Here is a 288,358-nt window from a genome sequence, read left to right on the forward strand (position 1 = left end):
TATTAGGAATAGCGGCATTATATCATCGGGTAGATTTTGCTTTCATCACCAAGGTTTAGTAATAATTAATATAAAAGGGCATCTCTCTTGCAATTCAATCATGCTCATTTTGCTGAGCTGTATTGTCACTTGGGAACACTTGGCAGGTACATTTTTTGTTCTCAAACTCATCAGTCTGGTGCAAGTAAAACTGTGTGGCCAGCTGTCTTGTCATGATCTTCAGAAACAAGAATTTCCACAGACACCTATCACTTTGACACCCACCACCAAAAAACACAGCCTTCTGGCTCCTTCCCTTGTAGCCAATAGTGCAGGGACATGGTATGGTGTATCTATGTGTTCTTTAGCCCTACCACTGAACCTAAGCCGTTTATCTGGGGAAAAGTCTGCCTGTCCTGCTCGACACACACAGGTAACACCTGCCCACTGCAGTCGGCTAAAACCAAAGCTTCATTCCCCTGCTGTAATTATTACAGATGGGGTGCCTAAAGCCCCGTACACACGCAAAGATTATCGGCCGACCGATCGTCCGTCTTTTGTCCAGAGTGGTGTTTTGTTGGTTGGCCTAGACTGCACACGAATTTTCTTGCCCAACAAAATTCTACTTCAGAAGTGATGTCATGTATTGGTTTGCTTTCTTTCTGTTATTTCTTCTCTGAGCATGCCCAGACTTGCTCATAAGATTTTTCCCTGTCGAAATCTGTACTGACTGCATGAAAATCAGACGTGTTTTGATGGCAGACAGAAATTTTATAGCCTGCACACCAGATTTTTTTCGGCCGAAAAGTCGGAGTCGGTTGTCGGAAGCATCATACTAACAAGCCGAAAATCGACAGACCCGTCGTCGGACAAAAATTCCCTCCCGATTTTCGACGCGTGTGTACGAGGCTTTAGAACGCCCTTGGATCAAGGCCTAGTTTCAACTGCAGCTACTGCAACCTTCATCCCTTCTCCATTGCTGTCATTCCTTTCAATATTCCTAGTTCCTAGGCTAGTTCATGTTTTTCCTGCAAGGACAACCAAGAAATATGCAAATCTGAAATGATTCTGTGTACGTATTCTTTTATATATCATAGAAAAATGCAGTTCCTGGTCTACCTTACCCTGCCTTTCACATTTCTAATTGTGCATGATTCCAAACACTGCAATAAAAATGTGGACTATAGGAATGATAAGGGCTGCTGGCGTTGTATCATTGTGTAGTTTTTGTTTTCATCACCAAGGTTCAATAATAATTAATACAAAAGGGCATCTCTCTCTTGCACTTCAATCATGCTCATTTTGCTGTGCTGTATTGTCACTTGGGAACACTTGGCAGGTACATTTTTGTTCTTGAACTCATCAGTCTGGTGCAAGTAAAACTTGTGGCTGGCTGTCTTGTCATGATCTTCGGAACAAAGATTTTCCACGGGCTCATATCACTTTGACACCCACCACCAAAAAACAGCCTTCTACCTCCTTCCCTTATAATCAATAGTGCAGTGAGGCGGCTTAATGTATCTATGTTTTCTTCATTCTACCTCTGAACCTAAGCCATTTATCTGGGAAAAGTCTGCCTGTCCTGCTCCACACACCCAGGTAACACCTTCCCCCTTGCAGTTGGCAAAACCAAAGCTTCATTTCCCTTCTATAATTAATACAGAAGGCGTGCCTAAGAACCCCCTTGGATCAAGGCCTAGTTTCAGCTGGAGCTACTGCAACCTCCATCACTTCTCTATTACTGGCATGGGGCAGTAGGCAGGATTTCTTAACCTTATCTTAAAATATTAAATAAGACACCTTCAGACTTCAACTTTGGAATTAAAGAGGCCGCGGCCGTTTATTATTTCACACATAAAGATCGATAAATCTTTTTAAACTTGAATAAAACAGCAGTATAGAAAAACAACCCGGTCCCAACGACCCAGGTTGCCATTAACAAATAAATATATCAAAACATCCAAACACAAATACAAAATAACGTCCCCCTTCGCTGTGACCGAAGGTGACCCTAAAATAACAAACTGACCGCGACAAACAAAAACAGGGGGGGGTGGGGGGGGGAACCGCTGGGCTGACTTCTTCCTTCTCCTGTTGACTGGCGACGTGACGATTCATCTGTGAGGAGGCCCGTTAAATAGGACCACTTGAACTCTTCTGACCAATCAGATTCAACTCATCTAGGCGGGAAAAAACCCGGCTCAAACTGGTAAGGGACTTATTCTCCCTGGATACTGGGTAAACTAACTAACCCCTATAGCCAATCAGCTTTCTTCTCATCTGACAGGCTCTAAGCTGCCTAAACACTAACTCAGCCTATTCCTTACTCTAAGCTATCCTCACCTGCCACTTCCCCATAAATAAAAGAGGCCATTCGTCCCCTTTTCTTTTTATGGGGCAGTAGGCAGGATTTCTTAACCTTATCTTAAAATATTAAATAAGACACCTTCAGACTTCAACTTTGGAATTAAAGAGGCCGCGGCCGTTTATTATTTCACACATAAAGATCGATAAATCTTTTTAAACTTGAATAAAACAGCAGTATAGAAAAACAACCCGGTCCCAACGACCCAGGTTGCCATTAACAAATAAATATATCAAAACATCCAACAGGCAGGCGGCTCACACCCGCCTGGCACACCCCCAACACGCGGCCTCTTCAATACTAGTACTCAGGTTGGCATTAAAAGTATCAAGGCCAATATCTGATAAGTGGGTGTCATCAAACCTGTACAGCCCACTAGTACCACCCTCCAACTCCCTATGCCTAAAAGATAAAATCCCGACGACCCGCAGCAGCTTTTCCAGAGCCCTGTTGACGCGCTTACGAATTTTTTCAAATGGTCTCAAGTAACAGTGCTTGAACCAGGCAAGTCTCGGGATGACCTCCGAAAAAACCACTGTCATAAAAGGAAACGACAACTTTAACAATTGTAGGTCATCCCGGATTGCAAAAATCAGATCCAAAGTCCTAGCTCTACCTACATCATTCCCCCCAAGGTGTACTACCAGTATATCCGGGGGGGGAAGAAACTGCAGAAGTCTAAAAATTTCGGGACGAAATTCCGACCACAGCATTCCTCTCTTGCTAAACCACTGAATCCTATAAAAATTGGGATCTAAGCCAAGGTTTTCACCGTAGGAACGTCTTCTGGCTCGTGCACGAGCCCAGTGCACGAAAGAGTGTCCGATGATCCATATGGTTAGGCATCGTCCTGAAAATTTTAACAAACAGTGTCAGGGCGGATATAAGATTGAAAAACATCCGACTTCCATCTACCCAACTTTTTAACAAATTGATCATCAAGACCCAATCTCGCAGCTTCAGTAGCGGCACCGATACGAAAGGAATGGGAAGTCAACCTTTCCTTATCCAGCCCCAACTGAACGAGACACTTCTTAAAAACAGCATTAAATTGATAGCCAGTTAATGGCCTACCATCCTGATGATTGAACAAGAATACTGAACCGTCCGCTCTAATAGCCAAAAATTTTTTCAGTAAACGCACCGGACATACTGACGAGTTGCGGAACCTGTGCAATTCGACACGCTTCCCAACACCCAACTGATCCGTCTTAGAGAAACGTATCAAAATGCTACAGGCCATGTCAGATAAAATTGCGTCCGAGACAAAAAGACCGGAGCTAAACGTCCTATTAGTCGGCACTAGCTCAGAAATTCTTAGTGCCGCAAAAAACATCAACGAAAAAGCCGCCTGAAAAAGGACCGACTCATAATAAGAAAAGCAAACGGACGACGTAATTGAACACAAATTCACCAAAAGTGAGACAGTGACAGGCTTCCTGGAATCGGGCAAAAAAGTCGCCTTTCGATATCCCTTCATGGCTTGACGCACCGTAAAAAATGAAACACATGAAGGGAAATTCCGTAACTTAACAAAAAACGATACTCCGGCCAAAATTTTGTTCACGTGAGACCACGCATACCCTCTATGGAACAATAAATTTAGAAATGACAGCACCAAATGTTCCGAAAAACTATCCGGGGATACACCCGATGACTGAAGATGCGACACCCATAGAGACCATGCAGATTGGTATCCTGCCATGGTCGACGGAGCCAAAGAGCGCAATACATTCCTTGCCACCAAATCTAAACTATGTACCACAGGTGGCTCGGGTAATGACAGCTCAGCTCGTCCGCTTCCGGAAACAGCGTAAAAAAGCGTTCCATCTGTAAGCGAGACAAAGCATCCGCCAAACCATTATCTCTGCCCGGGACGAAAGTCGCCTTAATCCAAATATTAAAGGACAAACATTTAGACACAAGATAACGCAATAACGCAATAACAGGAGGGGATTTTGAAGATAAACAATTGATAGCAAACATCACCCCCCTGTTATCCGTCCTAACCATCAATCTCCTGTTCCGAAAGTGATGGCCCCAGACTTCCAGGGCCACCACAATTGGAAAGAGCTCCAGAAGAACACTGTTACGTGTGAAACCCAACTGAACCCATCGCGGACACCAGCGGTCGGCGCACCAGTGTGTGCGCCAAATGGCGGCGAAGCCAACCGAACCCGCTGAATCCGTAAAAAGGCAAAAATCCTTGTCCAGGATGAATTCCTCCTGCCAAACACTTTTGCCATTGAAATCCGACAAAAACTGGAACCACACTAACATATCTTCCCTGACCTCCTGAGTTAACCTCACATGAGAATTGGGCGACTTGAGACCCGCAATCGTCGCATACAGCTTCCTGGAAAATAGCTTACCCAGGGGAATGACCCTGGAAGCAAATGCCAGCAAACCAAGCAAGGACTGCATCTCCTTAAGACGAACCTTACGTCTCCGGATCAGAGACAATAGACAATGTTTGAGTTTGGACACTTTCTCTCTCGGGAGCCTAAACTCCATTACCTCTGAGTCGATGGTGATACCTAAAAATTGAATGCAGGTAGCCGGCAACGCCGTTTTCTCATGAGCCAACGGGATCCCAAAAAGCTCGCACAACTGTACAAAACCATCCAGTAAGCGCAAGCAGTCTGTAGATCCCGCCCGCCCCAAGAACAAAAAATCGTCCAAATAGTGAACGATGTCGGTCGAATCACAAAATGTTGAAACGACCCATTCCAAAAAGGTTGCGAAACATTCGAAATAAAAACATGACAATGAACATCCCATAGGGAGACATCTGTCAAAATAAAAATTGCCCGAAAAGAAAAACCCCAGGGAATTAAATGCGTCCGGGTGTACCGGCAGCAGACGAAAGGCCGATTTAATGTCAGCCTTGGCCATCAAAACCCCCCTCCCTAGGCCCCTTAATTTCACTAGGGCATCGTCAAATGAGGAATACTGGACCGTAGCTAAATCCTCGCTTATCTCATCATTTAAAGAATCCCCGAAAGGAAACGACAAATGATGAATAAGCCTGTAAGTATTAGGCTCCTTCTTTTGGACAATGCCCAAAGGGGAGATCCTAAAATTCCTAAAGGGGGGGACCGAGAAAGGGCCAGCGAATCTACCCAATTCAATTTCCTTACTCACCTTTTCCTCCACGACTGATTCCAAACCCTCAACAGACCTAAGATTGTCCACCAACCTACAACCCTGACCGAAAAACTTGGGCAGGGGAAAACCATCTGTAAAACCCTCAGTGAGGAGGTTGGCTTTCGCCCTGTCGGGGTAACGCTGAAGCCACGGGAGCATGGCGGTGAGGCTCACTGGGGTTACCGCCTTTGTGCAGAACACCCGTGGCCTGACCCCCTTGCCTCTTAAAGCACTTTGCGATGGGGTGGGCCCCAGAGCAAAAAGCGCATTCGTGCCTGTACTTGCATGAACCCGGCCACTTGCAGACGGATTCATTGAAGTTAAAGCACACTCCTTTTCTAAACTGCAAACCTGAGGAGGAGGCTTGGGGCTGCTGGCTCGGAAAGGGCTGCCTGGGAAAAATTGACCTTTGTGGGAGAAAAAGGTCCAGCCAAAGGCTGACATCCTTTACTCCCCACTTCATAGCGGGCTGCACCGCCAGCTTTTGGCGAAACGCCACGTCGTACTGAAACCAGGAGGTTCCGCCGAAATTTTTGTACGCTTCCAGTATAATATCGGCATGCTGAAACAACCCGACGCTTTTAGCAGGGAAACGTTCGCACATAACCGACGAAAAAATAAAAAAAGCCCTGCAACCAGTTGTTGAAAGACTTGGAAATAGGGCGCCTCCTCTCATCATCGTCCTTCTTATCTGCCCTAGCAACAAAATCTTTAGCGGAAGGTAATAGTGACAACATATCCATAAAATGTCCCTGCCAGATCCTCTCCTTAACGGACTCAGATAAGTGGAAACCTAACGGGGACACCTCACAGGTGAGAGTTTCCCTAAGGGAAGTCTCCGGCAGATTCTGCGCTTTAGCTAGGAGGTAAGAAGCTGACATATCGGAATGTAAACTCTGGGGCCTATGAGGTTCAACCTCCAAATTGCCCATTGGGGGAATCCATACATCCCTAGGTGAAGGAGCAGGCTGGGGAGCCACCATGTCGCCCGATATAGTAGTAGTGGGGGCAGACATGGCAGCTGGGGATGGCAGCACAGTAGCAGGGGTACTCGACCCAGCACCTGTGCTGGTTTCTAATAAGGACTTAAAGTCCTTCAGGAAAGCCTGTAATAATCCTGACATGGCAGGCAGGGGGGCGCTGTCCTGAGCAACAGCGCCCCTGGTGGTGTGTTCCGGTTCCGTGTGTAATGTTCGGGGGGGCCTAGTGACCAGGGAGGGGGCTACCACATTCTCCACGAAGATCTCCTCACCTGATCTTGCCGGCGCGATCCCCTCCGAGCTCCTCGTCCCGCCGACCGATCTTGCCACCGCCGACTGGGCCCTCGCTCCGTCACCCGGAGCAGGTCTTCCCGCTTGGCCGCTCCTCGGCGATGCTCCGCTGCCCCTCCCGGCTCTTCGGACCTCCACCGGAGGGGAGAAACGATGGCGCGGATTGCGCCGCCTCTTCACCGGCCCGATCCCCTGGCCGGCTCTTCCGGGTGTGACGCGCCTGCTCACACCGCTTCCCGTGACGTCTTCTCCGCCCGTCGTCGCCGAGGATGACGCTCTTCCGTCCGGGACCGTTACGTCAGCCGATCCCCGTCCGACTTCACTTCCGGCGGCCGCTCTCGATGCCGGTCCCGCTCCATCTTCTCCCGCCGCTCTACCGGAGTCCGCGACGAGCGGCAGCTCGAGACACCGCCGGACCCAATCTTCGCCTCCAGCCTCACCCGCCCGCTCGATCAGTCTTCTCATGAGGCTCATTGCTCCTGAGGTAAGTTGAAACGCCTGTCTTCTCCTCTTCTGTCTTCAGCCAGGACCGCTCCGGAAGCTTCCGTTCTTCCACCCGATGACGCTGGGCTGGTACCGCAACGAAAGGGAAAGCCGCTGACACCCGACGATGACCCTCCTAGACCGCCGCTGCACCGACCGCTCCTTCCGTCTGGGAACCGCTGGGCTGACTTCTTCCTTCTCCTGTTGACTGGCGACGTGACGATTCATCTGTGAGGAGGCCCGTTAAATAGGACCACTTGAACTCTTCTGACCAATCAGATTCAACTCATCTAGGCGGGAAAAAACCCGGCTCAAACTGGTAAGGGACTTATTCTCCCTGGATACTGGGTAAACTAACTAACCCCTATAGCCAATCAGCTTTCTTCTCATCTGACAGGCTCTAAGCTGCCTAAACACTAACTCAGCCTATTCCTTACTCTAAGCTATCCTCACCTGCCACTTCCCCATAAATAAAAGAGGCCATTCGTCCCCTTTTCTTTTTATTCCTTTCAATGTTCCTAGTTCCTAGGCTAGTTCATGTTTTTCCTGAAAGGACAACCAAGAAATATGCATATCTACAAAATGATTCTGTGTACATATTCCTTTATACATCATAGAAAAATGCAGTTCTTGGTCCACCTTACCCTGCCTTTCACATTTCTAGTTGTACATGATTCCAAACACTGCAATAAATATGTGGACTATAGAAATGATGAGGCCTGCTGGCATTGTATCATTGGGTAGTTTTTGTTTTCATCACCAGGGTTCAATAATAATTAATATAAAAGGGCATCTCTCTCTTGCAATTCAATCATGCTTCTTTTGCTGCGCTGTATTGTCACTTGGGAACACTTGGCAGGTACATTTTTGTTCTCAAACTCATCAGTCTGGTGCAAGTAAAACTGTGTGGCCAGCTGTCTTGTCATGATCCTCAGAAGAAAGAATGAGACAAGTAGCTCCATGTTAAGCAAAATCACATAGATTACATGCACTGCAAGTTCCAGCGGCAGTATCAGGATTTTTTCATCCGTCAAAAGGAATAAGAAAAGAGGCATCTGAATGAGGAAGGTAAGAAGCAGAAATCCAGCCAGTTCCGGCACCTGGTTTAAAGAGAAAATACAGTCTTACGTTGTATGCAAAATATGAAAATTGGTCATTAAAGCAAAAATCCAGGCAGAAATAACAAGATAAAAATGAATAGCTAGTTAAAAGATAAAATACCAAAACCAGCTTTTGCTGCAATCTCCAACCTAGAGATTTCCCCCATAATACTTTTTTTCTGCCACTAGATGTCCTCAGTTTAATAATCTGCATCATTCAACCCGCCCCAACCTGTGACTGGACAGCGAAAGAAAAAGTAGCACACTGATAAGCTAAATTCTCTGGCTCTCTGCTTTCTCTTCCTATCAGCATGCTTCTTGTAAGCACATTAACTGATTGACTCCTTGTACTGCTTCTTTCTTTCATGTTCCATCTCTGCTGTACAGGAAATATATGAGACTGATCCCTAGTAATTGTATGCATTGTGTATTATGTATCCCTGCTTTGCTGGGAGAAGAAACAGCCAGATCACTGTTCACAGTACACAGAGTTTTGTGTTTTTGTAAAGGCACTGGTAGGTGGCACTTATGGGTGAAACTGATAAGGAGACACTGATGGGGAATGATGAGGTTGCACTGATCAAGAGGCACTGATGATGAGGCACTAATGGGCACTGATAGGTGACACTGGTTGGCACTGATAAGCAGCACTGGAAGGCACTGATTAGCTTCATTGGTGGGCACTTAGGGGACCGATGTCCTTCTAACAGAAGTTGGTAAACGGCTTTCTTCTTTTTTTCACGCGGACAGCATGAAGAAAAAAAAGCTGGTAACCGGCTTCTGTTTACTCCTGTGATCAGCTGTCATTGGCTGACAGATGATCACATGGTAAATGCCCCACTGTAATTGGCCCTTTACCCTGCACTGTGATCAGTCGAGTCCCAAGGACTCTGCGATCATGGAGCACGCTACTCGCACGTCCCCACCATGTACGCCCTTTCGGCATATGAAGCCCACGATGTAGCCATCTCTTTCGTCTATAACGCAGGTGTCAAGTGTCAATACAATTGATTTCAGCTTACCTTCTCATGCAAATTTCCGATGTAGCCCAAGTAAAGTCTCAGGATTTCGATTACTGTGATAATTGTGACAGCTGTGACTAAGAGAAATTGGTAGTAACCTGGAAGCAAGAAGTACTGCAGAAACAGAAAAAAAAGAGAAGAAGACAGAAGGAAGATACCTGTTTATACCTACCGTAATTTTTGTGTACAAGCATCATAATTCTTCTTTATTTTTTAAATTGCTGCAAAAACAAGCGGTGTACCTGAACAACAAAAAACACTTTATGAAAAAAACATAGACTTTGTCCAATCTCAGGTGGAAGACTTGCATATATAGACCCTGTTCACATGGGGCGATTGTCTGTAAGTCATGTGCAAGGCCATCTTTCACTGGCACAGGGATGCCCAGGTGTTGTGTGCGTTCCTGTACCAGCATCCCATTGTTGTCTATTTGGACATGCGGCTGCACAGACACAGTTGCTCTGTCCCAATATGATGTGTGGGTCCTCGAACGCACCCTGTGTACATTCAGGGACCCATACCTGCATGTCATATTGGGACGAAGTGGCTGTGTCTATGCAGCCACGTGTCCAAACATACAACAAGCAAAACCTGTGCATCCCTGTGATGGTAAAAGACGCCCCTGCATGTGGTACACAGCTAATTCCCCTATGTGAACAGGGCCGTATAGTTTAACGCCACAGTTACTCAAGGATTTAAGATGGTGCTGAATTCACCAAGTGATGGACTATCAAAGGGCAGGATTAGAGTTTACAACACCCTATTATTTTTAAAGAGGAGGCTCTTTTAACTGATAGCCAGCAGAGTTATCACCATGTTCATAGTCTATAGCAACTGCATTTGCTTGGTCAAGTACAGGATTTTATCTGGGATGGATTGGCAATTCATATAATAAAATATACACTGATCATTCCTAGGTACATAGGAACCTAAAATGAAAAGGTCGGTCCACCCAAAACTGTTATCACTTTGGGATTCCAGTGATGAGACTACCACAACTGATTTCCAGGGTCTACCTAACTTTTATAACCATAATGTTTTACTTTATCTGTGTTATATTTTTCACTGTAAATCATTCAGCAGAGATTATTACGCCTGTTCTTAGGCCCTGACAATAGTTCTTCATTCAAAATAGTACAGAAATACCTAACTGCTTAGCTTAAACATGAAATGTAGTCAAAAATATGTTTTCTCCTATAGCTTCATTTAGATCGCTTACCTGTAATGAAGTATATCCCATGTCTGTCAGGCAGCTGAATCTCGTGGATTTTTTTAGTGTACTGCTTAGGCACAATTACTATTGCTAGACATTCTCTATAACATAGTAAATCTTAACTTTTTGAGTTCAGGTCCACTTTAAGAAGGAACATAAAAGTATAAGAAACTAATGGTCAATTCATTGGCATCTAACCAAAAGAAGAAAATGGGAACAAAGATGAAGTTGCGGCCCACAGTGACTGATCAGGTTTCAAATGTTACTATGGTAAAATGAAATAGGCAATCTGAATAGCATTTCTTCTATTTTTATAAGTAGGCCCATATGTACAACGAGTGATATGTAAATATATATATGTTACAGTATTTATTGTGTGTATATTTTCTTGACTGGATGGATGTTTTCAGACCTCGTCCATTGGACCCCTTACTTCAGGAGTATCACCCCATGCCACTAAAGTCCAGTCAGCAGTGTGAGTGAAATTTCCTCCCCTGCAGCATAATGTCATAATGTGCTAGTATCGTTAAAATTAATCCCTCCAGCGGCAAGCTGTCACCACAGACAGGGCTTTAATCTTCACCAGGTATTCCTTCCGGGGGTTCGCAGGCTTCGGCTATTTAAATTGCCAAGCCACAATGACGACGCTCCCACCAGTGTGCACAGGAGTCACGGCTGCAGAAGCGACTGTTATGCAAGTATTAATATGTTCAAATAGTTTAACTGCAGCTGATTGATGTATATCTGTCCTTGTGACAGACAGAATATCTCTGTCCTATTGTTATCATTTCACATGCATAGTGTGAGATAGCTAGGTCTGTACTACTGTATGTGTGTAGTGGTCAATTGCTGTACTGTATTTTAGTAGGTGAACCTGTTTATTGCTATGGTGTATATAAATTGCTTTTGATATTTTAGTTACCGTAATCCTGTCCCTCCTAGTCTCGGATTCTATCAGTGGCAGCTGGTCATATGTCCGACCCCCTAATCTACATGCGGGGCGCCGGACGCATGGAGTTCAATGGGGCTTTTTTTTTAACTATGTGATTAGAGCCAGAGGCTCTCACAGGCTAAAAAAAAAAGGGTGGGCTCTGCGCCCCGAGCCCACCCAGTTGTGTGACAATAGTGAATGAAAATTCGCTATTGTCACATGGATCCTCCACCTTGCCAATCAGGAAGCGTGTTTTGAGACCCGTTTCCCGATTGGCCGAAAGGAGAAGCCATGCCATTGGGCATGGAGGAGGAGGGAGGAGACACAGAAGACAGGGGGAAAAAGCCACAGCTGCCTGCTGCTGCAACCAGGCAGGGTGAGTGAGCGGGGGGGGGGGGGGGTCCTGTCTGTCTGTCTGTCCTTGGGGGGGGGTCCTGTCTGTCCGTCTGTCCTCTCTGTCTGTCCGTCCTCTCTGTCTGTCCTGTCCTCTCCTGTCTCACTGTGGTCGGGGGGGATGGTGTGGTCGGGGGGGGGGGGGTATGGTGCAGTCAGTACCCCCCCCCCCCCCTGGCCCATGGAGCACCAGCCGCCACTGGATTCTATAGCTAGTTTTAGCTCAGTGCTCAGTAACCAGCTCAGGCTAGAGCCAGATTAGACATCCAATGGCCACTTCTGGTAGTTAGAAGTTCTGTTGCATGTCCGATTAGAAACTATGAGGAAGGGACTAAAGCACATGGTAGATAGGATGACTCTGAGTTCCAGTGCCACACTACAGTTACTGCCAAGAAGCTTAATTTCAACCTCATTGAACAACAGCTGAAGGATCTCCCCATCACCGGTGATCTTGTTTTCAGGTCTCCGACACAAAAACGGACGCCACTTTACGATTATTCTCAGGGGCCCCTGCAACTAAACTTTGCTGCAACATTCATCTAGAGGTAACTATATATAACTGTGTACCAGGACTCTTTTTGGGCTCTTTCTGATAGTACCTGTTTGTGTATTGAATGTATGTACTATTATTAAACTTTACATATATAACTCTTGTATTATCTCCTTACTGGTGTGCATCTATATACTTCTGTTTCTAAGTGGTATTAAAGGTTCGGCTTTTTTTTTTTTTTTCAAAATAACAAACATGTCATACTTACCTGCTCTGTGCAATGGTTCTGCACAATAGCAGGCCGCTTGCTGTAGGAGCAATGGTGCGCACTCACTCCTGTTCTATGCATCCATAAGACAGATAGAGCCGTGGCTAGGCCCTGCCCTCAGCTCTCTCCTTATTGGCTCACTGGCTGTGATTGACAACAGTGGGAGTCAATGGCTCCCACTGCTGTCTTAGCCAATGGGGAGAGGGAGTCCTAGAACAGTGTAGGCTTTCGTGCACATCACTGGATCGAGAGGGAGCTCGGGTGAATATTGGGGGGGGGGGCTGCGGGGGAAGCAGCACAAAGAAGATTTTTTTACCTTCATGCATAAAAAACCTTCAGCCTTTACAACCACTTTAATGCTAAATGCTGGTCACAGTAGTTCCTCTGCCACAATTACTTTGATTAAATTACTGATTTATTTCCCAGGAAGGGAAATCCCTCTGTTCACAATATCTCTGTCCTGTCCTGGGTGGAGTCACTGTCAACTTTATTATTAAACCCACTCTTCCACATACCAAAGTTCTCTGCTCTTTTATTTACCTACAGGTTTACTGTAATATCCTGTTTTGGTTGGACTATTCCTTATATCCCCCCACCCCCACCTTAAAAGAATAGAGGGCTACATTTATTAGAATGTAGAAGGAAAAAAAGAAAATGTCAACTTTATACTCACCTTAAGTTCCAACATGATAATCTCAGATATGAACCAGAAGGGAAAGAAGAACACATTAAAATATAAAGCCATCTGGAGGGGAACGCTTGAGATTGTTTCATGGCCTATAGAAACAGACAAAATATAAGAAATGTAATAAATAGGGTTTGTTGTTAGATATTTTATTTCCCTATGGGCTCTTTCACACGGGCGGTCCGATCAGATCCGCCTGTCAGTTTTTTAGGCGGATCTGATCGGATCCTCCGTGCAGCTCTATGGGGCAGCGGATGTCAGCGGAGACACCTCCGCTGCCACCCGCTGCCACCCGTATCCGATCCTGTCTGTGAAATCTGGACGGATGGAAACCCTATTTTTCCATCCGTTCAGGTATCGGATTGGATCGGATCGGATGAGAGTGGACAGGCGGATCTGATCGGACCGCCCGTGTGAAAGAGCCCATATTTTTCACTGTAAATCATTAAGCAGAGATTATTACGCCTGTTCTTGAGTAAGCTGAGTGGATCTGGTGTGCCGAGAGCCTGCGGAGAGCGAGAGGGGTCCAGTCCCAGGAAAGCCTACACAGGTCGTGAGTACTGAGGATTGCCCCTGGGGGTTTGCCTGAAGTTAGAGGGGACCACTCCGGAAGAGGTTCTGGGATCCAGTGCCAGCTAGTTGGAAAAGGGGTACCTAGATTGAGGACCCTGAAGCTACGGAGGGGGTACATAGTTAGTGGACCCTGAAGAGTTCCAGTTAAAGGGGGCACCTGCAGTTGGGCCCTGAATGGTACAGTGTGTCAGTTGCAAGTACAGCTATATAGAGTTCTTCTTCATACTACCTCAAGCTAGTCAAGCGGGGGACAGTATTCAGTGACTTCTACAGCACAACTGTCTCAGCAGTTCTAAAGTTCTCAGTCCTTGATCTTCTGGACTAATAGTCGAGGATTCAGCACTTCTGTGTTCTACAGGATATTTACAGCATTAGTGAGCATTGGCTGGCGCCGGCTGGTGTCAAGGAAGCGCCAACGGGCATTTTTCAGAAGTAAAGTCCCACATGTAATTAGTTCAAGCCTCAAGGAGTATCCCACTCATTCCCTTCTCCCATCCCCTTTAAATCAAATAAAAACCACAAACAAAGATGCCGGAGTTGTCGTTGCCTCAGTTGTCACACCCAGGGTCACAGCTCACATGGGCTCGAGAGATTACCGGTACTAATGGCAGACCCACATCAGGCCACAGGCCTGGAAACCTTGCTACATCTATATATATATAGATGTAGCAACCTCCTAGTGGGTGCTAGGAAAAGTATATGGGTGACCCTGCCTGCTTATCAGTGGGGCCTTGATTGCCATGGGTTACTGGGTTGGTTGCCCCTGGCAACGGCCAAAGAAAATGTCAAAAATCTCAATTTTTGTGCCCGGAACTTTTGTTCAAGACTCAAGCCAAGTGTGAAGTCAACGCTGTGGGAGGCAGGGAAAGTGGGAAGAAGATTGAAGTGTACATGGAAGGTTGCCCATGGCAACGCAAGTGTTCCAGTCAGTTATCAGTCCAGCTATCATTGGAAAGCAGGGAAGAGGTTTATGTCAGTAAACAGGAGCTGCAGCTGCTTAACAGAGAAAGGTCCAGTGAGGGACGAGGAAAATGGCAGCCAGGGGCACGAGGAGCAAGGTGCCAGGGGCCAGGTGTGTGTACAAGCTATATGGACTGGTGTTGACCATGCTTATAACAGCGGGACATTTGTTCTATACAGTGAGTGCACGGATACTGTGAAGATGTCAGTCGGCCATGCCAGGAGGGGCAGTGGGACTATCTTTGGAGACAGTATGGAGGGCCTTACTTGCACATGTGTTGGGGAGAGGACTATTGACCGTGCTTATGACAGCGGGATAATTCTCTTGCCTCGCAAGGAGGGACAGCTGGCTCTGGGAGAGGGAGGCGCATTTGTGGCCCGGGTGCAAGTAAGAAGAGTGGATGCACGTCTAGCGAGGGTCGTGGTCCGCTTTGCAGTAACTTCCCTTTGGGCTGGAGAGAGAGAGCATGGCAGGGAAAGAGTTACTGTACTGCGCGGGAAAGCACGATCCACACAGCACTGCCTAGCAGGAGGAGCCACCGCAAAACAAGGAGAGAGGGTGGAGGCATCGGTCACACCCAGCCAATTAGGGGTGACTAGGGGAGTCCATTTAACACCCCCCCCCCTTCAGGTGTGGCTGAGAGGGAGACACATCAGGAGAGAGCATCATCGAGTATGCTAGCGAGAAAAAGTGTGTGACCAGAGGGACTTCACCAAGTAGCGGAGGACCTGCTAGGCAGACACCGGAGCAGACCTGACAGCCCAGCCAGACACTCGTGTGGGATACAGGCATTCGGATGGTGCCTGAAAGAGGGCTTGCGCTGTCCACAGGTGGCGGCCTGGAGTACTTGGGAAAGGTATGTCCATAATGTACCAGTATCACAATGAAGGTGCAGGCATGGGTCCAGTGTTGGCAATGTGGCTATCTGCTGCTGCGGGCGGAGCAGAGTGAAGGCCGGCCTAAGAAGATTGAGTGAGAGGACTGGGAAACAAGGATTTCGGGCACAAATGTTTTTTTAAAAACAAATTATTTTATTCAAAACATGTTTAAAACCAAAGAAAAGTACAGGCATATAATTATGTGTTAAGGACCAAGCCAGACCCATAGATGGTCTATACTGTGGTGTATCTTAATACATACAGTTTAGAACAATGGTTTACATACATCTTAAAGTACAGAACAATTAGTAGTCATATCATTCTCAGGACTATTCACTCACGATCAGACAAAAACCACCGGCGGACACCAAAATAGACAAGGTGTCGGTCCGTGGGATCAACTGAGAGTGTGAATTAGCTTCCACCATATAATATTTGACCTTTGCTCGACATGTTTCGCTTTCTTAGGAGAAAAGCTTCATCTGGAGCATATCATTTCGTTTGTCTGTGTAAAGAACAATACTGTTTAGACATGTTGCATGAAGATAACATTATTTATGATGTTTCATAATACCATGTCCATTATTCCACTTAGTTAAAAATATACACATATATTGCATTTAAATAGGTCCTTATATTTTTTGTATAGATATATCAACACAATATATCATTGAGTCTTAAGTTGCGTCTAGCATCCAAGGAGGTATTCGGTTGGGGGAGATCAAACGCCGGGGATTACCAAAAGCGAGGCATATGTGGGGACCCACCCCGTAATTACATTGTCACCAAGATATAAAAAGTGGTACATATGGTAAACAGAGGGGGGGACATACATACCTGTACAGTAATAGTCAGGCATAAATCTCAATTCCGTAGGGGAGTTTTTTAACGAAGAGGACTGTTGTGCGTTTGTGGAAAGCACCGTATTTTGGCACCTATATGAGCATGTAGTAGTGAGGGTAATCACTCCATATTTACTAGATGGATAAGAAAAAGGAATAGATGTTTTTTAAAAGAGGGGACTAGTTAGTATATTGGTTCTATAATTATTATTAAAAGATCAAAAAAAAAAAAAAAAAAAAAAAGGAGTATGTGCCAGCCAAGAAGGCTGGAACATTCCAGGGTGACAAAGGAAAAAGGAAAAAGAAAAAAGAAAAAGAAGAAAAAATAATAATATATATATATGTATACTGCATGCATGTGAGTAGATTGCATAGATATCCACAGAGACCCAGTAGTTGTCCCAGAAAGGGGTGATTAAAGAATTCATATTGACTTAGTAAACAGAGATAGGTGATTAGACATATAATTGGAACCAGGTAACGAGTCCATATATGGGAACTCTCCGTGCAGCAATGGGCCACTCATGGAGTGTCCAACATCTTAATTTGTATTTTTAATATATATAAATATCCATGTGTATATAGATCCTTATACATAGGATGGAGTTAAATCTTAAGCATGGTATCAAGTTTGTACCCGAATAAACGTTTCTATAATCCAATGGGTGTAACCCAAATTGCATATGCACGGATGATTCCATCATGGAGTCAGAATGCATGCTGTATTAAACTAATAATAGCAAAAAGGAATGATGATAGGATATCATAGGATACAATAAATCCATCTGGGGTAAGAAAGCCCGAGATATGGACATTCAGAACAGCTCACCAGACCTGGAGAGGACGGGAGCCTAGTGCATGTAGCGTGTCCCTTATGGTTGTCTAAACGCTGTATAACAGGATGAAATTGAAGTAAGTATGTGAGTCCCAACAAAAGTAAAATAAACGTTAGTGCCACATGCTAAGGGTAAAGCTGTATCACTTACTCCGTGCCGCGCTATTCCAAACTTGCACACAGTCCTCGCCGGATGGGGTAATACCGCCATACAGGGGTGTGTAGCCATCGCCCTTAAATGGCGTGGATCCCGGGCGGTTCGTCAGCAGACGTCACCGCCCCGGCCACTCCCCCCGGAACATCGCCAGAGAGCAGGCACGGGGACACCCCGCCAACGCTCTCCACCATGTCCGAGGTGTAACTGGACCACATGAAGGCAGGAACTGCCTCCGTAGTCCATACAGGTGCCACAGGAAGTTCCGCCCGAAAGGGCGGAGCCGCACTGTGGCCCGTCTGGCCGCACATATCTCGCTGGTTTTGGAGAGTCCTCAGCGCTTACCCACAACGCCCCCTCAGGATCTGTCAGCAATTACATGAAAAAGAACTAATGCCTGTAAGGAAAACACAAATAGATAATGTCATATTAAAAACATCCATATACAAATGCATATATTTCACCACATATTGTTACAGTACATGATATGTTCCTGAAAAAACAGGATAAATACATCAATCATTTTTCAAAGGTATTTCATCAATATTAGTTGGTTATATAATATAGAAGAACAATAGGGGCATTCTACAGTGGTTGCCCTAGTGAAAGGATAGGGACAGAACTGCCCCCTAATTAAGACACTCTCATATTTTTTCTCTCAACAACAAATGTATATATATGCTACCACAAGTGCAAACATATATTTCCTTAAGGATATAATTTTCTTACGTCATTTAGATTTTTTTAAAAACTGGTCATGAACATCATGATGGAATGGGAAGGATACCAGAAGATCAATGGTTGAGCATATCGAGGAGTCGTATGACAAGAGCTGGCATAGGCAAAATAATAGCTCATATTGAGATTAAGATCAGTGAGGTATCGGGAGGAGGAAGAAGGTCACGCCATAGAAACCAGGCAGACATCACGACCAAAACACCCCATATATATGTCCATTCCACATCCAGAGCGTGCATCTCCGGACACTGGGCCTACCCCCAATGGGCGAGTAAACAGTCTTCATAAAAAAGGTTTGTACGATTGGGTCTCATTCAAACCAGGTCTAGATGTGGCACTGAGACGCTCTATCCAGAGAGTTTCTCTCTGGAGAATTTTCTTGTCCCAGTTGCCACCTCGAGGATCCTGAGGGATAACCTCGAGTACATAGAATCTTGCCTTTTTTGGATTGAACCTATGGTATAGGTCGAGATGCCTGCTCACGGGCGTAACCATTCTTCCCCCTGCCGACACGTACACATGATCCTTCATCCTCTGGCGAAGTTCTCTTATAGTTTTACCTATGTAGAACATACCACAGGTACAGTGCATTATGTATACAACTCCTCGAGTGCTACAATCAGCCCGGAATTTGGGACTAAAAGTTTCACCGTTAGGCAAGACATATTGAGTTTTCTCCTCTATCCAGGGACAAAGAGCACCTGTATGGACTATGGAGGCAGTTCCTGCCTTCATGTGGTCCAGTTACACCTCGGACATGGTGGAGAGCGTTGGCGGGGTGTCCCCGTGCCTGCTCTCTGGCGATGTTCCGGGGGGAGTGGCCGGGGCGGTGACGTCTGCTGACGAACCGCCCGGGATCCACGCCATTTAAGGGCGATGGCTACACACCCCTGTATGGCGGTATTACCCCATCCGGCGAGGACTGTGTGCAAGTTTGGAATAGCGCGGCACGGAGTAAGTGATACAGCTTTACCCTTAGCATGTGGCACTAACGTTTATTTTACTTTTGTTGGGACTCACATACTTACTTCAATTTCATCCTGTTATACAGCGTTTAGACAACCATAAGGGACACGCTACATGCACTAGGCTCCCGTCCTCTCCAGGTCTGGTGAGCTGTTCTGAATGTCCATATCTCGGGCTTTCTTACCCCAGATGGATTTATTGTATCCTATGATATCCTATCATCATTCCTTTTTGCTATTATTAGTTTAATACAGCATGCATTCTGACTCCATGATGGAATCATCCGTGCATATGCAATTTGGGTTACACCCATTGGATTATAGAAACGTTTATTCGGGTACAAACTTGATACCATGCTTAAGATTTAACTCCATCCTATGTATAAGGATCTATATACACATGGATATTTATATATATTAAAAATACAAATTAAGATGTTGGACACTCCATGAGTGGCCCATTGCTGCACGGAGAGTTCCCATATATGGACTCGTTACCTGGTTCCAATTATATGTCTAATCACCTATCTCTGTTTACTAAGTCAATATGAATTCTTTAATCACCCCTTTCTGGGACAACTACTGGGTCTCTGTGGATATCTATGCAATCTACTCACATGCATGCAGTATACATATATATATATTATTATTTTTTCTTCTTTTTCTTTTTTCTTTTTCCTTTTTCCTTTGTCACCCTGGAATGTTCCAGCCTTCTTGGCTGGCACATACTCCTTTTTTTTTTTTTTTTTTGATCTTTTAATAATAATTATAGAACCAATATACTAACTAGTCCCCTCTTTTAAAAAACATCTATTCCTTTTTCTTATCCATCTAGTAAATATGGAGTGATTACCCTCACTACTACATGCTCATATAGGTGCCAAAATACGGTGCTTTCCACAAACGCACAACAGTCCTCTTCGTTTAAAAAACTCCCCTACGGAATTGAGATTTATGCCTGACTATTACTGTACAGGTATGTATGTCCCCCCCTCTGTTTACCATATGTACCACTTTTTATATCTTGGTGACAATGTAATTACGGGGTGGGTCCCCACATATGCCTCGCTTTTGGTAATCCCCGGCGTTTGATCTCCCCCAACCGAATACCTCCTTGGATGCTAGACGCAACTTAAGACTCAATGATATATTGTGTTGATATATCTATACAAAAAATATAAGGACCTATTTAAATGCAATATATGTGTATATTTTTAACTAAGTGGAATAATGGACATGGTATTATGAAACATCATAAATAATGTTATCTTCATGCAACATGTCTAAACAGTATTGTTCTTTACACAGACAAACGAAATGATATGCTCCAGATGAAGCTTTTCTCCTAAGAAAGCGAAACATGTCGAGCAAAGGTCAAATATTATATGGTGGAAGCTAATTCACACTCTCAGTTGATCCCACGGACCGACACCTTGTCTATTTTGGTGTCCGCCGGTGGTTTTTGTCTGATCGTGAGTGAATAGTCCTGAGAATGATATGACTACTAATTGTTCTGTACTTTAAGATGTATGTAAACCATTGTTCTAAACTGTATGTATTAAGATACACCACAGTATAGACCATCTATGGGTCTGGCTTGGTCCTTAACACATAATTATATGCCTGTACTTTTCTTTGGTTTTAAACATGTTTTGAATAAAATAATTTGTTTTTAAAAAAACATTTGTGCCCGAAATCCTTGTTTCCCAGTCCTCTCACTCAATTAGCAATTAAGGATAGGGACACACCCTAAATTGGATACTTCATGACCCAGATAGCTGCTGTCTGTGGACACATGGCCTAGAATAAAAATTCTGATATAAAGGTGGAAACACCAGCCATTTTGGGAAGTGGCAAGCAGCGATATATATAGATTGAAATAATCAATTGTTATCCCTAATATATGTTTCATTTAATGCTTATTGTGTGAAAGGACTGTGAAACATTCTCATTTTGACAATCTCTCAACATAAATATCCATCTGCCCCTAGTGGCAATTCGATTGCACCTGGTTAATGGAAATAATACTGGAGTGAGTTTTTGAATATTTCGAAACTGTTTGTAGTATCAAACCAGTGGAATATTTCTCATACACTGTATGAAGGCCTATATGAAGGAGTCTAGAGATTTTTTTCAAAAAAACTTTAATAAATAAAATAAAAGAATACTCTACATAGATCATAGGACAACCATGGATTTCGTTGGAAATGCATGGACAGGTCTTATGACCGAAATCGAATCTACTTGTAACATTCCGGCCAAAGATGACATAAGTTTAAACCAATATATAAATACAGTAAAAAAACTAATTAAGAAAAAGTCAAACCTATACTGGCACATAGAATTTTTTCTAAAATATATCCAAGCCAATATATGCCCTATTGGCTTGAGAATCCACTTATTCCCCTCCTTCGATAACGCATCAAGCGAATTTAGAACCTTATGGGAACGCATTTTAACAAAATGCAGTACTGACCTATGCCAACTGTTGGTATCCCAATACAAATTAGACCTGGCTACATTAGATGCTGAATTATCATCCTTATATACAAAAAATGAGAATTTAAAGAAACATGTACAATACGAACCAAGATGGAAGGAGGTGAAGGAGTATGGGATCAAGCTGAATAGGGATATAATTTGCAAAAAGCAGACCAAATTCTTAAAAGATAGGATGGCCTTCACGGAAGGCTATGCCTATCGATGGCCGGGACCCAATAATTCAAGGCGGCCCCGCTATCCGCGAGGCCCCCGTGAACATATACCCAATACAGGATCAAGAGAAACCGACTGGGAATCGGACTCTTCCTCAATTTCTGCACAATCTAATAGATCTAGAGTGTCAATTAAATCGAATCAAGATACCAGACCAAAAACTGATTTGGGACCACGTAAACGAGGACAACAGGAAGGAGCCAACTATACACCGCGCTCCAAAAAGCGACCTGATGAAACATCTAAGTTCCAATCATCAGGAACTGGAGGTCTTCAGGGTGGACAGATTTATAAATCTGCTGACATACTAACACAAGATAGTTTGGAGGCACAGGACCCCTATTTGGGGGCCTTGCTCTCCAAGCAATACAGATGCTGCAACCTTTACCCACCAACACTAACCCAACGAATTCACTAATACAGGGATCCATTTCTAATCCCCAAACACAAACACTAGGTGCTACTGCACTCACTCCTTTGAATACTTTATCCCTTAATACACCCAGCACCACCTCCTTTAGACAAACCACCATTGATGGCCATTTTGCGGCCTCACAGGCACAGACTTCAAATTTTCCCTTGAGCACACGACTAAACCCTCCCACTTGAAATTATCGATTATAAATTTAACTCCCTATCACCTCTCTCCTCAGGAACAAGAAGTCCTCGAATTGGGCCTCACATTCTGTCCATCAGTTCCCATGGACAGGTATGAGACCATAAAGGACATCTATATGTTCATAAGAAACCTGACATATAAATATATATACGACCCGGAAAGACAACGCAATGTACAAGACAAAGAGATTTCGGAAAAAATAAAACATTATACTATGCAAGAATTCCGCGTTTTGCGAGATTTAATTTTATTATTGGAGGAGAATGACACTACGGTTTCTCAATCCCCTAGTCAAGGCACTCAAACAAATACCTCAAAAAAGACTTCCTTTAAACCAAAATCTAATAGTTTCCCTGACTTGACTACAAACTCTAATTTATTAGCGTTTCTAACCACAGTGGTAGGCGAGATAAAAAATTGTGAACTAAATCCAACACGGAATAATCTTTCGAAACAACAACTTCAAACGCTGAACAGATTAAGAAATCATACAGACTTAGTTATAAAACCCTCAGATAAGGGTGGTAACCTAGTACTTATGACTCGGGAAGGATATGAGAGAATGTGTCTCGACATTCTCTCAAATCGTACATGGTACAAAAAGATCTCCCTATCAGTCACAACAGAATTTAAATCAAGGTATTTGGACATAATTGGAAATGCCTATCAAAGGGCTCTTATAGATGAGGACTGTTACAATTATCTTAATAACAAATTTCCCAGACAGGCGACGTTCTACTCACTTCCAAAAACGCACAAAAATTTAACATCTCCCCCAGGTAGGCCTATTGTATCGGGCATTGGAAACCTGACCGAAAATGCTAGTCGTTTGGTTGATTATTATTTACTACCACATGTAGTGCGGCTACCATCATATGTCAAGGATACACTCGAGTTCTTAAGGATGATCGAAGATATGGTGGTTCCTCCCGACGCCCTGCTCGTGACTCTGGATGTGGAGGCGCTATACTCCAGTATCCCTCACGAGCAGGGCGTCGGGACGATACGCACCTTCTTATATGAACAAGATCATCACACCTGGCCATTCTGCGATTTCATACTTGAACTTTTACTTTTTATTTTGAAACATAATTGGTTTACATTCAATGGGTCCCACTACCTCCAGGTGCAGGGCGTGGCCATGGGCACTTGTTGTGCCCCGGCCTACGCTAACCTGTACCTGGGGGGGTGGGAGCGACAAATAACATCTGATGAAAATTTATCTCATTTCTTTTTACATGTAGCTATATGGTTTCGTTATATAGACGACATCTTTGTGGTCTGGACAGGTTCAAGATCACTACTAGAGAAATTCATTACTCAATTGAATATTAACAGCTTTAATTTAAAACTAACTTCTACAATTGATAACTCGAGTGTAAATTTCCTTGACTTGACGGTGTCGAAACATACAGATGGACATCTCACAACCAATCTGTACAGAAAAGAGACGTCAGGAAATGTAATACTACATGCGTCCAGTGCACATCCAGGAGCACTCATACGTAGTATTCCATACGCCCAATATATACGCCTACGGTGCAATTGCACATCTGACAGGGACTTCAAAATCCAGGCCAACTTGTTGAGAGAACGCCTAACAGCTCGGGGATACAGTAAACGAATATTGAGAGCAGCTTTTAACAAAGCTTTTGCTCAAAATAGGAATAGTCTCATCTTTAGAGCCAAACCTCCGAATACACAGCCGACAGTTAAATTCATAACTAAATACTCTGCCCATGAAAATGTTTTGAGAGGGATTCTTGAGCGTAATTGGCACCTCCTTCGTGATGATCCAGTTATCAACAAGTATGTGGCGGAATATCCCCAAATCGTATTTAGGAGAACAAGGTCCCTGCGGGACCAGTTAACAACCAGCCACTACCAACCTATTAGGAATAATACAACAACACGTAGGGGTACTTATAAATGCCACCAATGCGCTCTTTGTCCCTGGATAGAGGAGAAAACTCAATATGTCTTGCCTAACGGTGAAACTTTTAGTCCCAAATTCCGGGCTGATTGTAGCACTCGAGGAGTTGTATACATAATGCACTGTACCTGTGGTATGTTCTACATAGGTAAAACTATAAGAGAACTTCGCCAGAGGATGAAGGATCATGTGTACGTGTCGGCAGGGGGAAGAATGGTTACGCCCGTGAGCAGGCATCTCGACCTATACCATAGGTTCAATCCAAAAAAGGCAAGATTCTATGTACTCGAGGTTATCCCTCAGGATCCTCGAGGTGGCAACTGGGACAAGAAAATTCTCCAGAGAGAAACTCTCTGGATAGAGCGTCTCAGTGCCACATCTAGACCTGGTTTGAATGAGACCCAATCGTACAAACCTTTTTTATGAAGACTGTTTACTCGCCCATTGGGGGTAGGCCCAGTGTCCGGAGATGCACGCTCTGGATGTGGAATGGACATATATATGGGGTGTTTTGGTCGTGATGTCTGCCTGGTTTCTATGGCGTGACCTTCTTCCTCCTCCCGATACCTCACTGATCTTAATCTCAATATGAGCTATTATTTTGCCTATGCCAGCTCTTGTCATACGACTCCTCGATATGCTCAACCATTGATCTTCTGGTATCCTTCCCATTCCATCATGATGTTCATGACCAGTTTTTAAAAAAATCTAAATGACGTAAGAAAATTATATCCTTAAGGAAATATATGTTTGCACTTGTGGTAGCATATATATACATTTGTTGTTGAGAGAAAAAATATGAGAGTGTCTTAATTAGGGGGCAGTTCTGTCCCTATCCTTTCACTAGGGCAACCACTGTAGAATGCCCCTATTGTTCTTCTATATTATATAACCAACTAATATTGATGAAATACCTTTGAAAAATGATTGATGTATTTATCCTGTTTTTTCAGGAACATATCATGTACTGTAACAATATGTGGTGAAATATATGCATTTGTATATGGATGTTTTTAATATGACATTATCTATTTGTGTTTTCCTTACAGGCATTAGTTCTTTTTCATGTAATTGCTGACAGATCCTGAGGGGGCGTTGTGGGTAAGCGCTGAGGACTCTCCAAAACCAGCGAGATATGTGCGGCCAGACGGGCCACAGTGCGGCTCCGCCCTTTCGGGCGGAACTTCCTGTGGCACCTGTATGGACTACGGAGGCAGTTCCTGCCTTCATGTGGTCCAGTTACACCTCGGACATGGTGGAGAGCGTTGGCGGGGTGTCCCCGTGCCTGCTCTCTGGCGATGTTCCGGGGGGAGTGGCCGGGGCGGTGACGTCTGCTGACGAACCGCCCGGGATCCACGCCATTTAAGGGCGATGGCTACACACCCCTGTATGGCGGTATTACCCCATCCGGCGAGGACTGTGTGCAAGTTTGGAATAGCGCGGCACGGAGTAAGTGATACAGCTTTACCCTTAGCATGTGGCACTAACGTTTATTTTACTTTTGTTGGGACTCACATACTTACTTCAATTTCATCCTGTTATACAGCGTTTAGACAACCATAAGGGACACGCTACATGCACTAGGCTCCCGTCCTCTCCAGGTCTGGTGAGCTGTTCTGAATGTCCATATCTCGGGCTTTCTTACCCCAGATGGATTTATTGTATCCTATGATATCCTATCATCATTCCTTTTTGCTATTATTAGTTTAATACAGCATGCATTCTGACTCCATGATGGAATCATCCGTGCATATGCAATTTGGGTTACACCCATTGGATTATAGAAACGTTTATTCGGGTACAAACTTGATACCATGCTTAAGATTTAACTCCATCCTATGTATAAGGATCTATATACACATGGATATTTATATATATTAAAAATACAAATTAAGATGTTGGACACTCCATGAGTGGCCCATTGCTGCACGGAGAGTTCCCATATATGGACTCGTTACCTGGTTCCAATTATATGTCTAATCACCTATCTCTGTTTACTAAGTCAATATGAATTCTTTAATCACCCCTTTCTGGGACAACTACTGGGTCTCTGTGGATATCTATGCAATCTACTCACATGCATGCAGTATACATATATATATATTATTATTTTTTCTTCTTTTTCTTTTTTCTTTTTCCTTTTTCCTTTGTCACCCTGGAATGTTCCAGCCTTCTTGGCTGGCACATACTCCTTTTTTTTTTTTTTTTTTTTTTGATCTTTTAATAATAATTATAGAACCAATATACTAACTAGTCCCCTCTTTTAAAAAACATCTATTCCTTTTTCTTATCCATCTAGTAAATATGGAGTGATTACCCTCACTACTACATGCTCATATAGGTGCCAAAATACGGTGCTTTCCACAAACGCACAACAGTCCTCTTCGTTAAAAAACTCCCCTACGGAATTGAGATTTATGCCTGACTATTACTGTACAGGTATGTATGTCCCCCCCTCTGTTTACCATATGTACCACTTTTTATATCTTGGTGACAATGTAATTACGGGGTGGGTCCCCACATATGCCTCGCTTTTGGTAATCCCCGGCGTTTGATCTCCCCCAACCGAATACCTCCTTGGATGCTAGACGCAACTTAAGACTCAATGATATATTGTGTTGATATATCTATACAAAAAATATAAGGACCTATTTAAATGCAATATATGTGTATATTTTTAACTAAGTGGAATAATGGACATGGTATTATGAAACATCATAAATAATGTTATCTTCATGCAACATGTCTAAACAGTATTGTTCTTTACACAGACAAACGAAATGATATGCTCCAGATGAAGCTTTTCTCCTAAGAAAGCGAAACATGTCGAGCAAAGGTCAAATATTATATGGTGGAAGCTAATTCACACTCTCAGTTGATCCCACGGACCGACACCTTGTCTATTTTGGTGTCCGCCGGTGGTTTTTGTCTGATCGTGAGTGAATAGTCCTGAGAATGATATGACTACTAATTGTTCTGTACTTTAAGATGTATGTAAACCATTGTTCTAAACTGTATGTATTAAGATACACCACAGTATAGACCATCTATGGGTCTGGCTTGGTCCTTAACACATAATTATATGCCTGTACTTTTCTTTGGTTTTAAACATGTTTTGAATAAAATAATTTGTTTTTAAAAAAACATTTGTGCCCGAAATCCTTGTTTACCAGTCCTCTCACTCAATTAGCAATTAAGGATAGGGACACACCCTAAATTGGATACTTCATGACCCAGATAGCTGCTGTCTGTGGACACATGGCCTAGAATAAAAATTCGGCCTAAGAAGATGTGTGTTTCTCGGGAGTCAGGGTTCACTCAAGAGGTGACCGGATCGGAGTTCAGGTTCCTCTGCAGAGGTGGGAGGGGCATGATGCGTGTCATGATGAAGCTGGAGGCCATGCACGCTGACAGTGGGCCAGCCTTATCAGTGAGAGGGACTGGGTCACTGGGAGCTCTGGGAAGAGGATGCATGCCGGTATAAGCGGCTGGGAGGTGGCCAGAGGGTGCATCAGTCACAGCAGCAGCAACAGGGTCTGCCCCTATTACAATTCCGCAGCAAACATGACCAGGAGTGGCCTGCAGGATTGCAGGCCACTCAGGCTCCAGTGGTTTGCCCTGTTTCCTAACAATAAGTGTTCTAAGAGACAGCAGGGAGGTGCTGTGCCAAATTTCTCCAATGACTCTGCCTAGATAGATAGTGGTAGGGTACAGATTCCCAGAAGAGCGGAGAAGCACACCCGATGTATCAAGATACTGACCAGCAGAGGAATCAGGGAAGGGAGTGAGAAGGTCGCCCTTGCGAGGAGGGTCTTCTGTGTATGCAGTTGACTAACTCTTTTTCTTTCTCTACAAATGGGCTCACAGTAGAGGCAGTTAGTGAGGAACTGTAAATTTGTTTGGAATCCCCACCAAGTGAGTTTGTTTGGTGGGGGGTGCATCCCTTCATGCACTTTAAAATGTTTGTATATTTGTACAGCAGAGATACATATATATTTTCATGTAATTTATTTGTACATTTGTTCCCCTTTCCAGGTTAGTGGGATACTCCTAAATATTTGGCAGAGTTTTTGTAGGAGGCGGCTGCCTCAGAGTCAATGGGGACATGACTCATTTTTGGTGGGGGTGGATGTAGCACCCTCCTAGTGGGTGCAAGGAAAATTATATGGGTGACCCTGCCTGTTTATCAGGGGGGCCTTGATTGTCCAGTTAGGCTGTCATGTGCTGTCAGGTGTGCCTGTTGAGCTTGGGGAGTCTCCCCACTGTACTCAATGAGGGCTCTCATTGGGCGGTAGAGGAAACCTAACCAATAGCACACCAGGGCTTGTATCTATCCCAGAGAGGGCAGAATATGCTGCAATGCATCCTGGGATGGGATATAAGTCTGATGGGAGCACATGACATGGTGTCTTTGGCGGGAAGCAGAGTCCCAGGAAGGGGGTGACGGGTGTCTCTCCTCTTGTCAGTGTGAGGGAAGGTGTCCTGGGCGGGCAGCCTAGAGCAGTGGTCCTCAACTCCGGTCCTCAGGGCCCACTAACAGTCCAGATTTTAAGTATTACCTTGGGGAGATGCAGACTAGAGTACTGCAATCACTGAGCAGCAAATGATATCACCTGGGATGTATTTCAGTTATCTTGCAAATCTGGCCTGTTAGTGGGCCCTGTAGGCCAGGGTTGAGGACCACTGGCCTAGAGGACAGAAGGTTGAGCTGAGCCGCAGAGAGGGATCCAGTGTGCTGAGGACCGTGCGGAGCTGTCGGGGCTTGGAGTTTCCAGGAAAGCAGAGTCATGAGTACTGTAAACTGCCCCGGGGTCTGCCTAGGATAGGAGACCACTCCAAGAAGGTCAGAGGGATCCAAGAGCCAGCTAACCAGGAGGAAGCTTAGAAAAGGGGTTGCCTGAGTCTAAGCCCTGAAGAGAAGTATAAGAGTAAAGAGGGTGCGGGCCCAGAAGTGTTAAGAGCTGCAGCAGTATTTCAAGTAGCTCCCTTAGCCAGGAGGGCTAAAGGGAGCAGTGCAAAGGACTTTGTGTAACCAGGGAAGTGTCAAAGTCAGAACATAGTTAACAGGACAGCAAGTCAGCGTTAACAAGCGCCAACTGGCGTTGACCGGCATTCAGCCAGCGTCAAGTCAGCGTCAAGAGGCATTTTTCTCAGTTGTCCCATTACAGTGTATAGTCGAGCCAGCGGCGTATCCCACTCATTCCTATCAGGGCACCAATAGCAGGAGGGCTCTAGGACCCAGTATCCGTCAGAACGGGAGAAGGGCTCTAGGACCCAGCACCTCCGTCAGCCCCTCATCTGGGCCTTTATAAGGGAGCCAGCCCTTCTCTAAGTGCTGTTTGATCTTCAGCTTCTACCAACGTCCTGTGTTTCCTGGTTACTGACTCAGCTTGTTACACCTCCATCTCCGGCTTGCTTCCTGACTTTGACCTCGGCTTGTTTAACAGATCCAGACTTTGGCTACCACTTGACCTTGTCTCCTCCGCTACCCACCTGGTACCAAACCTTGGCTTGAATCAACTACCCTCTGTCTCAGCTATCCTAACTACCTGCTTCACCTCACAGGTGTCATCTGCCTGCAATAACCCCCAGCACAACAGCGGTATCCCTGAACTCTTTCTGCAAGCAAGTCTGCAGGTGACCTGTGCGACTTTGGGCCTAACTCTTCCTGTCTCATGTCCAGGGGAGTTTGGAACTTAGCTGCAAGGGAAGCCCTCTCTCCACTGGCCTCCAGCACTTGATACCTGATAATTCCTTTCTCCCATCCAAATTCCTAAAATCAATACAAAACCCAAAGATGCTGGACTGTTTCTTGTCTCAGTGCTCACACTTGGAGAACATGCTTTAATGTGCTGTTACTAGCAGTAACCCTGGCAGGCCCACATCTGGCACAATGCCTGGAAATTCTGATATATATATATATATATATATATATATATATATATATATGTATATTTATTTATTTATTATTTATTTATTTTACACATTGTTTTCTAATATACAGCTTCATCTGCTGCAAGGAGCAGAAGATACAACCTATCTGCCTCTCCGTTCAGAAAAGGAAATAAACACGGACGGGCTTACAGTGCCAATCAAAGGCTATCACAGCGATCAGGTGACCCAGAACCGAGAGTCCCAGGTCTCCATTGTTAGTAGGGTCTCTGTCCTGGGAATGCACCTGTGTGCCACGCTCCCAGCACAAAGAAAGATACACATATATGCGGCCCCGCGGTAAAAGACCCACCTCCGTGAGGCCGCATATATGAGTATGGCCAGCAGGAAGGGGTTAATTAAACAAGCTGAAGTTAGAAGCTGATTGATTATTATTCACAGCTTCACCAGATTCTTTGTGCACCAGTTTTAGTATATTTCTCCCTTAGTGTTCCTGTCCTGTACCTTTCATTTCATTTTAGTTCTTTCAGTCATTATGGCATTTTGACAATTTTGCAACTCCTTCTATATTCATGTTCATATAATTACAGGTATGATCCCAATACAGGTAAAAGAATACAATATGTTTCCCTCTAGTGGTCCTTTAAAGTAAACCTATCATTAAACAAATACAGGAGCTGCTATTGCTGACTTTCTTGTGAAAAGGCTAAACGCCTAGTTGGTGTGCTGGCTTGCCAGCTTCATTGTTTTGGGTCACTTAGTATGCAAATCAGAAAAGCCAGAAAAATGTCAGGTTTCCTTATCTGTATGCTAGTTTTCTCTCCATGGTTCAGAATTTGGAAACAAGAGGATCAATATGACAACAAGGTAACTAGATTTTCTTAGTTCACTCTTGTATGCAAGGCTCACACCTTAAACATTATAACCTGACCATGCAATCTCTGTAAAATCAACCTTAGATCTAACAAACCTATGTGCTATAGGGACTTACATAAACTATTCAGTCAGGCAGGCCCTTGCACTACATACTTGTTGGTAGATCTAAAGGAGATTGTACAATCTCAGATTGAGAGCTTTTAGAGCAGTAAACTATAACAGCCCTATATGAAGTTAATAAAACATATATAAAATAAACTTGTTACCTGTGTGATATGATCTCTGTTCCCCACAATCTGTGGTTTTGTTTTGAATAAAAAAAGATCCACTGATACTGGCAAGGCCATGGCGAACATTGCTCGGCAGAGGGGTAAGTAGAGGCATAGTCAATGCTCACACCACGCTTGTCATTCTGTTCTGATCAGACAGCAGGTTTAATACAAGGCTCTCCTAATTGTAAAGTCTTAATGGGATTTCCAAGAGCATGCTGCACTAGAGGGATTAGCCAACTGCTACTTCCATGCCGAAATAAGCCTGGTAAAAGTCTAAAAAAAAAAAAAAAAAAAAAAGGCTGTATATAAAAATATATGAAAGGTGATTCACTAAAAAAATATTATTTTCATATTCTTATGGAATATGTTCTCTACAAGCACTCTTGGAAGCCTGAATAGAAACTTCCCTGTACAAGTTTGAATGCTTGATTAAACACAAATTCAATGAGCTAATTAAAAAATAAAAATCCTTTTAGGGCTCATTTAGATCTATTCATGTGAGTAGAGGTGCATTTTTTTTTGTAGCATGAGGCAGGTGTTGTTAGGAACATACTAGTCATAGTTCAGCAATGTCCCAGAGGCGCACTGGAGTGCACAGGTATGGACTTGCTTGTGCACGTTCAGCCACGAACAAACGTCCGCCAGTGCGCATGCGTATGTGTGAAAGCACGCACACGCGACCACACACAGATGTGCGCATGCGCACGCGATAACCATTATGTTTGGCGCCTAGTGGCCTATATAAGGGCAGCAGGTGCACTTGTCCTTTGCTGTTTGGTCTGCAGCTGCTCCTGTATTCCTGTACCTGAACCTGTTGTATCCTAAATGTTGACTTGGCTTGTCTCCTACCTGCTACCTGCCCTGACCTCGGCTCATTACTCTGACTACGTTTCTGCCTTAGCCCTATCTGTTCATCTGCTACGGAATCTGGATTTTTTCACCTCCTGGTAGGGCAACCCTAAGGGCCGCGACCTGTCGCTAACACGCAGCGAAGTCAATCTCCACCATCAGGAGCTCTGGTGAACACCGGTTAGCGCTTTGATTCTGCACATCAGGTTAGCCTGCGTCTTCTGCCAGGGTGACCTGTCTGTGTTCGTATTCTGCTGGATCCTGTGTGGGCTTTCTTGGCTCGTCTGTGGCGCTCAAGTCGGGGCTTACAAGAGGCTTCCCTCTGCACGTCAGGCTCAGCTACGAAGGGCATGACGGGTGTGTTGTAATACATCAATGTGCGTTTCCTTTGTGTGTTGACATGTGTTATTGATACATGCTGACGTGCATTTCCAATGCATTTTTAAAGTTAGGACTAGTAGTGGATAGAGTTACCAGACATTTAACAGGGCTTATTAACAATAAGGGCAAATAACACTAATGGGAAAGTTGCCATAGACCAACTGGATGATTAAGGGATTCTCAAGTGGGCTCCTGCAGTCTAAGCACTGCTTCCTAAGGCCAGTAAAGCTGAACCTAAATGAGTAGAAAAAAGACAGATGTCTCTAGAGCATCATACTCAAAAGACGTTCAGAACATTTAGACTTGCATGTGTAATGGAATGAAGGAAAACTTCAAACAAGCTCAATAGCTCTGGGGAGGCAACTCCCAAACAGCGAGAATGAGCATCCCTCATTGGGTACCTGACAGTAGCTCAAACCATAGAAACACAGAAAGAAAGAGTCCAAGATCATCTTAATTGCTGATACAAAAGTCAATTAAAAAAACCATTGCGTTTCAGGGGCAACACCACTTCCCCTTCATCAGGACTTAAAGAGGAAGTAAACCCTCCTCAGGAAGTTGTACCTATAGGTAAGCCTATATTAAGGCTTACCTATAGGTACTGTAAATATCTCCTAAACATGTACCGTTTAGGAGATATTTACCTTTAATGCAGCCAGTGACGTCACTGGCGCATGCGCTCTGAAGGAACGGCAGATCGTGCCGTTCCTTCAGAGCCCCGTGCCGTGACCGTCGGCTCCCGCGCGCGTGCGCGGGAGTGACGTCACCGCGGCTCCGGCCAATCAGATGGCCGGATGCCGCGATCCCGGAAGACGGGCGACTATACATGTCGCCCGTCCTACAGGTAAGCGGACGGCACGGCGGGGGCTCGTTCTAAGGTAAGTATTTCATAATGAGCTAGTATGCGATGCATACTAGCTCATTATGGGCTTCTCTTTCAGGTTGTAAAGAAGAGGAAAAAAAAAATTCTTGGTGTACAACCTCTTTAATACAGGATAAAACATGGATGGACTTAGAGAAAACAGTGACCTCATAGACCTATATTGGAATAAGTAGTGAACCCTTTACATGGAATAACAACTTGACAGCAGTTGCTGAGCACAACAAGATTGTTTCATAGATCAGGGACAAATCTGGGAGTAAAGGAAAATCTTCCCTTGATCCTGTCATGTAATTGCCCCTCTGGTACAATCACCATCCTGTCCCAGTGAACTCATTGGAAGGCAAGGGAATCTCCCCAACAGGAAAACAGACTGCTATGGAAACCTCAGAAGAGATACTGTAGGTAGAAGGTGGTAAATGTGTTTTAGTTGTTAGTGTTTTTAGTTCTAGTCAGGGCTGGGCTCCTGCTGTTTTTACGAGCAGCTCTTTTCTTTCAGTGAACAAAAGCTGCTTAGCTGTCAGCTAAAGTGATTCTAAAGTCCATTTTTTTTTTCTTGTATAGAAATAACAAACATGTTATACTTACCTGCTCTGTGCAGTGGTTTTGCACAGAGCAGCCCAGATCCTCCTCTTCCTGGGTCCCTCTTTGGCGCTCCTGGCCCCTCCCTCCTTCTGAGTGCCCCCACAGAAAGCAGCTTGCTATGAGGGCACCTGAGCCAAGCCGCAGCTCTGTGTGTCTATTCAGACACGAAGCTGTGACTTGGCCCCGCCCGTGTCTATCCTCTTTGCCTCACTGACTTTAATTGACAGCAGTGGGATGGCGTCAATGGCACCCACTGCTGTGTCTCAGCCAATCAGGAGGGAGAGTCCCAGACAGCCAAGTCTCTTGTACAATATCGCTGGATCAAGATGGGCTTAGGTAAGCATTAGGGGGGCTGAGGGGGGGGGGGCTGCTGCACACAGAAAGTTTTTTTTATCTTAATGCATAGAATGCATTAAGATAAATACAAACTTCTGCCTTTACAACCAATTTATTTACCAGCCACTCCACAGTAACTTACCTGGTTACCATTACCTGCCTCATTGGTCTGGTCTACAGCCAGACCCTTTTGGCTATTTACATAGTTAGTGAGGTTGAAAAAAGACACCAGTCCATCCAGTTCAACCTATGATGTATTGTTTATGTGTATATGTAGCCATCCTGTCCTAAATAAGGATGACTTTTTAAATGTAGCCTTTCTGGGTGGTAGTCAGCCCACACTGATTTATAGTTTCTTTGTTCACTTGGCTTTCCCCTAGTTCAGTGTTGCTGCTGTTTTTCTCTACTGTCAGTAGAGTGTCACTGGTAATAGTGTGAGATATCAAAGTGATCCAGAGTTTTGAATATTTATGTTTTAACAAATGTAGCACCTCCTTGAACCTCAAAGAAAGTACCCCAGAGACAGGGTGGGCTAGCATCTTCCAGGGCTGTGTCCATGGCTTAAAGGTGGGGGATTAAGAAAACACTGGGTGCCAGTCACTTTGTGTCTTTTCAAATATTTTATCCTTACAGAAAGAGAGAGGGAGATGGTTGCAGATACCCCTAGCAACACTTAAAGACTTCCAGATTCACATCCAGCTTTTACTGTGTGAAGAGCCTTTAAGCCAACACCAGCAACACTGTTAGAGAGCACCTGGTTAGCAGACTTTCCTGTACTTGTTCCCATGGTTCTATGCATCCTTCCAGATATCCATGCATCCTCCTAAGAGAGTCACCAGCCTTTTTCCTGGCTTCTTCCACCAACAGCCAGCACAAAGCACATACTAGGCCCTACACAGGATGTGGACCTGACAAATCAGAACATTCAGCAGCACTTCTGCATGCCAAAGGCAAGGGTGAGAGAGAGCTCACAAGGTTCACCTCAAATATTTATACTCTCCCCCAACATGCATCAGAGGCAATAAACTTCCTACTGGTTGAAAGAGAAAACATAAATATATCCAAAACTCGGGATCACTTTGATATCTTACACTATTACCAGTGATACCCTACTACAGTAGAGAAAAACAGCAGCAAAATTGAACTAGGGGAAAGCCAAGTAAACAAATAAACTATAAATCAGTGTGGGCTGACTACCACCAAGAAAGGCTAAATTTAAATAGTCATCCCTGTTTAGGACAGCCAGCACAAAGCACATGCTAGGCCCCACACAGGCTGTGGGCCTGACAAATCAGAACATTCAGCAGCACCTCTGCATGCCACAGGCTGGGGCGAGAGGGAGCTTACAAGGGCCACCCCAAATATTATTTATACTCTACCCCAACATGCATCAGAGGCAATAAACTTCCTACTGGTTGAAAGAGAAAACGTAAATATTCAAAACTCTGGATCACTTTGATATCTCACACTATTACCAGTGACACTCTACTGACAGTAGAGAAAAACAGTAGCAACACTGAACTAGGGGAAAGCGAAGTGAACAAAGAAACTATAAATCAGTGTAGGCTGACTATCACCAAGAAAGGCTAAATGTAAATAGTCATCCCTGTTTAGGGCAGGATGGCTACACATACACATTAGCAATACATTGTTTCATAAAAAGACTCCATGGCTGTATTTCGACATTGTGCTGCTCTAGGCACATCTAAATGATAATACCGTTTTTTAAAAGTTTTTAGGCCATGCAATTATTTCGGTGACAATGAATGCTAGGATGCACTTTTAAAAGCATGATGCACCTTTTTGAGCTTCAAGCTTTGTTTTTTTAAGCGTGTTTTGCAACATTTTCTTGGTGTTTAAAAATGCACGTCTTATATGTTGCGTTTTGGGAGGCTTTGTGTGCGTTCATTAGGTACGCCAGTGTAAATTCAATCAGCTAAGATGCCCAGAAGTGGCCAGAAGAGGGAAACAAAATAAGAGAAAAAAGCACTGTTCACAAGTAGCCCTATCTGCATTTTTTTCCATGCTAAAGCAAATAGTACCTTGGGTTGCAGGATTGTTTTGATTCCCCTGCATCAACTAACTTTTTGAGGTGAAACATAATAGAAAATTATCTTTTCCTTAATAACTCTATGGCAGCATACTAATGGGTAGACTCCACCCCAGACCCTATCCCATAGGACCCATCTCCCATAGGTTTTGATTTGATCCATGTGTTCCTATTTTATTCCTCACCTTGTGGGACCTAGCAAGATGATAGCAGCTTCCCTTACTTGGCCGCAAAATATTTGTTCCCAACCACCTGTTGCTCCCCAGGTGAAGACCCTGTTTTGTAGTCCTTAGGTAAGGTTCTTTGCATAGGTGTTGTGGCAGGCGTTTGGGACTGTTGCCTTGCTTAAAGCAGGTCTGTGCATGCAGGAGTAATGGAAGGAAAATTTTGATTTTGACAAATCCTTTGGGTGATATATATACACATTCCATGATGATTCCAAGTTGATCATAACCCAAGCAGAGAGGAATATCTTCAAAAATTAAGCAGTCTATATGTCAGGAATTCAGATCTGTTCATGTCCCAGTTTGACAACAAGTGGTTTCTACATTTAGATCATGTGGATTATGTCTCTGCAAAGGAATTCTGCATTAAATCTGTTGGCACTGCCTTCAATTGAGAGCTGGAGAGTTTTTCACAAGGTGTCTATGTGTAAGATTCTGGTACCTCTGGTACCCTTAATTTCCATTTCCTTTCAATATGCGTCCCACCTTTCTAATTAGGTGGTACGCATACACCTTTAAGACGGATGACGTCATCGCCGAGCGCCGCTCTGAGCGGCTATTTCAACCGCCGGCGTTCTCTCTCACGTTGTTCGTTCAATGTGCCTGTGCCTGTGCTTATGTGCCTGTGTGTCTACATGCTTACAAGCTTGTCTCGCTGCCGGAACCTCCAGCTATTTGCTTTTACCTGGAACAGACCGGAACCTCGCTACTGATCCCTGTATCTCGCTACCGGATCACTCCCTCACTACTGGACCCCTCTACTACTAACCTTACTAGTGATAAGTACCCCACAGGGGAATCCTCCATAACCTAACTTACACTACCTACCTCTGCACATTAAGGACTGTTACTATCTATGCATACTAATTCTATCATCTGCACTGTTACATAGATTGCTAGCTCTTGAGTCTACTACCATCTATCCTTGCACTGGGTTAGCCTATCCTGTATTTGTCATCTGCTGTCCTTACCACCTGTTACCATACTCGATTACCAACCTATCTGCATTCTACCTAAATACCATCTAATACTCTCCTGAACATTTCTATCAAGTGCTTACCATCTCTGTCACTGTTCACACCTGTCCCTTCAGCACATCACCTTCATACAATCATATACATCCTATCACTCCAGGAACATCTTATTGAGTGTGTGTATATCTGTATGCTGAAGCTGACGGGCCCACAGTGATGAGTCTGGAGAGTTGGATCTGGTTATTCAACACATCTCTACATGACTACTGAGTGGAGATTCTGCAGCTGCAAATCCAGCCTACTACAAAAACGCAGGAGCGTTACACTATGCCAGCAATTCCAGGAAGCTGATGTTCTGACAGATTAGGAGATGTTTCCTAAGCTGTATGCTTTCCCTCCAGTCCCTACCATATTCAGATTATTATGACTACTGTTAAAAACAATGGTAACAGTTGCAGTGATTCCCTATTGACCAAACAGGCCTAAGTTCGGACTTCTGCTTTAAACTCCATTATCAGGACCCAGTCCCTCCTATCTCTCAGATGAGATCTTCTGTTGCAGGATGCAATATTCCCCCCTTACTCCTCTCTTCCAAGTATTGGTCTTGGGAGGAGAAGACTAACCAGCCTTGGCTGTTTCTCTAAGCTCAAATGTATACTCCAGAACAATGATGAACTAATGTAGCTCACTTCAGGATTTAAGCACATCCAGTTATGGCTGCTTCTGACTCTTGTCTCAGTCATCAAGTCCGCTATATTCTGGACTTCTTACAGATAAGCCTGGATATTGGGCTGATCTTCAGCTCTCTTATGCTGGAAAACTTTTGTCAATCAGCAACTGCAGCCCCTGATCAGTGTATTCTGACAGCTGTGGGTGGTGCTGTCAAAATACAATTTCCTGGCGGGGTGTATTCCTCCATCCACCTTGTTTGTGCAAAAATTACCCATTTGTAACCGGCTTTAGAGTTCAGATCCTGTAACTCCTGACCTTCTGGAGTTACCCCTTTCTTATTCCTTAATGCCATGCTCCATCTTAGATTCCAGAGAGAGCCATGACTCCAAAAGTCGGATTTACCACTTGCTCCAGATGGGATCACTTTCAGTCAAGTTTGAGCAAGACTGATCCATGATGACAACCTCTCTAATGGCTATCATCTCAGCCTGGAAGCTAGCAGGGATCAGTACCTTAGGTACAAAGGACCCTTTCCCTGGTCTGCCCGGTTCAGACAGTGCTTACACCCATGCTGGGATGCGATCCAAAGTGGCTTCAGCATCTCATTGAAATAAAAAAATTGCAGGACTAATAAGAATGACCAGTTCCATTCACTGGATGTCAGAACTACTTCAAGCTTACTTGCAAAGCTTTGGCTTCATTAGCTCTCTAACAGAATCAGAGGGAAGGAAACATCACTTGGATTCATCCTTGGATGCATTGTGCCAACTAGCCAACTAGCGAGCCTAAAACGAGCCTAAACGAGCCTAAAAGTTTGGCTCTTACAGAAACAGTGACAACAAACTCAACCAGGAGAGTGCAGATTTTGTGTAATTGTACAGTGACGGCATGTTCCTCCACTTCTACCTTTTTGGCTCACTGTGGAGTGAAGCTACCATCCTTATCCTGCTAATTTCTGGCCTTAAAATTTCTGTGATTAAAACCATAGGCTGGGTTCACATATGTGCAAATTTGATGTGGTTTTCACTGCATCCAATTTTCATGACACGTGAGTGTGACCAGCTCTCAATAGCTTGCACATGTCCGGGGTGGCCGCAGTGTGAATTTCAAAAGGGTCCTGTGCATTATTGGGTCTGATTCAGGTGCAAATTCAGGTAAAAATTTGGACTTGAATCGCACCTCAACCGGGGAATAGGAACACACCAGACCCCAGGCTGGAAACCGAGGCCACACATATGTGAACCCGGCCTCACTTTTTCTGCATTCCATCCTTGCTTGTGGCAAGTTATTTCTAATTCATATTCTGCAATGGAGTTAGTCAGAAAGCGTAAAATTGTTTTGATTATCTACCATAATTTCCCTTTTCTGATTACCTTCATGGCAGTATAGGATCCATCCCAAAGGGAGAGAGGGATCCATTGGGGTAGGTGTCAAGGCTGAGTCAACCCATTTAACCCATCAAAAAGTATTTGATAACAATTTCCTGTATTTCAGCTGAATGATGTAACTAAAACTGTCCATGTATGTGTTTAATTTTTCTAACATTGGGCCCATGCTGGATCTTAAGCCATATGACTGAAGAATGGTGTATCTGAATAAAGTGCAAAGGCATCTTGTCAGTTTGATGTGTCATGATTAGCCCTGTTAGAAGTCCTATACTGGGGCCAAAAGTGATGCAAAGTTTTCAGTGGTAATGTAGTATAGCAGGGTGCTTGGGCAGCAGCATTAACGCTTTGCGGATCAGACAGACCTAACACCTTAAGGGACCCTGGGGGGTAACCCAGCCTGGCATGGCCGGAGTACAGTTCCATCTCATGCCAGAGTCTGCCTCTTCCAGGGCTTGCCCTGCTAATTCACTACAAACATCCAAGCCCAGGAGAAGTTCCCCAATGAAGCAGCAAATAAAGGTTTTTCCTCTTTACTGACATACAAAAAGAATACAAATAACTATAGCATTTATGGTGACACAGGCTTAAACAAGGTCATAATAGTCACTACATGCAGCAGTGAGTTGACCTGCACCCAAAGAGGGATGAAACCTAGTCCCTGCATTATATTCTAGCCTCTACAAAAAATGGATATTTCACTTACTAATGTATTATTTTTATATTTATAAAATTATATTAATACAATTACATACATAACAGGGAGCCAATCCCTTCCCCTTGTTGTTAACCCCTACCTTTTTGGTACAAGTGCCCATAGTTACTGTTTGTGTGTTGTGTGTATATGTTTTACAAAGAATTCTATATTGGAACAAACATCAATACTGTATATGGACTGTGTACACCTAAAAGTGCAATAAAATATATTATTAACCAAAATAATTGTATGCAAAATCAGTGTGATTATTTCAAATAATTTATTACAAAATGTTTGGATAAATCCCCTTTGACATGTATAGCAATGTTACATTTATCATCACAGAGCAGATAACAGCTGATTCCTAGATACTATGGTCAGTACATCACAGCTCGTCCCTTGGTTCTTTCAGGGGATAATGCTGGAACTCTTTTGGGACCTCTTCACCTTTTTGGGATTTTTTGTAAAATCCTGCTTCGTCCAATATTGCACTTATTTCATCAGATGTCTTATTTTTTATTTTGGTCACCTAAAAAATATAAGAAAGTCTTTTTCAGTCAACACATACATTGAAAAAAAGCTTTGTTTATGATTTTTGTTTTGTATGATAGTCTTTTTTTTCTTGAAGCATAAAGAACATACCCAAAAACGAAAGAGAAAAAAAAAACCTTAAAGCCCCCTCATATATTACTATAATACAATCAGGTTGTATATACAAAAAAAAAAGACCCAGACTCTCGAAAAATTTGTCTTACAATGAAACGCGTCAGTGTTGCTTAGCAATGTGCCTGTGTGTGCAGTTATATAATATACAAACTCTACGAGTCAGAGTGGCCAACAATACTCTGGCATTTAGTGGGAGACAGGATTCTTCGTCTGACTCTGCACAGCGGTGGAACTTTTTTTGGTCTGTGTAAGAAGTTTTTTTGTAATTGCAATTACATTTAATAAAGATGTGGGGGGGGGGGGGGGGGTTATACGTGGGTTTGACAATACAACAGAGATTGTACATTCTTGAGGGTGGTGGTTTTGTTACATTTATACAGTTTATACACTCACCAGCCACTTTATTAGGTACACCTGTTCAATTGTTTGGTAACACAAATTGCTAATCAGCCAATCACATGGCAGCAACTCAATGCATTTAGGCATGTAGACGTGGTGAAGGCAACTTTCTTAAGTTCAAATCGAGCATCAGAATGGGGAAGAAAGGGAATTTAAGTGACTTTGAACGTGGCATGATTGTTAGTGCCAGACAGGCTAGTCTGAGTGTTTCAAAAACTGCTGATCTACTGGGATTTTCACACACAACCGTCTCTAGGGTTTGCATCCGAAAAATAAATGATAATGGATAGGAAAATATCCAGTGAGCAGCAGTTGTGGGGAGGAACATGCCTTGTTAATGTCGGAGGTCAGAGGAGAATGGGCAGACTGGTTCAAGATGATAGGAAGGCAACAGTAACTCAAATAATGACTCGTTACAACCAAGGTATGCAGAATACCATGTCTGAACCCACAACACATCAAACCTTGATGCAGATGGGATACAGCAACAGAAAACCACACTGGGTGCCTCTCCTGTCAGCTAAGAACAGGAAAGTGAGGCTACAATTTGCACAGGCTAACCAAAATTGGACAATAGAAGATTGGAAAAACGTTGCCTGGTCTGATGAGTCTCGGTTTCAGCTGTGACATTTAAATGGTGAAGTCATAATTTGGCGTAAACAGCTTGAAAGCATGGATCTATCCTACCTTGTATCAACGATTCAGGTTGGTGGTGGGGGTGTAATGGTGTGGGAGATATTTTCTTGCCACACTTTGGACCCCTTAGTACTAACTGAGCATCGTTTAAACGCCACAGCCTACCTGAGTATTGTTGTTAACCATGTCCATCTCTTTATGACTACAATGAACCCATCTTGTGATGGCTCCTTCCAGCAGGATAATGCACCATGTCACAAAGCTCAAATCATCTCACCACTGGTTTCTTGAACATGACAATGAGGTCACTGTACTCCAATGGCCTCCACAGTCACCAGATCTCAATCCAATAGAGCACCTTTGGGATGTGGTTGTATCATGGATGTGCAGCCAACAAATCTGCAGTAAATGCGTTATGCTACCATGTCAATATGGACCAAAATCTCTGAGGAATGATTCCAACACCTTGTTGAATCTATGCCACGATGAATTAGGGCAAAAGGTGGTCAAACCGGGTACTACCAAGGTGTACTTATTAAAGTGAGGGTATTTTTTTTATTGGGAATAAGCATAAGCGCAGAGTGGGATGGCATAATTTAGGTTATATATACAGTAGTAAATATCCTGTCAACAAACTAGAGACTTCTTCTCTCACATATTGGAGTGTGAGATCACTGGAGTCCTGTTTCTCCAGCAATCCAAGCCTGTCCCCCGCACAGTGCTCCAATCAACAGTTCCCCGAGCAGCACTCTTGTTTAGTGGATTGTGCAGAGGGGGTAGTGCTCCCACAATAATTTCATTATTATTATTTTTTTTATTTTATTTTTTTAACAAACAAAATGTTTCTTTTTATCAATCGTTTTAATCATGTGAGCGGTGCAGATTTGATGTAGAAGATGGTAAATAACGTATAAGGAATAATGCTAACCTTGAGAACTTCATTTTTGTAGTTGTAGAAAATGATTTGAGGTTCAATGTCATCATTGGGATCATATTCTAGGTTGTGGCTGGGGAACAAAGGTTAAGTAAAAACACATTTCCACGGGTAAACTTGTATAAATTTGGTGCTTGTTACATAATGAATTATAGCAGCCAAGATAACAATACTGTAGATCAGTATCTCCCAACATTTTCTTTCAGTCAAGGCACTGAAAAGAAAATGTTGGGAGATACTGCACAGTCTGCACAGTCTCAAGACTCCCCATTCTAAAATGTAGAAATCTGTACTATTAGTACAGAAATTCTGCACAGTCTCAAGACTCCCCATTCTAAAATGTAGAAATCTGTACTATTAGTTTTACATTGCAGCAACATCCACACATGTAAGTCACCGAATATTAGAGCTGATATATTCTTTCAAAGCAAATACACTTTTGAACACTGCTAATAACTAGTATTCCAGCATTTCTTCTCCCTCAATTTCTCTCCCCAATGCAGCTAACGTGACTCCATTGCTGACAGATGGGGGCAGGGAGGTCAAACAAGAATGCTGTGGAGGTGTCCAATGTCCTCCTTATCAACCAATGACAACAGCAGCTGTTGGGACGCTAGCGGCTGGCCTGCACAGTGCCCAAGGTTGTAATGTTGCACAATGAAAACCTTTGGCTTTGTGTAACAAATTGTTGTCTACCCACTGGTTTGTGCACAATTTGGGGCATTTTGCCAAGGCACCCCTGAAGAACTCAGAGGGCACCCTGGCTGAAAAAAGTTGCCGTAGAGGACAATACAAGCTATTATGCTTTTTTGCTTCCCAAAGAAACATTGTTTATTTACAAGAAAATACAAATGTGACAGCAGCTCACATGAATCAAAAGTAAAGCGGCTGGCTAACTGCATTGAACATTGCTGGCTTCGTTTTTTTTTGTTTTTGTTTTTTTTTTTTACAAGTCACATCCTTTAAAAATTATTTTATGACATAGAATATACACAATAATACAGATTCCCTTTACCAGTAAATACACAGAAGAGTAACAACTGTCATTGTCAGGGCTTTTTTTCAGCTGGAACTTGGTGGAACTCAGTTCTACCACCTCTGGCTCAGGCCCTCTGCTCTCTGCTCACCGCTATCACTTGTAAACCCAGAAGTCCAGCTTCTGTCTTTACAAGTGACAGCTTGTCTCCCAATGACTCCCAGAGCCTCCTGAGAGGCTCTTACTGAGTGCAGGATGGGGGCAAGGGGGATGCAGTTGCCGTGCAGACCCCCACTGGATAATCTCCTTGCAAGTGAGAGAGTTGGAGCCACCTACAGTGTGGTCATAGTTGAATTCCTGCACCTATTTTCTGAGAAAAAAAGCCCTGGTCATTGTTAGAAGAATGTTTTCCTACTTGCCGATATTTCCTTTTTTTATCTTTATTAAAGCTAAATTGCAGGCAAATAGCTACCTACTGTCTTGCCTACCACAATATATGTAATTTTGTTGAACCAGTCTTTTGACCCAGACATTCCTGCCAGGCAAATTTGATTAATGATGAGCAACGCAAACTACCCTAAACCCTATGACTGGGCAATAAAAGAGAAGCAGAACACTGAAGAGGTCATCACTGTGTGCATCTCCCCTTGTCTGTAATTTTAAAGCCTCATTCACATGGTCGTACCAATGCATATACCCAGGCAAAGAGCCATCTTTCCCGAACAGGATGCACAGGATGCACAGGTGTTTCAAACATTCACTTGCAGACTGTTCCATTTATGTCTATTGGTACAGTAAAGAAAACCCAACCATACAATCCCATATACACAATCCTATACCCGCAGTTGATCCAGAGGAAGGCGAAAACCCCAGCCGCTGGTCTCAGTTTTAAAGTTATGCAGGTGCGGGTGCATGTCCCCGAACGCAAACAGTGTAAATTCGGCGACACTCATCTGCACCTGCACGAATGTCAGATTAGATGAGACCCGGATGTACAGTATGTAGAGGTTCATCTTTGTAAATGAGGCCTTAAGTAGAACGAAAGGCAAAATGTTTTTTGGTTTTTTTTTTCCTTTTAGATAGAGTAAGGGAGAGTTATAACCCCTGATAGGTTTTTTTTTCTGCCTTGGGTCACATTGTGTCCTTCCAAAAAGTGAGGGAATCCATGGTTGTCACCAGAACTAGTGTCTCCTTTGTTTCTGTTCTGGTTACAACTTGAAATCTAGGCCTTTCTTAACTTTTGGTGATAACAGTCAACAGGACAAATAGAGAGGTTGAATCTCCCTAACCTAACGGAACCCAGACAACAATAAAAACCTGACAGAGGCTCTAATGTCTCTCCGCGCTATCCAAAACTTAGTTATCATTAAATTTCACTTTGTTACTCAGCCTGACTTTCCTTAACTTTATGGCTAAGCTTCACCAATTGCCATTACCTTACCTAAAAATGATGCCTATACATGCCAGGGAATAGGAAAAAGAGTTATGGTCTGTGCTCTCATGTCCTATAAACTAAAAAGGATTTAGACAAAAAGCAATACAGATTTGCATGATAAGGTTATATAATATTGTAGTGAAATTATTTTGCACCTTCCTAGATTCTTATTTTTGTAGATGACTCCTTACAAAGCCTGACAACCTGCTTATTTATTTCTGCAGGACATGTTTTTTTTTTTCCTATTGCGCTGCACATCCTTCAATTCCTATTGCACAGCGCCACCTACTGGCCGAGTACAGATTCAAGTCTCTATAGAAATAAGAGATATTAGGCTACATTCACATCTAGGCATTGCTATTTTTTACAGGCGTTTTTCTGGCGTTTTACATGCGTTTTACGGGCGTTTTTGTGCAGGCGTTTTTAGGTTGACAAGTGACCAATGAAAAAAATAAAATTGCCTGTAATGTGCTAAAAAAGAAGCTCATGTACTTTTTTGAGCGAGGGGCATTTTGCTTAAGGAGACAGAACGCTCATATGTGAACAGGGGCCATTAATAAAATTAATGGAAATTGTTTTGTTGGGCATTATTAGGCTACGTTCACATGTAGGCGTTTTGGGGCATTTTTCAGCTCTAAGGATCAGCTCAAAAAATGCCCAACAAGACAAATCCTATTCATTTCAATGGCCCCTGTTCACATCTAAGCGTTCCGACGCCTTGAGCAAAATGCCAGATGCTCCAAAAAGTACATGAGCTTCTTTTTGGGTAGATTACAGGCGTTTTTGCCCCATAGACTTAATGCAAATGCTGGAAGGACGATATAGAGCGTTTTACAGGCATTTTAACTGTAAATCGCTTGTAAAAACGCATATAAAAACGCTTGGAAAACGCCTGAAAAACACCTATAAAATAGCAAAGTCTAGATGTGAACGTAGCCTTAGAGTTGAGGCTTAGAGCAGAAAAACGCTTAGATGTGAACGGAGCCTTAGGGATTCTTCTATTATATATATAGCTGACTGCAGTGAGGTGGAGGGGAAATTACATAGACTTTCTGCTTGTTAGAACACTTCTGTATCATAGGGAGTCCAAAAAAATATATATATTTTTTCAGACAGTTAGGGTGAATTAATCCTCAAATGTGGTGGTACCATTAGCCTTCTGTTTTCAGGCCTTTTATACCTTTTTATGGTAATGCTGCCAGTAAGACGCTTCCCCCTAGGCTGACATCGCTTACATACTCAGGGCCGTAGATAAGGGGGGGTTTGGGGTGTTCAAACCCCCCCCCCAGAGCATCCTGCCAAAACTGAAAAGCGTCTATGCCCTGCTGCCTCTCACCGCGCCAGCGCCACTACAACAGGCAGCACAGCAGTCAGTATGGCGAGCGGAGTGGATGCAGCAGGTCAGGACCGATGTAAGGCACACTGGCAAAGGCACTCGCGTCACTCTGTTACAGCCAGGCTGTGCTGGGTTCCCGGCTGACAGATCATAGGCACAGTAAGAGCGGGCGGCACCTGTATTCCCGCCCACCGTGACCGACTGCCTCTACACTTTGTAATTCCCGCCTTGGACTTGTCTTCGGAGGAGCATGGAGTGGAGACCATGCAAGGTAGCAGTGCTGCTGCTGAGAAGCTGAGCCTCCCTCTTTCCCTTTCAGCTTGCTGCCTGAGAGACTGACATCACATACCACTTACCACTGCTGTGCTGCCATAGGGGAAAGTGAGACATTGGCAGTTGGTAAAGTTTTTCACTAAACACTGGGATAGTGGGTTACCATTTTCCACTGCTAGTTTGGTACTCCTGTACTATGTCTGTAGTCTCTGACCATCTCCTGTACTGTGTCTGCAGTCCCTGACCAACTCCTGTAGTATGTCTACAGTCTCTGACCATCTCCTGTAATGTTTCTGCAGTCTCGGACCATCTCCTGTAGTATGTCTGCAGTCTCTGACCATCTCCTGTACTATGTCTGCAGTCTCTGACCATCACCTGTACTATGTCTGCAGTCTCTGACCATCTCCTGTACTATGTCTGCAGTCTCTGACCATCTCCTGTAGTATGTCTGCAGTCTCTGACCATCTCCTGTAGTATGTCTGCAGTCTCTGACCATCTCCTGTACTATGTCTGCGGTCTCTGACCATCTCCTGTAGTATGTCTGCAGTCTCTGACCATCTCCTGTAGTATGTCTGCAGTCTCTGACCATGTTCTGTAGTATGTCTGCAGTCTTTGACTATCTCCTGTAGTATGTCTGGCACTAAATCAGTGTTTTTCAACCTTTTTTCAGTCAAGGCACCCTTTAAAAATAATGGACAGTCTTGAGGCACCCCATTCTAAAATGTAAAAACGATTCTAATTGTTTTACATAATGCAGCAACATCCACATGTAGGACACCTAACATTAGAGGTATTTTATTCTTCCAAAGCAAATAAACTTTTGCAAACTGGTACTGACTAGTACTCCAGTGTTTCTCTTCTCCCTCAGTTTTTCTCCATCACTCAGCTAATGTGACCCCAATGCTGATGGAGAGGGGCAGGGGAGGGCCAAACAAGAATGCTGTGCAGACAACTGACATCCTCCTTATCAACTGATGATGCCATTGGTCGTTAGGATGCCAGCAGCTAGAAGGTTGTAAGGTTGCACAGTGAAAACCTGTGGCTTTGTGTAAATAAAAGGAAGGCTTTATCCATATGCCGACTCCCTCCCCCCCGTTTCACCACTTGGTAACTGATGCTGAACCCCCCCCAGGACAAAAAATGATCTACGGCTCTGTACATACTATACTGTATCTATAGAGATGTAGCATGAGGCTAGGTTTTCAACACACAAAAAAAAATCAGGCTGCTCTTTAGCGGGCATTTATTCTTAACCACTTCAGCTCCGCTCCAGAAGGTTTTACCCCCTTAATGACCAGGCCATTTTTTGTGATTCGGCACTGCATTGTTTTAACTGACAATTGCACGTTTTTTTTTTTTACTTTCTGCTATAAAACATTCACAATTTAAAAAATGTTGAAAATCTAATTTTTTTATCAGTTTTGGCCAATTTGTATTCTGCTACATATTTTTGGTAAAAAAAAACAACAACCAAAAAGCATATAATAGTTGGTTTTTTGCAAAAGTTATAGCGTTTACAAACTATGGGATAGATTTTTGGACTTTTTTTTTTTTTAGTAATGGTGGTGATCAGCGATTTTTATCGGGACCGCGACATTGTGGCGGACAAATCTGACACCCCGTGACACTTTTTGGGAACCAGTGACATTAATACAGTGATCAGTGCTAAATAATATACACTGTTCCTGTATAAATGACACTGGCAGGGAATGGGTTAACACTAGGAGTGATCAAGGGATTAAATGTGTTCCCTACATGTGCTTTCTAACTGTGGGGGGGATGAATTGAACAGAGGCACAGAGAGATTGGTGATTCAGCTTAGCTGAATCACACGATCTTTCCCTGCCTATCTGACAGGAAAGCCGTCTTACATTGTTTATATGCCAGACAGCTCTCCTGTTAGTCTAGCCGAAGATTGCAGGAGGCCGGCGGCGATCGAGCCCGCTCCTCCCACGGTCTGCCTCCCGCTGTGTCTAATCACAGCGGGAGCACGGATCCAGCGGCCGAGAACGCGTGCACATAATCACATAGATCTACGTGATTATGCTCAGCCGAGCAACCCTGCCACAGTAAATCTGCGTGGGGCGGTCGGCAAGTGGTTAACCACTTAAGCCCCGGAAGAAAATCGCAAAAAGCGTATTTTGATTGGTTTGCGCAAAAGTTATTGGGTTTACTAACTAAGGGAAAGATTTTTGTCATTTTTGTTGTTTTTTTTTTAACGAGTAATGGCGGCGATTTGCGATTTTTTTTGCGGGACTGCGACATTGTGGCAGACAGATCAGACCCTTGACTGACATTTTTGACACTTTGCTATAGGACTGTTACTGTAAAAATGACACTGGCAGGGAAGGGGTTAACTTTATTGAAGAAGGAGGGGTTAAGTGTGTCCCTAGGGGCATGCTTCTAACTGTGAAGGGATGTGGCTTGTTGTGTAACAACAGAGATATACGATCCTACATAGCGGGACCGTATGATCTCTGTTCTTACACAGGGGAGAATGACAGGCGGCTTTGTTTACATCAGCCGCCTGCCTTTCTCCCGCTGCAGCGGACGATCGCGAGTGGCCGGCGGACATCGGGTTCGCCGGTCACACGCGCGGGGGGGTCCGTGAACGAGCGGGGGCGGGAGCGCGCCTCCGGCGGCGCGCGCTCACCTCCTAGAGCCTCACAGGCTAACGACGTAGTACTACGTCACTTTGCCTGTGAGGGGCTGACTGCCGCAGTAAATACTGTGGGCGGTTGGCAAGTGGTTAAAGTAACCCCCACGCATAGGCAAAATGTCCACTTTTCTGTGCGCACCAAACCACATGGTGCCGTGGTGATTTTAAAAGAGTAGGGGAACTTCTTTCCCCATGTTTCTGCAGGCAGGACAGCCCATTGAAATAAAAAATTGCAGAATGCATGTTGCATTGATGTGAACCAAGCCTTCCATAGAGGAGTATAGTTTTGTTGTCCTCAAAGATGGTTGGAAATAATGCTAACTCCCGGGCAGAAAGTACAGGAAGTAATCAGCTCACAAGTAGGGTTGAGCGGACACCTAGATGTCCGTGTTCGACGGGTTCGGCCGAACTTTAAAAAAAAGTCCGGGTCCGTGTCCCGGACTTTTACCGAACTTTTCCCGGACACCGAACCCCATTGAAGTCAATGGGGACCCGAAATTTAAGGCACTAAAATGGCTCTAAAACACCAATGGAAAGGGCTAGAGTGCTGCAAATGGCAGCAAAACGTAGTTAAGAGCATGGCAAGTGCTCTGCAAACAAATGTGGATAGGGAAATAACTTAAAACAACAAAAAAAAAACTGAAAAATAAAACAATGTTCTTCATCTCTGAAGGACGAGGCCCATATGGAGTAGGAGGGAGGTTGAGGTGGTGGTGGATGTGGCGGTGTCATAGGCGTGCGCACAGGGTGTGCCGGGTGTACCTGGGCACACCCTAATCACCTAGGGCACATAGCATTATCGCTCTGTTTGCCAGTGAGGAGATGGGAAAGATCTCCCTCGGACCTGCTCTGCTCTATTTCTCTTTGCCAGCAGGGAGAGTAATGTATCAGGGCCATGTACATGTAGGCAAACACATGCATGTGTATTTCAACTTTGGGGTGCACACCCTAATGCAATAGGCTGCGCACACCTATGGGCGGTGTAGGTGGAAGCGGCGGTGGAGGAGGACCAGGGCCGGATTAAGAGCATCATGGTCTTGGTGCTGAGGATTTTGAAGGGCCTTAAGGGCCGTGCCTTGGCATGCACCCAGAGGAGGAAGGGTGCAGCCATGCATGCCTAATTCAACATGGGATGCTGTCTCTGAAGCCCATAAACACATCCATGCATCGGCAACTGTCCCTCCTTGTCAGGCCTTCGCGCTGTGTGGGGAGGTTCTGAGGGTGCTGCCTGGGGAAGCGAGCATAGAAGCCAGACTTCTGTGTTTACAAGTGACAGAAGAGCGGTCACAGTGAATATGGCCAACCCGGGGCCTATATAAAAGGTAGGGGCCTGGAGCTGCAGCTCCAATAGCCCCTACGTTAATCTGGCCCTGAGGAGGAGGACGAGGTAGCCAACACTGCTTCTTTTCACAAATTTTAAATGAGGGTACACCCCAAAAGAGTGAGAAAGAGCAAAAATGGAACAATGGGTGGGTAAGGTCGGTATCCATTGCTATTCTGCACAAGGTACGGAAAAGTCCCGTGGGATCCATGCCTGGTTCATTTTAATGAACGTGAGCTTGTCCACATTGTCTCTGGACAGGCGGCTGCGCTTGTCTGTTATAACGCCCCCAGCCGTGCTAAATACCCGTTCAGATAATACACTGGCTGCAGGGCACGCCAGCACCTCCAAGGCGTAAAGGGCAAGCTCAGGCCATGTGCCCAATTTGGAGACCCAGAAGTTGAAGGGGGCAGAACCCTCATTCACTACATGTAGGCGTGTGCACACATACTGCTCCACCATGTTGGTAAAATGCTGCCTCCTGCTAAGACGTTCCATCTGAGCTGCTGGTGCTGCTGTTTGTTGTGGCATGCTGACAAAGCTTTTCCACATTTCGGCCATGCTAACCCTGCCTTCTTAGGTGCTGGCGGTGCCCTGGTTGCGTTGGCGACCTCCTCCTCCTCCTCCTCCTCCTCTGCCTTGTGCTTCCACTGTGGCCCCGCTGCCAGATGGGAATGCCAGCAGCATCGCATCTACCAGCGTGCGCTTGTACTCGCGCATCTTGCGATCGCGCTCCAGTGAGTGAATTAAGGACGGTACGTTGTCCTTGTAACGGGGATCCAGCAGCGTGGCCACCCAGTAATCAGCACAAGTTAGAATGTGGGCAACTCGGCGGTCGTTGTGGAGACACTGCAGCATGTAATCGCTCATGTGTGCCAGGCTGCCCAGAGGCGACGAAAGGCTGTCCTCTGTGGGAGATGTATCGTCCGTGTCCTCTGTATCCCCCCAGCCACGCACCAGTGATGGCCATGAGCTGGCCTGGGTGCCACCCTGCTGTGAACATGGTTCCATCTCCTCCTCCAGCTCCTCCTCCAGCTCCTCCTCCTCCTCATCCTCCAGAACTGTGCCCCTGCTGGACAATTGTGTCCCTGGCATTTGTGTGTGCAGGAACCCACCCTCGGAGCCCCTTGCGAATGACTGCCCTGAAAGCCTTTGAAATGTTACCTCTTCATCCTCCTCCTCCTCCTCCTCATCCTGTGCCACATCCTCTCCCATCATCGCCCGAATTGTTTTTTCAAGGAGGCATAGAAGTGGGATAGTTAAGCTGAGAACGGCGTCATTGCCACTGGCCATGTTGGTGGAGTACTCAAAACAGCGTAACAAGGCACACAGGTCTCGCATGGAGGCCCAGTTATTGGTGGTGAAGTGGTGCTGTTCCGCAGAGCGACTCACGCGTGCGTGCTGCAGCTGAAACTCCACTATGGCCTGCTGCTGCTCGCACAGTCTTTGCAGCATGTGCAAGGTGGAGTTCCACCTTGTGGGCACGTCACATATGAGGCGGTGAGCGGGAAGGCCGAAGTTACGCTGCAGCGCTGCCAGGCGAGCAGCAGCAGGGTGGGAACGCCGAAAGTGCGCACAGACGGCCTGCACTTTCTGCAGCAGCTCTGACATATCGGGGTAGTTTTTAAGGAACCTCTGCACCACCAAATTCAGCACATGCGCCAGGCAAGGGATGTGCGTCAAACCAGCTAGGCCCAGAGCTGCTATGAGATTTCGCCCATTATCGCACACCACCAGGCCGGGCTTGAGGCTCGCTGGCAGCAACCACTCATTTGTCTGCTGTTCCATGCTCCTCCACAACTCCTGCGCGGTGTGTGGCTTGTCCCCCAAACAGGCAAGTTGTAAAACTGCCTGCTGTCGTTTAGCCCTGGCCGTGCTGAAGTTGGTGGTGAAGGTATTACGCTGTCCGGATGAGGAGGCAGTAGAGGATGAGGTAGCGGAGTAGGATGAGTTAGGAACAGGAGGCAAACTGAAGCGCCCTGCAATCCTCGGTGGTGGAAGGACATGCGCCAAATTGCTATCCGCCTCAGGCCCATCCGCCACTGCATTTACCCAGTGTGCCGTTAGGGAGATATAACGCCCCTGACCGTGCTTACTGGTCCACGTATCGGTAGTTAGGTGGACCTTGGCACAGATGGCGTTGCGCAGTGCACACCTGATTTTTTCCCCCACTTGGTTGTGCAGGGAAGGGATGGCTTGCCTGGAAAAGTAGTGGCGGCTGGGCACGACGTACTGTGGGACAGCCACCGACATAAGCTTTTTAAAACTGGGCGTCTCCACCAGACGGAATGACAGCATTTCAAAGGCCAATAATTGTGAAATGCTGGCATTCAGGGCCAGGGATCGCGGGTGGGTAATGGGGTACTTCCTCTTCCTCTCAAGTGTTTGGGAGATGGAAAGCTAAACACTTCCACGGGACATTGTGGAGATGGTTGTTGGTGACCCAGGTGGTGGTGTTGCTGACAGATCGTCTGTTTGCGGGGTGGCAGGTGCCGGTATGACTACAGAGGTGGCTGGAGCGGCCGAGACTGCAGCAGAAGAGGAAGCAGGATGAGCCAGAGACGTTTCTTGGTTTTGAAGGTGTGTACTCCACTGCAGCTCGTGCTTTGCACTTAGATGCCTGATCATGCAGGTTGTGCTCAGGTTGAGAAGGTTTATGCCTCGCTTCAGGCTCTGATTGCACAGGGTGCAAACCACTCGTGTCCTGTCATCAGCACATTTTCTAAAGAACTTCCACGCTAGAGAACTCTTTTGAGCTGACTTTGGTGCGCTCGTTCCCTTGCTGCGTTGGGCAGTAGCAGGCGTAGTGTCTAGGGCACGGCCGCTCCGCTTCTGCACCCTGCTCCCTCTTCTGCTGTGCTGGTGGCTCTGTGCGACCACCGCCTCTTCCTCCAAAATACTCAGGTCACCTGCATGACCTTCATTCCATGTGGGGTCGAGGACCTCATCGTCCTCCACATCATCTTCCACCCAGTCTTCACCCCTGCCCTCCCTGTCGGTCTCCACAATGCTGAACGCCGCAGCAGTTGGCACCTGCGTTTCGTCATCATCGGAGACGTGCTGTGATGGTCCTTCCATGTACTCATCTTGAGAAATAAGTGGTTGGGCATCGCTGCACTCAATCTCTTCCACTTCTGGGGCAGGGCTAGGTGGATGGCCCTGGGAAACCCTGCTGACAGAGTCCTCAAAAAGAATAAGAGACTGCTGTATGGCTTGGGGCTCAGACTGCTTGCCTGATTTGCAAGGGGGTGAGGTGAAAGACGGTTGGACATTGGCTGCAGGTGCCAACTCTGACCTTTCTGCAGTAGACTGGGTGGGAGACAATGTGAAGGAACTGGAGGCACTGTCAGCAGCAAACCAATCTACTATCGCCTCTCTGTGTTCTGGCCTCATCACTTCTAGAGGCGTATGATGCCCTACCAAATACTGCTGCAGGTTCTGTCGCCTACTCACACTTGAGGAAGGTGTTTCACTTGTGCGTGTAGCTGGCACAGATCGACCACGTCCTCTCCTTGCAACAGGAGCTCTAGCAGCAGCACCACGACCCCGGCCACGGCCCCTATTTGACGCTCTCCTCATATTTCTGAAATTTAAGATCTTGCCCTAGAAAGGTCTTTATTGAATAGCAGAACAAAAGAACAACAGTATCGCACGGGTGTATCTCACAGTCAAATATGCAAACTATGCCGCAATTTAATGTTTTTTACACCAAAAGGGTGTGTATTGAATAGCGGAATAGGATAAAAAACTGTGTATCTCACACGTACAAACACAGACTAGGCCCGATTAAATTTTTTCCTACCCTAAAGGGAGGATGAGGAAGAGGAGTATGGAACAGGCAGCACCCTCAAATCTTCAGAAGTATGAGATGAACCTCAAAAACTTGGAAAGGTGGATCTCACACGTACCGACACAGACTATTCCGCAATTTAATTGATCCCCAAAGGTTTTTATTGAATAGCGGAATGGGAAATATGATCAAAAAAAGTGTATGTATCTCACACGTACAGAAGCACACTAGGCCCCAATTACTATTGTTTGTACACCTAAAAGGATGGATGAGGAGGAGGAGGAGTATGGAACAGGCAGCACCCTCAAATCTTCAGAAGTATGAGATGAACCTCAAAAACTTGGAAAGGTGGATCTCACACGTACCGACACAGACTATTCCGCAATTTAATTGATCCCCAAAGGTTTTTATTGAATAGCGGAATAGGACATATGATCAAAAAAAGTGTATGTATCTCACACGTACAGAAGCACACTAGGCCCCAATTACTATTGTTTGTACACCTAAAAGGATGGAGGAGGAGGAGGAGTATGGAACAGGCAGCACCCTCAAAGCTTCAGAAGTATGAGATGAACCCCAAAAACTTGGAAAGGTGGATCTCACACGTACCGACACAGACTATTCCGCAATTTAATTGATCCCCAAAGGTTTTTATTGAATAGCGGAATAGGAAATATGATCAAAAAAAGTGTATGTATCTCACACGTACAGAAGCACACTAGGCCCCAATTACTATTGTTTGTACACCTAAAAGGATGGAGGAGGAGGAGGAGGAGTATGGAACAGGCAGCACCCTCAAAGCTTCAGAAGTATGAGATGAACCCCAAAAACTTGGAAAGGTGGATCTCACACGTACCGACACAGACTATTCCGCAATTTAATTGATCCCCAAAGGTTTTTATTGAATAGCGGGATAGGAAATATGATCAAAAAAAGTGTATGTATCTCACACGTACAGAAGCACACTAGGCCCCAATTACTATTGTTTGTACACCTAAAAGGATGGAGGAGGAGGAGGAGGAGTATGGAACAGGCAGCACCCTCAAAGCTTCAGAAGTATGAGATGAACCCCAAAAACTTGGAAAGGTGGATCTGACACGTACCGACACAGACTATTCCGCAATTTAATTGATCCCCAAAGGTTTTTATTGAATAGCGGAAAAGGAAATATGATCAAAAAAAGTGTATGTATCTCACACGTACAGAAGCACACTAGGCCCCAATTACTATTGTTTGTACACCTAAAAGGATGGAGGAGGAGGAGGAGGAGTATGGAACAGGCAGCACCCTCAAAGCTTCAGAAGTATGAGATGAACCCCAAAAACTTGGAAAGGTGGATCTCACACGTACCGACACAGACTATTCCGCAATTTAATTGATCCCCAAAGGTTTTTATTGAATAGCGGAATAGGAAATATGATCAAAAAAAGTGTATGTATCTCACACGTACAGAAGCACACTAGGCCCCAATTACTATTGTTTGTACACCTAAAAGGATGGATGAGGAGGAGGAGGAGTATGGAACAGGCAGCACCCTCAAAGCTTCAGAAGTATGAGATGAACCCCAAAAACTTGGAAAGGTGGATCTCACACGTACCGACACAGACTATTCCGCAATTTAATTGATCCCCAAAGGTTTTTATTGAATAGCGGAATAGGAAATATGATCAAAAAAAGTGTATGTATCTCACACGTACAGAAGCACACTAGGCCCCAATTACTATTGTTTGTACACCTAAAAGGATGGAGGAGGAGGAGGAGGAGGAGGAGTATGGAACAGGCAGCACCCTCAAAGCTTCAGAAGTATGAGATGAACCCCAAAAACTTGGAAAGGTGGATCTCACACGTACCGACACAGACTATCCCGCAATTTAATTGATCCCCAAAGGTTTTTATTGAATAGCGGAATAGGAAATATGATCAAAAAAAAGTGTATGTTTTTCAAACGTACAGAAGCACACTAGGCCCCAATTACTATTGTTTGTACCCCTAAAAGGATGGATGAGGAGGAGGAGGAGGAGGATGAAACAGGCAGCACCCTCAAATCTTCAGAAGTATGAGATTGTGTTCACTGTACCCCACAAAGATTGTGTTCACTGCACCCCAAAAGGATTGTCTTCACTGCACCCCACAAAGATTGTGTTCACTGTAATCCACAAAGATTGTGTTCACTGTACCCCCCAAAGATTTTGTTCACTGCACCCCACAAAGATTGTGTTCACTGTACCCCACAAAGATTTTGTTCACTGCACCCCACAAGGATTGTCTTCACTGCACCCCACAAGGATTGTCTTCACTGCACCCCACAAAGATTGTGTTCACTGTACCCCACAAAGATTGTGTTCACTGCACCCCAAAAGGATTGTCTTCACTGCACCCCACAAAGATTGTGTTCACTGTACCCCACAAAGATTGTGCTCACTGTACCCCCCAAAGATTTTGTTCACTGCACCCCACAAGGATTGTCTTCACTGCACCCCACAAGGATTGTCTTCACTGCACCCCACAAAGATTGTGTTCACTGTACCCCACAAAGATTGTGTTCACTGCACCCCAAAAGGATTGTCTTCACTGCACCCCACAAAGATTGTGTTCACTGTACCCCACAAGGATTGTCTTCACTGCACCCCACAAGGATTGTCTTCACTGCACCCCACAAAGATTGTGTTCACTGTACCCCACAAAGATTGTGTTCACTGCACCACAAAAGGATTGTCTTCACTGCACCCCACAAAGATTGTGTTCACTGTACCCCACAAAGATTGTGTTCACTGTACCCCACAAAGATTTTGTTCACTGCACCCCACAAAGATTGTGTTCACTGTACCCCACAAAGATTGTGTTCACTGCACCCCAAAAGGATTGTCTTCACTGCACCCCACAAAGATTGTGTTCACTGTATCCCACAAAGATTGTGTTCACTGTACCCCACAAAGATTTTGTTCACTGCACCCCACAAAGATTGTGTTCACTGTACCCCACAAAGATTGTGTTCACTGTACCCCACAAAGATTTTGATCACTGCACCCCACAAGGATTGTCTTCACTGCACCCCACAAGGATTGTCTTCACTGCACCCCACAAAGATTGTGTTCACTGTACCCCACAAAGATTGTGTTCACTGCACCCCAAAAGGATTGTCTTCACTGCACCCCACAAGGATTGTCTTCACTGCACCCCACAAAGATTGTGTTCACTGTACCCCACAAAGATTGTGTTCACTGCACCCCAAAAGGATTGTCTTCACTGCACCCCACAAAGATTGTGTTCACTGTACCCCACAAAGATTGTGCTCACTGTACCCCCCAAAGATTTTGTTCACTGCACCCCACAAGGATTGTCTTCACTGCACCCCACAAAGATTGTGTTCACTGTACCCCACAAAGATTGTGTTCACTGCACCCCAAAAGGATTGTCTTCACTGCACCCCACAAAGATTGTGTTCACTGTACCCCACAAGGATTGTCTTCACTGCACCCCACAAGGATTGTCTTCACTGCACCCCACAAAGATTGTGTTCACTGTACCCCACAAAGATTGTGTTCACTGCACCACAAAAGGATTGTCTTCACTGCACCCCACAAAGATTGTGTTCACTGTACCCCACAAAGATTGTGTTCACTGTACCCCACAAAGATTTTGTTCACTGCACCCCACAAAGATTGTGTTCACTGTACCCCACAAAGATTGTGTTCACTGCACCCCAAAAGGATTGTCTTCACTGCACCCCACAAAGATTGTGTTCACTGTATCCCACAAAGATTGTGTTCACTGTACCCCACAAAGATTTTGTTCACTGCACCCCACAAAGATTGTGTTCACTGTACCCCACAAAGATTGTGTTCACTGTACCCCACAAAGATTTTGATCACTGCACCCCACAAGGATTGTCTTCACTGCACCCCACAAGGATTGTCTTCACTGCACCCCACAAAGATTGTGTTCACTGTACCCCACAAAGATTGTGTTCACTGCACCCCAAAAGGATTGTCTTCACTGCACCCCACAAAGATTGTGTTCACTGTAATCCACAAAGATTGTGTTCACTGTACCCCACAAAGATTTTGTTCACTGCACCCCACAAGGATTGTCTTCACTGCACCCCACAAGGATTGTCTTCACTGCACCCCACAAAGATTGTGTTCACTGTACCCCACAAAGATTGTGTTCACTGCACCCCAAAAGGATTTTCTTCACTGCACCCCACAAAGATTGTGTTCACTGTACCCCAAAAAGATTGTGTTAACTGTACCCCACAAAGATTGTGTTCACTGTACCCCACAAAGATTGTGTTCACTGCACCCCAAAAGGATTGTCTTCACTGCACCCCACAAAGATTGTGTTCACTGTATCCCACAAAGATTGTGTTCACTGTACCCCACAAAGATTTTGTTCACTGCACCCCACAAAGATTGTGTTCACTGTACCCCACAAAGATTGTGATCACTGCACCCCACAAGGATTGTCTTCACTGCACCCCACAAGGATTGTCTTCACTGCACCCCACAAAGATTGTGTTCACTGTACCCCACAAAGATTGTGTTCACTGCACCCCAAAAGGATTGTCTTCACTGCACCCCACAAAGATTGTGTTCACTGTAATCCACAAAGATTGTGTTCACTGTACCCCACAAAGATTTTGTTCACTGCACCCCACAAGGATTGTCTTCACTGCACCCCACAAGGATTGTCTTCACTGCACCCCACAAAGATTGTGTTCACTGTACCCCACAAAGATTGTGTTCACTGCACCCCAAAAGGATTTTCTTCACTGCACCCCACAAAGATTGTGTTCACTGTACCCCAAAAAGATTGTGTTAACTGTACCCCACAAAGATTGTGTTCACTGTACTCCCCAAAGATTTTGTTCACTGCACCCCACAAGGATTGTCTTCACTGCACCCCACAAGGATTGTCTTCACTGCACCCCACAAAGATTGTGTTCACTGTACCCCACAAAGATTTTGTTCACTGCACCCCACAAAGATTGTGTTCACTGCACCCCAAAAGGATTGTCTTCACTGCACCCCACAAAGATTGTGTTCACTGTACCCCACAAGGATTGTCTTCACTGCACCCCACAAAGATTGTGTTCACTGTACCCCACAAAGATTGTGTTCACTGTACCCCCCAAAGATTTTGTTCACTGCACCCCACAAGGATTGTCTTCACTGCACCCCACAAAGATTGTGTTCACTGTACCCCACAAAGATTTTGTTCACTGCACCCCACAAAGATTGTGTTCACTGCACCCCAAAAGGATTGTCTTCACTGCACCCCACAAAGATTGTGTTCACTGTACCCCACAAGGATTGTCTTCACTGCACCCCACAAGGATTGTGTTCACTGTACCCCACAAAGATTGTGTTCACTGTACCCCCCAAAGATTTTGTTCACTGCACCCCACAAGGATTGTCTTCACTGCACCCCACAAGGATTGTCTTCACTGCACCCCACAAAGATTGTGTTCACTGTACCCCACAAAGATTGTGTTCACTGTACCCCACAAAGATTTTGTTCACTGCACCCCAAAAGGATTGTCTTCACTGCACCCCACAAAGATTGTGTTCACTGTACCCCACAAGGATTGTCTTCACTGCACCCCACAAGGATTGTCTTCACTGCACCCCACAAAGATTGTGTTCACTGTACCCCACAAAGATTGTGTTCACTGCACCCCAAAAGGATTGTCTTCACTGCACCCCACAAAGATTGTGTTCACTGTACCCCACAAAGATTGTGTTCACTGTACCCCCCAAAGATTTTGTTCACTGCACCCCACAAGGATTGTCTTCACTGCACCCCACAAGGATTGTCTTCACTGCACCCCACAAAGATTGTGTTCACTGTACCCCACAAAGATTGTGTTCACTGTACCCCCCAAAGATTTTGTTCACTGCACCCCACAAGGATTGTCTTCACTGCACCCCACAAGGATTGTCTTCACTGCACCCCACAAAGATTGTGTTCACTGTACCCCACAAAGATTTTGTTCACTGCACCCCACAAAGATTGTGTTCACTGCACCCCAAAAGGATTGTCTTCACTGCACCCCACAAAGATTGTGTTCACTGTACCCCACAAGGATTGTCTTCACTGCACCCCACAAGGATTGTCTTCACTGCACCCCACAAAGATTGTGTTCACTGTACCCCACAAAGATTTTGTTCACTGCACCCCAAAAGGATTGTGTTCACTGCACCCCAAAAAGATTGTGTTCACTGCAGCCCACACACAGAAAAATGGATGTGGATCACTGACACCTGCCTATCTCCTATCCCACACCCCACAGCAATATCGATTGTAGTTTGTAGAACACACTGACCCTATAATTCAGCAGACTCTATCCCTAAAATGCCTACAACTCGCCCTGCCTAAACACTCCGACCTGACCCTAAATTCTATCCGGACACCAATTCGTTTTCCCTGCCTGTCTTTCCCTAATCAGCAGCCAGCACGTATGTGTGCTCTGTCCCTGAGCTAAGCAGCAGAATGATGCCGCTGCGGCTGCCTCGAACTTATAAAGACTTGGTCACATGCTTCAGACGGCCAATCACAGCTACTCATACATTTGCAGGCATGGCTGGGATAGCTTAAGGCACACCAGTTAAACGATTGTTGATTGGCTGTTGAAAGCCCGCCATGAAAAGAGCGCCAAAACATGCAAAACCCGGAAATAAAACGACCGAACACGGATTTTTTACCCGAATATACAGTAAATTATCCGTGTCCGTGTTCGGGGTAACAAAAATCCAATTATTCGGTACGAACACGAATAATACAGTCCGTGTTCGCTCAACACTACTCACAAGATTTCTGGTAGATCAAAAGTTACTTTTGCACTTATCAAACAGATACCAAAAGTCTTCCAATATCATGTTTAACAAACTAAAAAAGAGCAAATAAGAGAGGTTCATTGTTAGGCTTTACATACGCTTTAAGGATATTTTTTCTGTTAAAGAGAAGTATGGGTTTGTTTTTATTTGGATTCATACTTACCTAGGTGGATGTAGCATCGCTCAGCTGTTGCCTCTGTCCTCCGGTGCCTCTAACACTGAGAACCGAGCGATCAAACACTGCCGATCACTTATTTCCCACAGCTCCCTGAGCAGAAAACTGTCAGTCAGCAGCTCTCTGCTCTGTCCCCCGTGCTCACTAGATTGCTGGGCTGCGGAGGGGGTGGGAGCAGGGGCCTAGATTCTCAGGGACTCGCTGAGAGGCTGAGCCAGGTGCCAGCCCAAGCATGGGGGCAAATCCTGGCTCCATTGTCCCGAGTGTGCCTAAGCCTGGACCGGCTCTGTGATGTCAGCTGACAGCGGGCTTCAGCCCCCTGTCTGCTGAAAATGGGTCGCAGTACAAGCTTTGGCTGTTCATCTCCTTTAATGTGTCATTAAACCCAAAATTATCATAAACTGTCAATATATGCTATATTGCATTGTGTTCATTGTCTGTAGATTGCAAACATCCTGGTTGATTCTGCTGTTCACTGTCCCTCCCTCTGTCTGTGTCCCCACTGCAGTTTTGTGTAGACCAGCTGTTGTCATCTGCTGAGCATGCTCCAGTTTCAGTTTCCTTCTAAGCTGTTCATTTGCTCCTTTTTGTTATATGTGCAGCCCATGTGACTATAAAGTCACACATGTGGGTGTTTACAGTGTGAACAAAGTGAAAATTTTGGCAGTCAACCTAAACTCCACTTACACATGTCTTGCACAAAAAAAAAAAAAACATTTGCTATGAAATATAGATTTCTGTGAAATTTTAAAACACTTTTTTTGCTATAAATTATTTTAAGTCTCTACTCTGAAACCTTTTTTGTGTCCTGTGAGCCACACAGCACCAGTCAGCACCGTGCAGACACAGATTCATATATCATTAAAGTACTAGAAACTCCTCCCTCAAAATCTTCCACGAGGACCGAAAAGAAATGGGAGATGTCATGTGACATCTGAACAGCAATGATTAAATAAGGTGCTCAAATAATTATTTTTTCTTCATATTAAATTCAATTAAATACAGTGGCATGGCCTTTATACATAAATAGAACAGATAATGGCAATTATACATTGTATGTTCAGTATCACTTTAAATATTCCATCACCTGTGCCATGCCTGTGCCATCTGTGCCATGCCTATTTCATCACCTGTGCCATGCCTATACCATCTGTGCCATGCCTATTCCATCACCTGTGCCATGCTTGTACCATCTGTGCCATGCCTATTCCATCACCTGTGCCATGCCTGTACCATCTGTGCCATGCCTATTCCATCACCTGTGCCATGCCTATACCATCTGTGCCATGCCTATTCCATCACCTGTGCCATGCCTGTACCATCTGTGCCCTGCATATACCATCACCTGTGCCATGCCTATACCATCTGTGCCATGCCTATTCCATCACCTGTGCCATGCCTGTACCATCTGTGCCCTGCATATACCATCACCTGTGCCATGCCTGTACCATCACCTGTACCATGCCTGTACCATCTGTGCCATGCCTATTCCATCACCTGTGCCATGCCTAAACCATCTGTGCCATGCCTATTCCATCACCTGTGCCATGCCTGTACCATCACCTGTGCCATGCCTGTACCATCACCTGTGCCATGCCTGTACCATCACCTGTGCAATGCCTATTCCATCACTTGTGCCATGCCTATTCCATCACCTGTGCCATGCCTATACCATCACCTGTGCCATGCCTATTCCATCACCTGTGCCATGCCTATTCCATCACCTGTGCCATGCCTATTCCATCACCTGTGCCATGCCTATACCATCTGTGCCATGCCTATACCATCACCTGTGCCATGCCTATACCATCACCTGTGCCATGCCTGTACCATCACCTGTGCAATGCCTATTCCATCACTTGTGCCATGCCTATTCCATCACCTGTGCCATGCCTATACCATCACCTGTGCCATGCCTATTCCATCACCTGTGCCATGCCTATTCCATCACCTGTGCCATGCCTATTCCATCACCCGTTGCCATGCCTATACCATCATCTGTGCCATGCCTATTCCATTACCTGTGCCATGCCTATACCATCTGTGCCATGCCTATTCCATCACCTGTGCCATGCATATACCATCATCTGTGCCATGCCTATTCTATCACCTGTGCCATGCCTGTACCATCTGTGCCATGCCTATTCCATCACCTGTGCCATGCCTATACCATCTGTGTCATGCCTATTCCATCACTTGTGCCATGCCTGTACCATCAGCTGTGCCATGCCTGTACCATCACCTGTGCCATGCCTGTACCATCACCTGTGCAATGCCTATTCCATCACTTGTGCCATGCCTATTCCATCACCTGTGCCATGCCTATACCATCACCTGTGCCATGCCTATTCCATCACCTGTGCCATGCCTATACCATCATCTGTGCCATGCCTATTCCATCACCTGTGCCATGCCTATACCATCTGTGCCATGCCTATACCATCACCTGTGCCATGCCTATACCATCACCTGTGCCATGCCTGTACCATCACCTGTGCAGTGCCTATTCCATCACTTGTGCCATGCCTATTCCATCACCTGTGCCATGCCTATTCCATCACCTGTGCCATGCCTATACCATCACCTGTGCCATGCCTATTCCATCACCTGTGCCATGCCTATACCATCATCTGTGCCATGCCTGTGCCATGCCTGTACCATCACCTGTGCCATGCCTATACCATCTGTGCCATGCCTGTACCATGACCTCAAAGTCATGCAATTTTTTACCGCGTTTTTTGCCGTGAAGCAATACCTATTACATTCTTCTTTTTGCGCCCCCCCCCCCCCCCCCAAAAAAAATTTTGAGTACCAGCTGCCACTGCTGGGCACACCCTAATCCTGGGGTTGGCAATCCATCAATAAAGATCTATCCATCGATCGTGGGCAGATGACAGGTAAACCGCGATCCTTCCTTGCCGACCCTCAGAACCTGGACAGGAGGGGCGGCGGGGGTAGAGCTTAGTGGAACCAATCTTTATTTTCCTCCTGCAGCAGCTGAAAGAAGGCTTCTCCTCCTCTCCCTCTCACCCACATTCAGCTGCCACAGGAGGAAATTACAGGGGATCAGTATCAATGTATGACACCCCCGCCACCCCTCCTTTCCCTGTTCCTCTTCTTTCTGCTGCCTGGGTCCCCCTAGCTCCCCCTCCCCTCATTGTTTCAGGATGGAGAGCGGGGAGAAGTCCAGTAAATATGTCACAAAAGCATGTGTTGGAGTTTCGAGGTGCACACCCTAATGCAATAGCCTGTGCACACATATGCACTTACCTAATATGTTGGTGCTGTATCATCCCAAAAATATACTGAACATCAGCATTAATACTATACATCTGTTCATGGGCATACATGCTAAGTAGTGTTTACACTTACACTTAAGTATTTATTGCCTCTCAGAGAGATCACCACACTTCCCCTGAAAATGCCTTCATCTACTTTTCTCTCCTAAAATATGTACAATGATCTTTGTACCAGCCCTATCCAGGGTCCCATCTACTTTCTGGACTAAGATGCTGACTCGCCAAACATTTAATCATGTAAATCCTAGTATTTGTGTACTGTGCAGTTCTTGGCTTCACAAATGTCTGACACAGATCAGCCCCGTTGCAAGTACTCATCTTGTGAATTACTACTAAGTTACAATGTTACAGTCAGATCACTAAGCGGAGGTCTGATGACATCATTTCAGCTTAAAGTGGAGTTCCGGCCTCAAAATTGACTTTGGCCCATCCGCTTGCTCTAGGTCACCTGAAAAAGAAATGGATAATGACGATTTTCTTTTTTGGTTTACTTACCTTGTTTTTAAAGAAAATATACTTACCTTCCTTCTACTTCCTCCCTCTGCGGACGCGCCGTCTCTTCCTGCTTGCATTGACTCCTGGGAGCTGAACGTCATCGCTCCCAGGAATCAATGCGCCTGCGCCGGCCGTGCTCGTCACTTCCGGTTCAGGCGCGTCATTCCCTGCTAAACAGCTTCTGGGCATGCTCAAAAGCTGTGTAGGGATGACGCGCCTGCCCCGGAACTGACGAGCGGGGCCGGTGCAGGGCATTCTGGGACTGAAGAGGACACTGAAGAGGACGCTCTGGCTTCAGCTGCCCACACCTGAGATGGCAGTGCTGGACAAGACATTTTCAAGGTAAGTATTTGTTCTAAAAGGTAAGTGAACCTGGGGACAGATCAGAGGCTATCCATTATGAAATGCACTAGCCCTGACTGTCCCGGGGGTATTTTTATCTAAAAAACGATTCTGAGGCTGGAACTCTGCTTTAAGCAAAATCATTGGAATGAAGGTTTTTTTAATGATGCACAGATATTTTATTTAAAAATTATATTGTATGTTGTGACATGTCAGGAGTTCATTCATGCCAACTTGAGATATTCACCACTAATAGAAATACCCGCAAAAACATTGTAGGTGCAATTGGATGACACAGACATACATTGCCCTCTATGGAACTGCGGGTGTCAATGCACATGTGTCCATTGACACTTGATGACATCTGATCTGATCCTGTCCACTAAATACTGAATGATGGGGGACATCCGACCGCCCATAGAAGAGAGCGGGCTGTGTCTGTGTCCACTCTGCATAAAAGGAGCAGACACGGACAAGCCATCCGCCTGCTCAGCGGGGATCAGCGGACAGATTCCCTGCTGAGCAGGTGGACTCCTGGCGGGATCCGCCTGCTCAGAAGAGAATCTATCCGCTGATCCCCATTGTGAAGGCGGATGTGAACGGAGCCTAAAAAAAAAAAAAAAAAATCAAACAAAGTTTAATATTATATTATTAAAGTGGTTGTAAAGGCAAGGTTTTTTTTTTTTTTTTTTTAATCTTATAGCATTCTATGCAATAGGATAAAAAGCCTTCTTGGTGCAGCAGCCCCCCTAAGCCCCTCTAATACTTACCTCACCCCATTTAGATCCATGTCTCGGCTGCCCGGGACTCCCCTCCTCATTGGTGCCATTGGCTCCAGCTGCTGTTAATCAAAGTCAGTCAGCCAATGAGAAGAGACAGGGTCGGTACGCGGCTCCATGTCTGAATGGACACAGAGAGCTGTGGCTCAGCTCAGGTGCCCCCCAAGCTGCTTGCTGTGGGGGCTTTCACCTACATCACAGTTTACCAGCCTGATTCCTTGCAGCTAATTATCCAGATGATGCCGATTAAGCCAGCCATAGATGGAGCAAACCTCTCGATTCCCCCATCAACAAAGTTGGTGTTGGTGAGGAAATTAAATCCCTCCTGTGAAGCTTTTGTGTTCTCCTGATGGGTGGACGGGGGGGGGGGGGGTGTACGGGGGAGCTTTCCCATCGGGAGAACACAGTGATTACTGCTAGTGGCTATTATAGCCGCTATCAATAATCACATGTAAAATCCGACAGGCTGATTGTACCCAAGTTGATTGATTGATCAACTTGGATATATTTAGCCAGCCCATACGTGGTTCGAATCTTGGCTAAGTCCCTGTCGAACCGGCTAAGATTTAAACCGTCTATGGCCGGCTTTCCTGTGTGATAATTTTATGATCCAGTTGTAATTGATTTTTATAAGTGAGTTTTTCATACAGGGTTTCTCTGCTCACCTATATCTTCATTCTTTTGTATTAATAAAATGCTTCAAGTAAAGATATTAAAAAAAATAAATAAATAAAAGGATACTATAGTCCCCAAATGTTCATCATGAAGTTGTTAAGTTCTGGCTTGCTCTTTATGGCACATCCTGAAACACTTGGTGCCTGCAAAAAATAAAGAATACATATCATTATAGAAAAATATACATTATGCCAGTGTGAGTACTTCATGTCTGTCACCTCCTATAGGCTTTTTACATACAGGCTTCAGCTTTTATAAAAGCAGCGTGCACAGCAGACTTTTAACAAAGTATTTGCAAAAATTGCAGCAGTCTTCCAGCAGCTTTGATAAAGCCTTTATAGCACCACTCCGCTCAAATATTGGGTTTTTAAACATATACCTTAATAAGGGTGTCGACTGTCACTTTAAAGTGGAACTACCCTGAACCTGAGCACCACAAATCAAAAACACAATTTAATTAATTTTTAATATTCAAAGCAAACTCACTGATCCAACCATATCTCCAGGCTTTATTTTACTGAGAAATCACTTTGTAAAACACCCCGTAGCATTCTGGCCGTGGCCATCTTGAGTAAAGGCATATGATTCATGTAGCATTTACTTCCTGAAATCCATCTGCCCTTAACCCAGGCACCCATGCAAGTGGGTGTGCTTAGCTGAGAAAACCCCTCCTGAAGACTCCTGGGATGTATGACCTCATTTGCCTAGGCCTGGAAACCAGAAACTATAAAAATGGGAAAAAAAAAAGAAAAAAAGTTTAAAACAAGTAATTATGATATACTTTCCTGTCTTTTCATTATTGCTAGCAGGATAAGATGGTCAGTGTTGATTGAGAGAGTGATGTTTCACTTTAAACACGTTGCCATCAGGTTTGTGTAGTGGTTTGGTATTTTTAAAGGACAACTGCAGCATTTGGCATTTACTTGAGTAAAACGTTGAGATTATTCAGTTTATTTGACAGGTGCATTTGACCTTCCTCTGATCTAAATTGCTTCTAAGCTGCACCACTTGCATCAAGATACGTTTGCATTCGCATAGACTTATAAAGGGGGAGAGAAACAGTTCTGACATGAACATAAGCTCATCAACACAGACCTTTGTAAATAAACCCTAATATTGAACTGTTAAATACTGTATAAGAAGGTTCTTCAAAATGTTTCCACACTTAAAGCGGAGTTCCGGGCACAAAAACGATATTTTTTTTTTTGTGCCCGTCCGCTAGTTCAGCCTAACCTGAAAAGGAATTGGATAGTTAGATTTTTTTTTTTTTTCAAAACTCACCTTGTAATTGACGATCGTAAATACTCACCTCAGGGTACTTCCTCCCTCGGAGCCGCGGCTCACCCCGTCACTTCCTGCGCTGCGATGATTCCTGGGAGCTAAACGTCATCACTCCCAGGAATCAATGCGCCGGCACCGGCCCCGCTCGTCACTTCCGGGCGACGCCACATTCCCCTGCTAAACAGCTTCTGGGCATGCCCAGAAGCTGTTTAGGAATGCGGCGCCGCGCCGGAAGTGACGAGAGGGGCCGGTGCGGCGCATTCTGGGAGAAGAAGACGCGGAAGAAGACGCAGAAGAGGACCGCGCCGGCTTCAGCTGCCCACAAGAGAGATGGAAACGCTGTGGAAGAAATTTTATAAGCAAGTATTTCTTCTAAAAGGTAAGTGCGAACCGGGACAGATCAGAGGCTAGCCATTGTGGAATCTGCTAGCCCTGACTGTCCCGGGGGTATGTTCATTAAAAAATGACATCTGTGCCCGGAACTCCGCTTTAATAAAACTTTTTTTAGTAACAATTTAAAAAACAAATTACATCACTTTTCTACATAGTCCCCTTCCTTTGTGATGCATTTTTCGCAGTGTCGTACCAACTTGTTAATGCCATTAGCAAAACTCCTCCTTCCCCCAACAAAAATTTAAAAGTGCAGAAACTTTTTGAAGACCCTTTGCACAATATAAAGCCACAAATTCTGTGCTGTCCTGTGTCCTGTACTGCAATATAATCTCAAACAATGTTATCTCATCTCTTTGGGAAGCCTATCCTGGCTTTAGCTAATAACCCAATCTTCTTTTCCTCCCATCAGTTCATCGCTCACAGTTACTACCTTTTGTTCCACCAGCCCATCCATATTACATTGTAAGCTCCCAGGAGCAAAGCCTTCCTAAGGCCCCTTTCACATGGGCTTTCCGATCCAGTCCGCCTGTCAGTTTTTTCAGGTGGCCCGGATCAGATGCTCCATGCAGCCCAATGGAGCAGCGGAAGTCAGCGGAGACATCTCCACTGACACCTGCTGCTATCCGATCCTAACCTGTCCGTAACCTGTCTGGACGGATGGAAACCCTATTTTCCATCCATCTGGAGGATCTGATCAGATAAGATCGGATGAAAATGGACAGGCGGTCTCATTCCGATCTCCCATAGAGGAGAGCAGGGATCTGACAGCTCGGTCTCTGCAAAGTAAGCGGAGATGGACCTGTCATCCGCCTGCTCAGCGGGGATCGGCGGATCGATCCCTGCTGAGCAAAACAGAGTCCGCCAGGCACACCGCCCGTGTGAAAGGACCCTAAACCTCTCGTATTGAATTGTATTGTTGCTGTATTGTCTCCCTTTATATTGCAAAGCATTGCGCAAACTGGCGCTATATAAATCCTGTAGCGTGTTAGTACTACAGAACGTCTTACCATTATGGTATTGAGACAATAAGAGGTGAATGACCATTGTTACCCTAGGATGGGAAGTGTGTTGCAGGAAGGTTCACCAGGTGAAAATAAAGAACAAAGTAAAAAATATAGAAAACCAATGCAGCCATTAAATGTAGGGATCAGTAAGTTGCAATATATATATATATATATATATATATATATATTTTTTTTTTTTTTTTTTTTTAAATTTAGATACACTTTAAAGTGACAGTCCTATTAAGAGCTGAGTTTGCCTTCTCCCATCTGGAGCTAAGGGTGCTGTATAAGCTTAAACAAAGTAGGTTGAAGCTGGCAGAAACCTTTGCAAATGTGTTGTGGAAGCTAGCTGTATAGTCCCAAGTTAATTCTGTTTGTATCTAATGATTGAATTCAAAATTTGTTCCCCCCCCTCTAATGTCATCTTTTTAGCATTAACCTATTAGTCTTTCAGCTAAACTGAATAAAAGCTGCAGTAACTTCATCATCACTGTACAGTGCCTTGCGAAAGTATTCGGCCCCCTTGAACTTTGCGACCTTTTGCCACATTTCAGGCTTCAAACATAAAGATATAAAACTGTAATTTTTTTGTGAAGAATCAACAACAAGTGGGGCACAATCATGAAGTGGAAAGAAATTTAATGGATATTTCAAACTTTGTTAACAAATAAAAAACTGAAAAATTGGGCGTGCAAAATTACTCAGCCACTTCACTTTCAGTGCCGCAAACTCTCTCCCTAGAAGTTCAGTGAGGATCTCTGAATGATCCAATGTTGACCTAAATGACTAATGATGATAAATAGAATCCACCTGTATGTAATCAAGTCTCCGTATAAATGCACCTGCACTGTGATAGTCTCAGAGGTCCGTTTAAAGCGCAGAGAGCATCATGAAGGACAAAGAACACACCAGGCAGGTCTGAGATACTGTTGTGGAGAAGTTTAAAGCCGGATTTGGATACAAAAAGATTTCCCAAGCTTTAAACATCCCAAGGAGCACTGTGTAAGCGATAATATTGAAATGGAATGAGTATCAGACCACTGCAAATCTAAGAAGACCTGGCCGTCCCACTAAACTTTCAGCTCATACAAGGAGAAGACTGATCAGAGATGCAGCCAAGAGGCCCATGATCACTCTGGATGAACTACAGAGATCTACAGCTGAGGTGGGAGACTCTGTCCATAGGACAACAATTAGTCGTATACTGCACAAATCTGGCCTTTATGGAAGAGTGGCAAGAAGAAAGAAATTTCTTAAAGATATCCATAAAAAGTGTAATTTAAAGTTTGCCACAAGCCACCTGGGAGACACACCAAACATGTGGAAGAAAGTGCTCTGGTCAGATGAAACCAAAATCAAACTTTTTGGCAACAATGCAAGACGTTATGTTTGGCGTAAAAGCAACACAGCTCATCACCCTGAACACATCCCCACTGTTAAACATGGTGGTGGCAGCATCATGGTTTGGGCCTGATTTTCTTCAGCAGGGACAGGGAAGATGGTTAAAATTGATGGGAAGATGGATGGAGCCAAATACAGGACCATTCTGGAAGAAAACCTGATGGAGTCTGCAAAAGACCTGAGACTGGGACGGAGATTTGTCTACCAACAAGACAATGATCCAAAACATAAAGCAAAATCTACAATGGAATGGTTCACAAATAAACATATCCAGGTGTTAGAATGGCCAAGTCAAAGTCCAGACCTAAATCAAATTGAGAATCTGTGGAAAGAACTGAAAATTGCTGTTCACAAATGCTCTCCATCCAACCTCACTGAGCTCGAGCTGTTTTGCAAGGAGGAATGGGCAAAAATTTCAGTCTCTCGATGTGCAAAACTGATAGAGATATACCCCAAGCAACTTACAGCTGTAATCGCAGCAAAAGGTGGCGCTACAAAGTATTAACTTAAGGGGTCTCAATAATTTTGCATGCCCAATTTTTCAGTTTTTTATTCGTTAAAAAAGTTTGAAATATCCAATAAATTTCGTTCCACTTCATGATTGTGTCCCACTTGTTGATTCTTCACAAAAAATTACAGTTTTATATCTTTATGTTTGAAGCCTGAAATGAGGCAAAAGGTAGCAAAGTTCAAGGGGGCCGAATACTTTCGCAAGGCACTGTACATTGGTAAAGAATACACAGTACCAATAAAAAGTTTGTGGACTACAGGTCTCCGGGTTACAAACAAACAAAATATACTCCTGTAAGAGCTCTCATGGGAAAAAGGTGTCTCCACTGAAGCTTTATCACCAACCCTTGTTTCTACAACAACCAAAAATGTTCAAAATCCAGTTGTCATAGGGACAGAAAGTGGGGTGACATCTTCTGAACAGGGGTACAGACAGCAAAACAAATGTCACAATGGTGTTAAACCTTCCCTATGCTATCCAAAAAACGTAAAATGTAATTTTTTGGCTGGAGCTACACTTAAAAATTTACCTGTTCTGACTTAAAAACAAATTCAACTTAGAACAAACCTACAGACCCTGTCTTGCTTGTAACCCAGGGACCGCCTGTTCTGATAGTCCCTTAAAATCTTATAACTATTACATACTTACAATGACTTTGCCCCTGGCAATCTCAGTGTCTTCAATAAGTGTTGTATTGATGGTATCAGTGGCATTCTCTGCATCCACACAAATAAAATAAAATGCCAAATAAAATGCCAAAAAACACAGAACTGTTTCTCGAACCATCTTGCTTGAAGTCACAGAATGGAATGCCTACTTGGTTGTCCACATCAGCTTAAACTCTCATGGGATTTAGTCACCTTTCCGAAAGGGGTGTTTCTAAAGTGATGATGATGATGCAAGTTACATAAGTGGAACATATTGGGCAGTTTCTACTGAAGACAGGTGTTTTATGATCAAATTTTCCCAGACGAAACACATTGACAGAGGAGTCAGTAATTTATTAAATACTGTATTTGCCTTAGTAATATATTAACTAATTCACTTTAGGAAGAACTGTTGTAAAATATAAAAAAAAAAAGGTATTTAAGACTATAAAAAAAAAAAGGCATTCTTATGGTAAACCAAATTAAACATTTTTCTTTTGAGTACTTTCTTCCTTGTGAATTTCTGTCACTATTTTTTTCATCCTGAATTAAACTGCTATTATTTAAAGGCTAGCTCATTCCATTCTGGAATATTGAACCACATGTTGGTTTCTCATGTAATTCAATGGCAAGAAATACCCATTGGATTTTCCATCTCCTCCCAACTGGTGTTACAGTATCTTCGTGGCTTACCGATAATGCAAAATAAATAATTTGAAAAGTAATGGAAATCCATTCCACTGGGCATTTAACATATGGTCTATCACTCTCACTACTGGATGAATATTCAATTTGTGTGGTGGATTATTAAACCAGTTTAAAATCGTCCAAAGGACCACATAACCGTTCACTAATTGCAGAGTGGCACCTTACAGGAAGCCTGCATTCCAGGACAAACATTAATGCAGAAGAAAACATCCAAAAGGCACTGGGACTTCGGCATGAGTTCCCACAAAGCAGTGGGAGGACAAAATCATTTGGAGAGCCCACTGGCCCAGACCAAGCTGTCCATAATAAAAAAGGCAACCCTCCATTGGGTACCCCAGCAAGCTACAAGAAAAAAGCATGCAGCAATAGAAGGAGCACCAGACCAGAGAATAAAATGATCCAAATAAATGTATTAGTTTACATTAAAAAAACATCCAACATGTTTTAGGGGTCAGAAGAAACTTTCTTTTTATCAGGGATCAGAAGAAATGCCCTGATTGTAGTCGGGAAGAAGGGGGGCTATTGCATTGGCTGTTTCTTAGTATAATCTAATACATTTATTTTGACTCTTTTACTCCTTCCATTAGTACAGGCTTTTTTTCCAAGATATCTTGGCCTCTGTCTTCCTGCCTGTCCCATTATAACCCAGCAGGATCTACTTAGGGCTGTAATATAGTACTTTCTTCTTGGGCCAGGGAATCCCGCTTTGGGCAAAGAGAGGGGGGCTCCTGTGGTTTTACTGCTTAGAAATGTAACATGGAAAGTGGTCAAACCTACAGGAAGCACAGATTGGTCACGTCACGTTTATTAAAAGTTTTCTCTCAAACAACAAAATTCACTTATCTCTAGAGAGTTACAGCCTTGTGGGAGGGAGTGGAGAAAGATTTGTTTCTAGGACATATAAAAAGCTGGAAAGTAAATCTGTCTAATAGTGTGCATGCACGTGATTAATTAATATATATTTAATTATTACAAATGCAATATGCTTCCAGGTGAATACCCTTAACTTGTATCAGGGTAAAAAGTAGTTCTTGTGCAAATATTAGTTTGTGTATAAAAGACAATGCTTATTTCAGTTACTAATTTTTCTTACTAAAATTTACACACAGTCTGTCTTGTTTTGTTGACAATGATATACTTTATTAACATTTCAAAAATACATTTAAAGATAATGCCTCCATTTATTTCAATATAAACATAAAATCAAAGCTATAGGCACATTCAAAGGGAAGCTTCACATAGAAAATGACATGTATGTTAACATGCATGTTGCTGTTGTTCCAAACCTGTTTTGAAGGTATTAATTAAAAAAATGTTATTGTCCTAACTAAAGGTAATTCCCTGTCTTGAAAGAAATATTTACTGTGACTCTTAAGACTATGGACATAAAGATATTTATATATTCTTCTAACAAGCAGTAAAAACTCTTTAAAACAAACCTTTACTGACCTCCGTATTGGAAGGTACTGTGAAGCAATTCATTCTCAGAGATCACAACAGAGGCACTAAAATCAACAGCTTACCTCCCTTTATTTTCTATGGCAGCAGGGCTTTAGTGGCCTATCAGACTTCTTGAACAAGCACCACATGCTCTAAACCAGGGATCCTCAAACTACAACCCTCCAGCTGTTGCAGAACTACACATCCCATGAGACATTATAAAACTCTGACATTCACAGACAAAACTAGGCATGATGGGATTTGTAGTTCCTGAACAACTGGAGGGCCATAGTTTGAAGACCCCTGCTCTAAACTTTTCAGAAACCCTATTTTGGAATGGTAAAGGATGAATTGCTCTACAACACTTTTAGTTACAGGGGTCCATGAAGGATTGTTTTAAGGCTCCTTTACTGTGTTTTATGTATATGCAAATACTTTCATGTCCATAGTCTAGACACAGGTGCACTTTAAGTTGAGATTGTAACCCTCTTCTAAGAATGCTAGGTGCCTGTGTCTTTTGCTGATGCCCTGACTGTGATTTTTCTTCACAGACCTAGTACAAGCAAGTGAAATCAGAGTGAGCACACAACTGATCTGCACTGTCAAGTCAATAACTCATCAAAGAATGGTGCATGATAGACAAGCAACTAACATTTTAGGAGATTGGCAATGGCAGTCTATATATGTGTCTCATAAAAGCTTTATTTTCCCTAACAGTGATGCTGCAAAAGTAATAAAATACCTTTTCTTCTCAATAGCACATTTGTACAAATTGAGCATTCTGTGTCTACCTCGTAAAATAGGATATTTGATTTTTTTTTATCTCTTCCCATTTTTCCTTCCCCTTTTTTAATTAAATTTTTTTCATTCTGCAACAAAGCTTTTTTATCTAGTAGGTAGCTACTGTATCTTTTATAATCTGTGAAAATAACTGTATGAATTGAACTCTTTAATTAAAACCCAACTCCAGCCAAAACTTTCATCCAGGTTTTCATTACTATCTGTGACCTTGCTGGGGAAATTTTCCTTTACTTCCTATCATAGTGACCACAGAATAAGAAGCGATATTAAACTCATATTTAAAAAAATGCTGTTGTTTTATAACAGAGAGACAAGGGCAGGGTTTTTATAACAGAGAGACAACAGTGGTCTCTTCTGTCATAAATGCCACTACCAGCTTGTCAGCAGTAATGTAATCTGAGCCATGCATGTGCAGCTCTGACCACATGCACAGCACCCATATTGTATACTATGGTGATGTGACGTGGCGCATGTGCATGAGTGACATCATCGTTGCCTGGCCATACAAGTGACTGGAGAGTGCAAACCCAGAAAGAAGATTGGGTAAAGATGGAAGCACTGTGAGCGGTGACAGCTCAGCATTGGAGGACTCTGTTTGAGAGGTAAATCTGTCATAATGTGCTAGCATGCAGGGCATACTAGCTCAATATGGCATTGAACTACAGAGAGACCATTAAAAAAAAAAAAAAACATTTGCGCAAAGTTCAATGTCTCTTTAAAGTGGAACTCATTTTCTTTTTTTTTTTAATTGACCCCCCTCTCTTGTATTATGCCTCTTTCACACAAAGGGTCAGATCAGGTCTGCTTGCCAGTTTTTCAGATAGACCTGATTGGACCCTCAATTTACCCCTATGAACCAGCATGTGTAAATTGACTTGTGTCCACTAAAAACAAATGGAAGGGGATCAGTCTCCCTCTGTCTAAGCAAATCAGAGGGCAGTAGCGTGTAAACTAACAGCGGAATGCATTTGCACCCGACCACCTATAGAGCAGAGCAGGCTTGGTTGGTGTCCCCTTTGCATAAACTGAGCAGACACAGACCTGTCATCAGCCCGATCTGCTCTGATCAGCAGTGGATCAGTGGACAGAACCTCCTGCTGATCTAATCAGAGCCCACCCCATGTGAAAGAGGCATTAAAGGAAAAAAGCACCTGCACATACACTATATTACCAAAAGTACTGGGACACTTGCCTTTACAAGCACATGAAATTTAATGGCATCCCAGTTTTAGACCGTGGGGGTCAATATTGAGTTGGCCCACCCTTTGCAGCTAGCTATAACAGCTTCAAGCTCCTCCACCTCAAACTCACTCATCAATGTCTTTTTGGACTTTGCTTTGTGCATTGGTGCGCAGCCATGTTGGAACAGGAAGGGGCTTTCCCCAAACTGTTCCCACAAAGTTGGGAGCATGAAATTGTCCAAAATGTCTTGGTACGCTGACGCCTTAAGAGTTCCCTTCACTGGAACTAAGGGGCCAAGCCCAACCCCTGAAAAACAATCCCACACCATAATCCCCCCTCCATCAAATGATTCGGACCAGTGTGCACAGCAAGAACAAATAAAGACAAGAATGGGCGAGTTTGGGGTGGTGGAACTTGACTGGGCTGCACAAAGTCCTGCCCTCAATACGATAGAACACCTGTGGGATGAATTAGAGTGGAGACCGTGAGCCAGGCCTTCTTGTCCACATCAGTGCCTGACCTCACAAATGCGCTTCTGAAAGAATGGTCAAACATTCCCATAGACACACTCCTAAACCTTGTGGACAGCCTTCCCAGAAGAGTTGAAGCTGTTATAGCAATAAAGGGTGGGTCAACTAAATATTGAACCCTATGGACTAAGACTGGGAAGCCATCAAAGTTTATGAGCGTGTAAAGGCAAGCATCCCCAATACTTTTGGTAATATAGTGTACTTACCTCACACTTCCTACCTTACTTATTCTCCATGCTCCACTGCTGCTGGTCCCCAGCTTATATCTCAGTCCAAAACCTCGACTCCCCCCCCCCCCCCCCACTTCCATTTGTTTAAAACAAGCAATGCCCTCTGATTGCAGTCATTCACACTACAATTCCCATAGTCCATTTGGGGAATGAGCAAGAGAGGGTGGCTACTTTCCTACATACAGTGGGACCATGAAATATGAATTTAGTCACCCTCTAACAGGAAGTCAGATCACAGCAGGGGAAGAAAAGGAATTTAGAGATTTGGAGAAGGCTGAGATCAACTGAAGGTTTATTTTTTTGTTTATTGTTTTTTTAGTTAAGAATGCATACTTTAGTAGATTTTTTTTAAACCAGAATTTACTGTCACTTTAAATTGTTAAAGGAAATGATGAATATTAGATATTGGTGTTATAAACAACTAATTTGTATCACACAATTTATTTTCTCAGCACCAATTATTTGCAGAGCATTACAAGGTATGTGCTCACCATGCACATCCATGCCCATGGGAAGCCCATAATGTCCCTAGCACAGTCACACAGACATACACACATTCTGGGGCGATTTAAAGCCTAATTCTATGTTTTAGTAAGCTTTAAATAGTTTGTATGGGCCAAGCTGGTCCAAACAAGCTTTTTCCTTCACAAACACATGCATCAGCTGTATAAACTTTATGTAGTATTAGCTACAAACAGTATACAGCGCTGTGTTCTGGCAGCAGTATAGGGAGGGACTTCCCACCCTTCTCCAGGAACAAAATGGAGCCAGGCTGAGCACTGCTCAGCCATTCACAGGTAGCTTTGCATTTTCTAAATTAGAACAAGCTTACTCTGATTGGCTGTGGTGGATTTTATGATGTCAACTGTGATGTCATTGACCCGACCTTCCCACCACAGTCATTCAGAGAAACACAGTGCTGTATAAAGTACGTAGCTAAGGCTACATACATTTTACGCAGTGCATACAGCCTCTGCATGCGTAAGTTAAGGAACTGGTTCATTTGGACCAGCATGGTTTAAACCAACTGTTTAAATTGCACTATAAAGTTAGGCTTTAAACATAAAATCAGATCTGGAGTACATAGATAATACCTAACACAAATATTAGTCTAACACTTTAATTTCATGCAGATGGGGTCATTATAAGATTTGGAAATGCAATGTTAAACATTGCGCCTATCCAGACTGAGGATTAGCAGCAAGTGTTTCTGGTTCATCAATTTGCCATGAGTCATGTGAAAATAACCACGTTTACATGAGCACCAGCTCCGAGCTATAATTACTTTCTTAAGTGAGGACAAGGTTATGCAAAAATTTTTAACGCTTTATTCACTGAGTTTATAATAGGTGTATTCTTTCAGTATAAAAGGTAATGAGAAACTCTCTGATCTTGTCAGATAGGCATTAGATATTTTTTGGAGAAGACTGTTGACAGGACTGCAGACATTACATGTTAACATCTTTTGCATCATTAACTATTTTATGATCTTAAATTTTGTGCCTAAATTTTAGATAGTTTATGATAGTTTTTTTTTTTTAAAAGTTGTATGGCATTCCGTTAACATGTTTTTGAAAGCTAGAGAAGGACAGGATTACAGCCTCTTTGTAATCCTGTTGGATTTGGTCCCAATTAAGACAAAAGGTGAAAGGAAATGTCTACAACAGGATCACAGATTGGGATGGGAATACTAGAATCATTGAAATATGAATGGAGGACGGCAGAAAAAGACCAAGTGGTCCATCGAGTATGGTCTTTTTTAATAGACTGGTGAAAGTTTTTTTACAGCTGTATGTCTGCATATTGGAAGTATTCCCCTTACTTCCTGTCCTGGTGAAGTGAAGGAATATCTCCCCAGTGGTCATACAGATTAGTTATCCTATTTATTTTCCTTTACTTTCACCTTGTAATCCTGAGAATAACCCACTTCTAGTTCTTGCATGAATACACTTATCTACACTTATCCATTTTATCTAAGGGGGGAACCTTTGTTCATCTCCATTACATGGTGGTTTATTTTAGTTTACAAAAGAAAGATAAGGTGACAGTGACAAGGACATCAACAGGTATTTTTCTGTACTCAGACTGAAAAATAAAAATGAATGCTACCACCACATCTAAGGACTAGGCTGCAATATGTTCTTTTTTGTTTTTGGGTTTAGATACGCTTTAGGTTTCTATTAACATTTAGCCCAGGTTCACACTGCTCCAACATGAAAGTCGTGTGACTTCTGATCCAATTTTGCCCTGCAACTTCAGTCCGACTTTGATCCGACTTAAAGTGACTTTTTACACTTGGCATTGAAGTCGTATCAAAGTCAGACCAAAGTAGTGCAGAAACCTTTTCTAAAGTTGAGGAACTTGTGTCGAATCAGTTAAAACGGCTCTCATAGGAAAAACATTAATTTGTACACGTCATGCAACTGATGCTCTCACAAATCGGATCCCATGTCGCACCACTGTGAACCAGGCCTAATTCACAAATGTGCATGTTATCTTAAGTTAATAATAGCAAAGTATTTTTCCAATTTTTTACACATGATTTTCTGCTTCTTTCTTAAAGCCATAGAATATACACCAGTGCATAATCATAATGTATTATTTAAGGACCAGTGACAAACCAGTCAAAATGGATTAAATTGTCTAGCTGGTAATACACTTCCTTTTTGGAATGAACAATATACATTGCACAGCAGATAAGTACTATCCTGGCTAACATTTTCTTTTCAAAACAAACTCCAAGTACGTACAAAAAAAAGCACAAATTTCTACAGGTATGTGTTCATAAAAGAAACAGAGAAATACAATTCAAAGCGATTTTAGGCCCCTTACACACAGGGCAGGCTCAATTGGAGTCCGCCTTCTCAGTTGGTAATCTGTCTGCTAATACCCACTGAGCAGGTGGATGGCTGGTCGATGTCCACTCTCCTTTTTGGGCACAGACACAGCCCGCTCTCCTTTATGGGTTGTTGAATGTAAATGAACCTATCTGTATACACCTGACTGCCATCCGATCTGCCAGACAGATGGGAAACAGATTTCCATCTGTCTGTTTTCAGTGGATGGGATCAGATGTTGCCGGATGTCAACGGACACATATGTTTCATAGAGGAGACAGGAGGGTCTGATTGGGTCCACCTGTAAAACTGACAGGTGAACCCAAACAGTTTGCCTGTGTAAAAGGACACTTACTTGGCATTTCAATTCTTGCACAGCTCAAACTTGAAGAAGGAGAAGCAGCACACATAACCAATCAGGTATGCTGAAAAGCTCATGTGATAACAAGGGACATGCTGACAAGAGAGCACAAAGAAATTGATAGAAAAGCGCAATCGCTGCTGCTTTTCCTTCACTGTCAAGTCTCAGGTTGGGAGGAGGGACAAAACCTAGTGGTGCTTCATAATTGCAGCAGAGAAAGTCTGAGGAATGATTGAACAGAAATGCAAATACTTTGTTAGGTAAAGCATATACATTTCATCTGTGGATTTAGAGGTTTGTTCGGAGTTCAGCCTTCAGGATCAATCACACAGCAACATAGTACTTCTTTAGAGGCCACTTTTTTATTCTTAAAACCTGTCATCTTAGTACAAACTCAATAATGAATATTTTATAGCTTTTTACAAAAACTGACTAAAATCTGCTTTCTTTCACAGTTTGTTGTCCCATTTCTGTCATAAATATATACATTTTATTGGTTACCAAACGTAATTCCTTATAAAACATAATCATCAGTTACAATCTCTATAATTAAAACAAAGATTAAAAAAAAAAAAAAAACTTTGGCAACCTTATATTTTGTATTTTACTGCAATCTATATACAACATAGGGTTCTTTTTTTTTTTTAAAGAAAATACTATTAACAGTTTTTAATATATAATGCAAAAATATATCTGGACGTTATAAATGACTATGTGATATACTCTATCTAGTAGAAATAATGCATTCATTGTATTAATATCATTTGGTTATGTTGTTTCTTATTCTCTTTTGTATCTATGAATATATATCCACTTTAAGGTGCATGCACAAAAGTAGTTGTACAGAGCTGCATTCTGCACATCTACTTACAAGCAAGCAGGCCAGCATCAAGGACTTACAAAAACAGGACCATTGGTCTTAGGCCTCATTCACAAGGACGCTGAGACTCATTGTCTATAAATAGCAAAATGTCCCCAGCACTAAACTATGTGGAAAGCAACACTGTTCACTGTCCCAAATTAATCCGGTGCAGCCGTAAAAGTTAGTACATGAAATGACTATCCAGCAAGCAACCAGTGTACACAGTACTATCCGGATATAGGTGATACCACAAAACCTCCACAATTGTATTGAACAAGAAATGATTGAGATAAAGGTTAAAATAAGGATACCAAGCCGGAAAAATGGAGCTGGGCCAATGTCTGCTGAGTCCGGTGGATGGAATGAAAAGGGCCACTGGAGTGTGGTAACCAGCCACTGTGTTGGGCCACGGGCATTCGGAGCCAAGCCGGCACCCGTCAGTACTTCTATGTGATGTCACAATGACTCAGAAACTCAGGAACAGAAGTGCCATAACTGGAGCAGAAAGCTGATCCAACCAGCCTGGAACGCAAGGGGAGAGCGTTGCCGTAACGATGCGTTTCGTGCACATGCGCTTTCTCAAGTCACAGAATTGATGGCAACAGTGATATTTAAAGGCCATGGATGAGATGGGTGGGAGTGGGCAGAGCCAATTTACTTCCCAGACTAACATTAACACATCAGGGCTGTTGGTTATTGGCTGTGTGCAGCACTACTAACATGTATCATGCAAAACATCGTATACATAACAAAAATTATATTATAAAACGTGTGCATATGTATGTATATATATATATATATATATATATATATATATATATATATATATATATATACACAAAACTGTGCCCAATACACACGGGACAAAAATTCATCACTAAACTACATCCCCACCTATAGGTAAAGAAATAATTATAGGCAGCACCAGCTGTTAGGATAACAATCAAGGTGAAAGGGGGGGGGGAAGAGGGGAAATGGTTGAAAAAAAACTATAACCAATTCCCGTATGCGCAAGAGTAGGCTATATTTAAATGATGGTATGCACTCCATGGCTCTCATTGAGGCCACAATGGGAAAAAGAACCGAATTTGAATATCCAGAACGTCTCTCTTGCACTGGAGGGGGAACCTTTCATTTGCGGTCAATGTGCCATTGGGGATTGCCTCGATTTGCATAACATCCAGCAATTGATGTCCTTCTTGTGTGCCTGTAGGAAGTGGTGAGGAACACTGTGTTTTTCACAACCTTTTAGAATAAGTCTTGCCTATTCGTTTGCGCATAGTGCGTGTTATGTTTCCTACATATAGTAGGTTTCACGAACACTCGAGAACATAAATAAAATATTCAGTCGAACATGTAATACATTTTTTGATGTAAAAAGTGTTGCCTTTGCTATTACTGATGGTAGAGCATCCATGCGTTACGAATTGGCATGTAAGGCAGCCCCTTTTCCTGCATTGGAAAACACCTGTTCTATTGTCAAAGTAGGATCTAATATCTGACATGGGTCTGTTATTGGTGATTTTGAGTTCACTCCAAGCCAGAATATTCATTATCTTTCGTGCTCTCCGAAAGGTGACCTGTGGTACAGATGGTAAGGTGGGGCCTGGTCTTTGTTCTAACTTTAAAAAATGTAAGTGTTTATGAATGATTTTGGAGAATAATTTGTATTGATCATTATAAGTTGTGATAAATCTAACTGTGTTAAATATTCTCCTTTGATGATGTAGTTTTCATATTTTGGCATGAGGGTGTTCTTTGTGAATCAAAGGCCTCTTGTATTTGTAAATTGCCCCCTGTGGGTTTGACATGGTTCCTGATGATGATGGTGTGATCGTCATGAGCTAGAACTAAGTCCAAGAAGAATAACTCATTTGAATCTAAAACGTGAGTAAAAGACAAGCCCATAAAGTTGGCATTACAATAAGCAACAAAGGGGGAGAACATATCTGGGCCACCATGTCAAATCAGCAGGACATCATCGATGTACCTGCCATAAAAAATAAGATGTCTAGCAAAGGGTTTGTTGGCCCAGATGTACTCATCCTTCCAGTAGCCCATTGTTAAATTTGCATAATCGGGGCAAAATTAGCCCCCATAGCTGTACCCCTAAGCTGTAGGTAAAACTGGTCTAAAAATGTAAAATAATTATAAGTTAGACAAAATTCAAAACTATCCACAAAGAAATTGGCCTGTCTTGAGTTAGTTTACCCACTCTTCGTCAAAAAGTATTGCACCGCCCTAAGGCCTATATCATGCGGGATAGACGTGTATAAGGAAGAAAAGTCTAAAGATGCCCACATGTAATGATTCGCCCAGGAATATTGTCTGAGCAACTATATGACTTGACTAGAGTCCCTATTATAAGATATTTGTCTGAGCATCTCTATGACAACAAGATGGTTAACAACAGACTATGGGTTGGAGGAAGGAATCAATATACATTAAAAGGCTGCTAATAAAACTATTAGTGCTGGCCACTATGGGCCTGCCTGGAGGATTTACTAGAGATTTGTGAACCTTGGGGAGGTGGTAGAAGTATGGCATGCTACACACAGAAGGAAGTAAAAAGGATCTTTCCCTAATGTTAAGCACACCATTCTTCCAAGCCTAATCCACCAAGGTTTAAAGTTTTATTTGAAATGTAGGAAGGGGATCGGATGCCAGTGGTGTATATGTATTTGTGTCCATTAAAAGTCGGTAGCCCTCTTGAATGAAGTCCTTTCTATTTTGGACTACCAGGCTACCCCCTTGTCTGCCTGTTTGAACATATTTTTGTGTGCCATCAGGACTGTGAATGGGCTGTACCTAGTAATTGCGGACTATGTGTCTCGGCGCCTGTGTGAATGAGGCCAAAATAGAGCTGTTTATGATAGACAAGTGGTTAATTTAAAGCAGATGTTCTCAAACTTTTGTAACATAGAGGGACCCTTGAAATAACTTTTCGGGCTCAGGAAAACCCTACTGATAATTATTCTACCTACAGCTCAAATTAGTGTGATGGTCACTAGAAAGAATGATCCTCACATTTGTGGTCATTGGGAAGAATTCCCTCCTTACAGATAGCTAAAAGAACACTGGGGTCAATAAGAATCTTAGAGGCAGAAGTTGCTCAATAAACCCCTAACAAGCTCTGGAGGAACTCTAGGGTTCCATGGAACCCTGATTGAGAAAGGCTGATTTAAAGAGCGTTTAGCAATTTCTGGTCGGGTTTCTTAAAAAAAGCCATTCAATACATTGTACAGAGACTGGATTACTAGGGCAGCAAATGATCCCTTATTATAGCTCCTACTAAGATACCTCCTGCCACATCAGCTATTAGTTAAAGAGAGCACAGCAGAGGCAGACAAACTGCCCATGAACATGCACCAACAGATGCAAGGTATAACTATAAATTATATTCTAAACCGCAAAAGTTTTATATGCAGACTACATCATTTCTAGGTACCATGCTAAGATTTAGCAGGAAAATCGTCACATGTTTTGTGTAGTTTTGGATGAAGTAGGGAAAAAGTAAATTTTTTTTATTGCTGTCTGTCCCCCCACTTGTAAGATTCATAGGGGTTGATTTGCTAAAAAAAAATATAGACTGTACACTAAACACAGTGAATTTTGCAAGAAAACGTTCACTTAACTTAGTGAATAAGTTAAAGCTGTGCTGACTTTAACCATCCAATACTGTGCAAACAAATTCAGGTTTTTTTTTACTTGGATGACTGGATAATTAGACATATTCTCTAAGCTAAGTTAAATTTTACATTGCTAAGTGACTTACCTAAACTCCTTTAGTAAATCAACCCCACTGTCTCTATTTGTTTTGGTGACTGCTTTCACTAGGACAGAAAGTAATGGAAAATCTAAAATGTTAGGGCTGGCACCAGAACAATCAGTGCTCGTAAAAATTCCAATGGGGACACCTGTTTTGGTAACAACTAACAGGAATTTCTCCGCACTTTGAAGAAATTACCCCTGACTTTCTGTTGGGTTTCCGAAACAGAAAGGGACATTCTGTAAAACATTTTAACAATTCCCTACTCAATCCAAAACTAAATGAAACATTTTGGCTAAGGATACACTTTAAATACAAGTAGGGGATCCAAGCTGTATTTTCTTATTAATTTCAGGTGAAAGAAACCATCCTGGTATAATTTACCTTTTTACAATGGCTTAAATTGCAGACCTGAAGTTTCTAACAAAGAGCAGCATCATTCTTTAACAATTAACAATACAGATAAAAAACAAAGTGCAATTTATACACCTTACAGTAAATCAGGTTGTAAACTCTGATCCTAATGATTGACACAAATTAGTAAAAAAAAGAAAAAGTCCGGATGTTTGGCTCATTTTTTTTTAAGATAAAAAAAATTGGTCCATGAGATGTAGAGAATAAAAGTGGAAATATGCTTCAGTTCAAGGTCACGTTATTCATTTCACAGAGTAAAATGAATTGGTGTTCTCAAAAATGTGATGCTTCAGCATTCAAGCAAGTTCGATGAATCAAAAAGAAAATGAAATTTGCAGCATCATTTTTAATCCTTTGTAGCTTGAAGAACTCCAGCCTCTACTTCTCATTATTGTCTTTCAGAAAGAAGCACCCTTTTTGATTTGGAGTTCATTGAGGAATATGTAAAAGCCAAACAGGAATTTCATTGTCAGCAGGACCTTTAATATTAAGAATTTCACCGTTCTGCATGCATTATTGTCATTATCTTCTTAATATAGTGTAAATCTCAATTGGCTATGAGCCCTTCCCTGTGAGCCAGGAAATGTCACCAGTTCTATAAGAGAAAAAAATGTGGAGGAATTATTATACTGTATATTAATCTAAACTCCCCTTTTATCAAATGACCCTCAGATTACTATGCTATATAAGTATTTGTGTGTGTGTGTGATTGGTTACAATAATGTGCAAAATATCCAGTCTAATAGCTAAAATTTAATTTGTGACACGTGAAAATACACACTATGCATAATGTTCTATGTCTATGCATTCTTGAAACATAGCATGGTTCTGTCCGGTGGGAACATTCAGGACCTAAAGCTAACCACACACTTTCATGTTCCATCCAAGAGCAGAACAAAAAAAAATCAATGCTAAACAGCCTGGATGGAGGAATCTCTACTGTAAGCTATTGTATTCAAAGATGCAGCATCCGTGGCTGCCGTAATAACTGATCAGTGACTGCATCTGGTAGGATGTAGTCACTGTTCGGTTGAGAATTTTACACCTGGATCAGTTGAATATTGCCAACAGGGCTACCCACTGCTTAAATTTCAGCCAATTTAACAGGAATCAGCTGAAATTGCATCCCTGTATTAGTAACTTAAAGGCTGATATTGAGGCCATTAGGAAACCATTGTTAACCTATTACAAATATATTCTCAAATTTATGCTACCACTGTCTCTTCTCAGATTTACAACCATGTTCAGACCATGTACCCAAGAGCTTATAAACACTTTTGACATTTACAAATCTGTTAAGGGCCTTCAGTTAGTAATCTTATGATTAATAGAATTGCTGTTCTATTGAGGTCACAGTAATTGATTGTAGTAATGATGATCACAGTAAATCCTTCTTAAAACAGAACATTGCTTCCCTTACAATACTAAAAGCAAGGATGCATTCAGTAATACTGGTTTACAACATAGATACAGCCTAATATAATTCCAAACCACATGCACTTGTTTCAGGCTTGGCAATCATCAATGCAGCGCATGGAAACCATGAAAAAGGGCTTGGTGACAAATACATTGAGTCAGATAGATTATGGTTAGGTGGGCTTCAATTAACTGTTTCTGGATGCACAGTCCAGGGGCATACGGAAATAATTTTCATAGCTCTACCACTATATTAAAGGAAGAAATAAACATGCTTTTTTTGGATTGTGAGTAAAGCATTGTCATTTATATACAGTATACCCTTCTGTTATAAGCCTCCATTGTATTTTTCTCTAGTTTATTGGAATTTTTTTTTTTGTTACTTTTAACTAGTTGCCGATCAGTCGCCATCGATATATGGCAGCAGGACCGCACGTTCCCACGAATCGGCTTACCTGTACGGCGGTTTGCCGGAGCAACCCTGGAGGCGTGTGTGTGCCCCCATTCACCAGCGCTGAAGCTGATTCACAGGCCCGGCGGCTGCGATTGCTGCCGGGCACCTGCGATCGCTCCCTGTGGAGAGAGAGCGGCGGTCTGCTGTTGTAAACACAGCAGACCGTTGTTCTCTCAGGAATCAATACAGAGCTCCTGTGTTCCTCCTATTTAGGAACACAGGTCTCTGAGTTGATTCCATAAGCCCATCCCCCTCACAGTTATAAAACACCCCCTAGGTTCACATTTAACCTTTTGATCGCCCCTGGGTTAACCCCTTCCCTGCCAGTGTCATTATTACAGTAACAGTGCATATTTTTAGCACTGATTACTGTAGTAAATGTCACTGGTCCCCCCAAAAGTGTCAAAAATGTCAGTTAGGGATCCGATCTGTCCGCCGCAATGTCCCAGTCCCTCTAAAAATCACTGATCATGGCCATTACTAGTCAAAAATAAAAATAAAATAAAAATGACATAAATATTTCCCCTAGTTTGTAGACACGATAACTTTTGCGCAGACCCATCAAAATATGCTTATTGAGTCTTTTTACCAAAAATATGTAGCAGAATACAAATTGGCCTAAAGTGATGAAAACATTTGATTTTTACTTTTTTTTTTTTATTGGGAATGTTATATAACAGAAAGTGAAAAATATTGTTTTTTTTTCCAGAATTGTCACTTTTTTTTGTTTATAGCGCAAAAAAAAATTGCAAAGGTGATCAAATACCACTAAAAGAAAGTTCTATTTGTGGGGGAAAAAGGACATCAATTTTATTTGGGTACAGCATCGCACGACCGCAAAATTGGCAGGTAAAATGACACAGTGCCGAATTGCAAAAAATGGCCTGGTCATTAAGGGGGAAAATCTTCCAGTCCACAAGTGTTTAAAGAGTATGTATAACCAAAAGCTTTTTATGGATAGAGTAGGAAAGGGTTAAAACTCCTTTTTGTTGTCTGTGTAGAAAGTTAGAGGAAATCTACCTGAAGGGAACTCTCTTCTTAGACAGTTGTACCCGAAACAGGTGTCCCCTTTCGAAAATGTCTCCTTACCTCTTGTTTTGGAGACAACTTTAACATGTTGGATTTCCTCTCACTTTCTTGATAACAATGGTCACTAATACATATAGAGTGGTGAATGTCCCCAATGGGAACACAAGATAGCAATCAAAATTGACCCTTCCCACTCTATCCCAAACTAAAAAAAAAAGGTTTGCTTAGAGACACACTTTGAGCCCACATCACCAACCTATCTGGTTTTGCTTTATGTTATGCTGAGTAACCAGCCTTCAGCGAAAAACCAAATGGAAATGCAGTTTTTGTTTGGAAAGAGCTTTGCTTAAAGAAATGAAGTCCGTGGTACAACTTTTACAGGATTTATTTATCATTTCAATTCCTAATTGTAAATTATCCCATTCAAATGGACTTGTTCTGTTGAAGATGTTTCACTACTCATTCAAGTAGTTTCTTTAGTTCTAATGAAAATAAGCATGTAAATGCTGGAATAAGTTTCTGACATGCATTCAAACTTAGGAAGCTACTTGAATGAGTGGCCAAACATCTTCAACTATTCAATGTTACAGAACAGGTCCAGTTGAATGTAATATTCTCTCAGGAATACTTAAACATGGATAAATGAGAAAGCTAAAATGCCTATTTTAAATCCCATCCTTTAACTTTTCAAATCACAGGATGCTTCCACAGAATCTAAAGCTTGTTCCAACAACCCAACCTCGGGCCCCTTGTCTCAAGTGCACCTCAAATGATCATATTTTCCTAGCCTTCCCTTTTAGGGAACTCCTCAAACTTGCTTACAGACAGACTTCCTAAAATAAAGCATTAAGGATGTCTTAACCACTTTACCGCTGAGTACCGTAGTACTACTGCGGCAAAGTGGCTCGTTATCTTCTGACGACGTAGACCTACGTCGCCAGACTCCTCCCCCTGTAGGCGGCGCTCGCGCGCCGCCGGAGGCACGCTCCCGCTGTTTTCATTCACAGCGGGAGTTGGGCCAGGGGAGGAGCAGCGGCGATCGCCGCTGCTCTGCCCCGATCGTCGGGGAATCCAGTTTGGAGATCCGCCCGCCTGTGTAAACAGAGCGGGCGGATCTCCTCAGTGACAGGGAGTGACAGATCGGAGTGTTCAGCATAGCTGGACATCCGATCTGTCCCTGTCTCACACAGTCACCTCCCCCCCACACGTCAGTAAGCACCAGGCATACATTAACCCCTCCCTCTCCAATAAAATTAACCCCTTCCCTGCCAGTGTCATTTTTACAGTAACAGTGCATATTTATAGCACTGATTACTGCAGTAATGTCACTGGTACCCCCAAAAGTGTCAAAAATGTCAGTCAAGGGTCCGATCTGTCCGCCGCAATGTCGCAGTCCCGCAAAAAAATCGCAGATCGCCGCCATTACTCGTTAAAAAAAAACCAAAAATGACATAAATCTTTCCCTTTGTTAGTAAACGCAATAACTTTTGCGCAAACCAATCAAAATACGCTTATTGCAATTTTTTTTACCAAACATGGGTAGCAGAAAACAAATTGGCCAAAAATTTTAAAAAAAATTGGTTTTTACATCTTTTTTGGGGGGAATTTCATATAAAAAAATGTTAAAAATATTGTTATTTTTTCAAAATAAACGCTTTTTTTGTTTATAGCGCAAAAAGTAAAAATCGCACAGGTGATCAAATACCACCAAAAGAAAGCTCTGTTTGTGGGAAAAAAAGGACGTAAATTTCGTTTGGGTACGGCATTGCATGACCGCGCAATTGTCAGTTAAATTCGCACAGCGCCAAATCGCAAAAAGTGGCCCAGACGTAAGACAGCAAAATGCTCTAGTGGTAAAGTGGTTAATAGAAATAGTAATGACAACAATAGGAGAACATATGGTATAAAAGGATGCAATAATGAACATACTTGCCATGACGAATAAACATCCTTTAGTTGAAGGAAGCAATAAAAGAAGAATTTTCATAAGTTACTTTTTTATACATGGAAAAAGAATAATGAGAGTTTCCCTGGTGCCCATTACATTTAGTTGGATATGCCCTCTTAGAGTACACATGGAAACCATCCAGCAAAGTGAATTTGCAACTTCACTTTACAACTGTCTATGGGAGTGAAAGCAAAAGACGTGTAATGTACTCAATACACCTCCTGATCTCTCAAATTCAAGACATCAGAATAACATTTATTCATGGAGCAAGTCACTTAAAAAATATCTAGATATAAACAAGGAGGAAACGTGAAAATCACTGAAATTGGCCCAAATTACACTGCCATTCACCATGCACATCTATAGAAATTCTTCCTGTAACTTCCTGGCCATATTCTTGGGTAGTTTCCCAAGCTATTGGACAAGAATGTACTCCAGGCAAAGTTCACATCTTAGATATAGGTATGGAGACAAGAAAAATCTCTTCAATAATTGGTACTTAGGCATGTTGCTTACTTTTTTCTTGTACTTTTCCCCACAAATGAATTTAGAGACAAACTGCGGGATTAATAAAAAACAAAGGAGATATTGCCACCCCCCCCCCCCCCCACGGGTTAAGGTACTCACCCTATCTAGGGCACTGTCCTTCACAGACTCACCACTCCAGTCATCCAGCACTGGTCCTCTTCCAGACTAATTGATGCCCAGCATCATTTAACCCACTCCCCATTAGGTAAGGGAAATAGGGACCCATACCCTTGGGGAATGTCATCAAGCCACCCTGGCCTCACAGGAGAATGCTGTAGATTCACTGCAGCATTCAGAACCAGCCCGTCTTCAGAGGATTTAGAGGAAAAAGAGGGCCTGTGAGGCCATGCTACCAGACTGAAAAAGGCATTTTTAAAAAAATTATGTATACAAAGACAATTTTAAAAATAAAGGTGGCAGGGGGTGTTCCAAATGGGAAAAGAGTGCAGGAAATGGGAAAGTGGGTAGAATGCATATTTGGGCTTTATAGACAAATTTCTGTAGATATTGTTTAAATGTATAATTGCCATATAGTCTAACTTCACAATAAATAAGAACATCTTCAACCTTTCCAATGTGTTTATTCACTACTTACTCAACATCACGCTTGCGAATAGATTTTCCAGATGCCATGACTTCTGCTACTTTGGAAACTATTGGATCGTAATTCATACTTGCTACTGCAATGACTTCATCATTTCTAGAAAATTAAGAAATATGTACAAAACAAACATGTTTAGTTGATCCATCTTAACAAGTTTTATTCATGATTGTAGCTTCATCACTGCGGCCCATTGTAAATCCTAGGAATAGCGGAAAATAGATGAGCAGATGACTGTAGATGTATATCATTATCCTGAGGTGTCCAGTGAGCTAGAACACAATGTGTGTGGTTGGGCAGCTAACATGGAAACAACTGTCAGATTTCAAGTTACTTCTGACACCTGACACACAAGCTTTGGGCTCAGACAAACTGAACCTATATAAGCTATCTTAGAAGGAGTAAATACAAAACAAATTTTATAGCTAGGTAAGCCACTTTAATAATTTAGGATTGAATACTCAAATGGAGTTTGCTTAGTTGCAAATGTTTTATAAGTCATATATTAACCTAGTGTTTGAGCACTGTGATATAATCTCCAAGAAAGTAATTTGGAACTTCAGAGGTCCCCCCCGAAAAAAAACAGTTTACAGCTTCTGAGTGCTGAAAAGGGGATTCTAGTGAACTTTGAAACCCACCCCCATGAAGCACTGCCCTGCCACCTGCTTTTTGCCCCTAAATCCTTTGGGTTTTTAGGACTGTTGTCGGTCTGAACTGTCTGCTTCTCAACTGTTGTGTAATACTACAGGAGAACAACAAAAGGGAAAAAGAAGAGTTTCCCACAGCAAACAGTTTGGTAGGACTGTGAATATAAAACAGGTATTCTATTAGGTCACTATAAACAACAACTCAGATTTTTCTATTTATTGACTTATTTATTTCTTAGCCCTCAGTACAGTTGAGTTACTAAAGGCAAATAGGCTGTTTACTTTTCCAGGAAATTTTGCCTTAGGTTAGGTAGGTTAGGTAGTGATGAAGGTGAAGATCTGCTGACTTCCTTCATCCAATCATGTACTATCAAAAATATTTTCTTAGTTACTTTGCATGGGATTGGGTATTATTTGGTAAATTCATTTTCACCACATTTACTAAGCTAAGGAAAAATTCCCTTGCAACCCTTATGTACCTGTTCTAGGGTCGTGATGTATTTAGTTAGATGCGATGCACACAATTGATTGCTTCCCATCATTTTTACTTCCCTACATCTACTACTCTCTGTCAGACTTCTGTTGCTATGTGTCAAACTCTCTAATCTTTAAGAACCGAAAGAGGGTTATTGGGACACAGGTAAGCCATTTCTTTTGCAGAAGCCCTCTTAAAACACCTCCAGTAAGAAAGAAAAAATAGTAGTCAAAATGTAGTTGAGCCATATTTTATTTCAGTATCAAATATGTGCTGTTTATAAAAAGTTAGTGTGTAAAAGTTTTTGAAACTTTAGTTTACTAAATAAACGGCTTTTCTGGTCCAAAATTCAGACAGACAACTAGAATTAGGTCATTTTAGTTTACTTTTGTGCCATTTTTGCTTTTCAGGTTAGGTATTTAAATTGATGTAGAGACAGTTAATACTTTTAAGCTTTTTATCTTAAATAACTGACCAAAAAAAATTCACGATTCTTATTTTTAATTATTGCACATTTTAGTTGAAAAAAAATCCCTTATCCTTATCTTCATAAGTGGTCTCATATTTTATTTATCAAGCAGATAACCCCTCCACTTAACTTTCCTGTTTTTTATTATCTAAGGTTATATATCAATAGATAAAAACACACATAACACACATAAACAGGAGAGAATTTTGCTCCATTTGATCATTCCTTAGGTAAATCGTATAGATAAATAAAAACAGGCAAATACTATTTTATATGTAGGAGGTACACAAAATATCCCAATGTAATTACTTTATTTTATAGACTACAGTACATTTTTCTTTTGTTGCCAATATTTTGTTTAACAGTTAACTTTTTTATATGTTGTCTTATATGTAGATTATAGAATTTTATGTACATTTAGACGCAGCATTCTCCAATGACCTTCACAGAAGCCATGTCAAGTTCAGGTTAAAAAAAAACTAAAATATGATTGGTTGCTATGGGAAACACTTCCACTTTCCATGTATCCTTTTTTTTTTTTTTTTTTGCTATAAAACACCCTTTTATGTATTTAGGTGTAGACCTGCTGTGAACAGCAACTAAGGACTAGGTCTTTTTAAACAGAGCATGCATCCCTTTTGTATGACAAATCCTGCACATTGTTGAAGTGAACAATCTTTCAAATGTTCACATTCTCTGTACATAAAATACCAATACTTCTTCTGTATGGCCATCTTCAGTTTCAGTTTTATGCACAAAACTCGTAGTAGTAGTAGTGGTGTTCCTATTGTAGTCTATAAAATATAGTAATTACATATATTGCATGCATTAATGAGAGTATGAATTAACTGCAGTATAAAACGTTATGATGTCACCTTCATGTGATAGGATCTCTGAAAGGATAAGCGTAGAGATACCATGTAGAAAAAAGAAAGATCCCAACTGAAGAGTCATTATTGAAACACTGGACAAAAGAGCTACTACCTGAAGTAAAACCTTGTAGATTAGTAATCCAAGAGAATTATTTTCTTTATAAGAAATGCACAACATTCCGCAATTAAATTGGAATTAACCTGTATCCTGTTTAAAGTTTTAACGTTGCATCTACAAAAGGGATTACTGAGCTAGTGAGCCTGAAAGATTACAAAAGGTTGTTATGCTCCCTAAAGTGTGTATCTGGGTGAAAGGAAAAAAAACATATTAGATACATCTCTTCGATATATACACATTTTCCCATATTTTGTCTCTTTATGAATCAGCAAGTACAAAAAACTACCTGCTATTTATGCCAGAAAAGTGGGTTTGCATTTTATACTGCATATTCAAAATTGTAAATTTCCCATCCAATGGCTATCTGTATTTTATGGCAATGATTTAAGAGGGAAGATCAGGAAAACCACCTTGCAACTCAACTGAGCAGGAATTCGATCCTCAGACACACACAGATATGGGAGCATAGACTCAATTTATTAAAACGTGTTTTGCTAAGGAATGTATGTTCCAGTGCCCTAATGCAGACCAGTTAAACTAAAGTAATTTATAATATTTCTAATATGTTTGGTTTTATCTGACCACAATTAAAGATATTGCAAGTGTAGATCATGTAGGAACAAAACCGCATAAGATTTAAAAACCGCAAATTCATAGTGCCACGGGTTTCACAGTGCACACGTGTAAGAGTTCACAATGCAGTCACAGCCCCGTATTTAATTTTATATGTTGCGGTCTCTGAACAGGCTTACAATAACTTGATATATACTGTATGTTGCTTTTTTTTGCTCTGGCAACATGGCATATGTGTTTTTCCTGGCAGTCTCCATGGCAGCCTACGTGTGGGTTAACCCCCGCCTCCTCTCCAATGGTATAGGACCCCCCTCTATAAATTTCAGCTTGCAGGCACAGCCAGTGTTCCTTTTTTGTCCTCCTCCAAGGACCAACTATTTGGATTATTTCCTGTTGGAATTTGGTCGGCTTACCTCAGAATGAAAAGTCGGTGTCTATGTCCAGGGCCCAGCCATGGGTGGGCGAGTGACATTTCAAAATCCCCTTTGGCTATAACTGTGCGGTGCTTCGGATGGCCGACGGATATCCTGACAAGGTCTGAAGATTTTGTCTCCTCCATGGCAGTGTTTTTGTGATGTTTGTTTGTCTCAAACTATCTTTCTTTGCTATCCCTGGTGGCCCAATGGCGGCTGGAATGCTCCATGCGTTCCAGCCATCTCCTTCCTGCTTCCCCTCCGCTCAGTCCGGCGGACGCATGCGCTGTATGGTAATGGAGCTCCGCTCGCTGCCTGCGCATGCGCACTTCGCCGAGATCGGAAGCGAGGCCCGGTCCGCGCATGCGCACTTGCGATCATGGCCGGCCGTCGCTGACGTCATCCTGGCGTGAAAATTTAAACGCCTGTCAGCTCCAGAGCATTTGGGAATGCACTGTGGGCATAGCGACGTCTTCCCGGTACCTTGTCCGTTTGATTACCAGGTATGTGGGGACTGGATGCTGCATACCTTTTTGTGCAGGGGGGGGGGGGGAGCGGTTGGTTGCATATTAGGACAACACCTGAATGTTCCTTATTGCTTTGTAGTGATCCGCTGTATGCTCTACTTCCTAGTGAGTTTGTGGTTTTGCCTGAAACATGGATCCTGCTTCACTGCCCTCTTGTGGCCAGCCCTCTCACAACAGGTGAGTGCTGGTACATTTTAGAGGGATATGAAGGGAGGGATGCTGGCTCATGATTCATGGCTAAATCCTGTGTCTCCCTGGATTTTCTCTTTCTCCCAGCTCCTCCAGGTCTGGTCAAGAAAGAGACCCTGTCAGGCCACGAAGAGAATCATCTTCAAGGTCAAGACGCCATGAGTCTCCATCAGGGAGCAGGCATGAGAGGAGATGCTCACATTCCTCCTCCAGACACCGCACACACCGTCACAGTAGCCATATGGCCCAGGGTTGTTGGCCTGTTGGGGTTGTGGGGCGCATGTCCCGGAGGACAAGTCCCTTTGCGAGCCCTGTTTCGCTCGTGCATCTGGTGAAAGAGAGTCTGAAGATCAGAGATTGGAATCCCTGGTGAAACGGATTGTCCAGCAATCCATGAAAGAGTGGAATGCTAGTCCCACACCTGGGCCTGCTACTCCCAGCTCTCCTGCTGATGCTCCTGAAGAGCAAGGTCCCTCTCAGCCAAGCTTCACTTCCGGGAAATCCTCAGAGAGCGATTCGGAAGAAGAGGAAGGTGCAGTTGGGGGTTTTGATTTTGCCCTTGTTGCACCTCTCATAAGAGCAGTCAAAGAGGCTCTGAAATGGGAAGATCCCAGTACCCCTCAAGTAAAACAGAGAAGGTTTTTCAAACATTTGGGGAAAGAGCGGCTAAACTTTCCGCTCCTGTCAGAATTGAAGGATGTCATCCTAGAAGAGTGGAGTAAAGGGGATAGCAAGACCTCCTTATCCTCCAAATTGTCTAAGTTGTATCCTTTTAAATCAGAAGAAGTCAGTCACCTGGAATCAGCTCCTCTGGTTGATGCTGCAGTTTCCAGACTGGCAAAACATGTTACACTCCCGCTGAATAATGCGGTGTCCTTTAAAGACCCTCTGGATAGGAAGATGGACCTGGATTTAAAAAGAATTTATATCACAGCCGGTGTGGCTTGTAAACCTGTGCTAGCACTAGCAGCTATGTCTAAGGCCATGGAAACCTGGGTTTCTGATGTTGAACTAAAATTAAGAAGTGTGTCTGAAGATGCAGTAGAGAACTCTCCTGTTCAGGAACTGAAGTTAGCTTCTGTGTTTCTTGCAGAAGCATCCATTGATGTGTTACGTCTCTTATCCAGATCCATGTTGGCTTCTGTCACAGCCAAACGGGCCCTGTGGTTGCGTCCCTGGCTGGCAGACCCAGCCTCTAAACAGGCTTGGTGCAAAATCCCTTTTGAAGGTTCCTCTTTATTTGGAAACAAATTGGATAATGCAATTACTAAAGTGACGGGTGGAAAGTCAGGTCTCCTTCCCCAAGATAGGCGCCTCTTTGGCTCTAAGAAACAGCAACCAAGAAAGCAGTTTGCAGAGCGATCAAAGGATGCCCGCTCATATAGGCCTGGGCGAGATTACAGCAGAAATTGGAAAAGCAGCCAAGCATCCTCTCGTAAGCCGGTCAGAGGCTCAGCACCTTCCGGACAAGAAACCTCAAAGTCCTTTTGAGATTGGGCCCGTTCAGACATGCCAGGTGGGGGCACGCCTGCTCCGCTTTCAGCGTGTCTGGGCGGCCTCAATCTCAGACTTCTGGACCATCAGGACAGTGTCCACAGGACACACATGGACTTTCTCAACAGATCCCGTGTCCAGATTTATTCCCACTCGCTTGCCTTCTCAGGACGAGAAAAGAAGTGTTTTGCTCGACTATGTAAGCACTTTGGTAGCTCAGGGCGCAATAGTTCCGGTGCCCGTGCAGGAAAGATTCCAAGGCGTATATTCGCCCCTTTTTCTAGTACAGAAGAAGAATGGATCTTGGCGCCCTGTGATAGATCTCACCTATCTCAACAGGTTCATCAAGAATGAAAAGTTCAAAATGGAGACCTTATCTACCATCCAGAAAGCAGTACTTCCAGGAGACTGGCTAGTGTCAATAGATCTCAAAGACGCGTATTTCCATGTGCCTATAGCAGTAAACTTCCACAAGTACCTCCGTTTCGCGGTAGAACATCAACACTTCCAGTTCATCTGCCTTCCTTTTGGCCTGTCCACATCCCCAAGGGTGTTTTCCAAGGTCCTTCTAGCAGTGGTAGCTCTAATCAGAACAAAGGGTGTACGTCTACATCACTACTTAGACAATCTTCTACTGTTGTCACAAGACAGGGATCAACTTTTGTCCCACAGGGACCTGGTCACTCCAACTCTCATGGAGTTCGGATGGTTGCTGAATCTTCAAAAAAGTAATCTGGAGCCCTCTCAACATCTGGTCTATCTAGGGGCTCAATTCAACACCGTTCAAAATACACTTTCTCTGCCTCTAGAGAAAATCCCAGTGGTTCGGGAGAGGATCCTTCCAGCCCTCTCATCCTCTTTTCTGACGGCATCCCAGTGTCTCAAGATCATCGGCACAATGGTCTCGACGGCCCCAATGGTCAAGTGGGCGCTGTGGCGAATGCGGCCCTTTCAGAGGGGCTTCCTTCGGCAGTGGAATCCGGAAGATCGCGAACAGCGTATCTTTATTTCCCACAGCATGAGGAGCAGCTTATTATGGTGGCTCCAACGCAAGAACTTGCTCAATTGCCATTCTCTAGTTCCCATCACATGGGTCATCATTACAACCGACGCCAGCAACTCTGGCTGGGAAGCCCATTGCATGACAGAGGTGGCTCAAGGGAAATGGCCTCCGCAAGCCCACTCCCTGGTTTCCAACGTCCTGGAGCTTCGTGCGGCTTTTCTAGCTCTTCAAGCTTTCCATCATCTAATAGAAGGCAAATCCGTACTTCTTCGAATGGACAACACCACGGCAGTGGCTTATGTGAAAAGACAGGGCGGTACCAGGAGTCTCTCCCTTCTTCAGGAAGTAGACCCAATCATGACATGGGCCCAAGCCCATCTGTCCAACATCTCGGCCGCCTACATTCTGGGGCCACAGAATGTTCATGCAGATTTCCTTTCCAGAGTTCAGTTGAATCACAACGAGTGGTCTCTCCACATCGACTCATTCAAGTGGATTCTGTCCCTAGGGGTCTCACCCGAAGTAGACCTGTTTGCATCTCCATGCAACCACAAGCTGGTCCGGTACTTCACACGCAGCAAGTGTCACCAAGCATGCGGAACCGACAGATGGGAATTCAGCAGGGCATATGCTTTTCCCCCATTTCCCATCATCCTCAGATTTCTTCAGAGACTCCAAGCAGAAGATGTGGAGATTGTCATGGTAGCCCCTCACTGGCCGAACAGGCCCTGGTTCCCACTTCTCCTGCAACTCAGTTATCGGAGCCCGATTCCCCTGCCCATCAAACCAAACCTTCTCTCGCAGGGAACAACATTACACCCCTGCCCCGCCTTGCTCAGGTTAACGGTCTGGTTCTTGAGAGGGAGAGGTTGGAGTCACTCGGATGCCCTCCTGGGGCAATCCCTACCTTAATGAACTCCAGGAGACCTAGCACGAACAGAGTTTACTGTAGAGTCTGGTCTAGATTCTTGGAATTCACGTACCCGGAGGGAAATCCTTCCCTGAATTTCGGAGTTCAAGAAGTCCTGAAGTTCCTTCAAGCAGGTCTGGATAAGTCCCTATCAGTTGGGACTCTCAGGGTGCAAATATCAGCCTTATCGGTGTTCTCAGGGTTCTCCTGGGCCAAGCATATACTCATACAACAATTCTTCAAAGGTGCGGTCAGACTCAGACCTCAGAGGAAGCCAAGGTTCCCGAAATGGGACCTTCCCCTTGTCCTTAACGTCCTTTCAAGATCTAGTTTATCGGACTCCATCAGAGATCTTACCATTAAAACAGCCTTTTTAGTAGCAATCACTTCAGCTAAAAGGGTTTCTGAGATCAGTTCCCTTGGTCATAAAGAACCTTTTCTCACGTTCTTTCCGGATCGAGTAGTCCTAATTCCGATGCTCAATTCCAATCCGAAGGTATCATCGGTTTTTCATGAGAACCAGGAGATTGTACTTCCTACCTTTCGATCTTCAGAGGATAATGAACCTCATCCCTTGGATGTAGGGAAAACTCTTATGGAATATCTCCAGTCAACGTCTTCTTTCAGACAATCGGATAATCTCTTCGTCCTTTTCTCAGGCAAGAATAGAGGGAAACGGGCCTCGTCAAGGTCCATTGCAGTCTGGATTGTGTCTGCCATTCAGCGAGCTTACTGTGTAGAGGGTTTGGCTCCTCCGGAGGCGGTGACAGCCCACTCAACGAGAAGCATCTCAACGTCCTGGGCGGCTTCACATCATGTTGCACCAGAAGTAGTCTGCAGAGCAGCTTCCTGGTCTTCTGTAAATACGTTTATGACACATTATTGTGTGGAGCCAGCCTCATTATCTTCAGTTAATTTTGGCTTGACTGTTTTGTCTGCTAATAATTTGAAGTAAAATTTGATTTGAAACATTCCCACCCGTGTGGTTTGGGCTAGTTATTTCCCACGCGTAGGCTGCCATGGAGACTGCCAGGAAAACGGAAAATTCCTATCATACTTACCGTAATTTTCCTTTCCTGGTGGTCTCCATGGCAGCCGGAGTTCCCACCCTCTGGTCTTGGATTTGGCTAAGATATGGAACACTGGCTGTGCCTGCAAGCTGAAATTTATAGAGGGGGGTCCTATACCATTGGAGAGGAGGCGGGGTTAACCCATACGTAGGCTGCCATGGAGACCACCAGGAAAGGAAAATTATGGTAAGTATGATAGGAATTTTCCGTTTTTTAAACCTGCTGCTTTGCTTTGTGTTGGCATTTTTTTGCTTAATGATGTGGTCACATTAGTTTTTAAACGTTTTCTCTTATTTTCAGATAAAATATTGGCACACATCAATTTTACAACAAATAGAGTTACTTCTTACTTTGTTGTCTCCATAACTATGATGAAACACTTAAACCTACAGTTTAATGCAAGCGAATTTCATGGTTCAAACACTATAGCAGGCACATAAAGTTTAGGTACCAGAAGTATAATTGTACTATCATATATCGCTACAGATGATAAAAGAGTATATCTATAATGTTGTGGGTTCAAAGGCAAATGTAGATAAAACGATAAAAAAGGTATTTGTCCTGAGAAAAATACATTAACAACAATTATGTCAAATAATATTGAGTTGTGCATATTATTGAACTAGGCTTTTAACTCTATTGTCCAGTCCAATAAGAAACCAGAGAAAGTAGGTTTTTTTACCTAGGAGCCTCAAGTAAGTGCTCCTAAATTTTACCTCAATTGATCTACGATGGATGTCATCTGACTATTGGGATACAAGCTCCTTTTGGATCGCCTAAATAGTAAAATAACGCACATCTTTATACATGTGTTTGACATATGTCAGTGCGACTCAGGGTACTTGTGAATTATCAAGTAAACCTGTTAATGTACGCTCCAACAACCAAAACCAAATTTTATAGTAGGACTTTACTGGAACAGACATGTCATTTGAAAAAAGTTATACAAAATGTATTGTACTAAAAAGATAAAAACCTAAATCACATGGCCCCATCCAGTGTGAGGGACCAGCATGACATTGTACTTCATTTTAAGGACCCCAGAAGAGAAATTTGACCAAGAGGTTAGAGGCTGATGAGTTTTGCTTGACAGCTTCCTCAGGATCCAGTGCTCTTAAATATTGAGGTGAGTTGTTTAAATTTCGAAAATTAGCAGAGGACCAGCAAGGGGCAGTAGCATACCCCAGGAGGTGCAGAGAAAAAGCTTGGTTATTCCAGTTTTAAATAATTTGTATCCTCCCAAGGGAGTTGCAACTCATAGCTTGCTTCACCCTTTCAGGAAGTTTAAAGACCAGCTAATTGCAGGGAAAGCACGACTGGGACTGGTCCCTTTCATATCAAAACCATCAAATATTCATCCAAGATCCATAATCAATAAAGCAATCATAAGACTCACTGATATCCTCCACCAGATTCAAATCTTCTTCATATATATTGGCAATAAGCTTCATAGAGACATGGGCTCCCACCTAGATACCAACCTAAGTGTAATGACTGTACCAGTAAAGTCCTAATATAAAATTTGGTTTCAGTTGTTGGAGAATATATGGATGTGGTACATTTACAAGCAGCCAGATTTTTTGTATTAGTATATCCTGTTAATGTACGCATCAACTAGATCAATATGACAAATAATTAAAGTATAACTAAAGGCAAAAGTTTTTTCTTTAGTTTTGGAGAGTGGAGAGGGGTTAAAACACTTGTCAGTTTTTATGCTGTCTGTGTCCAAGTTAGGGAGCTTTACCCTCTCTATTCGTCCTGTTTACCATTATCTTTGGAAGTGAAAGTAAAAGAAAAACCACAAACTTTGAGTTGTCACCAGAAAAGTAATAGAGGGGAAATCTTCCAATGGGGGCACTAGTTCTGGTGACCTGGGAGGCCCCAAGGAATTCCCTTAATTTGCAGGGATTTGCCCTCACTTCCTGTTTGGCTATGGGACAAGAAGTGAAGGAAAATCTCCACAACTTGGCATGGATGGTGAAAAAAATCTGACAGGGGTTATAACCCTCTCTTGCTCTATCCAAAGTGAAAAGAAATATGTTTTTACATTCTCTGCAATGTTCCCTCTGCATGTCTTTTTGTCTTGCAGACAGTGTCTGGAACTATTGTTACGTTTAAACCTATTGCATTCCAAATCACTAACACAGCTAGCCAAATGGGGTCCATAATGCACAGGTCCTAATATTTACACTTTAAAACTACCATACAGCCTCAACAGTTGAAAGGGTGTATAATTTGCCTTCATAAAAGGGTAACCATGCTTTTATAACAGAGTCCTAATCTTTAGTATAGCAATTATGCCTTTTAATCATGAACTACCTTAGTTTTCCTCTGGGTCTTTGTGACATTATGGCATATGTTCCAATTAAGGTCACAGAATGGCAAATTCCACTGTTTGTCAGGGGCAGACTGGCAACTTTCTGCCCAGGAGGCAAGTACAAGCCAGAGGCCCATGTCGCAGCGACTCGGGCCCCCCTCCCATTTTCCCTCATCCCCCCTCCCACTCTCCCAATCCTCCTCCTAACCCCCATTCCAAGCTGAAGCCCTGCTCCAGGTACTCTCTACTTACCAGATGAGCCCGAGTTCCCGACCTGGCCAGCAGGGGGAGGTTGGGGGGAGCTGGGACAGTTCGGTTGGGGCTGGCTGGGGCAGGAGGGTCTCCAGTGGGGCATGGAACCAGCCTCTGCTCAGACACAGTTTACATCATCCATGCAGGGGGGGTTGCGCTTTGTCCTTGCCTTCAACCCGCACTCAGTAGGTCAGCAGCAGGGACTTTTTACTTCTCTTCACCAGGAATCCTTTAGGCATGTCTGTGGCAGAAGCGGTACAGCCTTTTTATGGGGCATCAGAGCGGCCGAGGGGGCAATTGCCCCTCTGCCCACCAACCCAGTCCTCCCCTGACCATTAGGCTATGCCAGTAATGTTACTAAACCCAGGAGCCTGCATTTATTATATCTGGTGTCCCACAGTACACAGAACAATGACAATGCAATTATTTTCGTAAATATAAACTGCTAAATTCCCTTTTCTCATCAGCAGTAGATAGCAGCATTCTATCAGTGTCCGGCCGATCACTGGTTAAAGCTTGTAGGAGGAGTTTTTATTCTCCTCTGACTGTCCTATGAGATTGCATGACCCCTGACTTTCTGTCTGGACAGTGCTGATTGGCCCAGTGCTGATCACATGCACCCTCCAAAAAAAAAAAAAAAAAAACTCTTTAGCAATACACACCAAACTGAGCATGTGCAAAGTTCCTCTAAGGCTCTGTACTATCAGGAGATGGATTGGGGACAGTGATAGAAGGGGAGAATCAGAGAAGGCAGAATGAAACAGTCTTTTTAGACAATGCAGAGTATTAACCCCTTAGGTTCCACAGTGAGTATAACAAGCATGCTTTACTGCATATACAGACTAATTTTACTGTTGTGGGATTAGTAACACTTTAACGTCACAAAATAAAAGTCTCTCCTTGCATTAGAAGGAAAGGTTTTCATCCACCCAAGCGGTATTTGCATTGTGTACCATAATAAATAAGTAAATACAATATTCAGTATTTGCATTTACACGATTCTTACTTTGTATAAAATGCCACAAATTTTAATTCCTCAATGTCACCTTGAATGATAACGTCATCAAAACCTTCCCCATTGCCTAAAAAAAAAAAAAAAAAAAAAAAAAAACAGGAAAGTCATTAATATAAAATCAGGTAATATTTAGTAATATATATTGAAAGTGTTCATTATGACAATAAAATAAGGAAGGGTTAGAATTCTGTTTTTTTACTGCAATCTGGGGCTCTCTGATTTCCTCTCACTTCCTGTTTAGCTGTCAATGTTTTATCAGACTGGAAGTGAGGAGAATTCCCCAACAGCGACATAGAGAGAAATAGTAGGGGAAGGCTAAAACGCCTTTCAGATTTGTATTCCTGTCTGTGTCCCCGTTGTAAATTTGCCCCTCACTTCCTGTGAAGTAAAGCTCTTGGAACCAGGACAGAAAGTAAGGGAAAACTGTAAAAAACTGACAGTTCTGATTTTTCTTACTAGTCATTAGATTTTGGGGCTGTATTAATCTTATTTTTTTAGACTTTTTTCCTCTCTTTTCACTTAGTGATCTGGCCAGTAACACACCTACTGTATTAGAGTGCCCCCAAACTAACAAATTGAAGCCAACTCCGGCTCATACTGCAGTTGCATAAGCAGTTACAGTAACTGATTTTTTTTCTTTTGGGATAAAGGTTTTACATGAATAATTAAAACTTGATCATTTTTAGCACCCCAGTTTGTGGTAAATGGTTTATCTCAACAGTGTTAACTAATACATTTGCAGGAGAGCTTGTTCTTTTGAAAAACAGCAGACTTGTTGGCTGGATCACCAGGTGCAAATAAAGGAAAGAAAGCCTTATAAAGCAGCCATCATATCTAAGCATTAGTAAGCTGCAATGTAATAAATGTTTGCTTTTGGGTTTAAAGTGGTTCTAAAGGATGACGTTTTTTTTTTTTTTTTTTTGCTTTCTTACATTCTATGCATGAATATAAAAATCCTTCAGTATGCAGGTTCCCCTGCATCCCCCCACTAATCACACACCTATCACTTCAAGATCAGACTAGCAAGAGGTAAAAAAGGCTATAAAGATAAGATCAGCACATAAAACTTGATATCACCGATCATCATCAACCATGTGTGGGGAGGCCGCACAAGGGATTTGTAGGCCCGTGGAGGCTCAAAGGCGTGCATTGATCTCACTTAAGTGTAGAGATCACACTCTCACAGGTGAGATTATTCCTAGAGGGGGGAGCATTGGCGGTGACATGGTGAATGATTTTGGACACTAATGAAAAGTGGAACACTCGTTCTGAGCACCAAATGGGAGCAATAAGCACTTGTTGGATACAGCAGCTATTCATAGGAGATTGCATTTACATCTGTTTATTATCACTTCCCCTTATTTCTTTATCGCACAGACTATTGTTTTGCACAGATTTAAAATATATATTTTTTGTATCGCTGTTATTGGATTTAAAATATGTTGATTTTTGTGTATTGAGCACTGTGCTTTATTAAATACCTTAGCGTGGTACTATTTAGAATTGTATTTATATGGCACTATGAGAGTGTGGGCAATATCAGCAGCTTAGTTGAACTTACCCTTTGGTGAGTTCATTTAGTAGCTCGCAGGACTTTCATTTTATATCCCCCCCACTAATACTTACCTAAGCCTGATCACAATCCAGCAATGGGCATGAGAGCGGCTGCTTTCCCAGCTCTCTGCCTTCTTATTGGCTGAGAGACAGCAGCGAGAGGAGGAGGAGAAGCCAAGAGCACCATCGGGGGAACCAGAGAAAAGGAGGACCGGGGCAGCTCTGTGCAAAACCACTGCACAGAGCAGGTAAGTAACCCTTAATATCACTTTAATACTGCTTAACCTTTAATATCACTCCTTTAATGTTTTACAAAAAAAACATGTCTTCAAGTTCAAGCTTATACACAGGGCCGGTGCTAGACTATTTTATGCCCTAGGCAAGACCAGCTACTTGCGCCCCCCCCCAAAAAAATGGAAGGGGTTAAAAACTCCTCCATGTCATACCCAGTGACCCTGATCCTATGGTTCCTCCATGTTATGCTTTCATACCCAGTGGCCCCCCATATTCCTCCATGTCACACTCAGGGACCCTAATGTCCCTCCGTGTCACACCCAGGGACTTTGATGTTTTTCCATGTCACACCCTTGGACCCCAATGTTCCTCCATGTCATGCTGTCATACCCACTGACCCTGATGTTCCTCCATGTCACACCCAGGGACCCCCGTGTTCCTCCATGTCATGCTGTCCTACTCAGTGACCCCAATGTTCCTCTATGTCAGACCCTGATGTTTTTCCATGTCACAGTTGGGGACCCCAATCCCCCATGGCACACCCAGGGACCTCAATTCCTCATGGCACACCTGGTGACCCCGAACTCCTGTTACACCCAGTGACCCCTATCCTCCATGTCACACCTGGTGACTCTGATTCCCCATGGCACACCTGGTGACCCCGATTTCCTTTCATACCAGTGATGCTCCATGTAACACCCAGGGACCCCGATCCCCTGTTCTGGGGACACTAACTGGGCGGTATGAAGAGAGTGGCCCCCACTCTGCCCTCCTTCACAGTGATCTTGCTGATTCCTTCTCCCAGGACGCTCCTCTCCTGGACCACAGTGCTCACCACAGCTCCAACCGGCTCCTGGTGGAGGGAAAAGCAGCAGTCAGAGAGCTCCGCATGTCCTTCATCACCAATCTCCTCAGGCCATTCCGGTGCCTCCAGTGCCGAACTCCGGCTCAGGTTCAGCTCTCCTCCGCTCCCTGCTAAATACCAACCCAGGGAAATGAACGGCTGCCTACCAGCTCAGTGCAGAGAGTAACTTCCTGCCTGGGGTTAAGGCTGTTCAGCTCCAGCTGAAGAGGATCATCATGCAGGCAGCACTCTGGTGGGCTCCATTCCTGCCTCTTGGGGCCCCTCCAACAGTGGTGGAAAGCCAGGGCCTGATAGTTCCGCCACTGCCCAAGACACCTGGCATCTTTCTCTGTCCCTTCTTCCTCCCCTACCGCCACCTCTCCCCTCAGCTCACAATAATCATTCATGATGGAGAGAGAGTGCCGATTCCTGGCTGCGCCCCTAGGCGGCTGCCTAGTTTGCCTAGTGGAAGCACCGGCCCTGCTTATACATTGCCAGCAGATTCTGATGGAGGATGGCAAAGCAGAACAAAGTCCTTCAGGCACAGGCAAAAGAGATAAAGAACATTTTGGTTTACTCAACAAAGGCCGTCGGATCAATGTTAGTGCTATGCTTTTTACTAATTATAAATGTGGACTCTATTATGTGCAAGGAAATAGTCCAGTCATTCAGTGAATTCCATTGCTGATTTTGCCATTACTGCTTCACATGGCGGTTCTTTCCACAGTTATTCATACAAATTGAAGACCTAAATGCATCATATTTGTTCACTACATATGCAGGTTCTGCTTCCTGCTTAGTGGTACTGTATAGTGCTTTTGCCTTACTGTTGTCAACTGTTTTCTATTGTATATCTACCTTGCCAATCTCGGTAATGGAAAGCAACGCACTCGCTATGTGGCTGAAATTTTTATCTTGGCAATTGTTTATTAGGGTGGCTGACAGATATGTACAGTAGATAGCCACTACTGGGAGAATCTACAATACTATGTATTACCCTAACGTTACATACAGTATTTAATATTTATTAAATATTAAAATAACTCAGAACATGAGCTCATGGAACATACAATATATTTCTTCTTCACAATAAATTAGGTAAATTATTATTTTACCTGCATAACGTATACTCTTTCCAAACATGGCTGTCCATAGATATGGAATAGTATTGATTTCAGTGCCTTGTGCCAGCATGTTTAATGCTGCTATGCGACCTGTGTCCCCAAAAAAGTGTTTTGCAAGAAAAGGAATTAGAAACATAATTAATAAATTAAGTAATAGTCATATTTTCATAAATGATTGCATTATTTATACAGGATTCTAATTATAGTATGCTTAAAGGGGTAGTTTACTAAAATCTGGTGCAGCGCTGCATAAAAAACCAATCAGCTTCCAGTTTTCTTTTTTTCTGTCAAGGCTTAATTGAACAAGCTGAAGTTAGAAGCTGATTGGTGACCATGCACAGCTGTTCCAGATTTTGCACTCCCCAGTTTTAGTAAATGAACCCAAAAAGGGTTAGTTCATCTTTACAAAAAACTGCTTCATGAGGTATGTGAATGGCCTACACTTATAGCAAGGGTATTATTTAACTTTGGTTAAAGCTGCACAGTTCGTTTTTATCCACAGACACCCCTTATCTGCACAGGCAGTTATTTGGTAGAGGTGAACTTCCCCTTTAACCTGCTAACTATATCTACCAGTTTTCACCTTATAAGCAATCCCATCACTGAATACTGGGCCACTAGAAATAGAAGAGGAGTACATCATTAGCAGGAAACTGTATGTAGGATGCAATACATTTATTTTATCTAAAATAATAAAAAGAGTTGTCTAAAGGAAACATACTGAGGAAGAATGGGGGCTGCTACAGCTGACCTGCACTTCTGGGAAAACTAGTTCTCTGACTCTCATGCTGATGTAATGGCTTCTATACTTGGCTTCTATGAGTCACTGACTTGGAATAAGAACACAGCTCAGGAGTTCTGACTTACTTACTGACTTAGGTATTTACATAGTCAGCAGAAACACTCCCAGCATTCTCCCAGCAGCTCAGCTCACCCTGCTTCCCCACTTCCAACAGTGACATGGCAGCTTTCTAATGTCAACAGTAAACACCAAAATGGTGACTTCAGTGCTTCTGTTGTGAACTTTAATGAATTGCTCTACAGTGCCTGAAGCTATGGAGGTGAGTCAGGGCTTGTGTTCAAGCTCATATTTACTGGCCACAGGTTCACTTTGAAAGATAAGTACATTTCAATACAAAATGCACTTTTCCTTTTCCCCTAGGCCTTTACCTAAATAATCAATGCTCACCCTCCAAAGATGCATACTTAGCTAGACTTACCTACCATGGCCTGCTGTGATTATTTACATTCTGGCTACGCCTGCAATATTACAGCCCCATAGACTTCCATGGGACTGTCTCTCACCCCTACTTCCTTGGTCTTGGGACACAGCCGTATAGAAGACTATGGAGCTTTATTGCACAATTGTGTCCAGGAAAGTGAGACTTACTGAGCTAGATGTAAAGAATCCTAGAGACCATAGCAGTTGGATCAAGGTAAGGATACATCTATGGGGAGGGGGTTGGTGTTGTTTAGGTTAGAGCATAGGGGCAAAAAGGATAAGAGCACTTTGTCTTAAAGTGCACGTATCCTTTAACTGCTTGCCGACCGCCGCAAGTAGATTTACTGCGGCGGTCAGCCCCTACCAGGCAGAGTGACGTTAATTAACGTCACTAGCCTGGGAGGGTCTGGGGAGCGAGCGCGCGCCCGCGGAGGCGCGCTCCCGCTCCCGCGCGGTCACGCACCCCCCCGCGCGTGTGACCAGCGGACCCGATGTCCGCCGGCCACTCGGCGATCGTCGGGGGAAGAGGGAGAATGTCAGGCAGCTTGTGTAAACAAGCTGCCTGTCATTCTCCTCGCTGTAAAGACACTGATTACACGGATCTAGTATGTAGATCCGTTGATCAGTGTCCTTACAGCTAGAGCCACAGCCAATCACAGTAAGAATCACGCCCCTAGGGACACACACAGCCCCTCCCTCCCAAATAAAGTTAACCCCTTCACTGCCAGTGTATTTTTACAGTAACAGTGCATATGTATAACACTGATTACTGTAGAAATGTCACTGGTAACCCCAAAAGTGTCAAAAATGTCAGTCAAGGGTCCGATCTGTCCGCCGCAATGTCGCAGTACCGCAAAAAAAATCGCAGATCGCCGCCATTACGCGTTAAAAAAAAAAACAACAAAAATGACAAAAATCTTTCCCTTTGTTAGTAAACGCGATAACTTTTGCGCAAACCAATCAAAATACGCTTTTTGCGATTTTTTTTACCAAACATAGGTAGGATAAAACAAATTGGCCAAAAATGTTAAAAAATTTTGATTTTTACATTTTTTTTGGGGGGAATTTCATATAAAAAAATGTGAAAAATATTGTTATATTTGCAAAATTGTCGCTCTTTTTTTGTTTATAGCGCGTGATCAAAAAATCGCACAGGTGATCAAATACCACCAAAAGAAAGCTCTGTTTGTGGGAAAAAAAGGACGTCAAATTCGTTTAGGTACAGCGTCGCACGACCGCGCAATTGTCCGTTAAAGTCGCGCAGTGCCGAATCGCAAAATACCCCCTGGTCTTTTAGCAGGAAAATCCTCCGGGGCTTAAGTGGTTAAGACTACGTAAAACCCCAAGTTTATACAAGACTGTAAATTTTTTTAAGCAGATAAGATCTTTTGTCACATAGCAGTGTTGCGTTCTCTAAAGGGTATCAGTTCTTGAGGTCATGCTATAGCTAGTAGTAGTTAGACACATTCAGTGGGATATAGCTAGTAGTAGTTTCAGTTCTTGAGGTCATGCTATAGCTAATAGTAGTTAGACACATTCAGTGGGATTTGTTCTGTTATGTTAAAGAAATTTCATTACTCATCCAAGCAGCTTTTTCAAAAGCATGCTTGGATATGTAACGAAACATCTTCAACATGGCATAACATGTCCAGTTGAATGGACATCTACTAGGTTCATGTATATTTGTTTTTCCTTTCCGTTGGCTTATGTACAGTAAGTATTATGCAGACAGGTAACATTAAAATATGTTATGCTGTGTTCAATAAAAACATCAAAGATACTTAATTTTGCATTTATAAATAACATCATGGATCATTGTAGTTGGTATAATTTTTCTTATCCCAATGTTACCTTGCATATGTGCCATCTGCCAGTGAGGTACGTTGACTTTCTTGTTATTGCGAAAAGCTAATGGGAAAGTCACAACATCCCCTGCAGCAAAGACACCAGGAATGTTCGTCTGCATCATCTGAAAAAAGTAATGATTGCTGTATTTATTGGATTAGCATGATTTTTACAAGTACACATGCTTTATTGTTTCATAATCCACTAGAATACATAACAAAATGTGAGCTCAATGCCTCTTTATCTTGTAGTGGCCACATTATTAGATATACCAAAGTGTTACTGTTTTGACTTTTGAGCAACCATAGTAATTTGTGGTGTGCATTCAACAACATGCTGGAAATGTTCCTTGGGGATTTTGGTCCATGTTGACTTTATAGCATCACATAGTTCCAACTGATTTGTTGACCACATTCATGCTACAAACCTCTGGTTCCATATCACCCCGTGGTCTACCTCATATTCTGACCCTACAATCTGCATGCCAAAGCAGAAATCTGGATTCTTCAGAAGAGGCAACATTTTTCTAATATGATGTGTTCTCCTGTGCATCATTTACTTTAAATTGTAGAGACTATAGCCCAGGATAATTATAGTATAATTATAGTAGGTCAGCAGTTTCTGAAATGCTGCATCATAAACAGCATCAACAACCTTTCTACAGTCACAACTTATGATTCTTATTACTCTGTGACCTTGGTTTTGTTTGCACCTGTTTCAGTTCTATCTTGTCTTTGGTTTGTGCCTTATCACACCACTTTTTACTTCTGTTTTGCTCCCAGTTTGGTTACCTGTTGTGTCTGTTATTCTATCATGCAAGAGACCGCGCTCAAATTATAAATAAACTGTCAATCCAATATAAAAAGTTAAAAAGTTAACACAATTGCTGTTCAGACAGGCAGCTCAACACCATATATATATATATATATATATATATATATATATATATATATATATATATATATATATATATATACATATATATTTATTTTATTTTTTTTTCTGCAATCATGTTGGTAATTTTCCATATTCTTTGCAATCACAATGATATTTATTCATTCACATATTTAATTCAATTTATTTATGCAATCACGTTGTATTTAAATTTATGCAATCACGTTGATATTTAATTTATATATTTATTTATTTATTCACAATCACTTGACTAATTTTCATCCTGTGCGCAATTGCTCCGGTGTAATTTTTCATTATTCTATCATGAACCATATCTTTTTTTGACAATGTCCGTCTGCCTGTTTATTCTCATTCAGTAGCTCCCAGTTTTGTGTCTGTTCAGACCTGCTTCCCCTTGTTAAACTTCTATGTTCCCTGCTTGTTTCGCCTAAAATAGACCCAACTCCTAGTTCTGTTTCTATCAGTTTCTCCTGGCTGGTCTCTGTTTTAGAGCTGGTTCACACTGAGGCGACACCACTCCTTACTACTTCGGGGGCGACTTGTGCATTACCATGCACCACGACTTCGGAGCGACTTGCAGGGACTTAACATAATGGAAGTTTATGCAAGTCGCTCCGAGGTCGCCCCGAAGTAGTAAAGGACCCTTTTCTAAGTCGGAGCGACTTGTGTCGCTCCTATTAGAACAGGTCCTGTAGCGGTAAATGGACCACGAGGGAGCGCGACTTGTCAGGCTGGCAAGTCGCCTGACAAGTCCCGCTAGTGTGAACCGACTCTTAGTGTCTGTCTGTCCAACTCACGATTTCCTATCTTGACATAGTTAGAGGGAGAGGTTTGTCAAAGAGCTAACGCCGGTGGGCACCTGTGTTAGAATCTATGTCAACTGTCCTTTTTAGACCCAGGTGTATTCAAAATAAAAAGCACATGACTTACTAGTAATGCTCCGTGTCCCTTGTTCTGCTGTCTTATGGTTTTTTAGAAATATTTCTCCATCAACAACCCCCTCCCCCAAACCCCTGTAATCTTTTGGTGCTGTGAGGGTTAATAGAACTGGGGAACTATCATTTTTACTCATCAAGATGGGTCAACTATGCCTGCTCTTTCGGCCCAGCTCCTCCATTCATACAGGCTGGCACTACAACACGAGCAATAAATGGAGGATGAATGTTGTGAATTAAGGGCGCGCTGATAAATCAAAGCTGCTACCTGAACTGTGTATAGTGATAAATTGATGAAAATAAGGTGCACTAAATGATGATCAAAGTGACAAATCACAAAATGCGTGACTATAACCATATACAGTGAGTATATACAAAAAATTATGGACCAGTGGTGTCCAAGTGCAATAACATCCACAATTACAAAATTACACCAAGTGTATCATAAAATGTGAAATGATAACAAAATTATAATTGGTCCCAAAGTATGAATAAAACAACCAAGTCCAATGGTAATCTTCACCAAGTGCTGCAAAAGCAATATAAACTGAAGGTGATGAATCCAGTGCTCTGTGACTAGAAATCCCGCCACCAACTAGCTTTCCTCCTTACCAAAGGTATTAAGGTGGAGCGCAGAAAAAAATTCTGATTGCTAGATGACAAGGAGGAGATATCTTTAAATTAGCCACCCAGTGGTATGGTATAAATGGCCTCTTACCAAACGGTGGGTATGCCAAGCACAGAATGAATCCAGTAGTCGATGCTCATACAGTGGGTCGATTGCCAATGATGGCATCCCGCTCCTACTATCGGTTCCTATTTCCCCTAACTGGGACAGGCTCCTATTTGCAGGGACTGTCCCAGGAAAAAAGGGACAGTTGGCAATCGCAAGTATGGTGTATCATAATCTGCTCCTCTGCTGCCACTTCCTGGGACAGTCCCTGCAAATAGGAGCAACCGATAGTAGGAGCGGGATGCCATCATTGGCAATCGACCCACTGTATGAGCATCCACTACTGGATTCATTCTGTGCTTGGCATACCCACCGTTTGGTAAGAGGCCATTTATACCATACCACTGGGTGGCTAATTTAAAGATATCTCCTCCTTGTCATCTAGCAATCAGAATTTTTTTTCTGCGCTCCATTTTAGGCTGTCCCAGGAAAAAAGGGACAGTTGGCAATCGCAAGTATGGTGTATCATAATCTGCTCCTCTGCTGCCACTTCCTGGGACAGTCCCTGCAAATAGGAGCCTGTCCCAGTTAGGGGAAATAGGAACCGATAGTAGGAGCGGGATGCCATCATTGGCAATCGACCCACTGTATGAGCATCCACTACTGGATTCATTCTGTGCTTGGCATACCCACCGTTTGGTAAGAGGCCATTTATACCATACCACTGGGTGGCTAATTTAAAGATATCTCCTCCTTGTCATCTAGCAATCAGAATTTTTTTCTGCGCTCCACCTTAATACCTTTGGTAAGGAGGAAAGCTAGTTGGTGGCGGGATTTCTAGTCACAGAGCACTGGATTGATTACCTTCAGTTTATATTGCTTTTGCAGCACTTGGTGAAGATCACCATTGGACTTGGTTGTTTTATTCATACTTTGGGACCAATTATAATTTTGTTATCATTTCACATTTTATGATACACTTGGTGTAATTTTGTAATTGTGGATGTTATTGCACTTGGACACCACTGGTCCATAATTTTTTGTATATACTCACTGTATATGGTTATAGTCACGCATATTGTGATTTGTCACTTTGATCATCATTTAGCGCACCTTATTTTCATCAATAAATGGAGGATATTCAGATGATTGAACGGTTTGCCTCTTCCATTCATAGATCATGTTTCATTCGTACAAGCTGTAGTGCAAGCCTGTATGAATGAAGGATCTGGGCAGAAAGGATGGGCATAGTCAGCACTCTCAATGCGTGCCAATGACAGCTCCCTCAGTTATGTTAACTCCCAGCACACTAAAGGATTATGGCAGTGGGGGGATGGGGGAGATTGATTGAGGAAACTTTCAAGAAAACCAGGAGCCATCAGCACAAGGGACACAGTATAATATTAGTAAGTCATGTCCCCTGTGCTGATATTTGTGTTTTTTATTTTAACTAGACCTAGACAATCTGTACTGCAGATGTAGCAGTTAGTGGGCTGGAACAAAGCTTTCAACACTGACAGGGGTGCTCACAGTGATCAGCTTTTATTTATTTATGTAAAACCTTTATCCAAAAAGGAACAAAACTGTTTGCTGCAATTGATTAAAACGTGTGAGCTGGAGTTTGGCAACAATTTGTTAGTGTATCGAAATCTGCTAGTATATCTAAGACTCCTCCCAGACTGACAATGCAGCCACTACATCTAATGATTGGTAAGCTAGAAAACATTAAACTTTTGGTTTTGAATTTAATACCAGTTTAACATCAGAACTGCTTATCATAGAAGTTTACGGAAATACAAAAACAACTTGAAGTAGGTCAAATGAACCCGTCAATTAATTCTGAATGATCTTAGAGAAGTGTTAAACAAATTTTAAAAGTAACCTGCATATACCTATCAAAATATGCCTTACGCTTCTCAACAACAGGCCCCAAGCTGAAAGCAGGTAAAGCCTCTCATTCAAAGTGACTGCTAAAGAACAGTTTGACTAACTCACTTTTTGATTTATGGTGGTATACCAGACCTGCCTCCTTTCCCTTGTACCTGTGTATCCATTTTCTTATCTCTGAGTATTGTACTGGCTTATACTATTACATTGTCTAAAAACCCACTCCAAATCATAATCCTTTAGCTTTTACTTAGATGTCGTTATCCCTTAATATTCTATAGATTCTGTCCATAGCATAGCCCTTGTAATAAAAGTACCTGACACTTTACCCATGCCTCCTCCTCACTCCCAAACCTGACAACTGACTGTAAGTATAGTCATTTCCAAAAATGTTTCTAGTAAAGTGAATTTTCCCTGAATTAATGGTATGCCCTTCATTATTCATATCAGTAAAGCTGCTATTTTTCGCATAAATTAGCCAGGCAGCAAGGCAGTTTTTCAATTTGTACATTATTAGAAAGTTGGCTCTCACATATCACAGCACATTGGCAAATTAGTATTCAGAGAATCACTTTGGAAATGCAATTTTTTTGAAAGGTTAAGCTGTAAAACAGTATGTAGTAATGACTAAAGGAGATATAAATAAGAGAGACAGGGTTTTTTTTTTGAAGAATGACCCTTGCGGCTCAACCTTGTAAAACATTAGCACATCTGTGAGCTATGAGTATTAGGGATTCTTTTTTAATGTAGAGCAAATAGCAGCAGGATTTTTCTGGCATCCAATATCAGCAGGATCGTAGTGACATTAAGTAGCAGCAGGGTCTTTCTGACATCCAGCAATCAGTATGAAAAACTATTTATTTCTTTTACCTTTCATATACTGTAGGGTGCATTAATAGCTGTCTATGTGAGATTTCTTCCTTTTTTATTCCATAAATCATGGAAAAATTCCTTACAAAATTTACCCTATAGAACAGTTGGCATGCCTTTTCTATGTTGCAAACAATCCCACAAACAATACAGGATTTTTACTGTTTTTAAAAGTTTTATTTATGCAAACACTCTTAAGCTGAAAGTTACAAATGGTGCATGCATACACACATAGAAAGTCATGTGTCTTGTAGCTTTTCCAGATGTTTCTCAGCTGCTTTTCAGGCACAGTGCAGGACCTGGATCCTGTACAACCTATTTTCTCTACAAGCTTCAAAGCCAGGAGGTCATAGGATTGCCCCTTTTCCCTTTTAGTATGTCAGCATGTTTCTATATTTGCACAAGACTGTCACTACAGGGAACAATATGGCCTCTGACATTGCTGTTCTTGCTTGCCTCTGCTTATTTGCTGCCACATTTTTTTACAACAATTACCAAATGGGTAAAAAAAAAAAAAGGAACAGGAGAGGGGCAATCAACCCGATAGAACACCTTTAGGATGAATTAGAGTGGAGACTACGAGCCAGGCCTTCTCACCAACATAAGAACCTGACCTCACAAATGCACTTCTGGAAGAATGGTCAAACATTTACATAGACACAATCCTGAACCTTGAGGACAGCCTTCCCAGAAGAGTTGAAGCTGTTATAGTTAAAGCTGTTATATTGGGGCCAACCCAATATTGAACCCTGTGGACTAAAACTGGGATGCCATTAAAGTTCATGTGCATGTAAAGGCAGGCGTCCCAATACTTTTGGTAAGATAGTGTATGTTAAATTCATTATTTTTGTGATAGTTGATTTTTAAATGACAAAAGCTGTTCCAAGGCCTTTAATGCTACTTTTCAACAGTGAGGTTTTTTTAATCCATTGTTGTATAAGAACCAAAAATAAAATTGTAGCTGTGGGATTTTCCTGTACAAATGTTGCTCTTGAAATTAACTGAGGTGCCCAAGAAAACATGCCAGGTCAGCACAGCACAATTACTTGCTCAATGAAAGTGAAAGCACATTTCATTTAAAGTGTTGTATTAGTCAATACTGTTTTCTGCTACAATGCACTTGCACGTTTAGGACTATTGAGATTTGAAAATAGCTTTGCCTTCATAGTCTGAAAATGATTATAAGCCTCTTCTGGGCTTATTTGCTAACGTAAAGATCAGTGAGCCATGTCCATTAACCTATAATAAACAAGCATCATTAATCATCTTTAAGTTACTCCACCTTTTGTGCTAAAACACCTAAAACACTAAACTTAGAATCACAACTGTGATTTTATTTACCTTTCTGTGGTGTTACTGTGCTGTTTAAAGCTTCCTACCTAGCTAAATAGCAACTTTAAAAAGGCGTATTACTAGTTAAAAAAAATCGACAGCCATACTCCTAATAAAAGTCCATGGTTAAAGATTTATTAAATGATCCAGTGCAAGACACATAACCTGAACTCTGCTCCTGATGTGTTTCACTCATATTGAGGTTATTTATAGAGTGTACTGGTATAAGAACTTAACTTTTGACATTAAAAAAGGTGTTTTTACTGCACTGATATATGTCTGCAATCTTTGTCTTTTTAATGGAGACATCTCTCGCCTCTGCTTGTACTAGGCAAATGATTCATTGGTCTGTAAATCAAATGTGCTTGTTTTGCTGCAGTTTACTCTTAGCATCGACTTTGTAAAACCTCTCAGTGCCTGTAATATCTCCAGAACCGAAGCAGGTAGGAATCTGAAATAAAACTTGCTAAAAAAAACTTTCAATCTGTAGAAGTCTGTATTAAGGTCCGAACACACTTGACGGAAATCGGACGAAATATCCTCCGATTTTTCTTTCTCTTGCTCAGCGTTCATTACCGTTTTTAGTTGACAGTGTATAAATGTTCACGAAATTTCTCGTCCGATTTTTTTTTTTTTTTTTGGGACATTTGTTCCTAGACTTCTGGGTCGTCAGTAACTTGAGATCATTCGCGGTCTTTCGTATCCGATTTTTCACGTACGTACTGCATACACATTAAACGAAAATTGGTCGTCTTGGGACGGACGATAACAATTTTGGTGTTTGTCCCTCCGTTTTTTTTCGTTGAAAATGTCGGCATCGGCTGCTGAAAGTTGTGTACACATTAGCCGAAAATCGTACGATTTTACCTCGGACAGGAATTTACCCCACTTAAGGGAGGTTTAGTTGAACAAGGAGTTCAACTTTTTTTGTTTTGACTGCTCTAAACTGATAATAGCTGATATGTGATTAGTCACTATGAGTTATTGCACACCATTATATGCCAATATAGTTATTAAAACCATTATGCAAATTTAAATACAATTGTACAAGTATTGCTACAAAATGTGGCAGATTGTGCACACAATAATTATTACCTTGTTAACCGGAATAAATCCTTTGGAATCGATAGTGACCCCACTCTGTTTTAGGAAGCCTGTAGTTGGACTTGCACCTAGGAATAAAGTTTTGTTTGCATGTGAACAAAATTGCTTTGCACAGATTAATTTGCATTAGTTGATTTGTTTTTACATTAGCAAGGAAAACAACACTGACCAAATCTCTTACCTAATATTCCTTTGGATTAACAAACCACTTTTCTTGTGTAGACTGGCCGAGGTAGAAAATTTAAGAGACACTGCCCTTAGCTCACATTTTTCTGCTTAACAGATAATAAAGGTAGTCACTGTTGGTATTCACAAGCCATGCTTTGATTAGGCCCCTGCCCTTTCTCCTTACAGATACCCAGTGACATAATACTATATAATAATATATAATACTAAGTGCACATGCAGCAACACTTCACAGAAAGTCACAAAAATAACATTACTCCAGCTGCTAAGTCCACATCCCCTCCTAAAATATTGGAAGGCCAACAGTGGAATCCAGCAAAATGGGAAAGCAGGAAAGATTTACCTGTTTGTGGACTAACATGTCAGAGAATATAAAGTAATATTACTCAAAAAAATAAACGGACTATCTTGCTTGAAAAAATAAAATAAAAACAAAATTAGGGCAATGTGGAAGATTTTCATAAGGCAAATAGTCTGTTCACTTTGCAAGGGAATTTTCTCTTAGCCCAGTGAATAAGATGAAGTTGCACTGAATTCAATCAACTAATCATGTGCAAGGAAAAATCATTTTTTATTTTTTTTTCCCTTTGATCTGATTAAGCATTTTTTGCAAAGTAAATTTTTACCACATTCACTAAGCTAAGGGAAAAGTTCCCCTGCAAAGTGAAAATTCCTTTGCAAAGTAAACAGTCTATTTGCCCTAAGTAAATAAACTCCACCATCTCTTTCCATTTATTAAGTACCCCCAACTCATAATAGGTAACAGGAATCTTGGAATGTGCACCAGCACTGAGATAGACATTTCATGCTGACCACCGGCAAGCTCAGTTAGCTCTATAATAAATCCATCCTAACAAATCAGTGTGTGTTCCAAAAAGACAAAACATATAGCTGGGAAGCATTGCGTATTTAGGAGTTAATGATATGACATTAGACACATATTATAACAAAGCAAAAGTCGAAAACTAAAAATGAGGAAGCTAAATCCAATCAGGTAGTACTTTTAAAAATAGGTGGTGATCCTGAGCATCCTAGGTGGAGTAAAACTAGGCTTTTAATGATGTCTGTATTAAAAGGGAAGAGAGGTATCGGAGCTAGTTGGTATCTCAACTGAGGTACCGGTAAGTTGCTTAATAGGATGGAGAAAGGGGAGTATAGGGGGGTGGGATCATAAGAAATTGAATAAAACAGGGAACAGAAAGAAGAGAAGGGGAAAGGAGCTGGGGGGTGTCAAATGGAATAGGTCAAAAGTAGTAGGGATCCCTGGAGAGGACTGTGACTTATTCGTCCTATAGAACTCATAGGGTATGGTAGGAGAAGTGATTTATCAAAGTCAGGGGTAGGAAGTGAGTGATACATGGTCTCCATAATTTTTCATAGGAGTGGACTTTGTCCAGGATAACTGCTTCAATTTTGGCATGAACATTGCTTGACTCAACCATTGCTTGACTGATTCTGTGTTTCATTGCCAAGATATTTAGAGAGGGAAACTTCCAGGCTTTTGCTATGGTCTGGGTGGCTGCCGTGGTGATAAATAGAAGGAGTTTGAATTGTCGGGGGGGGGGGTCACTGTTAAGGGTTTGTTGTTCAGGAGAGCTGTTGTGGGGTCAGGTGTCATTGGCTTATTGAATAGTGTTGAGAAGATCTTGAACACTTCAGTCCAGAATGTTTGTACTGTGGGGCAGTCCCACCAGATGTGCACATGTGCGCCTGGTGTATTACAGCCTCAAAAACAGAGTGGGGAGTATTGGGGAAGAAATTTAGGGATCCTGGCAGTGACCAGGTACCATCTGGTTGGCACTTTGTAGTTAGTTTCCAAAGCTATGATGTTAGGAGAGGCTGACTTAGTTGCCTGCCATGTATTTGCCCATTCGGTTGGATTGAGGGTTAGGTTGAGATCATTTTCCCACTTTTTTGTGTATGTCGGTGGTGTGGACAATTAGTGTGTTTTTTTCCAGGCTTTCTCAAAAGTGGTGAAGTGGGGAGCAGAAGAGTCGGTGGCTTAAAGGTGGAGAAGAAGTGCTTGATCTTCAAATACCTAAAATTTCATATAAAATTAGGCTACCAATACCTATTTCATCTTTTACCTCTGTGGCAGTGACAGTGAATAAAGGTTTTGGTTTAAGCAGGTGACCATCTGATATCTACAAGAGGCCCACAATCCTGCTGGCCAGCCACTTCTAGGGAAACTGTAGATCAGACAGGTTAGAAAACCTATGTGAGAGCAAGCCAACCCTTCAATAATAATTATACTCTTCTACTGCAAAAAAAAAAAAAAAAAGTATATATATATATATATATATATATATATATATATATATATATATATATATATATATATATATACTGATGTTTCAAGGGCACACAAGATCTCTTTCTCAAGGCATTATTACAATCAGAAAGCTGGCTTTCCCTCACATTTGCTACTACTGATGCCAATGCAAGGGACAGGTGTGCAGTATGGACTTTCCTTTAGGTAGGAAATCTGTCCTTAGTTGCTAGGGATTTCACTAGCATCCTAAAAGGCCTTTATTCTGTCATACACATCTTACCTATTCCAATCACACACACATCAGCTCGGAGGACCTTTCCACTCTTCAGCACAACTTCTTTCATCTAAAAAGCAAATTATTTGGTAACGAAAAATGTAACAATTTTCAGCATAGCAAAATATAACCACTTTGGCCTAATTATATGTCAAATACATTTTAAAACATTCCACAAATCTATGAGGAAGGTTGAGTTTTAAAGGGGAGAACTTTTGTACAATTGAAGAAAATGTATACTCATAAAATATATAGCCTGCCTTTGGCCCTTTTTGAAAAATTCAAGCTGTCTGAATCTCATGCTTATTCGAAAGCTTCTAAACGAGAAACAAAAAAAGTTCCTACTTGTGGCATGTTAAGTGTGTGTTTTTTTTTCAGCTAAATGTGAATTAAATAGGGATTAGTGATAAAACATAGAAAATGCACATAACATATGTTTAAAACTCACCTAACAAGACCAAACATGCATAACTTACAAAGCTCTGTGGCTTATTTAATACAGGCAAGGCACCGAGTTAATCTAAATACCACCTTGACCAAACAGGGATAAAGTGTGTGTAAAATGCTATAGCAAGAGCCATTATACAAAGCTGCATTTGACCATTTAAAGGCAATTTGGAGTCTGACGTGCATGCTGGGTCATATCTCCCATGCCTAGGCAATTGTGTACAGTAACACTGCTCATGTTTAATGCAAGTTATTATGTTGCTAATAATATCTTTTGAATAGTTACATTGACATAGATAATGAGTTATTAGTTAGTTAATAAAAAAATGTATAAAGGGAAAAGGAAACTCTGATAACATGTTTAGCGATTAGTTGAAATTGGAAGATTGGTAGTGTACAGCAACATTGGTTGCTACAGTAAAAGAGAGAGAGGATTTGTGTGAGAGACACACACATTAGGAGAACAGCTTTCTAAAAGCATATCAAAGAAAAGATTTTGATGAAAAAAATCAGTGGTCAGAAACTTTCATCTAGAGCTATTCCTATCACTTCTTCAAAGTCAAATAGCAGTGTCCTGTCCTGATGGGGAGAGTTTCCTATTTTCCTTCACTTCCTTTCTTGGAGAAAAAACAAAATAAGAGAGGAAATCTCCCCAATCGTCACTGGAACATCTGTCCAGGTTGGTAGATTGCCCCCCGCCTCTTGCTTTTTTTGACAGCTAAAATGTAGAGTTTCCTTAACCACTTAAGCCCCAGAAGATTTTACCCCCTTCCTGACCAGGGGGTATTTTGCGATTCGGCACTGCGTGACTTTAACGGACAATTGCGCGGTCGTGCGACGCTGTACCTAAACTAATTTGACGTCCTTTTTTTCCCACAAACAGAGCTTTCTTTTGGTGGTATTTGATCACCTGTGCGATTTTTTGATCACGCGCTATAAACAAAAAAAGAGCGTCAATTTTGCAAAAATAACAATATTTTTCACATTTTTTTATATGAAATTCCCCCCCAAAAAAAAGTAAAAATATAAATTTTTTAAAATTTTCGGCCAATTTGTTTTATGCTACATATGTTTGGTAAAAAAAAAATTGCAAAAAGCGTATTTTGATTGGTTTGCGCAAAAGTTATCGCGTTTACTAACAAAGGGAAAGATTTTTGTCATTTTTGTTGTTTTTTTTTTTTAACGCGTAATGGCGGCGATCTGCGATTTTTTTTTTGCGGTACTGCGACATTGGGGCGGACAGATCGGACCCTTGACTGACATTTGTGACACTTTTGGGGTTACCAGTGACATTTCTACAGTAATCAGTGCTATACATATGCACTGTTACTGTAAAAATACACTGGTTTGAAGGGGTTAACTTTATTTGGGAGGGAGGGGCTGTGTGTATCCCTAGGGGCGTGCTTTCTACTGTGATTGGCTGTGGCTTGAGCTGTAAGGACACTGATTAATGGATCTACATACTAGATCCGTTTGATCAGTGTCTTTACAGCGAGGAGAATGACAGGTGGCTTGTTTACACAAGCTGCCTGACATTCTCCCTCTCCCCCACCGATCGCCGAGTGACCGGCGGACATTGGGTCCGCTGGTCACACGCGCGGGGGGGTCCGTGACCACGCGGGAGCGGGAGCGCGCCTCCGGGGGCGCGCGCTCGCTCCCTAGACCCTCACAAGCTAGTGAAGTAGCCCTACGTCACTTTGCCTGTGAGGGGCTGACTGCCGACGTAGATCGGCGTTAGGCAGTCGGCAAGTGGTTAATTTTTGTTTCTATGATAATGATCAGCAGGACAAATAGCAGGGACACACGAGCAATAAAAGCTTTAAATACACTTTAAGGGTCCATGCACACTATCCTAAAAAAATGCTGTATTTTGTCTGTAGAAGCAGTTCAATGTTTTCCTATGTGTCTATGCACATTAGGAATTTAGAGGCATATTCTAAGCTGAGCATTTAGAGGATAGAAAAAACCCTTCTGGTTTGCATATATAATTAGAGCTTTCTGGCAGAAAAAACAAACACTAAACACACCTAAACAATTGTACAAAAAAGCTCTACATCAGGGGTCTTCAAACTATGGCCCTCCAGTTGTTCAGGAACTACAATTTCCATCATGCCTAGTCATGTCTGTGAATGTCAGAGTTTTACAATGCCTAATGGGATGTGTAGTTCTGCAATAGCTGGTGGGCCGTAGTTTGAGGACATGAACGTTTTGTTTTTTTTGCTAGTGTTTTTTAGGCCCAGTGTGCATGGAGCCTGAAGCTACTTTCATTCAGATAGTAATTATGACAGTTTATGATTGTATTCAAAAACTTCTCGTCTTTCTTTTTCTTTTCTAAGTGGATAATAAGCAGATATTTGAATAGACAGCGGCCCCCTTTGATAGTTACCTTTCCCTCTTGTTCTCTTAGTTCAGAAACTTCCGTCTGCATGTAAAACTTTACCCGGTTACTTTCAAATACCTGAAATAAAAAGGTACATCATTTGTAAAGTATAAAGGAATTGCTTGGCTATGAACCTCATTTGCATTGCTCAGCCATTGCACCTACTACTGTTATGACATAATGTATAACGATTACACACTGATCCCAGCGTTACTTCCTAAACATTCACAAATTCAATCTGTGCCAACCACAGCCGAGGGGAAAAAAAAACCACCAGCCTATTTTTGTGCTGCTGATAAGCCAAACATGGTAATAACAGGTAATGAAACTAATTTATCATCAATGTTTTGCTGCATTGCTTACTCAGCAAAGGTTTATGGCCAAGGAAAGAATGTGTAGACTCTGCAATGAATGTAAGAGGCAATCCACCCAAGACTGATAAATATATACTGACAGGAATAACACAGAAAGGCAACAACATCCCCGTAACTTTAAACAAAAAACTACACTAGAAATGGGACTTCATAGCTTCCTAACAATATATGTTTTATAATATACAACACTATTAAAATGATACTAATTTATTAACAAAGTAATAAAAATAAAGCTCATCATTGCTGCTCATGGTTTATTTACAGATCCACAATGTGATGACTTTTAAAAACACTTGTTAGACTTCTGGTTTCGGCGCCGCATGCTAAGGAGGTAGGCTACCACGGCTCCTGCCACAATCCTCTGAATCCTAGTCACTAGTTGCTGGCGTCTGACCCGCCAGTTATCCCATGCTCCTAAGGGAACCTCATGGACCGCTTCATGGAGGGATCGCTCTCCCACTTAACTCAAGCATCTCTGGAGTCCCTGGGTGACACAGCTCTGTCTGCAGCCAAGATGGCGCCCGGTCCACCAGCTGCTGCCCCTTACCTGCACCTCCTGCTTTGGAGGCTGTGGTGGCTCTCCTGATACCCACTCTCTCACAGAGACTGTTGATAATGCTGTCCTGAAGGGCCTAGAACAGCTCCACGTGATCTACAGGCTCAAGCCCAGCGGATCACCCAAACAAAGGAACGAGTTTCCACCATTGAGGATGAAGTGACTGCTGTTTCTGCTGCTGTGGCTCAGTGTACGTATTCCCAGAGGGAAATACATAAAAGCTGGATTCTAAAGAATCCTATACGTTTGACATGTTTACCAATCTTTGCATAAATGTCATCCCTGAGCATCTGGGTCTCCATTCGCCTTGTGTTGTAGAAAGGGTGCATTGGACAATGCTCAGATTCTCACTCCAAACCTCAGTCTGTGATAGCCTGCTGTCTCAACTACGCTGACAAGAACGTTATTCTACAGAGGTTTCGTCAAGCATGTTCCCTTTTGGTAGACGATCACCAGTTACTACTATTCGCTGATTACTCCATCGAAGTGATGCGCCAATGCAAGGTTTTCTCACTCATTTGCTCCACTCCTTATCGCAAACACATCAAATTTGATTGGCTTACCCTGCTGTTCTCGATATCCAACCTTCTATGGGGGGCTGCATCTCCTTTACCTTTCCCTCCGAGGTGGAGAACAACCTCAACACCTCAGCAGATATGGCTATGGATCAGGGGGAATATCCACCCTCATCTGCTGCTTCCCCTCCAAGGACACCATCTTCAGCTTCTTGAAATCAACAGAGCCTTAAAATCCTTCCTTTAAGGCAGGTGTGCTTTGCTCCCATGATCGACAATTTGAAAACTGCTGACTTAAGCCTCCGTCCTGGTTGCTTTTTTTGTTGGGGCATAAATTGGAATATCCTTTGATTACTTTGTTCTCTGCTAGGTTTATTCCTCTCTTTTTCAGACGCTGACTTTTCTCCCTGTGGGATTTTGGCTAGTAGGGTGCTCCACTTCTCTGTTACCGACTCATTGCTCCTCACCTTGTGGATTCCCTACCCTTCTGCAACCTTGCATTCATGCCCGTGCGGGTTCCTTCCCCTTTTCCTCCCCTCTCCTTCTTCCTTTCCCTTTCTCCCCCCTCCCCCCCCTCCTTCTATGCCTTCCTTTCTCCCTTTCCTTATCTCCATCTCCTCCCTCACTTTCCCTCCGTGCTGGGCTGTGGCCATGGAATACCCTAGTTGAAGAGCCAATTACCGGCCGGTAATTTTGATTTGGAGAGGGCCCTGGTGGCTCCGTTCCCACTTCTGGCTATATTGCACTCTAAACTGAAATTTTTGCCTGGTACTCTAAATTCTAATATTCTGATTAGAGGCACGGTCATAGCTTAGAAGGCAGTGCAGAGACTCCTGGGTCTACCCTCAACTATACCCCACTATATACCCATTCATTAAAATCCAATGTTTTCCCCTTGCAGCAATCATAAGACCTTCACTCAATGGAAGCTCTGCGGCCTTACCAAAGTGTATACACTTTTTAATAGCACCAGAGGAACATTCCAATCTTTTTCTAAATTTTTACTAAATATTATCTATCAGGATACCATTTAGTATTTCACCACCACCAACTGGTCGGTTATCTTAAACCCTGCTTTTGTCCTTGACAGGATCTTTTTAAACAGTCCTTCATTGAGATGGTGCACCGCTATGACAGCTACTCCATTTCAAACCTTTATTCCCATCTCATTATCCATCAAATAGCAAAACACCATCTTGCTCCTTTTAAACCCTGGGTCTCAGTTCATGGTACAGACAATGCTCCTGAAAACATTCTAGCAGGCTACCAAAAGATTTGTAATCTCGTGGTTTGTGAAACTTGGCCAGAGACTCAATTCAAAATTATTCACTGTGCCTACTGGCCTTTCTCCACCAACAAGGCAGACCCCTCGCAATCTAACTGCTCTGGGTGTGCTCTTCCCCATACTACCCTGCGGATTTGGGAGTGCCCATTGGTCTCTTTGTTCTAAGACAGGGTCCTGGCTTACAGTATCTCAACAAAAGTGAGTACACCCCTAAGTGAAAATGTCCAAATTGGGCCCAATTAGTCATTTTCCCTCCCTGGTGTCATGTGGCTTGTTGGTGTTACAAGATCGCAGGTGTCAATGGGGAGCAGGTGTGTTAAATTTGGTGTTATCGCTCTCACTCTCTCATACTAGTCACTGGAAGTTCAACATGGCACCTCATAGCAAAGAACTCTCTGAGCATCTGAAAAAAAGAATTGCTGCTTTATATAAAGATGGCCTAGGCTATAAGAAGATTGTCAAGATCCTAAAACTGAGTTGCAGTACTGTGGCCAAGACAATACAGTGATTAAACAGGACAGGTTCCACTCAGAACAGGTTGACCAAAGAAGTTGAGAGCACGTGCTCAGCATCATATCCAGAGGTTGTCTTTGGGGGAAATAGACGTATGAGTGCTGCCAGCATTGCTGCAGAGGTTGAAAGGGTGGGGGGTCAGCCATTCAGTGCTCAGAACATACGCCGCACACTGCATGGCTCTCGTCCCAGAAGGAAGCCTTTTCTAAAGATGATGCACAAGAAAGCCCACAAACAGTTTCCTGAAGACAAGCAGACTAAGGACATGGATTATTGGAACCATGTCCTGTGGTCTGATGAGACCAAGATAAACTTATTTGGTTCAGATGGTGTCAAGAGTGGCGGCAACCAAGTGTGTCTTGCCTACAGTCAAGCATGGTGGTGGGAGTGTCACGGTCCGGCACTGTGGAGCTAAAGTTTATTGAGGGAACCATGAATGCCAACATGTCCTGTGACATACTGACGCAGAGCACGATCCCCTTCCTTCAGAGACTGGGCCACAGGGCAGTATTACAATATGATAACGACACCAAACACATCTCCAAAACGACCACTGCCTTGCTAAAGAAGCTGAGGGTAAAGGTGACGGACTGGCCAAGCATGTCTCCACACCTAAACCCTGTTAAGCATCTGTGGGGCACCCTCAAACGGAAGGTGGAGGAGCGCAAGGTCTCTAACATCCACCAGCCCCGTGATGTCATCATGGAGGAGTGGAAGAGGACTCCAGTGCCAACCTGTAAAGCTCTGGTGAACTCCATGCCCAAGAAGGTTAAGGCAGTGCTGGAAAATAATGGTGGTCACACAAAATACTGAAACTTTGGGCCAAATTTGGACATTTCCACTTAGGGGTATACTCACTTTTGTTGCCAGCAGTTTAGACATTAATGGCTGTGTATTGAAATATTTTGAGGGGGACAGCAAATTTACACGGTTATACAAGCTGTATACTCACTACTTTACATTGTAGCAAAGTGTAATTTCTTCAGTGTTGTCACATGAGAAGATATAATAACATTTTTACAAAAATGAGAGGGGGTGTACTCACTTTTGTAAGATACTGCATATTGCCCAGGTACATGCCTTGATGACCTTATTTACCTAGGAGAGATCGGATACTATTACACAGAACTTTCAGTCTTCTCAACTTTTTATTGCCAGGTGGAGGGATTTTATGAAACACTTTTTCACTGGCGGAGCTTTCACTTGCAGCCCTTTCACTTTACTGACTGGTTTTTAAAGGAAGGACTTTCCAACTCCTTGGAAAAATGTAAAATCCTGGATCCGAATTGTTTTTCAGTTCCTTCCATTCCCTCTTCCCCATTACCTCGGGGACTCTCCGTTTAATTTCACTTCTCCAGTGGCCTATAATTTAGACAAGTAGCTAGGATCAGTATAGGTATTTTTGTTTCTATTTTTTCCTGTAGCATTTGTATGCTTTTCCTCCATTGTGCTTACATTCCTAAGGGATAGGTGTTAGCAATTCAACTGTTTTCTACTTAAAGCGAAGTTCCACATAATTTTTGACGTTCGCCCCCCCTGCAAATCTTATCACATTGCTTATAATCATAGGCATTTTTTTCAAAGCTTAATATCTTTTTTGGCTAATAGACAGGTGCACTTCTGCTGTACCTCGCTGTGGCAAGGTACGTCATATCCGGCTGCCTGGTGTCTCCTGGGATATAAGTGTCATCAATTCCAGGAGCCAATGGGCAGCCTCCACAGTACAAAGAGTGTGCTGCGCTTTGTATGCATTGAGCATGCACAAGATCGGGAGGTGCATGCTGGGTAGCCAGCAGCACTGTATCTTGGAAGAAGCTCCGAGCTGGCTTTAGATGCCCACACTGAAATGGGAGCACGCTTCCTAAGGAGGAGACAGTGAGTAATTTTCAGAACTGTCCAACAAAAAAGACTACATTGACTACATATGCCGGAATTCATTATGTAGGATGCAACCATCGCGGGGGTGTTTTTTAGGGAAAAAATAAAAGACTGGAACTCTGCTTTAAAGTGTTACTAAAACCAGTTTAGACACTGCATTCACTATATATGGCTTCCCACAGTACACAGAAATGCAATAATTTCAGTAAATATAAACTGCTAAATATATTTTTTCATCAGCAGTCTTGTGACTTCCATCATATCTAGTTAAAGATTGTAGGAGGAGTTTTCATTCCCATCTGACTGTCCTATGAGGCTACATGACCTCTGACTTTCTGTCTGGACAGTGCTGATTGGCCTTGTGATGATCACATCTACCTTCCCAAAAAAAAAAAAAAACTCTCTAGCAAAACATATCAAACTGAGCATGTGCAGACTGCCCCCAAGGCTTTGTTCTATCAGGAGATGGATTGGGAACAGTGGAAGAAGGGGGAGGATCAGAGAGGACAGAATCAAACAGCCTTTTTACGCAATGCACAGGATTAACCCCCTAGGTTCTACAATGAGTATAACAAGCATGCTTTACTGCAAATACAGACTGATTTTTCGGTTGTATGTTTAGTAACACTTTAATGTCTAACCTTTAATTTACATTTGTGAAGGATGAGATGCCTCTCTCTGGGCCTTCAAGTGCTGTTTTGTATTTTTTGAAAATTGAATAAGCTTTAAAAAAAAAAAAAAACACTTGTTTCACAGTATAAGGGCTCTTTCACACGGCCGCTCCGTGTGTCCGCAAATCATCCTATTTTTTTGCGGATGATTTGCGGACATAATGTAAGTCTATGGCATTGCGGATGTCAGCGGAATACCATCCGCTGACATCCGATTTTCCTCCTTTCAGTTCTGTTCCGTTTTTTGGAACGGAACAGAACCCTATTTTTCCTCCGTTCAAAAAACGGAAAGGAAGGAAAATCGGATGTCAGCGGTGTCATCCGCTGACATCCGCAATCCCCATAGACTTACATTATGTCCGCATATCATCCGCAAACGGATGGGATGATATGCGGACATACGGAGCGGATGACACAAATGTCATCCGATCCGTGAAAAGAAAAAAAAAAAAGTCCCGCAGCGGAGCTTTCACACGGAGCGGCCGTGTGAAAGAGCCCTAACTCCCACCCTACTCTGAGAATATATACATCCTTTGTTGTAGTCACATCAGAAGACTTCAAAATCCTAGATGACAGTAGCAGGGGGATGTCAACAGATATGCCACAATGCGTTTCATGGGTTCCAAGTATCCCACTTCCTCTGTGAAACACTTGTAAAAGAATTATACCAAGCTATTGGCCCTCTTCTATTGCTCCACAGTAGGTCATGTATGCCCTTAGGGAGGACAGAGGCTATATAGTTGCATACCACAACCTTTCATCATATAATAAACTGTCATGTAGTATGTGTGTTTCCCCGGGTAAGGTAGTAGCAGGAATGCCCAGCCCCTGCCTTAAAACCAAACAAGTGTTTTTTTTTTTTTTTTATGTCAACACATTGTGGACATGTAAATAGCCAATGAGTGGCAATAATACATTGAAATATGAAATCATTTTAATAGAGATGTATATTATTATATGTATGTTGTTAGTCAAATAAAGTCCCATTTATAGTGTATTTGTTATCCTTAGTTAAAGCAGTTGTATACCCTGCTTTTCTTATTTTTACCTACAGGTAAGCCTATAATAAGGCGTATCTGTAGGTGAAATGAATATCTTCTAAACCTTCACCGTTTAGGAGATATTCACCCTGCATGCAGCCGCTGACGTCAGCGGTGCATGCGCTCTGAAGAACTGGCGTATCGTGCTGGAACTTCAGAGCTTCTTGCCGAAACCGAGGGCTCCCATGTGCATGCGCGGGAGTGATGTCATCGCGGCACAGCCCCGAAGCCCACAAACCTGGAAGAAACACCAGGGGAACATGTCAGCAGTGACTGGGGGCTTTGTTCTAAGGTAGGTATTTCATAATGTGCTGGTATGCGACGCATTGTCTTGCAGGTTTTTGTTTTGTTGGGGTATACAACTGCTTTAAGTTACTACAAAAGAGGGAGTCTTAGTACTGCTGCTGCATGTTTCATAATGTTAAAAAAAAAAAAATATCACACAGTAAAGTAATCAAAATCACTTGTTAGGGGACATGCTGGGTGAGCAGATTTGATAACCTATCACTAAAGTCTCATATAGATGTCAAAGACCAGATTCATTTCCAACTTATCAAAACTTATCCAAAGCTGAAATATTAGTTCTGTGTGAATAGACTTTAAAAGAGTGAGGATGGGGTGTTGGGGAGTGAATAAAAAAGAGTAGCCTCTGATAGGGAAACCCCAAAACTCAAGGGGTTTCAGTAACGTTGACTGCTGAGGCCGAATTTAAAAGAGAAAAAAATTTATTTTACAAGCATGCAGGGAGAGCAACAAGCAATACAGAGTATTGTTTCAAAAATGGCTGCTCTACTAACTAAGGGTTGTCTAGTACAATTTATACAGTCTAACGTGGGTGGAACCTAGCTAACTAATTTCTTTTGAAGTCCCATGTGGTGACATTTTGGAGTCTTTTGGAGTCTTTTGGTATGCGGACGGCTATTCACATAGATGTGTGACTTCCAGTTTGGTACTTGAACAAATCTTCAAAGACTTGAGATGGCAATCTTGCAAATGAAGGGCTTGGCAACTGGTGTGAAACTAGTTGTCTCAAAAACAAGAAATACAGGATGTTAGATAATCAGCTTCATTACAAATATTTTGTAGAAAATATTTTATTTCTGTTTATAACTAAAATGGCTGTTCCCTTTTCCCCATCAATCTGCCTCCTGATGGCAATATATTGCCACAAAATCTGTCCCTTCCTAAAATAGAGTTGTGGAAACATATCACTGCTATATCAAGCAATCCACACACTAGCTGTAGTGAACAGTTGGGTGGGTCACCATTCACAGTGTAGCGGTTTCCCCTCTGCTGTCCCTGTGTGGTGATCTCACATCACAGTTACCTTTGGTAACTGCTAAAGCCACGTATGGCTTACCCAGATGTGGACCCTGGAGGTGTTGATATGAGGAAGAAGGAACAAACCTTGGATTAGAAGCTGGTTTAGTAGCACATCTAAATAATTTAGTAATACACATTTTGAGACAATAATAAAAAACATATATTGCCAAGAGGAAACCCATGACATAGAGGAGGACAGTTCCAATAGAATACAGAATATCAGAAAACAATTTTCCCAAATTACCAAAAAGGTTATTAAACCAGCCCTTGATGCTATCAGAAATACCATCAAGCATGGACTTAGGCCTTCTTCTTAAGGCTGCCACAGCTTCTTTTACCTTGTTGAGGTGGTCAGTTATATTAATACTATAGTCAGGTATATATGTACAACAGGTGTCATTAATTAATGCACATACTCCCCCCTGTTCGGCTAACAAGTAATCAAGGGCCATTCTATTTTGTAGAGCCACTATCCGAAGCTGTTTTTGTTCTTCATTTAAGAGGCTAAGTGTTTCTGTGGTTTCGTTCACAATTTTTTCCATTATTCGTGCCAGTCTCCTAATCATTTGTATAGATTTGGCTTGACCATACATGGGAAGCATTGTGGCAGCTAATCTATCCCCCTCACTAATATCAAAATGGTCTGGTACATATCCGTCTTCCCAGACTCCATCAGTCCCTTTAAGGAGATGATTGCTGACAGTTACTTCTCTACGTTTTCTAGAGTACCTTTGGGAGCTTCCTGTTGGGAGGTGCTTAAAATAGGTTACTTGTGGAAGAACATATCCTAAATAACAGGTGCCTTGAAAGTATTTGGGGATAAATCGGTAAGCATTACTTCCACATATAAAGAACAAGTTTAAGGGGAGTATTGTGCACTCATAATATTTCAGCATTAAATAGGCCTGGAACACAATATCTTTCTGAGTCTGGTTATTACTAATGTTCAGACACTGAAAACGATCATATACGTTTACTTTGACATTACCATTTTCCATCCACGCCTCGACGGGCTCATTCATACAAGTCCAATTAACAGTGTAATATATTTCTTCTTGATTGATTTTCACACACTGACGGTTAGATGATGCATTAGTACAATTCTTCAATTCATATTGACATTTGCTATGCCCTAGTTGATACACAGTAGTATTTTTATCAGGAATTATAATAGTTTTGTTTTTTCCTCTAATTGTGATGATAGTATTACTCCCCGGCAAAAATTTGCTCTCGTCTATTTTCCTATAGCAGTATTTCCCTTTACCTGGATATTGGAGTGTTAATCTATACTGTTCAATAGAAAAATTGGCTTTGCATACATCTCTAATACTAATGTTAAACTCATTTGTCTCATTATCCCAATAAAATGGAGTTGTAGTCAGCGGATAGCCTTGCTTACCATGCTCTATGTGTGCCCCACAAATCCAACAGTTGGTCTTGTTCAACATAAAGGCAGTTACATTAAGTAAGGTAAAATAATGATTTTGATCAACATGCAAAGCAAAGATTAATGGTGTAACAAAGCATAAGAGTAATACCACCTTCATTCTGCAGGCTCTATGACCTTTTTGCAATGGCTAGCATGTATCCAGGAGTCTTTGGATTGGAGTTTCACTGCTGTATGTGTCACTAGTTGCACCTGAAAAGGCCCCTCGTATCTGGGTTCAAGTCCTTTTCGCACGTGTTTCTTTACCACCACCCAATCTCCTGGGTTTATAGTATGAGCTCCTGGATCTGAGTTTGGATCTGGAATTGAAGAAAACACTCTTTCATGAGTCTTAATCAATTGCTTGTTCAGTGCTGCCACATATCCAGTAAGATCTGCAAACTGAGCCTGCATCTGCTGAGGAAAATATAATCCTGTTTTTGGAACAGAGCCAAACAATATTTCATATGGACTTAAGTTAGTTTTCCTCTGAGGTGTTGTTCTTACTGAGTATAATACAATAGGCAAGCATTCTGTCCAAGGTTTACCTGATTCTTCACAAATTTTGGCAAGTCTGTTTTTTATGATGCCATTCAGTCTTTCAACCTTTCCACTGCTTTCTGGGTGGTAAGGTGTATGAAAAGCCTGTTCTATTCCTAGATAGGACAAAATAGTCTGCATGATTTCACCTGTAAAATGTGTACCTTGGTCACTTTCTACAGTTTCTGGGACCCCATACCTGCAGATTATTTCAGATAAAAGTTTCTTGGCTGTAGCTTTTGCTGTAGCTTTTGCCACTGGCCAGGCTTCAGGCCAACCTGAAAACATGTCAACACAAATGAGAGCAAACTCATATATTCCTGTTTTTGGCAACTGAATATAATCTATTTGCAACCTTTGGAATGGGTATTCAGTTTTTGGAAGTGATTTTACAGGTGTTTTAACTAAGGTGCCTGGATTATGCTTAGCACACGTCATACATTGCTGAGTGTGTTTGGTGATTGCTGTTGTTATACCTGGAGCTATCCAATTTTTTTGTATAACATCTTGCATACTCCCCTTGGAAAGATGAGCTTGGGAATGTAGTGTAGACACTAACATAGGAAACAGGACGTGGGGAAGACATAATTTCCCTAACTCATCTTTCCACAAATCGTCGTATAGAGTGGCACCACATCGGCTCCAGGCATTCTTCTCTTGGGAGGATGCCTGGGCCTGCAATTTTGTCAAGACATCTAGAGAAATAGGTGTCTTTGGGAAGCATACTGTGTGCAAGGAAATGTTTGTGACATCTAACAGAGCAGCTTGTTTTGCTGCTTTGTCAGCACAAGCATTTCCTTTTGCTTCCTCTGAGGTATCTTTGGTATGTGCTTGAATTTTTATAATGCCCACATGTTTTGGTAGCAAAAGGGCTGCCAATAAGCTTTGGACACGTTGTGAATGTTTTATGGGCTTACCTGCGGAGGTAAGGAAATTTCTTGATTTCCAAATTGGACCATAATCATGTGCGACCCCAAATGCATACCTTGAGTCTGTATAGATGTTGGCTGTTTGGTCAGCAGCATATTCACAGGCTTTTGTGAGGGCACAGAGCTCAGCCTCCTGAGCCGACATGGTCGGTGGTAAAGCTTCCTGAAAAATAACCTCAGACAAAGATACTACTGCATATCCCGTATGTGGCTTACCATCCTCAGTGTGAAACCTTGAACCATCAACAAACAGTATAAGATCAGGGTTTTGCAAAGGCACATCAGTGACATGTGAGAGACCAGTAGTTTCTGATGAAACCAGTTCCATGCAATTATGGTCTGATTCAGATGTAGTTTGTTGAGGAAGTAGGGTGGCTGGGTTTAAGACTTTGCACCTTTGAATTGTGAGATTAGGTGGGGTCAGTAATGCCACCTCATATTTAGTAAGTCTGGCAGAAGACAAATGTTTAGTCTGGACCCTGTTGAGAATTTCTTTAACCGAGTGTGGAACCATCAAAATTAGGCTATGTCCTAGCACAATGTCTGCAACCTTGTCCATCAGTAAGGCAGCAGCTGCAACCGATCTGACACAGCTTGGGGAGCCTTTGATAACAGGGTCTAATATACAAGAGACATAGGCCACAGGCCTTTGCTTACCCCCGTGCTTCTGAGTGAGAACCCCTGATGCCTGGCCATTTAGTTCATGGCAATAGAGGAAAAAAACTTTTTGGTAATCAGGTAGTGCCAGTGCAGGTGCAGTGGAAACTGCCAATTGTAGCTGTTGCATGGCTTCCTGATGAGTTTTTTCAAAGGTAAACCTCTCACCTGCTGTAAGTGCATACAGTGGAGCCATTAACTGTGACGCATTGGGAATCCAGTCTCTGCAATATCCCACTAGTCCCAGAAAGGCTCTCAACTGTCTGTTATTCCTCGGCAGGGGGTAGTCTCTAATCAGCTGTGCACGCTGGGCTGTCAGGTGCTTGCTGCCTGCAGAAATACAATGACCAAGAAAAATAACTTTGTCTTGACAAAACTGAAGTTTCTGCTTAGAGGCCTTGTTCCCTGTCTGTGCCAGAAACACCAGTAGGCTAATGGTTTCTTCTTTGCAAGTGGACTGAACCCTACAACACAGAAGAAGGTCATCAACATACTGAAGTAGGACTGTGTCACTGTGCTTTGGTTTCCACTGAGATAGGATTTGGGATAATGCAGCATTATATTCTGAGGGGGAGCTTACCATACCCTGGGGGAGCCTCTTCCATGTATACTGTTGCCCAGCCATGGTAAATGCAAAATAATGCTGACACTCTATGCTAATGGGAACAGAAAAATATGCATTAGCCAAATCAATAACAGAAAAACAAGTAGCTGTGGGAGGAATTTGAGTCAGCAGAGTGTGCGGATTTGGAACAATAGGAGTATCTTCTTCTATTAACTTATTTACCTCCCGTAAATCATGTACCAACCGGTATACAGGTGGTTGTCCTGGTTCACCCTTCTTTTTAACTGGAAATAGAGGAGTATTTGCAGGGGAAGTACATTTGGCAACTACATCCTTTAACAGATATTTTTCAAGTTGTAATTGTATCCCTTCAATCTGTTGTGGATTCAGTGGATACTGGGGCTTACGTGGGAGGTGGGCTCCTTCCTTTAGTTTGACATGTACAGGTGTCACATTCAATAATCCAACATCGTACTGGTCAATTGCCCACAGAGTTTCAGGTACTTGACTCAAGTCAGGTATGTCAGCTGCATCTGCACATTTAGCCAGTAATATGGCAGCAGAAGCTTGATTTAACACCTCATCGGATAGGGGAGTAGTTACTTTGATTCCTTCAGGTGTGTACTGAATGCAGGCTTGTATTTGTGACAACACATCAGCCCCTAGAAGATTTTCAGGAGTGGATGAGGACACTAAAAGACTAGTAATGATCTCTGTTTGATTTCCTAATTTTAGTTTAACAGGCTTTGTTTCTTGTAGTGGGCATGGAACTCCTCCTAGTCCAATACCATTAATAATTTTTCCTGACAATATACTAGAAGGTATTTTTTCTGCTTTCAGAACACTTCTGGCCGCCCCAGTGTCAACCAAACAGTCTAGGTTTATATTTTGAAAATTAGAAAAAGTAAGGGGTATAAAAGCATCTTGAATGTTACCATTATTTTTGAGAGCACACATCACATTCTCAAAGCCTTCATTAGACACTGGTTGGCCTTCTTGTCAATAACTACCCAAGTTAGAAGACTCCCTCTGTTCTAGTTCTGGATCAGTTTGATGTTTAGCTTCATCATTCCTGCAATTTTTAGCATAATGCCCCCTTTTCCTACATCTGTAACAGGTTACATTGGAGGGATCATGTTTTCCTGACTTAAAATGTTTTCCCTTATTTTTCTGACCTCTATTTTCACGTAAAAATTTACCATTAGGACCTACATACATTACCTTCTGTGGTCTGGTTTTCTCCTTATCCTCTATATCTCTTTCTATGTTCCTAGCTAAATCCATTATAGCAAAGGACCCCATTGTCCTCCATTCTGGTCTTACCATCTTTATTCTGTTACTCACCTTTATGTTAAATCCACTCATCAAAGCACTTCTAAGGATTCCATCAATCACTTCCTCATTTGCATTCTGACAACATGCGGCAACATGCTCACTCATTCTTTGAAAGAACATGTCACAAGTTTCATTTGCACCCTGGGTTGTCTGTAATAGACCAGCCCAGTCTCCCCCTTTGTATTGTTTTTCTACCTGAGTACAGAAGGTGTTAATCCATGTCTCACCCTCTTTCACATCCGTATCTGGTGTAGGCTCTTTAAGACTGCCACTGCTATTAATAATTTGATTAGTGATTTGGGCACCCAGGCATGCACTACAAATTCTGTACATATCATATGCTGAACACTGATAAGCAATTTGTAATGTTTTCATCTTTTTTGTGAAAGCGTGTGGATTCCTTTTAGGGTCAGGCATGGTTTCTATAATTATCTGTAGATCAGAGTTAGTAAAGGGGACATGCCAGGTGACAAAAGTCCTTGCCCCATCAGTTGCTGTTATTGTTTGGGTTCTCACAGGCCCCCAAAAATTTGATTGATTGGGTGAAATAGGGGACATGGGAGGCTGTTGTGTTATTACAGGCCTTCCAGAGGGGGAGGAAGTTAGAATGGCAGAGAAACCCTCTGGTAATGGCATAGTAGCATCTGCACCTATTGTTGTTTCAGCCTGGGGGGGTGGGGGTGCAAATGAATTATGCCTATTGGAACTGTTTGTTTCCTTTTGATCACCATACGTAGGTGGGGGTGGTAATGTAGGGTATAATCTGCTTACAGTCATCTCAGCAATATTGTTATCAGGTTCTTCACAACTGTATTCATATAACTTTCTCACAGGACAATAAGTTTCCCTGAATCTCTTCTTCATCATGTTTTCACACTGTTCACTTGCATTTATCCATTTATCTAGTGCCTGCCTGTCTTTTCTTGTTTTGAAAGTACTTGGATAGTACTTTTTACATTCTTCCCAGAACTTGGGGTCAAGCTTCCCTTCTAGAGGTACAAACCCTTGTGTGCCTTGGTTCCATTTCTTCAGGGAACGGACCGTTCCTGCTCCAAAGTTATATATCATAAAATCTTTGGCGGTCCAGGAAGGTTTAGCAGTGGGATCACACAGATCCTCATTTGAGGTGTACGCGGTGGTACAATTCCCCATCTCACACGGTGATGAGACTTCCTGAAGAATTAGCCTATTACCAGGTCTCCAAGTCACACAGACACAAAAGTACCTAGGTAATAGCAGGAACTTCTATATCTGGCCCCAATCCTTGCCCAGGATCTATACCAGACTATAAAGCATAAATCAGCCACACAGATTGACAGGCCCACAGATTAATCAGGGTGTTATACAGATTAAAATAGTTCAAGAATGTAAAAAGCACTCCTTTTTCAGAGATCAACCACTCATATGCAGGACACACAACATAACATATTCCAATAAATGGTGCAGTATAATAGGACAAATTTTAGAACCTGTGAGAGAGAGAGAGTATATAACCTGATAGTAATTCTTCCCTAAAAAGTCTTCCACTTCAGTTTATAGGCACTGTTGTGAAATAGAAGAAGACAGTTCTCCTGCTTATTGTGTGATTTTATGAAGAATCACGCAGAAGAGAACGGGAAGACAGTTTTTTCAATCATGCTAGTACTAATGTTTCAAGCAGTGCTGTTTTTTAAGCAGCCCATCACCCTTGGCAATAAACCAGGGCCCCACCACATATAGTACTTTATCAATCACACGTTATGAATGATCTTGAGTCCGAAGACCCGATTCCTGACCTGGTCGGTCTCCCGATCGCAGGAACTGCAGAAATCCTACCTAACCACACATTGCTCCTGAAATAGGGCAAATCATTCAGCAGAACACACTCATGCAAAGGACAGTATAAAAATAAGAACACAGTATGGAAAAGAAGAGAAAAAAAAAATAATAAACAATTCAACAGCCAAGGTTCTTGGGAAGGGTATTGTTCCTACAACATCGACTTACAGAAAAGCACAGCACAAGGAGAAATCACAGTAAGCTAAAGTGAGCTTACCTTTGCCGGCAGAAGTGAATTTCCAAGTTGTGCTGTCCTGTTCCGTGTCTTTAGCGATGTCTGAAGAACGTCCCTTTCCGGCTCAAGAAGGACCAATTGATAGGGAAACCCCAAAACTCAAGGGGTTTCAGTAACGTTGACTGCTGAGGCCGAATTTAAAAGAGAAAAAAATTTATTTTACAAGCATGCAGGGAGAGCAACAAGCAATACAGAGTATTGTTTCAAAAATGGCTGCTCTACTAACTAAGGGTTGTCTAGTACAATTTATACAGTCTAACGTGGGTGGAACCTAGCTAACTAATTTCTTTTGAAGTCCCATGTGGTGACATTTTGGAGTCTTTTGGAGTCTTTTGGTATGCGGACGGCTATTCACATAGATGTGTGACTTCCAGTTTGGTACTTGAACAAATCTTCAAAGACTTGAGATGGCAATCTTGCAAATGAAGGGCTTGGCAACTGGTGTGAAACTAGTTGTCTCAAAAACAAGAAATACAGGATGTTAGATAATCAGCTTCATTACAAATATTTTGTAGAAAATATTTTATTTCTGTTTATAACTAAAATGGCTGTTCCCTTTTCCCCATCACCTCCACAGCTTACAAAAGCTGAAAATACTTTAACCCATTTGTCGGGTGCCAGATTTACTTGTTTAACAGTCCAGGCCTGTTTTGTCACAACCACCGTTTCCTCCATGCTTACAGCAAGTGTTGAACAGGCCACAAATTGCAGCGGCCAAACCTGTTTCTTTCCTGGGTTCATTATGCAGTCTAACAAACAAAGATAGATAGCTAGAACCATGTTTACCTGAACTCTGGCTCTAAATATTTGATGGATGGACCAACCCACATTGCACTTCTTTGGTTATCAAAGTCAGCAGTTAATAGGAAAGCTGGGATTATGGCAGTGAAAATTATATATATTATAATGATATGCAGAATGTAAATACCAACATCTGCCAAGTCTTTGGAGGTGGGGTGTCCTGGAACAACACACAGATTAAGCCTCATTTGCCAGGAGGCTTGAGATGGAAATTGACTGTGTTGCTCCACATTAAATTCTTCAACTGCCATTTCCCACTGCAATTAAAGAGGGACTCCAGTCTTATGTGTAAAAACTGTTGCTGCTGACTTTTAATTAACAGTCACTCACCTGTCCCACGATCCAGTTCTGTGCTCAGCCCAGCCACCGTTTTCACCCTGCGTCCTCTCTCCCCAGCGCCAGCATCTTAACTATGGTCCCCTGGCTGTGACAGCTTGTGGTTTCACAGCCGAGTGCCAACTGCCAATGCGTGAGTGCTGCTGCACACTGTGAATGATCCCACATCACGTGTCCTAGAAGACTGCAGGAGGGAGGAGAACTTCCACTTCTGAATGCCTAGGCAGTCAGAGCGGAAGTGCAAGCGGGTATCTGTCAAAATCGGGTACCTGCTCCACCCCTCCTCCCCAAAAGCTCGATTTCACAAACAGGAATGGGTGAGGAGGCCTTAAAGTGGAACTTCCCCTTTTGGGTGGAGCTCTTCTTTAAGTCTAATTGGTTGCTGAAAGGTACTTCACAAGATGTGTTGTTTCAAGCACAGGAAATGAATTACAATGATTACTGCATTCACTTTTACATGTAGCACTCTTCATTGACAGTCCCCTACCATATTGGTATTTCTACCTATACGATTATTACCTTCATGATTGCAAGTCCAACTTTTTCTCCTAGAAACTTCTTAAAGGGAATGTTCTCCAATTCCACCACAGACACAGAGTGAGCTTTTTCACACAGGTAGCCTGCCACTTCCATCCCTATTAAATAATATGTGTAAAAGTTACAATAACAACTAAACCATAAACTGACATCAACAGACTTATTCAACAATAATGTTCAAAGTACTATAATCCATAGCAACCATTCAAATTTCAGTTTTCTTAACTCAGATATTTGACTATTAGATTTCTATATGTTGTACACAAGTAGAATTTTAATGGGTTAGTAGGGTCAAATTGATGTTAATTTTTCGTTTCAATGTTTTTATTTAATTTTTCAACATAAAAAACAAATGATCAATATTGTTCAGACAATGTGACAAATTAACAAAATCAATCATATAACTGAATACCATCAGTAGCTCTGAAGAAACATACATGAGTTGGGTGGACTTCAACTGAGGTAAACATTAGTAAACAATGCAGGTAAATCCCCTATTGACCCCAACCCATCAACTCAAAGGCTTTTTCTTGTGTGTAGTCTTTAAAAAGAAGTGAAATCCCTAAGGGAACATCAAAAAAGGTGGGTTGGAAAGACCAACCGAGACACAGAGAGAAAGAAAGGAAAGTAAAAGAAACAAAGAGAAGGGAAATAATGCGGAAATGTTTGAGATTGCTGAATGAGGAAAATTATTTCAGGTCGGATATAAGTAGAGCATATGCAGGAAAGTATCTGATGGTACCCAACACGCTCAATGTAGGCTCCCCGATGTGGCCTACAACTGTCCAGCTCGAGGGTTCCCCTCCAGATTCGTAATCCACGGGCTCCAAGCCTTTTAAAAAAGTTTCACTTTATCTGTAAGTATGGCCGAGAGGCACTCATTAATAATTTTACAAGATAATTTTGCCTTAAGCAATTCAAAGGGTATGGCAGCCGACTTCCACGACCTTGCAATCACTATCCTTACTGCCATAAATATAAATCTAATTAGCAATTTGGCATGTTTCGGGGGGCCCTGCACCACATCTCCTTGGTGTTCATTTTTGACAGTAATTTCACATAAATGCAAAGAAAATTCAAAGGAGCAGGATGGAAAAATTTTCTATCAGCAGATTCAGTTTATGTCTATGATGAAGGGGGTTCATACAGAATCACCAACACTCTCCATTAACTTATTATGGACAATTGGCATGCTACACCCGCCAAAAAAAAAAAAAATAATAATATTAAACTATCAGTTTTGTAAAGTTTAGTTATAATCAAAAACATAAAAATCAGCACAAGGGCCATAACTTACAGGTAGTATGTGTCCCTTGTGCTGGTTCTTCTTCTTTTAGGATAAATCTTCCTCTGTCCCACTCCTCACCCACACCCCTGATACTATAATCGTGTAGCGTCACAGGGGGTTATACAATAAAGGGCTATCAGGATGGCAGATCTGGCAGGGAAGGGTGGGCACAGTCAAATTCTCTTGATGAGAGCACCGGAAGATTACAAGGAGGATGGGGGGTAAGACGGAGGAGGATTTCCTCTAAAATTGGAAAAATCTGCACAAGGGGCACATCGTACTTTAATAATATCAGCTGTCATAAATCGGCTGCTAAAAACCCCCCATCCTCCTTGTAATCTTCTGGTGCTCTCATCAAGAGAATTTGACTGTGCCTGCCCTTCCCTGCCAGATCTGCAATGCTAACAGCCCTTTATTTATTGTATAACCCCCACCACGCTACAAGATTATAGTATCAGAATTGTGGGTGGGGAGTAGGACAGAGGAACATTTATCCTAAAAAAAGAAAAATCAGCACAAGGGGCACATCATACTAACTGTGAGTTATGCCCCTTGTGCTGGTTTGTATGATTTTCATTTAAGCTAAACTTGGGCTTTAAGCATTTTTAGCAGGTGATTTAATCACTCATGAATGTAGCCAGGTGCTGGGCTACAGCAATATGAAGTAGGAGACTTTGCCTTTTATTCTTCTCTCCCACTACTGAGATACTGATGTTATGCTTCAACATTCTCCTTCAGCCAGAAAGAGGGGCAGCTAAAGCCAAGCAAGCCCATAGACTTACATGCAGAGCAAGAAGAGAAGCATCCAGACGAGTTTCCTGATCAGTTGGTGGGCCCTACATATAGTCCCAATTCAAGAATAGAGGGTCTACAACAAAGTACTGCTGTACAGTGGGACACAAGTGAAGTTACTGTATCAAGACTTTTACAAAATGTATCTGAAACACATACCCTGACAGAAGTTGGAAGATTTGGGATATTGGAACGCATATAATGGGTATCTCCCAATTAGACAGACATTCGGCCCCTCTGCAGTTGGGAAAACAGAGACATTTGATACCTTAGCAGTTGTGTGTTCTCACCCTCCTAGAACTCTTTATAGATAGGGACAAACACTGATCATGGGACTCACTCCCATAGCTATGAAGTCATCAATCAAACTCTATTAATGGTGCCCTGAAGGAGCCCCCGTGGAAGGTGCAGGGAAGCTCTGGAGACTTGGCTCTGAAAGAAAGAGTACTGCAACACAGAAATTGCTTGCTTGCGAGCCACTGTCAAGTTAACTTCGGACCAGCACGGGCCCTTTGTTGTCCTCGAAGTCGACTCTTGGAGAGAAGATACTGGGGTTGAGCTTATTCTTGAGGTAGTGCCAACCAGGGCACTGGAGAAATCCCTGTCAGTGTTTGAAACATTACTGATCTCCCAGCCAAATTAAGACCTCAATTGCTGCTCAGGCAGGTGAATACACTCCAATGGCACCATTTGATCTTGTGGGGGGGGGGCAAAGACAAAATATCAGAAGACAGGTTCAATTTTGAAAATTCCCCAATATGGCCCGGCTGGAATAAGAGGGTCAAAGGAAGACTTTAAAAATGACAGATGTTCTTGAAAAATGACAACGACATGGGCTGTGCTCAGAGTGCCCAACACAGAATTCAACTTCATGAAGAAAAACCTTTCAGGGAGAGAGCTAAGCGAGTCCCATTGGGTGACCTGGAGGATTTTCTAGAGCAACTAGCTGAGTTGAAGTGGACAGGGATTATACGCGAGTCGTGAAACCCTTATACCTCCCCTATAGTGGTGTGAAAGAAGAAGAATAGCTCCCTCAGAATGTGCATTGATTATCAAACAATCATCAGGAGAATTCCTGACCAATACATCACTTCCTTGCCAAAACACCATCAAGACACTCTGCATTGCCTATCAGTGGCGAAGTGGTTCAGTGTTTTAGATCTGAATTTACTGAATTACCGAATTCCCATACACCCAGAAGACAGGGAGAAGAATGCCTTCATCTGTCCACTGGGTTTTTCAAAGTGAACAGAATGCCCCAAGGACTGTCAGGAGCTCCTGCAACCTTTCAACAACTAATAGAACTTACTGTAGGGTACTTGAACTTGATTGAGGTGCTGGAGTATATTGATGATATCATTGTCTTCAAAAGAATCCTTGAGGAACACGAAGAGTGACTGGAAAAGTTACTGCAGAGACTCCATGAAGAATTGTCATTAGAGAAATGTCAATTCTATCAACACTAAGTCACCTATCTGGGGCATGTTGTCTCTGCAGAGGCACTGACCCTAAAAAGTTAGAAGCTGTCACTTCTGGCCTAGACCAAATAATGTCACTGAAGTAAGGTAATTTATGAGGTTCTGTTCCTACTACTGAAGATTTGTTCGATAAAATAGCCTGACCCCTTAGGTTGCTGAAGAATGAGGAGGAACATGTGGATGCGCCGAAGCCAAATAAGCCAATTAAAAGAATTAGAAAGCCTTGAGAATCTATTCAGGACCAGTGGACAGATCAGTGTGAGCACGCATTTCGCCACCTGAAGAGAGGTCTGTCCAATGCTCTGATTGTTGCCTATGCTGACCCCTCTAAATCATATGAATCATATGTCGATGCTAGCAGAGACTGACACCTACCGAAATAAACTACCCCTCTCACAACTTAGAGTTTCTGGCCTCAAATTGAGTGGGAGTAGACAAGTTTAAGGACTACTGTATGGTGCAGACTTCATGGTCAAGACCAGTGTTGCCAGATTGAAATTTACTGACACAACACACAAAATTTACTGGCACAGCCAAATTTCTACTGCCATTTCCAAAAGTTACAAATTTACAGTTTTAAGTGCAAATGTCAGTATTTAGGCTACAAACAAGTACAATATGCAATTAGCAATGTAATTTAAGGTACACATTAAGGCAAAAAACACATTTCTTATTTTATTTTAGATAAAGTAAGTAAGTAGCTCAGAAACAGGATTTTGGAGGGCAGGAAATTAGAATGGGCCAGTGCACACGCAAAAAAATTTACTCTCACACTGACAGCAGTGTGCAGGAGCACAGATTATGATGACACCTCACTGACAGGACACGCCCCCTGCTGAGTCACAGTGACAGTCTCTCTCCACCCAGGTGGTCCCTTCAGTCTACTCCAGTCCAAACAGCACTGACAGTCCCACTCCTTGCTGGCCTTGCTTCCATCCTGCAGACCCGTACATGTGGCTCCAGCAGCTCTGCTCGGCTACTTTGCAACATGACCACACATGACATGCTCGCACACTGCCTCCACCAGACCCACCAGAACACACTGTAGCAGGCACTTGCATGGTCTTTGCTGGCTCTGAACTGGAGCTGAGCATGCGCAGTACCGAGATGAGTGTCACAGCCATACTCTTTTACTGGCAACCTTTTCAGGTCACTGGCATTTACTGGCAGGAGAAAAGTACCCATTTTTTACTGGCTGCCAGTAAAAATACTGGCGGTTGGCAACACTGGTCAAGACCGATAACAACTCACTTATTTATGGGCTCACCACGGCAAAGTTGGCTGCACTGTACAGGTTCTGATTCAACCTAAAGTATTGCCTTGAAGTCAGAAACAGAGGTATCGATACTCTCTCTAGAAGGCCTTATGGTTCAGATGTCTGTACAGAGAGTTGGACACAGCTAAATCCAGAAGGAGTACAAGCTCTGTTTCAAGGGACAGAGCACTGTGCCAAGGGACAACAGGAGCTGAAATCGTTAGAGTCACCACAGCTGGCGTTCCCAAATATTACTGTGACCTTTCCCAAATAAGAGGTGAGGGCCTTCCCAGGTAGTCAAAGATGACATTAGCTGGAAGAAGAATAACTCAAATGACTGACCCCCCCCCCCCCCCAACCCCCATAATAGTTATCCTGCAAGTCCCCTTTGTTTCCCTGCCCCCTCCTCTACCATTCCCTTTTCTTTTAGTCAGTGAATACCCAGTCGGTCTAGGACTAGCATCACCACCATAGATACGCTCTGGAAGTATAGTTCCAGCACTGCACTGGTTTTTACATGTACCCACTCCCACTTCTGGGTGACTTTGCCATGGCGAGGTCCCCAGAAGTTCAGGCCCCCATCTCTTCAATGCCCCCATCTCAATGCAGTAGGGCTTCACTGCCAGTTTCCCTTACAAGTTATAGCGGCAGCAGCACCTGAGAGCTGATTGAAAAATCGGCTGGGGCGAAGACACTGCTGGATTCGTGGACAGATACATGTCCTAATATTAAAAGTCAGCAACTACAGTATTTGTAGCTGCTGACTTTTAGTATTTTTTCTGAAGAATCCTGGAGCTTCTCTTTAGGTTTGCGTTTACTACCTGGTTTGGGGCCTGTTTTTTTTTTTTTTTTTTTATAGCACTGCTACTGGGTACTTAGTATCAGTAATTTCCTGTGCTATTGTATAATAGTTGTTTCCTCAACCCGGTGAGTTAGGCTGGGTTCACACTTATGCGAATTGGATGTGGGTTTTACCGCATCCTATTCGCTTGACAGGAGAGTGTGACTGGCATTCAATGGAGCCGGTTCACACAGCTCTGGGGCAAACGTGGTCTCCACTGGAAAAGGGTCGTGTGCGTCTTTGGCTCCGTTTCAGGTCTGAATTCAGGCAACAAGGATGCATCGGACCCCTGCTGCAAGTCGTTGCCGCAGCTAATGTGAAACCGACCTTAAAGGGGCTTGAAAAGTTCTTTTTGCTCCTTTCAAAATTCACATTCACAGAACAGCTTCTTCAGTATCAGGAAGAGTTACAATGTAGCAATGTTATATATAAAAAGAATTTGTATTTTTTTTAATAGATTTATTGTATGACAAAAACAAAAGAAGAGCAAAACAGGGGAAAAAATAGAGAAGGGACATTGCACAGTTCTGAAAATGAACATATTAGCATATAGCAGGATAGCATACAGCAAGGAAGTACATAGACATGCATTCATATGGATGATATATTTAAAAAAGATCTTGGACAAGTGGTACCCAAGTATAGTAATGTCTAACAGGTGGAATGAAAGTCCAAGGACCAATTGTCAGGTATTTTACATGAGAAAAGTAAACAAAAGCAAACCTAAAGCTGTCAATGTCATACTCCAAGTGTGACATTCCCAGGTCCACTTACCTGTTTAAGGATTTTCTTCTAATCTATTAAGGCTCCGGTCACATTAGTGCATCTCCAAAGTTACACAATTTCCAGTGCGACTTTGGAGTGCGACTTTGATGCGACATTTGGTACAATTTTGACCCAGCTTTGCACTAAATGGATCTAAGTCACATCAAAAGTCACACCAAAGTAGTGCAGGCACCTTTTCCAAGTCGCTGCAACTTTAGGTTGTAGCAATTTGAATGGATGCCATTGAAAAGAAGGGGGTGTGACGTGTAATGCAACTTTGATGTCCAAAGTCACATGACAAAATCGCACAAGTGTAAATCGAGCCTTATACAATATAGTATGCAATATTAAACACTGTAAAGTGAATTTAAATTAGAATGTCTATAGCTATAATACTCTACATACTGTACAAACATAATGGTTAGCCATAGGACAACTCACCTAAGAAAGATGCTCCCACAATTACAACATTCCTGTTACTTGCCAGCTTCACCACTCTGTTGGCATCTTCTGGAGTTCGAATTGTGAAGACATTATCCAGTTCTTTTCCTTTACATTTCAACGTTTTAGGGCTGTGGGGAATGAAGCTTGTTACTACCTGAGCTAGAGTAACTTTCATAAATCTATTCTGAAGAAACAAGACCTAAAACCCATAGCATTATTAAGCAAATATGTTTTTGCTACTTCTATTGGATAGAGCTGTGATGGATTCAAACCTCTGTATGTTTCTTTTTTTTTTTTTTTTTTTTGCTGTGTCCTCTGCTGGGGTGATTTTTCACTCCAATTTGATGGCCACTGTCACTTGTACTGGAAGTGTCAAGAAATCAAAACTTTGAGTTGTCAAGAATTAGAGGGGAAATGTACCCCTGTTCCAGTGACTACTGTCTAAGATTTTATTTTTCTTACTTTGGAGAGATTTCCTCTAAATTCCTGCTGTGAAGAAATAAAAGGACATCTTCCAATGAGACAACTGCTGAGATGACCACTGTCTAAGAGAAGTTTTTCCTTATTTTAGACACATTTCCTATTATGTTTCCAGGACAGGAAATGAATGTATATCTGTCCCTTGGAACACAGACAGCAAAAGAAAACCAGACAGAAGTATTTTCCATTCCCTAGTTTATCAAAGCTAATGTAGCACTACCCCCATAGGAGTCGCCGATGTCCGTGGTCCCCACTGCTGCACAGCCATTCACATAGCATTTTCCTTCATTCACTCCAGCTGCCATTACTAGTATATTTATTTAAATAAATAAATGAAAATGCACACCAACCAAAAATATGTAGCAGAATACATATTGGCCTAAAATTATGAAAAAATTAGATTTTTCATTTTTTATATTGAAAATGTTATATAGCAGAAAGTAAAAAATATTGGTTTTTTTTTTTTTTTTTTTCAGAATTGTCGCTCTTTTCTTGTTTATAGTGCAAAAAAATAAAAATCGCACAGGTGATCAAATACCACCAAAAGAAAGCTCTATTTGTGGGAAAAAAGGACACTGATTTTATTTGGGTACAGCATCGCACAACCGCGCAATTGTCAGTTAAAGTAACGCATGGCCTGGTCATTAACCACTTAAGCCCCGGAGGATTTGGCTGCTAAAAGACCAGGGTGTATTTTGCGATTCGGCACTGCGTGACTTTAACGGACAATTGCGCGGTCGTGCGACGCTGTACCTAAACGAATTTGACGTCCTTTTTTTCCCACAAACAGAGCTTTCTTTTGGTGGTATTTGATCACCTGTGCGATTTTTTGATCACGCGCTATAAACAAAAAAAGAGCGTCAATTTTGCAAAAATAACAATATTTTTCAAATTTTTTTATATGAAATTCCCCAAAAAAAAAAAAGTAAAAATCAAACTTTTTTAACATTTTCGGCCAATTTGTTTTATGCTACATATGTTTGGTAAAGAAAATCGCAAAAAGCGTATTTTGATTGGTTTGCGCAAAAGTTATCGTGTTTACTAACAAAGGGAAAGATTTTTGTCATTTTTGTTATTTTTTTTTAACGTGTAATGGCGGCGATCTGCGATTTTTTTTTGCGGTACTGCGACATTGCGGCGGACAGATCGAACCCTTGACTGACATTTTTGACACTTTTGGGGTTACCAGTGACATTTCTACAGTAATCAGTGCTATATATATGCACTGTTATTGTAAAATTACACTGGCAGTGAAGGGGTTAACTTTATTTGAGAGGGAGGGGCTGTGTATGTCCCTAGGGGCGTGATTCTAACTGTGATTGGCTGTGGCTTGAGCTGTAGGAACACTGATCAACGGTCCTACATAGTAGAACCGTATGATCGGTGTTTCTACACAGGGGAGAATGACAGGCAGCTTGTTTACACAAGCTGCCTGCATTTCTCCCTCTCCCCCGACGATCGCAGAGTGACCGGCGGACATCGGGTCCGCCGGTCACACGCGCGGGGGGGTCCGTGACCGTGCGGGAGCGCGCCTCCGGCGGCGCGCGCTCGCTCCCCAGAGCCTCACAGGCTAGTGACGTTTATTACGTCACTTTGCCTGTGAGGGGCTGACCGCCGCAGTATATCTACTTGCGGCGGTCGGCAAGCGGTTAAGGTGGAAAAACCTTCCAGTCCAGAAGTGGTTAATGATGTAATGAAGAGCGTGTGACCTGCGGTAACCCATGGCAAGCAGTCAGATTTCCATTTACTTTAGGACAGTAAAATAATCTTCAACTTATTTTATTGCATAATTACTTTGGTCCAGCTTACTTTAGTAAGGTTATAGTTTGCATACATAAATATAGGTTGCATTCACAGATGTAGCACCCTCCTAGAGTAAGTGCTAGGCAAATCTGGCTTTTGGCTACTCTAATCAAAGAAGCAGTATCTGTTTGGTCTGGCCTGTTTAGAGTTTCACATGCTGGGAGTTTTATTGCTTCCCCCTGCCTCTAGAAAAAGCTTCCAGAGCATAGGGTGGGAGATTCAAATCATCAAACCTGAATATTTATCAGGTTCCAGCTAATCTCTGGAGGGCAAAATTTCCAAAAGGGGGCTGGAGTGTGGATAAATAGTCGCAGACTAGATAGGAGGGTTCCTTCACCCCAGGAGGGTTCCAGAGGTGCAGGGCTGCTGCTGACAGGCAGCCCATGCACTCAACAATGGCTCAAGGAGGCTTTAGAGGTGCTAGGATCATAGGCTCAAATGGACTTTGCTGGGAGCTGACTGCAAAACCACACCACAAAAAGGGACCTGGTCCTGAGAGGCATCATCATCTCACTCACTGGGTTGTATCTGGATGAAGCTGGAAGGAGGCATCTGTCCTTGGGACTTGTGAGTAGTGACTTTATGTTGATACTTGAGGCTGAGTGTTGTATAATGCACTCAGTACCGAATGTTGCGCACTGACACAGGGTAACCAGATGCCCAAATTGGTGCCATGTTCCACAGCAGTGGGGCTTCGGACTGTTCACTGTTAACTAATACCACTACTGCTAGAATACTGTCCTCTGATTACTGGCTACTGAGGAGCTTTTTTTTGAGCATCCCATGCTCCAACCTCTCTTCAGTTACAAGTTATTCTAACAATAAACTACAAAAAGACAACCCCCAAACTGTTTAATGGAGCCAGGATGTATGGACTGTTTCTTGGGTGACTGGTGGTATTTGTGCTGTTTGGGGGGGAACCAGTTAAAGCCAGCAGCTCCTACAGGGGTACCGCTACACAGGCTTCAGGGTGGATGGTAAATACGACATCCTGACCTTGTGCAGTGTGTTCACCAAATTGTTGGTGACTACGAGCTCAAAGCACATGCTCTTTACAAGTCATAACCGGAAAACTAGAGGAAAGGCGGTTTAACCTTAAAATATGTAGGGGGTTCTTCACTGTAAGAGCAGTAAGGATGTGGAATTCTCTTCCACAAGCAGTGGTATCAGCGGGGAGCATTGATAGTTTCAAAAAACTATTAGATGGGCACCTTAAAGACCACAACATACAGGGGTATACAATGTGCGGTAAACAGTAAACACACACACATCATAGGTTGAACTGGATGGACTGATGTCTTTTATCAACCTCACTAACTATGTAACTATGTATTTACCATATATCCAAGAATACGTAAATGCAGAGTAAGACTACATAGATCAATTCTATTTACTCAGGGAGAGCAGTCTTGGGTGATCATATTCTCTCCATCACATTAGGTATAGTGCAACTTCATGCAATGCAAGACTAGTTCCTAGAAGCCTATTCTACCCACACCTTACAACTCTACTTCCATTTTCTCCATCAGCTCATCCCCCACAGTTATTGCCTTTTGTTTCACTTTACCCTCCCTTCTAGATTGTAAGCTCTAACGAGCAGGGCCCTCTAATTTCTCCTGTATTGAATTGTATTGAAACTGTATTGTCTGCCCTCATATTGTAAAGTGCTGTGCAAACTGTTGGCGCTATATAAATCCTGTATAATAATAATAATAGATGACACTGAACCTGTCTGCATATCATTTTGTACTCCACAGTAGTGCGATTATGTGAAAACCCAATTGCAGAAGCCTCTTCTGTCTTTTAATTTACTGGTACATACATAGATGCCTACTGCTCTCTACTGTCAACAGCCCTCCATCATTGACATTTAAAATCTATCATGACTACTCACCTCTTCCTGCCCATTTTATGGAACCACAATGCTCAAACTCTCCTCTCCCCCTGATACATAGACCCACACTACTCTACTCCCCCCCCCCCCCCCGAAACATAGACTCACGCTGCTCTACCCCCCCCCCCCCCGCCCCGCTACATAGAATCACACTGCTCTCCTCTTCCCCCCGATACATAGACTCACACAGCTCTCCTCCCCCCAATACATAGACTTACACTGCTCTCCTCTCCACCCACAATGCTCTCCTCTCCCTCCTTGATACATAGACCCACACAGCTCTCCTCTCCCCCTGATACATAGCACCACCCTGCTCTCCTCCCCCCCCCCCCCCCCCCCGCCCAGCTACATAGACCTACACTGCTCTCCTCTCCCTCCCTGGTACATAGACTTGCACAGTTCCCCTCTCCCTCACAGGTACACAGATGAGGACGGGAAGCCTTTTACTGGCACTAGGTTCTGCTGCTCAAAATCTAGTATTCAGTTTGCATACTACATATAAACTAATGGCAATACTTTTTAACTGAAAAACAAAAATGCATAGCAACTGGAGGAAATTTCTGAGCAGTCACTTAGTCTTATAACAGCAGAAGGAAACAATAATTGTGTCGGTTTAATTTTATATATTTATTTGTTTAATTTACATTTAAAAGCCTATATAACATGTTAAAGCGTTTGTTAAGCCAACACTTCATATTCCTGATATCAGGGGCGTAACTACAGGGGTTGCAGGGGTTGCAATCGCAACCGGGCCCCATGCTCAAGGGGGCCCATGTGGCTCCCCTGTACACCTGAATAGGAGGGGCGGCGGGGGCAGCATGTAGAGAAATCACTGTCCTCCTTTTTTCCTTCTGTAGCTGCAGGAGGAAAATGGAGGAGATTGGTTCCTCTGTACGCTGCTCCGCCACTTCTCCTATCCAGTATACTTGTGTTCTGCTGTCTCTGGGCCCCTGTGTGCTCCCCTGGTCCCCCCCCCCCCTTCTGTGCTGCCCCCCCCCTTCAGAATGCTCCCTTCCCTCTCCTGCCGGCTGCTGCAGGGGATGTGTCACAATAGAGAACCAGGAAGGGGTTGGTAAATATGTAATTTACAAGCTGCTTCCTTTTCTGAATGGACAGAGTCATAGTCAGTGACATTGTAAAAAAATTAAATACAATTATAAAAATAATACAATTAAAATACCAAAAAAAAAACTACTGACACCAGTGGGTGAACTTCCAGGATCGCAAAGGTCACACTTGCGACAGGGCCCTGGCATTCCACCACCGTGGGGAGGCCCCAAGATGGCAGGAAGGGGGCCCACTGCAGAACTTGTGAAAGGGTCCCGCTGCGGGACCGTAATAAAGGGCCCCGCAACTAGAGTAAAGGGCCCCAGGGCGCCAGGGGTCCCTTCATGGTTTCTTGCACCAGGGCCCTGAAGGTTCTAGTTACGTCTCTGCCTGATATGTTCCTGCTGTACCATATACTTGCATGAGAAAGTATCCTGTTTTCTATGTATTGCTTCCTTTGTGTGAAATCCCTGGTGTTAGTCCTCTAGCTTTTCATATTAAAAACTGACTACACTAAGCAGGAGAGCACACTGTGGTCAGTTCTCTAGCTGTGCTGGGAACTCAGCCTGCTCTCCTCCAATGATCAGACTTGTCCTGATATGCCCCTGCTACACAGCCTTTCACTGGGAAGCTCAGTGTGCTGCTGCTTCTCCTCCCCTAGCTCTTCACTTATAAAAAAGGGAAAAAAGGTATTTATAATGCTTTTTTTTATATCTATACAAAAAAAATGTTTTGCATTTCATTTCTATTTTAAACTGAATAAGTTGTTTTTCAAGGTGATTGTTTACAATAACTTTAAGAACTTTGAGGTACTCTGCTGAGAAAAAAAGAATAGTAAAGTTTGATTGGGACATCTTACATTCCATAAAAGCATACATTAGTACATAATAAAAAATAAATAATGAATAATTTGATTATGGGCTCCATTTAACTCGATAAAATTTGGTGTAATATGTATAATGAATACTGGCATCACTGTAATTAGGTGGATTCGCTGTGCACTACCTGGTAGCTGATTACCAATTAGTAATACGGCACACTGGTTAGCGGCCTTTGCAACTGCATAGTAAAACACCACTGCTGCTTGCAAAATATAATCAAATGAAATCTATAGCATACTCACGTGCTTCCAGTAGCAATAAGCAGCTTGTTGTATTCCATTCTAAATCCATCCTTAAAAACAACTGTCTTGTTCTTTGTGTCCACGTTGACAACCTGAAATCATTTCTGTACAATGTGAATTTAGGATGCAGAGAAGAACTTTAAAGTACCAGTCAATAGCTAATATAATTATGCACACTATGGTGAAAGGTTAACCTAAATATTTGTACTGTGCTGCTATGATGCTGAAAGAGGAACTTCAATTTAAACAAAAAAGTAATACAATTCTATAGCCTTTCCAAATAGCAGAGCAGTTTTTTTGTTTTCTAAGTTTTGAGTTGTCACTAGGCCTCCTTGGCTATTTCCAAGCCCCTTTTCCATCACCATCACTTTGGACATGTGTGTGACTAAATAGGTTCTCATAGAGGAGAAGGAACATAGTGTGTAATGTGAAAGCTGTGTTATTTGTATCTTGGGTCTGTCTGGTTTGTGGGTTTTGAGGTGGACAAGCTAGCTTCATAGCTGTAGGGGAATTCAAACAGGTTGGACGTGGTAAAGCCGAAGTGAACTTTTAGTTTAAATCAGCTAAATACATTCCAAGTGTATCAAAACAAAACGTGGAATGTATTTAGCTGATTTAAACTGAGGGTTCAAAGAGGTGTTGGTCTAGTAATTATGGAATGATATGAAAAGGGGAAAGCAGTGTCTATGCCCCCTTTTTCCGCATGGGAAAAGTGGCAGGAAAGAAAGATTCAAGTTCCCCCTGGAGCAGTGAGGCCGGAACATTCTCTATCCCTACTATTTCCTCAGGGAAAAAAGGCGGAAAGAGGGAGTGTCAATTCCCCCTCTCTGAGGCAGTCAAGTGTAGTGAAAGGGGTCACGTGGATTGGCAGGGATCTGCAGGGACACGTGACCACAGCAGAAGATTCTAGAACAGCCTGGGGGGGCCTATATAAGGAGGGTTTCATTACAGCAGCGCTCATTCGCCTCAGAAGGCACAGCTGTGGTGTTCCCCATCTTTCCCTCCCTCCCTTTATGTTGCGGCTGTTAATATGTTGTGGGTCACCTTTGTTGTTATACAAAGGGGGACGTTTTTTTTTTATTAATTTATAAAGTATTTTGCTATGATTGGTTCTTTAAAGTTGGGAGTTATGAAATTCCGCTGATTTATTTATTGATACAGCCTGAGCCATAGTGGCTAGGTTGTCAAAGTGTTTTGATTTAATGTTTTATTGATAACATTTTAAAACAATAATAAACAGGCGTGGACAATTTATTTCCAAAAGAACTGTGTGTCTGCTTTATTTATTTAAAAGTCTCTTTAAGACCCTGTTCAGACTGCGGCGACACGACTTGGTGGGGCGACCTGTGAAGGCGCGACTTGCACGGACTTCATATAATTGAAGTCAATGCAAGTCGCATCCAGGTCGCCCCAAAGTAGTACAGGACCCTTTTTCTAAGTCGGAGCGACTTGTGTCGCTCCTATTAGAACGGGTCCTGTACTATTCAATGGGGGGCGACCGACCGCGACTTGTCAGACGACCAAGTCGCCTGACAAGTCGCGCTAGTGTGAATGGAGTCTAAGTGTTTAAAGGTTAATGAAAAAATTCCTGCCTACTATCCCATTAAAGCTCAGTTGGTCTTTTGCCTAAATCAGTAAGTATGAGAGAATCTAACAGCTCAATGCAATCCTTTTTTATATTTTTTTCAATGCATGGAAAATAAATGTTTTCCTCACACATTAAAGTGGAAATCCAGGCTAGATCTATCTAAGCATAAAATGGCTCCCAACCCCCCACCTAACATCTACTCTAACTGCACCGTAGAAGGAAGATGTGTATACTATTCCCGGGTGCTCCGGTCCTGTCATGTGATTGGTTCTTATCTCTCCATCCATTGTCGGCGCTCTCTCCTCTCCCCTGTAGCTGGCCATTGGGGAGATCACATGACAGGTCTGGAGTGCTCTGAGAGGGGGGAGGGCATCGCCAGATTACACAGAGCGGGGATCTCCCACTTACTCAGCGGCCTCTGTTATATGAAGTCCTGCCTCCTGGATTGGCTCCTATGATAGACAGCACACTGGTTCAATGCTGGGCCCCGCCCCCCCATCCATGCGTCCGGCCCCCTAATCTACATGCAGGGGCGCCAGACGCATGGAGTTCAATGGGCTTTTTTTTTTTTAAATCACCTGATTAGAGCCAGAGGCTCTAAAATGGTGGACCTGGGGCGCAGAGCAGTGTGCCTCGAGCCCACCCATTGTGTGACAATAGCGAATGAAAATTCGCTATTGTCACACGGATCCTCCTCCTGGAGCGGGTCCAATACACGCTTCCTGATTGGCCGAAAGGCAAACCCCATGCCATTGGCTGGGGAGGAGGCAGGAGACTGAAGAGAAGCAGCGAGCCGCCGCTGGTGGAGTCGGTGTGTCCCCCGCCGGAGCCGACATCCCTGCCCTATGCCGGAGCCGCAGTGTCCACAAGCAACAAGCGCAGCTGAAGCACAAGCTGAGGGAACTACCGGCCCTGCTGAGGAGCGGCCTGAGCCTGAGGAGATAGAGCTCCGTCTATGTCACCAGCCCTGTCCGAGCATGACGACACAAACCCCGCCAATGGAGCGGTGAGTGCCCGCAGTGTGTCCGGGAACTGGGGGAGTCCGACTGGGTTCCAGTGTGTCCTCTCTATTCATCTGTACAGCGGTGTGCCTGTGAGAGATATACACCATTCACTGTATGACCCATAGGTCTGTGTGCGCGGGAGCGGGCTGTAAGGGGGCACGCTGTAAGGGGGCACGCTGGTCTCTCTGCATTGAAAGGGGGCACGCTGGTCTCTGTGCATTGAAAGGGGGCACGCTGATCTCTGAGCATTGCAAGGGGGCACGCTGGCATCTCTGCATTGAAAGGGGGCACACTATACCTTATTTACTGAAGGCCCCTTTCACACTTTTGTGACCTCAAAGTCACGTTTTTTTTTACAGCGTTTTTTGCCGCAAAGCAATGCCTATTACATTTTTCTGTTTGCGCCCCCCCCTCAAAAATTGCCATGGCAGATCCCCGCTCTGTGTAATCCAGAGGCTGGGGCACTGATTAGGCTGCAATGATGGGCAATAGGGAGGCTGCAGATGGGCACTGATCAGGCTGCATTGATGGGCAATGGTGAGACTGCATTGATGGGCACTGGTGAGGCTGCATTGATGGGCACTGACTCTTATTTGCATCAAAGTTCTTTATTTAAAATGTAATTTTTTTTTCCTGAAACTTCTCTTTTTAAATTAACCACTTTAAGACCGGAAGGATTTGCCCCCTTAATGACCAGGCCATATTTTGCGATTCGGCACTGCGTTCTTTAACGAACAATTGCGCGGTCATGTGATGCTGTACCCAAACTAAATTTACATACTTTTTTTCCCCACAAATAGAGCTTTCTTTTGGTTGTATTTGATCACCTGTGTGATTTTTATTTTTTGCGCTCTAAACAAAAAAAGAGCGACAATTTTGAAAAAAAAAAAAAAAAACAACAATATTTTTCACATTCTGCTATATGACATTCTCAAAAAAAAAAAAATCTAAATTTTTTAACATCTTAGGCCAATTTGTTTTCTGCTACATATCAAAATTGCAATAAGCGTATTTTTTATTGGTTTGCGCAAAAGTTATCACGTTTACTAACTACTGGGAAAGATTTATGCAATTTTTATTGTTTTTTTTTTTACTAGTAATGGCGGCGATTTGCGATTTTTTGCGGGACTGCGACATGGCGGTGGACAGATCAGACCCCTAACTGACATTTTGGACATGTTTGGGGGGACCAGTGACATTACTGCAGTAATCAGTGCTAAAAATATGCACTGTTACTGCAATAGCTGGCAGGGAAGGGGTTAACACTGCTGGTGATCAAGGGGTTAAATGTATGCCTCATGCTTTCTGACGTGTGTGTGAGGGGGGGGGGGGGGGGTTCTGTGACAGAGACAGAGATCGCAGGTTCAGCTATGCTGAATCCTGTGATCTCCTCTTGTCTTTCACTGAGAAGACCCGCCTGCTTTGTTTACATAAGCAGGCGGGTCTTCTCAGCGTTTCCACAGCGATCAGGGAGGGAGGCGGCAGTCGCCGCCTCTCCTCCCCTGGCCCGACTCCCGCTGTGCCTAAACACAGCGAGAGCAGGGCTCTGGCGGTGCACGCGTGCCGCCGGAATCACATGAACTCCAGCGACGTAGGTCTACATCACTGGACCTAGGAGAGCCGCACTGCCGCAGTAGGAGCAGTCGGGAAGTGGTTAGCATGGGTGTTATATGTCTGTGCGTGTTATATGCCAATAAATACGGTATTTAGAATAGAAAGGGCATGGACACAGTTTTAAGCATAGTTAGATGTACTAGCCAAGAATTCCATTTTAAAGCTTGCTGCAAGATCAATAATCTCATTGAAATATTTTTGGTCCTTACTGCCTGAAGGTCAAATATTTTGTATAGAATATAGTAATTTTGTGTTAGACCTTTGAGAGATAATAACATAAAACAGAGTATTGTTCAGTCAATAACATTAATAATTCTAAATATGGATATATCTGTTAATTTAACCTAACCTCAAACCTTGTATGCATCACATTGTAAGTGTGTATACACTGTGTGTGTGTGTGTGTATATATATATATATATATATATATATATATATATATATATATATATATTATACTATATTTTTTCCCACTGTAAGCTGGCAATTGAGAAAAAAGTCTGGTGTACTTTGCACATCATATAACGGCTGCTTACAGTGCATACTGCATATGTAAAGTAAACGTATAACAAAATATGATTCAATTTACTATTAGAATAAAACCTATAAAACTTAAAATCCTAAACAAAGTCCAGCATAGCTAGAGATATGATAAATTAAAGGCATTACTAATTATATATATATATATATATATATATATATATATATATATATATATATATATATAATCATTCCAGCTCTCATTTTTCAAAAAAAGGTAATGATCTAATAGTTATTAAAGCCTCCACTTTTCCTTTGCACCACCTAAAATTGTCTGAACAAGAAGAGTTCCCAAACATAGCACATTTCATGTCTCTACTTGATAAGGACAAGCCACAATAAAATGTTCTAAATAATGTAATAAGTATGTCTAGCTATATCAAGTATTAACATATGCTGTATTAAATCACCTTTAATTTGAAAATAGACATCACAAAGTTGCTAAAGTTATTGACACAAACACATTCAAATTTCTTAGTTGAACTCATAAACACGAGACCTATGTAATAATGAGGGAGAATCGCATAATGTAATGTTTTTTTTTAGTCTCTTGTAGCTAGCCACCTGCAAATAATTGTTTTAGCTTATGGCATAGCATGCAGTACTCCTTCCTCCCTATATTTAAAATATACTGTACATGTAAAAAAGTAATCTACCTCATGCAAACTCCTTACCTGTGTCTCAGTTAGCACTTCAATGTCGTACGTGTGGAAAAATTCCTTGGATCTTAGTAAAATCTGTTCTGCCTGAGAATCCATTGACTGCAAATAGAAGAAAATGGTAACGTTGTAGCATACATAAATGTCTCTGAAGCAAATAGGTGACCTCGAAGTAAAAGTAAATAAAAGTAGAAGCATTGGATCCTGATTCCTGGCATCCGAATCATACAAAAACAGAAAATAAGTAATAGAATTATGTGTGGCTGTGTTCTGCTTTTAGCACAGTTGTTCATAGCACTACTAGCTTACCCATTAATTTCACATGTTCAGTTCACCTAGAGATGCTGTTTAAATTATTTTCACCTAAAACTGCATTAAATAGTTATTTCTCTATCTGAAAGTGGAACTGAACTAAATGAAAAAGATAAAATAAAATAAACATTTAATACTATGTTTAAAAAAAAAAAAAAAAACAGGTAAAATTAGAATACTAATTGTGGCAGTACCCTAAAAATGTACCCTTTGTCTGGAATCAGTGCATTTCCTGGTATATGAGGATGCCCAGTCAGCGTCATTTACTAAATATGGGCATGTGTAAAAGCAATGACATCACCAGTATTTCATTTTCAGATAAAGATGAGTTCGGAGGATGCCCAAGCTCATCTTCACTAGGCAGCTTCATAGCTGTATATCTGCATTGTGAAATTAAGCCACTGCTGCCTCTGTCCGTTAGTTTCAGAACATCTGGAGTAATATTAGGTGATGTCACCACTGTGCTGCTCTATGTTCTCTTTGCTGGAGGCACTGACTTGAGAAAGCAAAGCCGTGCCTCTACCAAGATGGCATCCACCACACAGAGACAAAGTGCAGAACAAGGCATAATAAGTTAGGCCCCTTTCACACAGCCCGTCCGTCGGACGGACTCCGTTTATCTCAGCAGGGAATCGATCCGCCGATCTCCCGTTGAGCAGGAGGATGACAGCTGTTCTCCGCACTATGTGCGGAGACACAGCTGTCAGTTCCCCATACATCTCTATGGGGGAATTGGATGGGAACAGACCATCGGTCAGTTCTCATCCGATCCGATCCGATCTGATCCACTGGACAGATGGAAAATAGGGTTCCCATCTGTCCAGATCTGATAGATCAGATCGGATTTAATGTCCCGTGTCTCCGCTGACATCCGATGCCCCATAGGGATGCATTAGGGGACCGTTCAGATCCACCAAAAAAAAACGAACAGGCGGATCTTAACGGTCCGCCTGTGTGAAAGAGCCCTTAGTATGTGGAAAGATCAGCTGTAGGGAGACCACAGGCAACAGTGGTCACTAGTCATTTGCTCTCCGCCCGTCTTTTTGGTTATAGCTTCCAAACTTCAGTTTATTGGCTCTTTCCTTTTATACATATGTATTTTGATGGTTATTGAGGTTGACACATATCCTACTGGCATTGGACATACGTACTTTGCTTAGTTTGGAGCGATCGTATGGCAGATACTTGTCTGAAGTACACATTACAATCCTATCTGAGAATCCCTCTTGTCTTAATGTTTCTGCACAAACTAATCCAGCCGGCCCTGGAAAGTAAAAGGAACTTTGTAAGCATTTATTTGCCTTTACCGATGGTAAGAAAGGAATCATCTGAAATAATTTTTTACCTGCTCCAATTATGAGAATATTAGTATTTGCTGTACTATAATTACTCAGTGCAATACATTTAGCCATAACTTTGGTCCTTCTTTGTGACTGTAAAGCCTTGAAAAAGCAAGCAAAAATAATAATAATAATAATAAATGTACATATTGTTAAAAAAAAAAAAAAGAAAAAAGAAAATATGTGCAACACTAAAGACGTATGAATTATTGAACTTTTAACAACATAGGCTTTTTTAGACAGTCATGATTTAGACTTGGAATAAGGCTCTATTACGAGGATACCCAAGTTTCTATAGAATGATTATTATTGTATCATATATATATGTGTCAGGGTCATCCGCAATTATTATTTGCAAGTATCATTGTTTTATCATATACTATATATGTGTCAGGGGCATCTGCAATTATTGCACCCATAGATAAACTGTGTAGAAGCATACCTGTCTTTATCAGTTACTAAAATCTGTATAAAAAATGGTGCCCTTCACTTGCAATTAGCCTAGCCAGGCAGTATACAAAAATGAGCATTTTTAGAGAGCAGTACATTTCTTCCACTGGTTCACTATATGCCCCCCCCCCCCCCCATACAGAAATAGTGTATGGAGGTTTCAGATTATTTCTATAGGCATTGTCATAGAAAGGGTCTTGCTATCCTATTGAAATTATAAGTACCTGTATCCCTCAAATAATTCATAGTACGGACTGTTTTGGTTTTGATATATCACAATTAAATGCTGTACAGTAAACCCCCCGGACCCAGCCGCAAAAAGTGAAAATCCGCGAAATAGAAAAACCCTATTAAAATGCATTGTAGGCATGTATTTTTTACTGTCACTGTACGTGTAAAAGCATTTTAAGGTCTTTAAACACACTTTTAAAACAATAGAAACTCTTTAAACACATAAAAGATACTGAGAGACATAGCAAGAGCTATGGAAAACACAAAAATGTTTCATTTTTAATGATTTATATAGTAAAATAACATTACAAAAAAAAAAACGCAATATACCATGACCGCAAAAAACGGAACCGCGATGGAGCGGGGGTTTACTGTAAATGCGTAAAAGCAAGAAGCACCCTTTCAATCTATCATCGTGACATTAAAATCTTTCAGACATAACCCTAATTTAGTTGTTTCTAGGAAGCTTATAGAAAATAGAAACACTTCAATATTGGACACCCCATTAGAGGCGATTTATGCATCATATAATATAGAATTATATAAATTAAAGTTTCTGATTAAATTTAAGAAAGTCACTTACCTGTTTACTGGCACGAATGTATACTCTTTCCTTCTCTATTTTAACCTAAAAAGCATAATATTAAGAAATATAAATAATACACTATTGTAAAATTAGGATGTGCATGTTTTTATTAAAGGTTTAAACATACTGCATAATAATTTCTATCAATTATTTCTAAATTTACCAAAACATAATCGAGCCCTTGAACACTTTGGTGTGCGTGTGTGTGTGTGTGTGAGCACTTTAACCACTTAAGGACCGGGCCTATTTCCAGAGATGTATAGTAACGAAGTAGAACTACTTAAGTACTGTACTTAAGTACCGAAATGCGGTATCTGTACTTTCCTAGAGTAGAATTTTTTTCTCCTACTTCTACTTTTACTTCACTACATTTTTTCGATGATTTCGATACTTCTACTCAAGTATTTTTTTTTTGTGCTGCATAGTTACTCGTTACTTTTAAAAAAATTACCACTGCCAGAACAGTAGATGGCAGGTTGCATAAAGCTCAAAAAAATGTGTATAATGTCATTTGTAAATCAGCGCATACGAAAATAAAGGCTGTGTATAATAAAAGCTGCTATACCAAATCTTTCCAATAAAAAGAAAATATGAAACAAACAAATAAATGGTGCTACAGCGCTTAAAGTGCATCAAGAAACTACTAACAAACACAGGTTAATCATTTGAATAAATCATTTGAAATAATAAAAACAATATGATGTTCAAACTTTTGACTTATTTCTTTAATAACTACATAACACAGTACTTGTACTTCTACTTTCAGTACTTGAGTAGAATTTTTTTTTCAAAACTACTGGTACTTTTTACTTTTAGTACTTAAGTAGCAAATTTTTTGAAAAAACTACTTGCAATACTTAAGTAAAAAAAATGTTGAATACTTTAGTACTTCTACTTAAGTAACTTTTTCTGCGAGCACTTCCACTTCTACTCAAGTAATTTTTTGATCGAGCACTTGTACTTTTACTCAAGTAGAAATTTCGAGTACTTTATACAAGTCTGCCTATTTCTGACACTTGTCGTTTACAAGTTAAAATCAGTATTTTTTGCTAGAAAATGACTTAGTGGTTAGCACTTTCACCTAGCAGCAAGAGGGTCACTGGTTCAAATCCCAACCATGACACTACCTGCCTGGAGTTTGTATGTTCTCCCTGTGCCTGTGTGGGTTTCCTCTGGGTACTCCGGTTTCCTCCCACACTCCAAAGACATGCTGGTAGGTTAATTGCATCCTGTATAAAAAAAAAAATTGTCCCTACTGTGTATTTATGTGAGTTAGGGACCTTAGATTGTACGCTCCTTGAGGGCAGGGACTGATGTGAATGTACAATGTATATGTAAAGCGCTGCGTAAATTGACGGCACTATATAAGTATCTGAAATAAATAAAATAAAATATATGTCACGCAGTATTTGTGCAGTGGCTTTTCAAACACATTTTTTTGGAAAAAAATAAATTTCACTGCATTTAAAAAAAACTAAACAGTAAAGTTAGCCCAATTTGTTTCTATAATGTGAAAGATAATGTTATGCCGGGTAAACAGATGCCCAACATGTCATGCTGCAAAATTGCCCATGCTCATGGAATGGCGGCAAACATTGGTACTTAAAAATCTCCAGAGGTGATGCTTTAAAAGTTTCTACAGGTTACCCGTTTAGAGTTATAGAGCAGGTTTAGGGCTATAAGTATTGCTCTCGCTCTAATGATCGTGGCGATACCTCACATGTGTGGTTTGAACACCATTTACATATGTGGCGCAACTTGCATATGCGTTTGCTTCTGCGCGTGAGCTCGAAAGGGACGGGCGCTTGAATTTTTTTTTTTTTTCTTATTTCATTTACCTTTTATTTTTTATTTTTACATTGTCCCTTTAAAAAAAAAATGTAATCACTTTTATTCCTATTACAAGGAATGTAAACATAACTTGTAATAGAAATAAGCAGGACAGGTCCTCTTTAATGTGGGATCTGGGGTCAAAAAGACCCCAGATCTCACATCTACACTAAAAAGCAAAAAAAAAAGGAATTTTTTTAATTATGTAAAAAACGGCCCTTTAAGGCCGTTGGGAGGAAGCGAGGTATGACGTTGCTCCGGTCCTCCAAGGCCATAAAGCCGAGTGGGGGCCAGTTTGCCCTCACTCAACTTCCTGCCTAGAAGGGGAAAGGACCGGATTGTTTTCCCGGCTATCAATGGCTCCGGTAAGCATGGAAAACGACTGGGAACTGGCGGGAGGGAGGGGGGGGGGGGAACTCTCCTGCAGCCCATAAAAGTAATCCCACGATGAATCCTGCCACTGGGACCACTTTTATGAGAAAGAGAACCGCCTGCTCAGTAAAAAAAATACAGAGGTTATGGCAGCTATCTGCTGCCATAACCCCGGTTTTTAACGTCAAAGTAGCAACGTATAACTGCCGCGAGTGGTCCAGAAGTGGGTAAAACTCAAATGATCTAGTGTGGTTTTATTTCATTACCAGCCAATTGTAAACAGCTTGTCGACATGATTTTCAGTACTGCATTATCATACTAAACTACTAAACTGCAATTGATTTATTGGGCGCATATAATTCGAAACGCCTGAAACCAGTCTCAAGTGACTCTTTGTTTGGCCTTTATCTTGTAAAGCAGCATGGCACTCTTATATTTTTCCTAACTTATTTATGTTGAGGTAAATTCATCTAATTTATTGAACATCCGACAGCCAATACATTTGAGGCAATATTTTGTTTGTGTGAAGAGATCATAAAAACGTTACCTTTATAATATGTTTATACTATTACCTTAATTATACATTGGGTTTTTTTTTTCTCACTAAGACTGCAATGACTTCATATTTCATTTACAACACTGTTCTTAATTGGCTGCTGAATTCCCGTTCAATAAAATTAACATTAGGATTAATGTATCAGCCATTACTTGGCTGAAGCAATTTGAGGTATTGATCCATTTCTGTTCTAGTCCCTCTGGGTTTATTTTCTCTTCTGTTGTCAGCATGTATTTAGCATTATATAATTAGGGACTTGTTTAATACGACAAAAAAGACACTGATAGGCAGGTACGTACGATCAAATGTCTATTATTATTATTATTATTATTATTAAGGATTTCTATAGCGACAGCAGTTTACGCAGCGCTTTACAATATTAGAGGGAGACAGTACATTTACAATACAATAAAATACAAGAGGATTAAGAGGACCCTGCTCAGAAGAGCTTACAATCTATTTGAACTGTTAATTGCAATGCCAGTTTAATAGTAATTGTGTCATTATTTACATTAATCGGTGGGGAGGCTATTATCAAGATGAACAATAAGGCACACTGGGGTTGATTTACTTGATAACCCAAAATAATCTACTGGACACAATTAATGGCATCATGTTTTTGTAGAATTCACCTGAAATTTTGGCAAACCATCCAATCCTGGGAAATCTTCTATATCACCAGTCGCAATATTAAAGCATGCTCCATGCCATGGACAACGCACTCTTCCTCTAGAAAGTACACCTATAGAAGAAAAATCACTTTACAGTAATCATAGGGATATAACAAGTGATACTGGCACTGATTTGAAAATTACAGTGAGAAAATTAAAGTACTTTGTATTAAGGGAAAGGCCGTATATAAGTTCATTACTCATCCAAATGTGAGCTAATTAACAGCAGAATATGTTTTCCTATTAGCTTCAAGCTAATTTTCTTTTGTTTTTACCTATGTGAGAACACCCAACCAATAGCAGTACATGCCTTGGCCCATTTTAATTTCTAAATATCTGAAGTCTTGATATTTTGAGGGAGGGGAGGCTATTATCAAGATGAACAATAAGGCACACTGGGGTTGATTTAAGAATGGCAAATAGACTGTGCATTCTGCAAAGTGCAGTTTCATTATGCAAGTGCTCTTGCTCCAGAGCTTAGTTAATGAGCAGAAGCTCTGCTAACTACCACCATCCAATCATGTGCAAGCAAAATTCAGTTTTTTTATTTTCCTTGCATGTGATTTGGTATTCTTTTCAAAGTGAAGATTTACCAAATTTAATAAGCTCTGGAGCAACTGCACTTGAAGACTTGAACTGCACTTTGCAAAGTGCACAATCTGTTTGTCTTTAGTAAATCAACCCTACTGTGAAGCACCAGGGTGTCTGCTCCTTCTACAAGGTCACATTATTTTGTGTGACCCTTTATTAGGATTGTTTGAAGGCTGATAAAACCACCAATTAATGGCAAATATTATGTTGAAAAAGTTTCAGTGGCAGTGTTTTTGCATGGAGTTTAATTTCTGTACAGATCTTCTATATACCAACCAGGCAAATTTAAAAATTAGATAGAGAGAAAAGGATACAACAAGGCTCTGTTATTTTTAAGACCCGGTCCACACTAGCGCGACTTGTCAGGCGACTTGTCAGCCTGACAAGTCACGCTCCCTCGCAGTCCATTGACTGCTACAGGACCCGTTCTAATAGGAGCGACACAAGTCGCTCCGACTTAGAAAAAGGGTCCTGTACTACTTCGGGGCGACCTCGGAGCGACTTGCATAGACTTCCATTATGTGAAGTCCATGCAAGTCGCTCCGAAGTCGTGGTGCATGGGAATGCACAAGTCGCCCCCGAAGTAGTAAGGAGTCGTGTCGCCCCAGTGTGAATCAACTCTTAAAGACCAATTGTGCACATGGAAATAAAAAATAAATAAATAAAGCAGGCTGTGCCTTAAATGCGATTGGATGTTTTAAGAAACAATATTCACTTTGCTAGGTGAACATTCTCTACTCCTTTAGAATGTGAACCCCACTGAGTCTACAAATATTTTCATAAAGAAAGAGGTGAAGAGAAAGACAATCATTAAGAATGAACGTGATTTTACAATTGGTTCAGTTGACAAACTTACTCCATACACTAGTATGCTCTACTCTGTTACCAAAAAAAATTACTTTTTTGAGTCTTATTTTATTTTTAAATACTATGAAATAACAACTAAAAGCAAACTTAAGTTCTCCCTGAAAAATTCCTTTCGTTCCCGTTAGGCATACATGACACTAATGCTTTTTTGTGGTTTGTCGGGATGGCCGACCCCGTGGGATGCCCTCCTCACTCCTGTATGCCGGCCATGTGATGGATGCCGGTAGGGGTGTGGTTCTCCCTGGGGACCTGCCATCCTGCAGATATACTCTGATGAACTGTGTGTTATCAATTATCGGATACGGCTATGTTTACATGATTTACGCCTCCTGTTACGTTGTTTCCTTGATGTTCGGCTGTATTTCAATTCACTGCCTTTGTTGATTTGTATGCCTTTCTCTCCTCAATAAACATTGAATTTATAAAAGCAAACTTAAAAGACCCCGACCTTTCACCAATGGTGCTCCATAATGAGGGCATTTGTGTCCCATTGCATAGTATTCTCCATTCTGCTTGATGAGCAAAGCTTTGCCGCATCCCAAGTCAACCTCCCGCATCCTAGAAGTAAACAATGACGTAGCAATTATTATAGGATTAAACTATTATGTATTTTTGTATACTGTACTATCATTTAGTGTTGCAGGACTTTCTTTCTCATATCAATTGCAGCCTTCACACATGAGCATCAGTGGATATGGTCACTGGCCAACTCTATTTAACTGTTTCTGCATATGGACTTCCCTGTAGCAATGGACCGCATTCAACTTCTGGGATGAATGCAGCTGTCAATATATTTTTCTTTTTTGCCTTCTATAGAAAATGTAGTTCACTACAGCTTAAAATCTTTAACATTTAGAAGATGTCTCATTTTCAGCTACATTAACATGGCTGTAAAAAAAGGCATTTACAAGCATTTTTTATTCATGGATCTGAACACAACTGTATTGTTTTCACTGGAGATATTCACACAAGTGCGTAAACATGTACTGTGTTCAGATCAGTAACACAACATCCAAAAATCTGCATCTAGTGAAGAAAAAAAAACAGGACAATTTTACAAATTTAAAAAACGGATCCAAAAGCAAGTATCATTTATGCATTAACTTTTGTTTTAAAAACGTCAGTAACAGTATCAGTAACAGTTTAACAGCTATGTGAATGTAGTCTAAATTGCTGTTTTCTCTCAGAGCCAGTTTTATATATGACACATAGGTGTTGATTTACTAAAACTGGAGAGTGCAAAATCTGGTGCAGTTCTGCATAGAAACCAATCAGCTTCCAAGTTTTACTGCCATAGCTTAATTGAACAAGCTGAAGTTCGAAGCTGATTGGCTACCATGCACAGCTTCACCAGATTTTGCACTCTAGTTTTAATAAATCAGCCCCATACTGAATATGGCACATATACAGTATGAATAGTAGTATTCAGATACTACTAAATGTTTGTTTAGGTATTGTGGAGCACCTAATTTGAGATTATTGTCATTTGCCTGCCAGTGGATGCATCTTTAAGGCTTCTTGGGGTAGTCTAAGCCCCAGTTCACATTAGTGCGATCACGGAGATCGCATGTAATTCGGAGCGCACTGCTCCTAAATTACATGCGATCTCATGTGCAGTGCAAATTTCAGCCATACACTTTGTATGGCTGAATTCGCACCGCATCCGCACTAAACTCGCACATGAGGCTTTTTTTTATCCGCAGAAGAATCGGACTGCATAGTGGTTCACACTAATTCGATCCGATTCTGTGCGAATTTGCAGATCGCACTGCGATATCCGATCGCAACTGGGGGTGTCGTTAACTTTTAATTGACACCCCCTGCGTATCGCATATGGCAGTGTGAACTGCCAGAGGTGCGGATGCGATGTGGGATCACGCTGCATATTTGCAGCGTCCCCGCATCCCACAAATGTGAACCGGCACTTAGTGATCAGAAGAGTTTTAACACCTGCATCCATCATGCATCTATGGGGTAGTAAAATATGTGCATCCTATTTAAGCCCTGAAGCAAGACAAATATTAAATAAAACCCATTTTGTTATTCAAACATTAATTCTTGCAATATAAATTAATAATGTATATAAATAATAATAATAATCATACCAATAACCATGATTATCGTATAAGTATTATCAGAAAATGAACTAAAGAACAATACCAAGGTAATGAACATTACTATCAAACTGAGGGTAAAGCAGTCATTTTTATAAAACTGGATTAATATTGCTAACTACAGAGTAATACTTTAGAACATACTGTCCATTCTCTAGGTCCTTTACATGGCACACTGAGGCTTCTACAATATCTTTGGGATTGGTGTAAGGATTAAGAAGATTGGGTCTTTCTTCGTGGTGATAGTGTCGAGTTGTTCCATTTGCTTTGTATGCTAGAGGACTGGCCTTCCCATTAGGAGACAATTCTTCCTTTTCCCTTTCTTTTTCTGGAAGGACAACTTCAACTTTGACTTCCACTGAAAAAGTCACAGGCAACACACTTTTAATTAATTCTTTGCAAATATTTTAATCATTAAAAAAAGGTTTTCAAATAATTGTCAATATGAGCAACAATTTAAAACCACAAATATCAAGGGTTGTATACAAACAAATCAATGTTCACAGCAGAAGCTGCAGATGCCAGTTAACTTTACACTCTGCATGCCCATGACATGGTTGATTGTGCTGTCCCATGGAACAAAAAAGCATATTCTATGCTATTCTATTCTATTCTATTCTATTCTGATAACTACATATAATGACAATATTCAGCATAACAATGTTACTTTTATTTCATATAATGTTATGAATATTTTTTCATATTTACATGCAGACCAAGCTGTTCAGAAAAATTTCAGTAACAGAGGTTTGTGAAAATTTATAATTCTGCCAATGATGTTTAAATAGCTGTGGCATCAGCTTCTGTTAAATAAGAAAGCACTCTTGACAGTGTTAGGCCCCTTTCACACAAATCAGTCTGTTCAGTTCATCAGTTCAGTCACGTCAAAATGTATCAGTTTTCCATCAGTTTTTCATCCATTTTTCATCCTTTTTTTGCATCCGTTTTTTATCAGTTTTTCGTCAGTTGTTATCCGTTTTTTTCCGTTGTCATCCGTTTTTCATCCGTTGTTATCTGTTTTTCGCCCGATCCGTTTTTTTGACGGATGAAAAATAGAGCATTCATCCGTTCAAAAATAACGGACATTGACAGAAGCGGATGAAAACGGATGTTAACTGATGATCATCTGTTGTCATCCGTTTTTACATAGAGATACATTGATGTCCATTTTTCATCCGTCAACGGATGGATGAAAAACGGACAAACGGACAGCATGTGTGAAAGGGGCCTAATAGTGTCACTTTTACTGAACAGCTTATCTGAAGGTCAATATGGAGAAAATGAAAAAAAATTAAAAATTTAAAAGATGAATCCGTTTACCAAACATTATCATTACATTTACTATCCCTATACCATTTCAGAATAATATATTTTACAATAGTTATTAACTTTTTCACTGCCAAAACCAGGTTTGTCCTTTTTTTTTTTCTTTGCACACTTAGACCTGAAGACTACTTAAAATCCCTAACATAAAAAATAGAGACCTGCAACTGATAATAAATTCTATATTTTAAGTAAAAATGACATTCAACTTAATTTTAATGCACCCAAACGCAATATTATACACTGTTTATTTGTAAAATATAAAAGATGAGTTTGCTTCAAGTAGATAGATACTAAACATATCAAGGATTACCTATCACAATCTATAGAAGTGACAGAATCAAAGTCAAGCGTAAAAATTTAAACAAGCTCCCAGCTACTATAGCAGCCAGGAAGCCTGTTTACAGGTCAGTGCTGCTGCCTTTCCTTAGTGGAACCGAAGGAGTTAAAGCAGCTCTGTAGTAAAAAAAATAGTAGCGATCATGTGCTCAGATCATGCACACTATACTGTATGTTTAAATATCCTGAATAAGTAGTAAAACCACTCTAAAACAAGCTCTCACTGAGTTTTGTATCTATAAGCATTGTGAAGAAATTAAAGCCCAACTTCAGGCACTAGAAAAACAATCTTGCAGTGGGGCATCCCCACACTGCAAGGGTTAAAGATGAATCATATCTACCCTTCCCTTATCATTACTCCAGCAGCCTTCTTCTCTACTGTGTGACCAATCCCCTGCCGCCTCTTCTCTAAAGTTCTCGGCCACTGGTTGCATGCTGATATCATAACATACAATGCAGAACCAAAATCCCTCATAGTATGTGAGGACGGCAAGGACCTGTCCACAATCCAACCCAGAGAGTCAGAGAGAAGAGAAGAATACCAGCAGCCTGGGGTTCAATGAATAACATAAGCATGACAGACTATTCCTCTACCAACTACACTTAAGTGGGTAGACCCTTGCAGTGCAGGGGGAGGAAGGGGCAGACACTGCAAGGGTTGTTTTTTTAAATTCCAAGTAAACCACTTGTAACATGACTTTTAAAGTCATGGTTGTGATCTTTGAAGAATTCGAGAAATAATAGCTTCACATTACAAGCAGCTAGAGAGGTCAGGGATGACATGTTTTAAAACTCTTCTACTTCTTAAAGAGGTTGTAAACCTGTTTTTTTGTTTTTTTTTTTCACCCTGAAAGAGAAACACATAATGAGCTAGTATGCATCGCATACTAGCTCATTATGAAATACTTACCTTAGAACGAGCACCCGCCGTGCCGCCCGCTTACCTCTATGAGTCTTCCGGGATGGCGGCATCCGGCCATCTGATTGGCCGGAGCCGCGGTGACGTCACTCCCACGCACGCGCGCGGGAGCCGACAGTCATGGCACGGGGCTCTGAAGGAACGGCACCAGCGGCCCTTCCTTCAGAGCGCATGCGCCAGTGACGTCACTGGTTGCATGTAAGGTAAATATCTCCTAAACGGTGCATGTTTAGGAGATATTTACAGTACCTATAGGTAAGCCTTATCATAGGCTTACCTATAGGTACAACTTGCAGAGGAAGGTTTACTTCCTCTTTAAATAAGAATTAGAAAATAGTTTACCCCTTACCACAAACTGTACACATATATACTGAAGTGGGTCTTGTACTGTGAGGCTGCAAATATGATGTGTTTCAGCGGGAACGTGGGGGAACGCAGTTCCGGCACCTCTCCCACTGAATGTATGTAATGTCAAGGTGTGCTGGAGTATGCTGTAGGGTCTGTTAATGCTGGCTGCTAGGAAATCTATTGTCGCTGGAGGTGATCTACTTTTTGCAGGTGGGAAGGTCTGTTGTTGCTGGTGGGGGATCTTTTGGTGCTTGGAGTGGGTCTTTTGTTGCTGGCTGCAGGGGATTTATTTTACTGCTTTTCTTGTTATCATTAACAAATTCCATACAAATTACTTAGCACTATAAATTATACTTGGTTCTGTATTCTCTAAAAAGGGCAGTACTGGTAGGTGGTGGAACAAAGGAACGCTGCTTGAAGATGGGTGGGGACAGAGACAGGCGGTGACTTGGATAGGGGGAGTTCCTGCACCTAACCTCTGAGAAAAAAATCCCTATGTGTACATGTACTTGTGCTGGGAGTGCATGGGAGCCTGGATTTTAATAAGCTGAGTACTCACACTTTCTGGAAGTTATGTGTTGCACCTTAAAGTCCTTTTTCTTTTGTTCTGTACATACAGTTTTACCAATACGTCTCAAAGTTGCAAAATTGTGCCAGGGGTTAGGCTTTGTTTTGCAATCTGTCATGAAGGGGTTCATAGTCTGGGCACATATGCAATGCTGAATAGTTGTTGTATGTGACATAAATTGCCTGATCCTACCTGCACAGAACCTCTAGCCCTCTTTATCTGCTGCTGGATCCATTTGAAAATTCTGTGCAGATACCATATATCTGATCATTGGTGTTAGAGTACCGTAAAGATTTAGCATTACTTTGCATGCCTTCATGTCGGTATATGGTTGCTCTAAAGCAGAACTCCAGTTAAATTTCACTGGTCAGACTGAAACCTGCTCTGGAAAATTACATTTGGAAACCAAATGCTTCTAGAACTTATCTATTAAAGCTTGCACTTTATAGACATCTAGAAAAGCTCTACATATGGCTTATTTTATTGAATATAATGTACATAAATGTGACAAAGGGAAATAGGACTGTTGCTCAAAGAACCCAATTAGGCTTCATTACCTTTTTCATAGAGGAATATAAACGTGGAATCTACCGTATTTTTCGCCGTATAAGACGCACATTTTCTTCCCCAAAACTGGGGGGGAAAAGTTGGTGCGTCTTATACGGCAAATGAACATTTTTCCTGCTGCCTGTGCTGAGTCCTTACGTCCAATGGAGGCGGTGCCGGTGCGTGCGTCAGTCACGCACCGTCACCGCCCGATCTCCTTTCCGCCGGACCGAGAGAGCCGCCGAGAGAGCCGCCGAGAGAGCCGCCATCAAAGAACGAAGACAGAAGAGGAGCAGCGCCGTGGACGGTTCCTGGAATCCCGCTGCCGTCAGAAGAAGAGGACGAGAGGAGCAGCGCCGTGGACGTCTCGCAGGCAGCCCAGGAGAGCAGGTAAGTGAGCCAACCTGTGCCATGCCTGTACCACCACCTGTGCCATGCCTAAACCACCACCTGTGCCATGCTTAAACCACCACCTGTGCCATGCCTAAACCACCACCTGTGCCATGCTTAAACCACCACCTGTGCCATGCCGAAACCACCACCTGTGCCATGCCTAAACCACCACCTGTGCCATGCCTAAACCACCACCTGTGCCAAGCCTAAACCACCACCTGTGCCATGCCTAAACCACCACCTGTGCCATGCCTAAAGCACCACCTGTGCCATGCCTATACCCTCACCTGTGCCATGCCTGTACCCTCACCTGTGCCATGCCTGTACCATCACCTGTGCCATGCCTGTACCATGCCTATGCCATGCCTATACCATCACCTGTTGATATAAAATATTTTACTGCAGTATTTGGTTCAGAATCTTTTTTTTCTAGATTTTCCTCCTTTAAAATTGGGTGCGTCTTATATGCCGGTGCGTCTTATACAGCGAAAAATACGGTAACTGCTTTCTGTTAGCACTTTTTTAAGATCCATTTTTCACAAATCAAATGCAAGCTTACAGTGGGGATCGAAAGTTTGGGCACCTCAGGTAAAAATTTGTATTAATGTGCATAAAGAAGCCAAGGAAAGATGGAAAAATCTCCAATAGGCATCAAATTACAGATTAGACATTCTTATAGTATGTCAACAAAAGTTAGATTTTATTTCCATCACTGACACTTTCAAAAAATGGCTTCTACAAAAGTTTGGGCACCCTGCAGAATTTATAGCATGCACTGCCCCCTTTGCAAGGCTGAGACCTGCCAGTGTCATGGATTGTTCTCAGTCATCGTCTGGGAAGACCAGGTGATGTCAATCTCGAAGGTTTTAAATGCCCAGACTCATCTGACCTTGCCCCAACAATCAGCACCATGGGATCTTCTAAGCAGTTGTCTAGAAAACTGAAACTGAAAATAGTTGACGCTCACAAAGTTGGAGAAGGCTATAAGAAGATAGAAAAGTGTTTTCAGATGTCAATATCCTATGTTCAGAATGTAATTAAGAAATGGCAGTCATCAGGAACAATGGAAATTAAAGCAAGATCTGGAAGACCAAGAAAAATAGACAGAAGAGCTCGAAGGATTGTGAGAAAAACAATTCAAAACCCACGTTTGACTGCACGATCCCTCCAGAAAGATCTGGCAGACACTGGAGTTGTGGTACACTATTCCACTATAAAGAGATACTTGTACAAATATGGTCTTCATGGAAGAGTCATCAGAAGAAAGCCTCTTCTACGTCCTCACCACAAAAATCAGCATTTGAACTTTGCAAATGAACATATAGACAAGCCTGATGCATTTTGGAAACAAGTTCTGTGGACCGATGAGGTTAAAATTTAACTTTTTGGCCGGAATGAGCAAAGGTACGTTTGGAGAAGAAGGGGCACAGAATTTAATGAAAAGAACCTCTGTCCAACTGTTAAGCATCGGGGTGGATCAATCATGCTTTGGGGTTGTATTGCAGCCAGTGGCACAGGGAACATCTCACGAGTAGAAGGAAAAATGGATTCAATAAAATTTCAGCAAATTTTGGATGGTAACTTGATGCCATCTGTGAAAAAGCTGAAGTTAAAGAGAGGATGGCTTCTACAAATGGATAATGATCCTAAACACACCTCGAAATCCACGGGGGATTACATCAAGAGGCGTAAACTGAAGGTTTTGCCATGACCTTCACAATCTCCTGACCTCATCATAATTGAAAATCTATGGATAGACCTTAAAAGAGCAGTGCGTGACAGACAGCCCAGAAATCTCAAAGAACTGGAAGACTTTTGCAAGGTAGAATGGGCAAAGAAAAGGTGTTTACAAGCTGTGATACTTTCCTAAGGGGGCAGTACAAGATATTAACTCTGCAGGATGCCCAAACTCTTGCAGACGTAATTTTTTTGTTTTCTGTTATTTTGAAAGTGTAAATGATGGAAATAAAATCCAACTTTTGTTGACATATTATAAGAATGTCTAATCTGTCATTTGATGCCTTTTGGAGATTTTTCCATCTTTCCTTGGCTTCTTTATGCACATTAATACAAATTTTTACCTGGGGTGCCCAAACGTTCGATCCCCACTGTATTAAACCATTTATTTTTAAAATTCTAAAACTCTAACTATATTTTCAAAAAAATAATTGCATTTTTTGTATTTATAATGAACAGTCAAAAATCTGCACTTCTTAAACCATCCCCTGCTGTTACAAGAGTGAAGGGATTTGGAATTATTTTCATTATTGTGGCATAGGGCTTGCTGCGTACAAGCTATATTAGTTCAAGCTTATTATAGTAAACATTCTGTGCTCATTTCAGCTGAATGTTCTGTACGTGAAAGAAACTGAAGTGTAATTTTCCTTGGATTAATTGTAACCTAGAGCGTTCTTTAATCCTCCCTGCAAGAGTGCAGAATTAACATTCCTTCCAGCAGTCACCCTGCAGAGTTTCTAAGTCTGACCCAGATTGTTGTGTGTAGCAGTATGACATATAACATGCAATGTAATATTAATGGGCTCTTACCTGGCTTGGGTTTGGAGAAGCATCCCCCCATTATGGTTTAAGTACAAAAAAAACTATGAAAAACACTAAACATACAATAGTCCCTCAAAGACAGAAGTTAGGTGGGATTCTAAGCCATATTTTAGTTGAGTAGACACTATAAGAGTCTGAAACCCAAAGTAGAGATGACGTGTGTCCAAATGGTTGACAGAATCTGTCTCTTCATGTTGGGAGGTATCTTCATAGCCTGTGTAAGACAGAAGAGTCCTGTTAGAAAGATGTACATTCAGAATATTTTTTTTAATAACACATCACCAACAGATAGCCACCATTGCATATAAAATTATCAAAATAGGAAATGAACAGTAAGCTCAGTGGATCGACCAGTGAGCAGAATATGAACTGCCATTTAAAAATTCGAAATACAGATGGGTTGAAAGGTGGGCTACCAAAAGACGCTGTATGGGCAACATGACAAAATCTCTTTAAAGATATTTTATTTTATAAGCAATTTACACCAAATATATTATACATTTTATCAATGAGCTTGATATGGTATCAGATTAGGTAACACAGAGCTGAGAAGCAGTAATATAATATGGTAAAATGTTACATGTACATGACTCTTGTAGCCAACCTAAAGGGTGTCATACCTAATCCGAAACAACCAGCACCTCTTTTCACTTGCCATTTGCATCCACTCTTTAGTACTGGTTTCTTGCACACAGTAAATAATCATTACTTGAATAAACAACATATTTTCTAATTATTGTTTGTTCTTGCTATATGTCCTTATTAATTGCTCTGTTAATACCTCAAATTACGGTGCTCCTGAAAGAAGGGAGAACATATCTATATTGGCCAGTAAGATTTCAACTATTTTCATAGTGCATGTTCATGTTAGTGACTCTTTTCACATATTTTTCATTGTTTTTTCTAGGGGTTTTAATCAGAATCAGAATGAAGCACGCAGATATTATGCATTATATAACATTTTGAATATCAGTAATGCTGAATAGAAGTGAACAGATAAGAAAGGTGTTTTTATCTAAAATGACATGATATAGGCTAAAGCCAGCAAAAGAAGTCCAAGGATGTGGATGTTCATGGGCTGGGTGACTGTGGACCTGTCTACACGCAGGTGGCCTAGGAAGTGTCCAGATGGTATTTTCTCAATGTATTTGCCCAAGGTACAGGGTATTGCAGTGAGCTCTAACAATATTTAGATGGTTTTGGAACGACCAATTGGGATAAGGAAGGAGGGCAGAGATAGGGGAAAGTTAATGCCAGCCAATTTTAGAGTGCATTAAGGGTAAGGAAAAGATTCAGGGGTGAAGGGTAAGAAAGAAAGACGAGTACCAGGGACCCGGCTGGAAGTTTCCAATTCATGAAGCCTGTTTGTTTTACTGAGAGTAAAGTGTTGTTGAGGTTCAGATTGTGGTTGCACTCTTGCCACTGGGACCATACTTTCAGGAATTTAAGGTGTGTGTCATGTAGTATAGAAGTAAATTTCTCTAGGATACTTGTGTCCATAATTCATTGCTTTACCTCCATTAGGTCCAAGCTGTAGTTAAAGTTTGACATGTAGCTAAAAAAATTTAAGTTGTTAGCTTTTGTTCATATTAATCACCCCAATTTTCTGATGGTTTAATCTTAAAAATCTAAACCCAAAAACAGAAATGAAAATTACTGCAGCTTGCCAGTCCTTGAATGTGCTGGCTGCATTGGTTTTCTTTTTTGGGGGCTGTTTGCCAATTGCTTTCACCTGGCGGCCCTGCCATTAATACACTTCTGTATTAGTGCATCAATGCTCACTGCGCTGTCTCTATATAGGAGAACCACTTTCATTAACTCTTGGACAGAAGGTATGTTAGGACAACTGAACATCTCCCCCTCTCCTCATCTCCCTAACAAAGGGGGGAGGGTTCTGTAGTTCACAGAGGTGAACTGGGCAGGTATGATAATACTGAGAAACATTGGAATGCACAAGAACTTCCAGAATTCAGACAGGATCCAGATATTTTTTGCGCTTATTGAACAGGTATAACAAATTGCTTTATTGAAAAATTCAAAAAGGGGGCAAGTAAGAATAGTTCATTATTAGGGTTTACATACACATTTAATAGTATTATCTATACCTGATCCACAAAATATTAAAACCCATCATTCTGGACGACAGATCTGCCCATTAACGGTTACCCTAAGGCAGGCATTACATGATTAGTTTTATTTCATTCAACCAGCAGGATGAATGAAAGAAGATGAATCATTTCCCCCATCCACACACTCAGTTTGAATGGGGATATCCCGCTGCGGAGCTATAGTATTCTGACAGGGGGGGGGGGGCCTCCCTGCTGTCAGAAAACACTAAACAGCAACGCCAGCTATAGCTGACAACACTCATGATGTGAAAATTTTCCAACAGGCTCAATCTTGATCAACTTCTGTACAGCCATCCTGCTCATAGATGGATCAACATTCAGCCGGTCCCTGTTGAACTGGCCAAATTTCGATCCATCTATGGCTGGCTTAAACTACACATGAAAAAAAAACATAATCTGGAATTTTATTGTTTCATCATCTCTTTAGCAGGAAATGTCAGCAGATTTTAGAAAAATGGTCAGACTCCTAAAGTACCAGTTACAGCAAAGCTCCAGCATTGTCTAACAAGAGTCAGCAAAACCTACCTTAACAAATGAAGGAAATGTGAATGTTAGAAGTGATGAGGAGACATACACATTATCTGTCTCCCCTAGTACAATGGCAAGAAGCTGGGAAGTCAACATAGCATTGTTTAACTATATAAAACGTCACCTCCCAGAGGGTTTATTTGCTAAAGCAAATGGTACCAAGTATTAAAATCCTTGGCTAAATGCCGGCAACCTTGGAACGAGGACAATATAATCCCAGCTTTAATTCTGCCTTTCTTAAAAGTGACCTGTCTTCAAGTGACCATTTTTCGAAGTATTTCGTTTTCCAATACTAATCCTCTGGGGGTTGCACAAAGACACACACACTTATAATGGCTTTACTATGCTATTATTGTCTGAGCTGAAGATTTTCCTGTGTTCTTTTCTAGTATCTAGACACCAAGTGGACCCGTTACATTATCTAAACTTAAATCTTAGTGACTAGCATAAATGATGAATACAAGTATGCATTTAAGGCATTTTGAAAAAGAATCACTTCCTTAATAAATTAGTGAGTCATGTGATAACAATGACCATTGTCCTTCATCTTTTAGTACATAAAAAATAGTTTATATGTGTATTCATTATGACCTTTAGTACGAGACGGCACCAGGCTACTAATAGTAGTAGGTATGCTAATCCTTCTGTACTGAACCTTATTGTAACTGTAATGTCTCCCTTTATATTGTAAAGCACTGTGAAAACTGTTGGCTCTATATAAATCCTAAATAATAATAATAATAATAATAACAGAGATTAAAAATAAAACTGTCCATAGACACAAGGTGACAGTTTCCCAGTACAGTTATTTTCTAATGTTTGGGTCACTGGTTTACACAAGGTATAAGCAGAACAATTTTAACTGGTTAACGACCAGTTAAACCAGACGCTCTCAGGCAAATTGCTGTACATGTACGGTGCTCGCTCTGGGGAGTCTAGGGGGCGAGCGCGCGCCACCTGCGGCACGCTCCCTCCCCTGACACCCGCGATCGTTCCTCGCTGAGAGAGAAGGACGGTCAGCTGTTGTAATTATGAAGAGCGTCTGCAATCACTTAATTTATTCTCCCTGGAGAAGAGACGCCTGAGAGGGGACATGATAGCAATTTATAAATATCTCAATGGTGATCTCAGCATAAAAAAAAAAGCTATTCAGTCGGAAGGATTGCATGAGGACTAGAGGGCATACAATGCGACTAGAGGAGAAGCGTTTTAACCTCAGGCAACGAGGGGGTTCTTTACTGTTAGGGCTACAAGATTGTGGAATTCTCTACCACAAGAGATGGTTTCTGCGGGAAGTATGGTGGCTTTCAAAAGACTCTTAGATGTACATCTCAAGAATCAGAACATTCAGGGGTATGGGAGATGATTACAGCCACACACACCTACACAGGTTGAACTGGATGGACTATTGTCTTTATTCAACCTCACCTACTATGTAACTATGTAACTATGTAAACACAGCTGACCGTCCTTCTCCCTGGGATGATCACAGAGCTCGTGTAATCCTTCTATATAGGATCACATGTCTCTATGATCATCTCAGAAGCCACGCCCCCCAGAGTTAGAATCACTCCCCTAGGCTCACATTTAACCCCTTGATCGCCAACAGGGTTAAACCCTTCCCTGCCAATAGCATTATTACAGAAACAGTGCATATTTTTAGCACTGATTACTGTAGTAATGTCACTGGTACCCCCAAAAGTGTCAAAAATGTCAGTTAAGGGTCCGATCTGTCCGCCGCAATGTCGCAGTCCCACAAAATAATCGCAGATTGCCACCATTACTAGTAAAAAAAAAAATGACATAAATCTTTCCCATAGTTAGTAAATGCGAATACTTTTGAACAAACCAATCAAAATACGCTTATTGCGATTTTTTGTTACCAAAAATATATGTAGCAGAAAACAAATTGGCCTAAAATGTTAAAAACTTTTGATTTTTAATTTTTTTTTTTGGGAATGTCATGTAGCAGAATGTGAAAAATATTGTTTTTTTTTTTTTTCAAAATTGTTGCTATTTTTTGGTTTATAGTGCAAAATATAAAAATCGCACAGGTGATAAAATACCACCAAAAGAAAGCTCTATTTGTGGGAAAAAAAGAACATCAATTTAGTTTGGGTACAGAATCACACGACCGCGCAATTGTCCGTTAAAGTAACGCAGTGCCGAATCGCAAAATAGGGCCTGGTCAGGAAGGGAGTAAAATCTTCCGGGGCAGAAGTGGTTATTGAATTTGGGTTTGCAGCAAAGTTAGTTAGCTCACAGATGATACTTTTATTTCTTTTGTTGTTGTTTAAACATCGGGTTGAACAAAGAAAAATAATTAAATTCCCATATCAAGATTTTTGAGGTGGATGGGGGAATCTTCCCGCTGTGCCTTTGTACTATGGTAGCAGGGAGACTTCCCTGCCATTAGAATACACTGATCAGTGCTGCCGGCTACAGCCGGTGGCGCTGATTGAGCAGAAAAATTCAGGCAGAGAGGTTGTAGATCGACTTCTGTACATAACCCTGCACATACATGGATCAAAATTTGGCCAGTCCGTGCTGAAGCAGACGAATTTCGATCCATCAAAATTAGACTGCTGTTTCACCTTGTTGCCTGCTTAGGCTAAATTTGCTTGAAAAATAAAAACAGATAGCTTTGTTTTCTATCAGAGCCAATTAAGGAGACCAGAGATGATGCAATTCTCCTTCCTTCCACCACAGGTTAAAGGAAAGAAATTTGCTTGGTTCCCCCATCAACACAGTCAGTAATGATGGGGGATGCCTCCCTCAGCGCTATGGTGTTCTGCTGGCAGGGAGCCTTCCCAGCCATCTGAACACAATATTCACTGCTATCAGCTATAGTCTCAAGCAGTGATCGCATGCAAAAAATCTGACATGCTGGTTGTACTATGATCGATCAATGGACCGACATTAGTACAACCACCCTGCCCATAGATGGATTGAATTTTGAACCATCTGTGGCTGTCTTTAACCACTTGCCTACTGGGCACTTTCACCGCTTCCTTCACAGGCCGATTTTCAGATTTCAGTCCTGTCACACTTTGAATGACAATTGCGCGTTCATGCAACACTGTACCCAAACAAAATTTTTATTTGAGACAGATAGAGCTTCCTTTGGTGGTATTTAATCATCACTAGGTTTTTTATTTTTTGTAAAACAAATGAAAAAAAACGAAAATTTTTGAAAAAAATAAATGCATTTTTCTTAGTTTCTGTTATAAAATTTTGTAAATAATTAGTTTTTCCCTTCATTGATGCACGCTAATGAGGCTGCACTGATAGGCTACACCGATGAGGCGCCACTGATGGGCATTGATGAAGAGGCACTGATGAGGCTGCACTGATATGTGGCACTGATAAGTGGCAATGATGGGCACTGATAGGCGGCAATGATAGGCAGCACTGACAGGCAGCACTGATGGGCACTGACAGGCAGCACTGATGGACACTGATTGGCAGCACTGGTGGGCACTAATTGGCAGCACTGGTGGGCACTGTTGGGACTGCACTTATAATCAGGAGACTGATGACCTCTGTGTGAATTGGCGCTTATTGGCTCTCCTTTCCTACCATACTCTCAGCGTGAGGAGAGGATTGCAGAAAATCAGAAAATCCTGTTTACACTGTGATTGGACACAGCTGGTCACCTGGTAAAGAGCTGCTGTGATTGGCTCCTTACCCCAATATGTGATCAGCCATGTTCGAAGGACACAGAGATCAAAGATCACTGCCGATGCGTGCTGCAGGGGGAGACCATGAAGCGCGATCATGGGAGGACCTCAATAAATTGCTTGCCTAACAAAGCCTACCCAAACACCAACCTTAATGATAACTCTGACAGTAATCCTATCCCTCTGTTTTGTAACAATGCCATATGGTCACTAAGCATTTGCTGTTTTGGTTTGTAGTAAAATTAATTTTATCACGTTTGTCTTCCTTTGTTGAAAAATTACTGCTGATCTCATACTGCCTCTTTGCATTCACTTTCTGTCTACATTTATGAGAATCAAAAAACACAATGAGAAGTTCATGTTAAAATCAAAAAAAAAAAAAAAATCAAAAAATTGTATGTCAAAGAAAAGCCACTCTCCTTGAAATGCATTCCACACTGAGACATCTTACCTGCACATGTTCGGGGGCCCCCATAGAGATGCATAGAGATGCATGGGGAACTGACAGCTGTGTCTCCGCACACAGCGCAGAGACACAGCTGTCATCCTCCTGCTCAGCGGGGGATCGGCGGCTCGATCCCCCGCTGAGAAAAACGGAATCCGTCCGACGGACAGATAGTGTGAAAGGAGCCTAAGGTGTTTGCACCACACTGCATCCAATGAGCTGCTTCCTACCTGTGGCCAGGGCAGCGCTTTAGAGCCCTAGTGACTTTCAGTGCTTCTGACCTGTCTATGGAGAAAAAGAAAAAATGGTGGCACACTGCAACAATGTCAAAATATAAAGAATTCTTTTATTGTCACCATGCCAGACAAAAAAAAGACACAGGGTCAACCACCTATCCCCGTGTCTTCTAATTGTATGGCATGGTGACAATAAAATAATTCTTTATATTTTGACATCCTTGCAGTGTGCCACCATTTTTTCTTTTTCTCCATTTGCATCTTCGGTGGCGAGCTGTGGTGAGCCATGGTGAGCACCTACAGTGGTCAGCAAATCACTGATTGCCTGAGAAATGTAAAGATTGTGTTTGGATTGTTAGCTCTCGCTTCCTACCTGTCTCCCATGGTATTGACGTTTGTGAGTGTAGATTTTTTTTCCATTAACAAAGGCAAATCCTTTTAATACTACACTATGGTGGTGTTGATGCTACTGATTCCTGATTTTGCACATTAGATGTACCCCAGTGATGGCTGCATGGTTTATCTTAGGGTGGGTTTCATGATGATGACAACATTGGATCATATCTGCATAATGTGCATTGAAATGTCTAGGAGGACAATAGGCTGACAGGGACCGAGAGTTTCACACTATAATAGAAAGTCCCTGAACAAGGACCTTCATGTTAAAACCGCCATAATATATTTTAACAATAGCTACATTAAAATATTAAAAATGACTTTTAAAATTACATTAAGGCCCCTTTCACACTTGAATGTGACTTGTCCTGCGATTTGGGACTGTAAAGTCACATGACAAGTCGTACTCCATGATTTCCAATGAGTACCGTTCATATCTGTACGACTCCAAGTCGCAACGACTTCAAAGTAGTCCCTGCACTACTTTGGGATTATTTTAATGCGTTTTGAGGTCTAAAGACATAGGCATTGCTTCAAGTCCAGTCAAAATGGCAGCAAAATCGCTGTAAAACCGCAGCAGCAAAATCGCGGTAAAATTGCGTGACTTTTAGGTCGCATAAGTGTGAAAGGGGCCTTACATGTTAGAGCTCATATTTGATTTTAGTGGTTTTGTTTTCATATACTTTAAGCAATGTGCAATTTCTTCATGCATTTCATCATTCAAAAGACAATATCCGTCCAAAAATTTCAAGCATGTCTGAAGGATTAATAAGACAATCTTCAGAGGCCAACAGTCATGGTTAATATAGAATTTTAAGCATGCAGATGTTTGAATGGTCACATCTAAATTCATCAACTCTGGTGAGTGGTGACGTCCAATTTAATTTATGGTCTCCCCAAATATTAGTCATATATTGGCTTGTACAAGAATGTTGACATTCTATCCTAAATTATTATGCAAGTTTGCTTATGAAAAATTACAGGTGAAAAAAAACGTACATTGTTAGTATTTTAGATGGAAGAAAATCCTAACTACATATATTCTTTAACAAATTTTAAAAGCCTAGCCTGTACAAATAATAATCAGTATACTTACCTCTTTATAATCCAATTTGGTCCAGTCATGTGATCCTGTAGCCCTATGTAAGGAAGTGCTCGTCAACGGCTCAGAATTTAGGGAGATGTGACATCATCTATAAGCGCACACAGCCCAGCCATTGTTGACCCTCCCTCCTTTCCCCTGCAGCAGCTGCACACTGACACAGAGGAGCAAGGGCTGCGGGATCATGTGACCAGAGCAGATTAAAGATAGGTCTAACGGTTAGGCAGGAAATGTGGGGGAAGATATAGTTAGGCCTTTCCTCCAGTTTAAGTTTCCTTATTTGCTGATTCGTGGTGATAAATCACATAAACTCCTAGCCCCTGTGTGGGCATAACAGCATCAAATAACTGAGCTGGGACATTCTGTTGATATTCAAACTGTCTTCAGCTTGCTGAAGTATTTTTAATGTATTCCTTTGGACTGCAGCCTTTAAAGAGGTTGTAAACTCATTCAAAATTTTTAGGTTTTTTTTCCAACCTGAAAGAAAAACACATAATTAGCTAGTATGCACCGCATACTAGCTCATTATGAAATACTTACCTTAGAACGAGCCCCCGCCGTGCCGCCCGCTTACCTGTATGACGGGCGACATGTTCAGTCGCCCGTCTTCCGGGATCACGGCATCCGGCCATCTGATTGGCCAGACCCGCGATTACGTTACTCCCAGGCATGCGCGCGGGAGCCAACGGTTATGGCACGGGGCTCAGAAGGAACGGCACCAGTGGCCGTTCCTTCAGAGCACATGCGCCAGTGATGTCACTGGCTGCATTTAAGGTAAATATCTCCTAAACGGTACATGTTTAGGAGATATTTACAGTACCTATAGGTAAGCCTTATCATAGGATCACCTATAGGTACAACTTGCAGAGGAAGGTTTACTTCCTCTTTAAAGCATAATAAGACAGAGTTAGTCTGTTTTTCAAAAGAAAAAGCAATCCAGCAGAATGAATCAGTTAGAGAGATGAGATAAACCATGTAACACTGACAGGGGTGCTTACAATGATCAGCTTTTATGTAATTGTGCAAAACCTTTATCCCAAAAGGAAAAAAAACTGTTTGCTATAACTGCCTAAAAAAATATTAGTTGGAGTTTGGCTTCAATTTGTTTGTGTATTTGGAGCAGTAAGCCCCCGTTCACATGCAAGCGATGCTATTTCGCACCGCGACCTCCGAGACTGACAATGTGGCTTTCCAAAGGTGCCCCTCTGCTTATTCGCCTCACAGGTCGCCTAAGTGTGAACGGGGGCTTAATATAACTTTAATGTAAACATTAACCGTGTGTGGGGAACCGTGACAAACACTTTGACAAAATCCAAGCATACTACTGTACATCAAGAACTTTGTTCCCTATGAATTCATGCAGACTATTGCGTAAAATATTATTTTCTAGCAAAAACTTTTTGGTATGATCCTTTATTAAGCACTTAACGCAAACCGACGTAGGTCTACATCGGCTGCATTTAAGTGGTTGTACCGGGGTGATGCCTGCAGCTAGAGGCATCATCCCAATACCATTTTTTTAGAGCCAGCGGTCGGCTTTAAGGCGGTAATGACCTATGAGGCTCGGGAGATGCACGATCGTTACCTCAGCAAGCCCCCCTCCCGCCACCTTCCGTGGCTCTGCCACCGGCTGGTTGGAGTCCCGATCAAAGCCAGATGTGGCTTCGATCGGGTCTCCGATGACGTATCCCAGAGGCGGCGTCCATGACGTCACGTCCGGGTTACTCAGCTGCTAAAGGCGCCAAATTTAACCACTTTAATACCGGAGGATTTTGCTGCTCAATGACCAGGCCACTTTTTTCAACTTGGCACTGCGTGACTTTAACTGACAATTGCGCGGTCATCCAATGCTGTACCCAAACTAAATTTACGTCCTTTTTTTTCACAAACAGAGCTTTCTTTTGGTGGTATTTGATCATCTCTGCGCTTTTTATTTTTTGCGATATTAATAAAAAAAGAGCGAAAATTTTGCAAAAAATTGACATTTTCTACTTTGACAGTTAAAAAATATCCAATATATTTAATTTTTGTCATATATTTAGGCCAAAATGTATTTAGCTACATGTCTTTGACAAAAAATTCTCAATGAGCGTATTTTTATCCACTTTAAGACTGGAAGGATTTGCCCCCCTTCATGACCAGGCTATATTTTCTGATGCGGCACTGCGTTACTTTAACGGACAATTGCGCGGTTGTGCGACACTGTACCCAATTGACCGTAATTTTTTTTTTTAAACGTCACCTATGGAGATTTTTATTGACCCTAGTTTGTCGCCATTCCGCGGGTGTGTGCAATTTTAAACCGTAACATGTTGGGTATCTATTTATCTATTTACTCGATGTGACATCATCTTTCGCAATATGCAAAAAAAAAAATGGGCTTACTGTTTAGTTTTTTTAAATGCAGTGAAATGTAGTTTTTCCCCCCAAAAAAATGGTGTTTGAAAGACCGCTGCTCAAATACCGCGTGACAAAAAATATTGCAATGACCGCCATTTTATACTCCAGAGTTTTTGCTAAAAAAAATATAAATTATATATAATGTTTGGGGGTTCTAAGTAGTTTTCTAGCAAAAAATACTGATTTTAACTTGTGAACAACATGTATCAAAAATGGGCTCGGTCCTTAAAGTGGAGTTCCACCCATTTTTAATAACTTGGATTACATAGATGTATGTAATCCCCTTTAAAACTACTTTTACCAATGGAAACTTTTTTTTTTGCTAGTAAATACCTTATTTTCTTGTTTATTCCTCCTCTCCTCACTTCTGGGTCCGATCGGCAATGACGTCATTCGGCGATTCGCAGGGGGTGCTGGGATGTTTTCCATGGCATGAAATCTCGCAGTATTACACAGGAGCTGAGCTGTACTGTATGCATTGAGGCTGTGACCTGCCCCGCCTCCGCCCCGCCTCCTCTCAGTGAGCTGTACTGTATGTATTGTATTCAGGCCGTGCTCTTCCCCGCCTCCGCCCCGCCTCCTCTCAGTGAGCTCAGTGAGGATATAATGCTTTCAGTCCTCGCTCACTGAGAGGAGGCGAGGCGAGGCGGGGCGGAGGCGGGGAGGAGACGGGGCGGAGGCGGGGCAGAGCACAGCCTGAATACAATACATACTGTACAGCTCACTGAGAGGAGGCGGGGCGGAGGTGGGGCAGGTCACAGCCTCAATACATACAGTACAGCTCAGCTCCTGTGTAATACTGCGAGATTTCATGCCATGGAAAACATCCCAGCACCCCCTGCGAATCGCCGAATGACGTCATCGCCGATCGGACCCAGAAGTGAGGAGAGGAGGAATAAACAAGAAAATAAGGTATTTACTAGCATTTTTAAAAAAAGTTTCCATTGGTAAAAGTCGTTTTAAAGGGGATTACATACATCTAAAGTTACTAAAATGGGTGGAACTCCACTTTAAGTGGTTAAACTCTAAAGTATCTTCCAGACTATAGAAGATAAAATAACCGGTCTGTGGTTACTTGGTAAAGACTTTGACCCTTTTTTACATATAGGCACCACATTAGCCTTAACCAATCCAGTGGTACCATGCCAGTCAATGAAAGAATAATGACTAAAAATTAGAAACAATGGCTAAGATATAACAGAGCTCAGCTCTTTAAAGACCCTTGGATGTCAGCCATCTGGTCCAGGTGCTTTATTAATTTTTATTTTGTCTAACTGTTTCTGGACCATGTCAATTGTGAGCCATTGTGGATCATTTGGGGCTATGTCAGTACCATCCCCAATAAGGACTTGAGCCCCTGCCCCCCCCCCCTTTTTCCTTTTGTCTTTGTATACACAGGCCTGAAAAAGGTATTTTTAAAATATTGCCTTCTGTATGTCCCCAGTAACAAACTCAACATTAATTACTAAAGGGCCTACATGCTCAGACTTGACCATTTTTACTGTAAATATATTTGAAGAGGAGTGATGTCTGGATGGGGAACAGTAAGGGCTCTTTCACACAGGCGATCCGATCAGATCCGCCTGTCAGTTTTTTAGGCGGATCTGATCGGATCCTCCATGCAGCTCTATGGGGCAGCGGATGTCAGTGGAGACACCTCCCCTGACACCCGCTGCCATCCGTATCCGATCCTGTCCGTGAAATATGGACATATGGAAACCCTATTTTTCCATCCGTTCAGGGATCGGATCGGATGAGAGAGGACAGGCGGTCCGCTCTCATCCGATCCCCCATAAAGAGCAGCGGGAGCTGTGACACCTCCCTCTCCGCACTTCAAGCGGAGACGGAGCTGTCATCCGCCTACGGAGGCGGACCGTGTGAAAGAGCCCTAAGACTGCTGGAGTAGAGCCGAAGAGGAGGAAAGAATTGCAACAAACGTTTCTGATTTTAGCATGCTGGGCAATACCTAAAACAAAACTTTAAAGTAGCCAGACACTTTAGATATTTGCTTGCTATTACAAAATAATAGTAAAACCATATTAAATGTGAAAATTTTCAGAAAAAATGTGAACACATCTGTCATAGGCAACCATGTTTGTGATCTTGAATCTATACTGCACCCTTCTCTTTAATTATTGCACACCAAATCCACAATCCTAGACTATGATCATTTATACAAATGTCTGCCCTGGGCACAAAGATGTTTCTTTATATGGATCTTTATATACTACTCTCTGGGCCAGTTCACACTGGTGTGATGCGGGAAACCCTGCAAATCCAGTGCAGGTTCCCGCATCACACCTGAATCATAGGCAGTTCACACTCCCTTCTGTAAACCACTGTGGGTTTAAATACAAAGTTAATGACACCCCCAGATCTGTTCACAGAGCGCAGTGCGAACTGTGAATTTGGACAGGAATCGACTCACATGGTTGTGAACAGCCATGCCATCCGATTGTGCGGACACAATCTAGTTCTATGTTCTATGTTCTATGTTCTATGTTCAATCTATGTTCTAGTGCGGACAAAAAAAAGGGTCCTGCACAAGTTTGGTCCAGTTTGTATGGCTGAATTTGCATCGCACAGACATCGCATGTGATCTGCACAGCAATGCGGTGCAACTCACATGCGATGTCTAGCATCGCTACAGTATGAACCGGCCCTCCAACTGCAGTCTATATCTCTGGGAACCATAGATCAACTCACCAAAATAACATCACGTATATTTACCACTTTCACTGAACTCATGTCCTAATTTTAGCCATGTTCAGGTGTTCATTTGCTGCATTTCAAAACTTGAAATACTGCTTACTTGTTCTTTAGGGTTGCTGTGCTGGTCCAACCTGTGAGATTCATTGCTGTAGGCAATTGTAGGCATTGTTCAAAAGTTGTTCACATTTAGGTAACAGTAGTAAAAATCTGTATTTTTTGCTAGAAAATTACTTAGAACATTATATATATATATATATATATATATATATATATATATATATATATATATATATATATATATATATATATATAATATATTGTCAAAAGTAATGGGATGCCTACCTTTACATGCACATGAACTTTACTGGCATGCTAGTCTTAGTCTGTAGAGTTCAGTATTGAGTTGGCCCACCCTTTGCAGCTATAACAGCTTCAACTCTTCTGGGAAGGCTGTCCACAAGGTTTAGGAGTGTGTCTATGGGAATGTTTTACCATTCTCTCAGAAGCGCATTGGTGAGGTCTGGCTCGCAGTCTCTGCTATAATTCATCCCAAAGGTGTTCAATCATATGAGGTCATTGCTAATCCTTGTCTTTATGGACCTTGATTTGTGCACTGGTGCGTAGTTATGTTATAACAGGAAGGGGCCATCCCCAAACTGTTCCTACAAAGTTGGAAGCATGAAATTGTCCAGAATGCCTTGGCATGCTGATTCCTTAAAGTGATTGTAAAGTCTCGCTTTAAAAAAAATAAATAAATAACAAACATGTTATACTTACCGCCTCAGTGCAGTTGGTTTTGCACAGAGTGGCCTGGATCCTGCTCTTCTCGGGTCCCTCGTTGCTGCTCCTGGCCCCTCCCTCCTATCGAGTGCCCCCACAGCAAGCAGCTTGCTATGGGGGGCATCTGAGCTGCAGCTCCATGTGTCCATTCAGACACAGAGCTACCGTTCAGCCCACCACCTCTTTCTCCTGATTGGCTCAACGACTTTGATTGACAGCCACGGGAGCCAATCAGGAGGGAGAGTCCCAGGATGGCCGAGGGACTCGTGGACAGAGGGGGCACAGGTAAGTATTAGGGGTGCTGCTACACACAGAAGGCTTTTTATCTTAATGCATAGAATGCAATAAGATAAAAAAACCTTCCTGACTTTACAACTCCTTTAAGAGTTCCCTTTGCTGGAACTAAGGGATCAAACCCAACCCCTGAAAAACAACCCCCCACCATAATCCCCCTCCACCAACCGATTTGGACCAGTGCCAAGAAGATGGGACTGGTGAGCGGCTTTACACTATCGCTGCCAGCAGAGTGGGACTTGCTGCCATTTACGAACACTGCATGCAGAATTCTTAAAGCGGTTGTATCCCGCTTTTTGACACTTTTACCTACAGGTAAGCCTATAATAAGGCTTACCTGTAGGTACAAATAATATCTCCTAAACCGGCACGGTTTAGGAGATATTTACAGTGCATGCAGCCGCTCGCGCGAGCGGCGCATGCGCTCTGAAGGTCCGGGGGGACCTTCAATTAACTTGCCGGGAGCTTGCCGGAAAAATCACTCCCGCGCGCATGCGCGGGAGTGACGTCATCGCGGCTCCGGCCAATCAGCGCGCTGGAGCCGTCTCTTCCGGCCAATCAGCGCGCCGGAGCCGCCGAACCCGGAAGAGACGACGAGGGATCATGGCAGCGCCTGCATCGATGTCCGGGGGTCCGTGTCGGGGCTTCGTTTTAAGGTAAGTTAAACATAATGGGCTAGTATGCGATGCATACTAGCTCATTATGCCTTTGTCTTGCAGGTTTTTTTTTTTTTTTTTTTTTTTTAATAGGGTTTACAACCGCTTTAAAAGGGCTGGTATTTTAAGAACACCAACTCAAAGTTTGGGCCCCACCAAATAGCTGACTGAGAGCAAGGAGTCTTTTTTTATTTCCACTAACATACAATTTTTCAGGACAAGCTTTTCGGATATATCCCCTTCATCAAGGTCCAAGCAGTACTGATTCAATAATGTTTTAGCAGAATGTTACAAAAACACAATCAGGAAAGGAAAAAAAGAGAAAAACAAACACACACAAACAAATGTACATGGCAATAAAACTAGCATAGATAGTGAGATAGGACAGAGGGAGAGCTATAGACTGGGGGGGGGGGGGGTGTGATAGTCACAGAGGGGGTCATAAAATGTAGGATAAGAAGTAAGGAAACCCATATGTGAATTTAGGCTGTTATTTTCTTTTGTGTCAAATAGAAGTATCATTTTTAGTCCAAAAGTTTTCCTTTCCTGGATAGTTCTGAAATTCCCTTTAAGAACTAAAACATTGAGGTCTTTTATAGTGTGGTCCGGTTGTAAGAAATGATGTCCCACAGGTGTGCAGAAACTATCTTCTCTGCTTAATCGTACAGTATGTCTGTGCAAATTCATCCTCACTTGCAACTTCTGTCCTGTTTCACCAACATAAGATCCTTTGCTACATCTTTTATTATTGGATGAGGTACATGACATTACTGGAGGTACAGCTCTATGATCCCATGATACTGAAGGTCCCATTTGTGAGTGTGATACTTTTAGATAGATTGATCTGATTGCACAATTTGCAGCGTTTTTTATTGCACGGTTTGCTTACATTATTTGTGACTTCATAATCAGAATGAAGTTTCCTGCTTATTAATTTATGTCTGAGGCAGGGCCGTCTTTAATATTTATCGGACCCCCGGCAAACATTTTCTTGGGCCCTCCCACTTATCAAGCATTTGTGGGCAGTGTGGGCTCAAGGGGCAGCTTCTTTGGGCCCCACACCAATGATCAGGCCCTGGGCAGCTGCCCCTTTTGCCCTGACTTAAAGACGGCCCTGGTCTGAGGTTGGGTGGTTGTCTGAAAGCCAGTATTGGGGATTGAAAGCCAGTATTGGGGATTGTTGGAATATTTCTTTCAGAGTTTCATCCTCTGTTATCCTCTTGACAAAGACACCCTTTGCAGATTAAATATACAATAAAGTGCACTGCAACATTTACTGATTTCTGCCAGACCAGCCAATTGTTCAGCCTTTGTCTTATCATTTGACAGTGTTTAGTGCTGCTGTTATTTTCTGTTTGATGTATTCCTGTTCATTAAGAACTACAAGCCAACAGCCGCTAAGGATGTGGGGTCTTGTAGTTCACTCACACACACGGAGCTATATGTCTGAATGAAGCGGCCATGTGGGCAGAGCCCCGCATGACTGCGCTGCTCTTAATCGTGGCAGCTAGTACAGGGAACTTCTCAGAAAGCTGTCGGTGGCTGCAGCACTGGGAACATGTCCCAACCTAAAATTGGATGGAAAATGTAACATGTTTCCAAAGGTGAACTTATTCTTTAACCCGAGACAATATTTTCAACTTACATTAAGCCAATTCAGCAAATCAATTTCCAGTGGCTTTGCTTAATTGTCTATAGGGGTCGGCAGCTATCTTCTGCTGAGCAAGTGTGTCAGAGATAACTGGGCTGTTTGTAGAGTCGGGGTACAAGAACAGAAAAACCAATATATCAAAAGGGTCCTTCTGTTGTAAGTGTTAGGTAGGAACCAAAAAAATTTTTTAAAAATTACTTTTTTTTTTTAGTTAGATAAATATGAAAAGTATCTGCTTTTATAACAGTAGGTGGAGCTTAGGCTGTTTTTCAGTATCTCCTTTTCCATTTTTTTAATGTAAAAAGGCTGCTGTTTATAGAAATCAAAAGCTAAAGCTGAAATTTACACCCATGTGAGCCAGTGGAGTGACTCAACCGTTATCAGAGGGTTCCTACTAATGTTTTCAGGAGTTTCATTGTGCCTTCAAGGGGAGAAGAACCTATGTTCTCTCTCTATAGAAAACCCATTGTGATCTGGGAATCCTTTTTAGTTCACCAATGGTCTTTTTTGTAAAAGATATTCTGTACTATATATACATACAGTATATCTTAGAAATGCTTAATTCTAGGGAATGTCCTTCTCCAGACATCTAATATAGTGTTAGCATTCAATATCCCAAGAAGTGGAAGACACTCACCAGATACCCTAAATTTATAAACTTGAAGCCCAAGTCAACTTTTTAGTAAGTAACCCAGCAATGATAAATATAAAAAAAGCAGTTTGCACTGCAATACCATCTTTATATACTCCAGCAAACATATCTACTCAGCAATCCAGCACTTGTCCTGTGTTCTCTTACTAAGTAAAAATTATTATTTGACGTTAACAATTTTAGTATCCCTTTAGGATGTCTGCTATAGTCTGTATAGTACTGGCTCAATACGTTATAGTATGGCACACAAAATGTGGCACATAATATTTGCATTGTTTTTATACACCCCCCCCCCCCCCCCCACAAAAAAAAAAAAACTGTAAAATAGAAAATTAACTCATTGGTTGAAATAATGATTTTGGCTCAATGGCCCTGTTACCCTGTATTAGTATAGATATTTTCCTGGTGATTGACAACATTTAAACAGATTATATGCACCAGTATACAGTACTTAAATTTAGGCCTTTTCTACATTCTAAGCTATGATTATTCTTAGATCATGTTAAAGGAAAAAAATGTACCCCTCCAAGTCTTTTCTTCCAGATTGCCTAATGCCCGAATGTCTACATATACTGTACAACCACACAACACAGTTACAGTATATATTTTAGATACTAAATGTGAAATGAGACACTTTGGCTGTATTCTAATTTTACAATCATTATACCTGTTAAAAAAAATTACAGTCCCCTCTGCAGAGTGTGTGACCTAACTAAATGTCTCATTTCCATAGGGTAATGTATTCAGGTGGGCAAATGCACAGAAGTAAGCCAGCATGAAGAATGATGTATTGCTTTTCTATCAGGCATGACAAAGAATTACAAAATGGTAAACAACAATTAAGGAAATTGACTTTTAATTAGAAAAATATATATATATTTTATTTCTTTTTTTATCTTTTTCACATTGATGGCTTTTGGCCAACATACATTGTTAAACAGGACACATTTGGGTAACCAGGTCCCTGTTTAAAATGCAAGGCACTGTGTTTTCTGATGCATAATTCCTAAATGCGCCCCCATGCATCTGCTAAAGAGCAAAGCATTTTGTCTGCAGGTCGGGAATGCGTGTGATTATGTGTGAGTGTAAACCTAGCCTTATTCAGTAGCACAGTATTTAAGTAATTAAGTAATTATATAGCAATAAAATGTGTTATTGTTGGTGTACATGGACATATTGTGTTGAAGTCTAATCAGAATTCGCCCTAATTAAAGGCGAAGTCAGCTTAGAGAGCTGGAGGAACTCTTCTATCCAGCCGAAAGACCCTGAGCACATGTGCTCCTGACATTTTACAGTATCCCAGCTTGCAATGAGGCACTTTCCTCTGCCAAATCACCAGGGCTGTATCAAACACTTGTGCACTAATTTGTCAGGTTTCCTCCAACTGTCCATAATGCCTCCCTAATGGACCAGTGTAAAACACTCTACAGACAGAATGAGCTGCACCTGAGCATATTGAACAGACCTCACTAACAGATCCTGCTCTCTGGTAGGCAGAGAACAATATAGATTTACCTGCAATCCCTCTGGTAAGCAGACAGGATTCAAAATTATACTTTCTCTCTCCAGCACCTAGGGTGCTACAAATGTTAGGATTCGGTAAATTTAATTCTGGCTCACTGTATCCAGTGAAGCTGCGGTTTTGCTGTTAGGCAAATTTAGTGTTGCTTACTGTAATCGTGTAGCTGTGTTGATTTTTCTGGTCTGTTGTTGCAGGTTTGATTGCTCCCGCTGTTTTCTGGAGAACTGTGGATCTCTCTAGAACATAGGTGTGGAGCAAGGAAAATTGGCAGCATGAATATCTATACAGCCCTAGCCCTAGAAAAAGCAGGGGCGGCTGCCTCTTCCTCTGTAGAGGTGCCATGTGGCCACAGGTAGTCAACCTGAGGGCCTAGAGAGAGCTACAGAGGAACTGAACCCAGAGGTCCTGTGAAGCTGGCTGAAAGGGGAGACACTGGAAGATCTGATTCTACAGTACAGTGAGTACAGATCTGTGTCAAGGGGCCTGACCTGAGGGGGGGTCACTCCTGCAGCTAGAGGAGTTAGTGGACGGGTGTCAGTAGAGGGGATGCTAGTGAATGTTCTGAAGAGAATGTAGTTCGCCAAGTCTATTGATGGAGAAAAAGGAGCAAGAAGATTTAAAATTTTCCATACATGTGACAGTACAGATTAAGCAGTGCAGCTGCTTCCACAAGCAACCTGGTGAGGCCAAGTGAGATTTGTGCTTATCCATTGTGAATAGTTACAGTTGGAATATTCCACTATTCCCTTCTCCCATCCAAGTTCCAAAATAAACACTAAAAATCAATACCCCTGGACTGTTTATTGAGTGGCGAGCCATTGGGAGTAAGGAGGGATGTGTGAACTGTTCCCTAAGTGACTGTGCACTGCTAATCAGAGGAGTCCCAACAAGTAATCATACAGCAAGCCCTATGGGTACATTGCTACACACCTAACAGCAGCTCCACTGGATACAGTAAGTCAGATCTAAAGCAATACTAAAAATCTCCTACTAAAAAATATACTGTATATACAGCCTATCTGATAGAGCCCTATCAATATACAAAGTATTAGCAAATAAACAGCAAAGAAAATCCACCTACAAATTGTTAACAAGTGCACCCCTGCCAAAACAAATAGAGCGGTGGGGTGACAAATCAATAAACTTTAAGCAATTATATTAAAGTGGAACTTCACTCTCCCAATCAACATTTATTATTTTCAATCCTAATGCTGCTAGCATTAGTAAATAGATAGGAAAGTATATCATATTTACTTGTTTTAAACTTTTCTTTTTTTACATTTCTTCAGTTATGGTTTCCATGCCTAGGCAAATGATGTCATACATCCCAGGACTCTTCAGGAGGGGAGGAGAGGAGGAGGAGACTCCTCAGCTAAGCACACTCTCCTGCAAGCATACTTGACCTAAGGGCAGGAAGTAAATGCTGCATGAATCATTTACCCTTACTTAAGATGGCCACAGGCAGAAATGCTAGGGGTGTTTTTCAAAGTGATTTCTCACCAAAATAAAGTATGGAAACAGATGAATGGGGGAGTTTTCTTTGAATATTAAAATTAATTAAATCATGTTTTTAGTTTTTGGTACTCAGATGCAGTAAAGATCCACTTTAACTTCTTGTCCAGAAATCTTACATTAATATTTACAGCTTATCCTAGCTAAATCCCTATTGCTATCTAAGCACTGAAGTATTTACACATATAGGTTATTACTGCAGCTGAAGTTCAACAGTCTTCACCTAGAATAATATATACCAAGGGAAGGGGGGAGAAATAACTGAACCTCAGAAAATCACTCAGAGCCGTGTCGGCATATGAGGGTGTGACATATAATGTATATAGTCTATTTCCTCAAAACCAGCAGCATATAGCCTGTGGGCCAAGCAACTATTTAGAATATGAAAAAACAAAAAAAAGGGAGAAAAGCAGTTGCAAAATATGGCTCCAACAAAGGTGAGGTATTATAAACAGCAGAAAACTTTATTAGAGAAAATTCATTGAATAAAAAATTGAAGCAACAACATCAACACTATATGAAATAGTATTTCCAATTAACAATTAACCCACTGACATGGAGATAAAATCATGTATTGGGTCCTGTCTTGTGAAATGCCACTGCTACGCTATAATAGACTCCACCCACCACCCAGATGGCACATGTGGAAATCAAAAAGATTGTCATGGAATTTTCCACCCTCTATTAAGTAAAAATATGTAGGGGCCACTTCCAGATATGTATAATTGCCCAGCTGGAAATGATAATCAACTTGGTATAAAAGGCTCAGTCCATAGTGATGCAGGGATTTCCAAAAAATGACCGCTGGATGCAGGGTCCTTACACCTATGTCGGTGTAAACGGCAATTGCTCAACCACAAACTCACTCTGGCAAATGGATATATAGTTTTATGGCTTCACTTCCAAAAGTCTTCCAACATTATGTAGACAGAGACGTTGCAGTAGACACCATATAAAGCAGCACGGACGTGGCAAAAGCAGACAGACAAACAAACGAAGCAAGCAAACTGGCAGCTTAAGGCAGTGATTCAGCATATACGATCTGGTATTGAGACAGTGTCTGTGTCTGAGCAGTCAGAACACCTATAGAGTAGGATGTCCTCTGGTCTGTGGATACAACAGTCCGGGATAGGTGACTGAGCTCACTTTAGACACATGTGGTATATCTCAAATTGATGCGATCAGCTTTTCGTGCAGTTTTGCAATATGGTCTGCTGTATACATACCGCCAGGGCTGACAAGTACACAGGCATAAAGCGACAGGAGCAAAGCCGGTTACTGACCGTATGAGATGTGTAAGTCCATATGGTTTGCGCTGCGTACAGTCTGTCAGTAGCTAGAGGATCAATCCATGGGCAGGTCCGGCCGTGGTCGATCCGTTGAAGGAGCAAGCCGTGATGTCCGCCAGAGGGTGTGGGAGCTTACCATCTAACAAGTAGTGTTTGGGCGCCAAACAATCCGTCCGTGTAAGCGGTCGGTGTCCCAGGTAGGGTGGAGGGTGGAGTCCGAGAGCGTAGCAGCGTGTGACGTCGACGCGTTTCGCGTGACGCAGCACGCTTCTTCAGGACGTAACTGGCGTCCATCACGTTCGTCTTTTAATACCAGGAGCTCAGCGGTGATTGAATAGAAACAGTCAGGCTCCCTAATAACGTGTTGTCACATAAACAGAGACCCCTAGTGGATTCGGGAAGGATTAGCACTAAGAAAAAGCACAGATTGTTACCAAGAAAGTATATAATATACATCAATCAAACATATCATATATGGTTATAAATAATCAGCATCCCGGTTGGTTGGAGGTTTGTATATGGAAAGACAAACGCAATTGCTCGGACCCAGTTGAATACCACCGAGAGGCTGATACATTGTATTCTAGATTTAGGGAAAGAGGATACTCCCATAGAACCCTTAGACGTGCAAAGAAACTGGCAAGTAAACGAACACGCCAAGATATCCTCAACCCCCCTAAAAATAAACAAAAATCAAAACAGGATAATTGTCCTAGATTGATCACCAAATTTGGTGGCCAATGGAATGATGTAAAAACCATTTTAGAAAATCACTGGCATATTCTGAGAAGAGCGGGGAAAATAGGAGAGATAGTAGGACCAAGGCCTTTGTTGGTGGCAAAACGAGCGAGCAATTTAGGTGACTACCTGGTTCATTCAGAATTTCAAAAGAACATTAACCATACTTGGCTGACAGATCTCCCTCCACTCAAGGGAATGTTTCCCTGCGGCCATTGCGGCATTTGCAGGTACGTGGAGAAGACCAACATCTTTACAAATTCAGAGGGTACCAGAACTTTCCTCATCCAGCGGTTCATCAACTGCGGAACTAGTAGAGTCTTATACTCTATTCAATGCTTACAATGCTTACACGGACGGATTGTTTGGCGCCCAAACACTACTTGTTAGATGGTAAGCTCCCACACCCTCTGGCGGACATCACGGCTTGCTCCTTCAACGGATCGACCACGGCCGGACCTGCCCATGGATTGATCCTCTAGCTACTGACAGACTGTACGCAGCGCAAACCATATGGACTTACACATCTCATACGGTCAGTAACCGGCTTTGCTCCTGTCGCTTTATGCCTGTGTACTTGTCAGCCCTGGCGGTATGTATACAGCAGACCATATTGCAAAACTGCACGAAAAGCTGATCGCATCAATTTGAGATATACCACATGTGTCTAAAGTGAGCTCAGTCACCTATCCCAGACTGTTGTATCCACAGACCAGAGGACATCCTACTCTATAGGTGTTCTGACTGCTCAGACACAGACACTGTCTCAATACCAGATCGTATATGCTGAATCACTGCCTTAAGCTGCCAGTTTGCTTGCTTCGTTTGTTTGTCTGTCTGCTTTTGCCACGTCCGTGCTGCTTTATATGGTGTCTACTGCAACGTCTCTGTCTACATAATGTTGGAAGACTTTTGGAAGTGAAGCCATAAAACTATATATCCATTTGCCAGAGTGAGTTTGTGGTTGAGCAATTGCCGTTTACACCGACATAGGTGTAAGGACCCTGCATCCAGCGGTCATTTTTTGGAAATCCCTGCATCACTATGGACTGAGCCTTTTATACCAAGTTGATTATAATTTCCAGCTGGGCAATTATACATATCTGGAAGTGGCCCCTACATATTTTTACTTAATAGAGGGTGGAAAATTCCATGACAATCTTTTTGATTTCCACATGTGCCATCTGGGTGGTGGGTGGAGTCTATTATAGCGTAGCAGTGGCATTTCACAAGACAGGACCCAATACATGATTTTATCTCCATGTCAGTGGGTTAATTGTTAATACTATTTCATATAGTGTTGATGTTGTTGCTTCAATTTTTTATTCAATGAATTTTCTCTAATAAAGTTTTCTGCTGTTTATAATACCTCACCTTTGTTGGAGCCATATTTTGCAACTGCTTTTCTCCTTTTTTTTTGTTTTTTCACCTAGAATAAAGCTGAGTTGGAACATCTTACCAAAGCTACTATGTACAACCTACTTAACAGTGCAAATATTGAAGCACTATCCCCAAAGGGATAACCCTCCAACAGTTCACAATATTAAACATAACATTTCCCAACCAAAAATATTATCTCTAAGCGTAACACTAATGCAGGTGTGCACAACCTTCTAAGCAGATAAATCACAATACCAGTCAAATATTTGCCTTAAAAAACTACCATATCCTGCTGTTAGTGAAACCATGCCACCTAGTGGCCTAAATACACTACCAGGCCCCTACCAGGCATAAAGGGCACTTGTATTAGTATTTTAAATAATCAACATATATGCAGTGAGGCTGAATTTCACCACATTGAGTTCTCCAGATCCATGGAAAACAAAACAAATAGACAAAAGTCTAATCTATCTAGATATCTGCATATAAACATGACCTGCTATGAAATAGAACTTCCTAGCCAGGAAGACTGAGCAACACATTGCAACAGTGGAAAAGTCTTTTAGACTGTTTGGGTTTCCGGCTCTACTAGCCAAAGTCCACTTGCAGTGACACCACCACTGCGGCACCAGGAGCACTGACTCCTTTTCATAAATGCAGAGCAAGTAGTTGAAACTTTGGCAAGGCATCCTTCCCCTGCTGGGTAGAAAGTACATTTTTGCAAGAGTCGCCTTCAACAAATCATTACCTGCCCCATGGGTAACAGCTCTTAATGATTCTCCTGGGAAATAGCAAGGGTTGCCCTCTATGTTGGGCAGCAGTTCAGTTCCTGCATGCAAGAACTTCACAAGAGTTTCCTTCCTTGGGTAGGCTTCTTCTTCATGTGGTAAACCATTGCCTGAGCCCACAGTAATGACTCACCCAAACCTACTTCAGTCTGGCAAATGTAAACATGAGCCAAAGTACCCTTAACTTGTGACTGAATTAACTGCAGCTGTAGGCTTCTCCTCCGCAATAAACTGGTAGAGGTGGATCTCTGGATCCTGCTGACTTCGAACATCTTTATCACAGCCAACTGGTCTACTGCCCTGGTAGCTGCACTGGTGGGCTGTTCTGACTCCTACTGGCTATGTCCTGCTTTTGGTGGCGATAAAGGTCTCACTCCTGGTAGATTGTTATCTGGGTGACCACCTTTGGTGGGAATATGTTTAATGTGTGTAGTAGCTTTTTATAACTGAGGTTCTCAGACCCTCTTATTAGCTTTCTTGTCCTTCTTTGGACTCTCTCCAGTTCAAGCACATCCTTCCTGAGGACTGTTGACCAGAACTGGATGGCATACCCAAAATGAGGCTAAACCAGTGTTTTGTAAAGTGGTATTACTCTATTCAGCAATGTGTCTCTCATAATCTATTTTAGCTGCCCCGCTACCCCTTCTGCCTTTTTTTCATTTATATGCCTTTTTACATTAGCTTTTAGCCACCTAGATTTGACTTTTGTACTGTTATTCTTGTTGCATTCAAATTCACTGAAGAATTCTACTGTTTAATATGTCCTTAAAGTGGATCTTTACCCTCTATGTGAAGTCTTCTTTTTGAAGAATGGTCTAAAATTCCCATAGACACACTCCTAAACCCTGTGGACAACTTTCCCAGAAGAGCTGAAGCTCTTTTAGATGCACAGGGTGGGCCAACTCAATATTGAACCCTACGGACTAAGAATGGGGTGCTATTAAAGTTAATGTGCGTGTAAAGGCAGGTATCCCAATGCTTTTGTTAATACAGTGTATGTGATCGCTCTCAGAAATGAGATGGAGAGGTGATCAGAACTATAAAGAGGACAAGGTTAAATCTGTAGCCACATTCAGCAAGTGGAACCTCACAACATTCTGTTATTGGTCTGTATAGGTGAAAAGCATCTCTGCATAAAAAGCAGAAAGTATGCTGCTTCTATGTACGTTCTAAAAGAATGTAACCACACATTGAGATCTCAAGCATCTCAATCAGGCTTTATTATGTCAGACAGATCATAGATCACACCAGGATCTCTGTGTAGCTCATAATCTGTCTAGTACAATAATGCTTGTTTGAAAGTCTGGAGATCTCAATGTGTGGCTGCATTCTTTAAGTTCTTGAATGTGAGTGAAGAAGTCAGATGCAACCATTGTTCCTGGTGGTCAGTGATGGAAGGCAGGCTTACAGGAAACAACCCCCCCCCCCCCCCACCCAAAATTCAGACTCCGAATCTCTACTTACAGTCTAACCATGTTTTGCTGAGGTTCATGTCCTTCCAAGCTTGCTTCCTGGAAAGGGTTTGCTATGTTACAGAGAAAACAAAACCAGGGACTTTGAAGAAGGAGAAATGGAAAAGGAAAGTGATTACCTGGGTTGGAGGATTAGGGGTCAAACTTTGTCTGCTGAAGAGCATGCTGGAAAACTGGAGATTGAGGTGGAGATTGCACACATCCACTGGCAGTGATTCTGCCCAGCACTCAGGACAGTGCATGAAGGTTCACCCCTGTTGCTCCAATCTAGGTGATTACCTTCCCCCAGGGCCAGATTAACATAGGGGCTATTGGAGCTGCAGCTCCAGGCCCCTACCTTAATATAGGCCCCGGGTTGGCCATATCCACTGTTACCGCTCTTCTGTCACTTGTAAACACAGAAGTCTGGCTTCTATGCTCGCTTCCCCAGGCAGCTCCCTCAGAACCTCCCCACACAGCATGAAGGCCGGACAAGGAGGGACAGTTGCCGATGCATGGATGTGTTTATGGGCTTCAGAGACAGCATCCCATGTTGAATTAGGCATGCATGGCTGCACCATTCCTCCTCTGGGTGCATGCCAAGGCACGGTCCTTAAGGCCCTTCAAAATCCTCAGCACCGAGCCCATGAGGCTCTTAATCCGGCCCTGCCTTCCCCTCCAGCAAGACAGTTGAAAGCTACACACACCAGGCTTGGGCCTCCCTGTAGCATAGCACACCCACCCGGGAAGAAAAGCTGGGGAGACAATAACCTCAGCAACACCAGGCAAAGACTGTGAGGCACGAGAGCTTTCCTGGGTCAACCCAAATATTTATTTCCTTCTATATCATGCACCACTGCCAATAAACCTTCTAGTAGTTGGCCAGAGAGGCATAAATATTCATAACTCAGGCTACTGTATCCTCTTAAGCGGACTAAAGACAGATCGAAATTTGTCAGGTTTAGCAGGGACTGGCTGAATTCTGTTAAACGTGTGGCTGTCCCTGCTTGACAGAAGTCGATCTTTAGATACTCTTCTGTAGAAAGGACCTGCTGGAAAACTTTTATTGATCAGTAGCTGCAGCCACTGATCAGTGTATTCTGACAGTAGGGATTCCTGCTGTCAGAATACAATTTTCTGCTGACTAAACAAAACAAATCAACTATCTACGGCCAGATTTACACTATTGCCAGTGTAACAATAACACTTTTATGGTGTAGCACCCTACAGTTAGGTGCTAGGTAAAAGTATAGTGGGCCCTGACTGCCTAACAGCAGGGCCATAATTTCAGCTGGGCTGTCATGTCTCCCAGGTGTGTTTGCTGAGAGGGGAGTCTCCCCACTGGCTCCATGAGGGGATTCTCATTGGGCAGTGGAGGAAACCCAATCAGAGACACATTCAGGCCTGTATCTACCCCAGAAGGCAGATTCTGCTGCAGAGAATTCTGGGAGTGGGTATAAGTTTGAGGGGAATGCATGACGCAGCATCTTTGGCAGGAATCAGAGTCCCAGGAGGGAGAGTATGGCTGTCTCTCCTCCTGTCAGAAGGATCGGGTGTCTCGGGTGGCTGCCTGAGAATCCAGAGAGTGCTGAGCGGAGCTGCAGAGGGAGTGCCGAGGACCAGTGGAGAAAGAGGGGTTCAGTCCAGAAAAGCCTGCCAAGGTCGTGAGTACTGTGAACTGCCCCTAGGGGTCTGCCTAGTGTAGAGGGGACCACTCCAGTGAAGGAGTCAGCTAGCTGTAAAGAGGGTGCCTAGTAAGAGGACCCTGAAGTGTTAGAGGGGGTGCCTAGTCAGAGGACCCTAAAGTGTAGAGGGGGTGCCAGCAGTTGGGCCCTGAAGAGTTAATGTGTACAGTGTGCAGCGTACAGAGTTAAGAGTTGCAGTGGCACAAGCAGTGACAAGGAGCTACCTCAGTCAGTGAAGGGCTGAAGGGAGCTGTTCAGTGACTTTTGAGCTAAATCGAGTGTCAGGAGTCAATTGTTCTACAGTCCTGGATCTTCTGAGTTAACAAACAAGTTAAAATCAAAGTTCTAGCACAAGTTCAGCATAACAGTATCTTTAAACGCCAGGAAGCGCTGGTCAGCATTCAGCTGGCGTCAAGACAGCGCCAACGGGCATTTTTCTGTATAAAGTCCCAGTCAAAGCTAGTTGAGCCAGAGGAGTATCCCACTCATTCCCTTCTCCCATCCCAAAAATACAATAAACAAAACAAACCAAAGATGCCGGAATGTTCATTGTCTCAATTCTCACACCTGGGTCCACAACTTAAATGTGTTAATGTGTTGGAAGTGTCTCTAGTAACAATGGCAGACCCACATTAGGCACAAGGCCTAGAAATACTGCTACAATGGAAGACCTGAGGACAGCAGAACTAGCAGTCAATGCTCAAGCAGGCCACAGCTTTACAACACTAAATTTAGTCTAGGGAATCGGCTGCTTAGCGCTGTGTCCCTACATTTATTAATTCTTCTTTACATAATACCTGAAATTAGGACTATAGCAACCCATGAGTAATTTTTGTTTCATTCAACCAGCAGATTGACACAATTTCCCATCCACACACTCGATGTGGATGAAGGAATTCTCCCTGCTGAGCTTTTGTAGTCTCCCTGTTGTCAGAATACCTGATCAGCGTTGCAGGCTATAGCCTGCAGAACTGATCAAGCAGGGCTATACAGAAGTTGTACAGAAGTTGATTAGTTGATCAGTGTTGCTATTGTCTTTTACTGCTTTTATCTTTCTTTCAACACTGCTATTGTCTTTCTTTTTTCACACAAAATGAACAATTTTAATTCTGTAGTATTCTGGTTGAACTGGCACAAAAGCAAGACCAGTAGAACAGTATAACAAGTTGACCAACACTGATGTGTAGGTACTTACTTTGTTACTTTTTGACTGCCTTATAATTCACAGAATCAATATAGTATGCAGGTTTCTTGCTAAATGTACTTACTAGTTCAAAGGACTCAGCTGAACATGGATTGTTAAGTAAATATATGATTATCCATTATTATATCCAGACCTTTCCAATCCACTATTATTTCGTTGATCAAATTACTAGACCTTGAATTGCCTGGACAAACTAAAGCTTGGGGTGTTATTTCTTTTCTTTATGGTCTATTTAGATAATTATTATTATTATTGTTATAATACAGGATTTATATAGCGCCAACAGTTTCCGCAGTGCTTTACAATGTAGAGGGGGGACAGTACAATTACAATACAGTTCAATACAGAAGGGACGGGAGGGCCCTACTCAAGGAGCTTACAATCCAAAGGGAGATAATTAAATATAAATTAAATTATTCCCACAGAGATTCCCAGACAGACTGTATATTGATGGTAGGTTTAGATGAGACTCCCATGGTTCTCACATGGTTATAGAGAGTATATCTTACAGATCTGTAGACCATATTACTAAAGCCCCACAACAATCATCCAAGCACCCCAATTAAATACTTTTCATCTCTCAACGTATAGGCTCCAAAAACAGCTGATAAGAGGCTCTTGTCATTAGACATTTATAAGAAAAACAGTTCTTGGTGATCATTACCATTCAGTTCTCCCATGCTGCACTAGTATAATTAAATATGGCATCTGATTGGCTGAGGTGGCCAAACTGACCAGTTCATCTTTTAGAGACTTTAAATCAAGAGATGTCCAGTATTAACAACATAAAACCATACTAGCATAAACCAATTATTTGATAGAATTCCAATCAACGTTGATTGAAGATTTTTATGGCTGAATACGTTCTGTTTTCAAGTCTTGTATGTGCAATCTTAAAGTGTTGAATTGATATTGATTTCTCATTGAAACATGATACTATAAAGAGGAAGTCAGCCAATACATTCATAAAAAAAGAAGACAGGAGCAGATCTAATGCTCCTGTCTTCTGTGAAAGGGGTGCATTTTTGAAAAATTCACCAAGCTGTATGTCCTATGAAACTGCATTTACATTTTTTCTGTGAAAATTGGGGCAAAATCAAATGTTATTGGCCTATTTTATCTATAGGTTGAATTATATTAATTCATAATAAAAATAGAGTGGTTTGAGAAAATACTGTTTTATGGACACTAGATGAAGCTAACGATCATAGTAAATAAGTATGTATTTTCTATGATCATCACTTCCATCTAGTGGCCATAATGCAGCATTTTCTGATTTACTCTATACTGTATGGATGAATAACGCTGGACCTGGAGAGAAAGTAGCCTATTGAAAATTGTTTTTGTCCACATTTTCACAAATCAAATGTACATGCAGTTTTTTTATCGAATTAATGGCTCTTCAATTTTTTATTTTTTATTTTTTTTTTTTATAAATAAAACTAGACGGCATTTTTTGTATGATCTTCCTATTCACATGAAAGGGGAGTATGCTGCCTCAAGGATTTTTTGTATTTACCATTCATGCACATGTCTTCTTCTGCCAAGAAGGATAATATGTTCTTAAACACCCACAATTAAATAAAGTAGTATCTATTTATTTAATCATGTATTGTGAGTACTTTGCACTTTTGTATTATTTTACATATGTGTACAGTGACTTTTCCATAAAGAATATGTAGGTATATAATTACAATAATATACAAAAGTTTAGCCTGCATTTACAAATACCAGTATTAAAAAAAATATCTCTCTGCCTGGCCAGTTATTTTAATATGAATTCTAGCAAGAGTGAAAATAGCTCTTCTAAATATTAAAAAAAAAAAAAACCCTACTATCCAAATGACATATACTCACACAAAAAGTCAACTTCACAAATCTGAAAAAAATATGGAGCATTTAAACTGTAGCCAATAACTTTCACCTTTTTTTTCCACCTCTTTTCTGGGTGGTTTAATGTTTTCAGCTGTTCTGTATTAGATTCAGGGCTAAATTACAAGGGCAATTTTATCTAATCATGCTACTGCGCAATTAAAATTCATGCTGTCAGCCACCTAAATTTCAATACATTAAAATCAATTTGTTGTGAATGAGGCAATCGACAATATGTGGTTAAATCACTCAACATGATAATGATGATCATGGCAACGTAGTTTAGACAATGAGAAGAGAAATATTAAATACTGTACTGTCACCTAACAATTTTATTGATTTTTGTAATGTTTATACACTTTGTTTTATATGTCTTGAAAAATGTTTAATAAAAAAAAATGTTTGAATCTCCCTTTAATAGAATGCACCACTTTCACCTGTATCTCTGTATTTGCTCTATATATAGTTCAAATGTGCAGTACAGAGTGACAGCTAGCCCTGTGACAGTGGCAGCAGTGCTACAAACCAATGGATGATCCTGTCCTTTCGTGTCAATCATTATGTGACACTCTACCACAATAAGTAACTGTGGCAGGTTATATAATAAGCATATTATAAAGAAATATTAGACTAGACATCAGTTAATGGTGTTGTGCTCCCCATAACACACCACGTCACACGTTATGGATTTAATTGCCTTAGTGTGACCAAGTAAGTTTCTTGGTGCAGATGCTAAATGGTCAATGTACTCAGCCATACAAACTGCACCAATTACTGCTTTTTCAACAGAAGGGATCTGACAGATGCCCCTGGCTTTGCTTGCTTCCAGTCCAGCAGAAGATTTTGTCAAATAGAAGAGTAATGTGTTAACTGGCATTCATTGCCATGTTTTGGATCATTTCCTGAATATAGCATCCGGCAAAGTACAGGGTGCACATACCTATACCATTAGGCATGATGCTTGCACCTGCATTCTGACATATCCAAATCTGCATTGCACAGTAAAGCTGTTGTCAGTGTGCAGGTTTCCTTCATTTTGGATCTAGTTACCAAGTTTATTGACAATATATTGTTGTAGTAGTGATAGTAAAATCAGAATTCTCTTACCTTATAAGAGGGAATATGGCTGAGTTGCTCACAGCTCCTCTTGGCTTATTCAGAGCATGCAGAAACTGACATTAGCAAGACTGCAAATTCTTTGCATTGTATTCCACTCAGAGTATTTCAGACTGTGATGAAGAGAGGAGGGGGTAGGTATATTTTGAGGGAGGCTACAGAGAGAGAACTGCTAGTCTTGGGTTTGCAGCAGAGAACACTGCCAGCTCCCTACAGCTGCATGCAGTATTGATGAAGTAAGTCAGGATGCAAGCACAGCAAGAATTGTCAAACACTCTGACCCCTCCCACCCAGTCTATCCCCTAGCGTGAACCAGCTCTACTTCCAAGATAAGGATTCCCTGGAGTAATAACCCTTGTGTCACTCTGCACTTAGAGGAATCACACCTGAATGACTGATAGAAAAGATTGCTTATGTCACCAGAGGATATATAGGGTCATCTCAACCATCTTTGTAGTAGAAACTGGCCTGGGACACGAGATAGTGACTCTTTAGTACAACAATTGTAAACATACACCATTGTTTAGGTCAAGCATTCATGTTTATGTACCGCGTGCTCCCCTTTTGTACACTTACACCCAGCACCTGCCTTATCTTGAGAGAATAATTAAGAACTGGTCTGGCTGTTAAAACCAGTTCAGATAGTTGAAATGAACATTTTTCCCTAAAGCGTAACTCCACTTTTGTTGAGAAAAAAATATTCCCCTCTGGGTGATCTATTTAATTGTAAGAATCAGGGGAGGACTGGGCCAGGGGGCAGGGGGGCAATTTCCCCCTGGGCCGCTGTGATGCTCCATAAAAAGGCTGCTCCGCTTCTGCCACAGACATGCCTAAAGGATTCCTGGGGTCAGAAGGAGGACGGGAAGAGGGAGAGTGGGAGGGGGAGGGGGGCCGAGCAGCTTCACCTGGGCCAAAAGTTGCCAGCCTGCCCCTGGTAAGGATTTTAACCACTTAAGCCCCGGAAGATTTTACCGCCTTCCTGACCAGGGGGTTTTTTGCGATTTTTTACTGCATGACTTTAATGGACAATTGCGCGGTCGTGCGACGCTGTACCTAAACGAATTTCACGTCCTTTTTTTCCCATAAACAGAGCTTTCTTTTGGTGGTATTTGATCACCTGTGCGATTTTTTGATCATGCGCTATAAACAAAAAAAGAGCGTAAATTTTGCAATAATTTAAATTTTGTAATATTTTTCACATTTTTTTATATGAAATTCCCAAAAAAAATGTAAAAATCAAAATTTTTTAACATTTTCGGCCAATTTGTTTTTTGCTACATATGTTTGGCGTATTTTGATTGGTTTGCGCAAAAGTTATCGCGTTTACTAACAAAGGGAAAGATTTTTGTCATTTTTGGTGGGTTTTTTTAACGAGTACTGGCGGCGATCTGCGATTTTTTTTGCGGGACTGCGACATTGCGGCGGACAGATCGGACCCTTGACTGACATTTTTGACACTTTTGGGGTTACCAGTGACATTACTGCAGTAATCAGTGCTATACATATGCAGGGGTTAACTGTATTGGAGAGGGAGGGGTTAAGTGTGTCCTAGGGGCGTGCTTCTAACTGTGATGGGACATGGCTACTACTGTAAAAACAGAGATCAACGGTCCTACATAGTAGAACCGTCTGATCTCCATTTTTACACAGGGGAGAATGACAGGAGGCTTGTTTACATAAGCCGCCTGCCTTTCTCCCTCTCTACCGACGATCGCAGTGTGACCGGCGGACATCGGGTCTGCCGGTCACACGCACGGACTCCACAGTGAACGAGCCAGGGCGGGCGCGCGCTCGCCCGCTATTGGCTCACAAGCCGGTCACAGACTAGTGACGTATATATACGTCACTTTGCCTGGCCGGGGCTGACCGCCGCAGTATATCTACTTGCGGCGGTCGGCAAGTGGTTAAGAAACATTGTTGCAGATTCCTATGTTTTGTTATTCTGAAGAAATCATTGTTTTTTCCTCTGTGCCCCTGTGTTGAGTGAGTCTAATGGGAGTGGTTTCAAAATTATCAATCAGCTGTGTAGCTGCAGGGCACTAATGAGGAAAGCTGCTGGGTCTGCATCCCTTTAGACGTGTTCCTATTGGGAGTATCTCAGTCTGACTTGTAACATAGGCAGACTTCTGAGAAAATTGGTGAGCCAATCACACAAGCAGGAAATTATGCTTCTGGGGTGTGGTCAGTACACATTCTGTGTACAGAACAGCTCCAGGCAGCCATATTGCATTGCATTTTCAGAAAATTACAGCGGCTGCAGATTGAAAAGGAAATGTAATTTTTAATAACATTCAATTACAATATGACTTGTGTCGCAATTGTATACACTATAATATTTTTTCATCATTTGCTATTTTTTTTCTCCATGAAAGTGGAATTACCCTTTAAACATGGCCAGCCAGAAGTATCCTGAAATGTGTAGTTGTGATACGTGTATAGTAAGAGGTTTGTCACTGTTTCAATACAGGATAATGAAGAATTGCCATCTATTCACAGGGACTTTTTGATTTTAAATCAAAAGAGAAATCATAAATGGAATCCTCTTGCCTTATTTCTGCCCCCCTCACAAACCACATACCAGATATCCGGTCAGAAAATAATGGCCATCCCATGTACATACACAAAGTATGGTATAGTCCGGCCATCACCCTCAGTGGCTGGTCCCAGTGTATTGATTGTGAATGGAATACTATATGTACTTATATTTTTTATTAAGAGACCGAGTGAGGGCTGATCTAAGGAAGTTGATTTATGGATATCAATTTTTAATGTGTGCAATAATGAACATATCCATTGCTTAGATATTTTGAGAAGTTGCCATTGGATTATGCCTACACAACCCTATAGTCACAAGGGATAGTCTTACATTACTGAAATGATCAAATTACTATCTGGCTACGTATAACCTTACACAGAATATAATCAAATATTTTATGTGCACCCTAAGCCACTTTTTTATAATCCTGAATACAGGACAAAGGACTAAAGTGAAAAAATAAAAATATAAAAATATTGCACAGTCTGGTGCTTATTTTCCTAGAACCGCAGATGATGCCCTTTACGGGGAAACGCGTCGGATGGAAACAGGAGTTATGACATCACTACATTCCTGGCCTGCTGGTATACCCTGCGATTGGGTTCTACCTTTACCACTTGACTACATTTTTATCCTGTGAGAGCAATATTTTTAATGTGCAATAAACAGTTTGGAATAACTGAGCCCTCTTATCTTTTGTACATGAATCTTTCATCACGGCTGAGTGTAAGGAAAAGCTGATTCGTGGTCTACAGCAAACTTTAATATGCATGTGTGGAAGCTGGGACGGTGACCAATGAGCCTAGGATCCATTCTGACAAATGCAGCTGTGAGGATGAGATTGGCCATCCTAAGGATACCTCTTTAATCTAGGCTTTTCATGATCTCCTAAAGTTTAGAGATCATGGGCTAATATATTTTGTAAGAACACTGGTGGAGCATGGAAGCACTTGATTGTGTGTCACCCAGCATTGGAAGAAGTGTACTTTTTAAAAGTTTCGAACACACAACAGACACTTGCTCATATATTTTATGGTTTGATTCTCACATATTGATAGTTGTTGCTATCTGTTGATGGTTGATACAGTTATATCACGTTTCTTGTTTTCACTATTTTTATCGCCATGTTTAACTATTGATTAGTAACATTGGGTTTTGACTTTCTAAAAGCACCAGACAGCGTAATCTTTTTATTTTTTTTTTACTTCAGGAATTGTCTGGTTTCATAGATATGTCTTGAATCTACACTTGCAAACACCCAAAGAGGGTGCTTTCCTGACAATGGGTGGAAGTGGATTGAGATCCTTATTGTGAGTGCTGCATGACAGAATGCACAAGATCCAAAAGATTTGAAGATGACTCTGGTAATATGTAATTTTCCTTTCTCTGAGGAGCGAAGGGAGCGTATGAAGTGTGGGTAACCAGAAGATCTGTCATATAGGCAGGACCCATGATATTTGGGGCTTTAAAAGTAATTAGCCCAATCCTAAAAGGAAATCTTCCATTTAATTGGAAGCCAGTGTAGGAAGTGAAGAATTGGGTAAATAGCCTGTCTCCTGCATTTTGTACCGATGTAGTTCTTTCTCAGGGAGACTATAGTAGAGGACCCTGCAGTAATCCACCTTGGATATTGCAAAAGAATGGATTAACATCCTCTGTTGGAATCAGATGTTTGATTCTTCTAATACTCCTGAGTCCTGAGATGATGGAAGAAGGGCCTGATGGCAGCTGATACCTCTTGCCTAATTGCTAGGTCAGTATTAAGGACAGTGATATAAATCAGGACCTGTATCAGTGGCGGCTGGTGCTCAAAATTTTTTTGGGGGGGGGGGGGCGCAAAAAGAAAAATGTAATAGGTATTGCTTCGCGTCAAAAAACGCAGTAAAAAATTGCGTGACTTTGAAGTCATGGTACAGGCATGGCACAGGTGATGGTATAGGCATGGCATAGGTGATGGTACAGGCATGGCACAGGTGATGGTATAGGCATGGCACAGATATGGTATAGGCATGTCACAGGTCATGGTACAGGAGATGGTATATGCCCCCTTTCAATGCAGTGACCAGCGTACATGCCCCCTTTCAATGCAGAGACCAGTGTACATGCCCCCTTCAATGCAGAGTTCAGCGTGCGTGCCCCCTTCAATGCAATGAACATTGTGCTGTGCCCCGTTAAATGCAATGAACACTGTGCTATGCCCCCTTCAATGCAATGAACACTGTGCTATGCCCCCTTCAATGCAATAAACACTGTGCTATGCCCCCTTCAATGCAATAAACACTGTGCTGTGCCCCCACAATGCAGAGTTCAGCGTGCATGCCCCCTTCAATGCAACTGTGCTGTGCCCCCTTCAATGCAATGAACAATGTGCTGTGCCCCCTTCAATGCAATAAACACTGTGCTGTGCCCCCTTCAATGCAATAAACACTGTTCTGTGCCCCCTTCAATGCAATGAACACTGTGCTATGCCCCCTTCAATGCAATGAACACTGTGCTGTGCCCCAACAATGCAGAGTTCAGCGTGCATGCCCCCTTCAATGCAATAAACACTGTGCTGTGCCCCCTTCAATGCAATAAACACTGTGCTGTGCCCCCTTCAATGCAATAAACACTGTGCTGTGCCCCCTTCAATGCAATAAACACTGTGCTGTGCCCCCTTCAATGCAATAAACACTGTTCTGTGCCCCCTTCAATGCAATGAACACTGTGCTATGCCCCCTTCAATGCAATGAACACTGTGCTGTGCCCCAACAATGCAGAGTTCAGCGTGCATGCCCCCTTCAATGCAATAAACACTGTGCTGTGCCCCCTTCAATGCAATAAACACTGTGCTGTGCCCCCTTCAATGCAATAAACACTGTGCTGTGCCCCCTTAAATGCAATAAACACTGTGCTGTGCCCCCTTCAATGCAATAAACACTGTGCTGTGCCCCCTTCAATGCAATAAACACTGTGCTGTGCCCCCTTCAATGCAATAAACACTGTGCCCCCTTCAATGCAATGAACTCTGTACTGTGCCCCAACAATGCAGAGTTCAGCGTGCATGCCCCTTCAATGCAACTGTGCTGTGCCCCCTTCAATGCAATGAACACTGTGCTGTGCCCCCACAATGCAGAGTTCAGCGTGCATGCCCCCTTCAATGCAACTGTGCTGTGCCCCCTTCAGTGCAATAAACACTGTGCAGAGTTCAGCGTGCGTGCCCCCTTCAATGCAACTGTTCCGTGCCCCCATCAATGCAGAGTTCAGCGTGCGAGCCCCTTTCAATGCAGAGCGCCACAGCATTGTCCCCAATCACTGCAGAGCGCAACAGCATTGTACCCCAAAGATTGCAGAGCGCCACAGCATTGTCCCCCAATGATTGCAGAGCGCCACAGCATTGTCCCCCAATGATTGCAGAGCGCCACAGCATTGTCCCCCAATGATTGCAGAGTGCCAGCATTGTCCCCCAAAGATTGCAGAGCGCCACAGCATTGTCCCCCAATGATTGCAGAGCGCCACAGCATTGTCCCCCAATGATTGCAGAGCGCCACAGCATTGTCCCCAATGAGTGCAGAGCACCACAGCATTGTCCCCCAATGATTGCAGAGCGCCACAGCATTGTCCCCCAATGATTGCAGAGCGCCACAGCATTGTCCTCCAATGATTGCAGAGCGCCACAGCATTGTCCTCCAATGATTGCAGAGCGCCACAGCATTGTCCCCCAACGATTGCAGAGCGCCACAGCATTGTCCCCAATGATTGCAGAGCGCCACAGCATTGTCCCCCAATGATTGCAGAGCGCCACAGCATTGTCCCCCAATGATTGCAGAGCGCCACAGCATTGTCCCCCCAATGATTGCAGAGAGCCACAGCATTGTCCCCCAATGATTGGAGAGCGCCACAGCATTGTCCCCTTAATGATTGCAGAGCGCCACAGCATTGTCCCCAATGATTGCAGAGTGCCACAGCATTGTCCCCCAATGATTGCAGAGCACCACAGCATTGTCCCCCAATGATTGCAGAGCGCCACAGCATTGTCCCCCAATGATTGCAGAGCGCCACAGCTTTGTCCCCCAATGATTGCAGAGCACCACAGCATTGTCCCCCAATGATTGCAGAGTGCCAGCATTGTCCCCCAATGATTGCAGAGCGCCAGCTTTGTCCCCCAATGTTTGCAGAGTGCCAGCATTGTCCCCCAATGATTGCAGAGTGCCAGCATTGTCCCCCAATGATTGCAGAGCGCCAGCTTTGTCCCCCAATGATTGCAGAGTGCCAGCATTGTCCCCCAATGATTGCAGAGTGCCACAGCATTGTCCCCCAATGATTGCAGAGTGCCAGCATTGTCCCCCAATGATTGCAGAGCGCCAGCATTGTCCCCCAATGATTGCAGAGTGCCACAGCATTGTCCCCCAATCGATGCAGAGTGCCAGGGTGCGTGCTCCGTTAAAACTTACCTGGCGGTGGGGCGGCTCAGCTTCTTCCTCTTCTGCAGCGGGTCCTTCTCCCTAGTCTCGGCGGCGGGAACTGGCGGGCGGCCTTCTCCGTTCAAACTTACCTGGCGGCGGCGCGGCTCAGCTTCTTCCTCCTCTTCTGCGGTGGGTCCTCCTCCCTCGTCTCGGCGGCGGGAACCGGCGGGCGGCCTCTCCTTTTCTCTGAGCGGCGGTGACGGTGAGTGACTGACGCACGCACCGGCACCGCCCCCATTGCGACGTCAGCGATATCCTGGATGATGATTGGTCCAGGCTGTAGACTGGACCAATCACAGCCAGGATATCAGAAAGTGGGGGTGTCCAACCGCAAAGACTTGCGCCCAGGATACCCCCCTACCCCCCCAGAAGGCAGCCAATCGGCGCCTCTTCTGGGACGTAACCCCACCCCCCCCCTAGCCACCAGTTCCTTGGGTTCAGGCCAGCGAACCCAATTTTTTTTTTTATACAACTTTATTTGTTCGTTTTGTTTTTTTTTTTTTTTCTTTTTTTTTAGGGGTAGGGGGAGGCGCCCTGGCGCCCCCTATGCACGGGCCGCCACTGACCTGTATTCCTATCAATCAGTCTAGGAAATTAACCACTTAAGCCCCGGAAGATTTTACCCCCTTCCTGACCAGGGGTTTTTTTGCGATTTTTTACTGCGTGACTTTAACGGACAATTGCGCGGTCGTGCGACGCTGTACCTAAACGAATTCCACGTCCTTTTTTTCCCACAAACAGAGCTTTCTTTTGGTGGTATTTGATCACCTGTGAGATTTTTTGATCATGCGCTATAAGCAAAAAAATAAATTTAGCAAGAACAACAATATTCTTCACTTTTTTTTATATAAAATTCCCCCCCAAAAAAATGTAAAAATCAAAATTTTTTAACATTTTTGGCCAATTTGTTTTATGCTACATAAGTTTGGTAAAAAAATCGCAAAAAGCGTATTTTGATTGCTTTGCGCAAAAGTTATCGCGTTTACTAACAAAGGGAAAGATGTTTGTCATTTTTGGTGTTTTTTTTTTTTAACGAGTAATGGCGGCGATCTGCGTTTTTTTTGCGGGACTGCGACATTGCTGCGGACAGATCGGACCCTTGACTGACATTTTTGACACTTTTGGGGTTACCAGTGACATTACTACAGTAATCAGTGCTATACATATGCACTGTTACTGTAAAAATGATACTGGCAGTGAAGGGGTTAGCTGTATTGGAGAGGGAGGGGTTAAGTGTGTCCTAGGGGCGTGTTTCTAACTGTAGTGGGACATGTGTACTATTGTAAAAACAGAGATCAACGGTTCTACATAGTAGAACCGTCTGATCTCCATTTTTACACAGGGGAGAATGACAGGCGGCTTGTTTACATAAGCCGCTTGACTTTCTCCCTCTCTACCGACGATCGCAGACTCCTCAGTGAACGAGCCGGGGCAGGCCCACTATTGGCTCACAAGCCGGTCACAGGCTAGCGACGTAGATCTACGTCACTCTGCCTGGCCGGGGCGGACTGCTGCAGTAAATATACTGTGCGCAGTCTGCAAGTGGTTAAACATCGAATCATGGTCCATTATCAAGACTGCAAACAGGCAATAAGCAGGGAGTGCTGCACTCATATAACAAAATTAGGATAGCATGATCATATGAGAGACAAGATTTAAAACAAATTAAGTAGTGCTTCTTTATTAATAATTGTAATGAAAAGTTAGTCCAGTGTAATTATATACAGCACAACGTGATAGCATACTGTATAGCACAGTTCCCAGTAAAGATCAATGTGCACTCCAGAAATTGATAAGGCAATGAGTTGATAGTTCTGCGCTAGCCTTTTATCACATGTAAGAGACAGCCATCACAGTGAGATTTCTATCACAGTATTATTGCACTGATCCATAAAATAACAATCCTGGAAGTCACTATACTTAGAAGCCTTGTGTCAAAGTTCATTCCGATATACAAGATAATGGTAAAGTATCTAAGCAGCCAGAAGAAAACATACATAATGTTACAGATTTTACTTTACACATGTCAATAAGGTGGTTCAAAAACAGAAGTGAAGCACTTGCAGACAGCAGGCCACCAATCCACAGAGACAATTGAAAGAATTCATGGACTGGCTATCATTACATCAACATATTTGAGCCACACACTGTTGAGTTTTTATAGCCACACATGTATAGATGAAACACGTTGGCTTAAAGTGTAAAAAAAAGCATTTCATTTTGTATACAGCAAGGGAAGGGTTATAACCCCTGCTGTTTTTTTTCCCATCTATATCTCATAGAGGAGACTTCCCCTCACTTTCTGACCCCTATCCAAAACAGGAAGTGAAAGGCAGAGTTGTATAAAGTACTCAAAACCCATACTTGAGTAAAAGTACAAGTGCTCGATCAAAAAGTGACTTGAGTAGAAGTGGAAGTGCTCGATCAAAAAGTGACTTGAGTAGAAGTACTAAAGTATTCAACATGTTTTGTACTTAAGTATTGCAAGTAGTTTTTTTAAAAATTTTGCTACTCAAGTACTGAAAGTAAAAGTACCAGTAGTTTTGAAAAAAAAATTGCTACTCAAGTACTGAAAGTAAAAGTACAAGTACTGTTATGTAGTTATTAAAGAAAGAAGTCAAAAGTTTGAACATCATATTGTTTTTTATTATTTCAAATGCAGCTTTTATTTATACATACAGTAGCTTTTATTTTCGTATGCGCTGATAATACACATGTTTTGAGCTTCATGAAACATGCCATCTACTGTTCTGGCAGTGGTAATTTTTATAATTGTAACGAGTAACTATGCAGCACAAAAAAAAAACTATTGGAGTAGAAGTATTGAAATCATTGAAAAAATGTAGTGAAGTAAAAGTGGAAGTAGGAGAAAAAAATTCTACTACAGTACAGATACCGCCTTTCGGTACTTAAGTATAGTAGTGAAGTAGCTCTACTTAGTTACTATACATCTCTGGTGAAAGGAAATCTCTATGAAGTGAGGGAACCCCAGAGTAACCAAAACGAATGTCCACATTGGAAGATTTCAGCTCTATTAGTGTTCTGATGTCAACCCAAAAATTTGAGATATTCTTTTACTTTCACGTTCGATGATAGCAATAAACAGGGCACAGACACCAATACAACTGTCAAGGGTTCTAATCCCTCTCCACTCTATCCAACATTTAAAAAAAGTTTTACCTTTAGTTTTAGTTACACTTTAGTATTTATATCTGGTGATTGAAGAGTCCATCCAAGGCATTTAAATCAGCCTTGGTATTTATTATTATCTTTAAGGACAAAACTATAACGTTTTCAATAGATTGCGGAAGAGCTATAACCACTGCGACTTCACCTCACTTTCTGTTGTGCATGACACTTGTAGCCTGGGCAGGAATTAAGGGAATTTCCCCCCAAATAGGGACACAAACAAAAGCCTGATGGAGGTTCTAAACCCTCTACACAGAAAATGTGTTTGATTGCTGACTGTTTTGCGTGGAGAAATTTATTTTTACTCCTGTTCCCAAATTTACCAAACAGGGACACAGGAAGCAATAAAAGATGGATGGAGGTTCTAACCCATCCCTGCTCTATCCAAAACTAAAAGTAAAATGTCTTGGCTGGAGTCAGAGCTGTCCCTATACCACAATGCATAGCATACTTGATTACTTGCTTATTACATCCTCTTGTACCTTGTGGGGTCCAGGGTATAAAAAGACTACCACCTCCCTTCATTTCCATAGAAATTCTGAGGTTCGTGACACATTTCAGTTTGATGGTCTGAGTCATAATTCCTACTGTTTACCTCTTGGTCTACTGCCCTGAGAGTGCACATTTTCATTGACTGAATTGTATGATTGACACCAGTGTCATCTTAAGAGCATATAAGGGCTCTGGGCAATGCAGTGCACTGGGGCCCTGCCTACACAATCACCCATGAGAATAAAAATGCTAATTATCTATAAGGCGATATTTATTGGTACAGCAGTGCCAGGCTAATGACAGCTTCCAGGTTGGGCGGCTGGGGCCGGTGGACACACACACAGACGGGAGTCCTCCTCGGCCAATGCCGTGGGGTTTGCCTTTCGGGCAATCAGGAAGTGGGAGGACCCGCTCCCTGATTGGCCAGGAGGAGGATCAGTGTGACAATAGCGAATTTTCATTCGCTATTGTCACACAATGGGCAGGCTCGGGGGGAGCAATGCTCTGCGCCTCGGCTGCCACAGTGAAATTATTCAAAGTTCCTCGGGCGGCCCGGTACCAATTGATCCACGGACCGGTACCGGTCTGCGGCCCAGGGGTTGGGGAACACTGTCATGCCGCCCCCCACGTGCTACTAGACATTTGCTCATATCTGCCAATCTCCTTTTATTTTTGTTTTAATTTTTTAAACCAGCACTTATTAACAATGCTGCATTTCACATAACATCCATATTATTGCATAGAACACCGTAGCAATATAAATGAGAAACAGATAACTTCTATCGGTATACAAGAATAAAGACAAGCCAATACACAGCAGTAAATATGCTATTGCGTTATTAGTATTGAAGACATAGTCAAATAAAGGTAACATTCAGTTGGGAATACATATTTATCTTGTTTGTACAATAAGGGGTCATTTATAAACATCTAGCATGTCTAGCACCTAGCATAGAAATCTGTAATTGATATTTTTTACGATTTGGACTAAATAATCAACATTTATCAAATTTCTAAGGTGTTCCCAGTGAGCAAAAATATATTTAGATTGTTAATATGTTGCTTCCACTCTTGTAGAGTACAGGGTCTTGAGGATTTCCCGTGAAATAAAATTACTTGCCCTCTGTGTAGCAGTTCTTACGTTATGCATAACAAAGAAATGCTGTGGACAGCTTGGTGTGGTAAGAACTGAATCCCAGCAGCATTCCAACTTTGGGAACCTCCACATCATAATCAACAAGTCACCATGAACCTTTTAATACCTTAAGCAATGGGGATCTGCTCTTTTGCCAAAGTCAAATAAGTGTTTGGGGTATAATGGGATATCACTACAATGTAGAGCTTAGATGTGTTTAAAAAGGCCTTGTGGCTATTGGCCAAGACATCCCACATATTTTCCTTTTTGCCTTTCCCACCTGGAATCATTCCATTACAGCTCGAGATAAAACCTTTGGTATGTGTCATTTGATTAACTTAAATATCAGTGCCAGGCTAAGTTCCACAGTCTCATTTCCCTGCACCTAAAAAGCATGAAGAACCCGCATAAACAGAAACCACGTAGTTTGAGGTAAATGTTGTTGTAATGATCTGAATGTTTACAGCTCTCTGTTTTCTGTTTTCCATTAATTGATGTATTTCCTGAACCTAAAATGTGGACCACCAATCTACATATTAACTTTAATTTATTGAGTTCCATAAAATTTGGAATATTCCAGACAGAGATGTATAACATATCTCTCTGCAGTCCCAGTTAACAAGTTTTCACTATATCTTGTGCATCAAAGTATAAATAGGCAGGATTTTATTGGACACAGCTAGCATATTAGCCTCTAGAGCTTCATATAAATCTGTAGTCTGCACATGTCTGCAAATGATTTGTACAGTGGAACTCCTGGACGAAATACACTATATAGTCAAAACTATTGGAATGCCGGCCTTTGCACGCACATGAACTTTAATGGCATCCCAGTCCTAGTCCATAGGGTTCAATATTGAGTTGGCCTTTGCAGCTATAACAGCTTCAACTTTTCTGGGAAGGCTGTCCACAAAGTTTAGGAGTGTGTCTATGGGAATGTTTGACCATTCTTCCAGAAGCGCATTTTTTGAGGTCAGGCACTAATGTTGGATGAGAAGCCCTGTATCACGTACCTAGTGCTGGAGGCCAATGGAGAGAGAGGGCTTCCCTTGCGGCTAAGTTCCAGACCCCCCTGAGGATGAGAACAGGAGAGGTCAGGCCCAAAGTAACACGGGTCGCCTGCTGGACTGTGTACGGAAGGATGCAGAGTACAGCTGGAGTGCTGGAGTGGGATCAGCAGACAGGTGGCGCCCGTGAGGTGTTTGCAGGACTTGGATAATGCTGAGACTGGAACATGGTCAGGTGGATAGCCAAGATCAGGAGCCAGGTGGATATCAGAGCAAGCGTAGTCAGGTGGATAGCCAAGATCAAGAGCCAGGTGGATATCAGAGCAAGCGTAGTCAGGTGGATAGCCAAGATCAGGAGCCAGGTGGATGTCAGAGCAAGAGGGGTCAGGTGGATAGCCGAGGTCAAACACAGGAAGCAATCAGGAGACAGGTCAAGGACAAGCCGGGTCGGTAACAGGAAACAGGAACTGGAATATCACAAGGATAACACACCTGAGGAGCCGAAGATCAACCAGCAACTAAAATCACTGGCAGGCTTCCTTATATTGGCCCAGGTAAATTGCTGGTAGTGCTGCTGGGTCCTAAAGTCCTTCTCCTGCTAAGTTGCTGATAGCGCTGCTGGGTCCTAGAGCCCTTCTCCTGGTGTTTGTGCCCTGACACCCTGGCTTGTAGTTTCCGCTCTAATTCATACCAGAGATGTTGTATCGGGTTGAGGTCAGGACTCTGTGCAGGCCGGTTGAGTTCCTCCCTCCAAACTTGCTCCTCAATGTCTTTATTGACCTTGCTTTGTACACTGGTCCAAGTGCAAGCCTTTTATTGTTTTAATATTGATGATTTTGGCATACAGCTCATGAAAACCCAAAATTCCTATCTCAAAAAATTAGCATATCATGAAAAGGTTCTCTAAACGAGCTATTAACCTAATCATCTGAATCAACTAATTAACTCTAAACACCTGCAAAAGATTCCTGAGGCTTTTAAAAACTCCCAGCCTGGTTCATTACTCAAAACAGCAATCATGGGTAAGACTGCCGACCTGACTGCTGTCCAGAAGGCCATCATTGACACCCTCAAGCAAGAGGGTAAGACACAGAAAGAAATTTCTGAATGAATAGGCTGTTCCCAGAGTGCTGTATCAAGGCACCTCAGTGGAAAGTCTGTGGGAAGGAAAAAGTGTGGCAGAAAATGCTGCACAACGAGAAGAGGTGACCGGACCCTGAGGAAGACTGGGGAGAGGGAAATGCCAAAATGCCTGAAGTCCAGTGTCAAGTACCCACAGTCAGTGATGGTCTGGGGTGCCATGTCAGCTGCTGGTGTTGGTCCACTGTGTTTTATCAAGGGCAGGGTCAATGCAGCTAGCTATCAGGAGATTTTGGAGCACTTCATGCTTCCATCTGCTGAAAAGCTTTATGGAGATGAAGATTTCATTTTTCAGCACGACCTGGCACCTGCTCACAGTGCCAAAACCACTGGTAAATGGTTTACTGACCATGGTATAACTGTGCTTAATTGGCCTGCCAACTCTCCTGACCTGAACCCCATAGAGAATCTGTGGGATGTTGTGAAGAGAAAGTTGAGAGACGCAAGACCCAACACTCTGGATGAGCTTAAGGCCGCTATCGAAGCATCCTGGGCCTCCATAACACCTCAGCAGTGCCACAGGCTGATTGCCTCCATGCCACGCCGCATTGAAGCAGTCATTTCTGCAAAAGGATTCCCGACCAAGTATTGAGTGCAAAACTGAACATAATTTTTTGAAGGTTGACTTTTTTTTGTATTAAAAACACTTTTCTTTTATTGGTCGGATGAAATATGCTAATTTTTTGATATAGGAATTTTGGGTTTTCATGAGCTGTATGCCAAAATAATCAATATTAAAACAATAAAAGGCTTGCACTACTTCAGTTGTGTGTAAAGAATCTAAAATATATGAAAGTCTAATGCTAATCAGTACATTACAGAAAATAATGAACTTTATCACAATATGCTAATTTTTTGAGAGGGACCTGTATATATATACAGAAGTTTATATAAATTACTTCCTCTCCTTATGACATCGTCTCTCCACAGATACACAAAATGTGTCTGTCTCCTGAGAAAGTGGGTGCTGCCCCATGAAATGCGTCGATACTGCTGTCCATATGTGCATCAAATCGAGTGTGTTTGTAAAATTGCTTATATGGAGCTAATGAATATCAACACACATATATTATATCTCTTCCCCATTGCCACATGTAGTGTCTAGTATGTCTGATTTTATTTTATTATTGAATATATTTTGTATTTTTTAAGAATATTGTTACCAGCATTATTTGGCACAACTTCCATATGTGCAAAATTTCCTGTAGGTTTTTACATTGTAGAAAATTCCATAGTTTGAATAAAGGCCTGGGCATCCCAGTATTGTATAGTATAAAATAATTGGGGTTGTTCTTTTAAAACCACAACTACTTAGGGACTGATATTAGGACCCCTTTCACACTTGTGTGACCTGAAAGTCGCGCGACTTTGCCGCATGACTTTAATGCAACTTCCAAATGACTTGAAGCAATGCCTGTGTAATCTTGAGGTCTATGAACCTCAAGTCACATCAAATTTAAGTCAATGTGGCTTTAAGTCGCACAGATATGAAAGGTAGTCATTGGAAATCTTGGCTTTATGGCTTATCATGCCACTTAGCGCAAGTCGCACAAGTGTGAAAGGGGTCTAAGTCCCGGTTCACACTGGGGCAACTTGTCAGGCAACTTAGCCGCCTGACAAGTCGCGATCCATCAAGTGCAATAGACCCGTTCTAATCAGAACAACTTAACAACTTAGAAAAAGGTTCCTGCACTACTTTGGGGGCGACTTGCATTGACTTCTATTAGAGAAGTAATTTGCAAGCCCCACTGAAGTTGCGCTTCAGAGTCGGGCGACTTGTGTGTGAACCCAGCCTAAGACCTCAATATACTTTGAGGTTTGTTGCAATTTCACAATAATAGCCAAAAGGCCACCCATACAAAAAAGACATTTTAAATTTTCTGCTTTACAGTTGGATAAATACTTCAAAGTATCTTGTGCTGCCAGACATTCAGCTACTGTATGTTAGTTAGGAAAATATATGTATGCCTGTTCATTCTAATGTATCTATCTGGTCACCAATGCTTTCCATGCCATCATGGAGATCTTGATAGGGTTCATGTCTTGAATAAAAAATACCCCACAAAAATGCTTTAATACTTTAAAGGCATTCCAGACCAGTAATGGATCATCATGCACCTGTATTCACAAAAGACCCTTAACTTGTGTGTTTCAAGAATGAGTATTGTTCAGGAGGGGTTTTTTCTTTCTTTCTTTTTCTTATCTTTCTTGCATAGGGTCGCCCTAAAACTCATACCAGACTCTTATCCAGATATGCAGTCTGGGCAGACTGGTAAGGAGGGGGGGAACAAGTGTTCCCTAAAGGAAAAAACATGTTCCACGAGGCAGTGCCCAGCTACCCGTGCCCCTTTATTAAATAGATGCTTGCAAACTGACCTTGGAAAAGGCCAGGAAAAAATAACAAATTTAGGCAACATAGACTTCAAAAAAGTGTAGGTGCCACATTTGGGGTTGGCAAAATTCTCACTGGGTTCAACAAATGTCCAGCCATCCAAACTTTGCATAGTTCAGACAGGAGAGGCTGATAAATAGTGTGAACTCCAGAGCATCAGGGCCTCCCTGTTGAAAGGATTCCATCAGTGTGGGAGAGGGGGGGTTGGGGGCTACTTTCCTGCCTGGCAGAAGAGCTCTACTAAGACCAGTTGCTGCTCATCAAGGTCTCAGCTGTGGCAGAGCTGGGGGGGGGGGGGCTACACCCAAAGTTAACCTCAACACCTCGAAACTTCACCTGACAAATACAGTCTGTAAAGCCTCACTGGAAGACATCTAGAGGAATGGGCACACCTACTCCCTGGCCATGTAAGTACGGACTGTTCTACAAGATCCTGATGATTGTGTACTATTGGAAGATCTGAGCCAAGTAGTTATTTTCTCATGGAGAACTGTATCCTAAAGTTTAGCAAAAATCTATCTCTTGGGAGTGTAGCACAGAATATTCCTCTTATTGAATTTTACAGTCTGCAGTATCCCATACCCTGCACCCTCTCCCATTGTTCCCATTGTTCAAGTCTAGCTATAAATCCTAAAAAATAAAAACCCCTAGACTGTTTTCAGACAGTGGGCTTTTAAACTGTGCATTGGTGTGAAAGCAGCCTCTGTACAAGTAGGGAAGAACTCAAGTTATCATATATTCAGTGGGTCCCATCTGGGGGATACCTCTACATAACATAGAAGTAGCTATAAAAGTGTACATACATTTAAGTGAAGTAAAAGGTTAGCATTCCTTGAGTCAGTACTTGACAATGAGGCTATCTATCTTTTAGGTAGTTTCCTCGTGCGTTTAGATGATTAACACGTATAAAGGTAAACATGTGTCTGGGTTTAATGAAGGATATAAGAGATAAAAGGAGAATGGGAAGGAAATGGATCTGCAAGGGAGGGGGGGGGGACAATAAAGTTGTACTTAGGCATTAGCTCTCCTTTTAGAAATGTCCCTCCTTAGTCCCATATAGACAGGGAATGGGAGTGAGGTACGCCAAGCTGCTAAGATGTTGACTCCTGTGGCTGTGGTGCTGATCTGCAGTGCTGAAGTCCCAGGCAAGGTGGTACAGAACATGGGAAGAATTGCTGTAGTCACCCTGTCTCCCCTGACCTTCCTGCAGCAGGGTGCATAAGGCATTGGAGGTCTGGCCAGAGTCCTCTATGTGAACAGTGGTGATGCCTGGGAGTGAATTGTATCATCTGGGAGCATGCCCGTCTTGGCAATGCTATGGAAGAGACATGAGGAAGAGAATGGTATACTAATGAGAGCACCTTGACTGTGACTTGGTGATGGAAGCTTAATGCTATGGGTTTAGTATATATAAAGAAGTGGTCCCAATTCTGTGTTGCTCCCGAGGAGAGGGATACATGAGTAGAGGGAAAATGGCTCAAAGATGAGTACCTGCACTTTGTACTGAAACTACTTCTACAGAAAGTCAAACCTTGCATGTGGCATTGCACACTGAAGATTCTGCTAGTGTGTCAATGTGATATGTTTATAGTATAGTTTGAAGAAGTGGGGCAGGGGAACTGTACAATTTGGCTCCAACACCTGCCCAATCAAAGTTCCCCTTACAGATTGGGTTCGGCCATTTTTAGTGTAAAGCTTTAGCTCCAAATAGTATTATGTAAGCTTAATTAATTTCCAGTGGGCACCTATAGTATTGTAATGATTCACATTTCTGATATGGTAAATCTTCATTTATCATAAAGTAAATATTTTTCTAGAAATGGCTGTTGTTTTCATTTAAACCCCTGATAAATTCTATGGTCTTCTTGGTTTCCTCTATTTAGAAATCTAACATGCACTTTCTAAAGAAGGATTTCCTGCAGTGATTATCAGGTCTATTCATCACATTCTCCTGTCTGTAACACTTAGGTTAAAACAACTATTTATCTAACTTTGGCTAAAACCCATTCAAAACAAAGTCAGCTCATTTATTATTTTTATGCTGGATGATCTGCATAGTTTAAAAAAGATGAAATGATCTCCAATAAAACTTTATGCAGTAGTACCACATATTACTTTAGTACATGCTGTATACAAATTAGAAGATCTACCTAATACAATATTATTAGAAAATGTAACAGACCTGTGTAAAGTGGTTGGCAACCAATAGTAGTGTAACACTGTCCCCGTAGGGCTTGCAGTGTGATGACTTCTTAGGTCTATTCTGATTACCTGCAGACAGTCACTAGGGGACAGTTCACACATTCATCCTTACTCCCAATGGCTTGTTACTCAATAAACAGTCCAGGGGATTTGGTTTTCGGTATTTATTGTTGAACTTGAATGGGAGAAGGGAATAGTGGGATACTCCAACTTGAACTATTGATAAGGACAACTCTCACTTGGCCTTACCAGGTATTTTGTGGAAGCAGACACACTGCATTAACCATACTGCCTATTGTATGGAAAAATTAAGTCCTCTTGCTCTCTCTAGCAGAAGACTTGATGCAACTACATTATCTTCAGGACACTCTCTAGTATCCCCTTTACTGACACTCGTCCACTGACTCATCTAGCAGAAGGGGTGGCCCTCTCAGAACAGGCCCCATAACATAGGTCTGTAGGCAGAATCAGATCCTTTCCGGTGTCTCCCTTCCAGTCAGCTCTGCAGGACATCTGGGTTTAGCTCCTCTATGACTCTCAGGTACTCAGGTTGACAACCTGAGGCCACATGACAACTTCTACAGAGGAGGGGCAGCTGCCGCCATCCTCCGGGACCCTACTCACCAGTTGAAAGACCCCAAGCACACGTGCCCTTGGCATTTATACAGTATCACAGCATGCACAGAGGCACTTTCTTCTGCCAATCACCAGGGCTGTACTAAATACCTGTGCACTTATTTGTCAGGTTTCCTCCCACTGTCCAATATGCCTTCCTATTGGACCAGTGTGATACACTTCCGACAAGCTGAGCTGCACCTGAACACCATGAGCAGACCTCAATAACAATTCCTGCTCTCTGGTAGGCAAAGAGCAATATAAATTTACCTGGCAATCTCTAAGGTAAGCAGAAACGATACAAAAACGATATTCTCTCTTCTAGCACCTACCTAGGAGGGTGCTAGAGTATAAATACTTTTCTGACATTTCTAGCAAACTGTATGCTGGAAAGGACATAATGAACATAAAAGCTTTGCCTAATGAATATCAATAGTTCAGCTTTTTCTAATAATAGATGTTTTGACATATCTTCCAGCCTGTAGCTAGAACAAAAGCTTGTATATTGCAAATTTTCTAAATATTGCAATTCATCAAACCTTTTATCAGGATCAGATTTTCCTTTTTGTGGACCCTAGACACTTTTCATACTGGGTACCCATTTCTCCTCAGTACCCAATGCCAACCAGTGGCAGAGCCACACAAACTACTTTTTAGACTCTCCACAGTAGAGTCTCCTCAACGGCAGTGGGATCTCTCTGGCTCTCTTCAGTAGAGTGGAATGCGATACAGGAGGACAAATTAAACCTGCAAACAAGGAGTCAGTGAAGAGGGCCCCCAAATGGAGCAGGATGCTTGGACTCCTATAGTCACCACAGAGATTATTGATCTCTACTGCAGCATTTGGAGCATAGTTGTAGCAGTTGTACAATAACACATCAAAAACTGCATCTCAAATGTCTGTTTTTCCATAATGATAATTATTTGTCACTATTCATTAGTAACAGTGCTGCTGTTCTCATACCTTTTCAGGTGGTTCTGGTTCCTGCAATCTACTCTGCCACCAGCAAAAATGTTTGCCCCCCCTCTCAAATCTCCCCAAACTCAAATCCCCCTCCCAAGTTTATTCACAAATCCACCCAAGAGCCTGTGCCCCCCTCCCAGTTTTCTTCTCCTATCTGCAACTGTCACTACTCTTGTAGGGCATCCCTTCTCAACCAGGATTCCCTGGAACCCTAAGATTCCTCCAGATGTTTCAAAGAAGGAAAAGAGGTGTTTCCTGTAGTCACACATCCGCATGGTCCTATGGTCAGTTTGAGAGTGGCAACCTCAGCCTGGACTCCAACCAGGCCACGCCCCCAATGTGCCTCACTCTGCCCCCTGGAGCCCAACCATGGGGATTCCTCCAGATGTTGCTAGGGATTCCTTAACTACTTCCCTACCGGTTCAATTCCAACATTTCTCTCCTATGTGTAAAAATTATAATTTTTTTGCTAGAAAATGACTTAGAACCCCCAAATATACTCCTATTTATATAGATATTTAATTCAATATGTATTTATATACAGTCCTTCATGAATGTTTGCCTTTTTAAATACAAACTAGCTTTCCAATATTTTTTAATTTGCTTTTTTATCGGTACGCTTTTGGCTGTAATCTTATTTACAGAGATAATACACCAGCACCATTTGACCAGACTGTAATGATTTCAATTCAGATTCTAGTAGGAACAAATAAGAACCTTTATGAAGTTTGTAGCCCGCAGAGGAAGCACTATTTGCTAAAAGCATGGGGCCTCCCAACCTGCTGATTAATTAATGAGTTCTCTGTCTTCTCATTAACTCAGGAACATCCCCGCAGAGAGAACTGTCATTTTTTCAATGGGTTTCTACACAACTGACAAAGGCTGCTTTGCCGCTAACCTGTACTTAATGTTTAGGATGACTTTATTTTTTAGTTTTAAAATAGTAATTGCTAATCTGAAAATAATAAATAATATATATGTGAACCCTAACCTTGTAAAACAACCCATTTGGTTTAAAATTGAATCACAGACAAAATGTTTGTGTGTATATATACAAAAACAAAATTTTAAATACCTTGTTTCCTGATTTTATAAGTGATCGTATGACCTCTGTTCTCAGCTGCATAAGGGGCTTAGAGAGGTGGGGATGGAGACTGCAAGGGATGTGTGAATAGGAGGCTAAGAAACAGCAGTACACTGATCATCCCAATGAGGGGGTGAGGGGGGTGTCAGCATAAGTCTGACTACTGGATCACAGACAGGCTGTGCTCCCAAGTAGAATGCAAAGAAGAAAACTAACCACTCTAGGCTGGATGTGCTCCCATACCCTGGGCATGGTCAGTCTAAAATAGGAAAGCAGGAGGAGAGGCAGGATCACCAGGTATTTCACACAACGGAAGCAATACAAAGAAAACAGGATACTTTTTAATAAAAGTACATGGAAACACAGACACATTTAAGGAATATGAAATGTTAGGGTACAATACATTTTAACACATACAGTAGGTGCACTGTTTTCCCCTGGGGATCTGGCCAGTAATAAAACTGTTATGCACACACCACTCTGGATGAAGGTGCAAAGGGGGCAGTATTGGACAGCTGCATTGTCAGTCTAGGAGGAGGGGGAGTGTTAGATTTACTAGCAGATTTGAATATACCCCTGCCAATGGTTTCTCTCATCCCTGTAACTGCAAGATAGCTTTTCTGTTAGTATTCACAGCGCTTCACTTTTTCCACAATTTGTTATGTTACAGCCTTATTCCAAAATAAAACCCCATTATGACAACATAAAGAAGTTTGTTTGAAATCTTTGCAAATTTATTAAAAAAATCACACATGTACTATACATAAGTATTCACAGCTTTTGCTCAACACTTTGTTGAAGCACCTTTGGCACTAATTATAGCCTCATGTATTCTTAAATATGACGCTACAAGCTTGGCACACACATTTTTGGGCAGTTTCTCCCATTTTTCTTTGGAGGACCTCTCAAGCTCCATCAGTTTGGATGGGGAGTGTTGGTGCACAGCCATTTTCAGTTCTCTCCAGAGATGTTCAATCGGGTTTAAGCCTGGGGTCTGGCTGGGCCACTCAAGGACATTCACAGAGTTGTCCATTAGCCACTCCTCTGTTATCTTGGCTGTGTAATTAGGGTCGTTGTCCTGTTGGAAGATGAACCTTCACCCCAGTCTGAGGTCCAGAGCGATCTGGAGTAGGTTTTCATCAAGGATGTCTCTGCACATTGCTGCATTCATCTTTCCTTCAATCCTGACTAGTCTTCCAGTTCCTGCCACTGAAAAACATACCCACAGCATGATGCTGCCACCACCATGCTTCATTGTAGAGATGGTATTGGCTAGGTGATGAGTGGTGCCTGGTTTCCTCCAGACATGCCGCTTGCTATTCAGGCCAAAGAGTTCAATCTTTGTTTCATCAGACCAGAGTTTTGTTTCTCATGGTCTGAGAGTCCTTCAGGTTCCTTTTGGCAAATCCAGGCGCGCTGTCATGTGCCTTTTACTGAGAAGCGGTTTCCGTCTGGCCACTCTACCATACAGGCCTGATTGGTGGAGCGCTGCAGAGATGGTTGTTCTTCTGAAAGATTCTCCTCTCTCCACAGAGAAAAGCTGGAGCTTCGACAAAGTAACCACGGGGTTCTTGGACACCTCCCTGACTAAGGCCCTTCTCCTCCGATCGCTCAGTTTGGCCGGGCAGCCTGCTCTAGGAAGAGTCCCAGTGGTTCCAAACTTCTTCCATTTATGGGTGATGGCGGCCACTGTGCTCATTGGGACCTTCAATGCTGCAGAAATATTTCTGTACCCTTCCCCAAATCTGTGCCTTGATAGAATCCTGTCTCGGAGGTCAACAGACAATTCCTTGAACTTCATGGCTTGGTTTGTGCTCTGACATGCACTGTTAACTGTGGGACCTTATATAGACAGATTTGTGCCTTTCCAAATCATGTCCAATGGATTGAATTTACCACAGGTGGAATCCAATAAGGTTGTAGAAACATCTCAAGGATGATCGGTGGAAACAGGATGCACGTGAGCTCAATTTTGAGTGTCATGGCAAAGGCTGTAAATACATATGTACATATGATTTTTTTCCTTTTTTATTTTTAATAAATTTGCAAAGATTTCAAACAAACTTTTTTCACATTGTCATTATGGGGTATTGTTTGTAAAATTTTGAGGAAAATAATGAACTTAATCCATTTTGGAATAAGGCTGTAAAATGTGGAAAAGGTTAAGCATTGTGAATACTTTCGGGATGCACTGTACATGTGACAAAGATATACCCTTTACACTTACATAAAGAATACAGTTAAAGAATAGAGAATATATCTTATATAGAATAGAGTGTCAAGCCTAATCAGCCTTATATGTTATTGTAACGGACCGTTTCAGCAGACAAGGGGTTAAAATCCGTTTAGGCGATATGCCCCTTTCCGAGAGACAGGCACAGCTACTGCAGAACACCAAACTCCCGAACTGGATACAAAATAGCACTCCAACCTGGAACCTCACGAATAGCTGCTAGCAGACGAACAGGAAAAGCATACAGTACATCAGCTTACACTCCTAGCAATCAGTCTCCAACAGCATACAGTGAATCCCCCCAAGAACGAGACAAAGCTCCGAGTTGAGGGTAAAACAGGAACAACAACATCATTTATTGGAAGAACACATAGCTCAAAAAAAGAGTTCTGGCGCTACTCCAAAAGGTAATCTCCTGAAGAATATACACATGTATGTAGAACACAAAATGTCCATAGAAACACTGTTCGCCCAATCCTATATGTTGGATAGCTTGTAGACGTAATAAAAGAAAAAATTGAAGGATGGCGCTCAAGTGTATTAGTAACTGGCAATTAACCCCAAAAGAGACATAGATAAATAGTCCAATAAAAGTTTATTGTATTGGTCCACAATGAAGAAGCAATATATGTATATTAAAATAAATCCTAATACCGGTCCATGAAGCCTCTGTGTGTCACTGCTGCCTCAGCAAAAATCCCTGATGTCGGTCCCAGGGAAGGGAGGAAGCTGGCAGGTGGTAAGAAAAAGCAGCGTAGGTCAGTGGAAAAGAGGAGCGGGTCCCAGCGGGGGTGGGGGCTCAAACGGTCCGGTGTGCGGCCGCTTCCTGGACCGGAGCCCACGCTGTACTTCACCAATGCCCGCTGTGAGCGCCTGAGGTCGCACACTGATGACGTCACCACTGTCGGCCAGATGTACGTCCGCAGCCGGCGAGGGGATCACCTGGAGGCCGGGGGAGCTGGAGGAAAGTGTTCGCTCGCTTCTACAGAGCCTCCCAATTGCCACAACGACATGTTTCGCTACATTAGTAGCTTTGTCAAGTTGTGGCTAGAGGCAATCGGGGGCTCTAAGAAGCCAAATGGTGGGTGGGGTTGGCTGACTAGCCGATGAAAAAGCCCCCCTATAGGCTGAATGTGGAGGAATAAAAGTGCTGACAGGAAATAAGGGATAAATGGAAAAAATTGAACAAATCAAATAGAAAAAGAAATCTGTGTGCAAAAAAATAATAATCTGTGTGCAAAAAAATAAATAATAAAAAATAATAAACAAATAAAAAATAATGATGAATAAAGAATATATATATATATATATATTGTAACAGGAAGTCAGCTAAATCTGGGAATGTAGTCACAGGAAGGAGATACATTTCTACCTGATTTAGAAAGTCCATTAATTAATTTAGGGTGTTGGCTACAGAGCTAGCCAGCAGGAAGTTGAAAGGCCTTCAGCTGTTCAGAATGAGGAGATCAAGGTCTCTATAATTTGTCCAGAGAAAATCTATTGAGTGCTGCCTCCTGTCGCTGTGTGAGCTGGGAAGAGGAGGACAGACATACGTGTACCTCCCGACGCCGTGTGGGCATGGGAGAAGGACTGCTGCCGCCTGTCGCCGTGTGGGCTGGGAGAGGGGGACAGTCGGATGTGTGCCTCCCGACAAGCTGGTGAGCATGGGAGAAGACCCCCTAAAGCGATGTGAAGCTAAGGAGGGTAACCAAGAGTGAAGACGTCTCAAAGGTGAGAAGACAAAGTGTTCCATGTGAAGAGTGTGAAGAGTAAAGGGACCTGTTAAATGAACTGTGTTCAATGTGAAGAATCTGAAGAGTAAAGGATCCTGTTAACAATGGACAATGTTTGTGCTGTGTGAAAAGCAAACAAATGGACATTTGAGTGTCTGCTGTAGGATCAGCAGTGTCGGCCCAACAGTAGGTTGGAAAGACTTCTTAGGTAGGTTCCAGCTGTGAGAAGGTAGCCGCCCACAGAGGCAAGGATTTATTTTGTCTTTTATTTTATTTTGGCTGTTTTGATGCTTGCAATTGTGTTAAGTAAATTGCATGAATAAATCAGTCTTGTTTTTCAACCTCTAATCGGCTATCTCTGTGAAAACGCACCCCCAAAGGGGTCACCCATACGCCTACCACCGAGCTAATCCCTTACATATGGTGGAGGTATGCAGTGGGCATAAGCAGAGATCCCTGCAAGGAAGTGCAAATGTTTGATGAACTTTATCTGGTGCATGAGATTGCACAATCTATGTGTGCAGGAGAGAAGATCCTGACAGAAAAAAAAAAAAAAAAAAAAGTGTTTTAAAGAGACAGCGGTCTCAAAATTATTTGATGAACTTTGTTGTGTCTGGTGCAAGGGACTGCACAAACTGTGTGTGCAGGAAAAGAGATCCTGCAAGAGAGAGAAAAACTACATGTGTTGAAGAGACAGTGGTCTGAAAATTGTTTGCTGGACTGTGAAAAATTTGTTTGTGGAGTTATTGAAGATGGGGCGATCCAAACGCCTGAAAAATGCAAAGATAGATGAAATGAGAGACCGGATTCTATGGATGGAGGGGATGTTGCCGTCTGAACCAGCCCCATCCATGCCTAAAGAGAGTCTACTAAAGAGGAAGGTTGTTGTCCCTAGCAACACTGATGAAACCGCTATGGAGACGCAGTGTGCTCAGATGAAAAGTAAACTCAAAATGGAGGAGATGTTGAAACATCTGATTATATCAAATGCAGCTCAACAGCAAGCAAATGCAGCTCAACAGCAGGCAAATGCGGATTTTCAGCAGAGCTTTGCAGCTCAACAAAAGGCTCATCAAGAGAGCATGGCAGGCTGGAAACAGAGACGCCAGCAGCCAATGGAGGCCATCGGTTTGGAGGAAACCGAGTATGTGTGCAGGGCTGAGTTGGATGCCTTGCAACGGAAAATGGAAGAAAAGGAACAAGCCTTGGAATTGCTTAAAATGGAGCATAGAAACTTGCAGGAAATGAATGAACTACTCAAGTCTCATGTGTTACAGTGGGAAGAATCCACTGCTCTTCTTTTGGTCGAGTTGCAAAAACGCAGAGAGACTATAATGGAGAAAGATACCATCCTCATGGAAAAGGAAAGTGAAATTCAGACTTTGCAGAAGCAAAGTATGGCTGATATGTTGGAGTTGAGTAATCAGCTGGAAAAAAGTCTTCAGTGTTTGGAAGTTACAAAAATAGACCTGCAGGAGTCGCAGGAACAGAATGTCGCTCTGAAAACGACATTGTCTCTCAGCAACAATGAGAAAAGTGAAAGAGAGGCTAAATTACTGAGTACTGTGTATGAGCTCACCACTTTGAGCAATGTGGTAGATGAATTACGTGCAGACTGTGAAAGTTGGAAAGGGGAAGCCCAACGTTTCCAGCAGCAGTTAAAGGAGAAAGAAGCCTGTGTGGCAGAATTACATTCTTATTCCCAGATGCTAGCCAATGAGGTGAAGGCTCTTATGCAGGGAAAAGGAGATTGTGAACATAAGAGGGAAAAAGTAGAGGCACAGCTTCTGGAATCGCAAGTGAAGGTGTCAGAAGGTGACCGATTGTGTGCTAAGCTGTCAGAGAAGGCAAACCGACTGCAGGTTGAGCTGGACAATGTTACAAATCAGCTTTCTCAAGCAGACAGCAAATCTAGAGAAATTGCGGAAGATTTTTCTATCTTGGAATCGCAGCTGCAAGACACGCAGGAACTCTTACAGGAGGAGAGGTGTCAAAGGCTGAGTTTTAGCACAAAGCTCAAACAAATGGAAGATGAGAAAAATGGCTTCCTGGAACAATTAAAAGAGGAGGCGGAAGAAAAGAAAAACCTATCAGAGCAAGTCGCAACATTGCAAGCTCAGATAGCGGATATGAAAAAACGCATGGAAGAAAGCGTTGGTTCATTACAGTGTGTTGAAGATGTGAAAAAGAAGTTTGATCAGATGCTTGGTGAAGAGAAAACTGTGTCTGCAAAATATGCAGAAGAACGCGACCGCGCAGAAGCGGAGGCGCGTGATAACGAGAGCAAAGCCCTGTTCTTGGCTCGCTCTTTGGAGGAAGCTCTAGAGTGTAAGGCTGAACTAGAAAGTGTTAACAAACAGCTGCGTACAGAAATGGAAGAATTGGTCAGCTCCAAGGATGATGTTGTGAAAAGCGTTCAGGAGCTAGAAAAGTCTAAGCGAGCCTTAGAACAGCAAGTAGAAGAGATGAAGATTCCGTTGCAGGAACTGGAAGAGGAATTCCAGGCAACAGAGGATCTGTCCCAAAGAGGGGATAGTGTGCCTGATGCAGTTTTTAAAAGGATCAGTGTTTTGGGGTCTGTCCCGAGTGAGCCTCAGAAATGTGACGACATGTGGCTTGAATCACCCCTTTGGAATAAACCGTTCCTTCAAAAACTTCAAGCATTGGAAAATGTATCATTAGAACTTCAGCAAACAAAGGAGCGGAGTAAGAAATGTGGTGATTTCTCAGTTCAGGCTGAAAACCTAGTGGAGAAAACTAAGGCTGTTGGTGAAAACGTGAAGCAAATGAATAAGTGCCTTTCAGGGAGTGTTTCCAAAATGGAACTGGTGAAAGACGGGTGGCAGAAGTTTGATCGTGATCTTGAGATGCATTCCATGTGGAATTCAGATAGAGAAAAAGAACTAGGTGACCTTGAGCGGTCAAATAGTTCAGCAGAAAGTGCATTGAAGAAACCTGTAAAAGAATGTGTTGCAGTTCCATGCTTCTTCACTGATGCAGAGAGGAGGTCTATAATGGATACCACCCAGATCGCTGGGTTCAACTGTGTTGTTGCCTTTAACCCCTATGTTGGTGTAAGGAAAGTTGATGATGTTCTGGTTGACTACTTCTGTGAAGAGTTTGGCAAGAAATATAAACTGAATATCAAATCAAATAGTAGGCCTTTACTGCGACTCGCTCAGGAGGGCGAAAAGTTTAAGAAGTTGATGAGTGCAAATGCTTCAGATCTGCCTATGAATATGAAATGTTTGAATGATATTGATATCTCTGGGAAAAGGAACAGGGGTCACTTTGAAGAAATGTGTGACAGCATGTTGTCTCAATTGGAAAATCCTCTGCACAGCATCTTAGAGCAAGCAAAGCTCAAGAAGGAAGATCATTCCCTTTTACAACAAAAAGTCAATGATTGTGTACAGCTGTATGGAGAGGCAACTCAAGTCACAGAGGGATGTCAAGAGTCCCTACTTGGAACAAAGCTTAGTGAAGCAAAGGTTCTCAAAGTTTTGTGGAAAACATTTATGGATTGCAGAGAGAGGCGTCTTAAGAATGTTGAAGACATTAAGACTAGCCCAATTGAGTTGCCTATGGATCACGGTCCTCCATGGTGGATTGGACAGACGGTTATGAGGGACAAGCTGTCTGACATTTATGAGAAAGCTGTCAATGAAGATGACAGAAACGAGAAGGAGCGAAATGATGCCAAAAATGCAGTTGAAGAATGTGTATATGAGATGAGAGACAAACTGTGTGGCATTTATGAGAAATCCGTCAATGAAGATGACAAAACAGTTTCATCCGGAAGCTTGAGGATAATAGGAGGCTTATCAGTGAGTCAGCAGTGCTTGACACATGCGTGCCTGGAAATCTGTGTCCCAACCCTAGGGTTGAAACAAGAGGGGGGGGTATGTAACAGGAAGTCAGCTAAATCTGGGAATGTAGTCACAGGAAGGAGATACATTTCTACCTGATTTAGAAAGTCCATTAATTAATTTAGGGTGTTGGCTACAGAGCTAGCCAGCAGGAAGTTGAAAGGCCTTCAGCTGTTCAGAATGAGGAGATCAAGGTCTCTATAATTTGTCCAGAGAAAATCTATTGAGTGCTGCCTCCTGTCGCTGTGTGAGCTGGGAAGAGGAGGACAGACATACGTGTACCTCCCGACGCCGTGTGGGCATGGGAGAAGGACTGCTGCCGCCTGTCGCCGTGTGGGCTGGGAGAGGGGGACAGTCGGATGTGTGCCTCCCGACAAGCTGGTGAGCATGGGAGAAGACCCCCTAAAGCGATGTGAAGCTAAGGAGGGTAACCAAGAGTGAAGACGTCTCAAAGGTGAGAAGACAAAGTGTTCCATGTGAAGAGTGTGAAGAGTAAAGGGACCTGTTAAATGAACTGTGTTCAATGTGAAGAATCTGAAGAGTAAAGGATCCTGTTAACAATGGACAATGTTTGTGCTGTGTGAAAAGCAAACAAATGGACATTTGAGTGTCTGCTGTAGGATCAGCAGTGTCGGCCCAACAGTAGGTTGGAAAGACTTCTTAGGTAGGTTCCAGCTGTGAGAAGGTAGCCGCCCACAGAGGCAAGGATTTATTTTGTCTTTTATTTTATTTTGGCTGTTTTGATGCTTGCAATTGTGTTAAGTAAATTGCATGAATAAATCAGTCTTGTTTTTCAACCTCTAATCGGCTATCTCTGTGAAAACGCACCCCCAAAGGGGTCACCCATACGCCTACCACCGAGCTAATCCCTTACAATATATATATATATATATATATATATATATATATATATATATAAAATGTAATGTTAAATATTGTGAAAAATATTTTATCTGGCATGTTGGAGACCCAGAATGCTTCATGGAGGTAAGAGCATAATAATGCAAACATTGTCATATGCATAAATAATCCATGTACATACCAAATTGTACACCAATATGATGATATGAACATAGCCCTTATACTGTCATATAACAGACCATAAGGGACATCATGAAAAAATGGCTATCAATATGACCTGGAAATAAAATAATAAATAAATGGGTATACACCCTAGCATAAAAAAATCTCCATATGCACCTGGATCTCTCTATACACTCGCAGGCTCAATATTAAAAAAATTATAAAATGGACGATAAAAAGTTTAAAAATATTTTTTTAAAAACTCCATTAGACAAGACAATTAACCTCTAGTTCTTCATTGAGGCCTTGGGGCACTAGGCAATTGAATTTATAGATCCAATAAGTCTCTCTTTTACATAAAAGAGAGAAACGCTCATTTTCTGTCAAGGTACCTTTCGGAATGCTTTCTATTGCCATGACCTCGAGTTTCCTAAAGTCCTTGTTATGGAACTTAAAAAAATGACGTGGGACGCTATGCTTGTCACATCCCTTATGGATGAATCGGCGATGTTCTCCTATCCTTTTCGTAATGTCCGCATAGTGCGACCCACATAAATCAATTGACATGGACATCTTAGTACATATATCACATATTCGGTAGAACATGTGATAAATTGCTTGATGTGGAAGATGTCATCACCAATTTTTGATGGAAGTGCAAGCTTGCACTATGGATTGACATGTCAGGCAACCGCGTTTCTTGCACTGATAGGTGCCCGTGCAGTTATCAAAGTAAAACCTGATGTAATTGGGAGCACGCACCTGGGGTTTAAGTTTGCTTGAGGCTAAGATGTTTTTAATTGTGCATGCCCTTTTAAAGGTAACCTGTGGTACTGGGGGTAAATTGGGACCTAATCTGCTGTCGAGATGAAGAATATTAAAATGTCTCTTGATAATGTGTGAAATGGCCCTATGTTGGTCATTGCAGCCAGTTATAAACCTAACTGTGTTTTTATTATCAGCTTGGTTGCGTATTTGGGTCGGTTTGGGCTCCAAATGTGATCTGAAAGCCTCCTCAACAAGGGGTAGCGGAAACCCCTTGTCTAGGAAGCATTCCTTCATTCTGGTTCCCTGATCACAGTAATCCACTTGATTGGAACAGTTGCGCCGGAGTCTATAAAATTGACCCCCTGGGATGTTCCGTTTCCAGGCGGGGTAGTGGCAACTTGCATAATGTAAGTATGAATTGCCACTGGTGGGTTTTGTGTGGTTCTTACTAATAATGTTTGGGTCTTCATGGGAGAGCACCAAATCTAGAAAGACCAACTCATTGGGGTCGATGACAGATGTAAAGGACAACCCCAACTAGTTGGAATTGCAATGTGCCACAAATGCCTCAAACATTCCCTGGTCGCCACTCCAGATTAGGACAACATCATCAATATATCGTCCATAGAAGACGACATATTTGGCAAAGGGATTGTTGTGCCAGACGTGGTGCTCTTCCCATAGGCCCATGGTTAGATTGGCATATACTGGAGCAAAATTAGCCCCCATGGCGGTGCCCTTGATCTGTAGATAGAACTGGTCTAAGAATGAGAAGTAATTGTGACGTAAGCAGAATTCAATACAGTCCACTAAGAATATGGACTGTAATGAATTGAAGGAACCAGAGTGACTCAAAAAGTATGTGATGGCCCGAAGTCCTACTTCATGTGGTATGGAAGTATATAATGACGTGACGTCAAGGGAGGCCCACATATAATTCTCTTCCCATATGTAGGACTTTAAAGCCTCAAGTACTTGTGAAGAGTCTCTGATATATGAGGGCAGTTGACACACCAAAGGTTGAAGGAAGAAGTCTATGTATTTCGAAATGCCGCTTGTAAAGCTATTGGTACTCGCCACAATAGGTCTCCCTGGTGGCTGCATTAGGGACTTGTGTACCTTTGGCAAATGATAAAAATACGGAGTACTGACTTCTCCTGGGAGTAGGAATTTTTTCTCTTTGTCATTAATGACACCTTGGTGCCACGCACTCTCGACCAGACATTTGAGTTCGAGTTTGTATTCGGGAAGTGGATCACCAGGTAGCTTGATATAGGTCTCAGTGTCGGCCAATAACCGATTGGCCTCACTGAGATAATCAATTTTATTCTGGACAACCAGACTACCTCCCTTATCAGCCTGCTTTACAATGATACCCTCATTGCTTGTGAGAGCTTTCAAAGCTGCCTTCTCCGTTTTGCTGAGATTGCTATGAAATGTGTCCCTAGGGGATTTGCAGAGTTTGATAAGATCTCTGTATACCGCCTGATAATAGGTCTCAATGTACGGACCCTTTGAATGGACTGGATTGAAGGACGAGCTAGGTCTAAAGCTACTAAAGCGTACTTCAGGATCAATCAATAGTAATTCTGATAATTCTAAAGAAAGATCACCAGTCCATAATTCTTCTAATATATGTAGAGCTTCCTCATCAGGTATGGTGGAAAAACCCGTTCCAGTCAGTTGGGGTGAGGTAGCCTCAACTGAATTGGATAGTAACCCATTGGCCTGGTTATTGGCAAAGTGCCTTTTTATTGTTAACTGGCGGACAAATCTATTCAGATCTTTAAATAAGTTGAATTCATTGGGCCCTGTGGACGGCGAAAAGCCTAGACCTTTCTTGAGGACGGATGTCTCCATTTCGGACAGTAGCGGAACTATCAGGGTCGCAGCGGTCGCGCTTGCGACCGGGCCCTGGAGTTCCGCTACCTGAGGGGGGGGCCCGCCAGCCCCCGTTCTCTTACCGCGGCCGCGGCGTGAGGGGGCCCGTCTGTCAGCCTGACTGTTCCGTGTCCGTTAGTGGCTGTCTGGCTGAGACTGAGAGACGAACGTTGTGCGGGCGGGCGGGCGGGGGGGGGGGGAGGTGTCTAAAGCAGCCAGTTTTCTGTGTAAAGCTGTAATCTGCTGCTGTGCTGCCTGCACCGCCCCCAGCCCTGCCGATCCTCCAATCAGAGCTGATGCAGTGAGGCAGGGACACCAATAGAGTGCAGGGGGAGGAGGAGTTCTCCCCTCTGCGAGTGCGAAGAGACTACATGCTGTGCCTGCTAGAAGTGTGCCTGCCTGGCTGGAGTTGCTGAGTGACTGAGGGGGAAGCTGACTGACTGCTAAGTGCTAATTGTAAGTGAACTAACTTGCCTTTTTGATCCCAAACTCCACCCTTGCTGGCTTGCTGGAATGCTGCCTCTTAATGATCCCATCCCATGCCTGGCACAGAACATATCTCATCCCTAGCTACAACAGAGGTGTTGGGGGGTGTAGGGATGAGATCTGTGGTGGTGGGGGGATGGGATCAGTAAGACAGGGGTGGTGGGGGAGGATGACACCACATCCCACCCCTCCTCCACCCCCCCCCACCATCACCCCCACTGATCCCTCTCCACCATCACCTCTTCACCACCGCCATTGATCCCACCCCCCTCCCAACCATCACCCCCCCTCACAACCATCACCCCCCCTCACCACCGCCATTGATCCCACCCCCTTCACCATTACCGCCACTAATTTCACCCCCCCTTCACCACCATCACCACCTCTGATCACACCCCCCCTCCCCACCACCGCCGCCACTGATCACCACCCTCCCCACCACCACCGCCACTGATCACCCCCCCTCCCCACCACCGCCGCCACTGATCACACCCCCCTCCCCACCACCGCCACTGATCACCACCCTCCCCACCACCACCGCCACTGATCACCCCCCCTCCCCACCACCGCCGCCACTGATCACACCACCCTCCCCACCACCGCCGCCACTGATCACACCCCCCTCCCCACCACCGCCGCCACTGATCACACCCCCCTCCCCACCACCGCCACTGATCACCACCCTCCCCACCACCACCGCCACTGATCACCCCCCCTCCCCACCACCGCCGCCACTGATCACACCCCCCTCCCCACCACTGCCACCACTGATCAAACCCCCCTCCCCACCACCGCCGCCACTGATCACCCCCCCTCCCCACCACCACCGCCACTGATCACACCCCCCTCCCCACCACCGCCACTGATCACCACCCTCCCCACCACCACCGCCACTGATCACCCCCCCTCCCCACCACCGCCGCCACTGATCACACCCCCCTCCCCACCACCGCCACTGATCACCCCTCCTCCCCACCACCACCGCCACTGATCACCCCCCCTCCCCACCACCGCCGCCACTGATCACACCCCCCTCCCCACCACCGCCACCACTGATCAAACCCGCCTCCCCACCACCGCCGCCACTGATCACCCCCCCTCCCCACCACCGCCGCCACTGATCACACCCCCCTCCCCACCACCGCCACCACTGATCAAACCCCCCTCCCCACCACGGCGCAACTGATCACCCCCCCTCCCCACCACCGCCGCCACTGATCACCCCCCCTCCCCACCACCGCCGCCACTGATCACACCCCCCTCCCCACCACCGCCACCACTGATCAAACCCCCCTCCCCACCACGGCGCAACTGATCACCCCCCCTCCCCACCACCGCCGCCACTGATCACACCCCCCTCCCCACCACCGCCGCCACTGATCACACCCCCCTCCCCACCATTGCCGCCATTGAACCCAGAAACAGAAATGTTTTACTTTGTTATACGTTGGAAAAAAAAAAAGTGTCAAAAATATGCTTTTTCGGGGGGGGGGGGCCTTCATGATTTCTTGCACCGGGGCCCTGAGAAATCTAGTTACGCCCCTGATTTCGGACAATACATGGGATGATAGATTATAAATTTTGATGGTACCATAGTCTATATTAACTCTGTTCTTTCTTTCTTGTTGTTCCCTGATCCGACATCCTCCTCTTCTACCTCTTCTATTTTTCTTTTTTCTATCGGTGCTCCCCTTGGAGCCCGCATGTGAAAATCCAGTCCTACATTGTTGTTGTCAGAACTGGATGTAGCATCCATGGTGATGGTACCTGTAAGTTTGGGACGCCCACCTTCCCTGATGAAACCGTCAAGATCCCTTGCCAGTGGGCTATAACGGTTTCTGATAGGTATAGAAATGCTGATGCTACTACTTTTAGGAGAAGTGGAAATGGCTGTTGTAATATTTGATGGAGGCTGTTGAAAAGGTGTATTGTCACTCACATCATTAATGACAATAGGCTGAAGGGTTCCCAATGCTGCAGATGCAGTCTTGGGATCCAATTTTGGCCCTGAATGGGGGGGACATTGAACTAATAGGGGGCCTTTTTGGGACCCTCCCTTGTACTTGTTAAATGTTTTCTTGTTTCTATTTTTGTTTTTGTTCAATTTTATTCAAACCACCTGCCAGCTTCCTCCCTTCCCTGGGACTGACATCAGGGATTTTTGCTGAGGCAGCAGTGACACACAGAGGCTTCATGGACCGGTAGGAGGATTTATTTTAATATACATATATTGCTTCTTCATTGCGGACCAATACAATAAACTTTTATTGGACTATTTATCTATGTCTCTTTTGGGGTTAATTGCCAGTTACTAATACACTTGAGCGCCATCCTTCAATTTTTTCTTTTATTGGAAGAACACAGCACACTTTTATGCAGAAATTGGAACATCCTTCCCCCAACAACCGCTTTCCCATTGGTCAATTGCACAGTACTTGCAGTTCCCTATAAGGTCCTCTCCTAGCCATGCAAATGAGGGCTTGAAAATGAGTCAGCAGTGATTGGTCAGATAGATTGACCAGAAGGACTGCCATGCAAATGAGGACTTGAAAATGAGTCAACAGGGATTGGTCAGATAGCTTTGACCAATGCAAGGAGACAGAAGCCCCAGGGGGCAATCAATGTACACAATAGTCAGACACAGAACAATGGTTCCCTAACGAGCCCTCAATACACATTACTCTGAGTGTCAATACATCCCTTAGTAGACAACAGGTGAGGTCATTAGCACACCTGACAATAGCTGAATGGAAAGCCACCTCAGGCCAAAAGCAACATTTTCATAACTTCTAAAATATGCATCACATTCAAATAAAACTTACATTTTCAGAATCAGCATACTTCAAATGCAAACATAACCAAAAATCATAGAAATCCCTCCAGGGGTTAAAAAGTTAGACGGAAGTCCTTTTCTGACCGACCGCAGGCACATTTTCATGCCCAAAACAGTTCCATGGATTTGGGCTATGCGGTCGGTCTATTTCCCCATAGAGATGAATGGACTTCGAATGTCGAAGTACATTCAAACGGTCCAAATGTACGAACGGCCCAGTTCGTACAACTATCCATTGTCAATGGGGCCGCGTTCGTTTGAATTAAAATGGCCGCTGCCATGTGTTTGTTAGTCGCATGGCGTTCACTTCGACTACTTCGGCACTTCGGTGGTCCGAAGTGCCAATACAAAACTGCAGGTCTTTTCCTTAAAGGGCCATAAGCATAGAAATACAGGCCATATATGCCCAAATAGTCTTAAAGGGGTAAAAGCCCCATTAGGTCCATAGTCATATTGCAGGAGACGAGCAACCAGGCTCCTAAAATGCCCAGTGGCGAGGTTGGTCTCGTCACAGTTATAAACATCCATGCACTCTCAGTCTCTCCTGTAGGTTTGGCCACCACCCAGAAAGGCAGGGGTGCACACAAAGGGGGTCCACGGAGGTCACTGTGGGCAGTAATCAAATAAAGTCAGCTATTTTTTTTGTTTGCCACACTTTGCTCCATTTACACAATTAGTTAAAGACAGTTACATTCAGTTGCCGAGGGCTCAATATTCTCCAGGCAGCCCAGAGGGAAGAGAAAAGGTGTGTGGCTACATGGAATTACAATATTCCCATAAATGGGGCTGTAAAGGTGCAATAAAGTCATAGAGTCAGAAAATTAGCAAGTATTAGCTAATGGCCCCTCTATTCCAAAAAGCCAAAAGTTAATTTCCTCTTCCCATGAGTCCACCAGCCTGGTTTAGCCAGATGGTATCAAGAATTCTCCCAACACAGAATATGCTCACAATTCCAAAAAGGGCTCTAATAAATACTTTGAGACTAGGTGTGACTAATAATCATGTGACCATATAAGCCAATCGGTATCAGGTGTTTCTCTTACATCTGCACCCATCTGCGCCCTAATTCTACCAGGACAGGAAGGGGAAGAACCCTCCTTCCACATCACTGTAACTTCCTGGTTGCGGGTGATGTCACATCCGGTGCAGCAAATGTCTGTATCTGGTCATGTCATCACCCACAGCCTGCGATGCTGACGCCATGACTGCCCCTCTTTACCCCTCCCAGGGGAGAAGAAATGCACCAAAGCCCAACCGAGGCCAGGACAGAACCATCCACACTGGCTTCCCACTCCGCGCACTGCAGCATCAGTCGAGGGGAATAGAAGCCTCCCAGGCAAACAGCCTGAGAGGCTATCCAGTGCCAGTCATGGACCACATAACCCGCCAGGCCATACCTGTACCCCACAGAAGACCTTCAGCGTTACCACATTTACTGAAAATGCATAACACCACATTAGTGTATTATAAATAGATACTATTCAAACATATTTATGCATGTTATTAATCATTTAGCAAACCTTGTTGCAGATTCCTACCTTTTTATTATTTCGAAGAAATCACTGTGTGTTTGTCCGTGTCCATGTGGGAAAGTAAATCTAATGGGAGTGGTTTCATAATTATCAATCAGCTGCTGCACTTGCAGGGCTCTAATGAGGAAAATTGCAGGATCTGCATCCCTTGTAGTTACCTATTGGAAGTATCTCACCAAAAATAACATTTTTGTTGCAGGAGATGCCTGAAAGCTGACTTGTGTAGACTTCTGGGAAAATCAGTAAGCCAATTACACAATCAGGAAATTATGTTTCTGGGGGGCGTTCTGTAAACATTCTGTGTACAGAACACCTGCAGGTAGTCATATTGCATTGCATTTTACAGAAAATTACAGAGCTGCAGATTAAAAACGAAAGGTAATTTTTAATAACATTCAATTACAAGATGACTTGAGTCGCAAGTAATATATATTTTTTTTATATCAATTTTTTTTTTCCTACAAAAGCGGAGTTACCTTTTTTAAAGTTGTTTTCATTTGAACAATTACATCTCATATGGAGATACTGACTATACAGTATCTTTTGTTTTATAAGGAGTACAAAAGGTTACACAGCCAAGTAAAACAAGGTTATCACAAAAGTTGACAAGACCCTCAAACTGAACAAAAGGTGGCAATAAACAAAATAAGATAAACAGTATAGTCAACCACTTCATTAAAGTTTGAGACCAGACTACAGGTACAGACAGCTTGGACCAATGTACAGTATCTCACAAAAGTGAGTACACCCCTCACAGTACACACCTCTAAGTGAAAATGTCCAAATTGGGCCCAAAATGTCAATATTTTGTGTGGCCACCATTATTTTCCAGCACTGCCTTAACCCTCTTAGGCATGGAGTTCACCAGAGCTTCACAGGTTGCCACTGGAGTCCTCTTCCACTCCTCCATGATGACATCACAGAGCTGGTGGATGTTAGAGACCTTGCGCTTCTCCCCCTTCCATTTGAGGATTTCCCACAGCTGCTCAATAGGGTTTAGGTCTGGAGACATGCTTGGTCAGTCCATCACCTTTTCCCTCCGTTTCTTTAGCAAGGCAGTGGTCGTCTTGGAGGAGTGTTTGGGGTTGTTATCATGTTAGAATACTGACCTGCGGCTTAGTCTCTGAAGAGAGGGGATCATGCTCTGTTTCAGTATGTCACAGTACATGTTAGCATTCATGGTTCCCTCAATGAACTGTAGCTCCCCAGTGTTGGCAGCACTCATGCAGCCCCAGACCATGACATCCCCACCACCATGCTTGACTGTAGGCAAGACACACTTGTCTTTTTACTCCTCACCTGGTTGCCGCCACACATGCTTGATACTATCTGAACCAAATAAGCTTATCTTGGTCTCATCAGACCACAGGACTTGGTTCCAGTAATCCATGTCCTTAGTCTGCTTGTCTTCAGCAAACTGTTTGCGAACTTTCTTGTGCATCATCTTTAGAAGAGGCTTCCTTCTGGGACGAGAGCCATGCAGACCAATTTGATGCAGTGTGCGGCGTATGATCTGAGCACTGACAAGCTGACCCCCCACCCCTTCAACCTCTGCAGCAATGCTGGCAGCACTCATACGTCTATTTCCCAAAGACAACCTTTGGATATGACGCTGAGCACATGCACTCAACTTCTTTGGTGGACCATGGTGAGTCCTGTTCTGAGTGAAATCTGTCCTGTTAAACTGCTGTATGGTCTTGGCCACCGTGCTGCAGCTCAGTTTCAGGGTCTTGGCAATCTTCTTATAGCCTAGGCCATCTTTATGTAGAGCAACAATTCTTTTTTTCAGATACTCAGAGAGTTCTTTGCCATGAGGTGCCATATTGAACTTCCAGTGACCAGTATGAGAGAGTGAGAGCGATAACAACAAATTGAACACACCTGCTCCCTATTCACACCTGCGACCTTATAACACTAACGAGTCACATGACACCGGAGAGGGAAAATGGCTAATTGGGCCCAATTTGGACATTGTCACTTAGGGGTGTACTCACTTTTGTTGCCAGCAGTTTAGACATTAATGGCTGTGTGTTGAGATATTTTGAGGGGACAGCAAATTTACACTGTTATATAAGCTGTACACTCACTACTTTACATTGTAGCAAAGTGTCATTTCTTCAGTGTTGTTACATGAAAAGATAGAATATAATATTTACAAAAATGTTAGGGGTGTGCTTACTTTTGTGAGATACTGTAACTATGTACTAGTGATCGACCGATATCGGATTTTCGTTGCCAATGCTGATATTTTGGCCATTGAATATCGGTATCAGCCGATATTGGGCGATATTTATGTACATTTAAAAAAAATGTTTTATTTTTATTTTTACACTTGACAGGTACTGTTGTGGAGGGATCTGGGGGTCTAAAAGACCCCAAACCCCTCCTCTGCACTTAAAAGCATTCAAAACAGCCAAGTTCCCCCCCTCCCGCTCCTTGTAATGACAGCCGAGCGGCTTCTCAGCCTCATCAGTTGTCATTACAAGACAGCCGACCGTCGGCTATGGACGCCGGTACCGGGGTGATGCCTCTAGCTGCCGGCATCACTCCGATACAGCACTTTCCCGAAATATCGGCAATATTGGGAACCTCAAGGGCCGATTCAGATATAGTGGGGAAAGGGCAGATCGGCCCTCGATATATCGTATGGTGTATAAATAAATATATATGTGGATATGCTGTGCAAATTTAGCCAATAATGTGCAAACGATGAATATGAATATATATAAAATCAATTAATCTCTAAATTAATTATTTCTTCAATTCAATCAGATAAAATCCTATCTTAACCTTGTGCAAAATAGCAACTTTTGTACAGATGAGGGGAAAAAAACAATGAATTCAATCCAGAATAAAATATCAGTTCATATAGAAGTCCATGAATGGTAAGATTCCATCAAAAAAATATAGTCAGAAAATAGTGTATATAAAAAAAAAAAATGTGCCACTCCAAAAGTTTGATAAATATTAAACAATCTTCATCCACTGTTACTCAATAAATACCATATGCATGATTCCAGATATATAGAAGAAAAAAAAAAACACAATAATAGTGCAATATTGTCTAAATAAAGTATACTTAATTAGGAGTGAATAAATCCAATAGTGTAAAAAAATAAAGTGTGCACACAGTGAAAGTGCTCAAATTCGTGCAGGGTGGTGATAAAAAAATCTCACAAAACTCTTCAACTAAAAAATATTTTCTGACTTTCATATACGCTTACCTCCAGCAGATATAAACTGTGCTACATATAAGAGTGTAATAGGCTCCCACCCTGAGGAAGTCACATGCCTGTGATGTAACGCGTATTTATATACCATTTATACTTTGATTAGCGCACAGTTTTTTATATATATAATTATTGTACAAGCACATGAGTCCTTGAATTTGTGGGAGCTGCTTTCCGTTTTTAGGTATTTTTGGTGTATCACCATAACAGCGCACCTTTTCACATTTTATAATTATGTACATACCGTATCTGGCTAATCGTCTTGGAAGCTAGAAATCACTGAAATAACATTGCTTCTCCGGTGATCTCCATATGCTTTGGGGTGCCATGCAGAGACACTGTCCCTCTGCATTCTGAACGCAGGAGGTCAGTCGTTCAGCACAGATGCCATTCAGAGACACATGGGAACAATTTTGTTCTTTATTAACCAGTTTAACATCAGCATTAGTTAAATTCAACACTTCATCAATAATGCGAGAATAGATTTTAAGTCTATTTATAAGCTCTATGTCCCATCATGTCCAGGATGTGGACCAAGACCAAGCCTTATCCTGGTCAAAAAACAATTCTCCTTTATCCCTATGTTTAAGAGGGTATTTTGGATGCTTGCTAGCTTGTAATACATGTTTAGATTGGCCCTTCCCAACCACATCCATCATTGGGATCAAGGTGGCCAAAAAACACCATCCTCTCTCATCCCTAGAGATCCAACAGATAAACATACTATTTCCAAGAGTAAAAGGCCTTTTATGCACTGAATCATGTAAAGAATCATCTGTGGATATGCCCAGCAACATAAGAAGATGTCCTGCTGTTTATAGTAGTGGGTGGCTTTTATTAGTGGTGATTTTGGTTGCATGGTTATACAAGGTTCATTTTGCGGTCTGGAAAAGTTTACTGCTATTCTGATTGCTCCGATCAGAGACTGGTTTGAATTGATTCAGAAAATGCAAAGCCCGTGCCAAGCAGCAGACCTCCTGTGTTCAGAATTGAGTAGGGCAGCCGCTTGGCGGGGGACTCAGAAGCAAGTGGAGATCAAAGGATCTACTTCAGTGATTTCCAGCTTCCAGGAGGATCTGCCAAGCATGGCATATGCATAGTTACCCTGGTCCAAGCTGGACCAAGGTAACTATGTATAAAATATCCATACCTGGAATTTTTCATTTACAAGTGATCAGTGCTTTTTAGCAAACTCTAGCAGGAAATCCTATATTTATCAAGGAGAATTTCAGATGAATTTTTGTGTATGTGACACCAATCTACTAAAATGTATATTCTTGTTATTTGTTGCTAACCAGAAACAAAGCATATGCATGTCAGGTGTCCTGTTGTCACGTCAATGGATACATGCTTGCTCTAGGTCAGTCAGGTCAAAGGTTTTAAGTTTATGATTAAATAAAAATCCCCTGAACACAACCTTCTATCTCGTATCTAGGTAAAACTTGATTTTCTTGATATCCTCACCTCCTACCCAAATGACCAGTTCTGGAAAATGCTGAGTCTCACAATTTACAATCCTGTCTGAAAAGTGCATGGTTTCAGATTATAACACATGCAAAAACATATAAGGTGTTAGTTAGAACTTAATCCTTGGTAATATTTTTTCATATTAAAACACAATAATAACTAGAGATAAAATTAAGGATCTGCCTTTCCTTCCCTGTACCAAATGGGCTCATTGCATATACTGTAAGTATAAAAAGGATTGTTACAATTACAGTTAATTGCCAGAATATAATTGGGATTATTTATAAATGTTTTTGGGAATCAAAGTTTGCATTTTGTTCATTGAAATTATAACTATTTGTCATCTGAATTAATGATGTAATGTGTACTTATTTTTGACCAATGAAATATATATTGTATCGTCTACATTTATTTAGGCTAAATTCACATCACGCATCCCTTGCCGCTACGTGTGACATCATCACTTTGGCGCCACGGCGTCGGCACGTTGGGTTCCACCTGCACTACTTAATAGGGGGAGTTCATGACGCCACAGCTCGGGTTGGCTGCTGCCACTCGTGATGTGGCATCCTCTTCCCTTCTTGTGAGTGCTGACGTGACGATGGGAGCTGTTCTGTGGCCGTCATTGGGTACTATTCGAGGACATCTCCTCTGGTCATCTTCATTCATTTCTCTCCTTTTTCTTTTTCCTAGTCTTTCCTCTGGCAGTCTTGGTTTCTTCGCTTCTATTGGGTCTATACCTACCACTTCTTGCTTTGGGATGTGGCTTATCACCCTGGCCACTCCAAGCTCTATATTCTTACTATTTCTCTATCTACTTCTCACTAACTCTCACATTCATCTTCTACATGCAGTATCCGTTGGCTAGTTACCCATCTATGCCATCTACTTCACACACCTGGGTTCATTCAATTCTTCCTCTCGATGTCCTCTGGTTGTCCCCTACTGGCCGGAGACTGGGCTCCCACCGCTCCCGGTGAGACGTCTTCCCCGGTTGCACTGTTGCCCACACAGCATATTACCCTATTTTTTTCATCATCAAGCTGTAAGTACCAAGGGTGAAGCTGGCTCAGATTGGGCTGTTATATTCCTTCTTCATTTATGCTTGTTTATCTGCTACCATGTTTATTATACTACTGTCTATAAGGGGGATCTCTTTCTTCTCTCTTTTGCAGTGACAAGGGATGCATCTGCTCCTGAAGAAGTGGAATTTACTCCATGAAACGCGTAGAGCCGTTACCATGCATTCCTTTCAATACCTATTTTATCGAATTGGTTTTACATGCCCAATTTTAGCCTTGGCTTCATCTGTTCAGGATCCATCAGCTCTCGATTACTATGTTTTTATACGCTATTCCATTGTGTTAACTCTGTATTAATCGTTTTATACATATACTTACGCCTTTTTGGTCTTTTGTATGGATGGTGACAATTATCATTAAAATGTTGTTCTTTCTGCTATTTGGTTGCACATCCATTTGTTTACTCTAGCCATGTTCTACACCCCAACCATTATGCACTTCATATAAAGTCTCACTTGTCCCCCCTATTTATGTTTTCCTTAGTGTTTAGGTTGCTAGGCCTTCGGCTTTTCTAAAATTACTATTGTGGCATGGATTCATCCACATGATATCTGTCTTTACCTTATGCCCTATGCACGCCGATTGTCCTATGTATTTTAATCTTACCCCCTTCCCCCATTTGTCATAAATTCACATCTAGGCGTTGCTATTTTTACAGACGTTTTACAAGCATTTTTGCAGCGTTTTTGTGCAGGCGTTTTGAGGTTGACAAGTGACCAATAAAAAAAATAAAAACGCCAAAATGGGCGTTTTGCTTAAGGTGACAAAATGATCAGATCTGAACAGGGGCCATTGAAATTAATGGGATTTGTCTTGTTGGCCGTTTTTAGAGATGAGGCTTAGAGCAGAAAATCGCCCAAAAAATCCTAGATGTGAACAGAGCCTTACAGAAAATGTTGCAGTGGCGGCTGGTGCATTGGAGGCGCAGGGGCGTCGCCCCCCCTATCCATGCGTCTGGCCCCCTAATCTACATGCAGGGTGCCGGATGCAATTCCAATGGGGTTTTTTTTTTTTGAAGCACGTGATTAGAGCCAGCGGTTTAGACATTAATGGCTGTGTGTTGAGTTATTTTGTGGGCACAGCAAAATTTACACTGTTATACAAGCTGTACACTCACTACTTTACATTGTAGCAAAGTGCCATTTCTTCAGTGTTGTCACATGAAAAGATATAATAAAATATTTACAAAAATGTGAGGGGTGTATTTACTTTTATGAGATACTGTAGATTGAAAGAATAGGCATACACACGGCTATCTCTACAAAAAAGTTTATTGAATAAAACAAGCAAAATAGTAAATATGCATCTCAGGTATGCGAGCCCGCTCCTCACCCCATAGTCCACCCAGAATACCACTCCCATCCCCCCACTCTAAGCACCCCAAGAGCACCAACCACCCCCCCCCCCCCCCATGGAAAAGACCCCTCTAAACCCCCCTACACACACAAATCACCCACCAAACCTACCCAGGAGCTGGAGAGGTCTTTCTCCTAGGGGGTGGGTGCTCTTGGGGTGCTTGGGGTGGGGGGAAGGGAGGGGGATTCCGAATGGGCTTTGAGGTGAGCAGGCTTGCATACCTGTGATGCATATGTGCGATTTTGTTTGTTTTTTCGATAAACCTTTTTTTAGAGGTAGCCGTATGCTGTGTTTATATCGATTTATTCAATTGCAGTAGGTAACTAGAACCTTCAGGGCCCCAGTGCAAGCAACCATAAACGGTTCCCCTGACCCCTGGCCAGGGCCCACTCACAGTGGCAGTTGCAAGTGCGACCTTTGCGATGCCAGCAGTTGCCCCACTGGTGTCAGTAGTTTTTTATTTGCTTTCTTTTTTTAATATTTTTTACCAGTTTATTTATTTATTTATTTTACAATTTTATTGTTTACAATTCTTTAGGAGCCCCATTGGGGGACTTTGGTGAAATATCAGGGGTCTAAAATGACCTTTGCTGTTACACCCTTGAGACAGAGAAATGTCAATAAGGACACAGCCCTCAATCTCCTTCTATGCCTCAGCAGCACAGAATAAATGGACAGGAATAGCCCCTGTCCATTCATAAACTGAAGCATAGTAAACACAGTTTTCTATGACTCATTTATGAATGAACAGAGTCAGTGATCAGTACGGATCGCTGACTCAATTAATTAAAACAAGGAAGGGGCTGTTAAATGACACATTTACTGGCTCTCTATCCTGACAGATCCCCTGCAGCAGCCGGTGGTAAAGGGGAGGGGGAACCCAGCAGCGCTGCGGCTGACGAGAGGGGGGCGAGGGGATCACACAGGAGCCCGATCACAGCAGGAGGTGGACAGGCGGGGCAGCATGTAGAGGAACCGATTGGCTTCAGGAGGAAAATGGAGGGCATTGTTTCCTCTACATGCTGCCCTACCTCTCCTCCTATCTAGGTGTACATGGACCTGCACGGGATCCCTAGAGCATGGGGCCAGGTCGCAATTGTGACCCCTGCAACATCTGTACATACGCTCCTGCTTCCTTCTGATAGTGGGGGAGGGGAGGGCTGGGCTACTGGACACTGTGCAGACACACAGTATGGTTGATTATCTCGATCAGCTATGTAGAGAAACCAATCAGTTTCCAGTTTTTATTTTGTCAAAGCCTAACTGAACAAGCTGAAGTTAAAAGCTGATTGGCTACAATGCACATCTGCACCAGATTTTGCACTCTTTAGTTTTAGTAAATCAACCCCAGTGTGCCTGAATTCTATATTCTGTTCAGCCTGAGGCAAGGGGCAAGCTATGCTTGAGGAGGGGGGTGTGTTCAAGATGCAGACTGTGCCTGGGAAGGGGGTGTGTGGCAGAAGCAGGCTGTGATTGGTCAGGGGCAGGGCCATCCTACTGAATGGGCACGCTGGGCAGTTGCCTGGGGGCCCCACTTGCCCAGGGGGCTCCACATGCCCAGCGACCCAGCCCCAGCCAAGCATTAGTCCCAATTTCCGTGCGCATCCCACCGCCGAACTTAGCAGGTGGCAAGTGCCTGTCGGCTCTACACTGCTGTCAGGCCACTTGGGCAGTGGAGGGGGAACCCACAACTGCAGGAATGCTGATCCACCTCCACAGGAACAGGCACACACAGGACAGTCGAGTCTGACTCCCGTCTGACTCCCGTCCATGTGTGTGTATTCACCGGACCCAGCCGCCGAACTTGGAAGCTGTCATTAAGCCCCGTACACACGTACGGATCGTCGTCATACAAATGTTCGTCTTTTCTCCCCGGGATGTCGGTGTCTGTTGAAAAGTGCAAAGACAGCACAAGGACAGCACAAGAATTTTGTCCGCAGACTTCAGCTGACTGCAGAAGTGATGTCATGTAATGGTTAACTTTCCCTGTGTTTTTTATTTTCTGAGCATGCCCAGTCTTGCAAATCTGCGGTCTGTCGGCTGATTTCTGTACTGACAGGCGAACAATCGTCCGTTCTGGTGTCCGCAGACAAAAATTTTCATGTTTGCAAGAAAGACTCTTGTCCGCGGATTGTGCGCAGACATCTGTCGGAGGCACCATACTAACGCGCGTACAATCGGCAGATCTTTCGTCCGCCGACGTTTGTATGACGATGATCCGTACGTGTGTACGGGCCTTTAGCCTGGCACTGCTGTACAAATAAACATCGCCTTATCGATAATTTGCATTTTTATTCTCCTGGGTGATTGTGTAGGCAGGGCCCCAGTGCACTGCATTGCCCGGGGCCCTTTAATGCTCTTAAGATGGCATGCTGCCATTCTGTCCTGTACCTCTGAATAGCCAGGCAAAGGATGCAAACTGACCACGCAGACACAGATCAGCTTCTGTGCTTTGTCTGGTCAATTTAGAACAAGGAATAACGGTGACTGGCAGGATCAACCAGGTACTTTAGATGGAAGAAGTACATGAGAATGACATAGACTATCATTTTTAAAATAACCATAAGTGAACACACGCATAGAAAAAACAAACACTTTAAATCCAAGAACGAAAAAAATATATATTGCAGCTTACCAATCCTTAGATGTAGTGGCTGCATTAGTTTTCTTTGCTTAGGTTTTTTTTTCCCTTAAAGAGGAAGTAAACCCTCCTCTGCAACTTTTACCTATAGGTAAGCCTATGATAAGGCTTACCTATATGTACTGTAAATATCTCCTAAACATGTACCGTTTAGGAGATATTTACCTTAGATACAGTCAGTGACATCACTGGCGCATGCGCTCTGAAGGAACGGCCGCTGGTGCCGTTCCTTCAGAGCCCCGTGCCGTGACTGTCGGCTCCTGCGCGCGTGCGCAGGAGTGACGTCACCGCGGCTCCGGTCAATCAGATGGCCGGATGCCGCGATCCCGGAAGAAGGGCGACTGGACATGTCGCCCGTCATACAGGTAAGCGGGCGGCAGGGCGGGGGCTTGTTCTAAGGTAAGTATTTCATAATGAGCTAGTATGCGATGCATACTAGCTCATTATGTGTTTCTCTTTCAGGGTGAAAAAATAAATAAAAAATGTTTATGGGTTTACAACTAGGGATGATCGAACGGTTCGGGTCGACCATCAGTTCAACCCGAACATTGGCTGTTCGAAATTCTGCCGAATTCCGAACTTTTTGCTGAAAAAGTTCGGAATTCGGCAACCAGAACCGACCAAAATGCAATGGGACAGGAAATGGGCTTTAAAAGCCTGTGATTGGACCAGAACCATCAGTAAAAGCCAATTGAGGGGGCAGGAGAATGCTAGGAATGTGATTGGAGTGACTAGGGGGTCCAGAGTCCAATCATTAGTGAATACGCCCCCCAGTATATAAGATAGCCCCGCCAAATTCCTAGCATTGTAATACAGGGACGTGGAAGAGAGTGGAAGCAGTTCTGTTACTTCTGCTTCAAAGTGTCATTTAGCAATTTTTAGTGTGAGGAAAGGGATATCTAGTGTAGTTAGGGTACTATTTTCCACTATAGTTAGCTTTAATAATTTAGTTTCTGTAGGGAAAGTGTTAAGTGCCAGGGTGACCGTAGTGTAGTGTAGGGTTAACTGACTCTGACTGCTATGGCAGGGTGACCAAACCCTTCCATGTCAGGGTGACTGCTATAGAGAAAAGATCGTTCCTCTTAGGTCACTTATAGAACAGCGATATGGCTTCTCGCCTGTCAGCCTGCTTTTTGCTGCAGGCATTTATAGGGCTTTTTTGAGGACATGTTTGGAGTCAGGCATGACATCTGAACTTCTGTGTATGGGTATATATACACACACACATGTCTGTATATATACTCATACACTTATATAGGTGTGAAAGTAGCAGAACACTATGCTTGCGCTAATGAAATAATTAACAGGCATATGTCTCCGCTCCTATCACACCTATATGTGTGTATGTGTATAAATACATATAAGTGTGTGTTTATATATACCCCTATACAGAAGTTCAGATGTTTTGCCTGCCTCCAAAGACCCCAAAAAAATGCCAAAAAAAACGCCTGCGCCAAAAAAAAACGCCCAGGTGTGTTATTGCAGGCGTTTTTTTTGGGCATATTTTGTTGGGGTCTTTGGAGGCAGGCAAAACATCTGAACTTCTGTATAGGGGTATATATACACACATATATGTCTCCGCTCCTATAACACCTATATATGTATATGTGTATAAATACATATAAGTGTGTGTGTATATATACCCCTATACAGAAGTTCAGATGTTTTGCCTGCCTCCAAAGACCCCGAAAAAATGCCCCAAAAAAAACGCCTGCAATAACACACCTGGGCGTTTCTTTTTGGCGCGGGCGTTTTTTTTTGGCGCAGGCATTTTTTTTGGAGGCAGGCAAAACATCTGAACTTCTGTATAGGGGTATATATACACACACGCTTATATGTATTTATACACATATATAGGTGTTATAGGAGCGGAGACATATGCCTGTTAATTATTTCATTAGCGCAAGCATAGTGTTCTGCTATTTTCACACCTATATGTGTGTATGTGAATAAATACATATACGTGTGTGTGTATGTATACCCCTATACAGAAGTTCAGATGTTTTGCATGCCTCCAAAGACCCACAAAAAATGCCCAAAAAAAACGCCTGCAATAACACACCTGGGCATTTTTTTTTTTGGCGCAGGCGTTTTTTTGGGCATTTTTTTGGGGACTTTGGAGGCAGGCAAAACATCTGAACTTCTGTATAGGGGTATATATACACACACACTTATATGTATTTATACACATACACACATATAGGTGTGATAGCAGAGAAGCCATATGGGTGTTAATTATTTCATTAGCGCAAGCATAGTGTTCTGCTACTTTCACACCTATATGTGTGTATGTGTATAAATACATATAAGTGTGTGTGTATATACTGTATACCCCTATACAGAAGTTCAGATGTTTTGCCTGCCTCCAAAGACCCACAAAAAAATGCCCAAAAAAACGCCTGCGCCAAAAAAAAAAAACGCCCAGGTGTGTTATTGCAGGCGTTTTTTTGGGGCATTTTTGTGGGTCTTTGGAGGCAGGCAAAACATCTGAACTTCTGTATAGGGGTATATATACACACACACTTATATGTATTTATACACATACACACATATAGGTGTGATAGCAGAGAAGCCATATGGGTGTTAATTATTTCATTAGCGCAAGTATAGTGTTCTGCTACTTTCACACCTATATATGTGTATGTGTATATATACATATAAGTGTGTGTGTGTATATATACCTCTACACAGAAGTTCTGATGTTATGCCTGCCTCCAATAACCCCCCAAAAATGCCCAAAAAACCGCTTGCTACAAAACCGGCAAGGTGTGAAAAAAGCGGAGCCATATCCCTGTTCTATATTAATTCTAATACAAACAATCTTTTTTTTCTGGTTCTGGACATGCTACAAAGCTGAAACTTCACAGGTACACATTTTAGACCCCCAGACACTAAATCCAAAGAAATCTCTTTTTTTTTTGTTCAATAATTTTTTCAATAATTGGCTCTCTATCAAAAATGACAATTTTTAAGAACTTTTTTTTGTGTGATTAATAGTCCCTGTGGCATGACCCAGAACCCTAGGCACTTTTTAGGGGCATTTATTGGGTTTTAGGGCTTCAAAATGGTGTTTTTTTATTCCAGAAGTTCGGGTCCCATTGATTTCAATGGGGTTCTGAAATCCGAACCGAACTTTCAGGAAATTCGGGTGTTCTGGTCGAACCGAACTTTTCAAAAGTTCGATCATCCCTATTTACAACCTCTTTACGTTTCACCTGGTGATCTGGCCAGTAATACGATTCCTATCATACGGTATTTTTGTAACAAGAGAGACACCATTAGACAACAGCATTGTCAACCTTTGGAGAGGGTAGTGTTAGATACACTAGCAGTTTCAGATGGACATGACTACCAAATTGCTGCCAAACTTGAGCTAACACTATTTAAACAGTTACAGCAACATAATTGTTTTTCTCTTCGGATAAAGGTTTTACATAAATAAATAAAAGCTGACTATTGTAAGCACCTCTGTCCTTTGTAAATGGCTTGTCTCAGTGCTCTAACTTACACTTTTGCTGGACAGCTTGGTCTATTAAAGTAACTTGCTGGCTGGATCAATGGGTGACAATAAAGGAAAAAAGTTGGGGAAAAAAAAAGTAAAAAGGATACAGAGACCACATCTAAGAATTGTTTTTGGGCCAATAACTGCTTTAATTTTCTTTTATCCTCCCAAGTGTCACCTTATAGCTTGTCTCTGCAGAATCTAATATTTACCCTCCCATTAAAGGATAGGCTCACCTTTTCATAATATATATCTATATAAATGTACAGTACATCCTTTTGTAGATAAAAAAGTGCATTTATTTGATTTTTTTACTAGGAGCCTGAAAAGCATTGAATCAGCAGATCACAGGGAGCCATGCAGAACTCCTGCAGGCTGTCAGTGTAAACTGTCTGCTCATACCTCGTATGAACAGGCAGCTGCACAATGACAGGAATAATTAATGAACTACCTAGAGCGCTCAACAGCACCCTGATAGTTCTCCCATTCACAAAACTCTATGAATGAATGATGTGGCAGGGCAGAGTTTTTTTTTTTTCTAAGGCCCCTTTCACACAGGCGGACCGTTGAGATCCACCTGTCCATTTTTTTTTTTTTGGCGGATCTGAGCGGTCACCCCATGCATGTCTATGGGGCATCGGATGTCAGCGGAGACATGTCCGCTGACATCCGATCCGTCAAATCTGGACAGATGGAAACCCTATTTTCCATCCATCCAGCGGATCGGATGGGATCGGATGAGAACGGACAGACGGTCCGTTCCCATCCGATTCCCCCATAGAGATGCATGAGGACCTGACAGCTGTGTCTCCGCACACAGCACGGAGAACAGCTGTCATCCTCCTGCTCAGCGGGGGAACGGCGGATCGATCCCCCGCTGAGATAAACAGAGTTCAGGGAGAAGACCTTTGGCTCGCTGTCACTAGAAGTAGTGGATGGGTAAGCGGCTGTAGGAGTAGGAACATGTTACATGATGTTCCACCCTTAAAACGGTGAACCTATCCTTTACCACTTAAGGTCCGCCCTATAACAGTTTTACTGCTACAGGAGGCACCTTTGCTCCGGATCATGAATATATGTGGGCTGGCGGCGGCTTGTTACCGCTGTAATCACACACTGCAGAAGCCCAGCGGCAGGTACCGCAGACTCGATGTCCGCCAGCATCTGCCGATCATCCAGCAGAAAGGTAGAACAGTCTGCCTATGTAAACAAGGCAGATTGCCGTTCTGTCAGGATGGAAGGGATAGATCCTGTGTCTCTGCAAAGCAGGGACTAGAAACCATGTCTTCCCCTAGTAAAAGCACCTGCCACAGTTTATAAAAACACTGGCTAGGAACACAGTTAACCCTTTGATTGCCCCTGATGTTAACCCCTTCCCAGCCAGTGTCCTTATTACAGTGACAGTGCATTTTTTTAGCACTGATCACTGTATTAATGTCACTGGTCCCCAAAAACTGTCAAAAGTGTCAGTTAGTGTCAGAATGTCTGCCATAGTGTTGCTATAGGTCGCTGATCGCCACTATTACTAGGAAAAAAAAAAATAAATAAATAAATAAATAAAAATATCTCAGAGCTTGTAGACGTGATAATTTTTGCACAAACCAATCAATATACACTTATTGGAATTATTTTTACCAAAAAATATGTAGCAGATAACACATTGGCCTAAATTTATGAAGAAATTTGATTTTTTTTTTAAATATTTTTATTGAATAGGTTTTATAGCAGAAAGTAAAAAATATTGTTTTTTTTGGGGGGGGGTTTTTTTTTCAAAATTGTCGCTTTTTTTTGTTTATAGCGCAAAAAATAAAAACCGCAGAGGTGATCAAATGCCACCAAAAGAAAGCTCTGTTTGTGGAAAAAAGGACATAAATTTTATTTGGGTACAGTGTCGCACGATTGCAAAGTTGCCAGTTAAAATAACGAAGTGGCATATCACAAAAAATGGCCTGGTCATGAAGGGGGGGGTAAATCTTACACAGGTCAAGTGGTTGACTAACAATTAAAGTTTCTTAATAATTCATAATTTAACTGAATATGAATGTTGGTGATTGGGTCTGGCTATAGTTCCAGTATTTTGTCCTGATAGCATTTTCACCTTCAGCAGCCACCTCTCCCCTGAATTCATTTTTTTGTAAATTGGTCATTCTAAAATACCAAGTATACCATAGCTCTGTTTTTTAGACTTTTTTTTGTCCTGTGCCTACTCCCCATTCTCCACTCAGGCACCCCACAGCTACTAGTGTAGACTGTTGAGGGAGCAGGGCTTTTATTTCTGGTCACATGTTCCATGCATACAGTACTACAGTTCCCATAGAGCTGATTGTGTCTGAAGGTAGATGAGTGGTCCATCTAGGGGGTAGCAGGAAAGGGTGACTATGTCCACACGAGGGGGGGGGGGGCATCAAGAACATTAGCCAACCTACCTAGAACAGGAAGTCTGAGAATAGCAGAAAAAAGCTTGCATTTGAGAGATGAAACAAAGCAAGGGACATATGCGGTGCATTCTCCTTATATTTAGACAAATTGAGGTTGATTTACTAAAGTGCAGTTGCCCTCTGCAAGTGCAGTTGCTCCAAAGCTTAGTAAATGAGGTATAGCTTCACTTTTCAAAAAGTACCCAATCACGTGCATGGAAAATGAAAAAGAACTGCATTTTTACTTGCACGTGATTGGATGATGGAAGTCAGCAGAGTTTCTGCTCATTTACTAAGCTTTGGAGCAGCTGCACTTTACAAAGTGCTCAATCTGTTTGCCTTTAGTAAATCAACCCCATTGCATTTATTTTATTTTATCAACTACTTGCCCTCTGCCCGCCACAGATATACTGCGGCAGGCTGGCACGGCTGTGCGAACAGCCGTACCTGTACGGGGGTTCGCAGGAGAGCTCCTGGGTGTGTGCGTGCGCCACTGGAGGGGCCCTTACGCCCCCATTAGCCAGCAGGGGATCTGACTCACAGGGCTGGTGGTGGCGATTGCCGCTGGGCACATGTGATCACTCCCCGTGGACAAAGAACAACGGTCTGCTGTTGTAAACACAGCAGACCGTTGTTCTTTCAGGAATCAGCACAGAGCGCCTGTGATCCTCCTATATAGGATCACAGGTCTCTGTGTTGATTCCACAAGCCCATCCCCCTCACAATTAGAAAACACGCCCTAGGCATACACTTAACCCTTTGATCGCCCCTGAGTTAACCCCCTCCCTGCCAGTGTCATTATTACTGTAACAGTGCATATTTTTAGCACTGATTACTGTAGTAATCTCACTGGTCACCCCAAAAATGTCAATAATGTCAGTTAGGGATCCGATCTGGCCGCCGCAATGTCGCAGTCCCGCTAAGTGTCGGTTCACATTATTGCGGATGCGCTGATCGCATTGTAATTCGGAGCGCACTGCTCCTTCATTACATGCAATCTCCTGTGCGGATGCGAGTTCAGCCATACACTTTGTATGGCTGAATTCGCAGCGCATCCGCAGCAAACTCGCACATGAGGCATTTTTTGAGCCGCCTCAGAATCGGATCGCACAGCGGTTCACACTTGTGCGATCCGATTCTGTGCGAACTTGCAGATCGCACTGCGATATGCGATCAAACTGGGGGTGTCGTTAACATTTAATTGACACCCCCTGCGCATTGCATATGGCAGTGTGAACTGCCAGATGTGCGGATGCGATGCGGGATCACGCTGCATATTCGCAGCGTTCCTTCATCGCACAAATGTGAACCGAGCCTAAAAATCGCTGATCGCCGCCATTACTAGTAAAAATAAATAAAAAAATAAAAATTACATAAATCTTTCCCCTAGTTTGTAGATGAGATAACTTTTGTGCAAACCAATCAAAATACGCTTATTGAATTTTTTTTTACCAAAAATATGTAGCAGAATACAAATTGGCCTAAAATGATGAAAAAATTAGATTTTTATTGGGAATGTTATATAGCAGAATGTGAAAATATTGTTTTTGTTTTTGTTTTTTTTCAGAATTTACGCTCTTTTTTTGTTTATAGCGCAAAAACTAAAAATTGCACAGGTGATCAAATACCACCAAAAGGAAGCTCTATTTGTGGGCAAAAAAAGGACATTAAGTTTTTTTTGGGTACAGTGTCGCACGACTGCGCAGTTGTCGGTTAAAATAACACAGTGCCCAATCGCAAAAAATGGCCTGGTCATTAAAGGGGGTAAAACCTTCTGGGGCTGAAGTGGTTAAAAAAATGTAAGTTTAGTGTCACTCTCAAGATCTAAATGCATACTAGTACTCGGCTGTTGTTCAGTTCATTGTACTTTATGTTTGAACTCGATGTTTTTATGCACATATTAATTCCCTTTTCTTTTAAATAAGATTCTTAGAGAATACTGTAGACATATTATGTCTACAGCGTATGGACAGTTTTGCTAATCACTGATGTCCTTCACTAACAGGCATTCCCAGCCACAGAAATTTGGCCTACGTCTACTGCAGAAAAGCTTGATCTTTGCTGATAAGAAATATAATTTGTCTGAATCACCATGGCTTTCCTAATGTAAATAAATATCTGTGGTAGAAAGAAATTGGTTTGTGTTTGGATCATAATCTTTTACCAGGTTGACAATAACACTGCCGTGAAAGAATTGACATAATAATACATTCACCTTGTATCCATACTTGTCAACTGTCCCTTTTTTTCTGGGACAGTCCCTGCAAATAGGAGCCTGTCCCAGGTAATTTATATTGTCCCTGGAAGCGCCTGTTAATCGGGCTGCCCATAAATGTTACGCAGAAGTAGTGCAGCTGAATGGGAGACTTATTCCAAATCTGCTATTGTGGCCTTGTTTAAAATTCCCTTTTTAACCACTTGCCGTCTGCTCACTAGAGCTCTACTGCGGCAAAGTGGCTGTTGTAGGTCTGACAATGTAGACCTACGTCGGCAGACACTCCCCCTTCTCGGCGGCGCGCGCGCGCCACCGGGGGCTGGCTCCCACTGTATTCAGTCACAGCGGGAGTCGGGCCAGGGGAGGAGCAGCGGCGATGGCTGCTGCTCTTCCCCGATCGTCGGTGAATTGAGTGTGGAGATCCGCCCGCTTGTGTAAACACAAGCGGGCGGATCTCCTAAGTGACAGGCAGGGTCAGATTGCAGAGTTCAGCATAGCTGAACATGCGATCTGTCCCTGTGTCACTCAGTCACCTCCCCCCACACATGTCAGTAAGCACCAGGCATACATTAACCCCTCCCTCTCCAATAAAATTAACCCCTTCCCTGCCAGTGTATTTTTTACAGTAACAGTTCATATTTATAACACTGATTACGGTAGTAATGTCACTGGTACCCCCAAAAGTGTCAAAAATATCAGTCAAGGGTCCGATCTGTCCGCCGCAATGTCGCAGTCCCGCAAAAAAAATCGCAGATCGCCGCCATTACTCGTTAAAAAAAAAAAACACCAAAAACTACAGAAATCTTTCCCTTAGTTAGTAAACGCAATAACTTTTGTGCAAACCAATCAAAATACGCTTATTGCGATTTTTTTTTACCAAAAGTATGTAGCAGAAAACAAATTGGCCTAAAATGATAAAAAATTTTGATTTTTACATTTTTTTGGGGGCAATTTCATATAAAAAAATGTGAAAATATTTTTATTTTCTCAAAACTGTCGCTCTTTTAGCGCAAAAAGTAAAAATCGCACAGGTGATCAAATACCACCAAAAGAAAGCTCTGTTTGTGGGAAAAAAAGGACGTAAATTTTGTTTCGGTACGGCGTTGCATGACGGCGTTATTGTCAGTTAAAGTCGCACAGTGCCAAACCGCAAAAAGTGGCCCAGACGTAAAACAGCAAAATCCTCCGGTGGTAAAGTGGTTAATTTCATGTAATTCTCTCTATATTGAGTAGACTCTATAATCTGATAAGTAGGTGAGATTAACCACTTTACCGCTGCTCACGTTGATACTACTGCGGCAAAGTGGCTCTTGTAGGTCTGACGACGTAGACCTACGTCGGCAGACCCTCCCCCTTCTAGGCGGCCCGCTGCTCTTCCCCGATCGTCGGGGAATCGAGTGTGGAGATCCGCCTGCTTGTGTAAACACAAGCAGGCGGATCTCCTAAGTGACAGGCAGGGTCAGATTGCAGGGTTCAGCATAGCTGAACCTGCGATCTGTTCTTGTGTCACACAGTCCCCTCCCCCCACACACGTCAGTAAGCACCAGGCATACATTAACCCCTCCCTCTCCAATAAAATTAACCCCTTCACTGCCAGTGTCATTTTTACAGTAACAGTGCATATTTATAGCACTGATTACTGCAGTAATGTCACTGGTACCCTCAAAAGTGTCAAAAATGTCAGTCAGGGGTCCGATCTGTCCGCCGCAATGTCGCAGTCCCGCAAAAAAAATCGCAGAATAACTTTTGCGCAAACCAATCAAAATACGCTTATTGTGATTTTTTTTTACCAAACATAGGTAGCAGAAATTGGCCAAAAATGTAAAAAAAATTGATTTTTACATTTTTTTGGGGGGGAATTTCATATAAAAAAATGTGAAAAATATTGTTATTTTTTCAAAATTTACGCTCTTTTTTTGTTTATAGCGCAAAAAGTAAAAATCGCACAGGTGATCAAATGCCACCAAAAGAAAGCTCTGTTTGGGGGAAAAAAAGGACTTAAATTTCGTTTTGGTACGGCGTCGCACGACCGCGCAATTGTCAGTTAAAGTCGCACAGTGCCGAATCGCAAAAAGTGGCCCAGACGTAAGACAGCAAAATCCTCTGGTGGTAAAGTGGTTAATTATGCAGAGTGGGTGGAGCTTCAGGGAAGTGGGTGTGGTAATTGATAGCTGTGCTGCAAAGTGTCCCTGGAAAAAAAATTTAAATGTTGGCAACTATGCTTGTATCACGTGAAATCTTTAAGAAGAATTGTTCAGTTCAGGCCATGGCAGATAGAGTAACATAAAGCTGGAGGCAAACCCAGAGGGGTGGATTTACTAGAGGCAAATAGACTGTGCACTCTGCAAAGTGTAGTTGCACTCTGCAAGAGCAGTTTCTACAGAGCTTAGTAAATGAGCAGAAGTTCTGCTGACTTCCATTATCCAATCATGTGCAAGCAAAAATGCCGTTTTTTTTTTTTTATTTTCCTTGCTCTTTATTGGATATTCTTTACAAAGTAAAGGTTCTCCTTATTTACTAAGCTCTGCAGCAACTGCACTTGCAGAGGGCAGTACTTTGAGCCTTTATTCTGTTTCCTACAGTGAAGTACTATCAGGTCTATTTATCAAAGTTTTCACTGAAGATTGACACAACTTTCACCCATGTTTTACCGCTTAAGGACCCCGGAACGTACATACACTGCAGCAGGGCGGCCCTTAAGTGCAGTTTCATGTACCTGTACGTCATCTTCTTCTACGGGTCTGGGGCGCACGCCCTTAGAACCCCGTTTCCGCTGTGATTGGACACAGCGATAGCCAATCAGCAGGTCTGACGATCTTTCGTAGAGAGGCTTACCACCGAGGCAGCCCCCAATCACAGGAACAGTGCCTACACCACCACCGGGGACCCCCAGGACTGTGATGTTGATGACCACCTATATAGAGTTATATGCCCGATACACACTTACCTTTGTGAGTAAGAATTTTACTTGTATTCAATTAAAATTTCCTGCATGTTGCACTTAGAAGGCGCTTGTGTCTTTCTCCTCGTCCTTTATGAAAACAAGGCAGACCGCCGTTCTGCCAGAGAGGAAAATCGAGATCTAGTGTTTCAGCTAAGCAGAAACACAGATCCCTGTTTTCCATTAGTCAAAGCACTCCCAATACAGTTAAAAAGCACTCAAAGGTAACACATTTACAACCCTTTGATTGCCCCTGGTGTTAACCCCTTCTCTGCCAGTGTCATTTATACAGTGACAGTGCATTTTTTTAGCACTGGTCACTGTATTGGTGTCACTGGTCCCCAAAAAGTGTCACTAGTGTCAGATGTAACGCAATGTCGCAGTCCTGCTAAAACTCACTGATTGCCGCCATTACTAGTAAAAAATATTTAAAAAAAAAAGCCATTAAATCTATTCCATAGTTTGTAGACACTACGTTTTGCGCAAACCAATCAATATACGGTTACTGGGATTTTTTTTTTTTTTAAATATGTAGCAGAATACATTTTAACTAAATTGATGAAGAAATTAGATTTTTTACATTTTTTATTGGATATGTTTTATAGCAGAAAGTAAAAATATTGTTTTTTTTTTCAAAATTGTCTTTTTGTTATAAAATCGTTTGTTTGTTAATAGCGCAAAAAAAAAAAAACGCAAAGGTAATCAAATACCTCCAAAAGAAAGCTCAATTTGTGGGAAAAAAAGGACAATAATTTTATTTGGGTACAGCGTCACACGACCGCACAACTGTCAGTTAAAGAAACTCAAAAAATGGCCTGGTCAGGAAAGGGGTAAAAACTTCCGAAGCTGAAGTGGTTAAAACATGTTTTTTATTGAATCATATGTGAAAAATGTGTATGTGACCATAGGGAAAGTTAAAATCTCCCCAATAGGAACACAGACAGCAAAAAAAAAAAAACATTTGTTTTATCCACTTGCGGACCGCCCACCCGGAACGTACTGGGATGTACAGGGATGAGAAACTAAGAGGTCTATTAGTAAAAGCAGCACACTTTACGCACATTACACATAGTTAAGCACACATTTAATCCCTTGATCGCCCTAGATGTTAACCCCTTCCCAGCCAGTGTCATTAGTACAGTGACCGTGTATATCAGGCATGTCCAACCTGCGGCCTGGGGGCCGCATGCGGCCCAGAACCGCAGGCAATGCGGCCCACTGCCCCCTGACAATTATTATTTTTTTGCTGGAGAGGAAGGAAGTCGAGTCGGGGGCACGGCCACAGAGGCAGCCTCGGAGGGGATCATCCATTAGTTGTGTCAAACTAGTGCTGGGGGGGGCAGCACAGGAAGGGTGCGGCGCTGTTTTATTACTTATATACCTTAACTATAGTATATATTTTATATGCGGCCCGAGAAAATTTCTCTACAATCAATGTGGCCCAGAGAAGCCAAAAGGTTGGACACCAATGGTGTATATTATCAGTGATCACTGTATTAACCACTTAAGCCCCGGAAGATTTTACCCCCATTCCGACCAGGGGGTATTTTGCGATTCGGCACTGCGTGAATTTAACGCACAATTGCGCGGTCGTGCGACGCTGTACCTAAACGAATTTGACGTCCTTTTTTTCCCACAAACAGAGCTTTCTTTTGGTGGTATTTGATCACCTGTGCGATTTTTTGATCACGCGCTATAAACAAAAAAAGAGCGTCAATTTTGCAAAAATAGCAATATTTTTCACATTTTTTTATATGAAATTCCCCCAAAAAAAAATGTAAAAATCAAAATTTTTAAAAATTTTCGGCCAATTTATTTTATGCTACCTATGTTTGGTAAAAAAAATCGCAAAAAGCGTATTTTGATTGGTTTGCGCAAAAGGTATCGCGTTTACTAACAAAGGGAAAGATTTTTGTCATTTTTGTTGTTTTTTTTTTTAACGCGTAATGGCGGCGATCTGCGATTTTTTTTGCGGTACTGCGACATTGCGGCGGACAGATCGGACCCTTGACTGACATTTTTGACACTTTTGGGGTTACCAGTGACATTTCTACAGTAATCAGTGCTATACATATGCACTGTTACTGTAAAAATACACTGGTAGTGAAGGGGTTAACTTTATTTGGAAGGGAGGGGCTGTGTGTGTCCCTAGGGGCGTGGTTTCTACTGTGATTGGCTGTGGCTCTAGCTGTAAGGACACTGATCAACGGATCTACATACCAGATCCGTTTTATCAGTGTCTTTGCAGCGATGAGAATGACAGGCAGTTTGTTTACACAAGCTGCCTGACATTCTCCCTCTCCCCCGCCGATCGCCGAGTGACCGGCGGACATCGGGTCCGCTGGTCACACGCGCGGGGGGGTCCGTGACCACGCGGGAGCGGGAGCGCGCCCCGGGGGGCGCGCGCTCGCTCCCTAGACCCTCACAAGCAAACAACGTAGCCCTACGTTAGTTTGCCTGTGAGGGGCTGACCGCCGACGTAGATAGTCGTGCGGCGGTCGGCAAGTGGTTAATGTCACTGGTGATGTCAATGGTAGTTATTCAGTTCCCCCCAGTGTCAGTTAGTATCAGATTGCCTGCCACACTATCGCAGTTCCATTATAAGTCGCTGAATACTGCCATTAACCACTTGCAGACCGGTCACGTTGACCTTACTGTGGCAAAGTGGCTAGATTCCATCCAGCGACGTAGATCTACGTCGCTGGACTCCTCCCCCTGTAGGTGGCGCGCTCCCACTGTTTTCAGTCACAGCGGGAGTCGGGCCAGGGGAGGAGCGGCGGCCATCGCCGCTGCTCTTCCCCGATCGTCGGGGAATCGAGTTTGGAGATCCGCCTGCTTGTGTAAACAGAGCGGGCGGATCTCCTAAGTGACAAGGAGTGACAGATTGCAGGGTTCAGCATAGCTGAACCTGCGATCTGTGCCTGTGTCACTCAGTCACCTCCCTCCACACATGTCAGTAAGCACCAGGCATAAATTAACCCCTTCCCTGCCAGTGTCATTTTTACAGTAACAGTGCATATATATATAGCACTGATTACTATGGAAATGTCACTGGTACCCCCAAAAGTGTCAAAAATGTCAGTCAAGGGTCCGATCTGTCCGCCGCAATGTCGCAGCCCCGCAAAAAAATCGCAGATCGCCGCCATTACTCGTTAAAAAAAAAAAACACCAAAAATTACAGAAATCTTTCCCTTAGTTAGTAAACGCAATAACTTTTGCGCAAACCAATCAAAATACGCTTATTGTGATTTTTTTTACCAAACATAGGTAGCAGAAAACAAATTGGCCAAAAATTTAAAAAAATTTTGATTTTGCCTGATGAAGGGGTCGTGCGTGGCTCTGAAACATTGTACCATATGTTTTGTGATGTGATCATTCTTCCATTAAAGATTTGAATGTATTTGGCGATCCATGGTGTGCTGGCAAATATCTGCATTTGATTTTTGTCTGTTGTGGTGCATTGGCATCCCATTCATAATGAATACAGATAAAACAGAAATCCATTAATTGCAATGCAGCTTCAAAATGTACAGAACTGTACAGCAGGTTTTTTTTTTTTTAACCACCTGCCGACCGCTCGCCGCAGATATACTGCAGCAAGCTATCTGATCTGCGCCAATCGATGTACCCGTATGTCACTCATCGGTAGTAAGCATAGAGGGGGGGGGGTATGCGTGCTGATTTGCGAGAGGGGAAGCTGATCTGTGGGGCCAGCGGCCGCAGTTGCCGCCAGGCACCCGCGATCACTCCCCGGGAAGTCGGAACAGCGGTCTGCCATTGTAAACACGGCAGACCTTTGTTCTGTCAGTTATCATCACAGGGCTCCTGTGTACCTCCTATTTAGGAACACAGGTCTCTGTGTTGATCCAATAAGCCCATCCTCCTCACAGTTAGAAAACACCCCTTGGGCTCACATTTAACCCATTGATCTCCCCTGGGTTAATCCCTTCCCTGCCAGTGTCATTATTACAGTAACAGTGCATATTTTTAGCACTGATTACTGTAGTAATGTCACTGGTCCCCCCAAAAATATCAAAAATGTCAGTAAGGGATCCGATCTGTCCGCCGCAATGTCGCAGTCCCGCTAAAAATCGCTAATCGCCACCATTACTAGTAAAAAAAAAAAAGAAAATAATAAAAATACATCAATCTTTCCCCAAGTATGTAGACGCAATAACTTTTGCACAACCCAATCAAAATACGCTTATTGGGATTTTTTTTTACCAAAAATATGTAGCAGAATACAAATTGGCCTAAAATGATGAAAATGTTAGATTTTTACATTTTTTGGGTGGAATGTTATATAGCAGAAAGTAAGAAAAATATATATTTTTTTTTCAGAATTGTCGGTCTTTTTTTGTTTAATTAACAAAAAAAAAAAATTGCACAGGTGATCAAATACCACCAAAAGAAAGCACTATTTGTGGGAAGAAAAGGACATCAATTTTTTTTAGGTACAGCGTCGCACGACCGCGCAATTGTCTGTTAAAATAATGCAGTGCCGAATCACAAAAAATGGCCTGGTCATTAGGGGTAAAACCTTACGGTCCAGCAGTGTTTAACCAGTTCTGGACCGGAAGATTTGCCCCTTAATGACCATCCTTTTTTTCCACAAATAGAGCTTTCTTTTGGTGGTATTTGATCACCTGTGCGATTTTTATTTTGTGCGCTATAAACAAAAAAAGAGCGACAATTTTGAAAAAAAAACAATATTTTTCACATTCTGCCAGTGGCGGCCCGTGCATAGCGGGCGCCAGGGCGCCGCCCCCCTACCCCTAAAAAAAAGAAAAAAAAATGACAGCGAACAAATAAAGTTTAAAAAAAAAAAAAAATTGGGTTCGCCGGCCTTTGTAATGGAAGTGGTGGCTAGGGGGGGGTTACGTCCCAGAAGAGGCGCCGATCGGCAGCCTTCTGGGGGCTTAACCCGATCGCAAGTCCGAAGATTGCGATTGGACACCCCCACTTTCGGATATCCTGGCTGTGATTGGTCCAGTCTCCAGCCTGGACCAATCATCATCCAGGACATCCGATCCCTGACGTCACAATGGGGGCGGTGCCGGTGCGTGAGTCAGTCACTCACCGTCACCGCCGCTCGGAGGACGAGGGAGAAGCCGCTCTCCTTCCCGCCGCCGCCGCCGCAGAGAGGACGGATTGGATCGAGGAGGGAAGAACCCGCCGCCGCCGCCAGGTAAGTGCATTAAATTGAAGGGAGCACACACGCTGCACTCTGCATTGATTGGGGGACAATGCTGTGGGCACTCTGCATTTATTGGGGTACATTGCTGTGGCACTCTGCATTTATTGGGGTACAATGCTGTGGGCACTCTGCATTGATTGGGGGACAATGCTGTGGGCACTCTGCATTTATTGGGGGACAATACTGTGAGCACTCTGCATTTATTGGGGTACAATGCTGTGGGCACTCTGCATTGATTGGGGGACAATGCTGTGGGCACTCTGCATTTATTGGGGGACAATGCTGTGGGCACTCTGCATTTATTGGGGTACAATGCTGTGGGCACTCTGCAATCATTGGGGTACAATGCTGTGGCACTCTGCAATCATTGGGGGACAATGCTGTGGGCACTCTGCAATCATTGGGGACAATGCTGTGGCGCTCTGCAGTGATTGGGGACAATGCTGTGGCGCTCTGAATTGAAAGTCATTGTGGGGGCACAGCACAGTGTTTATTGCATTGAAGGGGGCACAGCACAGTGTTTATTGCATTGAAGGGGGCACAGCACAGTGTTCATTGCATTGAAGGGGGCACAGCACAGTGTTCATTGCATTGAAGGGGGCACAGCACAGTGTTCATTGCATTGAAGGGGGCACAGCTTCAAAGTCACGCAATTTTTTTACTGCGTTTTTTGGCGCGAAGCAATACCTATTACATTTTTCTTTTTGCGCCCCCCCAAAAATTTTGAGCACCAGCCGCCACTGCATTCTGCTATATGACATTCTCAAAAAAAAATGTAAAAATCTAAATTTTTTAACATTTTAGGCCAATTTGTTTTCTGCTACATATTTTTGGTAAAAGAAAATCGCAAGAAGCGTATTTTGAATGGTTTTCGCAAAAGTTATTGTGTGTACTAACTACTGGAAAGATTTATGTCATTTTTAATGTTTTTCTTTTTTTTTTTACTAGTAATGGCAGCGATCCGCAAATTTTTGTGGGACTGTGATATTGTGGTAGACAGATCGGACCCCTAACTGACATTTTTGACACTTTTGGGGGTACCAGTGACATTACTACAGTAATCAGTGCTAAAAATATGCACTATTACTGTAATAATGACACTGGCAGGGAAGGGGTTAACAATATAGGTGATCAAGGGGTTAAATGTGACCCTAGGGGAGTGATTCTAATTGTATGGTGGTTGGACTTGTGAAATGATCATAGAGACATGCAATCCTATATAGCAGGATCACATGAGCTCTGTGATCATTGCAGGGAGAAGGACGGACGGCTGTGTTTACATCAGAGAGATACACCCAAAAAGACTTGCAGCTGTAAGTGAAAGGTAATTCTACAAAGTAGGGATTCAAGGGGGGCTGGATACAAACGCATGCCACACTTTTCACATATTAATTTGTAAAAAGTTTTAAAACTATCACATAAAATCCCTATAAAATACATTTAAATTTTTGGTTGTAACATGACATAATGTGGAAAATTGCAAGAGGTACGAATACTTTTTGAAGGCACTGTACTTGAGTTGGGCAAGAACACCAAAAGTGCTGACTGTGCAATTAAAACAAGTCTCTTCCACCTCCTCCCAGCCTTGTTCTGCAAGTAATGGAATGTAACAGGCCCATTGTTTGGCAGGCAGTTTAAAGGTCTCCGAAAACCAGTTTGTAAAGTGAAACTTTAGTTAGAAAATTAAGTCCTGCTAGATCACTTCAGGTTGGCCTCTTTTAAAGGTATAGTTATATAAAACAGTATAAAATAATTGCCTATCCTGTTTAAAATCCAATAATAAACTGTCTCACTGTGCTCTGCATATGCTTAGTTGCTCTCTATTTGTAGGCACTGTGCTGAAAATCAGAGCCACTAGAGGCTGATTTGCTGACAGCCTAAAGATTTCCTGCTGCTCAGGGACTCTGGGCTTCATCAAAATGACAGTCTCTAACAAGAAGAAATAGGAGCAATGCTGGAGGCAATTTACAGCACACAATAATGTTGGTGGCACAATTATGAGAGCCCATTCACACTAGTGTGACTTGTCAGGCGACTTGTCAGCCTGACAAGTCGCGCTCCCTCGCGGTCCATTGACCGCTACAGGACCCATTCTAATAGGAGCGACACAAGTCGCACCGACTTAGAAAAAGGGTCCTGTACTATTTCAGGGTGACCTCGGAGCGACTTGCATAGACTTCCATTATGTGAAGTCCCTGCAAGTCGCTCCGAAGTCGTGGTGCACTGTAATGCACAAGTAGTAAGTCGTGTCGAGCTAATGTGAACCGGCTCTTAATTGTGGAATGTATGTTCCTGCTAAAAAAAACAATTTTTAACAAGTTACTATCGGTAAAGGTCCACTTTAGGGGAGAACACATACATTGTTTTCTAAAGCAACAAAGAGTTTTTTTCAATAGTTGTAAATGGGATATCCTACAATAGTGACCAAAACTGAGACTTTATGTGATAGTAAGATGTATCTATAAAACATCTTGTTGAAAATGTTTTCTTCCTGCAAGTGTCAGAAGTTATGAACACAGTAGTCTTATGAAATAAAAAAAAAATCTGGGTACATTATTCAATTACAATGATAATCTTACACAATTAGTGTAGTTCCAGTGTCCCCCCATTAGGGTGCCTATGCCTTTCCCACAACTGGATTTTAGTAGAACGCTAAATGAAATTACAGAAGGTACAGAAACAGGAATGAAATATACCTGTAAGACAATAGGGAAACACACCACCACTATCTGTATGTAAAAAAAATATACAGAGTATATTCCACGCACCGATGGGAAAGGGTGTATTATTATGTGCAAACAATCTGTATACCTGAGAGTAAGTAAATAAATAAATAAATAAATTATTGAAGAAGCAGCTGCTGTAGGAAAAAAAGGGTATGTCATCGATGTCATCGCGCCTTCGGCCAAACAGATGGCTGGAGGACATGAACCAGGAAGCAGGACGGCCGAACAAGTCATCCGTGTCCCTGCTGAGCGGGCAGCACTGCGGGGGCTTCGTTCTAAGGTAAGTATTTCATAATGAGCTTTAAAGTGGTTGTAAACCCCATTAATGAAATTTGATCTAGGCACATATATCTGTAGTGTTTACTTATCTCTCTCCAAAAATCAAAGTGCCATTTCTCTCTGGTGCTTCGTTCCTCTGTTATCAGCATGAGTCACTTCTGACACGCTCCCTGACACGAGATAACAGCAGCTGAAAATTTGTGTCGGGGAGGGAGCATAGAGGGAGATTATCAGAGAGCTTGTCTATTTGGACTAAAACTCTCCATGTTTCTTCCTTCGTCTACCTATGTGGAGGGGGTGTGTGCCTTTCCTCCAATTAGCTCACACACAGTGTAAGCCCAGACTCCCCACCCACTGCTAAAAGAGGAAGATTTCTGACACGATCTGCACTTTTTACAGGGTGTAGAAGGGGAAAGACAGTAGATTTACAAGTAAAGCCTATGTAGGAGGATTTTTTTATCTCTTTGTACATCTGAGGCTTTTCACTACTGGGTATATGTCAGGGTTTACATCCACTTTAATGCATTCCTTGTATTAAGGAAAATTTTCTTTTACATAATTGTATCCCACCTCACCATCCCCTCTTATACTTTCCTCGTTTGATCCAGCCTGTGCATGTCTGCAACTCTTGTCTCCCCTCATTTCCTGGTCACACTGGCTTTGCTGAGTTAGTCGGAGCCATTGGCACCCTCTGCTGTCAATCAAAGCCAGTGACAAGGGAGCAGGGTGCGTGGCTGAGTTCTGCTGTCTGTGTCAATAGATGCAGACAGCGAGGCTTTGCAGCGAGCCCGCATATGTGCCACCATAGAGCAGTGGGGGCAGTTGCTGGAGGAGCCAAAAGTCCCAGCAGGGGACCCGAGAAGAGGGGGTTCGGGGCCGCACTGTGTGCTTCTGTTGCACAAAGCAGGTAAGTGTGGGGTGGTATCAAAAGGTTTTTATACTAGTACTTTATCTAAGTTTACACACTATCACCTTCAAAATAGTCTCCTTGCACAGCAATACAGCACTCCCAGCATTACTGCCACTTCTGGCATTTGTCTTGGAAGTTTTCTTTTCAAAGCATGACAATCACCTTCTGTAATTCGCATTGGATCTCCACAATGGTGTCAAAATGGCGACCTTTGAGCTGGAACTTCATCTTGGGGAAGAGGACGAAGTCCACAGGAGCCAAATCTGGCAAGTAGGGTGGGTGTGGAAGTGAGATCATGTTGTTTCCAACCAGAAACTCATGTTTGTTCTAACTTGCTGTCCATGATGAAATTGCAGACATGGTAACGCATGTAGTCAGAATAGCACCAGTTACACAGCTCCCAGTTGCCACAGGACGATGTCTTTTGGCACACTAACTTAAGAAGGTCCGCGCTCCCTGTGACTGTGCGTGCAGCCTTGTGCTGTCATCTGTTACAAAACTAGTCAAAACTTTTTGATACCACCTCGTATAAACCTGTTTGTTATTTGATTAAAACATGAACAATCACTTTCATGAAAGCAAGTGTGTATTATTCTGATTCTCTATTAGCTCATGCACATTAGTAAATAAGGCCCATTATCACAGAAAATGTGATTCATATACTTGATAGTGAGAGGTCCACCATTTTGTATCTGGATGGTTATAAAGTTCTGGCACATTGGAACTATACTATAATGGTATCACTGGGGGAATTACATTAGGTGTGGGGGTTTTCAGATCCTTCGCTTTATAGCAGTAATAAAGGGAAATATGAATGCTCTTATTCATTCTCCAGAAAGCCTAATTCTACATGATTAAAGTGTTGTACAAATTCCTGGCTGTTTATTAGTACTGTATGTCTGCATATACAGATCTGTCTATGGGATAATCTGGCTGTTTTTTCAGAGTTTAAGTCAGATCAGACTTCATAAACACCCATCAAAAAGCAGGTTTCACACAGTTCATTAATGCATTTTAAAATCCTTGTGGAACTTGACACAATAATTTGTATACAATAGACCAAATTCAGCCTATTCTTTGCAGATTAATATTGCTTTTAGGGACCCTACCATGCTATAAGAAATGTTTTGAAGGACTACATTTTAACAAAATAAAATTGTTAAAGCTGAAATTTCTGTAAAAAAATAATTGCAAGGAGAAAAGTTTTGTGTTTTTTACCTATTTTTTTTTTTTTTTTTTTGCCAAAAAAAAACCTTCCCTCTTGCTCCTGATGTACAATGCCTGCACCACATACACATGTGCAGAAGTTGTGCCATCAGTGGTGTACACCAAATGGCGAAAAAATAAAAGACATTACCCAGTAGAAGCAGCGAAGAAGAAGCAGAGAGCAATGAGGGACAGCTCTTCAGGTCAGTCTGCCTTGCACATTATGGAAAAATTTAGCAGCACAAGAAACATTTACTTTACTGACAGAATCATGTGGGCTGCCATCGCTGACCTGGAAATGTCCTATCTAGCCTGTTGAAGGGATTTGATATTTTATTAGCCACTAGCCTGGAAAAAGTGTGGCAATCAGCAATTCAGACGTTCTCTGACTGCACTGGGATGAGCTTAAGGCTTGCTCCAAACACAAGCTGGACCAGAACCCTGGCAATTGGGAGTTCAGACAAATTTCAGAAAATGTACCTATTTGGAAAGAGCCGAACTTCATGTATAATCACATTATTACTTCTGCTATAATACAATTCCCCTTGTCAATGGTTAATCAGAATGCTGACAGGTGCAAGATACCTCAGAATCCTTAAAGCGGAGATATACTCACCTCAGTTTCAGTGATGCGCCGTCCCCGATGCTCTCTGCCCAGCCGCTGATATCTTGGGGCAGCCAGCTTCGGGGTCTCAATTGCCACTGTCATTGGCCGGGCAGGGATGACGTCACTCTCGCACATGGGCCAGAGTTCAGTCAGATTCAGCATTGCCGAATTTGTACAATGAGTGGTGCATGCCCAGCTCGCTGTAAAAGGTCAGACAGGCAGGTAAGTAACTTTAATGCAGAGGAGACAAAGCATATTACCCTTACTCATTCACAAAAACAATGTAAATAGTAAAAAATAAAAACATACCGACGAGGAACACCCACTGTCAATTGTGTCATCCAGCTATGTAGAGCCACATCAAGCATTATGCCCGACATCCACCCACCTGCCAAAACAAAAAAAACAACGACCACCAATACAAGTCTTAGCCCGCCACTTCACTCTTGTCAAATGACAGGTTCAGTGGATGACAGCTCATGCATACTACTTACTCAGTAACATAGCATGAGCAAAATTTGGAAGACCACTTAATGTTAAAGGTGCTTCCAAATTCCAATAAGCCCCCTACCCACAGACCCCCACAGCCATTGGGTCAGGGTTGTGGGAAAGAGGCCTTTGTCTTCATCAAGTTGAGAAGAAGTTGCTTTGCCAAGGGGGTCCACCCATTGTACTCTACCATGTTGGCATGTGACCTGGTGGTATGGTTATGAGAGGAAGCACACTCATCCCTTTCCTGGCCTTCCAGGCTACATGCCTGGATAAGGGCCTGGTATACTTTTTTTGGGGAACCCCACATTTTTTTCTTTATTTTTGCATGCCATTTGCCCTTAACCACTTTAGGACTGCTCGCGTTGCTGCTAATGCAGCAAGGTGGCAGCCCTGGGTCCAGCGACGTAGACCTACGTTGCTGGATTCCTGCCTGTCTCAGAGGCTCCCTCCCGCTGTGTTTCGACACAGCGGGAGTTGGGCCAAAGGAGGAGAGATGGTGATCACTATCTCTCTTCCCCGATCGTCTGGGAAAGAGTGAGAAAATCCGCCCCTTTGTGTAAACATAACGGGCGGATCTTCTCTGTGACAGACAGGGACAGATCTTCAGCATAGCTGAACCTGCGATCTGTGTCTGTGTCACAGAACCCCCCCCCCCACACACACACACACACATCAGTAAGCATGAGGCACACATTTAACCCCTTGATCACCAACACTGTTAACCCCTTCCCTTCCAGTGTCATTATTACAGTAACAGTGCATATTTTTAGCACTGATTACTGTAGTAATGTCACTGGTCCCCCCAAAAGTGTAAAAAATGTCAGTTAGGGGTCCGATCTGTCTTCCGCAATGTCACAGTCCCGCAAAAAATCGCAGATCGCCGCCATTACTAGTAAAAAAAAAACAATAAAAATGACAAATCGTACCGTAGTTAGTAACTTTTGCGCAAACCAATCAAAATATGCTTGCGATTTTTTTTACCAAAAATATGTAGCAGAAAACAAATTGGCCTAACATGTTAAAACATTTTGATTTGTACATTTTTTTGGGGAATGTTATATATCAGAATGTGAAAAATATAGTTTTTTTTTTCAAAATTGTCGCTCTTTTTTTCAAAAATTAAAAATTGCACAGGTGATCAAATACCACCAAAAGAAAGCTCTATTTGTGAGGGAAAAAAAGGATGTTAATTTCATTTGGGTACAGTGTTGCACGACCGCGCAATTGTTTGTTAAAGTAACTCAGTGCCGGATCGCAAAATATGACCTGGTCAGGAAGGGGGTAAAATCTTCCGGTCTTAAAGTGGTTAAAAATATGCTCATTGAGGATTTTTTTTTTTTGTCGAAGAAATGTAGCTAAAAACATTTTGGCCTAAATATATGACAAAAATTGAATATATTGGATATTTTTTAACTGTCAAAGTAGAAAATGTCAACTTTTTGCAAAATGTTCGCTCTTTTTTTATTAATATTACAAAAAATAAAAAGCGCAGAGGTGATCAAATACCACTAAAAGAAAGCTTCATTTGTGGGAACAAAAGGACGTAAATATCGTTTGGGTACAGCATTGCATGACCGCGCAATTGTCAGTTAAACTGCCAAGTTGAAAAAAGTGGCCTGGTCATTAAGCAGCCAAATCCTCCAGGGCTAAAGTGGTTAAATTCACCCCTGTAGACAGTGGATTGCTGGGGATGTAGTCTGCTAAGTATTCAGCAGTACAGTGAAGGGTGCACAGGGGACTACAATTCCCACGATGCTCCCCTCACTGGCTCAGGAGAGTGATGCAATATGATCCGAGTCCAGCACTAGGGGGAAATAGGAACAGTCTGAAGAAGTGGAGATTAGGTCTGCTAAATCGGGTTAAAGTAGTCGACTCCCAGCTACATCTAAAATAAAAATAAAACAACTCGCATAATCTTTACCTTCTCTGCAGCCTTACTGCAACCCTCTATTAAAAAATATAAAGTTTCAACTGAACTTAACAAAATGTTGCCACCTAGTTATTATTATTATTATTATTAGCGTTTAGGAGCAATCATTTGTCTCAGGCCTTCTGGTTGAATATTAAACAAGCTAAAAATTAAGACAGGTAAGTAAATGGCCAACAGGGCTGTGTGAGGTTTATGAGTGTTTGTAGATATTGTGCAATGGACAGAATTACCTGACAGCTTTAAGAACTATTGACATCTTCCCTGATAATAATAAAAAAAGATTGCTCAGGATAACTTGATTTAAACTGCCTGACCCAGAGAAAGTAAAAAAACTGATGACTGTATGCCAAAAGAACATCAGTGACAGACAGTACTGTGTGCTTTGTACTGTGCTGATAACTGTGGAACGCCTACGCTCCTCCCATACATGACTTATTTATTAGTAGGTACAGTATAGTCTTTCTTAAAGTGGTTGTAAACCCGTACATGTACTCAGTGAAGTGACTGGCCTCAGCTGACATACAGAGATTAAACAATTTCTCCTACATAGGTTGTATCTGTTTATCTAAAGTCTCTTTTTCTCTACAGCCGATCAGATTCTGGAATGAATAAAGCTTTTTTGAGATGTCAGAAGAAAGGGGTCTGGGAGCTCAAGTTACACTCTGCAGAGCTCAGTGAGGAGAGCTCTGAGAGCTGATTGGAGGAAAGGGACCCCCCCCCCCCCTCACACAGCACACAGAAACAGAGCTGAGGCTGTCAATCAGCTGGAGTTCCCTTCCCTGTCACCTTTTTTCTCTTGGTGTCGGAAAAACTTGTCAGACTTGATTCATGCTGATAGCAGATAGAAACTACAGCGCTTTTATCTGAGACAAGCACAGACTATAGAGGGATGTGATTTGTTCATATTTCATGTCTGAGGTTTACAACCACTTTAAGGTAAACATGCACTTGATGTTACACACTAAACTGATATTTCTGATATATTCCTTAGACATGGGTAAGTGTATCGAATCAGCTGTTGCAATTCTTACATTATTTTGTCACACTACAACAAAGTAACCTTCTTACTATTGGATAGTAAAATACTTTCCTAGGAGAATCTGGTAGAGGGAGCATAAATCACATGCTTTGCATTATGGCTGGTTCCACCTACTGGCACTACTGGGAGATCTGGCATCTGAAGTCCTTAGAAAATGTAAAATGTAATGTAAATTGACCTGCAAGTGTGTACCCAAAAAAGAAGTAAATGTTTTACTAACCAGGGCCAACCACATCTGATCTCCAATTCACAGCACTACACTCCCTCAGTCACCGTGATAAGGTCAACTTAAAACTGGTTGCGCCCTCCTAGCTGTAGGTTGTTAAGTCAGTTCCCATGCAAGGCCAACAATAACAGTTTTTAGTGATGTGAGCCTGAAACCCCAGAAAACATCTCCTAACCCAGTCCACTACATTTCACAGATTCCTTTGTAAAGATGGCCTTAGCACCATGTCCAAGCCTAGTTCACAAGAGATCTTACCAAACAACTGAGGACCAGGAAACATGACAGCCCAGGTCACCAGCCACACACATACGAAGGAACCTTCTTTCCACCACCAAGCCGGTCACCACCCATTACCAATCCAAACTTCCCAGGCTGTATTAGAAATTTCTCTGAAAGATTGCCTGACAAGTCCAGCACTTGTAACAGCAGTCCAAAGCATTACCCTGCCACTGCATACAGAATCTACCCAACCAGTGTCTGGCTTACCTGTGCTGACTGTGTTCACCAAAGACATCACATTTGCACCATTAGCTTAAAATGTTTACTAATTTTCTTAATAATTAAGGAATAAACAGTCAATAATGTCCTTAATTTTTCTTCCCAAAAATGTGGTAAAATGCAATAGGTATATCAGAGTTCAATTAATTGTCCCATTGTCAGGTGTCACAAGAAGGGCGCTGTGGTACTCGCAGTTCTTGCCTGGTCTGATAAAGTAGTTGTAAATCACTATACTCCCATTTAAGGACCTGAAAGACTCAGCTTTCCCCCAAAAAGGAAAAGGCAAACAGGTGCTTCGTGACCTACATTCTGCCTTCTTTGGTTTTCCTACTTTCCCATCAGCCTAACACCATGCCCACACCTCGGTTAGCTGCCCTGTTCCCTTTTCACCTGAGTAACAGGAGCCGCAATACTAAAACAAGGAAACCTAGCTTACAGGGCACTCCATCCTACTACAGACTGTCTGAGCATAGCCCTTGCCTCCTGCTGCTTCCTGATTTCACTATTCATTAACTTGTATCGGGCAGTCATGTTAGAAACCAGCTTGGGCAAGGTAACTTGATGTAGCACCACCCTGTGAGGGCCACTGGAAGATGACTGACCCCAAAGGTGGCCCTGACCTTACAAGCTTCCCAACACCTTTGACGCCCTGGGTTTGGAAATATTTAAAAGCGATAAAAGAATTGCACAGACAACGGACTGTACTAAAGTAAACAAGTATTCTTGAAGCAGATAAGAACAAGAATAACTTGTAGATATCTTTCAGTGTTAAACTCTTACTTTTGGTAAATACTGTATGCAAAGGTGTAGGCAATACAAAGGAGATCACAATAGTTAAACAGTAGTAACTCGTAGGTCCTTAAAGAACCTATGACCCCAGGTATAAAAGGGAAGAAAACAACCTTTTATGTTAGACCGCTCCCTTCAAATCCTGATGCCACTGGCCCAGCAAACTTTGTGGCACAATTATAACACACCAAGTTACAAGAAATACAATACGGGATCTCTGAGCAGAGTTCCCCTTAAAGTAGATGTGGAAGTGCAGATATTGTGCACAGAGTTGATTAAGTGGGGGGAAAAGAGAAGAGTGGTGTAGTCCCTGTGATGTAGATGTTCAATGTCTTCAGCTAGCTCAACAAGAGCCCAGACAGATTACTGAGCAATGGTGACCAGCAACAGATAACAGCATGTGCATTGTGTTTCCTTTTTGAGCCTTTAATGCATAGAGATGGGATTACGGTGTCTGCATGCAGTATCTCTGTAGGGTGTACACGCGTTGGGCTTCTGCCCGCTCACCAATCCTGATGATATCAAGGCTCAAGGGAATAGGATGTCCCAAAACAGGCCCTTGAAGAATCTGCAACCAGTGAAGGATGCCTGGCTGTGCACCTAGCGATGCTTAGATTCTGATATCACTGTACTAGTGACCATGAGAGTGATGCCTGACAGTCACTTGGCTGACAGGGAGCTGGCAATGGTGGATCTGCTCGCTCAATCGCTGGAGACTTTTCATGCCACAGCGCCTGCTGGCATCCTCCAGAGCAGCTAGGGTCCCTGCTTTCAGCTGAAGGTCATGGTCCCAACAGAAAGACTCATCCCCAGACTAGGCTATTTGTTTCCTCACCCAGCATTCTTCTCTCTCTCTCTCTCTCTCAGCCAGCTGGAACTTGTAGTCTGCAGCAGTCAGGCTCCAATGCAAATCCTGGCTCCTCGGACCACATATCCCATGACCCCTTGCTCTAAGCTGTGGTTTCTGCTTGCTCTGTATTCAGGAGATGATGACACAGTGTCCAGGCTGATCACTACAGGAAAACAGGCATATTGCATCTAGTGTTACAAAATGACCCACAATGACACAGAAAACGTTAGCCAGCACCTGGTTACATTGATTTTAAGACTTACCATATATGATGTATTATACATTTATGCAGAAAAAGCTTATTTACATTTTAAACAGCATAGTTTTAGCATAGATCGATTATATGCTATCCAATTTCTACATTAAAAAAAAAAAAAAAAAAAAAACATTGTTTCATGGGCATTTTTTATACATATAGAGCACTGGCACCAAGAATTCAATAAAGTTTGTTTTTCCAATTAGAGGAATAAAAAATGGTAAAGGGCAAGGAAGGCATGTTAGTGAAGAAGATGGTAAAGGTAGGGAGAGGGGGGGTGGGGGAGAGTTGAGAGGAGATGGGAGGCACAGGCAACCAAACTGAGGATCCACCCTATCCCTTCCACTGCCACAGCTAATAAAACTAAATTAGAGGTAAAATGTTCACCACTGTGACCCCAAAGTATTGGAAGCATTTTCAAGAGGTAACAGCTGACCAAAAATCGACGGTTGCCAACATTTTAAAACAATTAGGAGGGACATCTTAATGGTATTGAGAAGATGCAGTGTGCATAGTGCGATGTCCACCTACTAGGCAGAAAGTACAATGAAGAAAAAGTGGGAGCAAAAAGGCCACATTGCTGGTTTCAGTGGCAGTAATAGTAACCCCAAACATTGATGTCAGTGGTAGCAATAATTAACCCCAGCATTGGTGGTCAGTGGCAGGAGTTTTAAGCCACCCCTTTCACTAGTGGTCAGTGACAGTGTTAATAACGCCTCTTTCTTGGTGGTCAGTGGCAGTAATAAAAAACGCCCCTTAAATTGGTGGTCAATGCCATTAATAATTAAACCCCCTACCCCTTTTATTAGTTGTCTGTTGTTTTACTGTGAACCAAGAAAGCATCAAATATTTCAGCACGAGGCACCCTACTGCCAATCTGCACTGGTGTTGTGCATCCTGGGTCCTACAGGACAGCCTATGGGACATGGACACCGTGGGGTGGTCTCCCAAATTCTGGGACTGTCCTGCAGGATCTAGGACATTTGTCAACTATGGAATTTTTTGACATAAGGTTCTCTATACCCTTGGCAAAATTACGCAATAGACCTCTAATATTTCTCAGACTGCTCTAATGCTAAGAGCGTTATAAGAATCTTTAAGAATTCAAAAGCACTTAGTTAATCAAGCGTGTAACTAAACAACAGATTAATTGGTGTCACTCTAAATTCTTTAAAAAAAATGTATTTTCAGGCATTCCTTATTTTATATACACAGCTATTTTCACTTTCTTGTCTTCTCTGTATCTTTCGCTAAAGTCATTCAGAATTCTCCTTGGTGTCTGTCTCTACTTTCTCATTGAAAATATATCTTCTTCTCTTACCATAACCTCAGAATAAATTCCCTTCCCCTAAAGGAGCAATTTGCTTATCCAATTTGCGATAAAAGCATCAGTGTCTGAGTTTGATTTTCTGATTTATCAGTCTGCCTCTGTCGTTATTCTTAGACTCGATTCACACCAGCGCGACTTGTCAGGCGACTTGTCAGCCTGACAAGTCGCGGTCCCTCGCGGTCCATTGACTGCTACAGGACCCATTCTAATAGGAGCGACACAAGTCACTCCAACTTAGAAAAAGGGTCCTGTACTACTTCGGGGCGACCTCGGAGCGACTTGCATAGACATTCATTATATGAAGTCCGTGCAAGTCGTGCCAAAGTCGCGGTGCACTGGACTTCACAAGTCGCCCCCGAAGTAGTACAGAGTCGTGTCGCCATAGTGTGAACCGACTCTTAGTCTAACCAAATTCCATTCTGCTACCTCCTTACCAGGCCTTTCTTCTGTTCACTCCACTGTGCCACACACAGTTTAGTAAGTCACTCACCTCTCCTTATAGCTCATTCCAAAGCCCTCTTATTCTAGAATCTTCCTCTTGGATGACTAGCTCTTACAACTATTAATGGGGAAAATAAACTCGTTGAGTCACACACTTTACTGATTGTAAGGAGCATCTTAATGACAATGTGGTGGCCATTATATCTCCATCATCATACATAGGCAAGGAAAACGCTAAACTCTGGTTAAAAATTCTATTCAAGTAAAGGATGTGTTCTTAGCTCTCAGTTTCCTCCAACTCTCCAAAGGTTTTTGTTTTTTTTTTGGCTACTGTGATCTGAATTCCTATTAGAGCATAGCTACATGCATTCTCTATGGTCCCACTGTTTGAAAGAATGTATCTTGCTTACCACTGCAAATCAGTGCCGCCTATCAGTGCCCATCAGTGTTGCATATTAGTGCCTCATTATCAGTGCCACCTCATCAGTGCCGCCTCATCAGTGCCAAACAGTGCAGCCTCATCAGTGCTCATCAGTGCAGGAGAAAACTTACTTATTTACAACATTTTATGACATAAACAAAGAAAAACTTTTTTTTTCAAACTTTTTGGTCTTTTTTATTTGTTTGACAAAAAAGAAAAAACCCAGTGGTGATCAAATACCACCAAAATAAATCTCTATTTGTGGGGAAAAAATTATAAAAATGTCATATGGGTAGGGTGTTGCATGACTGCGCAATTCATTTAAAATGTCATTTAAAATGCAATAGCGCTAAAAGCTCAAAATTGGCCTGGGCAGGAAGGGGGTGCCCTGTATTGAAGTTGTTAAAATCAGAAGCTGCAGTGTTTGTAGCTGCTGACTTTAATTTTTTTTCAAAAAGTGAAAAACTGGTGTAAGTATTGACAGACAGCTTGCTGCTGGCCCCTTTTTCATGTATAGCTAAAAAAAAACACATTACAAAGAAATACCTGTGCTGTTTAGCATCCATAGTTACATAGGTACATAGTTAAGCCCTGTACACACGAGTCGAAATTCGGCCGGGAATTTTCGTCCGACGACCGATCTGCCGATTTTCGGCTTGTTAGTATGATGCTTCCGGCAACCGACTCCGACTTTTCGGCCGAAAAAATTCTGGTGTGCAGGCTATAAAATTTTTGTCCTCCGTCAAAACACGTCCGATTTTCGTGCAGTCAGTACAGATTTCGACAGGGAAAAATCTTATGAGCAAGACTGGGCATGCTCAGAGAAGAAAGAACACGTAGAAAGCAAACCAACACATGACATCACTTCTGAAGTAGAATTCTGTCGTGCGGGAAAATTCATGTGCAGTCTAGGCACATTCCAACCAACAAAACACCACTCTGGACAAAAGATGGACGACCGGTCGGCGGAAATTCGTTGCGTGTGTACGGGGCTTAAGTGAGGTTGAAAAAAGACACAAGTCCATCTGGTTCAACCAACAAAAAGAAAAAAAAAAAAACAGTATTGAAAACCCAACCATACAATCCCATATACACAATTCTATACCTGCAATTGATCCAGAAGAAGGAGAAAAAACCCAGCAAAGCATGATCCAATTTGCTACCTTTTATACCTAAAAAACATTTTTAGTACCCACTTACTGTATATTAAGTACACCCAGG

General features: G+C 42.5%; 3 protein-coding genes and 1 pseudogene across 5 annotated transcripts; all 4 read right to left on the reverse strand.

Moving 5' to 3' along the window:
- Positions 1-7,973: 7,973 nt before the first annotated feature.
- Positions 7,974-31,718, reverse strand: LOC309544937 (transmembrane protein 17B-like). The gene is made up of 4 exons (XM_082243941.1): positions 31,595-31,718; positions 13,336-13,439; positions 9,368-9,481; positions 7,974-8,345 (listed from the first exon to the last, which is right to left on the reverse strand). Exons 1-4 carry the CDS (start codon positions 31,710-31,712, stop codon positions 8,022-8,024), a joined length of 660 nt encoding a protein of 219 aa, XP_082100067.1. The 5' UTR covers positions 31,713-31,718; the 3' UTR covers positions 7,974-8,021.
- Positions 31,719-40,932: 9,214 nt separating this feature from the next.
- LOC309544565 (selenoprotein M-like) lies at positions 40,933-73,080 on the reverse strand (annotated as a pseudogene). The gene is made up of 4 exons (XR_014226137.1): positions 72,898-73,080; positions 67,726-67,802; positions 43,263-43,341; positions 40,933-41,162 (listed from the first exon to the last, which is right to left on the reverse strand). The product of XR_014226137.1 is annotated as a selenoprotein M-like (transcript).
- A 13,007-nt stretch (positions 73,081-86,087) lies between these two features.
- On the reverse strand, positions 86,088-209,777 carry AIFM3 (AIF family member 3). Of its 2 annotated transcripts, XM_082273370.1 has the most exons (21): positions 209,522-209,777; positions 177,301-177,526; positions 170,462-170,675; positions 168,652-168,761; positions 166,707-166,816; positions 163,314-163,358; positions 162,055-162,151; positions 161,861-161,973; positions 160,413-160,499; positions 154,993-155,084; positions 148,643-148,773; positions 141,765-141,880; positions 124,455-124,526; positions 121,628-121,691; positions 118,881-118,957; positions 111,180-111,297; positions 108,098-108,196; positions 104,342-104,417; positions 92,001-92,105; positions 90,859-90,879; positions 86,088-86,625 (listed from the first exon to the last, which is right to left on the reverse strand). In XM_082273370.1, exons 2-21 carry the CDS (start codon positions 177,329-177,331, stop codon positions 86,586-86,588), a joined length of 1,818 nt encoding a protein of 605 aa, XP_082129496.1. In that variant the 5' UTR covers positions 177,332-177,526; positions 209,522-209,777; the 3' UTR covers positions 86,088-86,585. The 2 variants fall into 2 exon arrangements, with proteins under 2 accessions (XP_082129496.1, XP_082129497.1); XM_082273371.1 differs by lacking the exon at positions 90,859-90,879.
- LOC309567879 (syncytin-2-like) lies at positions 132,470-134,143 on the reverse strand. The gene has a single exon (XM_082273390.1). The coding sequence runs from the start codon at positions 134,049-134,051 to the stop codon at positions 132,549-132,551; it is 1,503 nt and encodes a 500-aa protein (XP_082129516.1). The 5' UTR covers positions 134,052-134,143; the 3' UTR covers positions 132,470-132,548.
- Positions 209,778-288,358: the final 78,581 nt, after the last annotated feature.

The sequence above is a fragment of the Pelophylax lessonae genome (genome assembly GCF_965119305.1).
Source record: "Pelophylax lessonae genome assembly, chromosome: 1".
Lineage (NCBI taxonomy): Eukaryota > Metazoa > Chordata > Amphibia > Anura > Ranidae > Pelophylax > Pelophylax lessonae.

Coding starts and splice junctions, on each gene's coding strand:
- LOC309544937 (XM_082243941.1), bottom strand. CDS start 31,712: ATGCCTCTACTTACCCCTCTGCCGAGCAATGTTCGCCATGGCCTTGCC. Junction 9,482..13,335: donor TTATCATGTTGGAACTTAAG/GTGAGTATAAAG, acceptor CTGTTTCTGCAG/TACTTCTTGCTTCCAGGTTA. Junction 8,346..9,367: donor TCGGAAATTTGCATGAGAAG/GTAAGCTGAAAT, acceptor TCTTTAAACCAG/GTGCCGGAACTGGCTGGATT.
- AIFM3 (XM_082273370.1), bottom strand. CDS start 177,331: ATGGGGGGATGCTTCTCCAAACCCAAGCCAG. Junction 161,974..162,054: donor TATTCTCATAATTGGAGCAG/GTAAAAAATTAT, acceptor TTTACTTTCCAG/GGCCGGCTGGATTAGTTTGT. Junction 121,692..124,454: donor TAAGAGAACAAGAGGGAAAG/GTAACTATCAAA, acceptor TTTGCTTTTTAG/ATGAAAGAAGTTGTGCTGAA.
- LOC309567879 (XM_082273390.1), bottom strand. CDS start 134,051: ATGTTGAACAAGACCAACTGTTGGATTTGTGGGGCACACATAGAGCAT.